At 45.5% G+C, this 288,358-nt stretch overlaps 1 protein-coding gene and 9 long non-coding RNA genes across 14 annotated transcripts; 7 read left to right on the top strand and 3 right to left on the bottom strand.

Annotated features, from left to right (window-relative positions):
• Positions 1-10,730: 10,730 nt before the first annotated feature.
• Positions 10,731-35,025, bottom strand: Serp2 (stress-associated endoplasmic reticulum protein family member 2). 5 transcript variants are annotated; one of them, XR_015638135.1, is made up of 6 exons: positions 34,875-35,025; positions 34,541-34,658; positions 28,042-28,114; positions 17,378-17,549; positions 11,084-11,165; positions 10,731-10,960 (listed from the first exon to the last, which is right to left on the bottom strand). XR_015638135.1 is itself a non-coding variant. In XM_087586418.1 (5 exons), exons 2-4 carry the CDS (start codon positions 34,622-34,624, stop codon positions 11,125-11,127), a joined length of 198 nt encoding a protein of 65 aa, XP_087442544.1. In that variant the 5' UTR covers positions 34,625-34,658; positions 34,875-35,025; the 3' UTR covers positions 10,731-10,960; positions 11,084-11,124. The 5 variants fall into 5 exon arrangements, 3 of the variants coding, with proteins under 3 accessions (XP_087442544.1, XP_087442543.1, NP_001381721.1); XR_015638134.1 differs by having other exon boundaries at positions 10,731-11,165; XM_087586418.1 differs by lacking the exon at positions 17,378-17,549.
• An 11,479-nt stretch (positions 35,026-46,504) lies between these two features.
• LOC148001057 (uncharacterized) lies at positions 46,505-51,522 on the top strand. Its single transcript, XR_015638356.1, has 3 exons — positions 46,505-47,137; positions 48,160-48,302; positions 50,105-51,522. It is a non-coding gene; the product is annotated as an uncharacterized LOC148001057 (long non-coding RNA).
• A 5,445-nt stretch (positions 51,523-56,967) lies between these two features.
• Positions 56,968-60,218, top strand: LOC102556319 (uncharacterized). Its single transcript, XR_015638357.1, has 2 exons — positions 56,968-57,129; positions 58,748-60,218. It is a non-coding gene; the product is annotated as an uncharacterized LOC102556319 (long non-coding RNA).
• A 5,453-nt stretch (positions 60,219-65,671) lies between these two features.
• On the top strand, positions 65,672-128,419 carry LOC148001058 (uncharacterized). The gene is made up of 4 exons (XR_015638975.1): positions 65,672-65,798; positions 107,026-107,136; positions 125,316-125,405; positions 126,837-128,419. It is a non-coding gene; the product is annotated as an uncharacterized LOC148001058 (long non-coding RNA).
• Positions 128,420-131,830: 3,411 nt separating this feature from the next.
• Positions 131,831-132,893, bottom strand: LOC148001059 (uncharacterized). The gene is made up of 2 exons (XR_015639136.1): positions 132,569-132,893; positions 131,831-132,096 (listed from the first exon to the last, which is right to left on the bottom strand). It is a non-coding gene; the product is annotated as an uncharacterized LOC148001059 (long non-coding RNA).
• Positions 132,894-159,990: 27,097 nt separating this feature from the next.
• LOC134482156 (uncharacterized) lies at positions 159,991-166,993 on the top strand. Its single transcript, XR_015638977.1, has 2 exons — positions 159,991-160,961; positions 166,665-166,993. It is a non-coding gene; the product is annotated as an uncharacterized LOC134482156 (long non-coding RNA).
• Positions 166,994-188,254: 21,261 nt separating this feature from the next.
• On the top strand, positions 188,255-189,644 carry LOC148001060 (uncharacterized). The gene is made up of 2 exons (XR_015638978.1): positions 188,255-188,673; positions 189,058-189,644. It is a non-coding gene; the product is annotated as an uncharacterized LOC148001060 (long non-coding RNA).
• Positions 189,645-216,645: 27,001 nt separating this feature from the next.
• On the top strand, positions 216,646-224,867 carry LOC134482157 (uncharacterized). Its single transcript, XR_015638983.1, has 3 exons — positions 216,646-217,105; positions 222,171-222,344; positions 223,602-224,867. It is a non-coding gene; the product is annotated as an uncharacterized LOC134482157 (long non-coding RNA).
• A 13,659-nt stretch (positions 224,868-238,526) lies between these two features.
• LOC108352946 (uncharacterized) lies at positions 238,527-243,930 on the bottom strand. Its single transcript, XR_015638980.1, has 2 exons — positions 242,902-243,930; positions 238,527-239,120 (listed from the first exon to the last, which is right to left on the bottom strand). It is a non-coding gene; the product is annotated as an uncharacterized LOC108352946 (long non-coding RNA).
• Positions 243,931-245,442: 1,512 nt separating this feature from the next.
• On the top strand, positions 245,443-246,317 carry LOC148001061 (uncharacterized). The gene is made up of 2 exons (XR_015638984.1): positions 245,443-245,583; positions 245,790-246,317. It is a non-coding gene; the product is annotated as an uncharacterized LOC148001061 (long non-coding RNA).
• Positions 246,318-288,358: the final 42,041 nt, after the last annotated feature.

Below are 288,358 nucleotides of genomic sequence, written 5' to 3' on the forward strand. Positions count from 1 at the left end.
GTATGGCTACCACCTGGCCCAAGGCTTTCATGATCTGATCTAAGCCCACCGTTATAGCCTGGCCTAGTGACCTTTGTCCTTTCACAAGGATCTTAGGCTGTAGGTGGGACACACACCCGCCAAGTCCTTTTCATCTCCATCTTACTGCACCCACACATCTTACTGCACCCACACTTTCCTCTCAGTGGGGAGCTAGGACAGAGACTCAGACTCACTCAGAGGGAGACCATATGAACCCATACACAGTAAATGCCAGCTATAGTTTCAACTCGGAGGCTTTGTCCCCAGGGTGAACTATTGGGAATTGGTGAAATCTTTTGGGGTCTACTGGGAGGTCCTTATGTTACTGAAGCTGTGTCCTTGAAGGAGATTGTAGGATCCTAGTCCTCTGGCCTCCTGACCATCAGGTGGACAGGTTAGCTCTGTTGCCCGCTCCAGTCACAATCCACCTTACTCCAGACACAAAGCACTAGTGCCAATCAATCATGCAACAGAAACTCCAAAACCATGAGCCCTAAGAGGCCTCTTCTCTCTTTGAGGTGGTTGTCTGGGTCTTGTAACAGAAAGGTAACACAAAACACAAAGTAGCCCATGTGTAAAGCGTCTCTATCCTGCCCTCAGTTTCCCTCAGGTGACCGTGCAGCGTGTTACTCCAGAGCCGGGAGACAGAAGACAGCAATCATAACTTTGCATTCTCTTAGGGTCCTGTATTGGGAGGACATTAGAAGAAGATTCCCAGAGAGGACTCTGGAAACTGTGAACAGGGAACAGGGCACCCTCACAGGGGCTCTCCACCCTGCAATGGAGAACTCTGAGATCCCACCAGGATAATGGAGAAAGGGAAGCAGGAATATAGCTCTCCAAAAGAGTAGATGCAGGTCTCCTCTAGGTTTCTCTGGTCTTGACGGTCCAGAAACAAACTTACTCCCTTCCTTCCTTCCTTCCTTCCTTCCTTCCTTCCTTCCTTCCTTCCTTCCTCCTTCCTCCCTTCTTTTCTTTCTCCAGGGCCTTCCAGGAATCTCTCTTCCGGTAGGAGTTGTATGCAGGTGGCTGTTTGGTTTTGTGCCTCCAGCTAATGCAAGTTTTGGGGGAGGCAGGGATTTTATAGGCAACAGAGTTCACTCTACCCTCTAGTCATCCCTGCTAGCCTGTGCCTACGCAGACTACATGACTGTGTCAATTTGCTTCCACTGGGCTCAGGCACCGTGGCTTATGAGCCGAGCTGAGGACGAAGAGATTTTTCTCTCTAGCCACTTTCTGGCAGGTTCCTGGCTGCTGGATGCCTGGTGGACCCACACAGGCTGGGTTCTGAATGTGGCTTCCTTTACTTGCCCTCTCCAATCTTTTCCTGTTATCACATTCTGGGGTGGGGTCGCACTGTGTGCTTTCCCACCCTCTCTTGCTCTCCTCATGTTAAACAGTCACAGTAAACCACCCGGCCTCTGCCAGCCTCCTTGCTGAACACTGGCTTGCATTCAGCTTTATCACCCCAGGACCTAGCTCCGTGCCTTCTACACCACAGGCATCCCGTCAATTAGGGAATTAAAGAATGATTAAGCATTGGCCGGATGCATAAGGAAACAGTACTATATGAAAAATGAACTAGAAACTTTCAAAAAATTCTAAGACTCAGTCAGACACATTATTCATACTGCAATGTGGCATGTATACCCAAACACACACACACACACACACACACACACACACACACACACACACACACACACACGTGGAGAAGCTTAGGAGAAAGGGCTTACCTTTACTATGTGAGACACAGTGTAATTTTTTTTTTTAACTTAGTTTTGCTCCGCTTCAGTTTTCAACTTTTCCTTACAGAATGTTAAATGATTTCACAGCTTACAACGCACCGGTGTGGAGTCCTTCGTTACTCCCTCCATCACGGAGAATGCACCACCCCAGAATCCTTAGTAGCATCTTAATGGTGATGCGTTTAATGAGACTTGGTGTCTTTGCCAAAAACAAAACAAAAAGCAATCACAGGTGCAATTGCTGTCCTAAGGATCTCATAGGTTTTATTCAGTGCTGGCCTTTTCTTTTTATAAAGGTTTAGCCTGATTGAAGAATGATCTACTTTTAGACCTTAGAAAGCAAGCTGCCCATGTGAGTTGTTTGTAGAACTCATGTTCATCAGGTTCAGTGGGCTCCAGAGCAAGCCTGAAGACGGCAGCTCATCTTGGAGGCTTGCCTGGGCCTTGCTCTCTGAGCCCCACTGTCACAAGTAGCTCCTCCTTGCCTGTGCCTGGTTTTGTTCCTTGCTTGACCAGCAGAGAACATGGGCCTGTCTCTTTGCATCGCCAGGGCCTTAAGTTAAGCTCCACTTACAACTCAAGGGTCCTTCAACACTTCTATCTCCATCCTGGTCTACAGGCCCGACTGACACAGAACTGTATGGTTCATGGCTGAGCTGTGTGTTCTGTAAAAAACTCTAATTTTCTCTTTACACTCCCTACCTGTCTGTCACTCTCTCGATATCTAAATTGCCAAGTAAAAGGGCAGGAAACAGCCACAGGTATATTTTCTTAGCTGCCATTTTGAATCAAATCTATAAACTCCGTGTTTAGTCAAATATTGCTTTTATACAAGGTTCTTGGGAGAGAAATGGAGAGAGTCCAGCTTAGGTGGATAGACCTTTGACCAGATGTGGATTTAGTCTTTGTCTCTAATGGAGCCCTGGCAAGCCATAGCAACCATTTATTTGCCAGTTTATCACCCACGATTAGTTCTCCTACCTACAATAAACCAGATACAAGTGCAGTACCGGACAGCGGGAAAACCAGACTTGGGTTCATGCTCTAGCAGGAGAAACAGAAAGGAATCAAATAAGCTAGGTACACATCAAAACAGAAGGTAGGCTAAGCATGTGAGTCCCCCAGGGTGTGTGTGTGTGTGTGTGTGTGTGTGCATTTAGTGGTGTGCCCACATGATGGGAGGGGGGCTACAGGAGGAGGTGGCAGTTTAGATGAAGGGGAATGAATCTGAAGACGGTGATATGTAGAAGCCCAGTGTGCTAGCTGTTTTTGTGTGTCAACTTGATCAAGCCAGTGGCATCAGAGAGGAAGGAGACTCAGTTGAGAAAATGCTTACATGAGACTCAGCTAGAAGGCATTTTCTCAATTTGTGATCAATGAAGGAGGTAGGGCTCAGCCCATGGTGGGTGGTGCCATCCATGGCTGGTAGTTCTGAATTCTATAAAAAGGCATCCTGAGCAAGTTGAGGGAAGCAAGCCAGTAAGCAACTCCCCACCATGGCCTCTGCATCAGCTCCTGCCTCCAGGTTCCTGCCCTGTGTGAGTTCCTGTCCTGACTCTGTCCAATGATCGAACTCTGATCTGGAAGTGTAAGCCAAGTAAATGCTTTCCCCTCCAACTTCATTTTTGGTCATGGTGTTTTATCGAAGCAGTAGAAACCCTAACTAAGACACCAAGATGATGAAGAGGTGACTTTCTCCCAGAGCTGGAGGCAAAGCTCAGTGACACAAGAGTGGACGTCTCAGCCCCTCGTCACCTCCCCTCAGCTCATGCCAAACAGTGAGCGATGTTCTTACACACAGACTCTGATTGTTTCATTAAATTTTTTTGAAAGATTTATTTTATGTTCACAAGTCTTTTGCCTGGGTGTGTATGTGTACCACATGTATGCCTGGTGCCCACGGAGGTCGGAAGAGGATGTTAGATCCCCTAGAACTTCAGGTAAGGACTATTGTGAGCCATCAAAAGGTAACTGGGATTGGAGTTACAAGTAGTTGTGGGTCATTATGTGGGTGCTGGGAATGAACTGAACCTGGGTCCTCTGCAAGAACAGTGAGTGATCTTAACCACTGAAGCATCTCTCCAGCCCTGACTTGATGATTTTCTTAATGATTAATTTGAGGGATGTGGCTCGGTAGTAAAGCGACTGCATAGCAATGCCAACCCTCGGTCCAATCCCTAACACCACCCTCCAAATTATTATCATCACTTCTCAGAGATGGGGATCGACTGAGGACCTCATATAGTTATCAATGAGTTACAGTCCAGCCTTTAAAGTTATTGTTTTTAATTGTGGTCAAAATACGCATGGCAAAATTTGTCATCTGAACCACACTGAAGTGGATAGATCTGTGACAGTGTCTTTACCACAGCCATGAAACTGTCATCACAGTCCATTTTCTGAATGGTTTCACCATCCCTGACTGAAACTTTATCAGTCAATTCCCAGCCCCTCTTTTGAGCCGGTCGCCACCACCCTCCCTTCTGTCTCCATGAGTTAGATTAGTTAGAGTAGCCTTACTTCACCTAGCACCACGTCTTCCAGGATCCTCCATGCTACAGCACGCTCCAGAACCTTCTGCCTGCTTTAGGCTGAATAATGAATGCTCGGCTTAAGAGTATGCTGACTTTGGTTGTCTGTTTACCTCGTGGCTGCTATTCCCCCTGGGAGCTCCCTCCTTGGCTGCTGTGGCTAATGCTGCTAGGAACTCAATTGTCCAAGAACCCATCTCTTCAGATCCCTCTTTTTGGTTCCTCAGGCGCCACACCCAGAAGCAGAACAATTTCAGGTCCCTGATCAGTGTCCACTTTGGTCATTGTTCCTATTCATCTTGTCTCCAATTTCTTGTGCTCTTTGCTGGTGGTCCCTCTTCCGTCTCTGCTGTGCTTCTTGGCCAGCAAGGGGCCTGCAACTGCATCTCCCACTTGGATGTTGTGTAAGGTGCAAGGTGGGGTCCACACGAGGCTCATCGGATGGGCAAACCTGGGCAGGGCTGGTGCAGAGGGCGAGGCGTGTGCAGGGAAGTGTGTGTTCCTCCCCTTCTGTTGTCGCACACTTCTATACAGTGTGTGCCTCTGATTTTGTTGGAAAGGACATTTCTGCTCCTAAAATAAAAATAGATGTAATCTATTTCCCCGTGGGAAAAACAGAAACCCACAGAGTAAACAGCCTGCCAGACATCCTGGGGTCAGAAGCGGCACAGCTAGGACAGAATCCAGGCTCCCTACTTAAGTGAGCACTGCTGTCACCAAGACAGCTGCCAGAGACGACAGCATCTTCCTCTGTTTCTCTGATCCCTTCTGCTTGTCTCCCTCCTGCTTAGAGCAGGAGAAAGAATGAACCCCTGCTGGAATACAGCGTCCGCCCAGGGGTGCCTGGTGAGACCCACAGCTGCAGCAGGGCCACCTTCTTTTCTGCAGATGTTTGGCAGCTCGGGGCTCAGGACTGAGGCCTCTCAGCTCTCCTGTTGGCTCCCCAGGTCCCCAGGTGCATTATGGAAGGAGTTCTGCATGCTCTGAGACAGCTTCTCCCCAGGAGGGGATCAGCTTACTGGTGTGGATAAGATCGTGTGTGTGTGTGTGTGTGTGTGTGTGTGTGTGTGTGTGTGTGTGTGTGTGTGTGTGAATGCTGCATGTGTGTGAGTGCACAGACAGAGGCAGTAAGGGACCCAGCTAAGGACCTCCTCCAGATTTTCAGGCTAAGTGATCTGATGTGCTGGTAACTATCTCTGGCACGCAGAGTAGTTATGTCAGTGGGTTTTATTACTGAGGTAGAGACGCACGCGCACACAGAGGGGAAAGAAGAGGGCCAGCGAGGGGTAGAGAGGAAGTCTGCTTTTGAAGCCCCCTCAAGTTTGAGTTTAAAGACTCTGCCTGGCAACAGGCACAGGGCAGTGAGACAGACATCAGGCTGAAGAGGTAGTGTGGTTCAGTCCCCCCTCCCCAGGTCCCTCAGCTTGGCTCTTTGCTGTCGCCATAAGCCATCTGGGCCTTGTCCTCATTGGGGGAGGCTTTGGGGGGGAGTAAGGGGATAGAAGCTTCTTTGCAGATATGTACAATTGAATAAAAGAGAAAGGCCCTTGACCCTCCAAGGCCTGCAATGATTCCTCACTCCTGAACCCACGTGACCTGACCTTGAAGTCACACCAGTCTGGGCTGGTTTGCGACATTTTAACATTACTGTTTCAAACTCCAATTTTCTGTCTATGTTTTAGATGGAGATGGACAAGAGTGAAGTCCGGGAGGGAGAGGCTTATTCCTGCTCAGGCTGGCTGCTGTGGTGGCAGGTCCCAGCACCCTGCTCCCCTCTGCACTGTCTCTGTCCTTTCTGTGCATGGGAGGGGTTCTACTTCTCCTGAACCTTTGTATGAACAATTGTGTGAACAAAGCCAGCTAACTGTCTGCTCTTTGCCCCAGCCCCTCCTCAGCGTGCTCTATTTCAATAGCAGAAACTAAAGGAAACCCATCTTCTGTGACCACTGAGTGCTGCCAATTTGCCTTTGGGAAGGAGGCTCTAGTAAGCTTGGGGGTGGGGGTGTCTTGGGCTGCCAGATCTAAGAATAAAGAAGCTTGAGAAGACACTGGTGTTAAAGGCCACAGCCTAGGCATAGCTTGCAACTGAAAGCCAAGAAAAGTATCCCTGTAAGATACAGAGTAGCAATGGGTGTGGGTGTGCAGCCAGGCATTAAGAGGCCCTCGGGCCATGCTGCCCGGGCTGCACCCGTGCTGTGGAGATACACAGACTATTTGCAGCTGCTTGGTTCTCAGATGCCTAGCTGCCATGGGAAGGCTGTGTACCTGCTTCCTCCTGTGCCCTTGTGCCGAAACTGGCAGCGAAATTGAAGCTGGGCTATTACCTCATCGACTTTCCCCTCTCTGTCCCTGGGGGAGAATCTAGTGTTGAAAGCAGCAGGAGTTTTTCCAACACAAATAAACCATCCTGCCGGGAGTGGCCCTGGTGCTAGAGACAAGGGTGCAGGCTTCACTGAGGATGCATGACTTCCCCAGGGTCAGGCCCTAGCCCCGCATCAGGGATGCAGGCCAATCTGGGGGCCTGAAAGATGGAGAGACATGCTCTGAAAATCAGGTTTGGGGACTCTGTCCACATAATGGCTCCGATTCACAGAGGCAACGCTGTTCTTTGCTGACCCTTGCATGTTTGTGACAGTTGCTGGGAAAGATAAGTCCCCAGACTGGAGCTCAGGCTGAGAGGAAGCAGACACGGTGGGTGAGTGATCCTCTCCAAGATGCCTTGGTATTCTTGAGACTAGATTCAGTTTGGGGACTTGCCTAAACTCCACATTCATATATCACTACAAAGAACAACAATTCATGGAAACGTGGGACTGGCAGCAATGTGTGTGTAGGAACGCTTTCTGCATTCGTGGGGCCAGTGAGTCAAACCATTCACTCCCTCCATCCTGGGCATCCACGCTACTAGGAGTCCTAAGATTAGGCAAGATGTTCAATGTGAAGCAAAATGTTCTCTGCACAGGTCCCCAGAGACTATCTTGACTAGCAATTATTATAAGATGATAATAAGATCATCAGCTGAGTACATGCAATTATAGGTAAATAACTATGGATATAATTCATGTATAGTGTTAACACTTCTTTTTTTTTTTTTTTGGTTCTTTTTTCGGAGCTGGGGACCGAACCCAGGGCCTTGCGCTTCCTAGGTAAGCGCTCTACCACTAAATCCCCAGCCCGTGTTAACACTTCTCTCTCTCTTTTTTTTTTTTTGGTTCTTTTTTTTCCGGAGCTGGGGACCGGAGCTGGGGACCGGAGCTGGGGACCGAACCCAGGGCCTTGCGCTTCCTAGGCAAGCGCTCTACCACTGAGCTAAATCCCCAACCCCAGTTTTAACACTTCTTAAAAAGCATTGTAACTCACCTTGTGCCATTTGCTTCCCACAACAGCCCTGGCAGTGTCACAGCATCTTTAAACACACTCAGGAGCACACTGATGTCCCGAAAGCAAAGTGATGGACCAGAACTGAGGACCAAAACTCGTCCTGGGCTAGTTCTATGATTCTATTCCGTCCTGTATGGCTTGAGCCTTGCTAAAGTCATGTACTCACCAAAGGGCAATTCAGTTGTTTCCCTTATGTGGTTTGTGGATATTTGCTAAACTTCAGGCACCAGTCTCTTTCTTGGGTGGAGCAGGGAGAAACACAAAAGAACCCCACTCTTTTGTCTCTGGATGGGGAAACCTGGCAGTTTGGGTTTGATAAATTTCTTACTTATTTCTACCTTGGCCATGTTTTCCAAACCTGTTTGAACCCACTGTCCTGAGGTGACGATTTGCATGCTTGCCGAAGCTAGGCTGACTGTCGGTACAGCCTGATGTGGCTGGAACAGCCTCAATTTACTCATTTTGGTGTCTCATTACAATTATTCATAATACGTGTGTGTGTGTGTGTGTGTGTGTGTGTGTGTGTGTGTGTGTGTGTACTGGCTTGGGTGATAAATCACATGATCACATGATCGCCTTCCATGGGGACACAGCAAGGCTATCATTCCCATCTGAGAGCTGTACACAAGAGAACAACTCCAGCAGCCAAGGGTGCACGGTGAGATTAAGTGCCCAAGGCAAGGTGCATCCAGAAAGCAGAGCTCAAGTGAAAGACTCCTGTGATTACACAGTGCGCAGAGAGCACCTCACATGAGTTTCCAGAAGCAGAGCCCGCCACATAATCATCTGTGCTTTAATGTTGCCAGAGTTCCTTGCAGATTGGGTCATGTGACTAGTTGGGCCTTTTGGTAGCTGATGTCAAGGTGCCACTTCGAGACCCAGGCAAGATCTGCTGCTGCCCTCTGCCTCCTGCATGTTGCTGAGGTGACTTTGGTTGCCAAGAAAGCAACCCCTGGATACGGAGCCACTCCTTGTGGGGAAAAGCCCTCCCCAGCCTGCATGTACCTTATGTGAGAGAGAAGTCAGCCTGGTGTGGGCTGCCCACCGGCTTTCCTTGCTGCTGTTGCAAGCTTGTTGTCTCAATATTGAAATGAGCACCGCCTCACTTGATCTGAAAATAAAAGGTCTGTGTGCTCTTTCTACTCATAAAAACACACCGGCTTCCTGTTCACTGTCCTCTGAGCAAGTTGTTTTACCTCGGTCTTCTTAAGTTGCTGTTGGATCCACAGGCTCACACGCCCCTAATTTCTTGGCACTACCTGATGTACTTTAAGCCCCACCACCACCACCAGAAGTTGCTAGGTTCCAGCAGTATGGACTTCAATGGAGACCTCACTTTAGACGCTCATCAGCCTGACAAGTAAAATTCCAATTTCCCTACCCATGGGGCTCAGTTTACCTGTGTCCATCGAGAGTTTTAGTTGCCCATGTGGTTCAAAGTTTCTAAGGATGTGGGCTAAGCCCATTTATGACCTATAAATTCAGTTGTAAAAGATGCAACTGGCGTTTACAAAGTTAAGCAGAGTAGAAGAAAGTCAGTGTCTGCGAGGCAAGTGGGGATAGTGATTGGCCTTCCTGGGTGTCCCGAGACTGCCTCCCCTGCTGCACAGTGTGGATCAGCAGTGGTCCTCAGGTGGCGGGACTTGTCTCTGCAGAGGACTGATGGAATCAGTCACACAGAGTGAGCATTACATACGAGCATTTCCAGGAGGCAACCTGGAAACTGAGGGAAACCAACTAAGAGTGGAGTTGACGGCTGGGGAAGAAGTCGGCCAGGGCAGTTTTCCCTGAGCAGAGACTGTCTGTCTCTGTCACCCAGAGTTAAGCTGGGCTCCCCTGGAGCTGACTTTTGCAGAACTCCCAGTTTTCCATTGAAATGAGGATAACCAGTCCCCTTTGCCTGGTAGGTGTCCTTATGGTAAAGTCTGCATTAAGGAGAGGGGACTTGAGTTCCTTCAAGACTGAGCCACAATGCCCCGGCCTAGGAACAGACTCCATGGTGTGTGGTGGGTGTGCTTTTAATCAAGGCAGTTGAGAGAAAGACAAACATACCACGGGAGTCAAAGGAGGTGATTGGGGTGGGCAGCCTGAGACATGAAGCCTCCTTCTAGCTCTTGGTGGGCAGCTGGGCTGCTGGCCCTAGCACAAGGTGTTGATTTGTGCATGGGGACGCTAACATGGGGACAATTGTGTTACCTTTTTGGTGGGGTAGGAAGGAGGCTGGAGGGGAGAGGGGACCGCTGGGAGGATGGACGGCGTTCAAGAGCATCACCAAAGATCCACGAGAGACTAGTGATCCAAACGCCCTGATTGGAAATGTGCCACTTAATGAAGTCTTACTAACCACGCCCAATACTTCCCTCCTTAACGTTCTCATAATGTTAGAAAAAATGAAAACTAGGATGGCAATACAAAGATGGGATTAAGTAACGACAGCGTGCTCAATGTTAGCTGCATGCTGCTGTCCTTAACCCTGCCTGAGATCTTGAGGCCTGTTGCTTCTTTCTGTGACACTGAGTTTTATGAGGCTCTGAGAAGGCTAGGAGGGAGAGGAGGGCCTGCTGCTCACCCAGAGTGCTGAAGAGACCTGTGCTCTTCTGTGGTCTTCGGGGCTCTGTAGTCAGCCACTGGGCTCTGGGGCCGGGTGGTTTTCACCAAGAGGCGTGAGACATCTGGGTCTGTGCTGCCTTTAGGCGGACTACAGAGATAACAGCTAATCAGACCGCACCACACATTATAGGCACCTTTTTTGGACTGAAGAAAGGAACAACAAAACCCAAACAAGAGATAAATACATAACCAAATTCATACATACACAAGTATATATGAACACACCTTTTAAAGAAAATGAGTCAAGTGTGTAACAAAAGTGAGGCCATCAGAGCTGCCTGTAACTGCATTCAGGCAATGATGTGGAGTCAGGGTGGGGACCCAGTAAACCCAGGTCTGGTTTCCCCATTGCCTAACCCACATTTCACCAGCCGGCCCCATCCAGTCCCTCTTCGGCCCCTCTGGTGTTTGTGTTTCGCTCTGTAACTCGAACGTGGTATTAAGGTTGAATGAAGACATTTATTTGTAAAACCAATTCCTGACACAGAAGAGATCGATTGGCAGGATGTAAAGGGGTGGTCGTCGCTCAGAGGGCCACATGCACACCACAGTGAAACCGGGGGAACCAGACAGACAGCGCCACTGCCAGGACCCCCCCACGTGACTTCTGATCAGTCAACAGAAGAGCAGAGTCCTTTCCGCTGGAGGACACAGATGCGCGGAGATGTCCTGTGAGAAGGCAATTTGGTCTGACCTCCACCACAGAGTGGGAGGGAACGGGGGACCGCCTTTCTATCACCCATGGCTTGTTCGCTTCCTATAGACCCGCTGAAGGCCTCAGTGGTTCTTTACCTGCCAGCAGGAGGGCAGCAGCATACAACATCCTGGCCCTCTCACATGCCCATCCTTATGCTCTGTATAATCTGGAAGATTGCTGGAAGAGGAAAGAAAACAGACAGCTCAGAAACCAGACAGCCAATGTTGGATACCCGATCCTCCCAGCAGCCTGCTTCTGCTGACCCTGCCCCTCGCTGGCTGGCTCAGAGCTGATTAGATACTTCCTAGATACGTTAACAAGGGGTCAGTGAATTTCTTTCAGAAAGACAGTCTGGCTCTGGCTGTTGATGGATGCCTCTCGGATTAATAGATAACTTCTGCTAATTCCACCAGGAGCTGCAGCCAGAAATCCCTGAGGCATGGGAGATATCCCTGGCCTCCTTCCCCATCTATGTTCTGGGGCTGCTGGGGAGAGAGATGTGGGCTTTCGTGCAGAATAAGCAGTTCAGTGAGTCTGCCTTTTCAAAATGGCTATGACCTGTAAAACAGCCAGTTCTGAGGGAGGGCAGGCCAGGTGTTCCGAGCACACACAAGGCTGGTCTCTGCTGCCCATGACCCTGAGCAGCGTCCTTGTGACTCTGCAGGCCACCGTCTCTCAGTGTGGGCAAAACTGACGAATAGAAAGTCCCCTCTTTAATTAGCTGAACTGTAGGTATGTGGAGCAGGGTGGGAGCCCCAAGCTCGAAGAGAACTTCTGGACATCTGGTGTATTTGGGGAAAACTGTAACACCTAGCCTGGTTTTGGCTATTGGCCTTTGGGAAAAGGTGTGTGTGTGTGTGTGTGTGTTTCTGTTCTGCTCTTGTTGCTTTTTAAAAACACCTTCCCCGGTGATCAGTGGCTCTTAGAAACAACAGGTACTTGAATATGATTTTTATTTTTTAGAGGGAGGCTGGGCATCATCTCATTTAATCACCATATAAAAGCAGAACATGGAACTGTCAAGACTCTTATTTCCTATTTGCAGAACAACATCCCAGAAAATACCCAGGAAGCTCCACTTCCTAAGGGACTACCAGACAAGGGGCTCTGAGGAACCCCTAGACAAGGAGTCATCTGCGATGCTGATGCTAACGCCTCAGGGCACTAGGCGCTTGGCGGCTCAATAGCTCTTATCCTCTTATCCGGATGCTTGAGACCAAAATGTTGAAGATTTCAAGATTTTTTTTTTTTTATATTTGCATGGCCCGTGAGGTTTTTTAGGAATGGGTTCCAGGCCTCAACATGAAATTCATGTATGTCTCATGTACACCGTAGAGCCTGCAACATTTTTACCAGTTGTGTGCATGAAGCAAAGCTTCATGACCGAGAATTAATGTTCCACGTTTGCCATCATTACAGCATCAAGAAGCTGAGCCTTCGGCTTGGGGATTTAGCTCAGTGGTAGAGCGCTTGCCTAGCAAGCGCAAGGCCCTGGGTTCAGTCCCCACTCCGAAAAAAAAGAAAAAAAAAGAAAAAAAAGAAAAAAAAAAAGAAGCTGAGCCTTCAGAGAATTTCAGATCTCAGGATTTGGCAGTAGAGGAATTCACAAGAAGAAATGCCAAAGTAGGGCCTGGGAAATCTCCCTTGGGCGGCTGTGTGTGTGAGTGTGTGTGTGTGAGTGTGTGAGTGTGTGTGTGTGTGTGTGTGTGTGTATGTGTGTGTGTGCACGCGCTGGAGGTAAAGTGTTTCTCTAGCAACACTGAATGGGAAAAGCTGGTCATGACATGAACAGTATCTCATCATGGATACCCAGTGAGCATACACACACGTCACAATGAGAAACAGGTAACAATCCTTTGCTGTGGTCATTGTGAGGGACACAGTGTTGCCCACCTGCTCACTTCCTTCCAGTCTCTTTTCATTTTGTCTCCTGATTGTTGCCATTGGTCACATCCCTGGCATTACGCCTTGTGTGCGGTAACTTTGCTGCTGTGGACTAACCTTAAATGGACTTAGGATTGTATATATACTTAGGACTGTAAAGATAACAACATACACTATTTAATTCTGGCTTTGCTCACAGGTTTTCTTGGCTAATTTTGGGACCTTGGCTGGCTCTGGGTGGGAAAGTTTCTCACCAGAACTTAAACACTTAAAAATAAAAAACAAAAACCAAAAACCCCTGCTGTTTCTGTCTTCCCTAGCAAGCCTGACAAGAGTAGAGATAAAGCAGACAGTGGTCTGACTCAGTAGGAATGGCACGAGAGAGCCAGATACATTAGGAAAAAACCCACATGCGTGTCACGTTCTGGGATGAGAGTCATTGTAATCTTGTCAAGCAAGGCGATTTTACAAAGACCAGAAGGTTATGTTACGATGGAACTGGGTTGAACCTCAGCCTCTGTGAGTGGACAAATAAACTAGGTTATTCCCTCTCCTCAGAAGCAAGCCCCATGCTGTCAAGGGATTAAGCCATACGACATACTAAGGCACCTCACACACCGAAAACACGATGCATGTAGTCATACCTGCCGCTTACCGGAACAGCCTGGGACCAGACATATTTCAGACTCTTTAATTTTAGATTTGAGGTTCATGCATAGGCAAGGAGCTACTACAGGAATGAGAGACGACTGTAGACATGGAATTTATGTACGTTTCCTTCATACCTAGCATACACTTACCGTGACGATTTCTTTGAAAGAAAACTCTGTGTGTGTGTGTGTGTGTGTGTGTGTGTGTATGTGTGTGTATGTGTGTGTGCGTGCGCACGCGTGCGTGCGCCTGCTCATCAGTGTGTGCATCATGTGTGTACTGGTGCCCTTAGAGGCTAGAAAAGGCCATCAGAACCTCGGAACTGGAGCTTCAGGTGGTTGGACCTGATGTGGGTGCTCCATCCCCTGAAGATCATTTTATATAATACTTTTAGTGTGCCCGAATTTTGCCCGTGGCCCATTCATGACATGAGGTCAAATGTAGAACCTCCCACCTGTGGGGGGTCATGTCAGCACTCAGAACCTCTTAGATTTGGGGACGTTTTAGGTTTCTAACTTTCAGATTAGACCCTGAGCCTGTTTTACTATTGCAGCACAGACCACTGCTTGCCCTTGACGCCCATGAAAGCAGCACCCACAGGCTCTGCATCCTGGAAGGGCTCTGGGGAATTGCAGTTCTGAGTTCTACTTTCTCTGTTGGGAAACCACGGATTCCCAGGAACATATATGGTGACCTATGGAAAAGTCTACCTGCCCATAGTTAACACTAAACACGTTACCTCTTCCTTAATTTCACCTGAGGACCCGTAGGCCATAGATCACTGAAGAGGAAATGGGTTATGTCTTAGTCGATCACACCTCATATTAAGCTAATTTGTGACTTTAGAAGTTCTAGGTCAGGATCAGACTATTCAGTTCGTTGTTTTGAGAACTATTAGGCGAAACTGGTAAGCCTCAGAGGAGCCAAGACATATATTAAAACAATTTGTCTATTTGAACATTCTTTGATACTCATATCTGATCCTAACTGAAGCCTTGAGATAGCATGCCAAATATTTATAACTTTTAATTTGTCTACAGAACAGCTCCCTCTTGGAGAAATGACTGAAGTCTATTTTAAGTTCACATCTGAGACGGTGGTGAGATGTTTATTATTCCTCTTGCAGTTGTACTGATGTCTTCAATGAGTTTTCTACATTTTATACCAATTATTTTGCTTGAAATCCCATGTGCTTGCCAACACTGCCCTGCAGAGTGACCCTCACTCTGAATGCTGACTTCCCATGCTGCAAACAGGAAGGGAGCCAGCAGTGAGATCAAAGAGGAGGGGAAGCAGAGAGTCTAGACCCTGACAAGTTAATAACTTAACAGTGGGCGAACAAAGCTGAGAAAACAGCCGGACGGGCTGCAGGAGTGGGGCCGAGTGCAGGCTAGACAGGAGGGAAGAGAGAAGCCAAGAAAGGGTAGTGAGGCGGGCATTCCAGGACAGCCACCAGGTCCTGGGCAGGATACAAGTGGGCTCAGGAAAGTCTCTGCAGGAGCAGGGACTGTCAGCACAAATAGACTCTGCACCTCCTCTTCTGTGTTTGGGATCCTGACCTTCAGAGATCAGAGATCAGTGGTTCTCAACCTTCCTAACGTTGCAACCCTTTAGTACAGTTCCTCATGTTGTAGTGGCCCTCAACCATAAAATTATTTTTTTGTTGCTACTTCATAACTGTAATTTTGCTATGGTTATAAGTAGTAATGTAAACTCGTTTTCCAATGGTCTTAGTCGATCACTGTGAAAGTCGCTGGATTCCCAAAAGGAGTCATGATCCACAAGTTAAGAACCATTGCTTTAGATGCTCACCACTCAAAGTTCTTCCCCTCCCCTCTTTCAACTCAAACTTCAGTGTGTCAGATGTTCTATCTCCCTGCGTGGCTAGTCCTCGCCTCTAGGCAGCTGCTCAAAACCATCTTCTTCAAGCCCTTCCCTTCTATTTCCACCCCACCCCTCACTCTGCCCTCTGCTCCCTCCGTTCTGTATCACTGAGTGTGAAGATCCTCCACCTCCTCTTGACTCACTCCCCTCCTCCCTACCACTGGGTGCTCCCTCCCGAAATGCCTCTCTTTTGTCCTTTGGGATGTCCTGGCCTCTTAGTTTCTTCTTTGTGGCTCTTTCTTCACTTGGAGACTTACAGGGTTGTCTCCCTCCACACACCAAGCTAGCACACTGGAATTCCTTCACGACCTGTGTGATTTGCCTCTCCTTGTTATATTCCTTCTCCTGAGGTGACCCATCCTGGCCCAGAGTTAAGGGCCACTCAGCCGGTGATCACTCACAATGGCATTCTCCGTCCCTAAGCAGCGGATCTCTACTGTCTAGGATCTAGCTTCTGTCGGGCTTTCTCACTTTGTCTTCATGCTGATTAATTAGTGACATCATCTTACATCTTGTATGTAAACCGGGAGCTCTAGTGTTATCTATGACCTTCTGACTGACGATGACCTGTGGACTCTATGTGAGGATCCTGGGATAAATATTCTCTCTACTGCCCCAGACAACCTTCTAGTTCCTGTTGCCACCATCTTTCCTGAGCTCTGCAATGACTTCCAACTGCTCTACTCTGGCCCTTCTTCGATCCCTTTTCTGCGAGGTACTCAGATTTAGCCTTTAAATAGAAGCAGATTGTATGAGGTTACCCCCTATGTAAAGCAAACCAGAAAGGACTTCTTGCTAACTTCTCAATAGGACGTCCACGGCCTGCAGACTCTGGCTCCTACCTGCCTGTCCTGTACAAGATTCCCTTGTACAGGAGCTCTCTTGTGATTTCCCAAACTCCCTGGCTCAGCCACAGGCTTTATCCCAGGTTATTCTGTCTGAAATCTGTGCTTTCTCCTGCCACATGATGACTTAATTGTAAACTCAAAAGATAATTCCTCTGGATAGAATGCCTTTGACACCTTGGAGCAGACAATCTTAAACATGGGCGTCTGACATAATCTCCTAAGAACGTGTTGTAAAGTTCTTTCATGGATGTTAGAAAAATCAAATACCAAAACAAACAATCCTCAAATGGAAAAAAAAAATCCCACCCCGCCCCAGCTAGATCAGCGGATGAACCGAAGAGACAGTTGTTAAGCCTTTCAAAAAGTCATCAACATCGTTGGCCATTAAAGCAGTGCAAACCAAAACTGCTTTGAGAGTCTCTCCCATGCCAGTCAGAATGGCTTTCCTCAAGGAAAAAAAATAAAAACAAAATAAAACAAAACACCACTGACATCAAACGCTGCAAATGCTGGTGAGGATGTGGGGAAGGAAAGAAAGAAAATCTATTCCCTGCTGATGGAAATATAAATTGGTTGAGGGCACATGGAAGCCAACACACTCCCGAGATGCCAACATGTCAACAGTTTCATTATTCATGACAGCTAAGAAATGCCATGAAAGTGCATGAACCCCTGGGGCGTGTTTCGTTGGAAAGAGACAGAAACTGGGTCTCTGCTCCAATAGGAGGCTCAAGGCCTCTTCTACTGTAGAGAAATACTTAATGATAAGAGAGATCGGAGAGTTGCCAGGAAGAGAGCAAAGCCAGTTCAATATCCTTTAGGCAGGTAAGGTAACTATAGAAATCAAACTTCATTTTTTTTATTAAGAAAAAGACGAAGAAAAGATAGTTAAAGAAAGCAAGGGTCCCCTGGCCAACAAGCGTGTCAGGAGACAAGGCAGAGCAAAGCTGACCCAGTACGCTCTTGGAGAGGGAAACACAAAGATATAAGCAAGGTGCCATTTTCCACGGGCTGTTCCAGAGAAGAAAGACTAATGCCAGAGATAGGTTAGGGAAGAAAGATGTCATCAACATAGATGGGGATGCCTACTCAGGGGCACAGGGAAAGAGTGCCACAGGTCACCTTTTGAGAGTCGATGGCTGCTGAGATGTCTCTTCCAGACTGTCCGTCTTGATCCTCTGGGGCTGTCCGGTTCTCATTGCACCTCATGATGGTCTCTGGGGTGACTTTCTCTGGAGCAGTTTCCAGAATGTTCTGGCAGTCTCCAGGAACAGCCAGTATTTATGTGGCCAACCTGCAAACATTGGGGATTTAAGTCTATCCTGGAGCAAGTTTCCAGGAAATAAGGAGGGGAATAGGAACATTGGGGAACCAATGAAAGAGCAACCTGTGGCTGGGGAACCAATGAAAGAGCAGCCTGTGGTTGGGGAACCAATGAAAGAGCAGCCTTGTGACTTGGGAACCAATGAAAGAGCAGCCTTGTGACTTGGGAACCAATGAAAGAGCAGCCTTGTGACTTGGGAACCAATGAAAGAGCAGCCTTGTGACTTGGGAACCAATGAAAGAGCAGCCTTGTGACTTGGGAACCAATGAAAGAGCAGCCTGTGGTTGGGTGCTATCTCTGCTTTTTGAAGCAGATGGTTAGACATCTGGGATATTTAGAAAACAATTCTCTGGCAACAGAATCCAGAGGATGTCCTAACAGGCACTCTATTCAATGTAGTCATATGCAAGGTCTAAAGTTAGCAAACTTTTGCTCCACAGTACTTTTAGGAAAATATTTGAGAGGGAATGTGGGACAACAGAAAGCAGATGGGGTTAAGTCATGAGTCTAGAACACTAACCTTTAGACCATGGAACCAGCTAGGTTTGGGAACTAGCTATCTCAAATTTTTTTTTTAAATCTTTTTATTGAATGTATATGAGTGCAGTCACTGTCTTCAGACACACCAGAAGAGGGCATCAGATCTCATTACAGATGGTTTTGAGCCACCATGTGATTGCTGGGATTTGAACTCAGGACCTCTGTAAGAGCAGTCGGTGCTCTTAACCGCTGAGCCATCTCTCCAGCCCCTCAATTTTTTGATATGAAATTCTGGCTGTTTTTTTTTTCTTCTATGTGTGGCAGTTTTATGGTCTGGGAAGAGGGCTTAGTAGCCTCCTTGTTAGGGGCTGTGTGGTTACGAGAGACAAATGCCCAGAGTCCTCAGGAAGCGGTAAGTGAAACAGTAGGGTGAACAAACCTTGCTCACACGCTGTGGCCTAGATTATAATGAGTTCCTTTTAAAGCAGAGAATAGGTTCCCTCTCTCCCCACATCTCCCTGTTAGAGCAGCTGGTCAAGATGGGGCAGGCAGTTTGGTAGCTCAGAGCTTCCCTACTGCACCATGTATGACAGTACCAGAATGAAGCGGGGTTACTAAACATGTAATTAAGCATTTACAATCTTGGTCGGAGCCTAACTGGAGAGCTGGCAGGCGGGAGGGAGGCCATATGGAGAAGAGCCAGAGGTAGCATTACAGTAAGAAGAAAAATAAAGCCATCACATGCTGTCGCTGAGCTTTTTATCCGGTAAGTGCCAATCCTCAGAAGGGAGGGCTGGGAGTTCAGAACCACTCCACCCTCTTTAACAATTTGAGACGTGAGGTGTAGAGTGAGCGTCAGTAACTTGGACAAGGACACACAGCTGGGAAGTAGGTGGCCCGACCAGGTTTCAACAGAGGCTGGGTTTGGTGTTAGAACTCTTAGTAACTGAGTTTAACTCTGTCCACACAGTGGCTTGTAGCCGACACACTCCAAAAGCAGCCGCAGCAGCCGCAGCAGCAGCAGCCACAGCAGCAGCAGCAGCAGCAGCAGCAGCAGCAGCAGCCACAGCAGCAGCAGCAGCAGCAGCAGCCTTTCACAAAAGAGTTTCTTAGCTGTTGCAAAAGGTCTTACTTTGGTGTCTGAGCCTTGGGCTCAAAGACATGTCACCACACTGCTGGTGACCCATGAGCATCACACAGGGAGCACAGGGCAGAAGATGCTAAGGGGAGTTCTTTGTTCTTTCACGTGTTTCTGCCACGTGCATGACTGTCTTTTCCCTCCCCCATATCATCCTGAACATAAAAGGCCAGGGTGTGGCCTCACTGAAAATGCCTATCAGGGCATCCGCTCAAGGTCGGAGGTGGACTATCTGACACTTGAGGCAGGGCACTGGGGAAGGGTTCAGGTCCTGCCGAGAACATGACAGAGAATCACTTCACATCAATTCTAAACGAGCTGTCCCGAAAAAGGACCTGCCTGTGATATGAGATCTCTGTCCCCACCTCTACCTCCTGCAGGCAGAGTCCCTGGAGAGTCCAGGAGAAAAGTGCAGGCAGTCAGTGACAAACAAATGCACTGTCCCTACCCAGAAAAAGGGGAGCTGGCTGTACAGTGACAGATAAACAGAGCAGACTCTGTGCTCAAAGGCTTTACCTCTGTAGTGAAAAGCCAGATCCAATTTACTGTTTGGTGAGGAAAGATGGTTGCCACTTTGTACAGATAGGGAAATCAGATATCTAACAACACAGGGCAACAGCTCCCCCACCATACACACACAGATAAATACATAGACACACACACACACACACACACACACACAAATATACATAGACCACAGAGATACTTATAAACACATACATATAAAGATACATAGACACAGATATACATGCATACGTACAGATAACATGCAGGCACACACACAGGCACATACACATATGGACGCAAGGACACAGTGGTACACATAATATTCACACACATACACGTGTGCACGCGTATACACAACACGTAGAGACACATATGCAGTCATCTTCCTCAACACACATCCTATCCCTTCCACATACACAGAAACACATCTTACACACATGCACACAGACATAGACACAGGCATACAACACACATGACTATACATTGATTCACAAACACATAGAAACCTAAACATATACATATGCATATATATATATATATATATATATATATATATATATATATATATATAAGACCACATAGCAACATACACATGGACACACAAACACATGTCTGACACAAACCCATGGAAACATAGAAATCCACAAATAGACATAGACCTAAATCTACAATTCAATAATCACATACACATGTAAACACATGGACATAGAAACACATGTATATATAAATATACACATATATAAATCTACATATCTATACATGAACACACAGGCATACAAATACACAAACACACAAACACAGAGTCTATGTGTATTAACACAGGTAGAAACCTACACATTGCCTAACATACACAAACACAGCAACCACACCACCACTTCATTTAACAGTTGCTCTTTAATTTACCAAGCTTTTAGCAGAAGTCCCCAGCCTTCCGTGGAAAAAGGGCTAAAGAACGTGCATCCAGGGTTCTGTTCTCAGAAGTCGTGATTATAAAACACACACTCACTGGAAAGTTATCTACACAGAAGATGGAGGGAATGACAGTCACTAGCTAATCCTATCCCAGCACATTCCCCTTAACGCAGAAGCTCAAGAACGCCCAGCCTTTGGAGACCCTTAAAACTCTCAATGTCTAATCAGGGAGTGAATATTCAGCTCAGACAGAGAGAAGAAATAACATTGAAGTTAGGGATACATAAGGGAGGAATAGCCTGGGAAGGAACGGCGGTGTTGACTGCCATTTAAGAGGTTCTGGCAGAGAAGCAAAGGATGCTGGGGGTTAAATGGCTCCACTGACCCCCGATGCAGTTGGAACAGGATCGATCCAGCTGAGGATGGAACAGGTTACATCTTTGCCACAAAGAGAACACCTCAGTTGCTGCTCTTCGCTACTGTACAGGATCATAGCCGGGGCTCAGGAGAGATAAAGGGCACTGTAAGACCACCGAAGTACGCACATGCTAAGTGTAAATTTAAGTCACTGCCCAGAGAGCTTATTAAGAGAAGAGCAAAAGAAAGCATTTGGATGAGGAGGAAAGTGGCAAACACTGAACAGAGCTGTTCTCTGAATACCATGAGGACTTCAGTCTAGGGATGACAAGAGGTTTTTGGCTCTGGTGATCATAACCACGTACATGGCAGACATCACCAATCGATTGCTACCTACTGTCTAAGGATTTGGGGAGGCGGGGCTAGAAGTATAGCCTAATGTCTGTGTTTTCTCTAAGCATGTGAAGAGGCCCTGGTTCAGTCCACACCATTACAAGGTAAAAACACTAGCCGAAGAGGAAGAGGATGAAGGGAAGGAGGAGGGACCTAGGAATTATAGTCTGGTGCACACATAGTCAGGAGGGAATCTATCAGTGGTCTGGGGAATAGCATCAGGTCTGCAAGTCTTCAAGTCTGCAAAAGGAGCGAGGAGATAGCAGCTGGGATATTTTTGTGACAGTGTCTCTGCAGGGAACAGTCACAGAGTGACATTCTGGAAGATGCTTGTCTCTGAGTCTTGAGATAAAAACAAGCAGTCCTCCAACACTACAAACCATCCTGCAGAGAGGGATGGCTTGGAAACTCAAGATTGACTGTTCCAGGAGATGGCTATCAGTAAAGAGGCCCCATTGACTGAGGGAGGAGAAGATGAGAAGAGGGACAGGGGGACAAAGGGAGGGTACACAACCTCCACAGGACACTTGAATTCCATAGGCTTCAATATGGGTCTGTATCTGAAGAGATTAAGCAGAGAGAAACAAATCCAGCCAGTTCAGCAGGCTCAAGGACTTCCAAACCCCAGCCTAAGAGCAGGTATTTGATAGAGAAATAAGTTTTCCATTTCAGATATAATCTATATAGTATTAATAAAAATAAAGCCAGTTACTAGATTAAACAAAACGTAACAAAGCAAGAAATGGTCCAGAGATGTCCCGGTTGGGCAGCAGCAGTCTCAAAAGAACACACAGGTTCACTGTTTTGAGCCTCATATGGAAAACTACACACAGTGGGAGTGCATGAGCCTTGCTTTAAGGAAAGGAAACACCGTGTGTTTTATGCTCGGCCAGTGTAAAGCCACCATTCTCTGAGGTTGGCCTGCATGGCGATGCTTCCTTTCTCTTACTGGGACCCAGTGTTAGCCCTGAGAACCGCGCTCACACATCCTCGGAAGCAAGAGGCAGGCAGGCATGCTGGCTGATGGTTTTCTGATAGACCAAGAATGGAAAGTTGAGGCTGGGTCTACCAGTTAGACACACAGCATGGGAGAAGGAGAAATGAAGCAAGCCCTCCAGAGCCGGGCTGACATTTTCCATGAGATGCTGGTATTTGGAATGAGTGAGGACAGGTTTGGGCTTGAAATGGGCGAGATTCCTCAGAACCATTCAACATCTGTGGTAGACTGCCCCTCTCCCCTTGAGTCAGAGTCTTACTGGAGACTAGCCTCAAGCTCATGATCTTCCTGCCTCAGCCTCTTGAGTAAGTGCGGAATTACGGGAAAGTACCACCACGCCCAGCCTTTACCTCTATTTTCTCGGGAAGAAAGGCAACGTTGAGAGTACTAACTTGCGCCTTGTCATTCATTCATCTAACTACCTGAGGATGCTCATGGCTGGCTGATTCGTTTCTCTCCTTCTCTCCGAGGGCTCTTACTGGAGTAGAGTAGTCCCTTGCTCGAGGCAGCATTCGCAGTGGAGAAGTTCTGGTTCCGCAGATGCAGCCTCAGCACCTGCGCTCCTCTGGGTAATTCATTATCGGAGGTTCGAGGCAGCTGCCTCGGCCGTTGGTGACTTCAGGCAGCCCCGGGAGGGTCTTCTGCTTCATCTGACTTCTCAGTGTGTCAATAGCATTTCCTTGATGTGGACTGAAGACTCCAGGTGCAGATTCCAGAAAGGGTAAATGCCCCAAGAGAGGACAGCCACAGGAAGGGCCGCCAAAAAGCCATACCAGACTCTCATAGGTTTGTGAACCAGCTTCTCCACATAATGGAGCAAGGGTGATCAGTGAATGACATAGGTTTAAATGCTAGCTCCCTGACACCCCTAATTCTCTCGGAGACCACAGTGAGAAAAAAAAATAGTAAATGTGTTTCTTACTACTAGCCTGACCTGAATATTTATTTACCACCGGTACTGTGACACTATTTCTAAAAAGGGCACTTCACTCAATCAATCATCACCTAGGAAAGTAGGTTAATAAAATAAGGGAATGGAAGCCGAGAGACGTTCAAAGAACAAGCACGGATGATCAATATCTTCCCTTGTGTGAGTCCTCACCATGTCCTCAGTGTCTCTGTGAAAATGCACAGATTAAGAGGCACTCACTGTAGGAGCTTGAAGACCACAACAAGCTGTCTCCGGAACTGAGTGGGACAAAACTTTTGCTACACCAGGGGTACATGATACTCAAAGAAGAGGCAGGAGATGGAGAAGGGCGGGACAGAGTGACTGCAGGTGTGAGACCCCTTCACCGAGCTCCAGTCCACCTTGCAGGAGCATGGTGGGTAAGAACAGGGTGGGGGCTTTCGCTTGTTCTGCAGTGAGACATGAGGAGAACATTTTCCCCTGCTGGATTTTAGAACTGGAACTTGAGGCCGACACTTCAGGGATGAGGGGGTACAGCATCCTAGTGTCTAGAGGAAGGCTCGTTACTAAAGCAGAGGAACAATACGGGGGCTAGAGTTGGCAAAAATCACATCCTTTCCAATGGAGAGAAGAGAGGGGAGGGGTTTATAGTCCGAGACCCATAAAGGACATAAGGGGGAGAAAGTCAGGAGCAGGAAAGGTTCTGTGAGATGAATGACTAATCCTGCAGCGCTGGCCTTGAGGACAGAGCTGTGTTTTTCATGACATGTTCTGTTTAGAAAGGGCCATGTACAAAGATGGCAAGGTAGTGCAGCAAGGACAAACTGGGAAGAGTGACAGGAGAGCAGTGGCCAGTGTGAGCTGAGGTGTATAAAAACAATGCTACTGCTGTTAAAAGGAGGCGTGTGTGTGTGTGTGAGTGTGTGTGAGTGTGTGTGAGTGTGTGTGTGAGTGTGTGTGAGTGTGTGTGTGAGTGTGTGAGTGTGTGTGTGCATGTGTGTGAGTGTGTGTGAGTGTGTGTGAGAGTGTGTGAGTGTGTGAGTGTGTGTGTTTGTGAGTGTATGTGTGTGAGTGTGCGTATGTGTGAGTGTGTGTGTGAGTGTGCATGTGTGTGAGTGTGTGTGAGAGTGTGTGTGAGTGTGTGTGAGTGTGTGAGTTTGTGAGTGTATGTGAGTGAGTGTGTGTGAGTGTGTGAGTGTGTGTGAGTGTGTGTGAGTATGTGTGTGTGAGTGTGTGAGAGTATGTGTGTGTGAGTGTGTGTGAGTGTGTGTGAGTGTGTGTGAGTGTGCAAGTGTGTGTGAGTGTGTGAGTGTATGTGAGTGTGTGTGAGTGTGTGTGAGTGTGTGTGTGAGTGTGCGTGTGTGTGTGAGTGTGAGAGCAGTGGCCAGTGTGAACTGAGGTGTATAAAACAATACTACTGCTGTTAAAAGGAGGCGTGTGTGTGTGTGTGTGTGTGTGAGTGTGTGAGTGTGTGTGTAAGATGTGTGTACCATTTTTAGTAGTAACTTGAAAAGAGACGAGGCCATTGCTCCGGGGGAAATGGCAGCACATTAAGAGGGGACAGACAAGGTATAGCATGTTGGATTTCATTGCTCACCATTAGGTGCCATACAAACAGTGGCAGGAGGGTTATGCAGCACAGTAGGAAAACATCTAACATGAAGGAGGCCTCGGGATATCTTCAATATCCCCCAAAAGTAGCAAAAAGGTGGGAGGAAATGGGTGGGTGTAGTATGTGGTCTGTTCTCTGAGTCATTATGGTCCATGGCTTTAGGGCCTTCCTCATAGGCCCAGATCCCAGGGACCTGACAAGCTGGGGGTCGGGGGTGGGGGGAAGGGGAGACAAAGCCTGCACAGGCCACAGTGCTGGTCCCTGAGAATGACCAGGCTCTAGGAGAGTCATAGACATGTGGCATTTATGCAAGGGACATAGATTTGGGAAAAAGAGGTCAGACCAGATTGCTCTACTGACTTGCGCCCAGGCAGACTACATTGAAAGGCCTCACTAGAAACTGTGATGCTTAAAGAGAAACATACATTAGCTATGAATCTACCTATCACCTGATCAGGGGTTATCATACGGGGCCTGTGACTGGGCTGGTGGGATGCATATGTGCCTATGGCCATCCCATTCCTCCTTGGGGGTTCACCTTCCTCACTCATTCTGTCTCAATACTTACTCAATTCAACTGCAGGAAGGTCCCTCTCCTCAGCCCTGTGTGCTGGGGAAGGCCTTCTCCACTACTGCTGAGCCACTGTGGTCAATCTGGGGTGCTATGTCCTGGGCTGCCCCAGGCTCCCCTCCTTGCCAACCCCTGCCAATGCCACAAACTCCTAAGGAGTTTGCATTCTAAAACCTGCCAGAGAGCCAGACTGCAAGCCTGCAAGGTGCAGACATTCAAAGTCAAGTCGAAGGAGGCTGGCTTACTGTGGCTTTCTCTGAGTCTCGACCTCTCATGGGTGACTTAAGGTATAACATACGCTCAGAGATCATAACGCTGGGAGAGGATAATTATATTTGAGGCTCAAAGTTCAAAGCCCATCTGTCTATGTACTGGCCATAAACCTTAAGAGCACAGATAACGTCTTAATGTAGGCTGGCATGCTTAAGGTGAAGGTGTATTTTGTTTCATTCTTAGGCAGAACATCAGAGGTGGTGAATTCCGGGTGAATACATCCACACGGGGGGAAGTGCTGTATTAATAGATCAATCTTGTAGAAAGAACATTTATTATATGGATGTATCACCTGTCAATCAAAAGTCCATGGCCTATGGCTTAGGCAGGAAATGGAAGGTGGGGCATCTGGGAGCTCGGGAAAGATGAGATGAGACAGACACGTGGTACTTGAGCACAGGTAACCGGTCACGTGGCAGGACAGAGGCTAGAATAGATGGGTTATTTTAGGTACGATCTAGTCAGAGTAGAGACAAGCTATGTGGCCAAGGTATCTGTAAATATGTTTTGAGTCTGGGTTTGGAGGAAGAACCAGGGCTTAACTACAACACAGTCTCCTGCATTCATGTACAGTGTTTCCACTGATACAGGTTGAGCACGTGTAACACTACTATGCTGAGTAACAAATCATGATGTCAACAACCCTCTTGTGTCCATTTGCAAGCTTGGCCACTGTGGAAAGACAACCAAGAATCATGCAGCTTTACACTGACTCTTGAAAAGTAAACCAGGTATCTGTCTGTAGTATGAGCAGTACCTGACCATCCACCCACACAGCCGCTAGCCACTGGCCCACCTCCACACTTGCTATGTGTCGAGTACTGTGCAGGATCTACAAACTCAGGGGAAAAGAAACACTGCATTCCTGTGGGAGGAGATAGACAGGAAGCCAGGAAATGACGTAGTCTCAAATGATGAGGATCAGAGCAAAGGAAAGGACATGCTGGAGTATGAGGTTCTTTGGGTACCCCCAAAGAGGTGCACGGATGCACTTTGACGCCAGCAGGGGTCTGATATGAAGAAAGACTGGAGGGGGTCTGATGGCTGATAGGACCCCCGCTCAAAAGCATGAGGAGTTAGACTGATAACCAGATCTCGGTGACAGAAGCAGGGTAGTACAATCAAGAGTGGTGGTAATCTGTCAATGCCCGCACTTCCTGTGTACCCCAAAGCTGTCCTCAAACTGATTATCTTCCTGCCTTAGCTACCCAAGTACTGGCATTACAGACGTGCACCATGGCAGCTGGCCAGGAATAGGGTTTTTGCTTCTTTGGGAAGTCAGCACCCCATTCCTTGAAACAGTCGTGGGTTGGATGAATGTATTCAAATCAGTTATGAGGTCACTCATACACCAGGTAACTTTCCCCAGAGAAATCTGACAAGGCTAAGAGTTTTTACTTCTCAAGCAGGTAATTTTCTCTTCTTGAAACATCAAGTTCTCTCTAAAATATTTCAAACACAAGCAATGATATCCCCAAGTGCTTCAGATCTTGTTCCCTCCCCCGCCCCAGAGCTTCTGTAACCTTGGGAAAGCAATCTCTTGAATGTCAAGGAGTCAGTGGTGATGGCCTTCTCTTGATAGTGGAGCAGAGGTGTGTCTTGGTGGACTGCCTGAGCATACACAGGAAGACACAGACTTCTTGCACTCCCTGTCCTCAGAAACACAGAGGTGACAGAGAAGGATGTGGACCCCTGAAGCTATGTCCTACATTTAGATAAAGTAATATCCACTTACCAGAACCGCATACACTTAGCACATGTAACTCAGGAACCCAGGCAAGGCTCCACCAATAGCATTCAACCAGAACTGTATGGTTTTTGTTTTGTTTTGTTTTTGCTCATGTCCCTTGTGCATACAGGTATATGTATTCGCAAGTCTTTTAAGCACAGCTCTCTGAACTTCCAAACCAAAGTATCAAGAGACCTGTATCTATGGCTTAGGTCAAAGGCTGTGTTCTGTTTGAGATTTCTATAGAATGCAGTAAGGCCTAAGGCCTCTCCCTGTCTTTGGAATGTGGACTTATCTTGAGCAGATAAGTATTCTACAAAAACAACTCAAATGACCTCCACAGCATACATAGCACATTTAATTTCCTGTAATCACTTTATGACTATGGTTTGATAGTGTATGAAATCTGTCTCGCCATACTTGGAATAGAAGATAAATCAAAACCCATTAAGATTAAAATTTAAGGCCGCAATGAACTTGAACCCCAAACAGATACTCCTTCGTGTATTTAGGTTGTGACAAAACATGGTTTTTTCTCAAGGACAGTGGAGAACACAGGCTAGAATTCAGTGAGATACCATACCTGAGCCACAGACAACAAAAACAAACAGGGCCAACAGCCATGGCCCAACGGGATATTTCTCTTCTTGTGGCCTCTGTAAGGGAATAGAAAAATTAAGGTTAGGTTCACTGACGCTGGAAATGTTTACAGGGCACTGACAGGTATCGCATGTGCTGAGGATCCTACTGTGTATGGATGGCAGGCCTGGTTGCAACTCTTAGTGGGTCTAGATGGCTGAGTAAAGCCAGTTCTAAAGGACTGGGCTAATAAAACAAGTCATTCATTACTTGATTACTATTAATGAACTGGTGGTCTGAAATGTCGTGGAGGTGGATGAGGTATGTAGTGATTCTAAGGTCTAGTGATGTTGACAAGGAATAACTGTGTCCGTCTGTTGAAAGCAGAGTCCATGCAGTCCATGTATGTTATCTCCAGACCCAGTGCCCAGTGCATGGATTAGTACGACGATGATGGTGATTCCCATTCTGCAGCTGATAACTGGAGGTTCAAAGTTTGCTACTGAGTGAGAGATGGGGTTCAATTCATTACTGAGCGTGGGTGTCTTTCATGACCAGATTCGTCTTTCATTCTTGTGTCCGTGCATTCCCAGAAGGACCAGACATTCCCCCCAAAATATCAGTACATTAAAAATAAAGAAAGTCCTTGTTGCCATGAAAGCATTCTGAGGAGTGGATGATAGAGGAGCAACATATTCTAAGCGAGCTCGGAAGCCTTAAAGATGTTTGCAACTCTGAGAAGTCTGCTCACTGGCAAGCAGGACGGCTGGGTCTGCAAAGCCTGGTATGCCTGATGCTCTTCTCAAAACAAGAGCTCTTGGGGATTGGTTCTAATGCTTTGAATTAACCCTGCCCCCCAAATCGGGAATCTACACACCCAAATGCTAAAGGTCCTTGTCCCCAATTGGTTTTTGACCAATCAATAAAGAGTCAATAGCCAATGGTCGGGCAGATAGACTGAGGCAGGACTTGGGGATTTGCAAGGGCTAGGAACTAGAGAGGAAAAGAGGGAACGCCATGTCTTGGGGGAAACGGATCAGATTTAGAGCTGCAGAAGAAAATACATCCAAAATGTAGGTGAAAAGGGAAAGCTATGGGAAGGGTGGTCCAGAAGGTAACAGGGCAACAAAGATAAAACATAGGTTTAGAAGGTGTTGAACCAGGAGTACTAGAGGGAAATGTATGCTAGCCACGGGGAGGCCCAGCCTTTGAGCTAGTCAAGGCATATTAAAAATTAACTGGCGAGTGAGTGCGTGCATAGGTGTGTCTGTCTTCCAGATTGGTGTGTCGCCAATACGGATAGCTCTTAGGCTGGTGTGAGCATGCAACTTGTCGGGAGCGCACAGCGGTTAGCTTAACTCATGGCTCCACAAGGGTGTAATACGAACATCCCTCTGCCGACACCCTTGGGCCTGCGTGCAGCTGCTCCTAAAGACCAAATAAATGAACGGAACAACCTAGGCTTAGGGAAGGCACCAGAAAAAAAAGCAGTGACTTATCAAACCCAAAGAATCAAGAAAGAACAGGGGCAGGGCACAAAACTGAGGGTGCTTCCTCAATAGCTCGAGCAAAAGATAGGCTGCGCTCAGTCTACCTAAAGAGCGTGCAGAGAGAAGCACACCGGGAGGAGAGACAGTCTGGAAACAATTTCCTAGCAAATCACAAACTCAAGCTGTGGGCTTCGGTGAAAGGCTGCGAACATTTGACTGTATACTCAACGTTATAAAGTGTGGGCTGAGAAACGTTCGTGCCTATGCAGATCTGGCAGCTACACAGTGTTACATTAGTGTTTCAAAAGAACATGATTGGTGCTGTTGCTGCGGAGGAAATACTTTTCTGACATGCTGTGTGGAGTTTTAGTCAAGTTTTGAACAAAACCGTGCAAAGTTTTCCTCGGTGTGCTTTCTGGAAAAGTTCATTGTATTACAACTACAAAAGCAGGCTGTATTTACTGATACCTGCCGTTCTATAGTTAATAATAGTCTTCATTTGCTGGTGGCACAGACTTAGAATCTCAGCAATTAGGTGGCTGAGGTAGTCTGATGGTGAGATTATATAGTAAATTCAAGGCCAGCCTGGGCCACATAGGACAACCCTATTTCATTACACAGCTCAGCGGTAATGCACTTGCCTCACATGCACAAGGCCCTGGTCTTAGTCCCCTGTACTGAAAAAAATAGGAGTTCCTCCTCCTCCTCCTCCCCCTCCTCCTCCTCCTCACCCTTCTCCTCTCCCTCCTCTTCCTCCCCCCTCCTCTCCCTCCTCCTCCTCTTCCTCCCCCTCCTCCTCTCCCTCCTCCTCCTCTTCCTCCTCTTCCTCTTCCCCCTCCTCCTCCCCCTCTTCCTCCTCCCCCTCTTCCTCCTCCCCTCTTCCTCCTCCCCCTCCTCCTCCTCCCCCTCCTCCCCCTCCAATAGATTAACCTACAATTTTTCAGGTCTCAAATCACCTATTACCATCCTAGTCTTTCGTCTCTACCTTACTCAGGCGTGTCATTTGTATGACCAAGCACATTTTCTTGACTTTTTTTATAGTTTAGAATTATTGACTCCCCAGAGAACACGTTTAATAGCCATCTCTCTACTGTACCGCAGGCCCCACAAGGATTGGCAATGAGTTTCTTTGAGGCGTCAATGTCAAGTGCAGTCTATCACAGACTTAGAGAAAGAAGACAATAAACATTCATTTAAGAATGAATGAGCATGCACGTTTCATTAGAAGTGATTTCGCAGGTCAGGTAAAATGTGAGTCTACAAAGGTTACTGCCTATTTATTTATTTAGACTTTCTTCTAGTCTAGGCTGTCCTTGAACTCGGTGTGTAGCCAAGGATGATCCGACCTTCCTCTTCTCCCCTTTCACCTCCCAAGTGTTGGAATGACTGGTATGCCACACCACTCCCAGCTTTATGTGGTGCTAGGGATCATACTAGGGGACGCCTGCATGCTGTGCAGCAAGTCTACCAACCGAGTGACGAGTGACGTGCTCAGCCGTCCTCATAGCAAGACTTTGTAATTGATGATAATGAGTGGAGCATCCTGGGATTTGACTAGCTAGATATCGAAGTAGAGAGCAATGTGTCAATAGCAGCTTGATTTTGACTGAAGCTTAAAGCCATTCGTTCTTTGGCCTTGACCAGCATGCATCCCAGGGAGTCACAATGTAATAGGTCGTTGCTTTGGACCGGAAAAGAACCAAGTAATTCTTTAAGAATTTCACAATAAGGGGTTGGGGATTTAGCTCAGTGGTAGGGCGCTTGCCTAAGAAGCTCAAGGCCCTGGGTTCAGTCCCCAGCTCCGAAAAAAAGAAAAAAAAAATTCACAATAAAAACTTTAGTGTGTCACCAAGATTGGGCTAACCTCATATCAAGTAAACAACAGATTTTAAAGTCACTTGAGCAGAGTGTGACATCTGCCCGTCCCGGCTCTCTTCTAGAACCTTACTGTCCTAGTTTCTCTCAGAAACCAATTGCGTTGCCACTGTTGTAACTCGTGACACAGTATGAAAACATTTGCCTCAGCTCGATTCCCAGCAAATCAAATAAGGGAACCCACGGGTCTCTATATGAATCACTTGGCTACTAAGGATGCCAAGTGGAGTCCTGTATTTTATACCTACAGCCCAAATTATCATCTCATAGCCCGGTGTACATAATACAAAACCCTTTTGGAAGACATTCCCCAGTGAATGGAAATCAGTTGTGGACTTTCAGAGCCCTGGAGCACACGACTGATCATAACGCCAGTACATCCCCTTTAGAGAGTCTTAATTTTTCCTGGAAAGTGCCAATGGGGTGCCAGTACAGCCCACCCGAGCACCATTGTACTGCTGCAAACGACAGAGGAAAAGGTGTCTCTACAGTGATTCACCTCAAACATGAGGGCCCAACATGTGAAGGGTTGTCTTTTTCTCTGATAAAATCCTTGCAGGGCAGCCCAGAATTCTGCAACCTAAATTCCCTTACATTGTGGAGGAATTCCTACTGTCCAACCCTCCCCCTCCCACAACAACCCTTCATTTTCTGTTTCTTACATCAATCTGGGAGGAAAACATTTGTTTACCCAAAAGCCATTAGCTAATCATGAAAGACAAGCATCCGCCACATACAGTGACAGAGGCTGACTTCTGAACAGTGAGCTTGAGTTTTTTCAACTGGAACTTGCAAATCTGTTCCCATTTACTTAAGTCTACACAGGATTAGTTACTAATGTTTGGCCTCAGATGCAGACAAGGGACTGAGGTGCACATTTTACATATCAAAGCACCTTGGCCTCCAGGTCCCGAGGCATCCCTCAGTCTCTTCCTGCCCCCAACCCTGCCAGGCCAGAGGCTGGGCCTGGCTGTCCTTCTCCCAGAGGCTCTTCCTTATATCCAGACATTTTGGTGTTCTCTCTCTCTCCCTCACTTCCTCCCCTTCCCTCTCCCTCTTCCTTATCCCCTCCCTCTCCCTCTCTCCTATTTTGGTCTCCTCTCGGTCTCCCTCTCGTTTTCTTCTCTTCTGCATGCCCCCTTTCTCTCCCCCACCACCCTATGGTGACTTCAGTAGTCTCCTTCCGTGGGGCCAGTGAATTTGACCAAGAGCCGCTTCCCAGTCAACCTGTCTTTAATCTAATCTGGCTTGAATTGGCTCACTTCACTGGCGGAGAAATAACCTAGAAACTTCTATCAAAGTACAACCACATTTGACTTGTAATTAAAACAAGAAGATTCAGGATTTACAGAGAAAAAATTTGTTTTCCTTTTGGATGCTGATCCACTTACAATGTGACTAACCAAACGCCCCCTCAAAACAACTGGAAGCAGTTTATGGGGGCTTGGTTTTGAAGCCTTCCATTACAAATTTAGTCTGGTCAGTTACAGGTCCTCGTAGGCGCCACAGCATTGTTGAGGAGGGCCATCCGTGGTACAGCAGAACCTTTTAAGTGCACTTATACCATACATTAAATGGGATTTAATGTAGCTGGGAAAGTTGTGTTGGATTGCAGATGGCTGGTTACATCCACTACAGAGCCTTTTCCTGTTTTATTTTCTTATTTTGAAGCCAACAATTTTTTTTCTTTGTTTTAGGCCCTCAACATTCTCTCAAGTCTATGGAGGCCAATGGGGAAAACAGCCTTGCAGATAACTCAGTGCTTGAGTCCTTGCCCTGGCCCCCACAGAAGCTGTCAGCTGAGATCATTTTACCTCTGAACTCGGTTTCCTTCACTCATTAGGAAGAACCACGTCTACTTATTTCCACTATGTCAGCAGATGGGTCTGCCACCTTGAGAAGGAAGAAATGAACTGCTAGGAGCATAAAATAATTGCCTTTAATGTCAACTTGGGCAGTGGCGCCCCACCCCCACCCAGTAAAACCTCATGGGGGAAACAGAACCCTGCGAAAAATGTGGTTCCCATTCTATGGTGCCTTGGCATTTTGTCTCCTCTAATCTCAGCTAAATGCTCTAGTTCCCCAAAGAAGGAATTTTAAGGGTTACTTAAGCCTGGAACTGTGTATAAAGCTCTGAGTGGAGTTTGACGTCATGGCTTCTCTGCCACAATTCTGCTTGGTTTAACAAGGATTCCGGTGTGATGACTACATATCCAGCTTTTCCCTCAGTTAATCAAACCAACATAATGTCTTTGCTAAAAGGCATTGCCTCATCAAGTCTGCGTTTCCAGACAAACCCCAAGCTTCGGCTGGACTTCCCCTTAATCTTAGGGGATAATAGATTCCAGGCGCCTTTGCAAACCAGTTCTTCGAATCCGATGCAACCCACTCAAGCCTTGGATGGTTCAAAGTCACAGGCCTGACGTTTTCTGTAACAGACAACCTGGTTTCCTTAAGGAAACCTCTGCACTTACGGTACATAGCTTACTTAAGATTCCAGGGGTAAAGCTTTAATACACAGTCTGGAAGCAAAGAACCCCGGGCAATAAGATGGTCTCTACAGTTACAGCATCATAATGAGCCAGAATCTATAGGGTGAACGATAGGCAGTAACGAAGAGAAAGAGGAGGGTGGAGCGAAATGTAGCTCGGAAACTCACGCCCTACTTTAAATCCTTTCAGTATGTACATACAGGGAGAAGAGACAAAAAAAGGTGGAAAGAAAACCTTAGCATGGGGGTAGGGAGGGTCCAGGGGCGGAGTCTAGAACTGGGGATAAGTGGCATTCTATCATTCGTTCGTTCCCTCATTCATTCATTCATTCATTCATTCATTCATTCATTCACCTACTAGGCTTTTAGCCCAGTTGGTTTCATTGGCCCCTTAAGATGCAGCTTTTAGCCTTTTTCAAGGACGATGGCTCATTCTCTTCTGGAGAGGCTCCACCAACCAGAGCCCTCTCCGCCCATGAGAAAGCAGAGCAGTCTGCGCCCCCAGAGCCCGGCTGGGTCCCCCAGCCTGCGGGACCCCGGAGGAGGGGCTGGGAGGCCTGGCTCGGAGCCCGTGGCCCGCCCGCTCCGCCCCGCTCCGCCCCGCGGGTCCTGCCAGCTCGGCCCGGCCGGCGCCGCCCCCGCCTTACCAAGGTTTTGGCTACGTTTCCCCTCTGGGTGATGTTTTTGCTGTGCTTCTCGTTAGCCATCCGGATCCGCTGTTTGGCCACCATGGCTTGGGCGCTTGGAGATGCTCTCGACTCCCACCTGCAAGGATGGCCGGGATGAGCCGTAGCCGCAAGGCCCCGCGGCTTGCCCGGGCGCTGCAGGTGGCAAGGCGCGGCCGAGCCCCGCACACCCCGCTCCCCGAGCCCCAGCCAGCCGGCTCCAGAGAGAGGCCAGCGCGCGGACGGAAGTAATCTCTCATCTCAGGAAACCCTCTCCGACTTCCTCGCCATCCTTCCGGTCCCCCCAGCTACCTACCCTACGCGGCCACCGAGGCAGGAGGCGGGAAGCGGGAGGCGGGCGCTGCTACAGCGCCGCGCGCCGAGCCAAGGGCACCGTGGCCCAGGGTGTCCGGGTCCTGAGATCGAACGCTGCGGGGCATAGGGTTCGGGCGACCGGGCGTTTGTGCGTGCGTGGGGGGTGGGGACGCAGCCGCACCCAGCCTGGTGACCTCTGACTGTTTCATGACCACCTCGGGCCAGGCAGGGATTGGGGCACTGGTGCTTCAAGCTGAAGGCTAGACCCTAGGTAGTGAGCGCTGAGCCTCAGAAAGCAAATTGAGCCTGACCAGGTTTGGGTAGTACTGTTGGGAAACACCCTGAAGGAACCTGCCCTTTAGGTGTCTGAGGAAACCCCACTTTGGCACTTTCTACAGGGTTGTGCGAAGAGACCCTTTGTGACATAGGAAGAGGAGCCGGAAAGCCTCAGGGTCGAGTTGGACCAGGCCTTCTCACCTTGGTAGTGGTGGGCATCACACTAGTAGATTGACCGCGAAACAACTGAGTGGACCATAAAGGGCGAAGAGATAGTAAGCCTACGGCACAGGAAGATTTTGATGGTCACTACCCATAGCCAAAGTGTTGACCAAGCTTGAACTCCCACCACCAGCACCACCACCACCACCACTGCCTTGGGGCATCTTGGACCTTCTCAGCTACTGTGTGTGGTCTCCCAGACAAGTACTGGGATTTGCTATTCAGTAAAAGGACAAAACCAATGTTTGAATCTCCAGATGCTGACACCAAGCTGTAGCTAGTAAAGGAGGAGCTTAACTGCTCATCTTTCCATAGCAAACAGGCTCCTTGGAGCCCAGGAGGAGGAAAATCTGGGGAAGCGGGAAGAGGTGATCCAGGGTTAGGGCAACACAAAATAACACTACAGAGCGAGGAACGAGAGCTGTGTAGACCAGATATGGCTGAGACATCTCTCATCCTATCTTCCAGCATCCTCCAAACATCTGGAGGCTGTTTCAATGGGCTCTGGTATGGGCAGAATTTATGTGGTAGGAAGCTAGGAAGAGCTCTTTTGATACCATTTGTCTTAGTTTGGGTTTCTGTTGTTGGGATGAAACTCAAACAGGGCAGGAACTTGGAGTCAGGAACCTGGGGGCAGGAACCTGGAGGCAGGAGCTGATGCAGAGGCCATGGAGGGTGCTGCTGACTGGTTACTTTTTCTGGCTTGCTCAGCCTGCTTTCTCATAGACTCTAGGACCACCAGCTCAGGGACGGCACCACCCACCATGGGCTGGGCCCTTCCCCTTCATTCCATACTTAAGGGAACGCCTTACAGTTGGATCTCATAGACATTTCTCAGCTGATGAACCTTCCACTCTGAAGACGCTAGCTTGGGTCAAGTCAGACAAAACCAGCCCATACACCCTTCTATCAACTGGTTAGAAATCTTTTCACTTGAATGACCAACTACTGGCTTCATAAACATTATGAACAGCCACCAACATCACAGGACCATTTGAGACTTCTCTGGTCCCTGTTTTTAAGGACCACTGACTTTTATGTAGGGGAAGTGTTTGGGCATCTCTACCTCCTGAGAAGGGCTATTATATAAGACCCATGGGTGCTTCTGTCTGTCCCTCAGTTACTTCAGTAACTAGGCAGAGTAAGGGCCAATTCTCACTGAAGCTGACGAGAGACCAGGCTCAGGGGGACATTCAGAGTAGTGAGGTTGAAAGGCTGTTTCTACTTTGAGACTTCAAGCAGTATTCCTAGCTCCACAGAGGCAACCTTATTGAGGGAAATTTATTATTTCTTGTTCTTTGTTTTGTTTGTTAGGGAACAATCTTATGCCTTTAATTTTTACTTTATGACATTTTAAATTAGTTTTAATTAAATAGAGGACCTGTTCACAGTGAAAAGTCCAGGGAAAAACCCTCTATTCCCGCATTTTCCAAGTTGCTTTCCTAGTATTCAATTAGTCATCTATCTAGCATCTATATCTATCTATCTATCTATCTATCTATCTATCTATCTATCTATCTATCTATCTATCTATGTACCTACCCACCTATCTGTCATCAGCCTGCCCATTTTTAGACTCCCTTCAAAAGTTCAAATAGAAGCAGAGTGTGGCAATGAAGATCTATTCCCACATTCCAGAGGCTGACACAGGGGAGTCTCTGTTTAAGGCCAGCCTAGGCTATATATGAAGACCCTACTTTACAAGGAAAACAAAACTACCAAGGCAAATGGAGTGATGCCTTTCTGTCACCTTGCTGTCTCCGTGCTTAATGTATCAAGAGCTCTGTTGTAACTCTATACAGTAACCCCTGTTTTACACTTGCCCCCACAATATGAATATATAGTGATATATCGGACAGTGCCATTGGTAGGTGGTTACCAACACCCTTTGTTGAACAATAATATCTTTATTGGTTGAACAACCCCCAGTAAAGCATCTCTGTGCATGTAATTTTATGCACCTTTGCAGGTATAACTATGTGATATTGGGGAGTATATCATTATTGTAACTGTACTTCCTTCCTGGCAAGCTTCTCCAACCTTGAAATCTCTATATTAACCTGAATGCCTTTTGTTTGCTAAACAGCACTCGGGTTGAAGGGGTCCTGAGTAGCTTATAGATGGAGAATGGTCACTAGAAAGACCAAAGCATGACTTGAGTTGGGACTTTTGTTCCTGTTCCAAACCCCCAGAGAAGGAAGAATGGCCACAAGTTGAGTTGATTACCAAACCAATGATGCAACCAACCACATCAGAGTAATAAAGATTTAATAGAATCCTTAAAATATTTCATTGAGCGAGTCCCTGGGTGGCCAAGCATGGTAGGCTCACAGATGGTGAAACCGGCCTGCTCCCTTACCCTGACCTTTGCTTCTCTTTCATCTGCTGCTTTGTAAACCTTTATAACATGCTCCGTGTTTTCCTGAGCTCTCTGAAATGTTCTAGGGAACTGCTTGTGTTAGTTACTCTTCTCATTGCTACAACCAAATAACCGACAGAAGCAAAGTCAGGAAGAAGGGTTTGTCTGGGCTCACAGTTAAAGAGTAAGTCATCATGGCCAGCTATCCTGGCATCAGGCGCTTGAGGAAGATGGTCACAGCATCTGGGAAGGAAGCAACAAGCTATGCTACTTCTGTGGAGTTTCTCCTCCTTCTGTGTCTGGAATCACAGCCAGTGGAACGGTGGTGCCCACAGTTAGGATGATGGATTTTACCACTTCAGTTAACCCAATCTAGAAAGTCTCTCAGTCTTCCAGAGGTTTGCCTTCTAGATAATCTAGACCATGTCAGGCTCATAATCCAAATGAACCATCACATTAGTCAGACTGCAGGGAACCGTGGGAGCCTCAGTCTTTACATCTACAGCCCTGTTGCTTAGATGTATGATGGACTGACTGGGACTGGCATCTGAAGCAGGGCAGGCTTGGGGACTGAGGCCTTAACCTGTGGGGTTGAAGGCTACCTCCAGGTTTATGGTGTCCATATGAGAGCCGAGTTGAATTAGGGGCCACTGGTTTGGTGTTCACTCCAGACTTGCTTTGCCAGTGTTGAAGTAGCCCCCTTTCTCACTTGTCAGAAAGTCCTGCTGACCATGAAAGAGCAGGGGAAGCACGTTGGGCTTTGCTCTATTACCATACTGTGGAATTAGGTTCTTGCTAGTGAAATTAATATAATTTCTGTCAGGGGAGTTCCTGGTCTTGGTTCTGGAATGAGAAAACGTCCTGTTGTGTGACCTTCCCGTCCCTTTTTACCCCTCCCCCACCCCTGCCTTTGGCCTGTTGAGTTAGTCCAGCACCGTAACTGATCTCATTTCTGCTTATTGCCCAAGGAGCCTCGTTATTGACCATGGAAAGTTGTTCCCTCTTTTCATGGGTGCTCTTCTTCCCCTACTCCGCCTCCAGCCTCTATTAAGCCAGAAGCTGGTGTAACCCAGGTGCTGTTAGGTCTGGGGCTGGATCCCAGCATCTCCATAGTAACAGCTATGCTCCGAAGCAGCCAAGTGTGGCGTTGTCCTGCACTCCAGGGGTGCGAGGAAGTTGATAAGACCTGAGTCCCCCGGATTCGTCTGTGCGGCCAGCAGGAATTTTGCTAAGTGTCAGTACCATGCTGTTCAACCACAACCTCTAAAACCTCATGGGTATTTAAATTTAAACTTTAGCTGGAAAAATCTCCAACCTTTACAGAGGAATTCCAATGCGAGTTAATCTGAAATCCGCCCCCACTGGATTTATGAGAGACTCGGTTTTACGCATTTTAAAAGGAAACGATGCTTCATCAAAAGACTCAGATGCTGTCCTGTTGAGCTGTGATATAGAGGATGCGTGACATTTCTGTGTGGCAGAGTATGTGCGAACTTCCCCTTCTATATGAATCTTGGGATGTTCCCTCCCACTGGGGAGCATAAGGGAATACATTTGGTCTCTCAATCCTGACAGATAGGGCCAGTTATTCAAATTCTCCCGTTTCAAACTTGAATTCTTGATCCAGTGATTAAAAAAGAAAAGGATGAAGACAGGGGCTTCCAGCAGCCATGGCGGTGAATCCAGCCATTATTCTGCTACCTGAACTCCATCAGTTCCTCATCGGCTTCCGTTGCCCAGGGTTTGTTGGGAAGCACACAAGGACTCTGATACACACGAAAACAAACAACCCCACATCTGGGAAGCCTGATTAGTGTAGCAGAAGCATCAGCTGTTGATAACAAATGCCCTCTTTTCAGCTTGTCCTTCAGAGGGGAGCTGAGGATAGAGGTCACGGAGATCAGGCTGTAAGTAGCCGGTCCCTCAGTATTGGGTGTGGTCCACAAGAAAAGGCTGCACAGCGTCCGTACTTCAGTCACCTGCAGCTTCTTCTTCACTCAAGAGGAAAATCAGGGAAGTCCCTAATCATCCCCTATCCTATTCTGTTTACACCCTGGGAAATGTTTGAGCTGAGGTGTCGGTGGTAGGTAGGCCTCAAGCTGACAGCTAATGCTACCCGGAGTCCATCCAGTTCTGTAGATGATGGTTCTGTGGAGACACACACCTCGCAACTGGAAAACTTGGACTGTCACTTACTCTTGTGTTTGCTAGACGCCATTTTAACCATGAAAACTCAAATACTCATAGAATTTTTGCATTAGGGGGCACCCAGTTGGCAGAAGGACAACCAAGTATGTCTTGTGAGACTGCTGTACTTTCACAGGCGGGCAGGAGCCTTGGGATTGCAGAGGAAGCTGTAGCAAAACTCAGAGCAGGGCTGGAGCCTCTTGACTGGTCTCTACTCTCAGCAAACAGAGCCATTACCAAGTGAACTAAACGAGCGAGAGGCAGGGTAGATTGACTTCTGAAGAGGCTGAACAACTTGCATATGCACAGGAGAATAAATCAATCTCTCTCTCTCTCTCTCTCTCTCTCTCTCACACACACACACACACACACACACACACACACACACACACACACACACACACAGCATAGCAAAGGTAAGTTCCACTGCAGAGGAATGTCAGTTATCAGATGGTGACAAGAGACAGAATTAAACTGCTGTGGCAGCTATGTGAAACCAGATCAGAGAGGTGATCTGATTAAGCCTCAAGATGGAGACTGTTTACCCAGCTCAAGTCTGTAATCGCCTGGCCTCGTCTACTGCTGATAAAGTAAAGTCATTGTATGCTGACGGAAAGGAAAACACAGGGAAACCCTTTCCCTGGTGACCCACTCCCGGAGCAGGACACTGGTGGCTGAAGACGAGATGTGAAGAGGTACCACTAGTTCTGCCTCAGGTGTGGCTAGGCCCCTGCTAACACTACTGCTTGTCTCACCTTGTTTCCACTCAGCCAGGCACATACCTGTCATTTATCTGGAAGGGTTTCCTAGAGAGAAAGAAAGGACACTGGTGATCACAGCTAAAGCATTTCCTAAACAGGACAAGCCTGTCATTTCATCTGTTCTTGCTTCTGTCGCAGCTCTATAAGCACATGGATCTGTAAACACCAATCCTGATTCCTCTGCTTGCTTTTGTAATGTAAGCCTCTTTCTTCATCTGTGAAATGGGTACAGTTGCAAAGATGCTCCTTAGTGTTCTTTGGAGACGGGATGGGATAATCCACTCCGAGAGTAGTAAGAGGCTAGACCCAGGACCATCACCTAATAAATGTCCACTATCACTGTGGCCAGCACTTCAACTTTACCACTGAAGAAACAACTGGATAAAAGTTAAAAGTCACTTCCCCGGGAACTTCAAAACAAATGAACCACTGGTGTGCCGGAGTGGGCTCATTAGCCACTCTAGCACTGGGAAGACAGAGGCGAGAAGGTTGCTTTGAGTTTCTCAAGGACTATCTAGTGAGTTCTCAAGACCAGCTGGGTTACATGATGAACCTTGTCTTCAAAAAACTAAACTGACCCATCCCAATCAAAATAAATACAGTAAGTGAGCTGTGGTCTCTGCACTCGCGTGGTAGGAAGCTCATTAGAGTCGTCAGACACACTGCCTAGTACCTGTTGGAAGTGCAAATAGTAAAAGGGAACCAGAGCAGTGGGAGACAGGTCATGGGGAACATCCTCCCAAGTTGTCATTTTTTCTTAATTAAAAAAATTTTATAAAGTTCAACTATCACCATAGCAAAAATGTATACAAAAGTCTAGTACCCTCCCTAAGTTCAACAGACAAATCAACCTCCATTTTCTTAACTTCTCAAGCATGCATGATATATTTATGCATGTTTTGCTTATTTATCTAGTATCAGAATAAATTTGTTATAAAATGTGTTTAGTCTCTACCAACTGAACTGTAGCTCAGCAAATGGGAGAATGAATAGTTTTAAAAAAAAATTGAAGCACAAATGACCAGTAAACGTATGAAACAGTGATCAGCCTCACTCATCATCAGAGTAATGTAAACGGAAGCTTCATTGAGATTCCATGTCACTCTAGTCAGAATGGCAATCATTAAGAAAACAAATAACAACAAATGCTGGAGAAGACACAGACAAAAGGGGACTCAATGTTGGCTGGACTGGCTTACAGTCCTGTATAAATAAATATGGTTTCTCAAAAAAGACTAAAAAGAGATCTGCCGTATGGTCTTCTAATATCACTCTGAATATTTACCCAAAGGACTCCAGATCAATTTATCATGGAGATACTTGTTCATCAATGTTTGTCACAGCATGATTCACACTTAATTTAGGTACAGAGGAATGGAGAAAAAGATGGGGTATATGTACACAGTAGAAATGGTTTTAGCTCTAAAGGAGGAGGAGTTATGCCATTTGAAGGAAATGGAAAGAATTGGAGATAATCACTGTGGTGGTTTGAATACACTTGGCCCAGGGAGTGGCACTAGTAAGAGGTAGGCCTTGTTGGAGTTGGTATGGCTTTGTTGGAGGAAGTGTGTCACTGGGGAAGGGGCCTTAGAGATCTTCCCCTGGCTGCCTGGAAGCCAGTCTTTCCTTGTTTGCCTTCAGATGAAGATGTGGAACTCAGCTCCTCCAGCACCATGCCTGCCTGCATGCTGCTGTGCTCCTGCCATGATGATAATGGACTGAACCTCTGAACCTGTAAGCCAGCCCCAATTAAATGTTGTCCTTATAAGAGTTGCCTTGGTTATGGTGTCTGTTCACAGCAGTAAAACCCTAGCTAAGACAGTCACATTAAGAGAAATCCATGTATACTTGTAGGGAAGTATCCATATTAACCCAGTGTCAAGCACAATGAGTATACATTAAGAGAATGTTCTTAGAAAATGGTTTTAAATAACAATGACAGCCATTGTGAGATTATTATAGAATCCATATGTTATTAGTATAAGTATTTGAATGCTTGAGAACAAAACTTCAAAACAAAGTCAACTGAAATCATCCTGAAATGTTCGAGTATGTTAAGAAAAGGCAAATATAGAAGTTTAGTATTTTCCTGAGAGACAGGTTTGAAATAAACCTGGAATTACTGCAGGGTTCTGTATCGATACTAGTCCTCCTCAGCACGTTGCATAGCACAAAAGAAGGTGGTTATTTTGATATTTAAGTAGAGGTATCTTCGAATACTTTTTTTCTATAACATGTACTATCCACTTTTAATTGAGCAGGTTGATTTTCCCTTCAGTTTTTATTGAGCTATAATTGATAAAAATTATACATTCACAAAGACCAAACACCATCATATTGCTTAATGTAATATGTATTCAATTTGTGTTTTGTTTTCATTTAATATCTAATATACATAATTTAATTTTTATCTGGATAACTTCATTCTTTAACAATGGCTGCATGGGGGACTGACAGAATTGCTCAATGGGTAAAAGAGCTTGCCACAAAGCCTGGTGGTGTGTTTGGTCCCTGGTACTCAGGTGATGGAAGAAAAGAATTGACTCCCACAAGTTGTCCTCTGACCTCTAGAGATATACCTTGGTGTATCTCCATACATACATTCAGAAAATAATTAATAAATATAATATATAAAAGCGGTCTCAAAGCATTGCTTCATATTCAGGCATCACATTGATGAAACTAATCCTCTACTAGTGACCATTGAGGTTGTTTCACTTCTCTTTCTACATAAACCAACAACCAATTGCCACGTTCCGTGTTTTGTAGATGTATGCCTTAGTTAAGGTTCTGTGTTTGTTTGTTTGTGTTTTTGCTGTGAAGAGACACCATGACCATGACAACTCTTCAGTGAGGCTGACTTATGGTTTCAGAGGTTCAGTCCACTATCATCATGGCAGAAAGCATGGCCGCATCCAGGCAGGCATGGCGCCAGCTGGAGGAGCTGAGAGCTCTACATCTTGTTCTGAAGGCAAACAGAAAACCAACCTCCAGGCAGCTAGGAGGAAGGCCTCTCAAAGCCGTCCCCCACAGTGACACAGTACCTCCAACAGGGCCATACCTCCTGATAGAGCCACTCCTTGGGCCAAGCATATTCAAACCACAACGTCCATGTGTATACCTATTGGAGAATTTTCTTTAATTCATGGGTTATAGTCATCAGCGTGTAAAGGGTATTGCCCATTGTCCAATTGTCTTTCTGAGGGGTGTCATTAATTTACAACCCAATATAACATGTATGAGTTGAGACTGCTTTTTCCACATTTAGATGGAATTGGATAAGCAGCCTTGGTTAAGTGTGATCATTTTTCCTCATTATAAAGTGTACCAGTTAGCTTGAGTGTGTATATATGAGACCAAGGTCACATTAGTTGACATACATACCCTAATGACAATTACCTTTGACATACACACCCTTAAGCAAAGGTCTGCCTTGCACAGTTTGTAAATCACATGAAGGCATAAGAGAAAGCAGATACACAAGCAACAGACTGCTAAGTACAGCCATAGCTGTTCATCGAGGTGCCTCAGAGACTAGTGTGGTGACACTATTTAAAAGATTTGGGTCATGAATTAATTACACGGACTGTTTATTCAGTGGCCTGTATGGTTTGTACTTCATTCATTCAGCGTTAACTTGTGCTAGAAACACAACACAGGTTCAGACATCAGGCATGGAGCTCAGATGTAGGCCGTTCTCGACTGGCTTGTGTATTTATTCTTCACAAAATGGGGAAAAATGCTATTTTAAAAACACATTAACATTCAGGCTTTATGGACCCAATTAACACATTCCTTACAGTTATTATTCTAATTTCTGTCAATCAAGTTTCAAGTTCCTTTCAACAACTTCATCACGAGTCGCTGATGAAGCTGCCAGGTCCTCAGGAATGTTGCTGCTTTCCAAATGCCTGGATGCTAAATCCCGGTCTAACAGTTACCTAAAGTCTATCGTAGCTAACATGCTTTCATAAGATTTTATGAAGACCACATCGGCAACAATAGAAGAGGTTTAGAACCTATCTGTACAAACCTCAGGTGAGCAGAGAAGTTTTTTTTCACTGAGATAAAGGTGGCTTCCAAACCATGTGACAGCTCTAGGCCACTGGCTTCTCCAGGTGGGTGCCTCTGAGGCAAGAGCGGCCTGACCGTTGCTAAATATTGCAAGGAAGCCTCAGGCAAGGACAGGAATTAGGTAGAGAGTAAAGAAAGGAAGCCTGAGAAGAAGCTCCAGTCCATTAATGGTAGAAAGAAGTATTAGGGCCTCCATGTTGTCAGCTCAGTGGCTCACCTGTGATCCCAGCACTCAGGAGGCAGAGGTAGGGGAATTGCACGATCAAGGTTAGCCTTGGCTACATAAGACCCAGTTTCTGAAAACCAAACCAAACCAAACAAAAAACAAACCCCAAAGTGAAAAATAAACTAGCTTAAGAGAGAGACAGAGAGACACAGAGACAGACAGACAGACAGACAGACAGACAGACAAACAGACAGACAGACAGAGACAGAGAGAGGGCACTGGTGGTTCTCCCTCAACAGATGTGAGTACTATACCATTTCATCATGGAGCAGAGGTCAGGAAAGAGCCAGTCTGTGGGGGAGAAGAGAAGCGATTCAAGCCAGTTGGCAATGCTCAGCAATAATGATTCCCAAGAATTCCTCTCAGCCTCATATTGGGCACGTGGCTTTAGCTGCCCTTTGACTCTGGAGTCCTTTGTCCAAGTGTGACAAAATACCAGCGGAGGGTGACCTGAGCTTCAGCCCGCACCTTGGGTCTGGCCTCTGGGAGCAGTGTGAATTCTGACGGCAGAGTGTCCGTCCTATTGTGCATTCTTCAAAGCATTATTGCAGGGATTACCATACCACCACTGGGAGATCAGCACACCGGCGGGCAGATGGTGATCTCTACAGTTTCTAGACGGGAGGACCTTAGGGACCAGGTCAGAAGTGGGGAGGGAAGGAAGGTGGCAGGAACATCTTGAAGCTGTAATTCCACAGTGGTTTTTGTTTAGTTTTGTTTTGAATAAAAAATGAAACTTCCAATAGGCTGTTTTCCCTCCATTCCTCACACCATCCATGTCCCTCAGTACCTGTGACATCACAGGGAAGGGGCGGCAGTTCACGTGCACCAGTGCCAGCATTGGGTAAGGGTTCAGTTCGCCTGGCCCCTTGCTCTTTGTCAGAATTCCCCATATATCTTATGATCCCATATCTCTCACAGAACTTAGGCTTGAAAAGGACCTTGGAGGGTGTCCAGTCCAACCCTCCCAATATTAGGAGGGTGCAAAAAAACCACCAGAAGGTAGAAAAACACATCATGGACGGTGCCTAAGGAAGAGGGACGGTTTTCAGATGTGAAAACCAGGCTCAATGAATTTGAGAGTGTGTGTTTGGAGAGGGGTGCTCATTTTCTGCTGAGCTCCTGTTTTGACAGTGTATAGGGCACATAGTTAAATTTCACGTACGTAGCACAGCTAATTATAATCTTGTAAAAGTCACAAAGAGAATTTGGCAGCTAAAGGAACAAAATATATAAGGAAGGAAATATGACAGATACTAGTAAGTTTTTTTTTATCCTTTGGAAAGAAAAATAAACTTTTCAAAGAAGTGTTATGGGCAGTGTCAGCAATGCTGGATTAACGTAACACAAGTTCACACATTCTATGTAAGCGTGGCTCTCCAGGAACCATTTCAACCCTGCTTTCCCCGGTTCTTCTGACCTCTGGGGCTCCCTTTGCATTTTATCTCTTTGCCACACTTGGGATCCTGTGTGAGGTGACGTATCAGTTGGTTGATGCTTTTATGATTTTTTTTTTCTCTTTCTCTGGTCATGGCTCCTGCAAGGCCCAGGATTCTGGACATTTCAAAGACTTTGGCGTTCAGGCACACAGTTGCCCCTTGTTAAGGGTGGAATTGTTTAAATCCATGGCCAATGACTTGGCTCCATGTTATGGGAGGAAGCTGGGCTTGTGCTGTAGCTCCCAAAAGGGAAGAGACAGCTTATAAGCAGTACATCTGCTCGCTCTGCAGCTGTTAACACGAATACAGAGACTTACTGGATTTCATCTATAGTCGGCCAAACCTGATAGTTTGTTTTTCTTTCCTTTTCCTTTTTTTTTTTTTTTTTTTTTTTTTCTTTTTGAAACAGGATTTCTCTGTGCATCCCCGGCTGTCCTGGAACTGGATGTGTGGACCAGGCTGGCCTTGAACTCACAGAGACCCACCCAGCTCTGCCTCCTAAGTACTGAGATTAAAGCCACCACAATTGGCTTCACACCTAATGTTTTGTAAGGTTTTGGACGCCCTGGTGCCCGAGCATCTAAGAAGAACTCCTACAAACCTATACACCAGCTAGGTCTGTCTTCTTCCAGTGATCGAGAGTGCAAGAGGCCAGTGTTTTTCTTTCAGTTTCTTCATCCCTCCTAGAACGCCATACCTGGGCAGCCCACCACCCACTCAGTAAGTGGCTGTGTGACATCTGTGATTGCTTAGTCCCAGCCTTTCTGCTCAGTTCCATGGGGATATCAGCGCTGGTACTAAAGTCACCCCTTTCTGCTCCCCTGCCTCGGCCTGGGTAATTCATTGCTTTCCCTGCCTCAAACCACAGTCTAATCAGCATCCGACAGAGCCTTCTCAGCGACAGCTCAATGCACAGGGCCCTTAACTCCCATCCTTGTTTTTCCATCCACTCCCCTAACTTCGGCTCCACCCCGAGTGAACTCCTTCTGATAACTGGTACCGTTTGCTTTCCCCATCCCTGGCCTGTTGAGATCTGGAAGCAATTGTCTTGTCTGACACTTCCTTCCACAGCTGAACTTGTCCAAATCAACCGTGGTCTCTTGTGCTTCCCTGGCCGTTTATTTTAATTCCGAAATGGGCCTTGACCTCCCCCTCCCCCTCCGTCCTGTGTGCTTTGTTTGTTTTACATGGGTGCGTGCCAATATAAAATAAGAAAATGTCAAGTTAGGGCTCTGAATAGTTGTGTGGGGGGAGAGGAGGGAGGCGGGGGGAGGGGAGCAAAGATCCAAGAGGGTAGACAAGAAGGATTGAGTTTCTTGGAAACTTCGGCCTAACAGAGCCGAAGACCCAGACCAGATGTCTGCAGAGCTAAATGGGCGGGCCTTGTCTCCATAGTAACCCGTTTTTATGAAAAATAACCCCTCCCCCAATGACCACAAGTTCTTTAGCAATCTTTTCCTTTAAGATTTTAAAAGAATCTTTATTTTGTTTTCGGATAAAATATAGTCTAATTATTTCCAAAGGTACAATTTGACATTAAGTACGTTCATACAAAAAAAAAGATACAGTTGTACGCTAAAACATACATTCATCATCATGTAACAATCAACGCTCTTTCTAGAATTTTCTTGTTCCAATGGAAACTCCGAACCTATTTAAACAAAACAAACAAACAAAAAACAAACTCCCACAAACTTCTTTTTTGCTCCCTGACAGCTTCTCTTTTATTTTTCTCTATGGAGTTGTGTGTTCTAGAGTCTGAAGCTCAATTCGGAAGCTTGGTTTCTCTAGCTGAACAGGACTGCACAGAAGCCTTATGTGCTACTCTGAGATTCTGATAACCCCATGGCGGGTAGGACGGATCCTTGAACAATCAGAAACAGTCGTGAGTCACCTGAGTTACTCATTCTGCTTCCAGCAAACAGCTTACGCCATCTCCATGCCCGGCCCTTTTTTCTTTCTGTCGTCATTTGTGATGTTTTCCAAAGTTTTCTAGAGACTGCTTGTCACTTAAGAACGTACCAGTTACCCTGCTTGTGACTCCCATTCCAGGTCATTTTGTTTTGTCCTTTTGAACATTTGAGGCAGGGTCTTCCTGTGTTGGCCAGGGTGCTCAGAACTTACCTCACCACCTCCTGAGTGCTGGGGTTGTATAGCTGTACACATCTGGATGGTTGGTTGTGGAGACAAATTCTCTTTACTCTTAATTCTAAAGATAAAATACACACAAAACATATCCAGTTTTAAAGATATAGTCTGGTGGCATTGGACACATTGTTGTGACATCACACCCCCCCCCCCCACACGCATCTCTAGTGGAACTCTGAACCAACTGAGTATAAACCCTGCTACCTGCCCGCCCCAACCCCACAGAAGAAATGGGATTGTGTACCCCAAGGGAGGAGATGTGTAAAACTTGTCATTTCAGACAACCATTTTGACATGGCTGGATCTGTACAGAGGTTTAAAGCCCAGAGAGCTCCTAGTTAAAGGCCCACCTTTTGTGAATTCTTTATAGTGGTTAAGGAAGCCACTTGGATAAAACGTATCAATACTGAGAGTTACTTCTCAAGAAGTTACATGGTTGCTACTTCCTAGAGTTCCAGACTGTGGATTCTGAAAGGCAATGAGTTCCCTGAGGGGAGGGGAGCGGCTGCCTGACTTCCGAGTGGGTTCCTCTGGGCTCTCTTCAAAGTTTTAGAAGGAGTCTTTTCCATAGCATCTCTCCATGTTGCAGTCAGGAAATCTGTTATTATCTTCGTTTTTTGCTTAGACAGAGGTAAGGAAAATAAATGGCTCTCCCATCTTGAGGTTGTTTGGTTTTGGTTTTTGTAGTTGTTGTTGCTGTAGTTGTGGGCTTTTTGTTGTTTTTGATTGTTTATTTTTGAAGTAGGGCTTCTCTGTGTAGCCTTGGCTGTCCTGGAACTAGCTCTGTAGACCAGGCTAGCCTTCATCTCACAGAGATCTGCCTGCCTGTGCCTCCCAAGTGCCGGGATTACAGACATGTGTCTCCATGGCCTGTTCTAATGAAATCATTTTAGACAACTCATTTTTTGTCTTCTCTGGAATTCTGCCACTCTTTTCTGAGTCAAGCATCCAACAGACACTGTACAATGCTCGGAAAATTCTTCTCTTGATAAGTCCTAACTTGTTCCCTAATGTGCTCCTTAGGGACAAGAACCTTTGATTTAGCATTTGCCTTATCCAACCCCAAACCTGGCAATCATAGCAGGCTATCAGCCATAATTCCAGGGGCTTCTAACCAGAAAGAATGTCTGGTTAAAGTCTTCCTGAGTCAGGAGGTCCTGTTCTAGAACCCCATGACTTTAGGAAGGCTTTGTGTTCTCGTCTATGGAGTATTAGCGATGCTTTCTCTGGAGGGTGGCTGTGAACAGTAGTGGTAGATGCTTGCTTGACCTACAATCCACAACTGTATATAGAAAGGGTTGAATTCTGTCTCAGCATTATTTTGTTGACCATGCATGCCTCTGGTGCACTGTAAGTATTGACAAGACTTACCTTATCGACTTATTCAACAGCTAATAAATGTGGGAACACAGAGGGCCACAATGAATCATAAATTGCTATTGTATCCAGATATACACATGAACATGACATACACATACATATACACATACACATATGGAGTGTTTCCACTTAGACATTTTAGCACCACTGTGTTTCTAGGTCTAAAATGGAAGGCGCTATTGGAATCCGAAGCTTCACAGCTCTTCATCTCTACTGCTACTTGTCAATGTCAGCTTTTCTGCTCAGATGAGAAGATGTCCTGGGACTCAGACACCCAGGAACCACACAGCTCTGAGGCGGGACAGTGTCCCAAGGAAAGGCATCCTGAAATATGGAGCCCAGGAACCACAGAGGTCTGAGAGGAAGCCTCCTCAGCAGAGGCACCGCAATCCCCAGGGGAGGGAATCCCCGGGGGGGGGGGGGGGAATCCCCAGCTGAGCTCAGGAGCTCAGGAGCCTCAGCCTCTCTTCCTCTTCCCTTCTTCTCTTCACTGCTTCTTGTCTTCTTCCACTGAGTCACAGAATATAGCAAATTTCATGAAAGTGATTTATTGGAGAGTCCAGGGAGAAGAGGGATGAATCCAAGGGTGGCTGCCTGTACTCCCTGGAGGGAGCACACAGTACAGTGCTTATATAGAGGTTCTTGTGGGGTGGACTTTCTAGGGTAGAGATTTTCAGGGTGAGGATTGGTGGGAGCTCAAGACCCCAGCTTCAGGAGCTCAGGGATTGGTGGAATTTCCTGTCCAGGGACTGGTGAGTTTTGTTCAGACTTTTCAGTTAAAATTAGCATAAATTGGGGAGGGTCCTGTTGAGGGGCTGGAGATGATCTTTGTGACAGTTATGGCAGTTAGGGAGGTCTCAGAGAGGGACCTAGGTGTAGGAGGGCCTCAAGTGGGGCTGGGGGTGGGAGTGGAGTTGGGGGGGTGCTGGCTACTTTGTTGCCAAGAGGGTATACAAAGTTTACAAAGTATACAAAGTTTACAGAGTGCTTCTGCTGCAGAGAAAGTCTTTCCTGCCACGTGAGTGGCATGAATATCTAACAAAATGACCCTGTCAGTTCTTACCCCTCGGGTTGATATTCTCTTCATCATTCTTGACACTATTTCTCCTGCTGTCTTCCCCATTCCTCAGCAGGATGTGCTCTTTAAAACATGCTTGGGTTCAGGCGGGAGACCAGTGCCTTTTGCTATGGGAGAATTACTATGAAGTCAAGTATGTAGGGAACATACTAGGTACAGTTTGAAGTCACTGACCACCAGACTCTGTTGGAGACCCTATAATTATTGTGCTGTTTTCCTCATGTGAGTCATCTGGGAAAGAGGGACCCTGAACTGATGGATTATCTCCATCCCTTTGACTTCTGAAAGTCTGTTGAAGGCATTTTCTTGATTAATGTGGGAGGGCCAAGCCCAGTGTGATACCCCTGGGCAAGTGGTCCTTGGTTGTATAAGAAAACAAGCTACGCAAACCAGTAGCAACCTCTTTTTCTACCTCTGTTCCTCTTGAGTTCTTGCCCAGGCTTCTTTCAACAACTGACTGTAAAGGGGATGTGTCCGACAAATAAATTCTTTCCTCAGCAAGTTGCTTTTTGTTGTGATGTTTATTATAGTATCAGGAAACAAACTAGTATATTAAAGTGTAAAGGCAGGTGTTCCATAGGCTGCGAATCTCATATTTTCTGCTATGACATTTTTGCCAGAACTCTCAGGACTTCTAAATGTATATCTGTCTTCGCATTCAATATAGTGGAGGATGCTAGAATCCGTTTCACTTTGCTTGTGTGACTGTTTAGGAAGTGTTGGTCTGAACTGTCCGTTCCATGGGAGTGGACACTGTATTTGCTGTCAGCTACCGGGCTATCCAGGGCTGAGGAGGATAAGGGAAGTTAGTATCAGTTTAATTCAACACAACAAAAGAATAGAATTATTCCAGGAGCCACTCGACACTCTGCATTTCACATTTCTAAATCTTTAACTCCATTATTGAAGATAAAAGGTTCAGGGCATATTAAACTCATACCTGAGTAGTCAAGGGCATAGATTTTTAGTTCAAATCCTGAATTTCTACTTACTGTGTGGTCTAATTATTAAGTTCTCCAGTGTAGTTCTAAGTTTCCTTGAGTAGTACATAAAACTCTTGGTACACAGTAGGAATTCAATGAAAACCAGTAATTATTATTAATCAAATGCTTGGGGTGAAGGCTTCACAGAGTGCAAATTAGTCTCCTATCATTCTCTCCATGTAAAAATAATGGATGTGTGACCCGGAAGACTCAGAAAAGGGAGCTGCTTAAATATCAAAACCACCCCCTTTAAATTCGGAGTTCTGGAAATCTCATTTTCTTGGTTTGGAGAGAAAAACACAAATCAATCTTTGGTGCTACATCTCCTAATTCTATCTGAACTGTATTTTCTAAAAGCTGTCACATGATACACTTGACACATGTTTACAACTACATATTCTAGAAGCAATTTCCATTTTGATGTGCTGTTTCACAGATCGTGTTACTGGTGAGTTGGGCAGAATGGAAAATAAGACATCGGGCTGACATCTTGGCTAGATGAAAATACAGATGAATGGGACACGGGAATTCACTCAGGGCTGTGAGGACAGATACTGTAAGTTGAATGGTAATTTCATCAGAATATGCCAGAAGACACAGGCAAATTGCCAGGCTGAGATCCAACGAATGCGAATACATTGGCTCTTGCTGTCACAACGGATTGTCAAATTTATTTTCCTGAACAAACAGTCTTATGGGCTCATAAACTGGATTGGAAGAGAAAGAAGAATTCAAGACTATTGGTTAGGAGTCAAGTTGGTCAGATGCCTAACAGCACATTTGGTGTGCAAATCCACAGACCTCAGAACAAAAGTGTGAGTGGGCTCATCTTGGTTACCTTTGGAGTAGATTGAAAAGGCACTTAAGATAGGGATTTAAACATCTACATTCTTCTGATTTTCACTTAGCTATCATCATCTTAATAAGTCACTTTTTATATTTCATTTGTTGGATGTGTAAAATGAGATTTTTTTATCTTGATTCACAAAGCTAATTGAATAGAATAAATGGATCATCTCTGGAAAATATAAAGCATGTGTGTTCTTATTGTATATGTCTCCTGTGACTTACTCCTTCCTCCCTTCCTCCTTCTGTGCCTTCTCCCTCTCTCTTCTTCCTCCTTCTCTCCCTCCTCCACTTGTGTATGTGTGCATGTCCCTATGAATGTATGTTCCAGGGATCAAACTCAGATCATCAGACTTAGCACCACACCGGTCCCCCTTCTTCCCCTAGAGCACCAGAGTTCTTAACTTGTGAGTCACCACCCCTTTGGTGACACCCCAAAGTGGGGGAGGAGGAGTCAAACAGCTCTTTCACAGGGATTATACATCAGATATCCTGCATATCAGATATTTATATTACAATTCATAACAGTAGCAAAGTTACGGTTATAAAGTAGTGATGAAACTAATTTTATGGATGGGATCACCACAAGATGAAACACTGAATTAAAGGGGCCATGGCATTAGGAAGGTTGAGAATCACTGACATGGAGAGACTGGAATAAACTGTAAGAAAGAAGTTAATCTCATGAGCATGTTTCTTGGGCTGGCGATATAAATTAGGGTATTAATAACATTGCTGATTTATCTGCTTTATGCATAACTATTATTTGAAACAGGAAGGTCAAATTCCATCAACTATTAAGACAAGGGCTTGTGTTGTTCACTATAGGAAATATGGAAAGACCCACCAATTAGAATTTTACGATAAATCGATGTGAGTTGGCCCTGATCTAAAATAGTTTGAATATAGGATGTTTATCAGTGTTTCTTGTTCCTGCCGAATAAAAAAGGACCCAGTCCATTCGCTTAGTCTCTAGGGCAGGCTCTTTTCGGTAGCTAATGGATAAGAGTGTGAGATACAAATAATCAAATGATTCAAAAATATTTTTAAAGGCTCTAGAATTGAAGTCCAGATTAGTCTGAATCCAAAGATTACTATGCCACATTGTATTTTATTTTATATTGGCCTGTGAAGAAGTTTAAATCTTCCTTTTACTAGTGGAAAGTTAAACTTTGGGGTTGACAAGTTCTACATCCTGATAGACGGACTTCCTTCCATTTTCAGTCATGAGTTACCCTTGACTTCTACAGTATAACTGGCCCCATAATTGCACTAGACCAGTTTGCTCAGGCAGAGCCCTGCCAAGACCACTCAACAAAAGTGGGCGTAGGGGTAGACAACTGTTGGGAATGGTGTTTGTTGTTTTAATTCGCTGTTGATGGTTTATTGCCAGTGTATGCTAGCCTCATCAGGATGTAGGCTATGCCTGCAGCCCTACAAACCTAAGTCTTGTGCCAGTCAGAGCTGGCACCCGCCCTCCATCCTCACCTCAGTGTTCCAGGCAGACAGTGGTGGTGGGCCGGCCAGGGTGTGGCCCCCAGTGCATGTGGGAGGTGTGTCATACTCTGGTGATTGCCTCTGTGCCCACATCCTGTTAGTCTGCAGGACTGTATGAGCATCACAAATATTGACCCCAATTTTCCTAAGTGTAGGCTTCTCTCTGTTTATTGGCTGAGCAGCTTGGAAGCCACACATGTGGGTGAGCTTGCTCAGCCCAAAGTGCCTTCAGCTAAAGGTGGTCAGTGGAAAGTGCTCTGCTTCAGACAGAAGTAATATTTTATGCCTAGAAACCCATGCCCAGGACCCATGTTGATCAAAACTCTCGAATGAAGGCTTTGGTTTCTTGTTTCTTAAAAGAACTTAGGTATTAGTAACTTAAACATTAGGGTCGGCTGTCTGTGTGTTGGTAATACTCTCCGAGGCCCTTCTTCATGAAGCATACTCTCTTGGCTCATAGATCTTCATATATACATTACATTCTCTGAGCCAAGTGGGCATGCCTATAGTTCCAGCCCTTGGGAAGTGAAGGCAAGAGGGCCAGGAGTTCAAGGTCATCTTCAGCTATATAGAAAACTCAAAGTCAGCTTAAATTTCCATGACTCCGTTCCTCCCTGAGCTGCTCTCCTTTGTCTTCCCCAGCTATGTGTTGCCTGGTATGGAGGGACCTGGGTCTGGACAACAGATAGTTGATGTCATTGCTACCTGTTAACAAAGGGATGATCTTGGGACGGTGCTCTCACCTGTGTGATAGCAATCATAATAACACCCGTGCTGCAGGCTCCCGGGGATTCGTGAAGTAATGCAGCCACTCTGCGAGAGCTCCTCAAATGCGTGCTGTCTGTGGTCATCGCTCTCTGGCTTGTGTGGGCTTGCCGAGCATGGGAGACGACACAGGGGTCATGGGATTTGCATTCGTTTTCAAGTCCAGTGCCACATGTGTGGCCCTCTTTGAAGTTTTCCCTTGCCTGGAGATTGCAAAGTGAAGTATGCTTTCTTGAAACTGCATTTATTTACTTAAATGCTCACTGCACGTGCTCGTTGCCCAGCACATGACAAAGCACACACGCAGGGGGACGACTTGTGGTGTAGGTTCTCTTCTTCAACCAAATGGGTCGAGGAATCAAAGCCACAACACCAGACTTGGTGGTGAGTGCCCTTGTCCACCGAGCCATCTTCTAAGCTTGATAACGTGGCCTTTTGACTTGTAAAATGTGTTTTGAATTTTAGCTTAACTGGAAGCTTTCAAATGAATGTCTCGATTTTCTGTATTTTAACAAACAACAAACAAACACAAACACCTTAGGATTTAGTAACATTAAGCCAGGTACTCATGTACTGACTCTAATCCACAGAGGTGCATCTCAGTGACATGTTCTTTCATTTCATAACCCTGGTACATATTCACTGAGCATGTCCAATAATACTGTTTGAGACAGTGGGCACAGCTCTAAGTGTAGCACTTGGGAAGTGAGACCTGAGAATCTGGAGTTCAAGGTCAGTCTTTGCTACATAGTATATTCAGTGCCAGCTGAAGCTACATAAAATCCTTTAAAAAACACACTGACACATTGAAAATAAAAATAAATATATTTTTATCTTAGACCTTGCAGGCATCCGGATTTGTAGGTGACCCCTTCTGATGGTTGAGCTGGGTGGATTTGTACAGTCTATTTCTGGAGCAGCTGCTCTTGGCTTTCTTAACGCTCACGTGACCCTCACGTTATGGTGATCCCAAACCATAAAAATGTTTTTGTTGTTACTTCATAACTGTAATTTTGCTACTGTTATGAATAGTAATGCAAATATTTTTGGAGGTAGAGGTTTGCCAAAAGGATCACAACCTACAGGTTGAGAACCAGTAATCTAAAGTATTCTGGGACAGAGGAAGGGACTAGGGAGGAAAGCTTGTATTTGGTTTTGTACCAGACAGCTGTGCTCTGTTGTAACAGACCCACAACATTGTTATCCTCTCCTTACAAACACAGGCTTGTTGAGTAACTTGCTCAAGGTCAAGTAACTTGCTACAAAGAGGCAGAGCAGGTCCTTAAAAACAGCCACTTAGGACACCAAGCGTATTTTCTGCTCATTACACTGTGAAAATTAGCTTATCAAGAGATTTTGATGGCGTAAGTGGTCTGCTGTTTGTTATTGGTGTGACATTCTCCTGGAGAGAGGAGGGTGTGGAAAGGAGGGTGTACAGGTGTGAGCCTCAGGGCACAGGTTGGAATACCAAGGTTGGGGCCACCTCCTTTCGTGGTGACTAGGATCTGGCTCACCCTAGTGTTTATTTTCTGAATGATCAGCCATCATCCCCCAAGTGAGGTAGTATGCCCCAAGAAAGATTTGAGCCTCCAGTTTACCGGTCGCCCTAGACTACTTAGCCAGCTCTGGAAAGCCAAGGGGCAAGTCAGAGAGTTTGAGCAAGTGGAAACAGGATGTGCTCCATCCTGAAGGTAATTAGATACCCAGTGTAGTAAACGGTAATGAGGCGGGTGAAGTCTCACCACAGAAGGGCTTCTGATTGGCTGACTAATGCTTTTCTTACCTGGGTAAATATTTTGCAACAGTTACCTGGGTGAAAACCAGCTTCCTGTAAAAGGGTTGATTTAAAAATCAAAACAAAGCCCAGACTCTTGTGGGTTGAGTGCTCCGTACTGTGTAATTATTTCCCAACTAATGATACTGACTCAACTTTATGCAAAGGGAAGATTCAGGAACAGTTCTTAATGGCTGAGGCATACCCTAAAGTGCACGCCTATTGCCTAAGAGCTTCAAAGGTGAGGACAATTTTAATTACTTAAGCAGAATTCATAGCTGGTGAAACCATTTTTTTAAAAAAAAAAGCCGTTTAATTTAATGTTTATAATATAGTAGTATTTTGTGTGGTCTTAGGAGCCAGAATAGCCTGGGCCTAGAAACTTCTTTTTGAGACTTTGTTTTCAGTTACGTAAGTAATGTGATGTTGATTTTTGATTGGTGTTGGAAAAAAAATCAAATGAGATTATGTCCAATTCAGACAAGACACATTTTTGAGTGACAAGCCTGAGCTAGGCACAATGACAGATACTAGGGACAAAAATGAAATAGTCTGTGAATCCCAAAGTGGTACTGTGGCGAATTTTTCTTTATCTTTTTTTATCCTTCTCCTCTTCCTTCTCATTTTCATCATCATCATCTTCTTCATCCTCACATCATTGAAAGTGTGTTACCTTTTAAGTCTAGCTTATTTTTCTTAGCGTGATGACTTCTAGCCCCACCTATATTTTTTCTGTTAACACTTTCATTCTCTGAGTGGATCTAAATACAAAACAAAATTGCGTTCCACTTTACGATCAAATAAAACTCCATTTGCATAGAGTTACCACATTCTCTTTATCCCTTCATCGACTGGCTAGATTCGTATCTTGGCTGTTGTGATTCATGCCGCAGAAAACGCAAATGCGCAATTTTCTCTGTATTATGTTGACTTAGATTCCTCCAGGTGTATGCGTAGGATTGGGATAGCTAGATCACACAGCTTACTTTTAGCTTTCTGAGGAAACTCCATACTGACTTTCGTAGTCCGCGGTCTATAAGGGGGCCTCTTTTCCTGCATCCTTCCGGGCACTTTGTGTCCATTGCTTTTTGCTTTCTTGATGATCTATGTTGGGTCTTGAAGGCTTGCATTGTTCCATCAGAAGCAGGAAGGGAATGGGAGGGGTGCAGGCAGAAGGATTAATGTGTATAGGAGCCCAGCTAGCCCTTTGCCTGTAACGGAAGTGTTAGACGGACTGTGAGCACGGGTAGGGCTCTGCTGAGGAAGCTGGGAAGGTTGGAATGCAGGACAGAGCAGGGCAGGGCTAGGAGAACCGTGGCTGCAGGGTGAGGCACCTAGCTTGCTATAGATTAGAGGCAAAGACACCCCGAAGGAAGGGATATTGCCAAATACCCCAGCGGGAGCAGACAACTGATGGTCCCTTGCTGGATTTGCTATCGTCTGGCAATGCACAGTCGGGCTACGGCTAGTCAGTTCTGGAAAGCAAACCTTTGGCCTTTAGCACTCCAGAATCTGCTCTTCTAAGCAGTGCTGTGCCTCTAGCTTTAGTGATTTTCCAGTGTAGGTTCAATCTCCTTCTCTGGCCAGCCCGAGGCTAACTCTCAGCCACCAGTCACGTGTGTGGGACCTCACGACTCTCATTTGCAGTATAACCTGCCCCCGTCTCCCCCCTAATGCTATTCCCTGGGAAGATCACAGACCAAGGAAAGCCTTCTTTGCTGTGCACCTGAGGACTTGGCTGGCTCTGTTCCCTCTCACACCGCCTGTAACTCCAGTTCCAGGGCATCTGACTCCCTCTGTGGCACCTGCACACAGTGGTACCGGCTTCACTCACTGCCTCACTGTTGCTCCTTCCGCAGGGCCCCGAGAGCCAAATTTCCTTGAATCCAGGACAGACACCTACTGACAACTCTTACCTTCTCCCTCCATTCATGGATCTAGAGCACTGTGGCTGCTCTTAACTTACCTGGGTTATTCTGACCGCTCAAGAAGAGTGTGTGTGATGCTCAATCCAGATCAGTGGAGAAACACAGCACGCAAGCGTAACCACTGGAAGTTCAGCAAAGGAGGGAAGAGCTGGCAACGAAAATGTGCCCCTCAGGAAGAACAAGTGGGAAAATGTATAAGGAACGGTTTTCTCTGAGCTGATGGTAAAATAGCATACTTGACTGAATTTATTACTGTCTACCACTATGTGATTTCTTATGTACTGGAAATGTTTAGACCAATAATAGAGACCCAAATAATGATTGAATATTGTGTGCTTCATACGTATCTATTTGTCTTGCCTTGTTTCAGCTCAATCAATAATCATGTTATTGTAGGTAAGATTTTATGCTATATTTTATATAATATATAATTAATAATAGTAAAAAAGACTGAAAATACATTGCCAAACTATTGATTCCTACATCTATTATTTGTTTTACTTATGTTTAAAATATGCAGGGTTCTCTAAAACAAACAAATAAAATATAATACGGGCAGTTAAATTTTAATTATTGACATTTAGTATAACTATATTCTATGTGATATTCAGTGTAATATTTTAATATAAGTATGTCCCATTTATTGTACTAAAAATTGTTCTTTTTTTACCCAAAATTCAAATTAAGTGAGCACTCAGCATTTTTGTTAGATACTGATTTCTTTATCAGAAGATTAATTTGGAAGGGTATTAAATAGAATCCAAGAAAAAGAAAAGCTGATCCCTGAACTCCAGAGTTTTTGGCAGGACTCTTGGGAGTGGGACGCTGAACATCCCTTCCATCCTGTGTGACCCGTCAGCTGAATCTAGCGTTGTGGCTTTCTTACCACAAACGCCTTTGCTCTCACACAGCCTTAGAGTATCATCAGTTCATTCTCTGATTTAGTTTGAATAATTACCAACTCTTCCTTGTATTTAGTTATTCATTCATAAATTGCTAGGACAACCCCCTTAGTGTCCCTGGCACATCACATTTGATAGTTCCAACATCGTCGTAGAGTGGATGCCACCTTTACAGGACAGAAGGGAAGCTCATGGAGGTTAGTAATCGACCTGAGACCACATGCTTGGTTAGTGATAGGTGCAGGATTCGCATCTCTGATGTTCTGAAGTCTAAGCTCTGGTGGAAATGCAGGCTGTGGTGTGGGGGGAAGGGGAGCACCCCCCTTTAGAGCCTAAGGTATTCTAAGGCCAATTTTACATACTTGAGACCGTTGAAGACCCTTTTTGTTCAAACTGACTCTCAGAATTTAAAAAATAATGACATTGTTTCCCTGAGATAAAAGCTGTGTAACAGTTTCAAAGCTTTATAACAATCAAATACATGTGGTTTTGGCAAACGAGCTTGTGTGTAAATCAATGGCAAAGACCAGCACCTAGAATAGCTGCTACATTTGTGGTCAATTAAGTCTGAGATGGGTACAAAGGAGGAAAATATTCCGGAAAAAATTGGGTATCTACTTTTATAATAATAACAAGAATGACATATTTGGTGTTAGGTCTCAAACTCAGGACAAGGGCTGAGGTGCCTGATTAACATATCAAGGCAGACCTGCCCTCCAGGTTCTCCCAGCATTCCTCAGTCCCTACCTGTTACTGGATATGGCGGACATACCCACCACCTACCCTAAACTTCTCCAGTCCAGGGACTGGCTACTTGCTCCTCTCCCGCTGCCCTTCTCTATATAATCCAACCATTTTGGTTACCTGGCACTCTTTACTCTCCTGGTCTCCTGGCTGTCCCCTCTCCCCTCCCTCCTCTCCTCATCTGGCCCTGTCCAGGGTCATGTTCACTCTGGACTCTCCCAGATGTCACTGCTTCTGGCTGTGCTCTCTCATATCCACAATAAACCTTCTCCTTCACCATACCTGGGAGCAGTCATGGTTTTCCTTTTATATTTCTTTTCATTCACTTAGGTTTATCATGTGTATTATCCACACAAATGAACCTCCAATATATCACAGATCTGTACGTGAGATCAAGTCATAAGGCTACTATGCCATGTAGTCATTTTGACACAAACTAGACACACCTGGGAAGAAAGAGCCTCATTTGAGGAGTTGTCTCCTTCAGATTAGTGTGGGCAGGTCTGTGGAGATCTTCTTGACTGCTGACTGACGGAGGAGGACCCAGCCTCCTGTGGGTGGTGTAACTCCTGCACAGGTCATCTGGGGTTATATAACAAATGTTGCTGGAGGCAAGCTGGTAAAATCACTCCTCCATGGCCTCTGCTTCAGATCCTGCCTTCTGGTTTCTGCCTTGAGTTCCTGACTTGACTCCCTTGATGATGGACTGTAATTCGGAAGCAAAATAAACTACTCCCTCCTAAACTTTCTTTCGATCACAGTATTTTATCAGAACAATGGAAAGCAACTTGGTCAGGGGCTTCTGGGGAAACTTCTTAGGAGGAAAATCTTCGTGAGCTTGAGATAGGCAATAATTTCTCAAATATGACTTTAAACGCCTGAGTATATTGAAGTAGATACATCAGCAGAAGAAAAGCAAATTGAAAGCAAAACTTGGGAGAAGATTCATTAATCAGGGAAACACACATAAAACCATAGTGAGATAATAGAAGGAAGAAGAAGAAACCGAAAGACGCCAAGTGTTGGAGAGAATATGACTTAAGAGCCCCCATAAATAGCTGGAATGTATTTAAACAAGATTTAAACAAGGTTCAATCTCTTTGAAAAGCTATTAACAATTTAAAACTGGGCAACGAAGTACATATCCTTCGTCCCAGTATTTGGGAGACAGAGGAAGAAACAGGCTGATCTCTATGAATTTGGGGCCAGCCTGGTCTATATATAGTAAGTTCTAGACCACCAAAGGTTACATAGCAAGACAGTATTCCAAAAATAAAAATTAGGTATACATTTACTGTAGAGTCCAATAATTCTCCTTTTATATATAAAGTCAAGAGAAATTAAAATGGACAAAGACTTGTGTCTGAATGCATTGAGTATGAATTGTGTATGAGTAGCGAATGACAATGCTCCACCTGTCAATCAACGAATGAGTGGGCGGAGAAAGTGATACAGTCATGCTTCGTCATGGTACTCAGCTGTAACAAGGATGAGTTATAAAAACACACCAGCATGAATGACATCCCACGCACTGTACAAAATGACGAAAGCCCAACAAAAGGCCACATAGTGTAGGGGTCAGTCTACATGAGTGTCCTGAAAAGGCAAAATGGAAGCTTGAGACCGAGTGGGAGCTTGAGAACCAGCAGATGTTAGGATACTGGCTAAATTGGGACTCTGAGTTTACTGGGACCCATCTAATCATACGCAAGATGGGTACATGTTATGGTTTCCAATTATACCTCCCTAAAGTCTTTCTAAAATGTGTGTTCATATCGTCAGTTTCTTGTTCTATCTGGTACCCCACCCCACCCCTACACATGCCCAGTCCCTAATATGTCAGGGTCTTCTAAAGTTTGGCAATTCCCAGTAGAAACCTATCTGCAAAGCCCATTGGTCTGCTTGTTTGTGTCTTCCGGCCGTTGACCTTAGGACTGTTCTACTGCTGAAAGAAAGTGTCGTACAGAGCTGTTCCAGAGCTCCAGAGAAAAGATGGTTTCTTCATCATCTGCCCTTGGATAAGTGGAGAGAATTCACTGAAGAAAGGCAGTAAACTCATATATACATAATGTTCATATACCGTGTTCATATATACATAATGGGAAAGGGTGCCATTAGGCACACATTTCAGAGACAGATGGTTTTTGTTGGTTTATATGTTCATTTGAGACAGTCTCACTAAGCAGCCCTGGCTGGCCTAGAACTTCTTAGATCAGGTTGGTTTTGAACTCATAAAGACTCTTCCACCTGCCTCAGGGATTAAAGATGTGTGCCACCATACACAGCTTGTCTAGGATTTTTTTTTCTTCCTTTGTATTCATAGAATTGATTGACACAAGAAGGCTGCTCTCTGTTTCAATGATTCAGGGCAAATGCTACAGAAACAGCTCATCTCACAGGAAGGCAGAGACTCGGTGCTCCAGGGAGATTATAACATGTGAGTTCTTGAACAACAACAATCCACAATAACAAACCAGCAAGAGTCTTGGAGACAGAAATGGTATCTTCACCAGGGTGCCTGCTCCATCCTTCCATGAAGTAGTTTGCTGTGAGGGCCTTCCTTAGCCACTTTCTTCTGTGGGAAAATATTATTATTATTATTATTATTATTATTATTATTATTATTATTGTTGTTGTTGTTGTTGTTGTTGTTGTTATTTTTCTGACTTTCAGATGATTCATATGCATATTAAACTGTAGGAAGCTGTTCTGAACTTTTCACATTTTCCTGTAACTATGCTGTAAATATTTTTAAAAAAAATAATTGAAGGACAATCAGTACTCTAAGTGGAAAAGCACTTTCTACACATGAAAGTATTCTCTACAAAATTAAATATAATAAAATTAACAGTTTTTCCAGAACAAATTATGAAAGATATTGAAATAGAAAAAAGAAGACTTTGTTTCTTGTCTATTGAAATTTTCTGGGTCATATGTGTCTTTCCTTGTCTTTGAGCTATTTCCCACCCCCTCTCCCAAATAGGGTTTCTCTGTATATAACAGCCCTGGCTGTCCAGGAACTTGCTTTGTAGGCTAGGATGGCCTTGAACTCACAGAGATCTACCTACCTGTCTCTTCTTCATTATTTTTAATACAACAAGGATAAGAGAAGTTACAAATTAAAAACATAGACCATGTAAATAGTTCATGTAGTCAGATGATAGAATTGAGTTGATTCTCTCTCTGTTGACTGCGGCCAAGTTTTGCTTCTACTTTAAATCCATCTCTGCATAGCCTGTCTGCCTCTTTATTTTCATGCTCTCTGAGCTTGCCTTTGCGCTCTCTGTAGACTCTTAACTAGTTCACTGCATCAGTCAGCTTTCTGTGGCTGTAATGATGTCTGAGGTGAACCAGCTCACAAAGAGGGAGGTTTATTTTGATCTGCACTGTTGGTGGTTTCAGCTCACGGTTGGTTGTTTCTGTTGCTTTGGAGCCTATGGTGAGAGACGCATGACTGGAGTAAGGACAGCAGGGTTCATCTTGTGGTGACCAGAGAGCAGGGATGAAGAGGAGGAGACAGATGGCCCAAATCACATTCAAGAACACATTTTCAGTGACCTAACTTCCTCCCATGTAGGAACCACTTCTTAATTCGAAGTTTCACAACCCCTTGAAAGTGCTACAGGCTAGTACACTATGGTGAAAACACATTGCACAGGAGTGGTCCAGGTAGGTAATAAACAGGTAATAATAGTTAGTCAGATGTTTGTGGGGAAATGCCTGTTTGCACTACCCTGCAACCAGATATGTGTCCTGAGCTAATTCTGGTTTCCCTCGCTTGTATACAGGGTGGATGCGTCCCCACCGTGGCATGAGTACACCGCCACTCTCACTCTCCGAGCTTCAGAGTAAGGCTCTGCGGAGTGGTCCTCACTGGCGGCATGGCTTTGTCTTCCCTGCTCCTGCTCAGTCGGTTGAGAAGTAAGAGCAATCAGTGTGGTTAAGAAGTAAACTGGGCTGGAGAGATGGCTCAGTGGTTAAGAGCACTGACTGCTCTGCTTAGAGGCCCTGAGTTCAAATCCCAGCAACCACATGGTGGCTCACAACCATCTGTAATGAGATGTGATGCCCTCTCTGGTGTGTCTGAAGACAGCCACAGTGTACTCATATATAATGAATAAAATAGATCTTTAAAAAAAAAAAAAAAGAAGTAAACCCACAGAAGGCTGGATGAAGGGCCAGTTTGTGGATTGTGTTATCATCCTGCTCAACAGGGTGATGCACTCCTCTGGGCAGGACCTGCCTTGGTGCCTAGGCATCTATTGGTTTTCAGAGAAGCAGGAGGCTGGGAAGAGATGATCCCAGACCAGTCGGGTAGCAGTGATCCTAAGAAATTGCCGAGCGTTCAGCAACAAACCCAGTCCCAGCTCAATGAGCTTAAATAGGAACACAGACACAAAGATCTTAGACAAAGGAGAATTTAAATTAGATAATGTGTTAGCTGGTTATAGGTGCTACTTAAAGCAATAAGTCAGAGGGGAGGGAGGTAGTGACTTTGTATAGCTGGTGTTGGGGAAAGCATCCCTGCAAAGGTGGCATATGAATGAGACCTGACGGAAGGAGTGCCACTCAGGTACCCACTCTGGAGCATTCTGGATAGGGAGAATGGCAAGCACAAGGTCCTGGACTTGGAGTGCCAGGTTCAAAGAGAAGCAAGGAGGGACATGAACTTGTAGCACAGTGTGTTAGGGAGGAGGACAAAGCTAGAAGGCAGTCTGTCTCAGGGCCACAGGGGTCACTGAAAGCAGCTCGATTTACTATCCCAAGTGAGATGAGGAACATGTGTTAGTCACAGTTAACCAGTGGAGCAGAGCTAACAGGATGGACAGATGATGGACAGATGATGGACAGATGACGGACAGATGATACTGTGTGGAGTGGAGGAAGCCCCCATTGGAGGAAATCCTGATTAAATGCATGCTGTTGACTTGGGCACAACCATATCGAGGACTCCATAGCCTCAGGATCAGAGGATCAGAAGGACCCCCTTCTTTGGGGGTCCAAGTGTGTCCAGAAAATGCCCATTATTGCTCCCCCCTCATCACCCCCAGATGTTTACATCCTGAAAACTGTTCTCCCACAGAGCCTGCTCCTAGTGAGATTAGCTAAATGGGTTCCCTTGATCCAGCGGCATACATTAACCCTGCCTCTCCGCTCAGCTGTATACCATAAACCCCGCCTCATCGCTCTGCTGTGTGCAATAAACCGCCTCTCCTAGAACTGCAGGATGAGGCACGATGCGCTGGAATACAATGGGTACATTTGTTATAGAAATTGGCTTTCATAGTTTTGGAAGTCAAGAAGTCCCAGGGTCTGCCTGCTAGCTACAGAATGAGGTAAGCCAGAGGGATAAATCAATCTGAGCCAGGAGGTCTGTGAACCAGCAGAGTAGCCGGTGTGAACCTCCGGCTAGGGGAAAGCAGAGAGCCGGCGTGCAGAAGGGCTGCTAGTGCGAGCTCTGGCAGCCTAAGACCTGAGGGCCAGCGCTGCCATTATTCAAACCCAGAAGAATAAACAGAACAACAGCGGATTGAATACACACCATACGTCTCTGTCCATTTTTTCCTGCTATAATAAAACACCCAGACTGGATACATGTAAACAGTAGAAGTTTAGTCGGTTTGTGGTTCTGTAGGCTAGGGAGTCCAAGAGCATTTGTCTGGTGAGGAGGACTTTCCTGCTGAGTTATAGCAGGGCAGCGAATCAATGAGTGTGAGACCCAGAGATGGTTTGGCTGAACTATTTCCTTTTGTAAATAACTTATTTCTGTGATAATGGCCTTAATCTATCATAAGGGTGTTGTCTTTATGATCTAATAATTTCTTTTCTTTTTATTTCTGCAATGCTGGAAATTGAATCCTGGACCTCATGCGGGCTAGGCTAGCACTCCACTGCTGAGCTGCACCCCTAACCCTCTAAGCACCCCTTAAAGAGCCAGCTCTCCTAATGCTGCTCCAAGGACATGAAATGCTAACCAGAGTTTTAGAGTGGACATCCAAACCATAGCACCACAGACAGCACAGAGAGGGGGCTCAGGGAAGCAGTATGTGCTTTTATTTTGACTTTTAAACCTTATTTCTTCGGAAAAGCAGCCAGAATACTGAAGTTTCTAGTTGTGCGAGGATGGCCAGCTGCATCTCTCAAAGCTTGGCCGAGTGAAATCATTAGGGATGTTTCTCTGACTTGGCTGGGTCAAATCATGGGGTTTATGATTAATACATACACCACATATATGTGTATATGAGAATATATGTGTATGTGTGTGTGCATGTGGGAATAGTACAGAAGAGTACTGGTCCCTCAGTGCCTTAAGGCCTCTTTCTAACAGTATAAGTTTTGCTCACTCTCTGGGGACGTAGTGGAGTTATAGGCATTACCTAATGCAGTCTGGGCTAGGAGAAGAGATGGGAGGGGCAATACCAGCCATTGTATAGGATGAAAACCAAGACTGGATTGGAGGTTTGCACAAGCACATCCAGGGCAGAATCAGCCTCAATTCCTGGCCCTTGGTTCACATCTCTCTGTCTCTCTCTCTGTCTCTCTGTCTCTCTGTCTCTCTCTCTCTCTCTCTCTGTCTCTCTGTGTCTCTGTCTCTGTCTCTCTCTCTGCTTTTAGCTAGTGTTTCAAACAAACACAATTATGACAGTGAACATTTTATTTGTTTTCTTCTTAGGTTAGTACTCTACCTTCTAACAACTTTTTTTTTTAACAACTTTTTTTTTTTTGGTTCTTTTTTTCGGAGTTGGGGACCGAACCCAGGGCCTTGCACTTCCTAGGCAAGCGCTCTAACCACTGAGCTAAATCCCCAACCAGTACTCTACCTTCTAATACCCCTTTAATGTTGTCAAGAGTTTGGGGCCAGCTGAATTACTACAGTGGGAAATTTAGTAACCCAAGAGAACAATTCTGTTTAGGAACCAAAGTTTGTCCTGCGGTTGGGTGTGGAAGCTCAGAGAAGGAAAGCACATGACTCCCAAATCACATGACCCTGTCCTCAGGTTTCACGATTGAGTAATTGCTAAGGGACTAACCACGTGCCCTGTCTACTTCAGCGATCGCAAGGTGTTTCCCTAGTGAAATACCTTGGGAGAGTCAGCAGGCTGTCTTATTTTCTCTTCCTTGGGTGGGTGGGGTCTGGAGGAAATGAAAATGAAATGCCACACGACATTGTGTGTTGCTGACTTCTCAGATGCCCATTCCCTTTAAACTATTTTCTGGTTCATGCATACACTGCTTTCTTCATCCGGTCTTCAATCATTGAGTAGGATGTAAGGAAGCGCCATGGTCACTGCCCTCCTGAGATCGTACTATCCTATAGGTCTGGAAGTAAATACATTTTTTTTTTTTTGAGCTGGTGAAGGAAACATGTATACGGAATAGTTAAGAGCCCTGAAGAACGTACCTTACACAGCCTTAGGGTGGTCAGGGTGGAGGTCAAGGGTGGCTTCCTGTAGGAGGTGCTATCTCAGAGGTTCAGAGCTCAGGTAGGAAGAGAGGGGAAGAGTTAGGCCCTGGCAGCACCCGGGATGCTCTTGGACTAGTCCTTATTTTAAATGGAGCCAGATGAGTCTGACAGAGAAATGTCCTTGTGAGAGTGGGAGTGATGACTTTCCCCAGGGCTTGGTTTTCTTCTCCACGTGAGTATTCTGTAAAGAAAGAAGGAGAGAGCTGAGTGAGGGACAGGCTAGGTAGAGGTGATTACACAGGAAGGTGTGGACTGATGGTGGGGAACCTGGCTGGGCTAGTGAGTGACTAGGGTTGTGTGTACAAGGGAGCACTACTTAAGGAGTGTACAGGAAAATCATGCCCTTAGGAGGTAGCAAAGCAGACTTAGGGTAAGAAGCTGACAAGGCTTGGAAGAGACCGGATTTAGGCGGCTTCAATGTTAGATCATGAGGCCAGGGGGAGGTTTGCTATAAGGAGAGATAGAATGCGGGAGAGAGGTATCAGCAGAGCTAACGAGTGTGTTATCACTCAAGGCCTCCTGTGACTCAATCGCTCTCAGAGTTTTCACCAAGCCAATGTCATTCCCCTCGTGTTTTCTTTACCAGAGATATCATTTAATGTTTCCTTGTATAAACCAACATACAGTTAGACAATTGTGTGGTTTGTCCATGCCGGATTATCGATTCTAGGGCAGGGGCCATAGAGATAAGACAGTAATGCCAAGGACAGTCTGGGAACATGTAGTTCTGGTGCTCAACAAATTGAATCAGCTCCCCAGGCACTTGTTTTGAGGAGAGACTATGTAGGAAATGACCCCAGCCTCTATGCCTCCATTTTCTCTCTTGTAATTACCAACTTGAGAGTTTTGTCTAAATTGTAGAGTAGCCTTACTTGCTTACAGACTCCAGGGGCTCCCTTAGTGAGCGTTTTCTTCTGTCAACTTGCTGGACTTAATGTCCTAGTGATCTGAGGAGAGAGATGCCAAGCTACCCTCATCAAATTCATGTTACAGATGAGGAGGTGGAAGGTTCGCACAGGTAAAAGAGCCATCCCTGCAACTTTACAAGGCTGGAAGACAGTGGGATCAGGTCTGAAACCAGAGCTCAGTTCTTCCATAGCTGAAGTGGACTTCCGTTGGCTAGCCATCCTTTCTCTTCTACTGTGAAAGAGCAAATAGCACACCAATCCGAGTGTTGCTAGCATGGGTTGATCACTTGCATGCAGCCCTTGCGGTAAAGATCTACTCTTGTGTAAAATTAAAGTTTCATCGTCCAGGGCCTTGCTACTTCTTCAATATGGGTTACCGGCCAAAGGACTGGTGAATGAGCGCAGTGAAGTCTGCAGCAGTGTTTTCTAGACAGACTCAAAAGGAACTCTGGGGCATTTTTCTCATCGACGGTGAAGAACTGACTCCTGTGACGTGTGAAAGTGTCACTGGGGCTGAGAGATGCTTCTGCCCCACACAGCAGTTTTGTGGCAAGGTTCACAGACTTTTCCAAAGGAAAGAAGGACAAGTTTGACCAAGTGCTTTATTTAAAACCATAAGTATATGTTTTCTTTAGGAAGCAAGACAAAAAAAAGTTGTTTTGTATGTGCTGTGTGTGAGTGGGACTGCGGAGGGCAGGGATCAACTGCAGTGTTGTTCTTCAATGGCTGTCTACCTTGTTTTTTGAGGCAGAGACTCCTTGGGACCCCAGGATTGCCTATTAGGGTAGGGTTTCTACCACTGAGCCTCACAAATCTGTTTTTCTCTGCCTCCCCGGTGCTAGGGATTACATGTGTATGCTAGCACACCCAACTGATTACACGGGTCTGGGTTATTGAACTCAGGTGTTCATGCTTTCAAAGAAAGCGCTTTCTGGCTTAGCGCTCTCTTCAGCCCCTTCAGCGTGTTTTTGTTGTTGTTGTTTTGTTTTGTTTTTATACTGGAGGTTGGGGAGGTTAATTTAGGCACAGACATCCCACCAAGAGTCCTATTGCCTTTCTTCACATTTTTGATTTTAGTCCACGCCTAGAAAGGTTGCATTCTGATTAAGTCCTATCTGACCTGCAGTTTTAGAACTGGGGAATGTTCTGAACCATTCCAAGAAAAAGTCTAGTTTACTTTGGTGGTCATAAAACTTCAAGCTACATGTATTCAGTCAGAGCTGTTCTTTACTTCGGAGACAGGATTCCACGAACCGCCAAACTTTCCAGAGAAGGAAATGTCACAATGGCTTTTAAAAAACAGTTTCAGCATCTCATGGCCGCACAGTTGGCTTGTTAGTTTTGTGGGGTCTTCTGAAGTCACCAGCCTCATAGAGGTGGGACTGAAGAGCTTGCCTTGCCTCTTGCATGGTTTGTGTTACTCTTCACCGTTCGTCTTCACGTGGAGTCTGTTTCCTGGGAGCAACAGCCCAAAGCCCATCTGTGTGAATGAACTAACCTAGGCCGTGCAGGATCTTGTTTGACACTGGGTCTGTGGTTGTGATCGAGTATTAGGAAAACCTCCCTGGCTCTGTTTGTTAGAGGCCAGGCATTGATCAGCCTAGAAGGGCTCTGTTTATCCTGAGGCATGTGGTTATGGGGATCTCTAACATGGACGTGTTAGGAGAAATACAGCCCTCCCAACTGTTTTAATGGGAGAGCGTCTGGGCTTTCACAGCCTTAGAAAGTTCTGAGGCATTGCAAGGTTTCTCCTAAATCCAAGACAAATTATGCGTCTTTTAATCTAGTTGGCTTCTCAGCAGCTGCTGTACTAGCAGATGAAAGCATATGTATCCTGGATGACCTTTTATGAAATGATTTCATAGAGCATTGGAGGGGAAGGACTAACAGGTGCTCCAAGTCCTGTTTTTCTTACAAGGCAGTGAGACTTCGACTCGGGACACTGATAAGGAGTTTAGTTAGCAACTTCAAGGTGACAAGGATAATAACAAACAGAAAGAGTTTGGGCAGCCACTTAAGGAAGAACTGTTAGTCATTCTGTGTCCTTCTCTTGTTACTTCTCCAGGCAAACAAGCCCCAAGACAGTGTCTTAAATGGCTACAACTCCAAATTGTACTTCAAATGGAAGTTAGTTTATTCTGAAGTTGAAAACAGAAGAGGGAAGTTTAACATTCTCTAGTGGGCAACTGCATGAACTAATTTCACCTGTGTGTGCAATGTTACTACTATACGTCAGCTCAGCTCCCAAAGACAGGAGTGTTATCGCTCATCAAATTGTCACCGAATCCTGAATAGTACAGAAGAGGGCCATCTTTAGGTAGACACCTGCAAATCTTTCCAGTTCTCTTCCAGCTGTGGGACCTGAGGGGCTGTCCATCCATCCTGCTGGGATTTGAACCTCTGAACCCTGGTTTTGCAGAGCCAGGAAAGGTCTGCACATTGTTACTTGGTCATATCCACCCTTACTCCCTCTTATTCCCATGCCAGGGCACAGCAGGATACTTGTGGGAATTTTTTTTTTTTTAATTAAAGCCAAGTGGAAAAGTAACACTAAATGTTCCAAGATGTTTCTAGAGGCCCAAGTAACTACTGGCATTCTCATAAATGGACTATGTTTTTAAGGAAGTCATGGGCTTGGAGTGTTTGCAAAGAAAGCGGCATCCTCACAGTTAAGCGGGTAATATCTACCCCAGAGCCTCGCAAAGGGCGCTCTGTGAGTCTGTACAAGGCTGCTTTACAAGGCCGCCGACTAAAACGGGGACTGTTTTCCAAACACAGCTGGCATATTGTAAATGCAAAGCTATAACCAGGGCAAATATTTGCTCGTGGGGCGACTCTGCACAGCATTTGAAGCCAAGGTTGTTGTGAAGAGCTGCACAGGTCTAAATGTTTTTGCTAGCTTCAGTGTGGCGGTTCAACCGCCATGTTTTCAGCGGTGTGGCAAATACTGGGGACAGCACTTCACAGCTTGACCTGCAAATATGCTCTACCTCGCCCGGCTTTGAGGTGTTGTTGGGTGGGGCTGTGTTTAGACTTGAATTCAGGGAGTTTGACCAGGACCCCACCCCCACCCTGTCCCCGCCCCCGGCCTCTCTTCCCTGCCCTCCATGCCCCCTCCTTCTTTTCTTCTCCTTTTTTCTTGGACTAGAAAAATCTCTAACTTGTTTGCCCTTCTTCGCTGTTTTTGTCTTCCCAAGCGCGGTTCAGGAAGCAGAGGAGGTGGCTACATTATTGCAAAGTAGCCTTCAGTTCTAAAGCACCGCTCTGCCCCTGCGAGGGCACAGACACGCGATGCTCATGCTGTAAGGCACGCCAGCTCCTTTTTGTGCCACCATGGTAGCATTTTTGAGTCCTGGATTTTAGAAGATGACATCCTGATGAAAAGAAAGGGCTCCTCCAGGTCTTTCCAGTCGGGCTGCTCCACTCATAACCCACGGTTTCCACCCATGTCAAAGAGCCTGTTATTCTTCCTTACTCAGATCCTTCACTTTGAATGGCAGGTGTCTGTTTCTTCCCTTGCTTGAAATTGTTCTGCTGAAGCGGCGTGCATTCTTCTGCTTTTCCTACTGCTGGGGACAGCAGTTCCAATGAGTGTCCTCCATGACTCCCTGCTTAGCAACGGGATCAAGTCACTTCAAATCTTCCAGGATGTCCCTTCCTAGACCCAACTGTCTTCTAAAATAAAAAAAATTAAAAAATCCTCATTTCTTGAGCTCTGGGGCGTTGCAGAGGGGCCAGGGTGATGCACTGCTCCTGCGTGTTTTCTGTGTCTCCTGCTCTGTTGGCGATGTTCCCTCATCCCCTGTCTGAGGGGTGAGCACCCTGCCTCTGTGTCAGTGCCTGCTCTACCAGCACCCCTTCCAGAAGACATGTCTGGCCACCCTCCAGCTCACCCTTCCCCCACCTCTGCTCAGGATTAATATTCAGAATATACAAAGAACTTTAAAAAAAAACCAAGGAAACAAATAACTCAAGCAAATATATAATAAGGAACTAAAAAGAGAATATTCAAAAGAAGAAATACAAATGGCCAATAATATATTGAAAAAAAGCATTCAACATCCTTAGCCATAAGGGAAATGAAAATTAAACCTGCTTCTCATCCTAATTAGAATGGCTATCAAGAAAACAAATGACAAGCAGTGCTGGCAAGGATATGGAGAAAGAGGAGCCCTTGCTGCTGTTGGTAGGAGTGTAGCTGGTACAGCCACAATGACCATCAATGTTGAGCTGTAGTAAGAAACTAACAATAGAACTGTCACATGACCCAGCTATACCACTCCCAGGTGAAGACCAAGCAACTCACATCCTACCTCAGAAACACTTTGAAACTGGTGTTTATTGCTGCTTTGCTCCTAACAGCAAGGAAATGGAATTGGTCGGGAAGCCCATTAACATGGACGAGGGTCTGAGGGACACAGGTAGATAAGGGAGTGAAAGCAGGCTCTCTGATAAGGCAGCTTCTTGTTTTTGGCAGATGTTACAAGGAAGCCATTACTAGAAAGGCAGGGGGTGGGAGTAAGGCAGGGGGTGGGAGTGGGCTTATCTGTGTATACACACACACACACACACACACACACACACACACACACACACATACACACACACATGTGAGCATGGTGGGGGTCTCCTATTCAGCTTCTATTTCCACTGGGAATAAAGAGGGTAGTGGATCCTGCTCCTCCTGGGTGGGGGAGGAATACTTTCATCTCTGGAAGACTGGATATAGGTTTCTCCTTAGGGAACCAGGGCAGACAGAGGTTTACACCACCTCTTTAAGCCAAGAGACTCTACAAATCAGACCCCCTGGAACCACTTAACTCTCCTGGAAGGAAAGAAGGAAGGAGGGAGGGAAGAGGGGAGGGGGCTCCCCAGTCTGCAGACTGGGAAAGGTCCTATGGAAGCTCACTCCTCTGTTCTTGGCCACTTGAGCTGGGAGTAGCTAACGGGCAGGCATCGGGCAGGGGACTGCTGGGGAAGGGGATCTTGCTCTCCTTTTTCCTAAGCTATTCTACTACAGAGGCAAAAATCAGAAGGAGTCCTGATGTTTTCCAGAGAAAACTGATACTTAAGTTTCCTGCGTTCACGGTGGGGAGGGGAGGGCCTAAGATGCAAATGAGGGAGGCTCGGATTGAGCTGGTTTTCTCTGTCTCTCAATCAGGGCATCCTCAGAGGTTTTAGCTGTTTGTCCCAACCCCACATGGCTTCTGTGGCGGTGGCAGCACAGTAATCCCTCCACGTATACACCCAGGTATACACCCAGTTCCTCCCCTGTGTCCTATGTGCAAAGCTCTCTGCTGGTCTCGAAAAAGCCTCTGGACTCTGAGAGTCCCTAAACTGATGGAGTGGGGGAAGAAACTGGCTGGGAGGCTCTGAAGTAGGAAACTCGCTTTAAACCCAAGGCCCTGGGTTCCACCACCAGCACTACAATAGCCAATACGTAGAGAAAATGGAGAGGACCTTCAGCCGATGCATCATAGATTTATATATTTACTGATTTTTTGAATGAGACTTTTAGAGTTTTCCCGCCTGATCTGGGACGTGGGAGTTTGTAGAGGCCCAGGGCCAGGGGCCACATAAGCAGCTGCCAGTTCAGCTAGAGGCAAAGGAGGGGTCGTTTGCTTAGGGTTGGAGGCTGGAGATGAGGGCTCTGCTGGGTCTTAGTGCCTGCTCATTCTGCATCTCTAAGTTTGCTTTCCCTGTGCTCTCCTCACTGTCTTTCAGGGAACACTTGGAAGGAACTGGTGGACATGACCTCTCCATATGGTTAAGACTTTTATTGTAGATTTCAGAGGGAAGAGGCTAGAATAGAGAGAGAAAGAAGTAGACTGAACATGGCCAGGTCAAGGGAAGCAGGAGAGTGGGAGGGAAGAGTAGAGATAGCAAGATAACAGAGCATAGTGAGAGAGAGGGAGGGAGAGGGAGAGAGAGAGGGAGAGGGAGAGGGGGAGGGAGAGAGAGAGGGGGAGAGAGAATAGTAAAAATATTAAGAGCAGAGGTAGAAGAGCTGGGCTGTAAAGGGATGAGTGGGAGAGGGAAGATCACGAGCTGGGGGAGTTCAGGATAGAGGAGGAGGTGAGGAGGGATGCTAGTGGGAACTTTGAAATGTACTTTATACAGAGGCAGCCTGGGACCAGCATGGACTTTGATATGCTGATAGGTGCCACAGGTAACCTTATGTGCCCAGTGGGAAGGGAAAGGATTCCTTTTGGTAGATGGGAACCCAATTCACAGTCCCTGAGCAACACTGGTTCTTACTGAACCACCCGAAACCCTACAACCCAGCTTTAGCTCATTTCTGGTTATGTGGACTGCCTTTCAGAGCTTGGTGTGCACTGCCTTTCAGAGCTTGGTGTGCACTGCCTTTCAGAGCTTGGTGTGCACTCCTTTCGGAGCTTGGGGAACTGGAGTCTCCTTTGCATCTGACACTCGTGGTTTGCTTTTGTTTCTGTCCCGTCATGCCTGGGACACTATTTTTGTTTCCTTTCTAGTTGGCACGGTTTCCTCTAGTTGAGGGGGGAAAAAGCATTCTATATTCTCTAGATCACCGAGATCTCATCACATTTGCTCACAGGTTATAAAACTGAGGGAAAAGAGAGCGTGTACTACAGAAGTTCTTCGAATGGTGGACTGTCCCTTCTCACTGGTCAGTTATGAAAGAGAGGATACAAGTATCTACTCCCATGTCTGTAAAAATATCCAGAGGACTCTGGCAGTGGTGGAGGTGGGGAGGATCTGGAAGGTTCCGATGTAACTTTTGTCTCTGTGACTTGTCATCAACAAAGGCTGTCTGCACAGGTGCAGGGTCTAAACATAAACTGGAGGATAAAAAGTAGCCTGCAGTAGGAATATCAATCAGAAAATGTACTAAGTCAACAGGGGAGAAAGTCTCCACAGCTGTGAGCAGATCCTGGCTGAGTGTTGAGAGCTCTGCGGAATTTCCTGCTTAGGCAAAGCATAAGGGAGAGGCTATTGTGGGTCTCTGTGTTTCTAAGCAGGCATAATGTTATTGTGCATTGTGTAAATATTTTCCTTGTTTTATTCAAATGTTGATTTCTATGCCCTATTTATCCAGTTGCAATCCTTATTCTAAGAAACTCCTGTCTCAAGGTTGTGAGTTGCTCCCCGATTATTCCCTGATTGGTCAACAAAGCTAGCTGATCAGCCAATGACTGATCAGGGAAGAGAATAGAGCTGGACTTCCCACCAGTGAGGGGAGGGGAGTGGAGAGAGAGGAAGTGGGATTCAGGCACAGGAAGAGAGTCCAGGAGAGACCCTGAGAAAACAGCACGATCAAAAAAAGCTATAAAATGCAAGTATCTTAGGGATTTTGGCTGGGAGGTAGCCAGATTAGCATAGAGGATTAAAATAGAGTGATACTGCTCAGTTATTGTGCCATTAAAACTTGATAAATGAATATAGTCCAGCCTCAATTATTTGGGAGCTAGCTGGGTTAAGAGAAAAACACACTTATTAAAAATCCATTAATACCTCACTATTTCTTCTAAGGGTTGTTAATAAAGAAGGTACTTTCAGAGTAGCCCCTCATAGCAGTGGGTGCTATGAGGAAACCATTCACTCCTTCAAGGACAGGAGAACAAGAAAGGGTTAAGTGCTGGGGCTCTGAAGTCAGAGCACAGTGTTCTGAGCACCCATGGTGATTCTCCTTCTAAGTCCTCATTTCTCATGCTTGAGAGCGTCTGGAGCTTTTAGTTTCATTGCTGTCCTGTTCCTGAAGCTTTTCTGCCTCAGATACCTTGGCCTGACCCCCTCTGACCAGGGCATCTCTGAGGGCAGAGGGTGTTGTTATCCTAGCGGCCAAGAGTATCCCCAAGGATGTTCTGTATGTCTTCTCTTCTATTCTGATGATCCATGAGACTAGACCACTTTTCCTCCTAATTGGGTACCACCTGCTCCACTGGGATGGTTTTAGGCGTCTCCCGGTTGAGGAGTCACCATCTTGCTGGCTGAGTCTGAAAGGACTGGTGAGCTGCATGCAACCTGTTTCAACTGGGTGACATCAGACTGGAGGCCAAGTCACAGAAGTGAGGCTTACATAACCAGGAGCCATCTCCCCAAAAGGCCTCCAGTGTGCTCATCTGGAGACCAGATAGAAATATGACGGGTACTAGAGGAAAACCTGTGAGAGCCAATACTGCTGGTTAGCTGTGACCAACCCTGGACCAGTAATTCTAATTGTTTCTCTGGGAGTTCTGCCAAGGATACTTTGAGAATTTCTGGAGTAGTAGCCATATGGGTTCCCTAATGAGACAAGCCTGAATTCTGGACTTCTTAGAGAGAAGCCACTTATAGTGCTCCTTTCTGGTGATGCTCCTTAGCTCTCCCTGGTAGGCCCTGGGCCATTCGTACAATGGGATAACAGTCTAGAGCCTTCTTGTCTCTTGCATAAGCTCTGGCTTCAGCTCTGTAAACTCGACTGAGTTGCAGACCACTGCAAATGTCTTAACCTTGGAGTTAACCTTGGGGCATCTGGAGCCTCTCAGTGTTCCTGTGGTTCAGATATCACATGGAGGCACAGAAAGTGATTCTATGACGAGACAAGCATTCTGAGGAGGGATAGCATCAAATGGTTTAGATACAAATACAACTATATGTGACCTAAGCCCAAGTCCCTGTGGGGAAGGACAAGGTGACCCTAAGAAAGACTAAAGGAACAAACTATGAGATGGCAGGAGGCTAAGCCACTGGCAGATGTGGGAACTTCACTCCTTAGTCTGGCCTCTCCCTGGGACAGACTAGACAGCACTTGCTGATTCCTGTCGTGAGGCTGGAGAATGCCTGGCAGACTCGAGAGTGTGGCTGAAACGAGCAACACCAATTCAACCTTTCTGATCCCACAGTTCCTCCACAGTTGCCTTCCAGCTCCTCAAAGCACAGTAAGTTTTTCTGGTTGTCAGGCACACACACAGGCTGATTGTGAATACAGGCTGTCCAGGCGTTGGTCACTACAAGTCTAGCGTAGGGTCTTAGGTTAGATATTGGTAGGTAGATAACTCCTGTTGTCTTTATCCTGCTTGATCGTGGGTTCTCACTTGCCTGTGTGCCTTAAAAAGCTTCAAGAGTCTAAAAGGAAACAATATTTTGTGTTTCTGGTCAATCACTGCTCCCAATGTACAACCCAGTCAATGATAAAACAAACTCATCTGGGCAAATCTATGCTGGTCGTTAGAAGGATAGCTGCTTCAGGTCCAGCCAGTTGTCACTGGATCCAACCCTGTCTCCCAACTAGTGTAAGCCACTAGACCCAGCTTTATAGAACAGAAGCCAGTGTGTAAATGTTCCTGTGATGTTGAACTCATTGGGAAGCTGGCTCTGGAGATCAGACTTGGCCCAAACTTTAGACCCAAACATGTTTGCCTCAATGTCCCTCAAAGGCCCCTTTCCTGAGTCAGGCTGGGCCCCTGACTCTGTGATAACGAGAAAGAACAACAAAACAGCCAAAGAGTAAAGTCATTGTGACTCATTTCTCATGATATAAAACCTGCTGCTTACATTCATTTAAAACCAAAGCAAAAATATGGTAGATCATTCTGTATACCATGTAAAGAACATCTTGTGCTTTCTTAAGGTTTACTTGGGAACTTGCCAAATCTTGTGGTTTGAGAGTGTGTACAAAGGTCCTATTATATATGTGTAGTTCTTGAGGAGAGGGGCTGCATATAGACTGAAGGAGAGGTAGAGGGGCATAGGAGATAAGGAAAGCAAGACTGGGCTCTCTGAGGTGGTAGCTTCTGTTCCCAGAAGACATTGTGAAAAAGACATGGTCTGAAAGCATGGGAGTGGATATCTAGACAGGACTAAGAGGAAGAGGTGAAGGACCCAGCAGTCATATAAAATACCCAAGCCACAGTCCACTCCAGCCTTACCACCCCTCCCAGGCTGGAGGTACATAGCTCGGTCTTCTGTCTTTATGTTTACCGTGTTGTACGACCCAGCAAACAAGACTAGGTGGTACCCCAGATGACCACCACCAACATGGCAATTGCAAACTGACGAATAGATAGTGAAAACAGGCACAAATACCAATGGAATTTCATCCATCTCTAAAGGAAAATGAGGTGACAAAATTTGCAGGAAAACGATGAAACTGGGAAATATTGCCATAATTCGTTTAGGAAAACATCTAGAGGGCAGCCTCTTTTATAGACGTACACAGTGTGCGCAGAGCATAGCCCAGGAAACTAGAAAAGGGCCCATGGAGGGAGGAAGGAAGGTCTTTAAAGCATGTGCATGTGACTCTGTGTGTGTGTGTGTGTGTGTGTGTGTGTGTGTGTGGAGAGAGAGAAAGAGAGAGCGCGAGTGTGTATGTGTACATGAATGCACATGCGTGTGCTCTCACTCTCTGTGTGTGCATGTGTGTAGTAAAGTGTGTGTGATACAAAAGTGGAAGTGGAAAATATTCAAGCAGGGCTGGGCTCAGGGAGCTGAGGGAGAGGAGGGTGCGTGGGGAGAAGGAACTAAAGGCATTCGTGGGAAAGCCACAGGAAATCTGATACTTGATAATCTAGTAAAAAAAATAATTTACAAGGGTTCGAAGGGAGGCACCCTCTGTGGGTGCATAAAGCTGATCCCCAAAGCTCTGAAGATCGTTAGATGAAAATCCCTGCTCTAGAGTGGTTTGCTTCTGAGTCGTTGGTCCTGGAAGTTGCTGAGGCCCCCAGTACCCTAAAGGCCACCTACCGGGTTGGGCTCTACTGCTTAAAGGTTCACACTTCCCAACAGTGTCCTGCTGGGGCATAACAGCCCCGTAGCATGGGTTTGGAGGATATCCATCTAAACTGCAGGACTCTGCAGAGGTTGAGTACTTTCGTACTCGTGTACTGTAACTTTGTCTTCCCTGAGTACTGAACACAGTGCTTAATGGACAGCAGTGAACATAGTTCTCTTGTTTGGTGGCTACACACACTTTTACAGATTTAAAAGGGAGAGACCTTCAAACGTGTGAAAGAGAAAGACAGACAGACAGACAGACACCATACAGCAGTCAGGCAGCAGCCAATCAGTGTTATCGCAGCATGTGCTGTGGACTCGGTTGAGCCTTTAGCTCCTGACTCAGCACTTCAGCTCACCTCACAGGGTGCCATTTTGACGCAGCCTCACACAGTGCTTGGCTTCACCCTCTTTTGCTTTGAGAACTTTTATCTTTTTAAAGTCTCCTGCCTCTTCAATCCTGTTTTAATGATGACCATATCACTCCCTTTGCAAGCCAGAAAAACACTTTGCAGCCCCTCATACCTCCCCTTTGGAAACATGGTAGAGAGGGTCTTCTGCAATGCTATGTAAACACCTATGCAGAGTAAAGGACTAGGTACTCAGCCCCAGATGCATTCAGTTACAGAGTGATTTCAGTGACTCTTTAATGCATTATCCCACACGGGATGGATTGTTAAGAAAGAAACTCCTCCAACCTTGTTGACAGGGGTCACTTGGTGCAGGGTCACAGTTGGCAGAGGCTAGCATTTGCAACTTCTGCTTGTGCTCCTGGCCATCGCTTCAGAGGCAAGGAACGTACGTGGAGGTTAGAAGACAGTTGCCTTCTAGGCTGTGTTGAGCAAGATGAATGGAGGAGTAGTAATTATAAAAACTGGTTTTGCTCAGTGACCTTGAGAAAGCACTGAGTACCGTAGATCAGTGGTAACTCTGTCAAGGTACCGATTAAAATCTTATCTCAGGGTGAAATTCAAAGATTCTTGGAGGCCACAAGAGCTCATTATCAGCGAAGAGAATGTCACTGTCATGGAAATCATGCTACTAGACTTCAGGACCCAGGCATCCTCTGGACACCCTTGAGATGTACCGAGTCTCAAAGCTACTGCTTAGAGAACAAAATTTAAATCCTGCAACTGCTAGGCCGTGGCTATCCAAGCTTTATATTGGTGGTTGGGGTGCCTGCTCTTGCTTTAACACACTCCTAGCCCTAAGTATCAACAAGGCAACATTACATAGGAATCCCACTCTACGTCAGGGCTACCCATGCTTAGAGGAAACTTCCCTTGAGGGTCCTTCCACAGGCAGCCTCCACTCCTGGCCTCAGATTGAATTGCACTGTTTTATGACGCGCTTACGCCATTTGGGCCCTTTGACGTTAAACACTACGCTGTAGAAAAGCTCGCCCACCTGCCTTCCTCAAAGTTTTTCAGCCTGTGCTTCAGGACACATTCTGTCATCAGCTGCTAGCTCCACACGTTAGCAGCTGCGTTTGCCCCGGGTTTTGTTTCAAATAGTGGAGAGAAGGCCCAAGTAGATCTGCGTCCCTGTGTTCACTCGGGCAGGCGGGTCACATTCTGGTGCACGTACAGGAGTCCCCAAGGAGCACAGAGAGGCTGTGAGTCAGAGCTCCTTACCTGTAAATACAGTTTTGCCAAGAGCAGTGTCTTGGCCGGGAGGCAGATGCTGGGCAGATGTTTTGTTTTTAACTTGCGTGTGTTTTATGATAAATACTGTTTTCCCTCCTTGATTTTATGTAACACTTTTATGTTTTCCAGACCTCTTTCAACTGTTACCTCATTTCATCTTCTAAATAGCTCCGCAGAATAAATAGTTATCTCCATCTGATATGTGGAAAAATAAACTTGGAGTTCATTTACTATGATGCTTGGCAAACGTTAGTAATGAATACCTCTGAACAATTCTGACAGAGCCCATGTCTGGCCTTTAAATTATTTTTATTATAGTGCTATATACAAGTGTACCAATAGGGACGAGAGCCATGTGTCCCACACACTCACACCCATTATGCCACCGGGAAAATATTTTTTTACCAGCTAAATGCAAACAAGAAAACATTGAACCTGACAGCATCCATTTCACGTGTGTGATGTTTCCTGGAAACTAAACTGCTTGTATGGGGCTTAATTGTAGAGGGCAGCATCTACTTTTTGTGTCACTTGGAGCCGCTGGGTCCATTGAAGCCACTCTGCTTGTCACAGTCATTATTCTCTTTCAACGTAACCTGCTTTTAAACCACAGAAGGACCAACCAAACAAAATGTATAAATCAAATGCCACATTGAGAGTCAGAAAAAAAGGATCAAATGATAAGCTCTTTTTTGTATAGTTGCCAGAATGGTTTGTGTGACGAATCGTTGGAGATTGGGACAGAATAAAATAGGATCCAGTCCGTGCATCCCGCCCATGAGGTTCCATTGCTCTGAACTATGGCTCTGGCTTGATGCTTCTGAGCTCTTCATGGGATGGTTCATTTTATCGTCAGTCTGGCTGGGGCAGAGAATATCCATAGAGTCATTAAAATACTGAGATTATTTGGATGTGTCCTTGATGGTAGAGGAGATTACCATTTGAATCAGGGGAGAGAACGGAGTAGACAGTAGTCAGGCGGTGGGCATCCTCTAGGTTGTTTCAGCCCTGAAAAGAACAAAATGGCAGCAGAAGAAGCAGTTCTCTCTCTCTCTGCTTGAGCTAAGACATCTATTCTTGAGCCCATGCACAGGAGGGACTTACACCTTCCTCCTGCTTTCCACCTCCTCTCACTTCTTTGACCTTCCTCAGCTTCCAACAGCAGATCTAGGGACTTTCTCAGCCTCTAGAAGTCAGTCAGGGGGTTGCTATGATAAATCGCTCATATTAATGCTTTTCCATCTCTCCGTCCATCCACCCGCCGACCCACCTACCTCTCTTCTCAGTTGGCTTGACCCACATAACTACCATATTTCTCCATTTGAATTAATTTTGTTAGCAAGCACTTATACCCTACTCTCCATGTTTATGGGAACCCGTTCATCCCTTCAGATTCAAAGGCTTCCCTTTGGGTCTGAGTGGTCCCTTCCCTTCCTCCCTCATCCATAGCTTATTCTTCTGTTTCACTTTGTCCGGGATGGTAATCATTTAGCAGATGCATGTCTGTTTTCCACACTGGATGAACAGGAAACAGCACTGTGGCTAAGATGGATGAAACATCTTGGTCCTGGACGAATTCAAAGTGAGGGAGCTCCATAGAATGTGTATCCGGAACTGGCCAGAGATGAGTCTCCCTGTTAAAGTCCTTGCTCTCTGACATGCTGGAAGGCTTTCAGCACAGATTGACACACTTTTTTTTTTAAGTGTTCAAAGCTTCCAAAGCTTTAGAACTTCCCTGATTCAATTCATCTAATGCAAATCTCTTAACTTTGTGGTAAAGGAAATTGAATCTTAGAGAAATTAAACAACTTGGCCAAACAAAGTTGGCAGCATCAGTAATGGGTCCCAGGCCCAGAAGGCCCTGTGTTAATCAGATGATGCCTCATCTTCACTTCTCTGTGACGCCTGGAAAAGCTAACGAGTCTGCCCGCATCTTGATTGTTCTTCAAAGGTCTGCAAAATTGATTCGTATTGCTTGCTGTGGTTATTTATTTTCTAACAAACTTGTCTTTGTCTTACCAAAAAAAAATGTAGTCTTGGGTCATAATTAACAGATACACAGTGGCTTCAGGACCAAAGCCATCTTACATGTCTGACTGAACTCAAAATCAAGTGTTTGAAAGAAATCCTATCCCCGCCCACACACACACACTCACCCCGCCCCATAAACCTGTAGCAGCAAGACAGACAGTGACGAAGTGAACCAAAGACAGATCTCAGGTGGACAGAACAAACTGACAGGAAAAGTAGCTCTTCTTACAGCTTTCCACTCCAGGCAAGGCCTGGTGAAATACGTGGTTTGGGAGCCACATATGATGTCCGTTGCCAATAAAACATATCTATAATCTACAATTGTTTTGTTAACTTGCTGTCTGTGGTTGCTTTCATGCTGATAGAGCGACTCCACTGGGGTTAAGACTCCATCGTCCTCAAGGTCTGACACATTTACTATCTGGACTTTCACTTAAAACATTTCCAGGGCCTTAAACTTGATGTGTTTCTTTTTTTTTTTTTTTTGGTTCTTTTTTTCGGAGCTGGGGACCGAACCCAGGGCCTTGCGCTTCCTAGGCAAGCGCTCTACCACTGAGCTAAATCCCCAACCCCACTTGATGTGTTTCTTATTCTGGGGTGTATAGCGATCTCTAGACAGACTCAACATTCCATTGGGATGTTTCTCTGTGTTGTAAATTTATATCTGTAATAACCAGGATTTTAAAATGAGCATAAGTGTGCTCTACCCTTCTTGAATAGCCACCTAGCATTGTGTACAGTGCCTTGTGTTATACCGTTTCTACCTTGGTCTGGGTATGGTTGTGTTATGACCATGAGATAGAAAAAGATAAAGACCTCGAGAGAAGTTAAGCCAAGAATGCTAGCAGCTAACCATTGAACTGAGAATGAGGTCCCCATTGGAGGAATTAGAGAAAGGATTGAAAGAGCTGAAGGGGCTTACAATCCCATAAGAACAACAATGCCAACCAACCAGAGCTCCCAGAGACTAAATCACTACCCAAAGACTATACATGGACAGACCCATGACTCCAGCTGCCATGTAACAGAGGATGGCCTTGTTGGGCACCAATGGGAGGAGAAGCCCTTGGTCCTGCCAAGGCTGGACCCCCCAGTGTAGGGGAATATCAGGCCAGGGAGGTGGGAAGGGGTGGGTGGTTGGGGATGGGGAACACCCTCATAGAAGGGGGGAAATGGGGGATAGCATAGGATAGGGGGTTTAGGGACCAGAAACTGGGAAAGGGATACCATTCGAAATGTAAATAAAAATACCCCTTCCCCCAAAAAAGAAGCTAAGGTAAGTCCCTTTAAGAGCATCCAAGGGAGTGTTTACAGCCTTCCTCATGACTTGGAGGCATATACCCTTGATTCATTATGCTTAGCACTGGGAAAAAATGTAGGGGCTTTCTCTACTCCCAAGGAAGTCTTTGTGGCAAGGCTAAACCCACTTTCCCTACCCTAAGGGAAGAAGGGAATACTTAGCTGGATGGGAGACTGATGCAGGCTGTGAAACTTTCAGTCAGGTAGGGTTTCCTTCCTTCTTTCCCAGCTAGCGCCCAAGTTTTCCATGAAGCGGTCAGTGGTCCATCTGGATACGGGATTTCTCTGCTTCACTCCCGAACAGCGCTGTGCCTCTCAAAGAGAGTCTGAAGCTCGTCTTCACCGTCCATTTAAGACAGAATCCTTGAGCTATCTACTCTTGGTGGGGGGTCCGTAGAGATCCAATCTGGTTCAAGAAGAAAGATGGAGGAGAGAAAACCAGACAGGCATATAAACATCTGAGGCCCGTGAAGAGTGAAAGTGGCTGACATGAAAGGGGGGCTTTTGAGGGGAGAAAGAAGAACTTAATAATACTTGAAACCCAGGGCAAGGCAATCGGAACACTGATTTCTCTAAAGTACAAAAGGTCACGTGATAGTCCAAACCAAGTACCTATTTGGAAAAACTGACATTTAGCCTTGTGCCACCGAGATACCTTCTCTGGTTACAAACTGGAGTGCTCCTTTTGGGAAGAATTACTTAGCAGGAGACAAAAAGTGATTCATATCCTCACACCCAGTAATTGCGCGTCAAGGAATATTTTTTTCTCATGGAAACAGTGTGTGATGGTTTACGCCATTAATCCTATTGCTCGACGCAAGAGGCAGAGGCAGAGGGATTGGCCCCCTGTGCTTTTTTAGGATAGCCTGGTCTACATAGATGCTATTTTTTCTTTAATTGTAGGACAATGGTTAGTAAATTACACAATTCTAGTCTTATAAAGCTGTTAAAACAAATAATTATAAAGAACATATATATATAAATATTAGGGAATGTGCTGTAATTTAAGATAAGCAAAAAATCATGTTTGCTCAGATATTGCGTACTAGGGGTGGCATGGAGGGAGTATGACTGTGTTAGCCGGCTTTCTGCCACTTACAAATACCTGAGGAAAATCGTCTAGAGGGGAGGAATAAGGTTTGTTGGAGCTCTAGTTTCGATTCATAGTCACCTGGCTTGGCTGCTTTGGTCTCTGGTAGCATAGCTATCGAGGGAGGGATCATGGTAGAGGAGGCTGCTGGCCTCATGGTGGCTGTGGGAGGAGAGATCTAATAATAGTTCCAGAAGTCTCCCTTTTTTCCACCATGCCTCATCCCCTAAAGGTTCCGTCACTTCCCAATAGCCTCACAGTTTGTAACCAAGCCTTTAACGGATGTACCTTTGGGAAACACTGCTAAACATAGCTGGGACACCATGAGCAATACTTGAAAGCTTCCTCTAATGTTTTCTTTGAAATGGATGAGGACAGCTAATTAAAAATGCTGATCTGGAGGAGAGAGGGGGGTGGAGGGAGAGGGAGAGAGATTGCCTAGCATGCGGTTCTAATACTGCCAAACCAAAACAACCAAATAAATAAGACACAAAAGAGACAAAAGTTCAGACAGGAGCAAAAAGTCAAGAAAACAAACAACAAATAAATAAAATGCTTCGTAGGCCCCTTTGTGAACCCAGAGCCACCAATAGTCTTCTACTGCACAGAAGTATCTTGTCTTAAAAGCCCTTTGTGGCAGATCCTATTATCGGCCCCATTTTTCAGATGAGGCCTAAAGAGAAGGAGCTTGCCCATGCTCACATAGCTAATTAACTGGAGGGTAGTGGGGAGAACTGGGGATGAGCCCAAAGCTGTGACTGAGGGCCACTGAGGCTGTTCCTTGGCAACCAGGCAGAACAGTCAACCCCTTAGAGACACCCCTCCCATAAGAGGCCTCTGGGGACGCGCAGGTGTTGGTAATTACATGGACTTGAGTTTGGATTCTGCCTTTTCGGTGTCTAACCCATGCTTTGGATGAAGGGAAACTAGAAACTGACTCGTGGCCTTAGGAGATTTGCTACCTTACAAATGTGTCGCATCCCACAAAGTCCAGAAGTTGGGCTGGCAGTGGGTTGGCGGCACAGACCCTGGGCGATGTCTTTTAACCATGACAACCATGTGTCTTCTCTTTATCCCTTCCTTTAGCTATCCTTCTCGAGGGCTCTCTCTGTCTCTCTGTCTCTGTCTCTGTCTCTGTCTCTCTATCTCTCTGTCTCTGCACGTGTGCATGCATGCATGTATATATGTGGCTATGTACACATGTGTGCAGGAGTCTGCATGTATGTGGAGCTGGAGGTTAACACTGAACACCTTCCCTACCACTCTCCACATTCTCTGTCACTGAACCTGGAACACGTGTTTAGCTAGGCGGGCTAGCCAAGGAGCAACCTAGATCCACGCCGGTCTCTACTCACTGGCACTGCCATGCCTGCGTTTTGCATTGGAATTGCAAGCTCCAGTTTTGCAAGGTCCAGTCCTTATCTTTATGCAACAGGTCCTTTACTGACTGAGCCATGTACCTCAGTTCTCGGTACTGTCATGGAGGGAACAGGATGCAGCATGCAGGTGTTAGAGAATGGGGAAGGCTCTCTTTCTCTGTCTTAGATGCTTCCAGAAGAGGGAAACTAAGACCTTTCTAGAACAAACGTGTCTCAGTGGCATTGCTGAGCGTGATTTTCTTGGCACCACAGTAGTCTGATGTTTCCCATAAGCACCAGTGACACCGTGCCTGACCAAAAGTGACAGCACAGGCTTTGTTCTCAGAGATGGCAACCACAGTCTGCTTAGTTCCCCCTCCCTCCTGTCCTTTCCTGCAGTGACAGGGACCACAGGGTAATGAACAAGGTGCTGATATGCCACAGATGTCAAGTGTTCTATCTCTGAACCTCTAGTCTTATCTCGAATCTTCCTCCTATTTCCCCATTGAATACATTTCCTGTTAATACAGCTGTTAATAAATAAATAAAAACCCAGAGAGTTAGAGTCTCAGGAAGGCCAATTACTAAAAAGGAAAAAAATGACTTTCATTGGAAATAGATGATTTCATCCAGATGTAAAGTGAATAGTGTAATTTCTGCTGTCCTTGCTCTGTCGGACTTTGTTACCGATTATCTTTTAGGCAGTTTCACCTCTTTACCTTCTCTGCACCATTATTAAGCTTTATCTATGCCAAGCGAAAAGACAATGGGGGCTTTTAAATAATTTTTTATTCTTTTAGAGTTCCATATGTCCCATAGGCAGTGAATGTTCATCCACTCGCCACTACCGCCTTCCAATCCCTTCTACTTCCCCAACTCCATCTCCCTTCCAGCTTCAAATCTTCTACTCATCCTCATTTTTTTTTTTGTTATTAGTAACCTCTTAAGCTTACATACCATTGCTTACCTGTGTGTGAGTGGGCAGCCATCCACTGGGGCAAGAGCCACATACCAAAGGAGCCTCTGCTTCAGCCGCCAGCACCTGCCCACAGCTCCTCTCATAGGAGCAGTGAGGCTTAGGAACATTGCAAATGCGTGCACCTAAACAAGTGTGGCTCTACTCCCGCCAAGGCAGAAAGCACACGTATCAGGGACTGTGCGTTTATGCCCTGACCCACATGTTCTTGCCCGACCCCTTCATTCCACTGTGGCTGTATTTGTGCATGGAGCCTCTTTAGGAAGTAATTAAGGTTAACTGAATCTAGCCCTATGGGGTTTGTGTCCCTTTATGAGGCGACACCAAAAAGGTTTTCCCCTCTATCATGTGAGAATACAGGGAGAAGGTGACCATGAGCTTATGGTAGCCAGAGAGTAGGATGTGATGGTTTGAATAAACGCTGCCCTCTCTAGTCTCCTGTGTCTGAGCCCTTGGCCTCCTGTATTAGCAGTGCTGTTTGGGGAGGACATAGAACCTTTAGGAGACACAGTCTTAGTGGGGGAAACACGTCATGGGGTGGGGAAAGGCTTTAAGATTTATGGCTTTTTCCTACTTCCAGTTTGTTCTCTCTGCTTGCTGTGTGTGATTGAATATGTGATGTCTTAGCCTCCTGCTCTGGCCATGTCTCCCCTGGGTGTGTGGTCTCTCCCTCTGGAACAGTAACCCAAAATAGTCATTTTTCCATAAGTTGTTTTTGGTCACGACACTGTTGCAATCTCCCGAATTGGCTGATACAGTAGTTTCCTAGGCTCCTTCCCTACAGCTAGTCCCCAGGAGGGATTTCTGCCATGATCTGTGCTAAGAGCAGACAGCGCTCTCCCCTCATGTCTGCCACACATCCATGTGACAAAGGGATGGAAGGTATCTCTAGGAGCTGTGAAAACGGAGAAGCAAACTGGTTCCCAGAGCTGGTTTTCGTGTCTACAAGACAACATCCTCCGGCTTCCCCTCAGCTCTCAGCATCATGTTGATCTGATGCCACTGCTATGACTAGTTCTAAGTTATCAAGGGAACTATGGATGCATTTCTTTAGTTGAGTGGATGAGTACCAACCCTACTTGGCAGTCTGAACCCTGATATGGTATCGTGTGTGTGTGTGTGTGTGTGTAAGAGAGAGACAGAGACAGAGGCAGAGACAGAGAGACAGACAGTGAGTAACGTGACATGACGTGGTTCCTTGGAACCTTTGGTCAAATGCTGGAGCAGTGTTCTCTCTTAGTTTTCGATCTATTTCCTGCTTACTTCTCCCCTCCAGCTCTTACCTATTTATTGCAGCCGGAAATCATTGAAAAGGTAATAAAAACTATTTCATGTTGAGTCAAATGAGTCCATGTAGCAGTGGAATAATAAATCACTTGTGGAATGTTGCTTGTTGAGAAGCAAAAATATAACGCTTGCAACGCTTTGAAAGGAAAATGTTGCTAAAAACTTTCACCCAAATAGAATTGTCCTCATTTCTTGTTTTTTTTTAAAAGCAACTTCTATGCTTTCAAGTCATTGTAACCATAACACACACACACACACACACACACACACGCTTGTGAGTGGTAACAGGCTATGTACACTCTTGAATTTAATAATCTCTATTTCAGTTGTTCACTTTAAGTTTCCAAAATGATAGTGTATTTTTTGTTTGTTTTTTTTTGTTGTTGTTTAATTAAAATTTTAGGGGTTTTATTTTGACATCCCCAGATTTCAAAACTAGTCTGCCAAAGAAGAGACTCATACAGGCCACACACAATCTAAGTCACCATTGCTGGGGCCAGCCCAGCTTTGGGCTTTCCAACAGGACTCCAGGGAAGGGAAAGGATGATACCAGCTTTTCATATTTAGGTAACCTTAGGCCCATGCCCTACTGATGTGATGAAATCTAGACTCTATTGGCAGGATTTAGTTGCATTGATTAATAAGCAAGTCCCAAGTTCATAGAGTCACTCAGAGTCTTGCAGCGTAAGCTTAACCCTTCCAGTCACTGCGTGGTAAGAGGGAAGACTGCACGCCACAGGGAGGACGTTTCTACAAAGTTGAGATCTGCAGGATTGTCAGGCTGCGTTGCTCACGAAGGCCAAGGATGCCTTACCTTCTGTTTCTTCTTCAGTTTACTTCTTAGGCATGCCTTACCTAGTGTCGTACAATCCTTACAGAGCCCACATTAAAGGACTTCATAAATTTCCATTGACTTACCATAAAACAACTACCAAGCCATTGCCCCAGCACGTGACATTTAGGCTGCTTTCTGTTTCGGTAAAAGGACATGGTTGCTTTTAGGATTCCCGATCTACAGCATTATACTCTTTGCACAGGCAGACAGGCAGATTTGCAACAATCCTCAGCCTGTGCATTTCTGTGGAGCCGTGGGAGGCGAACGCTGTGCAGGATAACAGATGTTTCTGTCACTGACCGGCTTATCATTATTGGCAGTGCTTGGACTGCGCCTTTGCTGAATGCTCTACATTAACTTAGACTTCAAAACTGCCCTTCAAGGGGTGTTAATCTGCTCGTTTCTTCTGCTGGAATTCTTTGAGGAGGCAACCCTAAGCTTAGGAGTCGGCAGTCTGCATCCCAACTGTATCCCTCACTACTGTGTGACCTTGCACAGGTCTCTAAGCCTCCCTGGTCTCAGTTTCTGTTTTGTGAAGTAAGGAGCAGCAGAACGTTACTCTGAAGTGCCGAGCTCGAACAACAGAACCATCCCGTTAGCTTTAAACCTCATCCCATGGCCCTGGCTTTTGTTTGTTTGTTTGTTTGTTTGTTTTACCACAGCCTTATCCTTTCTCCAATGAATAACCACTGTTCTCATGCCCTTGGGCTGCACCCTGACCCCTCTTGTCTCTGTTATTCTACCAGCTCTCGCTTTATACAGATGAGTCCCACAACCTCAAAATTCTGTGTATGTCTTAGGAGTTCATACCCTCAACTCCTAACAAGTTTCATTCAGTAAACGCCTCTTCTTCCAAACAGAGCTCCTAAGGGTTTCTTTGCCCTTCAGGTATCCTTTCCTCTGGTAACTCTGGGTGTGTCTGTGTGGTGACATCCATCGCACTATCGTTTATTGTCTATTTGCTGATAATTTGCCTCTAATAGAACCTGGGCCCTGTGTGGATAAAAATCTGTTTGGTTTGGTCTTATAGCTTCGCTTGCAGTGTGTTGTCGGGTATGCGGAAAGTTCTCTGATAAATATTTGGTAACTGGATGGATCAATATCTGTGTTACTCATCAGGCAAAGATCCAAATGGCCTGAAAAGACACTGTACATAGCAAATATTTGCCACCACCGGGCTAGGTTAGGTTTCGAGCAGCCTTGTGGGAGGAGGAGCTCACGTAGCCAGGGACAACTCTGGAGGTGGACACTGTGGAATTCCCAAATACTCAGGTGTAGTCACCTGTCATGGTTCTGAGTGACTCCCTAACCTCAAAGGACAGGGTTGCTAGAGGCTACTATGCTCAGCTGCACATGGGAAGCACACTGTGGACAAAGCCCCAAAGAGGAATCCCTAAATTACATGGGTGGTGGCTGCACCGGAGGAAGTGATTAATCTCCCACAAGGAGAGTTTTGAAAGTGATTGCCTTGATTCTGATGATTAAACTGTGATGTAATTGTCTGAAAAAAAATGAAAAATAGATACATGTTTTAGCACATCACTAGGTACTAAAATTACACTGGTCAGGGATATGGGGTGTGCCTAAAAGGGGTGGGACTTGGGATAGCTAACACTATGATTCCATGGTAGACAAGAGTCAGCGTGAGAGACCGAAGGGGCCAGAGACTTATTGCTACAGGTCTCCTCCTTGCCAATCTACTAGGGTTTGACTTCCTAAAGATGTTTCCAGAACCTATCCAAAATACCAGCATCTGGAGATGAAGACCCTGACCCACGAGCCTGGGAAGGACATTTCATAGTCAAACCATAGCCGCATCTACGTGAGGTACTGCGGACAGCAGAAGAAAACTTCCAGAGACAAATAACAGCTGTGAGCCCCTCAAATCTCAGCATCCAGGAAAGGGGGTGCCATGTAGTGACACCTCTGGCAGAACACCTCTGCACATGCATGGTGCCAGTGTTCGCTCTTTGTGCCTACGCTTGCCTGGCTCCTTGGTCCTTGAGAAGACATGGTTCCCTCCAGTTGAGCTGTCTTTAGCCTCCCCAGTATGGGGGGAGCCCTCTCCTCAAATACTGCAGGTACTTTATCCTCCGATGGGAGCCAGGTTTCATTTACCTCTTGTTTCCTGTTGGCACCAAGTGTGGTGGCTGGTACCTAGGTCTCCATAGCCAGTGTACACCGAATGTCCAAAGATGCTTCAGCTGCAAATCCATGTGTTCTGTGCGTTGTCTGCCAAGCACTCTTGGGTTATCAGACCCTAGCTCTGCGGTGTCCTTTGTGATCGTTTTTTTCCTCCGAGAATGAAGATAACCTTTTCTGTGTCCCTTTGTGTGCGTCTAGCACAGGTTCCCACAGTAAAACAGTTGTAGCAATTCCATCTAGGAGGCACCGGGCTGCCTGTGTCTAGCTTCCCAGATCAATGCCAGGCCTGTGAATTTAGGCCTGGAGTGCTGTATTTGACGTGCTTATGAACGCATGCATCTGCTGAGCTGTGGCCTGTGGCCAGGCTGCAATTCTGAGCCTGCCTTCTGGACTGTGTTTTTGAGAAGCCCAGCGGAGGAAACCTTGCCAATCGTTCCCGGAGAGCAAGACACCACGGAACTTGCTTTGTGGAACCTTCTTTTGTCCTTAAAGGCGCCCAGAGATTGTCTCTACTAGCACGCTGAACAGGGACACACGCTCGGCTCTAAAGGGCTTGAAAAGGAAGCATTGCACCGTGGCCCGTGACTTGCAAGCCTTAGCTTGTGGGTGTTTGGGTGAAGAATGGTGGGTTCAGAAAGGAGTTTGTCTTCTGGCCAAGGACAGCATTTTTTCTGTTCTTTTGAAAGAATTACCCAGGACAGCATGTGCTGTATCATGCTCGGCCACCTGATACATCGTAGGCAGCTTGGATTCATGCCTGACCCTGTCCAAGCCTGATTCCCTTGGACCGGTTACCGGTGCGTGGATCTCAGAAGCCTCTGTTGTTGATGTGACAACCCAGGGCTTTTATGCTCATCCTTAGAGATGGGCTGAGGATCCTGCCATGCAACTTAATGGAATGAGTCAAGTTTTAAAACAATAGTTAATTCTGATGTTTTCTCCATGTGAGGGTCTGCATGCGGTCTGGCATTTTCTTTGAGCTAAGCTAATTTGCTGGCCAGAGACAACCAGGTATTAAGCATAGGCAGCCTGGGTGCCCATTTGAGACCAGTGCTATCGGTGATGCTGGAAGTAAGTCTGGACATGCAGACTTGCTTAAGTTAAGCAAGGGTCATGGTTAAGTCCCTTTGTGAATAGCTGGTGCCAGACTCTTCCCTGGCTCTTCATTCCGGTTCATACTGGATGCAATCAGCCAGCAGCCAGAGTCAGCCTACAGTACCTGACTTGTTTTTCCTTTGCCCTTTGCCCTTTGCTTCTTGTTCTCCACAGGGCTCACCAAGCCTCTGGCTGTCTACCTCTAAGTAAACCAAGGCACTGGTTAAGATGACTTCATTTTCTGAAAATTCCCGTTTTGGCTCGGCCTGCGTTTCTTGATTTATACTCGTTAATTTCCTCTGACTTGGCTAGCTCGTATTCCCTTGGACATATGATCTTTATGAATAAAACATCCAAGGGCCAAATGTTTTCCTGTGACGACTCCACGTGACACTCCTGAGAGCTGACCTAAAGCACAGAGCAGGGTGGGTGATTCTCAAGCTGGGGACCTGGAAACAGCTGTGGCGTCCTGGGGAAAGCCTCGAGTCCAGACTTCCTTCAGCGTGTCTCCCCCTTTAGCTAAATCTTCAACCAAGCACACAGCTCTCCTGCTTTTTTTTAAACATGACATACTGTGTGCTGCTTGTATTCCTAGTCTTGGTGTCTCTGTCTGTTAGAGGATTGTACAGCACTGTCCCATGCTGCCAGGCACGGTCGTGTGAGTTTTGGCATCCCTCACTCTGGTGGAAAGATTGTATTCCTGCTCTATTAACGTCAGCCTTGGCTATGAGATTTGCTGGGGCTGGCAGAAATGAGTACAGGGAACTGTGCCACCATTGTCAAGGCGCTTTCAAAGTCATAACACGGCCCCCTGTCTCTCTTTCTCTTTCCTGTTGGGTCTTAGAATGAAGGAGGGTTTTTAGAAAAGCTGTAGCTTAGCCATTGGTTTCATAAGATGTCAACCTTGGTTGAGGTAAACGCTGAAAGGTTCAGGTTGTCTGTTATTGCAACGCCATCTGAACAGTACAGTTGGCAACGGTGCAGTCCGCCTGATGGGCCTTTCCGTGAGAGGTATTTGAGAGGAGAACTTAAAAATATATCTATCTATATCTACAACATACCAGATACTGTGTCCTGTACGGGCCATACATATACTTGTATATGTCACAGGCCTTGTCCTCTAAAGAGCCCATGTAGAAGAGACAGAAATTTCTATTAAAAATGATGTCAGGGGGTTGGGGATTTAGCTCAGCGGTAGAGCGCTTGCCTAGCGAGCGCAAAGCGCTGGGTTCGATCCCCAGCTCCGAAAAAAAAGAAAAGAGAAAAAAAAAAAAGAAAAAAGAAAAAAAATGATGTCAGTAAGATTTGATCTCTTCCAGAAAACTCTGAAAAAACAATTAAAAGAGCAAACCTGGGCAGCGGTGTTGGTGCTGAGCAGCTGGGTGACCCATCACTGTCGGAGTGGCTCCTTTTTACGCAGCTAAGCCTTACAGATAGAAACGGCCTATGCAGAGCTGGGGATGGCTCAGTTGGCACAGGGCTTGCCTGCTATGGGTAGAGCCCTGTGCTTGATCCCATATGAGCTGGGAGTGGTGGTGCTCACCTGGGAGTGGAGGTGCTCACCTGGGAGTGGTGGTGCTCACCTGGGAGTGGTGGTGCTCACCTGGGAGGAGTGGCGGTGCTCACCTGGGAGTGGTGGTGCTCACCTGGGAGGAGTGGTGGTACTCACCTGGGAGTGGTGGTGCTCACCTGGGAGGAGTGGTGGTGCTCACCTGGGAGGAGTGGTGGTGCTCACCTGGGAGTGGTGGTGCTCACCTGGGAGGAGTGGTGGTGCTCACCTGGGAGTGGTGGTGCTCACCTGGGAGGAGTGGTGGTGCTCACCTGGGAGTGGTGGTGCTCACCTGGGAGGAGTGGTGGTGCTCACCTGGGAGGAGTGGTGGTGCTCACCTGGGAGTGGTGGTGCTCACCTGGGAGGAGTGGAGGTGCTCACCTGAGAGTGGTGGTGCTCATCTGGGGGTGGCGGTGCTCACCTGGGAGTGGTGGTGCTCACCTGGGAGGAGCGGTGGTTCTCACCTGGGAGTGGTGGTGCTCACCTGGGAGTGGCGGTGCTCACCTGGGAGTGGTGGTGCTCCCCTGGGAGTGGAGGTGCTCACCTATCATCCCAGTACCCCAGAGGCAGCGGCAAGAGGATCAGAAGAGTTTGAAGCCAGCCTGGTAGACCTAAGACCCCGTCTCAAAGCAAACCCCAAACCATTTTCAGGCCCCAGTACTCACACTTGATTTCAGTCGTTCTGGTTGTTTGTAAGTGTACAAGTAGTCAAAGCCGTAACAGCAAGTTTCCTAGGAACAAGATTCCATGTTGTGTAGCATGATAGCCCCTGACAGTCAGTATGGTTTGTCCTGGGAAATGCAGCTGCTTCTAAACTTCTAGAATGGGGTTACCCGATAATTCGTGGAGATTCATGATGCCCCTGCTCTAATCCAGGATAGCTGGGTTAGAAAGAATCCCACTCATAGGACTTCATTGGGGACAGCAACGGGAGGATGCAAGGTATCCTGGGGACCTGGAAAGGCTCCAAGACAGTATTGCTCCACCCCTCCTCTCTGTCACTCACGGAGCATAGTCCAGGCTTTACTCTTGAAGTTGCCTTTGGTGACGGCCTCTGGAACTTTCTCCTTCAGTCTCCTCTGATTCTGGCTGGTCCCCGTGCTGACTGGGCCCTTCTCTACGTGACCGTTACGGTTCATTTTATGTGTCAACTGCCCAAACTGGTAAACAGACACTGTTCCAGGTTTCTGCAGAGTGTTTTGTATCAGTGCTACAGTTTAGGATGGGAGTGTCTCCTGAGGGATAATGTGTTAAAGGTTTGGTCTCCAGCCACTTGGAGGTAGAGTTGAACTCTTAAGAGGTAAGGCATTGCCAGAGGAAGTTAAGTCATTGGCCGAATGCCCTTGGAAGGGGATATGAGGACTCGGGTTCTTCTAGTCCCTTACTTTGCTTTTCAGCTGCTATGGGTCTAACAGGCTTCCTTCGCCACGTGCTTCTGCCATGACGTACCCTGCCACCACAGGCCCCTCCAGCAGGGCTAATCGACTATTGACTACAAAGCCATGACACAGAATAGACCTTCTTTTAAGTTAATTTTCACAGGCGCTTGTCTTAGCAATGGAAAGCCAACATACTGAGTAAAGCAGTAACGTGTGTGTGTGCATGTGCGTGCGTGTGTGTGTATGTGTGTGTGCGTGCGTGTGTGTGTACACACCTGATAAACACCGTTTTGGGTGTTTATTATCCCTGCTGGTATATTATCCCAATCAATCGAAACCCTGAGTACAACAACAAGGCTGCTCCTCCTCCTTGTAGAGCCTGACAACCCTTTAAATTACAGACACTACTGTATCATCAGTTCTCCAGGGCTCCCAGTATCCTGCCTGTGACTCTTAGGACTTGAGGTCTCTATAATTGCACGAGCAAGTTCCTTGTAACCCTGCCCTCCCTGTCGACAGACATACACGCTCTGTTTCCTCTGTTCCTTGGGAAGGAACCATTACAGATGCAGAAGTTGTATGGCTTGTGGTATTTTCAGGGTTTCAACACCTGACCTGTGGAATAGCAGCTCTGGTTTGCTCCACAGAGTGACCCTAGGTGAATCAGTGTTGGGTTGGAGATGCTCTGGGCCATAGCATGGGACCCCCACTCAAGCAGGTTGGAGTTGGATGCTGAGGAGCGTAAGAGCAGTGTTCCATTCTCTCTCGTGTCTTGGTTAAGGTTTCTGTGGCTGCATGGCCAAAAGTCAAGTCCTTGAGGAAACTGTTCATCACTGAAGGAAGTCAGAGCAGGAACTCAATCCAGTTAGGAACCTGGAGGCAGGAGCTGACTTAGCTTGTTCTTCAATGCCTTGCTCGGCCTGCTTTCTCACAGAACCCAGGACCACCAGCCCAGGGATGGCACCACCCACAATGGGCTGGGCCCTCCCCCATCAATCCCTAATTTAGAAAATGCCCTACGAGGCTTGCCTGCAGGCTGATCTTGTGGAGGCATTTTTCTTAATCGAGGCCCCTTCCTCTCAGATGACCCTAACTTGTGTCAAGTTGGATGAAGCTAGCCAGCATTCTCCTAGCTACTGTAACTCACCGTCCTCTGCTCACTTAGGACAAGGGTTTGGGGCTGGAAAGGCTGCTGTGACGTTTGCACTTCCTGTGCTGTTTACCCACACACCCACGACCTGAACTGGGTCCCCTCCTACCTCCGCGTCCTTTGATTTTAAAAGGTCAGAGATGGGACCATGGCGAGCTTATTCTTGCAAATGTTTGAAAGTGCATTTATAAAAGACATGTACTACATCACTGTCGCCCTCTCTGGAGCCAGGAGTGAGTAAAATGAAGGTTCAGTGTGTGACTCCGGGCTAGCTCTTTCCCCTTTACCGTGCCTCCATTTTTCTCTTCTGTAAAATGGGTCTATATTCCAATGTGTCCTATGGGCTAGAGGTGCAGGGAGGTGGTGTGGAAAAGCCCAAGACCATTTAGGTGGATGTAAATGTTCACACATCCCAGGATGATATGACACCTACTCCAACCCAACCCCTCCATTGTAAAGATAAGAGAGCAGAGACTCAGCTATGTTATTATCGCTGTGTGCATAAATAATGATTCTCACAGCCTCGCTGTTTGCTCTCGGCTGACCTTCTATCCTCCACAAGGCGGTTTGTTTTTTTAGCTGGGAAGGTCAGGCTCCTCAGGCTGCCTCTCCTCCTCCTCCTCCTCCTTCTCCTCCTCCTTATAAGGCGTTTCTTTGTTTCTTCTGGGGCCCCTTGCTGGACCCCCTGGCTGTCTTTCCTTATAAGGAAGCGGCTGGCCAAGCTGCTGCTCTTCTGGGGCCAGATTTGCCAAGGGCAAGCATTCAAGCCTCTAAGGCAAAGAGAGTTAAAAGTTACAGACCCGATGGAGAACTAAGCCCATCACAAGGGCATGCAGCCCCGTTGCCTGGCGGGTTTAGGGGGTGTGCAGTTGGACAGAGCCCAGCCTGGGGTGCCCGACAAACAGCTTTTGATCTAACGCCATACTGATTTCTGAACTGCAGTACCTTTAATGGCTGTTGGCTCTGATTTCCCAGGTTAATTTCCTGACATCTAAGGAGCTTTGTGTAGCGTGTGTTAACTTCCTGCCTTTTATGTCAGAGCCTGTGAACTGACAGAATCAGGGATCCAGCCAAGATAGCTGCGGGTGGGGCAAGCCTTGGAGACTCTGTCCTGCTGTGGTTTTTCCTTAGCTGTGCACTTAAGGCTCACTCTCCTTCTGATAAAAACACAATAGAAGGCTTCTTAAAGAAGACGTTGGGGTGCCGTGAAGGGATAGAGGGGCTGTCCAGTGTGTGGGTGAGAAAAATTCTCAGAGACATTTTCTGCTGGTTTTGTGAGTTTTGGAATAATGACCGAGGGGCAAAGACTCCCCCTACCCCATCCCAGCTCCTTCTGCTGTCTCCCAAGTACCTGTGGGCAACAGCAAAGGTCTCTACCACCCATCCCTTCCCCTCCCCCTTCTCTTCAGGCTTTCCTTTATATATCATTTCTTTGGCTGTCAGCTCTATTTTATCAGGGTTTGCTCAGCTGAGCTTCTGGATGGCTGGGCCCTACCTCTTTGTCTCAAGTAGCCAAAGCAGACAGGCACCTTAAACGAATGTTTTCTACCACAGCAGATATTGTAACACTCACACCTTTTTGCAGGGTGGCAGCTAGACTCTCTTAACACCCACATCACAAGCAAAGGAGGAAGGAGGCCAAGTGATCTTTTTTACTGAGCAAAGGCAGAATTCCCTAATTCTAGAGAGGTTAGGGAGGCCCCTTAGCAAGGGCCTTAGAATCCATCTTCTGTAAGCTCATGAGAGCCTGGGTCTCTTTCAACGATTTCGCTTTTGTTCTTTTCCAGGCACAAGATACCTGGTGCTCAGAGCCCAAGAGCAAGTGGTCAGACTGAATGGCTTCCAACGGTACTCTGACACCGTCTGTAACAATGGTGATGCAATAAAAAGAGAAAGCTTGTTTCTCCTTTCCCATTAGCCAATGGGATAATGCCTCCCACCTTCTCACATGTGTGTACTTTTGTGTGCATGGCATGGCTAGCGTGATCATACATGTGGAGGTCAGAGGACAACCTCAGGTGTTGGTCCTTGCTTTTTACCTTGCTCGTAATGGAGCCTCCTGGGCTGGAGAAATGGCTTAACGGTTAAGAGCATTGACTGCTCTTCCAGAGGTCCTGAGTTCAATACCCAGCAACTACATGGTGACTCACAACCATTTGTAATGAGATCTGATGCCCTCTTCTGGGATGCCTAAGACAGCTACAGTGTACTCACATACATAAAATAAATAAATACATCTTTAAAAAAAAAGGAAATGGAGTCTTTTGATGCAGACTAACTGACCTATGAACTTCCTGTCTTTTTCGCCCATCTTGCCATAGGAACACTGGAGTTACAAGCATGTGCTACTTCACGTATATTTTAAGATCTGAGTTCAGAGTCTCACATTTGCCAAGTGCTTTGAGCCATCTTCCCAGCCCTCGTCTCTCAGTTCCTCTCAACTGGTATATTTCTTTTGCATGTTCTGTGTAGACTACTATGGATTGCTTCAGTGGTTCCCAGAGTGTTTCTGTGGGCTCCTGATAGAAATTTTCCAGCCCAGGACTTCCCATCTCAATGAGAAACTCAGTCCAGGCAGCCTACAGGGATACCAGTTGCTATCTCTGGTGCTAAGGCAACTTTGCTGGGTTCTAAGGCCTCTCCCCAGCCCAGCATCCGCTAGTGGTTAGCAGAGACCAGTGTTCCTACTAGCAACGCTCTTGGCCATTTCACCCCTGTTTTCCCAGAGGTTGTTCCGAGCATGCGTACTGTACGACTCTGGTTTAGGTGGAACACAGGATTGCTCCTCAGAAAAATTTACTTGGAGAAAAAAGAAAAGCCAAAAGCAAAACAAAAACGAAAACCCCTATCTTCCCAGGAATTGAAAACAAACACATTTTTGAGATTCTTAGAAACAAACAACCCCAGACAAAACAAGGTCTTTGTTTAGGAACCCCCACTGTCTCTGCACAGTTCCCTTTCGCTTCCCTGCCTTTGTTTCTGTGTTTGCCCTTCCCAGGCTGTTTATCTGGCCTGGGAACACACACCCTCCTACAGGCTCTGTGACCTTGAACCTTGCTATCAGTGACCTTGTGCCTTGGGCTTGCAAGGCAGCACAGATGAGTCCTGGGAGAATGGAAAGGGACTAAGTATAAATTGACTAGTATTCCGATGGCCCTGGAAGGAAAGCCTTGGGAAGGGCGAGAGGCCACCTGGGACCTTGGTGGGACAATGCAGCCAGTGTAGAAGGAGCTGTCTCTAGTGAGGAGCCAAAATCTGCCAAAGACCCCCTAATCCAGGGGCCATCTCCAGTCCTGGCCCTGGCTCCCCAGGGAGACTTCTGAGACCTTGGACTCCTCAGACCTGTGCTAGGTTAGGGGTAAAAACAAGGGACATTCCTCCTCTGGGAATGAAGGAGGAAAGGTCACAGTGGGAGGTTTCCTTTGTGAAAAATGGGGGTTGTTAGCATTCTGTCTCAGCTCCGCCCCCACAGTTACCTGGCAACAGCCAGGTGTGCCTGACTCACTATAAAAGGGGCTGCTCGCCCCTCCTCATGCCTTTGCTCTCTTATTCTCTCTTGTTCTTGCCTTCCCTTCTCCCTTTCCATGTGCTCATGGCCGGCCTCTACTCTTTACTTCTCTCTCTCTCTCTCTCTCTCTCTCTCTCTCTCTCTCTCTCTCTCTCTCTCTCTCTCTCTCTCTCTCTCTCTCTCTCTCTCTCTCTCTCTCTGCCTCCCCCACCCCCACTACCCTCTTAACTCCCCTCCGCATGCCTTGAATAAACTCTATTCTATACTATACCGTCCTTGTCAGGTGGCTGGTCCCTCGGGGGAAGGGATGCCTCAGCTTGGGCACACAGAGCCTCCTTTCCATACCTCCCACACCTCTACAGAACATATCCCCACTCTCTTTATCTTTTTATAAACACATCAGGGGTGACAGAGACCAGTTCTAGAACCTTAAGACAGCTTCTAGTCCTAAAGCAGAGGTTTCCCAGAGTGGGAGGAAAAAGGTTTTTTCTTAATATCAGCAGGATATACCTACTGTTGTGATTTCTTACTTAGCACCCTTTTTAGTCTTTCCTGTTTCTCTGCCATTCTGCCACCTCCCCAGTGTGTTCCCATTCCTGTGATTGCCTTACAGGGAAAGTACTCTGTACGTAGAGCGATTTTATGTGTTCATATAAGCTCCATCTTCTCCGTCTTATTCTCAGAGCTAAATAAAACATTTATTCGAAATAGTAGCAATTTCAAAGGGCTGGAGCGGTATAAAAAGCCCCTGTTGGGGAAATGTTAGGCAGGCAAAGCTGTTCTTGCTTATCCTTGGCTCTCGGAGCCTCAGTTTCTGTCTTGGTCTTTTTGTTTCTGTCATTATGAGGTTCTACAAGCAACCTCACAAACCATTTTCTCTGTGCGGCCTGCAGCAGTACCAGTGCGGACAGGGGTGTGCCGGTGAATAATGAACAATGGCCTTTTTGGGGTAAGAGCCTGGGAGAAGCTCTGATCTGTAGCATAGGCTGGTCTTCATGAGCAAATATTCCTTACCGTGGCTAGTTGTGACATGATGGCAGAGTTTTGGAAAACTCTCAGTAGGTCCTCATTGGTCTGCCCACTGCTCAGTCAAGGCAGGTGTAACCAACTTGTGTCACCTAATTATACTATGACCGAAGAGTACAGTTCAGTAAGATAATTGGGAAGTGAGGCGTCCTGAGGTGGAGAGATGCTAAGTGTTTAGGAGCACAGAGTGCTCTCGCAGAGGACCCAAGCTCATTGTTCATTTCCTAGTGTCAAAGTTGGATGCACATAACCACCTGTGACTCCAGCTCCTGGGGACCCAGCATCTTTTTCCAGACTCTATGGGTACCAACACACACACACACACACACACACACACACACACACACACACACACACACACGCACGCACACGCACGCACGCGTAATTAAAATATATACCTGAAATGAATTCTGAGAATTTATTCTTGGAAATGTAATTTTGGTGATTGTGAGGGTTTACTATTAATAACGGCCAAGTTAGCAAGGGACTCACGAGTTTCTGTTTAGCTTTCCTAACTGACCTTCTAGGACAATGCTGTTGTTGGAGGTGCTAACCCTGGTATGGCCTTGGCTCTTCTGAAACTTCTGGCTCACTTTGTCAAGCACAGATGGGACATTTCGCTCTGAATGTCACATTGAGATGATAAAGTAAACAGCAGTGAAAATAACTTCCTCTTCTCCTGGCCAGCATCCCTTTCTGTCTTTAAGTTAGAAATATTGATGTTGCCTTTGCACTTCCTGATCTTGGGGGTTTCAGCTCTTCCCAGCAACTGTTGTCAGTCAAGTCAGAGGACAACTTTGGTGCCTCAGGCACCATCTATGCTTATGCTTTAGATAGAATCTCAAGCTATCCCAGAACTTTCCAGGCAGCCTAGATTGGCAGCCCAGCCATCCCCAGGGATTCTGCTTGTCTTTGCCTCCCAAGTGCTTGGCATGACAAGTGTGGGCAAGCACACTGATATTTTTGTAGTTTTAATGTGTATTCTAAGGATTGAACTTGGGTCTTCATGCTTGGAGAGCAAGTAAAATGCCAGCTGAGCTTTCCTTCCAGCCTTGGGTATCATGACTATCTATTGGGTATCCTGTCTGTCTGTCTGTCCATCCACCAACCATCTATCTTATCTATCTATCAACCATCTTATTTGTCTATCTATCTATCTATCTATCTATCTATCTATCTATCTATCTATCTATCTATCTATCTATCATCTATGTATCTATCACGTATCCATGCATCTATCCATCATCTAATCTCTCTGTCTCTGTCTCTGTCTCTGTCTCTGTCTCTGTCTGTCTCCCTCCCTCCCTCCCTCCCTTCTTCTCTCTCCCTTCTTCCTTCACTTCCTCCCTTTCTTCCTCCCTCCCTCCAGAGCCTCAGTGTGTACCTCTGGCTGGCCTGGCACTCGCTGTGTAGATGAGGCTGGCCTAGAGCTCTTGCTCTAGGAGCCCCTGCCTTCCAAGTCCTGGGATTAAAGGTGCTACCACATTTGGACCTGGGGCTCATGGCTTTTTAAAGCTCTGTAGAGGTATCTAATCTGCAGCCTGGGCTACTTATCTCATTAATCCTGTCCCCTAGTGCAGTAGAGTGAAAGATGGGCTTGAACCCATCAGGATGGTGTGTGAATCTTGGCCTTGCTGCACAGGCGCCTCCTTGGCTAACTACACAGTCAGAATAATAAGTTCTTTCATATGCAATTATATAAAAATGGCTTAGTCCTGCGCATGACTTAATAAAAGCCTTGGGTTCCCCACTCCATCTTTCAGTGGCCACCTCGTTGATCTTGTCTGTCATTCCTCCTGGACCTATACATAACCCAGTATTAGTCTTCAATGAATCTTTCTCCAGAGTCAAAGCTATGTTCAGATACCTTGGCTGGCTCCCCACTCGCTAAATGAAATCTCAGTCTGCTCTGCCTCTTTCATAGAGTCTCAAGGGTCTCACCTTCCGCCAGTGAGAGCGCTTCTGTCTGTCACCGGGCTGGAGCTTCCGGCCCAGCTGTCAGTCCATCTGAGGCTTTGGCTCCTCCGCTGTCTTCCTACTGTGACTCTGATATACTTTAAGGGTATGGGGGCTTATGTACAGGAAACCGGAAAGGGGAATAACATTTGAAATGTATATAAAGAAATATATCTAATAAAAAATTAAAAAAGAAAGAAAGAAAGAAAGAATGCTCTCCCTACTCCTCTCAGGCTGTGGTAACTGTGAGAAAGATGCTCATCCCCTCTCCCAACTCCCAGGAAGTCCTCCTTCTACCCCCACTCAGGGCCGTCTCCTTCGCTCAGTCGTCTGTCGCTTGATGCATTCGTGCCCCCTCCAGCATCTTTAGACATTTACATTTCAGATTTTCAGACTGAAGCCTTTTAGATGACAGACAGGGACTTCACTGTTCTCACAGCCAAGGCTGTCCCTGGGATGTGGCCAACGAGGGTGGCTGATTATACAAAGTGACAATCATCCCTACAGCTTGAAGCTGCTCAGATTGGAGGACAGGGAAGAGGCTAAAGAACTCCAAGCTTCCCTGAGCACAACGTTCAGGTGACACAAGGCTTTCTTAGAGCAGTTCGTCTTCACCTCTACTTCTTCAGTCTGTCAAAGTGACAGCCGCACTCAGTGTCACCTGAGCTACTCTGGGCATTTGAGAGGATCCTTGCCCATCTGGGCATTCAAAGGGGGTGGGGATCATTGGCCCTGAGCATTCATTGCAGCAGCTCCTTGCACAGCCTTGTCTGCCCCGTGAACTCAGGAGGTATGGAAAGCAATAGCAACCGATAAAAGGTCCCTAGTGGCCAGCCTGGGGTCTTTATTAGCACTGATCCCCAAGAACCAAACAGGACAGGGAAAACCCCTGAACACCAGCATTGACTTGGATTCTTAGAGAACAGTATCTAATACCAGCCACAGTAACAAAGGCATCTTAAGTATATAGCAATAGATTGAGAAATTGTGACTAAATGAAACCGTCTTTAGTACCCTACCACTGATTGAAAACATTTCAGATGTGCAAGGCTTGATGTCTTAGTCTCTGGCCTTTTGCCTATTTGGGTAATTTACCCCTAACTATCTTCATAACTATCATCACCACCACCACCACCACCACCACCACCACCACCACCACCACCACCACATCACCATCATCGTTGACTCAATTAGCCAAGTTAAAAATTGTCGGATCACTCTTGACTATCTACCGCATTCTTTAAATCTAATTAGCTACTAAGTGTTAATGCCACCATTTTCTAAATACTTCATGCTTGGTTCCCTGTTCGAGTTTGGCCCTAAATATCCTACAAGGCTTCCATGCTGGAGATCTGGTTCCCAGATGGCGTTGCTGTTGGGTGTAGTGGAGCATTGGGAGACGGGTCTTCTGGGAGAGAGTTAAGGACGCTACCCGTGGACAGCATCTGGGGACCCTGGTTCTTGCTTTACTCCTTTTGCTTCCTGGTTGCCATGAGGTGAGCAGCTTTGATTATAACATGTCCTCCACCATGATTTTTTTGGTCCTATTTCATTGGCTCAACCACAGGGAGCCAATGGTTACCGACTGAGAATTTTGAAACTGTAAGTCAAGATGTCGTCTCCTTCCTCTGTGAAGGTTAGCTTGGAATTTTGTCACAAAAATCATTTCAAGTTTTCTTTATCTTTTATTTGGCCCTTGATACCAACTTCTGACGTTCTGTTTACACGCCTCATTTTGCTGGTGGCCGGATTTGTCTCTCTAAAACTTAATAAATTATAGCCATGTTTGGTATACTCCATTGTTTTCCCGCTAACTAAAGGATTTATTCTAGATCCTCTGGTGTGTCTTCAGATCTGACCCTTCACCTAGAGTGCCAGACTCACATCTGCTCTGTCTTCCCACTTAATGTGTACCTCAGATGCCACAATCATCTCGGAGGGTCTCATGCCTCTGTGTCTTTGTACACATCTGTCGCCTTTCCTTTTCTCATTATGTGCTCACCTGGTAAGATGCAGTTCAGAGGTTATCCCCTACGCAACTTACCTTGACCCCCTCTGGCAAAACTCATTATCTCCTCTTTGCATTTCCCTCAGCCATCAGCACAAACCTGACTCAGCATTTGGCTGTGTTATTTTAATTATCTGTTTTCACATCTGCCCTATTCAACCATGCCTTAGTCATCTGGTATTCCCCAATTGCATCATCCAGAGAGCACAGCTCCGCCCTAGATGCTGGTGGAATGAACGGGTGCATTTCCTGTCGTGTGTTGCACATTCCTCTCCTGTTCTGTGTTTAAGAGTTCCTTCGAGAGACTAAATGGAGCAAGCCTAGATTAGACAATAACATCTATGAACCTCTTAAGAGCTCCATTGTATGTCCCACAAAACACACCTCTCAGATCCCGGAAGGTGGGGCATACTGAAGCAAGCCAGGGTGAGCGGGTGAGAGAAACAGTCTCTGAGAGAGACTTGTGTTTGGAAAACCCTGCTGATCTTAACTCGAATCTTAGTCACCCATAAAATGCTGCCAGGAATCTCTCGGGGGCTGGCTCGAGTCACTGAACATGTGCAGACTGTTTTCTAAGCTGTGCTTTGTTAAAATGGCAGTTCCCAGTTTGCCTCAGGTGCACAGCTCAGGTTCATGGTTCACTGGATATTTTTAGGAAAACTCCAGCAAACATTCCAAGCCCTTTCTCCCCACTCACAGTATGGGAGCCTGTTTGTGCGCATGGCTCAGACTCTGCAGAGGATGTATTGCTGGGAGGGGCCTTTCCATTGCTTGGCTCTCTCCCAAACGAACCTTTCTTTAAGCTCCCTGTGGGTCTGAGTGCCTGCAAAGCACCAGTCACCAGGGCAGGTAGGGCTTGGTGTCAAGAGTCTTGGAGTCTCTGATAGAGCTGTAGCCCTCGGCCCACTTAGGAGAGGAGACCAGCCTCTGCAATTTCCCAAGAGGCCATAGGTCTATCCAGATTGTAAGAAAAAAACAAGTAAACAGAGTGTTTTTCCTCACAACATTAAACACTTGACACTATTCTAGCTTCTCCTCAGCTTTCCCCAACCCTGCTGTAGGAGTTCCCCCATTTGTCCCTGAGGACTTGAAGGCTCCTCACTGTGGTCTGACTTTGCCAGGTAAACACCGAGGTGTTGAACAGTGACAACGAAGGCCAATGCCTGGATTAGGTGCTGGACACTTCTATGATGGCTGTGGCTACTGGATAAGAAAGTACTTTCAAAACAAAGGTAGGTGAAGGGCAGGGAATAATGTGGTGGGAAATGCCCTCCTTCCTTTCATTCCTCAAAGGGACATCTAGGCAAGTTGCCATTCTCTGCCCAGGGGACATGCAAGCAGGAGGTGGTGTTGACAAGGCTGACAGGGAACTGGAAAGACACACGTTGGTGAAGCGATGGGGTGCTGACAAGAGAGGAGATTTCTTCTGAGAGCTCTCACTAGGGTGAGAAGAGTGGTTCAGAACCATGAAAACCCTAGTCTCCAACTCTGTGTCATCAAAAAGGGACCTCAGGGAGTCTCTGTGAGGGCAGAGCTACTTTGAGTCTGGCCTGGGTATTTCCTTGTCAGAAGCTTCAGATATAAGAGCGAATTCTAAGGAAACAGGTGTGCTCGCTGATGAGAATGCAGTTGCGTTAAGCGATCCAGTTAATGACTGTTTTCTTTAAAGGCAAAATGTGCTGGAGGGGCAAAGAGTCAGTTACTGTGTGTGGAGTTCAGAGTACAGCAGCTGCTCCTAGGCAGCTGCTACCATTGTTTAGCACAGGTCTTACCAGGTCTGACCGCTCTTGATTGCCTCTTGTGCACATCATCTGGGAAGCTTGGCTTTTGGATTCCAGGGTAGGAACTGGCAAAGGATTGCTGGCTGCGGGTGGAGGCAGAGGTTCACAGAGGGCATAGGCTTGGCCTATGCAACCATATCATAGAGCCAAATCAAACGCTTGCAGATGCAACCATTTCATAGAGCCAGATCAAACGAGCAGATGCTCGTACGCCAGAACGAAGGGACTCACATGTCTTAGCTCATTGGTTCCTCACAGAATTCTTCTCAGATATCTCACTTGACCTTCGTGACACTCACTCACTCAGAGACGAAATGCCTACTAAGCAACCTTTACCAAGCCCTGCGATAGGAATCGAGAACAAAATTAGGCAGGCTATGGTCTGAAAGGGAATAGACCAAAATATTCACATGGATACCACAACATGAAAACACCTGAAGAGAGGTGTCTATAGGATGCTGTGACTACTAGGGTTGTGTTTTATCAAAAGGTAAGGAAGAAGGGGTGGAGGAGGTGTGGTAAGGTGTGGGGGAAGGGGGAAAAGGGTGCCTCTGTGGGCCCATGGTGAGGCACCCCCCCCATCTTTCTGGTCATCCCACATGATGGTATAGTATAGAATAGAGTTATTTATTCAGGGCATGGGGGTTTGGAGTTGAAGGAGGAGAGACAAAGAAAAGCAGAGAGAGAGAGAGAGAGAGAGAGAGAGAGAGAGAGAGAGAGAGAGAGAGGAAGAAGAAGAAGGAGGAGGAGGACGAGGAGGACGAGGAGGAGGACGAGGAGGAGGACGAGGACGAGGAGGAGAGTCCGGCCATAAGCCGGAGGGGAAAGGGGAGAGAGAAGGTAAGGATCAGGGGCAAGAGAAGAAGAGAAGGGATGAAGAGAGCAAGAGCAAGAGAGAGGAGAGGGCAAGCAGCCCCTTTTATATTGGGTCAGGCACATCTGGCTGTTGCCAGGTAACTGTGGGGCAGAACCTAGACGAAATGCTAGCAACTAGATTTGACTTGAAGGAAAGTCCAGGCAGGCTCCCAATTGGTATTGAAGAATAGATAGGAGAAAATCAAATTACAAGGAGGAACTGGTGGGGCTCAGATTCTGGGAAGTGAGACCAGTCCCTAAAACAACAACAACAACAACAACAACAACAACAGCAGCAGCAGCAGCAGCAGCAGCAGCAGCAGCAGCAGCAGCAGCAACAACAACAATAACAACAACACAAGCTGTAAGGGATACCAGTACAAATGTATCAGCATGGCTGAGATGGGACGGACTTGCTGTAGTAAGTGCTGGGAACTGTAGCAGACGGGCTCTCACATGCTGCTGGTGGGGGAGTTAAACATCACTCCTGTTTTGGAGACCAGCTCGGCTTGGATTTGAATCTACTTAGCCATGCAGTGAAGCAATCCTACTACTGAATTCAGTTGAACAGAACTGGATTTGAACAGAACACGGGAGCAGTGTCGAGGGTGACAGAATCCGTGTGTTCAATCCTCGTGACTTTCATTTCTGTTGTTGAGAACAGCCAATCATGTTGACATGTGATATGCAAGTCATTATTTCCCATGGTGGGGCTTGGTCCCATCAGGTGCTTTGTTAATGGATAGGATTCTGAGTAAATCTCACTCATCTCATGGTTTTGCTTCTGCCCCCTGAGCTCTGAGGAGCGGGATCGCTAAAGTTCTTGAGTGTGTGGGTGCTTGTCTGCCAAGTGTTGCCTGGTCTGGTTGCCACGTGAATTGTTTATCAACAGAATGAATAGTATTTATTAGTTGCTTTTTCTAGATCAGAGGAGGGAAAATGAGATTGGTGAACTAGCTGACTGGAAGGAGAGCCGGCGAGACTGGGGGCTATGGTCAGCACGCGTGGGCTCACTTGACCCTTCCCTAACCTAGCAGTTCCTGCTCCATTGCTTGTTCTGGTAATGTTTGCTTCTCATTCCGCCTAACTCGTCCTCACCTAGAATGTTATCTCGAGTCAGAGACACTGCTAGAGGCTAGATAGAGAATAAAGAAAGGCAAAGCTCCTCTTGACAAGGATGCTCTGGTAGAGACCACCGAGCTCTTCCTGTCTGTCTCATAGGTGGGGAGCAAATCTCAAGTGAAAAGTCTGAATCAAACTAGAAAAGGTCAAAGCTGTATCCTGGGCTAATATTTGAATAAGATTTGTGACTCAGCCTCCAGGACCTTGTGGAGAGGCAGGGAGGGAATGGTTCTCTATGTGGTGTGGTGTTTGGCTGAGTGGGGAGAGGCCTGGAGTTAAGTAACCAGCACAGTCTGGGAAGGAACGTAAGACCCAGTGCTTAGCAAGAATACAGAGGGATCTGCAGGGGAAATGGCAGGCTAGAACAATCGCTTTGAGGGTGAGTAGAGATATTTGGAAATGAGTCCGATTGGTTAGAAACAACTCCTACTTTTTGAGTTCTTTCTAGTCATTTGCCGTACTTTAAGGTGCTAGAAGAAAGCATACGAGGTAAAAACACTTGGGAAGATCAATCAACCAAACCAACAGACTGTCATTTTACCAGGTCAGGAGAGGCAGGCTCTGGCATTCCAAGGTATTCTAGCTTCTCTCAATGAAGAGTCGCTAGTCCAGTGGTTCTCAACCTTTGGGTCATGACCCCTTTGAGGGTTGACCCATCCTGATAGCAGCAAGAGTTGCATATCTGATATCCTACTGCCAGATATTTACATTTCTGTTCATAAAAGTATCAAATTACAGTTATGAAGTATCAGTGAAAACAATTTCACAGTTGAGGATCACCACAACATGAGGAACTGTATTCAAGGGTTGTAACCTTAAGAAGGTTGAGAAGCCCTGGCCTATGCTCACACCAATCTCCTTTGCCGTCTTCCCTAAGCTTCTGATACCTCACTTGCACTGTGGTGCCATTTCAGGGCCCTCCCAGAGGCACCTTGCTCAGGCCTCTGCCCATGGATGCCTGCAGATGCTGGCCAGGTTAGCTGACTGAGCAAAGACAGTTGCTGGGGCAACCAGGACCGTGGGTGGGGAACCATCTCAGCAGAGAGCTGTCAAGGGAGTTGAGGCAGATGATACCCCATGACATTGGACATTACAAAGTGGCTCCAGGAGAAGGACAGAAACAATTTTTATTAGACATTTCACTGAGGCTGGGGTAACTTAGCCAAGAAAGTGCTTTCCAAATAAACACTAGGACCCGAGTTCAAGTCTCAGAGCCTACATTAAAAATAAAAGTCAGGCTTCCTGGTTGCTGCCGCCGCAGAGAGCCCGTGGGCAGCACCCCGCCAGCAAACTTGAGCCTCGGGACCACAGGTAAGACCAACTTGTCTGCTGCAAGAGAGCTGCCTGGTGAGATCGGGACACACAGAGGCAGAGTTCATCTAGGACCGGGCACGTCCTGTGTTTGCCGGAGGTCCCACGCCTGCGGATCCCAGCCGGCAGCAGCTCTCTGCTCCCAGACCCCTTGGGAAAGAGGCCTCACCGCCTGATCAGGTGGGCACTCCTGAGGCTGCAGAGCGGAAGACACCACCAACACTGCCCACCCCTGCCCACATCCCTGGCCCAAGAGGAAACTGTATAAGGCCTCTGGGCTCCCGTGGGGGAGGGCCCAGGAGCGGCAGGACCCCTGCCTGAGACACCACCGGAACCTGAAGGAAACAGACCGGATAAACAGTTCTCTGCACCCAAATCCCGTGGGAGGGAGAGCTAAACCTTCAGAGAGGCAGACAAGCCTGGGAAACCAGAAGAGACTGCTCTCTGTGCACACATCTCGGACGCCAGAGGAAAAAGCCAAAGACCATCTGGAACCCTGGTGCACTGAAGCTCCCGGAAGGGGCGGCACAGGTCTTCCTGGTTGCTGCCGCCGCAGAGAGCCCGTGGGCAGCACCCCACGAGCGAACTTGAGCCTCGGGACCACAGGTAAGACCAACTTTTCTGCTGCAAGAAAGCTGCCTGGTGAACTCAAGACACAGGCCCACAGGAACAGCTGAAGACCTGTAGAGAGGAAAAACTACACGCCCGAAAGCAGAACACTCTGTCCCCATAACTGGCTGAAAGAGAGGAAAACAGGTCAACAGCACTCCTGACACACAGGCTTATAGGACAGTCTAGCCACTGTCAGAAATAGCAGAACAAAGTAACACTAGAGATAATCTGGTGGCGAGAGGCAAGCGCAGGAACCCAAGCAACAGAAACCAAGACTACATGGCACCATCGGAGCCCAATTCTCCCACCAAAGCAAACATGGAATATCCAAACACACCACAAAAGCAAGATCTAGTTTCAAAATCATATTTGATCATGATGCTGGAGGACTTCAAGAAAGACGTGAAGAACTCCCTTAGGGAAACACAGGAAAACATTAATAAACAAGTAGAAGCCTACAGAGAGGAATCACAAAAATCCCTGAAAGAATTCCAGGAAAACACAATCAAACAGTTGAAGGAATTAAAAATGGAAATAGAAGCAATCAAGAAAGAACACATGGAAACAACCCTGGATATAGAAAACCAAAAGAAGAGACAAGGAGCTGTAGATACAAGCTTCACCAACAGAATACAAGAGATGGAAGAGAGAATCTCAGGAGCAGAAGATTCCATAGAAATCATCGACACAACTGTCAAAGATAATGTAAAGCGGAAAAAGCTACTGGTCCAAAACATACAGGAAATCCAGGACTCAATGAGAAGATCAAACCTAAGGATAATAGGTACAGAAGAGAGTGAAGACTCCCAGCTCAAAGGACCAGTAAATATCTTCAACAAAATCATAGAAGAAAACTTCCCTAACCTAAAAAAAGAGATACCCATAGGCATACAAGACGCCTACAGAACTCCAAATAGATTGGACCAGAAAAGAAACACATCCCGTCACATAATAGTCAAAACACCAAACGCACAAAATAAAGAAAGAATATTAAAAGCAGTAAGGGAAAAAGGTCAAGTAACATATAAAGGGAGACCTATCAGAATCACACCAGACTTCTCGCCAGAAACTATGAAGGCCAGAAGATCCTGGACTGATGTCATACAGACCCTAAGAGAACACAAATGCCAGCCCAGGTTACTGTATCCTGCAAAACTCTCAATTAACATAGATGGAGAAACCAAGATATTCCATGACAAAACCAAATTTACACAATATCTTTCTACAAATCCAGCACTACAAAGGATAATAAATGGTAAAGCCCAACATAAGGAGGCAAGCTATACCCTAGAAGAAGCAAGAAACTAATCGTCTTGGCAACAAAACAAAGAGAATGAAAGCACACAAACATAACCTCACATCCAAATATGAATATAACGGGAAGCAATAATCACTATTCCTTAATATCTCTCAACATCAATGGCCTCAACTCCCCAATAAAAAGACATTGATTAACAAACTGGATACGCAATGAGGACCCTGCATTCTGCTGCCTATAGGAAACACACCTCAGAGACAAAGACAGATATTACCTCAGAGTGAAAGGCTGGAAAACAATTTTCCAAGCAAATGGTCGGAAGAAGCAAGCTGGAGTAGCCATTCTAATATCAAATAAAATCAATTTTCAACTAAAAGTCATCAAAAAAGATAAGGAAGGACACTTCATATTCATCAAAGGAAAAATCCATCAAGATGAACTCTCAATCCTAAATATCTATGCCCCAAATACAAGGGTACCTACATATGTAAAAGAAACCTTACTAAAGCTCAAAACACACATTGCACCTCACACAATAATAGTGGGAGATTTCAACACCCCACTCTCATCAATGGACAGATCATGGAAACAGAAATTAAACAGAGATGTAGACAGACTAAGAGAAGTCATGAGTCAAATGGACTTAACGGATATTTATAGAACTTTCTATCCTAAAGCAAAAGGATATACCTTCTTCTCAGCTCCTCATGGTACTTTCTCCAAAATTGACCATATAATTGGTCAAAAAACGGGCCTCAACAGGTACAGAAAGATAGAAATAATCCCATGCGTGCTATCGGACCACCACGGCCTAAAACTGGTCTTCAATAACAATCAAGGAAGAATGCCCACATATACTTGGAAATTGAACAATGCTCTACTCAATGATAACCTGGTCAAGGAAGAAATAAAGAAAGAAATTAAAAACTTTTTAGAATTTAATGAAAATAAAGGTACAACATACCCAAACTTATGGGACACAATGAGAGCTGTGCTAAGAGGAAAACTCATAGCGCTGAGTGCCTGCAGAAAGAAACAGGAAAGAGCATATGTCAGCAGCTTGACAGCACACCTAAAAGCTCTAGAACAAAAAGAAGCAAATACACCCAGGAGAAGTAGAAGGCAGGAAATAATCAAACTCAGAGCTGAAATCAACCAAGTAGAAACAAAAAGGACCATAGAAAGAATCAACAGAACCAAAAGTTGGTTCTTTGAGAAAATCAACAAGATAGATAAACCCTTAGCCAGACTAACGAGAGGACACAGAGAGTGCGTCCAAATTAACAAAATCAGAAATGAAAGGGGAGACATAACAACAGATTCAGAGGAAATTCAAAAAATCATCAGATCTTACTATAAAAACCTATATTCAACAAAACTTGAAAATCTTCAGGAAATGGACAATTTCCTAGACAGATACCAGGTACCGAAGTTAAATCAGGAACAGATAAACCAGTTAAACAACCCCATAACTCCTAAGGAAATAGAAGCAGTCATTAAAGGTCTCCCAACCAAAAAGAGCCCAGGTCCAGACGGGTTTAGTGCAGAATTCTATCAGACCTTCATAGAAGACCTCATACCAATATTATCCAAACTATTCCACAAAATTGAAACAGATGGATCACTACCGAATACCTTCTACGAAGCCACAATTGCTCTTATACCTAAACCACACAAAAACAGAACAAAGAAAGAGAACTTCAGACCAATTTCCCTTATGAATATCGACGCAAAAATACTCAACAAAATTCTGGCAAACCGAATCCAAGAGCACATCAAAACAATCATCCACCATGACCAAGTAGGCTTCATCCCAGGCATGCAGGGATGGTTTAATATACGGAAAACCATCAACGTGATCCATTATATAAACAAACTGAAAGAACAAAACCACATGATCATTTCATTAGACGCTGAGAAAGCATTTGACAAAATTCAACACCCCTTCATGATAAAAGTCCTGGGAAGAATAGGAATTCAAGGCCCATACCTGAACATAGTAAAAGCCATATACAGCAAACCAGTTGCTAACATTAAACTAAATGGAGAGAAACTTGAAGCAATCCCACTAAAATCAGGGACTAGACAAGGCTGCCCACTCTCTCCCTACTTATTCAATATAGTTCTTGAAGTTCTAGCCAGAGCAATCAGACAACAAAAGGAGGTCAAGGGGATACAGATCGGAAAAGAAGAAGTCAAAATATCACTATTTGCAGATGATATGATAGTATATTTAAGTGATCCCAAAAGTTCCACCAGAGAACTACTAAAGCTGATAGACAACTTCAGCAAAGTGGCTGGGTATAAAATTAACTCAAATAAATCAGTTGCCTTCCTCTATACAAAAGAGAAACAAGCCGAGAAAGAAATTAGGGAAACGACACCCTTCATAATAGATCCAAATAATATAAAGTACCTCGGTGTGACTTTAACAAAGCAAGTAAAAGATTTGTACAATAAGAACTTCAAGACACTGAAGAAGGAAATTGAAGAAGACCTCAGAAGATGGAAAGATCTCCCATGCTCATGGATTGGCAGGATTAATATAGTAAAAATGGCCATTTTACCAAAAGCAATCTACAGATTCAATGCAATCCCCATTAAAATACCAATCCAATTCTTCAAAGAGTTAGACAGAACAATTTGCAAATTCATCTGGAATAACAAAAAACCCAGGATAGCTAAAGCTATCCTCAACAATAAAAGGACTTCAGGGGGAATCACTATCCCTGAACTCAAGCAGTATTACAGAGCAATAGTGATAAAAACTGCATGGTATTGGTACAGAGACAGACAGATAGACCAATGGAATAGAATTGAAGACCCAGAAATGAACCCACACACCTATGGTCACTTGATTTTTGACAAAGGAGCCAAAACCATCAAATGGAAAAAAGATAGCATTTTCAGCAAATGGTGCTGGTTCAACTGGAGGTCAACATGTAGAAGAATGCAGATCGATCCATGCTTATCACCCTATACAAAGCTTAAGTCCAAGTGGATCAAGGACCTCCACATCAAACCAGACACACTCAAACTAATAGAAGAAAAACTAGGGAAGCGTTTGGAACACATGGGCACTGGAAAAAATTTCCGAAACAAAACACCAATGGCTTACGCTCTAAGATCAAGAATCGACAAATGGGATCTCATAAAACTGCAAAGCTTCTGTAAGGCAAAGGACACTGTGGTTAGGACAAAACGGCAACCAACAGATTGGGAAAAGATCTTTACCAATCCTACAACAGATAGAGGGCTTATATCCAAAATATACAAAGAACTCAAGAAGTTAGACCGCAGGGAAACAAATAACCCTATTAAAAATGGGGTTCAGAGCTAAACAAAGAATTCACAGCTGAGGAATGCCAAATGGCTGAGAAACACCTAAAGAAATGTTCAACATCTTTAGTCATAAGGGAAATGCAAATCAAAACAACCCTGAGATTTCACCTCACACCAGTGAGAATGGCTATGATCAAAAACTCAGGGGACAACAGATGCTGGCGAGGATGTGGAGAAAGAGGAACACTCCTCCATTGTTGGTGGGATTGCAAACTGGTACAACCATTCTGGAAATCAGTCTGGAGGATCCTCAGAAAATTGGACATTGAACTGCCTGAGGATCCAGCTATACCTCTCTTGGGCATATACCCAAAAGATGCCCCAACATATAAAAAAGACACGTGCTCCACTATGTTCATTGCAGCCTTATTTATAATAGCCAGAAGCTGGAAAGAACCCAGATGCCCTTCAACAGAGGAATGGATACAGAAAATGTGGTACATCTACACAATGGAATATTACTCAGCTATCAAAAACAATGAGTTTATGAAATTCGTAGGCAAATGGTTGGAACTGGAAAACATCATCCTGAGTGAGCTAACCCAATCACAGAAAGACATACATGGTATGCACTCATTGATAAGTGGCTATTAGCCCAAATGCTTGAATTACCCTAGATGCCTAGAACAAACGAAACTCAAGACGGATGATCAAAATGTGAATGCTTCACTCCTTCTTTAAAAGGGGAACAAGAATTCCCTTGGCAGGGAAGAGAGAGGCAAAGATTAAAACAGAGACTGAAGGAACACCCATTCAGAGCCTGCCCCACATGTGGCCCATACATATACAGCCACCCAATTAGACAAGATGGATGAAGCAAAGAAGTGCAGACCGACAGGAGCCGGATGTAGATCGCTCCTGAGAGACACAGCCAGAATACAGCAAATACAGAGGCGAATGCCAGCAGCAAACCACTGAACTGAGAATAGGACCCCCGTTGAAGGAATCAGAGAAAGAACTGGAAGATCTTGAAGGGGCTCGAGACCCCCATATGTACAACAATGCCAAGCAACCAGAGCTTCCAGGGACTAAGCCACTACCTAAAGACTATACATGGACTGACCCTGGACTCTGACCTCATAGGTAGCAATGAATATCCTAGTAAGAGCACCAGTGGAAGGAGAAGCCCTGGGTCCTGCTAAGACTGAACCCCCAGTGAACTATACTGGTTGGGGGAGGGCGGCAATGGGGGGAGGGTCGGGAGGGGAACACCCATAAGGAAGGGGAGGGGGGAGGGGGATGTTTGCCCGGATACCGGGAAAGGGAATAACACTCGAAATGTATATAAGAAATACTCAAGTTAATAAAAAAAAAAAAAGTCAGGTGATGTAGGTGGTGCGTGCTTACAAACCTAACAGGGGAGAGGTGGAGGCAGGCAGATCCCTAGAGCTCATGAGCCAACCTCTCCGATTCAACAGGTACAGGCCAATGAGAGGCCCTGTTTCAGACACACAAGGGGGATGACGTGAAGAACAGCCTTCACCCGTGAGCACACAGGTACACATGGACCCTCACATTTGTACCTGCATGTACATGAACACACACACACACACATACACACACACACACACACACACACACACACACACACACACACACACACACACACACACGAAATCTCACTGTATTTAAATACTTGAGAGCCAATGTATTGACCACATGAAATAAGGCTTAGGGCTGGATGTCCCCATGGGCCTGTCCTGTGAATTTCTTTCCTAAGCAATGCTATGTTCCTTCCTCTTTCTTTTCCAAGCCCATTTCTTATTCATTCTGGTTTCTTTGACCCAGGCTAACAGATGAAGTTACAGGTGAGATAATGGCTTAAAAGAGGCAAAATTACATTTTGTCTTCACAGCCTCTGGTACCTGGACACAGTATGGCTGATGGTGAAAATCAAGGTCTTGTAGGGGAACAGCTAACCATCAGACGGGCTGGGTACCAAACCGACATGAGGGCTTATTAAACTGTAAGGGCAGTCTATGGTCTCTGAGTGTATGTGGGCTCAGCTCCTGCTCCAGGGGACCCTGAAGTACTCAGGCATCCATCCATGGCCTCACATGGGTTTGGGGCTTGAGCTAGAAAAGGGTTGGCTCTGGAGAAACTTCTTATTGAAAAATAGAAGTGAGTGCCTGACTCATAAACACACCGAGGAGCTCAGTTTAACATTAAGGTCCCAGGCTGTCGTCAATGGCAGCCACTAGCCACAAGTGGGTAAAATTGGTTAAATGAAAGAAAATGAAACAGAAGCTCACTTGTACGAGGCACACTTCATGTGCTCAGACGTCACTCTGGGCTGGTAGCTGCACTATTAGACCGTGTAGATGTGGAATACCCAATCATTCCAGAATGTTCTGTTGGACAGTGCTAAGGGTCTACCAGTCTCTGGAGGAAGTCAGAGCACAGAGGTAGACCCCAGTCCAGATACATACAGCTCTGGGGCCTTGAGATTAATTTCTCTGCGTCTCGTTTATTCAGGAATAAAATGCAGGTGATAACATGTCACGTGATCCTTTTAAGAATTAAAAGAAGATAAAAATGTAGTCACCTCTTGGAGGGCATCCTTGAGGGTTTCATTCCAGGACCCCCTCCCCAGGATGCAGGATTTGCAGATGCTCAGGTCCCATAAAGAAAGTGGGGCAGTGTTTGTATATAACCAAAGCTATTCTCCCATGTATTTTAAATAATCTCTAAGTTTCTCTTAATGCCCACTATGATGAAAGCGTTCTGCAGCTAATTCGTTATTCTCTATTGTTTATGGGATAAAAGAGTTCTGTACATCTTCAGAACAGATGTTTTCCTCCATGAACGCTTTCAATGTGAGGTTGATGGAATGTCAATTGTGGACCACATGGACAAGGAGTGGCTGGATGTATATTGTTTCATTGTAATTACCAATATTAATAAGTCCTTCAGTTTTCTAAGCAAGTGTTCCTAAGCATGAAGAGCTGGACCTCACAGGCTGAAGGCCTGGCTTCCTCCCCTCGGTAAACAGTCTAGATTTTGTGTTTTGCTGATTTAACTCCGTTTTCTAGTGTGATGTGTAGAAAAATATCCCATGAAGGCTTGAGAGGAGAAGCATCAAGGAGGAGCTGTGATATGCACACCGCCCAGAGATTGCGGAGTGGCTATGCTACACAACTGTCTGAGGAGTCTAGGAGAGGCCCAGGCTTTTTCGATCGCAACCTGGAGAGCCCAAAGGTGACACAGATTCAATTAACAGTACATCCTGGTGATGCTGGGGAGCAGTGGGAGTTCATATCTAGCGTCTGGCATGTATAGTAGCATAAGAAATGCTCAGTAAGTGAACACATTAGTGAAGTGTATGGAGGATAATACCAATAAGCAGGTTGTATTTGGGGACCACATTGACCCCTGAACCTTGACCATGGTGGGCAGTGCTCCATCACTGAGCCTATGCCCCCACAACCTTTTTACTTTTTATTTTGAAATAGTTTCTGAAGAAGGGCTTGAACTTGTGATCTTCATGTCTCAGTCCCTTGAGAAGCCTGGATGAAAGGTGTGTACAATCAAGCCTCTGCCCCTAGTGGGTAGCTCCTGATGATCTAGTCTGCTGCTGTTGGCTAGTCTGCTCGCTTTTTCATTGGTGTAGGTTAATGAAAAAGGATGCTTAGCTGGAAAATGGGGCATATCCCAATGCATGGAGGTATCATAGCCTGTTATTCTCTGAGAATTTCATATCTGTATGTGGTATAATTTGAACAGATCCACTCCTCTGTGCTCACTCTGACTCCTCCCCAACCATGCAATCTCCCTTCCAAGTTCACACCTTCTTTCTTTAACCCAGAGTTTGATTGATGCTGCCTGTATGTACATGGATGTAGGGCCATCCACCAGAGTAACAGTCCGTTTTTAGCCATTTGCTACGCTAAAGTTACCATAGATCTATTTCATCTCATTACAGTTTCTGTGAAGGTGAGAGCCTCTATGCTTTCCACAGTGCGTCGCCCAAAGCCACACTACTCTGTGCAGCCATTAGTCATGTATCTCTGATTTAACCTTCAAGTCCATATCTTTCCTGTGATGCTAAACGTACTACCCTTTAAGCATGAAGATCGTCTGTGTAGGCTGACATTGCCCAGGCTTTAGAGTAGTGATGTGTTATCTCTAATCTTCACGAGGACTCTGAACTTGGCCACACGCCTCTGTGTTTAGCTTTATTGCTGACTTATCTGATTCTGCGAGGTACCATTTATACAAGGAGCCCACAGCAATCAGGTCCCACTCACGAATATTGGGAGACACACTCAATCGAGGCTGTACATATCATGGAATCATGTTATATACTTTTGGCTTTTCTGACATTAATGCTTGGAATAGCATCTTCCAGAAGGCAACCAAAGCATGCCAAGAGATGACAGGTCATCAGTGTGCATCCTGCCTTGATGTTAGTCTTATTTGAGATGAGGGTTTGGGTCACATCACATCTTACATATTGGCTTGCTCTGCAGGCCCTTGACTTGCAAGCATTTCTGAGTGGCTGAGGTTACATGCTAAAACAAGTATTATGAGACTGCAGGAAAACCACTCTGCCAAGGACCTGCGTACTCACATTATCATTTGATGTCTTCCATTTTGGACACAACCTCACCCTCTCATATCCCAGAAGGAGTTTAGCTACTTCAGAACAGGGTCTCTGAGGGATGGGTTGTCCAACTCCATTGGGAGGAAGCATGGAGCAAAGAGAATGGAAGGAAAAAGTGAGTCAATCACATGAATCCAGCCATAGTTCCAGTAATGCACTCTTCAGAACTCTTCAAAACGTGTTATGTTCCATAACATGCTGCTTCCCACAACATGTTGCTTCCCCAAGCTACTTCAGGAGAAATTCTAGCCCATGGGCTTGGGAAATACAGTGTGTGGCATTGCCTATGTTGAGTGTGCTGTTGTAGGTCAGTGTATGAAAGGTTCCAAGAAGTCTGACAAAAAAGAACCTCATCTCGTTTGATTCCAAATACTTTTCTAAGTTCACTCCAGTGTGAAACTACACCTTTTCACACCACTTGCATTTCTTAGTGTTCCTCATAAAGTCTTAGCCATGAGTGAAGATGAGGGGACAAAGGCCAAACCCATTGGCTGAGGAGAGTGACAACCTTCCTTCCATTATCTTTAAAAGATCATATTTATTAATTTTTTATGTGTGTTAGGGTGTGCACATGCTAATGTGCTTGTATGGCAATCAGAGTACAGGTTATATGAGTCTGTCCTCTCCTTTCACCGTGTGGCATGGGGATTGAACTCATGTCATCAAGCTTGGGGGTCAGCAACTTTACCTATCACTTGGGTGGGAAAATGCTGGCTGTTATACATAGAGGCTAATGGAAAGGAAGAGGCTATGCTGAAGGCCCTGACTGTTCACTGTGAGGCTCACTCATCCACAAGGAACTCCCAAGAGCCCTTGCTGATTCCTCCCTGAGTGACAGAGTTGGTTTCCTTTCTGTGGACCCTTTCTATTCTCATTTGGCATTCCCTGCTGTGGCTGTAGGCTTGTGGTTTCCACTGGACCAAAAGTAGGGAGAAAACAAGATGGCAGATAAACCTTCCATAAACAGCAGCATTAGTGACTTCTCACTGCGGTGGCAAAGTCTCTGACAAAATCAACTTAAGGAAGGGTTTATTTGGGTTCTCAGTTTGAGGGTGCCATCCATCACCACAGGGCATCAGGGAGGCAAGAGCAGAAGGCAGCTGGTCATATTGTGCCCCAGAGTCAGGAAGTAGAGACAGATGAATGCCAGTGTTAAGCTTTCTTTTTTCTTCAGTCCAGGGTGCTAACATATGAAATGGTACCTTCCACAGTTAGGGTCTCTCACACCTTAAGTAGCCTAATCTAAATTCTCCCTCACAGACTGCCCAGAGGCTTGTCCACATGATTCTAGATGTTTCAAGTTGGCATTAATCATTATAGTTATCAAATTGTGTGTTAAATTCATTGTAGATTATAATGGTGTTCATTAAAGCAAGCACTTCCTCACCACCTAGGCTAAATCTTCTGTTCACTAGAGTTACTGTGTCGAATTACTAGACACACAGTGGATTAAAACAAAAGACATGTATTTTCCTCACTCTCTAGAAGCTATAAAGGCATTAGGAAGGTTGGTTCCTTCTGGAAGCTCTGAGGAGAATCTGCCCCATGCCTGTCTCCTCTTCTTGTGGAGGTTCATAGCAATGCCTGCTGTTCCTTGATGTCTTAGTCAGAGTTTCTATTGCTGTGATGAAACACCATGACCAAATCCAACTTGGGGAGGAAAGGGTTTATTTGGCTTATATTTCCACATCACAGATCACCACTGAAAGAAGTCAGGACAGGAACACGAGCAGAGCAGGAAACTGGAGGTAGGAGCTGTTGCAGAGGCCAGGGAGGGGGTGTTGCTTATTGGCTTGTTCCCCATGGTTTGCTCAACCTGCTTTCTTATAGAACCTAGTATGATCAGCCCCAGGGTTTTCCCACCCATAATGGGCTGGGCCCTCCCCGTCAATCACGAATTAAGAAAATGCCCTATAGGTTTGTGTGAATACAGCCTGACCTTATAGGAGCATTTTAATTGATTGAGGTTTCCTCCTTTCAGGTGATTTTAGCTTGTCAAGTTGCCATAAAACCATTCAGGGCTTGGGGTTACATCATCCTGAACTCTTATCTTTACGTGGCCTCTTTCCCACGTGTCAGCTCAGAGAGGCCACCATACCTAACACACAAACGAAAGCTTCTCTTTCTGTGTCACCTGTCACGCTTTCACAAAAGTTATCCACTCACAGCTTACGCCTCTGAGCAGCATGAATTTTGTCAGCAGACATTAGTTGGACATCCTTCAAGAGTCGTGAGATTCCCTCAGCTGGAGTAGGCCAAGGAGCACTGAGGTAGTAAGAACAGAAGAAACAAAAGGGTTCGTTTGAAGAGCAGAGAAGATGAGATCCACACCCTCTGTTCTTCATCTGTCTTGTACAGACAAGTTCTGGAGTTCACAAACTACCCACTGGGTCGTGTTGTCCTTGGCTATGATGTAGCAAGTTGGCTTGACTGGATCTGTAGACCAGAACGTGACTGATGGATGACAGCAGTGGGCATCTTCCCATGGCCAAGGGTCTCTTGGGTGACTTATCTAAGGACTGTGAACCTTGCATAGCTGCTACTCCTGATGGCAGTGAGAGGAGGAATACAGACTTGATAAGCAGGAGTGCCGGTCTGGAAAGCGGAACTAGAAAAACACCCTGCTCTCCTTTCAACAAACTGGAGCGAAAGGCTTAGGTTGGCTTTGACTGGTATATCAGAATGTGGCCTGGAGCTGCAGCTTGCTGTTTTAGCATTTCTTCCCCCCACAAACCTCCCTCTCCTTTATGGTTCTCTCATATTCCTTCACCCTTCTATTCTAAACCCCAAAGGGGCTCTATACCAGGCAAATACCATGCACAGAGTAATTTCTCCTGGGTAATTTTCTTTCGGTTTCTAATAACTTGTAATGTGGCATTGAAGGCTTAATAACCTTTCCGTCAATATAGAAATGTCCAGACGGCATGTCTAAGACAATCCTTTCTGCCCTTTTCATCTGCTGCCTGAAAAAAAGAGAAGAAAAGACAAGAAAAGCACAGAGTGCGAGCGCACGCAGGGAAGAGGTGAAGTGCTGAGGTGCGACTTGACCCAGGCCCCATGTGTGCTCCATCAGTGCAGGAGGTGGCTCCTGGGACTTCTTGGGGAAAGGGGGGAGAACAATGCTGTCTTATCAATCGCTATGTCTGTGGAAGGCAGACAATATTTTCTGAGAACTGAAATTCAAACCTATATTGGTGATTTACTCATATACCCGACAGAAACAAAACTCTGGCTGGCTTTTAGGATTCTGCTTTCTAATATACATCTTTTCTTACAGGAACCAAAAGGTGAGACCATCAGAATTTACATCCAAAGGATTTGGCGCTAGGCAAGCTGAAAGCACTCACTAATAAATAATACCAAGGACGGTGGGTCTGACTGCCTACACGGAGAGACAGGCCCTTTGCATTTTCTGAGTTCAGGAGCGGGGGGCGGGGGGGGCCATCATGTCATGTGTTAAGAGCCTCTCAGCTCACATTTGTTTTGCAAAATATACACCGGATCTTTCTCTCTTAAATGCGGCTTGAGAAATCTCTTTGCAATTCACATAGGGAAGAAGAAATGTATATACATGGTTTGCAGATTTCTGAATTATGTTCTCATCCAGGTGAATTGCAAAATAGACCACTCCTCTTACCCAACTAGGAAGAGAAAGTGGGATTCGAATGTTCTCTTCTTCCAACTGGAATATAAAGTCTTTTTTAAAAAAGATTTATTTATTTATTATATATATAAGTACACTGTAGTTGCCTTCAGAAGAGGGCATCAGATCCCATTACAGATGGTTGTGAGCCACCATGTGGGTGTTAGGAATTGAACTCAGGACCTCTGGAAGAGCAGTCAGTGCTCTTAACTACTGAGCCATCTCTCCAGCCCAAGTAAAGTCTTAAGAATGAGGGTGGACTCTTGCCAGGAATGGAGGGTAGGGCAGGGAAGGGATTGGAGGCATTGGGAGTCTCCTTCCTGTAACTAAGGGAACGTCTCATCTGAAATCACACTTTTGGGATCAATGTACCCAGGAAATTCTGGGATGGCAGGATGCAAATGCTAATTAAATCCAAGACAAAGGAAGCAGTTAAGGCAGAACAGGGTGGGGGGGAGATTGTTTCCAGATAAATGAGGTAGGAGCTGATGAGGTGAAGCAGTGTGGGGTGGTCATTCCAGGTGACAGGAGCTGCCTTGGTGCATGCTTGCCTTTAGGGAGAGGACTAGAAAACTTAAAGATACAGAAACACCAACTAGGAAAATGTTGTCCTCCAGACATTGCTTTAGAAGCCCAAAATGCTCCACACAACGATAGAATTTCATTGTGAGCAAAGTTGCCAAGCAGGGCATTTAAAAGCCAGGAGACATTTTACATGGTCTGGTGGTGTGGTGCTGAATTATGGAACTCCAAAAGTAGTGATTCTAAAGTTCTGTCCCCTCTCAACCTGGAAAACCCACCTTGTTTGGGGAAACGACCACTGCAGATGTAGTTAAGGTAGGCCTCCCAAGGAACCACCCACATGTGCTCTAATTTGTCCTTAGACCTTCAGAGGAGATGGCCTGGCAGAGATAGACATGATGTATCCACATATCCAAGAGACACCGGGAGCTACCACAGCTACAATAGCAACGGTAAAAGTCCTTGGGATCCAGTGAACCTAGTCCCACAAAGACCATGCCATTTTTTCTTTTTAAATTTTTACTTTTAATTTATATGTATAACTGCTTGCCTACATGTATGTGTGTGGACCATGGGCATTCCCTGAAACTGGAGTTACGGATGGTTGTGAGCCATCATGTGGGTGTTGGGAACTGAACCCAGGTCTTCTGAGAGAGCAGCCAGTGCACTTAACTACTAGGCTATTCATCCAGCTCGCCATACATTTTTCTTATAAACTTCTGGTTGGTGGTGTTGTGTTAGAGCTGTGCTGGTAGACTCATATAGGAGGTGTTGAAGAGTCCTAGGATCTTAATATACAAATAGTCTCAGCCTTGAACCCTTGGCTTCTCCTCTTTCTAATGTTTTACAAGTTATCCTGCATCTTTGAACTCAGGCTTATGCATCTATACAATTGCTCAGAGCACATGAGGCAAGGAGTGCTGACCCGGGCAGGAAGTGGGATGTGGATGTTACATCTCAGGCACTCAGTAATGGCTGCTGAGGTTATTACCACAGCAATTCCCGCCCTTACCCCAGGCCACCTGCCTGGAACTTACACACTTCATTATTTTGGTTCAGAAGCTCTTCTCATTCAACTCTAAACCTACCCTTTTAGAGTCTGCCAACTGCTTGTTAGTTTGTCAACTAGGGGCCATTTGGGTGGCAAGGCAGAAGAACAGACTTACCTTTTGTGCTCCCTTGCTCTCCTGAGAGCACTATAAACTAGGCTGTTCATTTACCCTGGGAGCAGTATTGCTTCACTGGACCAGCAGTTGGCCAGGAAATGTCTGCCCTCTCCTCAGATTCTGAGTCCCAGATCAGAACTACCAAGCTTCTAGGCTCTAATGACCCGAGCCTGCTTCATGTGCCTGCCTAGCCTTGGAGTTGGTGGCAGCATCCTGTAGTTACCAGCTGTTGGTACTCAGTGTCATCTACAATCTCTCAGCAGCTCCAGTGTTTGTTTAACTACTTTCCCATGCTAAACTCTCTCTGTTAAATTTACCAGTGGGGTTTGTGCTTTCTGATTGTACCCTGGCATATATGATACCCTCGGTGGATTGCTTGGTTCCTGTGTGTGTATGCATGTGTGTGTGTGTGTGTGTGTGTGTGTGTGTGTGTGTGTATTATGTAATAGTTGGTACAGCTGAATGAGCCATTGAATTAAAAACATATGCATTTGTATTCTGGCTCCTTACTTTCTAGATGAGAAGTCTTGGCCAAAATACTTGGCTTCTTTGAGACTCCAATTTTCTTACTAGTGAAACGAGATTGTTAATGTTGATCTCGTAGTTGAATGAGGTAATGTCTAAAAACTGCCTGGCACTGAATGAGTTTTCGAGAGATATTGGTTTTTACGTTATGTGTGTTAGAAATATAACTTTGAATTTGTATTTCACCGACAGGGACTTACTGGCGTCTTGGAGCAGACCTGGTCTCTATTTCAGCTTCCTTGGTCCATTTAGGGTGTTTGCGTTAGCCAAGAGGACTACAGCTCTACAATCCCAACAGGCATGGGTTCAGATCGATTTAGGAATGAGGAAGGGAGAGCGAAGAATATAAAAGGAGTTGGTTTTGCACTGCACAATAAATCACAGTGCAAAGCAATGTCCTTGTTGTTCATTGGAGAATGCGACTGGGTCACCTGAGAGCATGTGCCCACCACTGGTCCCTTGGCGAGCTTCCTCATGGACATCCACATCTCATTCTTTCTGTAAGAGGCTGTGGCATCCATTGGGATTGAGGGATGCAAATTAAAGTTAAACAAACAAATTCTAACTGAGATGGTTTGTTTAAGACTTAATCAAAACTTACTTGAAGCCACTCCCACATTCAAACCCCCCTCAATATCAATGAATAAGATCTGTTCGTCAACAGACACATTCTCTAGGCATATGTTGTCTGAACATAAACATAATTCCTGTGAATGTGACCCTTTTACAGTTCTAGAGTTTTCTAGCTTCCAGATCCCTGAATGCACGGAGCCATATTGGATTTGGGCCTAGCCGCTTTTTGACTGCTGGTTCAAAGTGACTCTGGGCTGTTTGGCCACAGAGACTCACCCCGAAGATGACTGCCATAAATCTTAAGATTGTTGGATAAAGCCTCTCCCATGAATTTACGGCACAGGAGTATAACATTCAAGGGATGCCTCAGCTCCCTTCAGCAGATACCTTCCCTCAGCAGATACCAGTTATCTCCTCAGTCAACACCCAGTGTCTCCACCACCTGACCTCATCGCCTGACTTCTTTGCCTCCAGCTATCACTGCCTATACCCTCATCTCCCCCTCCTTCATATTTCACAAAGGTCACTCCCCCTACCTGAAAGCCTTAAAAGCTGCAATGTTCATCCCAATAAACGAGACCTTGACAACAGAACTTTTGCTTGGTCTCCTTCTTCTCTTCACCCCCACTTTGGCCCACAGGTAGAAAGCCTCTTCGGGACCCTGAATAACTGGGTCCCCGCTGGCGGGGACACCTGAACTGACTATGTACCATTGGAGAGTATAGTTTAGAGCCTAATACAAATGAGCTCCCCTGTTCTCTCTCCCCACTCAGTTCCCAACCCAGTGCCTGGATGCCGCTGTTGCTTGCAATGGGTTTGGTCCATTACTGCTAGGTTTTCATCTTGTTCACTACCCACGTGTCACCTCCATTCTCTCAGGACCCTTCACTCTCTACACCTCTATCTTTACCTGATATTGTCTGGGTGGAATATTATCAGCCTCAGGCTACCAAGCACAGGATTGACTATTGCCGATCTTGCCAAGGGATCAGGTGGCTATCTTTAAGGAGAAGTTTTGGGGTGCTCTAGGTTCTCCTTAGGGCTTCTTACCTTCAGGTCTGTACCGATATCCTTCCCCACCTTTTGTTAGCCAGTGAACATATGCTAAATATAGACTGTTTAATGAATGAAAAATATATAAAACAGTATGATATACTGTGCAATGTATATAAAACAATAAAAGAATTTTACTGTTTAACAAGTGATGTATGTAATGGGGTCTCAGTTGTGTGTGAACAGAAGCGGTGTTCAGTGTTTGCTGAGTAAACTGGCAACTGACTTGATGACCTTCACTCCCCCTCTACTTGAATATTTAAAATAGACTCTTGCATGAGTATTTTTCACTGCAGAGTGATTGTGGCAGAACAGAATTTAGAATTGCAACAAAGTCTATATTCCCAACTTTTCTCTTAAAATAGTTAATCATTAAAAATCGGAAGAAAGCAGTAATATACCTTCGACTTTGAATCACCAATCTTAATATCTTATAATACTTTTTTCTCCATGTACGTATACACATACACACATATACATGCGTGTCTATGTCCTGGCAAGTTTTTTTTTTTTTGTCAACTCAACACAAGATAGAGTCATTTGGGAAGAACAAACCTCGATTAAAAGTATGCTCTTACTATACTGGACTATGAGCAAGCCTGTGGAGCATTTTCTTGATTGATGATTAGTGTGGGATGGACCAGCTTATTGTGGTAGATACCACCCTGGGCTTATAGTCCTCAGGGATATAATGAGGCAGACCTAGCAAGCCATGAGGAGTAAGCTCGTAAGGAGAACTACTCCATAGTCTCCACTTCAGTTCATGTCTCCAGATCGCTATTTTGAGTTCCTGCCTGACTTCCCTCAGTGATGGAGTATGTCCTAGGAGTTGTAAATGGAAATAAATCCATTCCTTCCTAAGTTGCTTTTGGTCATGATGGTTTGTCACAGCAGTAGAAACCTGAGACTGTGCACACTGGTGTTTGAATTTGTCAAACTGCTTGAGAGTTGGTTGTAGGCTTTGCAATCTTTCATCTCCAAATACTTCAGATTCCAAGTTCTAGGAAATGGGGCAGTCGTCTATGGAGCAGCAGTATACCTTTACCACTAAAAGATTTCACAATTATACAAAACACTGTTTAATATGCAACTTGTGTTCAATTCTTTACCCCCATTACTATATTTTATGAACATTAAAAATATGGCAGGATCTAATGCAAGCCAGTCATTGTCATGTCTCTTTAGGCTCCTTTAGAGAATAGTTCTTCAGATGTTTTGTGGCCTTTCCATGACAGTGCGATATATATTTTTTTTTATATTTTGCAGTCTCACTGTTTAGCCCAGTCGACCCTTGGACTGTTGGCCTTCTTATCACCTTAGTTTAGTTTTGGGGTACAGCACCCGGCCAGTAAGTACAGCATCTGTGACAGTGATTTACCCCTAAGAGTCTCTTGTGGGAGTTCAGAGATGCTAGGTATTCCTGCTTCTTCTCCATCACTGTGATAAAACCCTGTCAACAGGAACAACTTAGAAAGGACTCTATTTGAGTTGATAAGGTTACAGTCCATTATTGAGGGAGTCAGGGCAAGAGCTCAAAAGGAACACAAAGCAGAAAAGGTGGGGATATACTGTTTTTAGTCTGTTCCCAGGCTTATCCTTCACTGGTTTTCTTATACAGCCCAGGATCACCTGCCAAGGGAATGATGCTGCCCTCAGTGGGCTGAGCACTACTGTATCAAAAAAAGCAAGCAAGACGACCCCCAATAGAAATACCCACAGGCCAGTTGATCTACAAAATGCTTCAATTGAGATTCTTCTCAGGTGACTCTAGACCCTGTCAAGTTGACAGTTAAAGCTGAACAGGGACTTGAGAAGAACTTTGTTAGATAGAAGTGGGAGGGTCTTATCAAGTCTCCCTTTAGATGCAGTGGAGCCAAATACCTTTACACATTTCTTCTTGCTGTTATCCTCCAAGGTAAAGGTTGTGATTTACTTCTTTTTTTCATGGTAAAAACTCTTTTGTGGGATAGAATCCCAACAGTTATGTGAATGTAGGCTTTACAGTCTTGTAAATGGATGAATAACTGAAAGAAAAACGATGTTACGATTTCACTTTCCCGATTGACGTGGGAAGCATTGGCAGGAGGATGGGGTTGGGGGCAGTGTTTAATTCTTCCAAGCTTAGAGGAAGAGATTAAGAAACGTAAGCTGAGAGATCTGAAGAAAACCTATTTTTAGCAGAATTTTATTACTGGGAGTTCATGATAGAACAGGAAAGGCAGGCACTTGAGTTTCCTCCTAAAGAGAGTTTCCTGCTGCTGACATTTCCATCCCTTATTTTGAGGAGTGTGTAGGCGGCCAGGACCCTCCCTTCTGTCCCCCCCCCCCCATTGCAGTGCAGGTCATGCTTGCCAGTGTCTCTGACTGCACTCAGGGAATGGATTGAAATGAAAATGGGGTTCACTTGGAAGCACTGAGTGGACACTTGCAGCTGCTCTGGAGAACTGGCTCTTCTCAGAGCAGGAGGTGAGGCAGATACAAGCCCGGCTTCAGGACTCCAGAGTCCTTTGATGGAGCAGCCTTCTGAGTCTGGACATGTCGCAGGCCAGCCAGAATGGAGCTAGTGGCTAGGTTTACCCGTCTGTTCCTAAGACTGAATCCTACCTGGCAGGTATAAGAGCTGTGAGCAATGTCTCAGAGGAGAAAGTTGTTTTTATTAGGCTGGGTTTCAAACAAGCAATGATGTTTGTCATTTGAAAAGCATTTTCATAAGCCAGGTTTACTCTTCCCATTGGCTGCACACATAGGTGAAGGAAGGAACCACTCACTGGGAATTCAGTCTGTCTGCCCTGAGCTGCTTCCTCTAGCCCTGGTTTCTTTGTCTAGGAAAAAGGGCACTCGCTGTGATCTTCGCCATCTTTAAAGAGCTGATGCTACCACCTCTCCCTTCCACTTTCCCATGAGCTCTTCAGCTGGTACCAGGACTGCACAGAGGGGACTACAGGGCTTGGAAAAGCCAGGCTCTCCCTGGGTATCCGAGGGAGATGGGATATGGTGCATGCACACGCATGTGTCCATGTATGTGCCTGTTTGGGTGTATGTCAGTTTGGGTAGCTGTTAGATGGTGGCATGTTCAGTCCTTCTCTGTAAGAGGTACAGTGCATTTCAACGTGTCACTCACAGGGAAGACTTCAAGTGAGCATGACAGGCTCTATCCACAATATCAGCTAACTTTGGGTGGCCCTTATCAGTCACAAGAACCACAGCTTAGCATTTGTAGAACAGATAAGGGGGGAGCTGGCATGGGAAGAAGCAGGGCCCACCAAAGGGCATGCTGGATGGTTCGACCCTGCCATAACAGACCTGCACCTTAAAGAAATGACCTTAAAGGCCTGTTCAGCTCTCCTCCACTGAAGCGAGTCAGTCAGGCACCCCATTAAAATCTCACCCTTGTGTAGCTTTGTGCCCATGCCTGGAACAGAAAGTATATGAAATTGTACAACAGAGGGGGGGAAAAGTGGCCATCAAATCCTAGAGGCAATTTTTCCCAGGCTTAAGCAGGGATTTAGCAAATCTACAAAACACAGAACCCAAACAATTCAGAAAGAATCCATTGACTATGCCCATGTTCATAGCATCTTTACTTATAATAACCCAAATATGGAAGGAACTACAGTATTTGGCAGAGAGCAAGGGTGGGAGAAGTGTGTGACGTATACAGTTAATGGAATAATCTTCAGCTTTCATAAGGCAGGCAATTCTGCCCCTTACAACATGGACGGACTGTGAGGACTTATACTTAGTGGGATGAGTCAAGTCACAGAAAAGTGATGACTGTATAGATCCTCTCATGTAGGGATAGGAGGGGCCCTTAGCACAGACGACTCTGAAACACAAAGCAGAAAGAAAAGCCTGAGGGAGGGGGCCACAGAGAGTCCGTCCGTCTGAAGGGAGCTCAGCATTCAGGCTCTGCCACAGTGGTTCTAACCTTCTTATCGCCACGACCCGATCCGTAAGTCCAGTTCCTCATGTTGCGATGACCCCCAACCATAGAATCATTTCGTTGCCTCTTCATAATGATCATTTTGCTACTATTTTGTGTCATAGTGTAAGTATCTGGTATGCAGAATATTTGAAATGCAAGCCCCCAAGGGGGTTTGCGACCCACAGGTTGAGAACTACTGCTCTACAAGATGACAAGCTCTAGAGAGCAGCTGTAGACCGGTGTGCATACACTTTGTGTTATTGCTCATGCAAAAGTGACTGAGACATATCTCTATATATGTACACATATGTAAATAAAATAACTCAAGACAGGCCAGTTCTAAAACGACTCACTAATGAATGGCTTTTCTTACTTAGTATCTCAAGGTTCCTGGGGACTGCCAAGTGTGGCCACCAGAGCAAGGCTTGGGGGAGGCTTGCTGGGAGCAGAGGTAGGTCATCTACTGACCCTGGGCTTCCTATGAATTCCTCCATCATGATGCATAGAGGGACGTTTACAATAACAGTGCCTTCTTCTATGTAGTTAATACTGGTGGTCTAGGAGCTGCATTTCTTCAAGGTTTCTGGCAGTGACTGGCTTGACCCTCCTTCAGAACAAACCATAAGAAGTTGGACAGATAGGAGGATGCCACCAGGGACCCATTAGCTCTCTGCAGAGTGTTGTAATGTTATAGTAGATCCTCCTTCACAATAGGAACAAAATCATAGGTTTTATTTAACAGAAGAAGCAGATGATCAACTTAGCAGTACTACAAGGCACAATCACAGCACCCACTCTTGTGATCGTATTCACACCGGGGAAGGGCTAATGACATCACGAAGCTTGGCACGCATGGAGGCGGTGCAGCAAATTAAATTGAGGAAAGTAGTGGGAGAATTGAGTCACTTCACGTACAGGGTAGCGTAGGCAAGACACTCAGAAAAGACAGTGTTGTACGCAACAGTATGGTCCGAGTCAGTTTCAGCAAGAAGACATACAGGGAGTTATTCACCACATGCAGCTTTATGAGCTTTGAACTATTTCCATAAACTCAATCTCTCTCTCTCTCTCTCTCTCTCTCTCTCTCTCTCTCTCTCTGTGTGTGTGTGTGTGTGTGTGTGTGTGTGTGATGTTCCGCAAGTTGGACCCGAGCCATCAGCATGGAGAGGACATACCTACATTTGTGCTGGTATGTTTGTTGAGTTTGTTAAAGATCTCCCTAGATGAGACCACCGTATGGTCTACCTGTGAGCAGACCTGGAGATCTTCAACTCCGACTACATGGGACAAGTATCAGGAATTATCAGCAATGACTAAACTTGCACTGAGGATTTTCCACCTTTGGCGTTCAACATATTCATAGAAATCTGTAAATGGGAAAAATAGTTTGTTGCTTATATTTATGGAATCTTTGTCAGGCCAGCTGCTGGTCCTCTTCTCCCACGTGTGTCCGACCCTCTCCTGTTCTGCACATCCCTCTTGTACCATGTAATCAGCTCTAGGTGTGGCCGTTTCTTTTGTTAAGGAGGCTTGCCTCAAGTATGGAGACTAATACATGTGATATCAGCAAATGCTTTATATTATCTTATACTGCTCAAGTAGCATCTCAGTCTGCTTTCTGTTAGTACGATAAAGTTTATGACCAAAAGCAAGTTGGGGAGGAGAATATTTATTTGGCTTACATGTACTGATCACAGTGCATTATTGAGGAAAGTCAGGGAAGGAACCTGTAGGCAGGCACCGAAGAAAAGACCATGTAGGGATACTGCTTACTGGCTTGCTCAGCCTGCTTTCTTGTCCACACCAGGACCATCTGCCCAGGGGTGGTGCTACCCACAGTGTGCTGGAGCCTCCCACATCAGTCATTAACAACAGCAGCAGCAGCAACAACAACAGCAGCAACAACAGCAACAGCAACATACCATAGACATGTCCACAGGTCAATCTGTGGAGGTAATTCCTCATTTGAGAGTCTTTCTTCCCCAGATATATTTAAGTGTGTGCTTATTGACACAAAGTAACCAGGACAAGCATGGTGACCTCAAGAATTCTTCAGTCAACTCCTGTTTTCTGTCTTTGGCTCCTAGACTTGCTTTGCATATCTGTCTGGGGTCACAGCCATCCTTTATCAGCCGTTGCAGTCCTTGCTGCACTTGTTGCCATGGAGATCTTGCCTGAGTCCAGGAGGGGGTTCTTTGGAGCTCTTTGAACAGGAACTCACTTGCTGAGGAGGAGGCATGTTGAAACCAATGACTACACAGGTCATAGACTCTTCGGGGAGAACCTCCCACTATTAATCTGCTAAATGGGTACATTATTAAACTGGCTTGTAATGACATATACATATATATATATATATATATATATATATATATATATATATATATATATATATATATTACTATACCTGTAGATTTTAGTTGCACTTCTCGGCCCTCATCAGAGAAACATTAACACAGAGTCAGCACTGAGTCGAGGTGCAGAGATTAATAGACGATGTAGTGTCTTTAAATCGCATATCACTCTCAATAATATAATAGATAATCTCCTGATCGTTATCGGCCCCTCCTGAAGCTCAGGGATCATTGTGGCAGAGGGGCAGAAACAATGTAAGAGCCAAAGGCAAGGAGTCAGGATTTTCCAGACACTGCAGGCAGTTGCGTCATCTCTCAGCAGTGATAAGATCGTGCACCTGATCTGTGTGAGCCTAAACCAGGTGGGAGGTGAGTGTGAAGGCTCGCCCCAAGTGGAGGAGCCATTGGCATAGGAGACTCAGTTTAAGGTGTGGTCTCTGGGAGGTTGATGATACTCTAGTGGATGGCCACACGTCCAAGAGTATGTAGCAGTGCTGATTGGACTTAGTGGGTTTTTGTTTGTTTGTTTCTTTAGAGATTGCAAGTTGCATGGGTAGGGAGGTAGGGTAGAACTTGGAAGACTTGGGGGAGAGGGTGAATACGATCAAAATAAATTGTATAAAATTCAAAATATTAATTTTTTTAAAACAGGAAAAGATTCCGACTTGGGAATCTTGGGAAGTCTGGGAGCCTGGACACTTCCTCAGGGAAAGCAATGGACCTTTTCAGGATATGGGAAGTGGGAACTATTTTCTGGCTGGCTCGCCATGACCTGCATCATGGAAGCAGGATGCTCTCCTGATATTTGCTCAGTTAGCAAATATCGACTTAATATTTCCAAGGGTATTAACTGCTCCAAGACAATGAAAAATATATCATTTGTCCTCCATGACCTTCTGGTATCATCAGGAAAGACTCATATATCCACCTAGACTGTCTCACATAGTGTAGTGGTGAAGTCTATGGAAAAGCTCTCTGTGGGTGAAGAGGAGGCACCCAAAGCTGTCGGAAGTGGGTCCAAATCAACTCAGTCTTCTATGACCTTAGCACATGGGAGGCTGAGGCAGAAGGGTTTCTGTGAACTTCAGGCTGCCCTAGGTTACTCATGACTTTCAGGCTAATCTGGACTACAGAACGAGACCCATTCTTAAAAAACAAACAAACAAACAAAAAAAAACCCAACAAAAAACAACAAAAAAAACCCCCAAAACCCTAGCTAACTAAAATCCTTAGTGCACTTCCCCACAGAACACCACCATCACCACCACCACTACCACCAAACCCAAACAAAAACAAACAAACCATTCTAGGGTAGGAGGTAGGGGATAGAGATACAGTTTAGTCAGCAGTAAAGTACTTGCTATGCAACCAGGGGACCATCCTCACAACCTTTGTTAAAGCTAGTTATCGTGTATTGTTGTAAGCTTACGGCCCTAGACACAGAAACAGGGGTCCTCAGAAGGTATTGGATTGCTGGCCAAGCTGAATCCATGAGGTCCAGGTTCAGTGAGACTCCTTAAAAAAGACAGAGGACAATTGAGGAAAAGATCCAGTGTCGGCCTTTGGCCTCCACATGTATCCACACACACACGTAGTACACACATGAATGTTTAAAACATTCATAACAGACACATGACTTAAAATATTTTCAGAGGGACTCCGTGGGAGGAAATATGTTTATGAGTGTTAACCCCAGGGACCCAACTACATTCTCAATGAATAGTGGGGGAAATTCTCTTCATGCTTCTTTCAGAAGGAAGAAAGAAACCACACTGAGAAAGCAAGTGCCCTCCGCTCCTCTGAGCTAGGTCTACCCTTAGGGGAAGCTGCTTTATTGAGTAGTATAAGCAGAGGAATGGGAATTCTATAAATGAGTAGAAAAAATGCTACAGATAAAGAACACCTGGGCAGAGATGAAGATTGTTTCTGACATGAAGATAAGACTGATTTGATGATTTTTTTTTTAACATGGACTGAATGTGATGCAGGAAAGAATTGTCAAGTGTGATGAAATTCCAAGAGAAGCCTCCAGAAACAAAGAGTAAAGACTAACAAACAAGCACCCCAAACAAATGGAGTATCCAATGGGACAAGTATAACAACACAGCATAGAGAGTGAATCATACAGTCTGTGACCATGGCTAGCTTTTTTTCACTTAGCTTGGTGTCATTTCAATAGCAAACACAGAACAGGCTGGATCCTGATGTCCCCTAGCTTCAAAAGGACAGTGGAGATGCAGGACAGAAAAAGAGAGGAAGTAAACTAGCAGAGTATTTTTTTTTGCAGGGGGAGGGGTCTTTGAAGAGTGAAACCCGAAAGATTAATTTTTCATTTGAAGACATGTTCTTTATGGGATCTCATTCAAAGGGCTTTCTTATGTTTTGATCAATGGACAGTCCATTGGGAATCTGATGGCTATTGTTCATGTGTTCTCTCACCATTTTCAGCCCCTGGGGTCAGTCCTGGGTGTTGCCTGTCTCTTTACGAGTCTTCTCTCTGAAGGAGTAGATATAACACTCTTCCCTCGCCCAGAAGAGTTAAAAGTAACAGAGCCATGTCTGGAACTGTATTCTCTAAGCACTGCTAAACTCACTCCTGCAGGTTCAACTACAAGGGAGCTCGTGTCCATTTTCCTGTCTTATTGGGCAGTTCCTGGGTTCTGGAATGGTCTGATCTCTTTTTCCATGTGTTTTGGTGGGAGGGGCCTCAGTGCCTGCATCAGCCAGTGTGAGCAGCCTGGGTCCTTGCCAGGCAATAGTCTCAGGGTTTCCTAGAGCTTGAGCCTGGATGTCATGAAGGCCAGTGGACATTTGGGGTGTGAGCTTGTAATTACCCCTCTTCTCCTGGGTGAAGATTTGATTTGAGATTAATTTCGGAATGGCGTGGTTAGTTTGCGTCACTTTAGGCTGCAATGCTAAAATAGAAACTGGATAGGCCACGGCTGACTCACTGTGATAAACTCCTTGTCACTTAATGCTACGTGACTTCGAGAATAAGATCAATCAATAATTTTGTAAGGTCCCAGTGACAGAGAGGTTTCTCCAGCCTGTTCTCTGTATTAATGTGTGTCACGATTACAGTTTGACAAGATAGGGTGTTTTAGGAGCCGGTGTGCTTGGATTGGCTTTCTTAGTCTCTCCCCCTCCTTCTCGTACTTATATTACCTAAATAACTGTAAATGGATTTAGGATGTAGCTTGGGGTTGTCCTTCAATGACATTATAATGTGCTGATGAGAAGAGGTGACCAGGGATATTTGTCTGAGATGGCAGGTGGATGTGAAACCTAGCTGCTCACAGACTCTAGCCCGGTGAACTCAAGCTTCTACTGAAAGTCCAACTTCTAATCCTAATGGCTGTGAGCCCGAGTCTGATCCAGGAGAACCTCTTCTTCTGAGAGCTTGAAATGATAAGGTTAGAACAGTGGCACTATGACACCAGAGACAGAGGCATACTGCTCACCGGGGGTTGAGGGGTACCAGTCATTGCCTATCTTTGGGTTGTGGAAAGAGGTATTACAGTCTAGGGACGCTGGTTGGAGTTTGGGGTTCAGCTACTTACTAGATGTAGGTTGCTGGGAAACTTTTCCATGTCTTGGATCCCGTGTGTGTGTGTGTGTGTGTGTGTGTGTGTGTGTGTGTGTGTGTGTGTGTGTGTGTGTGTGTGTAAGGGATATGGCGTTTGGGGAAATGTTTGGAAAGGTGCTTGCCTAGTATGCAGGAGTCCCTGGGTTCAACCGCTAGCACTGCAGAGACTGGGAGTGACAGTGCATGTCTGTAATCCCACTTGGGAGGTAGAGGCAGGAGAATTGGGAGTTCAAAGCCATCACTGGCTACACAGCAAGTTCATGGCTAGCCTGGTATACATAGACCCTGTCTCAAAAAGAAAGAGAAGAGAAAGCAAGGAAGTGTTGGAGGGAGGGAGGGAAAGAGAGGAAGACAGAGACAGAAACAGAAAGAGGAGAGAGATACAGAGAATAAACAAATATGACAGCATTTACACCATGGAGGTTATTGTGCAGATTAAATGTGCATAAAACATTCAGGCATGAGAGATGCAGACTGAAGGTTTGTCTCTGCCCTTTGAGAAGACTATGCGTGGTGTGACCTATTTGAGGAGGCCTGGCCAGCAGTTTACCTGCAAATCTTGCTTCTTCCTCTCTCTTCCTTCCTTCCTTTCTTCATTTCTTTCTTTCACCCCTTTGTTTATTTATGGAATGCTAACAAATGAGCATTTGTGTCACACCCGGCAGCCAGCAACACAGATTCTGTCCTCTTTTGCCACTCGGGTGCCTATGACAGATACAAATCACAGTTGCCATCTAGGGTGGGCAAGCATTGCCCTGCGAAGCACACAGTCCTCAGGGAGCATTTGGGATGGAGGAGAGAAGGAAGAGACAAGGCTGACAAAGAGGAGGCCTTGTAAGGATGAGGTGTTCAGTCACCGGTCTAAGAGGTGGAGGTGGGGGAAGCATCGCCTCTAGGCATTTTGGTTGGGTGAAGTGTTGAGTGAGGCGGGATAATTCTGACTTTGAGGTGTAAGATAATGATCTGCTTGTGCTGGGGGTTTTCTCTTGCCTCCCCAGCGGGATTCCAAGCCTCAGATGTTGATCCCATAGCCTCTTTCTTTACCAAAAATAGACTTCTGGGACATTCCTCACATTTAGAACTGGAGACTGTGATACCGCCATCCACAGAAACATGAATTGTAGCTCGGCGTAGTCAGAATAATGCCATACTATATATTTTATATAATATATATTATATATTATATAACTTCACTCTATTAAACATATCAAATGTAGAAAAGGGGAACCAGGCATTTCTCCAGACAATTCAGAGCATTGTATTTGCAGATCTAGCTATCCGACTCTGACCAGGGCTGTTCGCTGGCTCTGCGTGTGTTTAAATTTGAATTTGAGTGTTTTGCTGGGCTAGGCTGTCTACACTGTGTTTCCATGACACCATTGCTCCCTGCTGTTTAATATCTGGCTCCCATCCTGACACTGATGTTACCTACTTGGCCCAGGGAGTCACTGGACTTGGGCAGCTTTCTCTAGGCAGCAGAGGTTAGAGATGCAGTCGTTTCGAACTGATTCATCATCAGCCTGATGCTAATTCACACAGTCAGGCGTGGTAATTTGGAGGGGCCCCTCTCCATTCCCACTAGCCAAAGGCTTTTTAAGTTGTCTTTTCTTCAAACCCCCTTTCTTTTTATCCTGCCCTCTTAGCAGTTTACTTGGATGACACAATTAAATCAAATTCCATATATAAAAAGCATATGGGCTGCAGGAGCCCTAAAAGCACACAGCATAGTTAGCCGTGTAGAGCCAGTGTAGCTGAGGGAGATAGGAGGTGGATTCTGTTGGATGGGTTGGATGCCCCATGACAGTCTAAAGGAGAACCAGAGACGAGTACGTAGGCTGCGCCGGGGATCACGATGAGACCAGCAGGAATTAGACAAAGGCAGGTGCATTGTGGGTAGAGAAAAGGAAAGCAAAGGCTTAAGCGCTCGGCAGGATGCACATAGACTCGCACAGGCCTCACGACATAGCTGGAGTAAGCAGGAGAGGGGCTTGAGCTGTGGGAGCTGATGCCCAGGACGGACCTTCATGCTTTTCCCGCCCCTTCTGCTGGCATGCAGGGTGGTGCTTGAAATCTCCCGGCAACGTGCCAAGTTGAGTCAGGCACCAAGTACTGCTCTAGAGGAAGCCTGCATCTTTCAAAGTTTTTTTTTGTTTTGTTTTTTTTGTTTTTTTTTTTGTTTGTTTTTTTTTTTTTTTTAATGAGAAATGAGTCCCAGGAGAGGAGAAGGGCTGAGTCAGTCCTGGCAGGAAAGTGGAGTACACACAGAGACCAAGCCCAAAATAGCTCCTGGGGGCTGACCAGAAGGAAATTAGATAAATGATCTGGTCTGTGTGGGCGATGCTCTTGGGAGGCCAGTAAGATGGTGAGCACAGGGCAGTGGTCCCTTCTAGAGGTCAGGAACGAAGGCTAGAGGGGGGGATATCTCTGCGCACAGGATTTTAAAAACTCAGAATCCAAAGCATTCTCTAGTGGATGCTAACCCACAGGTGGATGCAAGCTCGGTGGCCTCGCCACCTGAAATGCTCTTCTCCATCTCTGGAGGTCACAGACTGGCGGCGGCTTTTGGGTAGGTCTTCCTGAGTGAGGAAAAATCCATTCAGTCTCCTTGTGTCACATCCCTTAGGCTGTGGTGTCCTGTTAAGAAAACACCTCAGAAGGGAGTTTTCTGTGGTTGTGGTCCCAGACCTTCTGTCTGTCTGGCTTGGGTCCTTATGTGACAGGCCACCTGTGTAAGAATTCCCAGGGCTGGAAACCATGTCGACGTGTACAGTTGCTCTCTTTCATCCCTGTGTTGTTTTCTTTGGGAGCCTGATTCAGGGAAATGATGATCCCAGCCATTTACATAACCCTGAGCGCTCAGTGTTTTCCAGGGCTGCCTAGTTGCAAGGTGGTCAGGTTTTGCTCCTTAAAGCCACAGGAACCAGCCTGTCCCCAGTGAGCATGCGCTGTAGCCTCTTGTAGGCCAAGGAGATTGCGGCCTTGAGTAAACAGGAGAGAGGTTTCCCGAGCTTCTCAGAAGCACCCAGACCTCAGGCTTGTCATCCGCTACTAAATTTGGCCTTTTCATCTTCCTTGCACAGGCTCTGTGGCAGCCGTGGCACAGATTCCGGGATAGCTTTGGATAAACAACTTGGTTGCTGAGGACTTTTACCTGTTACGGCTCCAAAAATCAAGGGTCGTAGAGCTGACTCATGAAATTCAATTAAGGTGTTAAGAACGGAGAAAATCGGTGTTGTGGCTGAGTGCTCTCATTTGATGCTGGTACATTTGTAATTTTCATTGTGCTGGAAAAGCCTCAGAGGGTGAGACTGTTTTGGTCCTCTGAGCTTTTGCCTGGTGCAGAAACTTACTTCCGTGTTCAGTTAACTCTGTGGATTGCTTCAGTATCCCTTATGGAAACCATACAGGATTCCCATCATCCCCTCCCAGACAGGTAGAATGAATCCTTCCAAACCCCTGCTACACTCCTGTATGCAGCAGGAGTCGCTTTCATCATGGCTTCGTTCATAAGCCCACTTCCCTCATTTGGGCCCCAGTAGAGACACATCTCACTCACTTTTGTGTTGGAAAAAAACTGTGCCCGTCACATAGCAGATATGTATTCAGTGCTAAGCAACCACTCTGCGGGGTGATGTTTGGGACAGGTAAATGACAACAGGAGATAGTATAACCCTCATAGAAAGAGACAGCAAGCTGAGGCAGGAACCCATCACCTGTTTAAGAATCCCCAGGGGGTTATGTCACTTTGGGCAAAGCATTAATTTGACCTTTTGTTCCACTAATGTGATATCACCCCTTTCCTTCTCGGTTTGGGGAGGAGTCAAGGAATACATTAGTTATAAAAGTGATTTTTCCCGTTAGGATGTTTTCTGCTCAGAGGCACCAGTACTGTAAAGGAGCCACTGTATCCAGGAGCTGGGCCGGCTACTTCCTGTGTGGGTTCTCACATTCTTTTGGGTTGACCTTGACCAAGGTGATCATTTAGCCTGTTGTGAACTCTCACCTCAAAGGAAACTGTCAGTCTGATTTCTTAGAGCCATTCTAAGGATCTAAGAGATAGCATACCTGGCTATGGTTTCAAGTCTATTCATGTCTGTGAACTGGTGCCCTGATTCCAGAAGACAAGGCGAGACTGGACCTATTTAGGTGCTTCCTTATGCCTGTGTTCTGTGTTGTTCCATTCCACGCATGGGCCACCAAATTCTGAGTACATGTACATACATGTTATATAGTGTAGGGTTGATGCTATAGTTGTGTCTCCTACCCTTGCTAAGCAGTAAGGGTGAAGAGTCCCTTTTGCTTATTAATAGGCAAAGGGCTTTTATTTTGATTATATGTATTTTTTGTAGAGATAGTCTCATCCACCCCAAGCAGGTCTCGAACTTACTATAAAGCTAAGGGTTGTCTTGACCTTTTCATCCTCCTGCCCCCACTCCCTAAGTGCTAGGATTACACCTGTTCATTACAGCTCCTGGTTTAAGGCTGTAACAGGGATGAACCCAGGGCATTCATTGCATAGGTTAGGCAAGCACTCTTACAACTGGGCTACGCTCTCAGCCCCATTTGTTTCTTATTTTTAAGGGTGAGTCTGCGCAAGTGCTAATGTGAAAGGGGATTTCTGGAAAATCCTTGGTTCATTTGAGCAACACCAAACAATTCTCTTCGCATATTTTGATTAACCTGAATTTTCTTTCAACAACAGACTTTTAGTAACATCAAATCCCTCCTGCACTACCCTGCAACTAAAGCAAATAATCTGGCCTGGTGAGGGTGGAGGGGCCTCATCTCTGGAAACAGAGCCATGGGTGTGGTGGGAATGGAAAGTCAATAACGCCCGCCCTCACTTTCCAACCGACCGAGCGCCTGGCAGGGCGGATGTGACTGAAGAGCTGGCCTCACCTGGTTTGCTCCATTTAAATGAAATTTGACTAGGGATTTGGAAAACATTATAAGACTGTCAGGCAATTCCTGTGTGGAGTTTAGACAGAGCTTAGTGTTTGTTTATAGGTAAATGCCTCACAAAGACCGCCCCAGGTGAGGGTTTAGCCGATGCAACCTAATGGCATTAGAATATACACGTACAGGCATACACACTTGGGTTTTAGTCCACATATTGGGGTTTTCTGGAACGTTGCTTTGGGCTTGAGGATCACATTTCTCGTGTGTTCTCAATGTAGATAGCAGACGGTTGGTTCAGATACACTGTTGCTTTCTGAGTTTTAATTTGATACCCAAATGAATGAGTAGACAGATGGGTGGATGGAAGGACAGAAGGATGGAAGGAGTGACTGATGGCTGAGGGGACAGAAGTCCTGAGACTAGCCCATTTTTTCCCAAGGGACCTGCGGCTGGACTGTTTGCTTCGACCAGAATAGCTGTCTTCAGCAAGCAGATTGCTACATCAAATCATCAGGTTGTCCTCTGACCACCCTTAGTGTGTCAACATCACATTATATATTTTTTAAAGATTTATTTATTTTATGTATATGAGTACGCTGTAGCTGTCTTCAGACACACCAGAAGAGGGCATCGGATCTCAGTACAGATGGTTGTGAGCCACCATGTGGTTGCTGGGAATTGAACTCAGGACCTCTGGAAGAGCAGTGAGTGCTCTTAACCACTGAGCCATCTCTCCAGCCCCACACTGTATTTCTAATCAGCATTTCTCTTTAGATCTGGGGCTCCGACCAACCCTTCTGTCTTAGGGTTTCCATTGCTCTGAATAGACACCATGCCCATGGCATCTCTTATAAAAGAAAACATTTGATTCGGGCTAGCTTACAGTTCAGAGGTACAGTCCATTATTGCCTGGCGTGAAGCATTACAGCACACAGGCAGACATAGCGCTGGAGGAGTTGAGAGTCCTACACCTAAACTGGCAGGCAGCAGGATATCCACTTGACTTGAGCTTCTGAGACCTGAAAACCCATCCAATAGACACGAATCTCCTCCAACAAAGCCACACCTATTCCAAGGCCACACCCCCTTATAGTGTGTCACTCCCTATGGGCCCATGGGGACCATTTTCTCTTAAATCACCCCTTCCTTCTTTCCTTCCTTCCTCCCATCTGTCCGTCCTTCCTTCCTTCCATCCATCTACCTTGTCACCTACTCATTCATTTGGGTACCCATCCATTCATATATTATCACTTCCCTATATTCCCTGTGACAGGGTCCCCAGGGACCTGATTTTCCCACTCTTATTTTCCTTAGGGGCTGGGGACTCTCAGTGGCTCCTCCTTGAAACCTTGAGGGTCTATTCTTACATGGGCCCCTCTTCACTGACCTTGACCTGAATGGTACTCTGTTTTGTAGGACACAGAATAGCTACCCTCCCTTTTTTAAGTTCTGGGTTATATGACAACTTTGAAGATCAAAATCTGAATGGGAGTTTTTGTGTTAGAAATCCTTGCCCATGACCCCAAACCTGCTCACTTGGGAGGGCCAAGCTGGCCTTAAGAGCCACACCCTATTTTCTCTGGCCCACTGCTCCTGGGCAATTTGGTCTCATGCCTAGAGCCAGCAGACCCAGTGTGTCACTGGGTCAGGCCTCCAAGTCATGGAAGTTTTCCATCAGGGCCATTCCAATTGCTCTGGCAGGATTGCAACAGGCAAATTCAGGCACCTTCTCCAGACAGAAACACCTCATGTCTTTTTCCAGGGCCTGTGCAGCAAATCTATTTCAAGAACAATTTAGCTTTTGTCCGTCCTTGGTTTATAGCTGTGACATGTTTCTCCTGCGTTCCTTCGTGGCATCCTTCCCAGCTGTCGTAATGGAAGGCGGCTCACCACATCCTATAAGCGGTGCTTCCTGTTTCACCATGGTTCAAGGAGTCCAATACCCCAAGCTCTATCTTATTTTATCATTATAGAATCATGTTCATCCTCTGTTCTCTCCATGGTCTGCAGTCCACCTCACTTCTGCTCACTGAGAACTCGGCATTTGTGCTATCCCCAGTTATCCAGATCCTGACAGAGTTCCTGGGCAGCTCCCCACTTCTTGACTTTCATAATACCTGGTGGGATAAGAAGGCCTTCTACCCTTCTGCATGTGACAGGCGCTTAATAAAATGCACTAAGTGGACAAATGCCAAGTCTTTTAATCACACCTTGGTCAAGGATTGGCCAAGAAAAGGCTACTGGGACCGGGTAAACAATTAGAATAGTTTAGTGTGGATTTGATTGTAACTTGATTTGGAGGGTCATGCTGAGCAGAGAGAGAAACTAAAAGAATTTTTTAATCATGTAGAAAATGCTCTTTTAAATGGTTAAAAATTCAAAAGCAAGACGAAGAAAAAAACAAACCGACCAAAGTGTTGTTCTCAGAGAACCATGCCGTTCATCTTGTCTCCTTGGCAACAGAGTCAATACTCAGGCAGAACGAGAGAAATGGAAACAGTTTTATAGAGTGGCTCTTGTATTCCAACTAGTCACTTAGCACATAAAACAAACGAGGCTTTCCTAAATAGTCAAAGGAAATAAAGTCAGTTATCAGGGCTTAGTCCCTCATGGCGGAGGCTGAGAAGGGGACTGTGAAATGTTGAGAATTTCTGTGAGCGTTCAGCCCTGTTGACACTCACAGGAGACTTATGCAGTCAGAACAGAATGCAAGAACCACCTCCCACAGTTGACTGTGAAAGTCAGCCCCACATGGTGTGTAAAGGAATACACAGGGCTGTCTCTGTGAGGGGCAGGTTCACCTCCTGTCCTCGTTCTCTGCTTGCACTTCCTTTCTATCAGAAGCAGATTTCAGGTCTGCTTCTTAGCATGCTTGTTTAGAGTTTTATTTCTGGCATTCCACATACTGGTTCATTGACATGGGGAACCATCATCCCAGCAATTCATCCGAATGGCCTTGGGTAGAACAGAACGCAAGGAAGTATCCACTTGAGTCCGTGACAGCTTCTGAAGTGGAATGCTGAGTGACTGCTTGAGCAATAGCCAGAGCTGGTGGTCACATGCCTCCAAGCCTGGCCTTTTTCATTCATCTCTTTACTTTCCAAAATCTCTCCAAAAGTTGTTTGGTCATTGCTTCATGTACACTCGTGACACATGGTGGCAGCAGTACCCCCGATACCCTAGGCTCTCAGGGTCCTCTTGTAGAGTCTGGATTCCTCATCTTTGTCAGGATACCCTGCACACCAACAGACCACAGCAGTTGCCTGTGTTGCCAAAGTTCCTTGTTTAGGATGAGGGAGACCTGAGCGTCTTAATCATGCCGCTGACATTGCTTGTGAGAGCTTCAGCTCACATACCCCTCAGCGGCTCTGTCTGCATAGCATCCACAGCGATCAAGCCTAGCAGTTGGAAACCAGCACCCTGTGGCATGTGGGGTGGTGGAGAGGTACAACCCTAGAGTAAGGAAGCATGTGGGCACTAACAGGGGTCAGAGCTCTCACCGTAGGACCCACATGTGTCAGCACCACAGAGCCATTCTCAGGAGAGAACGTGAATGCTAGCAAGAAACAGAAGATTGGATTTGGAGGCAAGCGATGGTGTTCACCATAAGAGCAGCACCCAGGAGGCAGTGGTTTGGGTCTTAGAACCCCCAAATGATGTCGTGAGGCCAAGGGCATTTCATCTGACAGTGCCACTGAAGCCTTGCTCTGTGACACTGAGTGCAGATGCTGGTTTTCAGAATGACTCCAATTATGTCACTAAAGAAAACTAAAAATATAGATGCTTGTTGAACTTCTTAAGAGGTATGTCTCTATACACTGTAAAACGGAAGGTATCCCAGTCTAAATGCATGAGTAGAGGACAATATGCTGTTGTGTACCTGCAACCCAGCCCAGGGAAGGTCGAGACACGGGGATCTGGAACTCAAGACCAACCGGGCTACGTAATAAAACCCCATCTCAATGTAAAAAAATATTAAAAGGCAAGTATATTAATATACTTAACCTACTCAGAGTGCTGGCTTAAGAGCACAGTTCACTATAAAGTTAGTTTTTTTGCCTTCATGATCATATGGCTGACTGGGAGCTGTGAAGTGCTGTCGTAAATTGTTGCCATAAGAAGGTATGGCACTGCCCATGGCAAACTTGGGAAAAGATCAAGTGAAAAATTTGCCATACACACACACACACACACACACACACACACACACACACACACACACACACGCACGCACGCACACACACACACGCACACATTATGTGTGTTTGCTTTTTTTGGATAGAGACTTAATTTATTTTTCTGCTTTCAACTCTGTTATAATTTTCTCTCTCCTTTTAGATTAGTCCATAAGAATATAATTGGTAGTGAAAGTGTAAACCTTAAGAGAAACTCCATGATAGCTTTTCTAACTGTAAAGAAGTTCAGTGAAATAGAAAAATACCGAGTTTGCACTAATTAATAGTTTGAGTGTCTGGCCATCTTACTCTAGCTCTGTGATATTTGTATGTGAGTTAATTACAATAAGGGCCCCAGAGAGAGCAAGTCACACACACACACACACACACACACACACACACACACACACACGCACGCACGCACACACACGCACAAACACACACACTGTTTGTGTTTGTGTCTGACTATGTAGGCCAGTATGGCCTTGAATTCCCATCCATTTGCTTAGATCTTCTAGTTCTATGAGGACAGGCATGTCCCACTATGCTCAGCTTGGGGTGACTTTTAAGTAAATATTGGTCTTAGAACTCATTCTGCAATGGCATCTTCTAAGAGCCCTGCTCGTATGTGAAACACCCCCCACATGTGAAAGAAGCTATGAAAAACTTTGATTTCATATTTGGGCACTATATTAGTCCGATTGGACTTACATAATAGAATACCACACTCAAGATGGATTGAACTGTGGACATTTACTTTGTATAGCTTGGTAGGCTGGCAGTCCAAAGTAATGCTCTAACTGGCGGTTCCTGGGGAAGGTCCACATCCCAGCTTGCACATGGGCACTTCTTTATGTTATTACATACTGGGCAGGGGAGCGCTCAGTCGGCTGTCTGGTACTTCTTCCTATAAGGGCATTTATCCCATTGTGAGTGTCCCACCCTAATGACCTTACCTAGCCAAACTTCCAAAGGCTTCATACTCAGATACTATCCCATGGAGGGTTACAGCATCAGTGTGCGGATTTGTGAGTAGTGGGGTATAATTCCATTCAAATTCTGATCCAACGTTCCATGCTTTCTACAACCGCAACCTCTTAGAGAGACACTGGAGTCTCCTCTTGGTCTTTTCCTTCTTTGCAGAGCTGAGTGAGCTCTGGGGGTTATAAAGGAGGTTGCCTTTCCCCAGGTTTACAAAGAGCAACATTAGTGATTATACTGGAATAGGTATTACTTATGAGCCTCAACTTAAGTCCACCCTATTCTAAGAATTTATATTCTCATACTTATTCTGACAATACCCCTAGAGAACGCTCGTCCTTCCTTCATCTCAGATGTAGTGCACAGACATCGTGCGAGAAATGACACAGTTCAGGGTCAGACAGGGGTATCTGGCTTCAGAGACTGTGGCCTTGGTCACCATAATCTTTAATGGTGTGGTGAACAGTACATAAACAGGAGATAGATGGAGGATGGACAGGATGTGAGGAATATACTTTTCATCCCAGGTCAAAACAGGGGCCAGTGCATGAAGCTGTTTTGCATAAAGCTGTAAGTGCAATAGAAACATGGGTGTTTGCCAAACTAAAACAGGTATAGACTTGAAGCTTCCACTTCTCCCAGTGTTAACTAGTGAAGTAAACAGCCCTGTCCTTGGCCTAACCCCAGTTTCCTGCTTTTTAGTTGGATAAAGATCAAGGTTCTCTTGATTTAGGATTACAGGATCAAGGGGCAAGACAGGGCTTGTTCAGTGACACTCTGCAGGACCACCTGGGGAAGGAAGCCAAGTCAGTATCCACAGTTCTAGATGATTCTGGGGAGTGATGAGCGCCTCTCAGTAAACCCCTGCTCAGCGGTCAGCAGGTAAGACCGGAATGCTTTGCATCCTGCAGTCTAACATTCTGTCTTGTGCTGGTGGCATTTCTGTCTGACATTGACACCAGCTATTGCTACAGTGCTCATCAATACCTGTTGGGTGGCCGGAAGGAAGAAGGCGATACAGTCTAGGGACATGTGACTACCATCTGCGAACAGAACGGAGACTGAGTGTTTTGCTGAGTTGTTCAGTCTTAGCCACCCTTCCAAGCCCCAGCTTCCTCTCTTAGAGAGCATAATGAGTATGTAACCGCCTTGGGGTCACTGGCTGGTGCCCATCACGTAACAGGGCATTAAGGATGTTAGCTATTTTCCTCAGGTGCTGGGGGCTATGTTCTCTTCCTTAAAACATGCTTCTGCTAGAGCTGACTGAAGCCATCTTTCTTACTTCTGACCACAGACCTTTCCAATGCCAAGATGCTTTCGTGCTTCTGGTAAAGGGCCAATGTGTCAGGCCAAGGAAAATGCCTAACTGGAGTTTCAGAATACCGGTGGTACAGCAAGTAGTAGAGATTTGCAGAAATGGACTAGAATGACTTAAAAGAGTGATTCTCAGCCTGTGAGTTGTGACCCCTTTGGGGTGTGTGTGTGTGTGTGTGTGTGTGTGTGTGTGTGTGATATCAGATACCCTGCATATCAGATATTTGCATTATGATTCATAACAGTAGCAAAATTACAGTTATGAAGTAGCAACAGAATAATCTTATAGTTGGGGGGTCACTACAACATGAAGCCCACCCTTAGGAAGGGTGAGAACCACTAACTTAAAAGGGCAAAAGTATAAAAGAAAATCCTGAAGAAAAGGATACTCGACATTTTCAGCTCATTGGGGGACTTTCCAAGTTATCTTCTATGTCACAGTTCAAAAGCACCAACTCAACTGAATCGTCTTCTCTTATGAAAAGAAGGTAAAAATGTGGACTACATGATCAGGCAGTAGAAATAGTGACCACTAGTGGACTAATAGAAGTGGGGGGTGGGCAGACAAAGGGAGACAGAGACCGAGAAAAGAAGGTAATGGACTCATAATCATATCTCAGAACGTGGTTTGCTGCAGTCAATACTCTTTTAACAGACATGCTCAGGTGACGGGCAGCGATCAGCAGCCCAAGAGCTAACTGTTCCTCTCTTCTCCACAGATCTCAGGCTTGAGCGTTGGTTTTTGGGTTACTCTACTGTGACAGAGAAGGTGATATGTGTGTGTGCTGTTCTTCACGTGGGGTGCATAGCTCCGGTATCGGAAAAACAGGTTAAAAACAACCCTTAGACAGAAGAGACCGTCTGAGCAGAACTGATGAGGGGAAGAGATTTCAGCTGGCTGAGGAGGAAGGTCAGGAGGTGGCTGTGGAGATAAGACCATGGATTTAATTTCCTATCGATTTCAACTTCAGGAGGAAGAGGTTGCCTTCGCAGCAGGATGTGCCGTCCTGCAGAAGTCTGCGTTTTTGTTTTCACAGGGACTCCCCTCCCCTCCCTCCTGCAGCCTGTCTTTTTGCATGGATGCTCTGTTGGGGGAACTTGAAGGGTCTCATTGATTGCCAAGGCTATGGATGGAGCACAGACTGCATGTGGTGAAAAGCCCCGTTGTGTGGTGACCAGAAAACCCCTTGCAGGAGCAGAGGAGGCTTCCCTCAGTCACAGGATTGTCTTTCTAGCATCCTAGGTTAGTAAATGCTGACCTCAGCATAGCACTGTCCTCCCCAACCCCCTTTCTTTTCTCAGATAGGATCTATCTATGTAGCCCTAGCTGGCCCTGAACTCGTGATTCTGCAACAGTCCCCTAAGACTTGGGATGTCAAGTGTGTACCACAATATCCCCAAATTTATTTGTTTGCTTATTTGTTTACTGAAGTACCAGGAATTGAAGCCCAGACCTTGTATGTGGCAGCAAGCCCTTCCCATTCCACAACACCCTCAGCCCAGATGATCTTTACTAACAAATAAGAAATCTGGGTTTGCCTCCTGAATGAGAAATGTAAAAATAACCAGTTAAATTGAAAGTAAGTAGGGTCAACTCTTCAATGGTACTGTTTCTGGTGTATTCAGGCGTCACTTATGGTTGGTACTGCCTCCCATGGCATCTTCCTGACTTCTTTGCCTGACTACCCCAAACCAGTGTGACTGACATGTAAATTGTGCCAGGCAAGGGATAGGTGTGTGAGCTGAGTTGGGAGCCATAGCTGCCCTCCAGTGACAGAATAGGAAAGCTCGAGAAAAAAACACCGTAGGCTTTAACTGGTTACAAGTCAGGAGAAGCAGCTTTTGTAAAAGCTGATTATGGCAGGGTGATTGTCTTACTAGAAAAGTCAGTCTCACAGAGGTCGAGCCTAGAACTGCCGCTGTTGCTGTCTCCCCTGCCTCTCCTTCATCTCCTTCCTTGGGCCTCAGTTTTCTTCTCAGTGCTTCGACACTGGTTGCACCTTTCCCACTTTCTTCTGGTGTGTTTATATCTTGAGTGGTGAACAGTAAGTACCCTTGGCTTGCTGGTTCTTGTTTTAAGTCAATAAATGTGTGGCTGTGTGTGTGTGTGTGTGTGTGTGTGTGTGTGTGTGTGTGTGTGTGACTATGTCTGTGTATGTGTGTGTTTGTGTGTGTGTCTCTCTGTGTGTGTCTGTGTGTGTATGTGGCTCAGTGTATGTGTGTGTGTGTGTGTGTGTGTGTGTACATGTGTGTGCAAAGTGGTGAGTTTTGTCTAGTCTATAGTAGGCATGACAACTCAGGATAGAAGTCGTCCAAGGAGTCATTATTAACAGGCAGGGTGGGGAGAGTAGGGCATATAAAAATGATTCAGGCTACTTGGTGCTTTTAAATAGTTTACCATTAGTGGAGTGATCATGGTCAGGAGGTTCTAAAAAGGGGAAGAAGAACTTTGTGTAACCAGCAAACCTGAGAGTGGAGCGCTGGCTGTGCTATGAGACCGAGGATGGAGGAACTTTTATTTTGATGAGAAGGTTTGGCTAGCTCAGCTTTTATTTTCCCCTTCAAGAATGCATTCTGTTTCAAGCAGGAATAGGATGGTTAGTTAACCAGGCACAGAGAGCCAGAGTGGAGTGTAATGGTTGCTGAAGAAGACGCTTGGGAGGACGGGCTCCAGCGTTTGCAGGACGACTTGGTGTTCACTGCTTTTTCTGTCCTTCATTGTCATCCCAGAATTGCTGTCCTCATGGTCTACAGTATCTGTTGTACCACTCCTCACATGAGCACTCTGAACTTCCAGAGGCAAAGACAAAAAGCCCTCTCTTCATCTAAAATATTAGATTTTTGTTTTTAAGAAACAAAATTCTTTCCTGAAGTACCCTAAATTAGTCAGGTTTCCCTAGAGTCACAGAACTTTTGGAATGAATAAATCTTTCTCTCTCTCCATACACACACACACACACACACACACACACACACACACACACACACACACAATTTATCTATCAGAATCTAGTCATTGCTCAGTCCCACAAGGCTGGGTCTCAGTTGGTCTTCAGTATACACTGGAATCCTGAATCCTCTAAGCAATGAAGCAATGTCTTACTAGCAAGGCATGGACGAACAGACAGAAGAAAAGCTTCCTTCTTATATGTCCTTATATAGACTTCCAGAAGGAGGTATGACCCATATCAAAGGTGTGTCTCCTCCACCGCTCCCCCACTCCCCCCAACATTTGGATTAAGGAAGGGCGTGTATCTTCACACTTCAAGATCCAAATTAAAGGCCTACGTCTTCCAGCCTTAATATCCGGATCAAAGGCTTATGTATTCCTGCCTCAAGATCTGGATCAAAGGCAAATGTCTCCCTACCTCAAACATCCGGAGTAGCAGTGGATTCACCCACTTCAAACCAAGCAGAAAATCTCCCACAGGTGTGCCCTCCATTTCTGGATGGTAGTTGATTCCAGATATAGTCAAGTTGACAATTAAGAATAGCCATCGCCCACACCCTCCCCTGGCTTTTCCTAACAGCTTTGCTTTTGTCCATCAGGCAGCCGTGACAAGATTCCCGTGACTGGGTAATTGATAAGCAAGAGGAACTTACTGCTTGGAAGGAGGCTTCAAAGTAAAGGTATTAGCAGGCAGTGTCTGACAAGGCCCCTTTCTTGGCTCACAGGTTGCCTGGTTGCTTTGCCCTCACATCATGGAAAGGAGAAAGCGTGTTTCCTCCACTCCATGGGTCTCTTTTAAAAAGGCATTAATCACCTCCCAGGGACCTAGCTCCAAACATCCTGGTGGGTAGCTTGCAACATGAATTTGGGGTGACAAAAATATCAGTGCAGTAAGCAAGAGGAATGTCTCCCTGTTCATCGCAGGTGCATTATTACCAATTACAAGGGAGATTCTTTGGGAATGGGGAAGGGACTTGGGGTAGCAGTTGGATTGACAATCCAATGGTATCAATGACACTCTCATACCACTTTCTAGAAAGGATATTTGTCTCATTTTAGTGATTGCGCTTCATCCTCCCTCCATCAAAGATCTTCCCACTGGTGACTCTGGCTTCCATTGGCCTTACGTGAGTTCCCTGCCAGAATTTTTTCTTTGAGTTTGGTTTTCTTGCCTCTACCCTGTGCGCTCCATACAGGCCTTCACATAAGACTTCAGATCAGACAGACCTGGGTTCAAATCCCACCTCGGATATGTCTCTCGATAGCTTTGTGGCTTTGGCCAAGTTGTTTAATGTTCTTGCTGTCTGAGCCTGAATGTCTGGCTCTGAAAAGTAGTAGGAAAGTTCTTTTTCCTCATTGGTATTTGTGAGGAGCCTTTATATGGCAGACATATAATAAGGAAATTATTCATAGGTTCCTACAAAACTAACAACTCTGTGACACCCACATTAGCACTGGCTCCTTAACAGCTCACGAAGTGAAAGAGAAAAAAAATTACATATCTGAAATGCCAGAGATAGAGTGAGAGGCAAAATTGGGACCGAATCCAGGCTACTCAAAGCCTGGCCATGTAACCACTGTGCCAGTCTCCCTCCCCATGTTGTTTCTTACAGTTGACTTTATCCAGTGATGACAAACGTTCCCAACAGACAGCAGGCCTCAGAGTGCAGCTGAGCTAAAAGCAAGTTAAATGGTGTTGGATGGCAATGAGTTGGAAGGAGTAATGGCCAAGTCTTGCCTAAGATGGTGGGAGAGGTCTCAGGACGGAGTGGAGGCGTCTTGTTCCCAGTACTTTATGCAGGCTGAGATGGTCTCTTCCCAGCCACTGTGATCCCAGCATCTCAGACTTGCCTGGCTGCCCCCCCACCTGAAGCTAAGGGAAGAAACCAGGCCCAAGAATCAGAAGTTCCATGCTTCTAAGATGTCCTCGAGTAGCAGGTTATGTTCTGGGTAAGGAAAGACCAGTGTTTGAACCTACAAGTGTGAACCAGATGGAAAAGTTCTAAGTGGAGGACATGGCCAGCACCTTTGGTTTGGAGAAGCCTGTGCAGGTTGTAGCACATGACTCCATCTGATGAACGGGAGGAAGTGTCAAAAGTTCGGGGGACCCACTAGAGCCTTCAGGCCCCCAAAATCAAGGAGAAGCAACTAAATAAATAAATGAATAGAGAGGGAAATAGGGCAGGACAAAGTGAGTTATATAATTAAAAGTAGATATTAAAGAGAAAAAAAGAAAAGAAAAGAAAAGAAAACCAGCTCCCTGCTTTGCTGGCTACCCCACCTTTATGTGACTTCTCTTGATGTTTGGATGGTAACACTTCATCTGAGGTCACAGATCCAAATACCAGTGCCAGTAATAACACTCCATGAGAAGAAGCAGATGATTTACAGACCATTCTAGAAAGGTCTTTGGAGGACATATTTCTGATTTTAGTATCTTATTTTTTATTGAATTATGCAAGAGCTGTTAGGGTAGGGTGTAGGGTGGTCAGTCTGGGGCATGTAGGGGTTTCCATTGCTGTCTCTGAACTGCTCAGTGCTTCCAAACTTCTCCTTGCCCTTTGTTTTTTCCTGTTGTTGTTGCCTTTGGGTTTTGCAAATAGCATAAAGTCGGATGTTGTAAACAAGACGTTCTCCATACCAAGTTAAGTTTGAGCACCCACAAAAATGGGTCAGAGAGTGTAGTTTGATAACCGAGTATCACAGACCTACCTTCTATGAAGTCTTCTCACTGTGTACACTGAGTGGCTTGTGAGTGTCTCACAGGCCAAGATTACAGTTGGTTGCCCTCTTAGACTCCACTGAGCATTGCTAGAGCCTGGATAATGAATGGTGAGCCTGCCATTTTAAAAGAACATTTGTTTATATGATTTCACTGGGACATTGGATGGAAGAAAGATGAAGAGGTTTTTGTTTGTTTGTTTGTTTGCTTATTGTTAATTCAGATGTACAGATGTGGGCCCAAGCTTCTAAATGGCTTGTGGGGGAAGGTTTATGATGCCTTTCTTTGGAATCCAAATTGTGGCACTCTAGGACCTGTGCACTGTATTCTGGAGCTTTCATTATGTCTTGAGAAGATAAAGGGACTCTTGGGTTCATGGTGTGTCAGGAGAGTGCTATACAGCAGGTGGGAGGATGGTGACAGGAATTGTTTGGGTCACTAGATGGCTGCTTCCACAGGGTCTGGGTCTGTTAGATGCAGCATCGTTTTGGACGTATCTTGGCTTAGCAAGCAGTTACAGAATGTTCACATTCTAGATTCCTAAGTATAGAACTGGAACCCTGGAGGCTACTTCAGAGCATTTACCCAAGTTGTGATCACAAATGAGGAGACTCAGTGGGATTGACGAGCTGAGGCCAGGCTGAGCCTGCAAGAGCAGCAGAGCCCAGCACTCTAGTCTCTCTTACATACTGCCTCACATTTCTTTCTGTTGGTTGTTGTCTGTGTGGAAAGTTAGCCTTAGGAGCAGGGACTACGAAGTCAGTGAGCCCAAGTCTCATTTCACCTTTGGAAAAGAGTTGTGCACCCAGGGCACAGACAAGACAGAAACTGAGGGTAGAAACAGAAGTGGTATGGCAGCTAAGATCATCTTGTTCCCTCAAGAAAGGAGAATTGTTCTAACGCTGCCTCTGAGAGACTTCTCATCCCATCTTGTGGCCAGAATGGGGTCAAGCTGTCATCACTCAGCCTCAAGAGAGGAACCATTAAGCTGTAACCTCTGTAGTTGGAGGTAGGAGTGAGAAGGGGGTGGGACCTGGCTCTCTGGGTCAATTAATAGAGTCTGTTTTGGATGGATTCTGAATCCTAGGGAGCTGTAGAAGTGGTGCAGGCCAAGGCTAGCCTCATGCTTTGGGTCACACTATCCAGACAAATCAAGTGGCAGTAGTGGAGATGGCCTGTCTTCTTAGCCTGGTAGGACTTTCTCTGCCATCTCCCCAGACCCACCACTGGGGAGCACATGGGTGGAACTTTGGGGAGAGGGAAATGAATGAGGTCATACTATTGCAATCACTTGGAAAAAAATACAAAAACTTTCTAAAATGCAAGATGCTTTCTACTGTCACCAGACATTCTTTGGAGGTTTTCCTCCAGGTACGGCTGCCGAATGTGGAAGACCTGTAATCACACTTCTTGGGAGGCTGGGCAGGAGGAAGACAAGTTCAAGGCCTGCCTGGGCTATAGCATAAGTTTAGGGCCAGCCTGGGCAATTTAGTGAGACAATCTCTCAAAATAAAAAGTAAAAAAGAGAGCTGGGATATGATAGCTTTAGTGACCGAGTTTTGTGGCACGCAGGAGGCTCTCGATTCAACATGCAGTACTGCAAAGCAAAGAGCCAGGTAAAATTCCCCGAGTCTCCATGTCTTAGTCCTGCCTGGGCTGTCTCCAGGGTGCTGTCACAGAAGGGTTTGTGTTCACAGTGTCACGGCATGGAACACAGCTGTGCAGGGACAGCTGTCCCTCCCTGACTCGACATCTCAGGGACATGCCTTCTCTTTCCACCAACCTCTCAAAGATTCAGATATATGTGTTTTACTGAGCATGGAGCCCAGGGCAGAGGCACTGACACCAGACCCAGGAGAATCCAAGGAGAAAGAACAGGGATGCTCCACTGTCCCTGCACCCCCAGCATTGTGCCTTTCAATTGGCTTTTTCCCTTCTGGGAAGGCTGGGTTCGTGTTACAAAGACTCTGCCTGGCCCATTGTTTGTGTAGGGCCGCTTTCCCAGAGCAGGGTGGGCGTTTGATGGATTTGTTCAATAAGAGCAAGGAAGGACAAACTGGAACCAGGAAGCCACCACTCAACTATTTGTGGACTTTGGAGAAGGTCTGAAGAATTCACAACTGAACAGTTTGGCGAAGCGAGCTTTACAAAGGCATTTGAATCTTTCACTTTCCCGTGTGAAAATTTCTGTACGTCATCTTGTCGGAGAGTGTAGACTTCAGTGTCGAAGTCTGGTGGTTGCCAGCTATGCCCAGAGGGGTTTCACTGACTAAATATAATGTTCACTTTAATATTCTTCCTAGACCTCTGCTGTGTTCTAAGATCCTGCCCACCCACATGGGTTCTTTGAGAACTGGATGTGTCGTATTCTTGAAGTCATTAGGGAACCTCCAGAACACTAGAGGAATAAATAAGGTGGCTAATTTTTCTGTCTTTTCCTCTGAGGAGCTTCTTGTGGTCTGACAGAGCATATCGGATTTCTTACATAAAATGTAGAGTTGTCAACATTCAGATGCTTCAATGGCCAAGACTGTGGTATTCAGTTTCTATCAGCATGTACAGGATATCCTGCCTGGTTTTGACCTCAGGGTAAGTCAGCTGTAATTTTGGAAGAAGGTACTGTCACATAGAGCACTGAGACAGTGCCATTGGTGGTACAGAAGAAGCCACTTGTCCAGGACATTTCTCCGTTGTTGAGTCAAATTATGCAATAGTTCTATCCACTCTTCACCCCAATCCCTGATAGATTTTAGTGTTTTTTGTTTGTTTGTTTGTTTTCTCACAGAGAAGAATGACGGAGAATGCCTAGGGGGAACTTGTGAACTTTACCTGTCAGATCTTTCCTCCTGGTGTGATGTGACGTGCTCTCTCTCACCTCTCAGGAAGCAACGGTGAGATTTCATAGCTCACTGTCTTCTGGTTGGAGCAAAGGGGTGGCAAACAGAGGTCAAGTTTGGGTCATGGGGAAACTGGGAAAATCCATTCAAAATGCTCCTTGCCATGTGTGAGGAGTACAGTGGCTCCCAAAAACAGTCGCTTGCTGTGTCTTCTTCTAGGATGCGTTAACAGCCCTTGTTGGAAGGACATTTTTAGACGATCTACATGACAGGATGACATACACTGATGTTGGGGTGTTTAAAAAGAACAGAGTTTCACTGTGTAGATGTGTGGATGAAGAAATTGAACTTCGAGGAGACATTTGCTTCCAATGAAAACCAAGAGTGGAGAGAACCATTAAAATCACTTATGGACTCCACTCTTGTCTCATTGCTGTCCTCCAGCATCCCCACCCCACTCCCCAATGGCTGCGTTTGAGGGGAACATTGGAGGTGGTGACCTAAGTTAACGGATTATCTTGAAAATTGGAGTTGCCAGAGGCCTAAGCCATCCTACTGCAGCTCAGAGTGGCTGTGTCTGTTGTCAGGTCTTTCCATCCACACCAGAGCACCCCTCATTCTCTAGAGCTGGCTTCTCCCTTGCTGTGTTTGTGTGTGTGCATACCCGTCCCATCTGGACTTTGCTCCCGGCGTCCTCCTCCGGATGTTCCTGCTTATTCATCCCTCGTCAGTGATCCCCTTTACTGTGTTTCTATGACAATCCCTCCCAGTTTATATCTGACCACAACATCTAACCAGTGTCTCCCAGTTCACCGCAAGGACAGGAAGTTGGGACTTTCCCATCCCATAGATTTGTGTTTCAACAATGCTTCATGTTGAAGACATGTAGGTCAAATTGATTATTCAGTCCACGGGTCATACCATTCTCAAAGTTGAGAATATACCAGAGGTGCAACACCTCCCACAGAAACCTGCCCTTCCACTAAGCCTCTTGTGGGACCTGTAGGGTGTCCCCTGAAACAAACCCAGAGTTACGGAGAACGGAATCTGCCAGAATTTATATTTGGACTTTCCATGCTGACCTCCAGCATGGACCAGGCCTTTCCTAACCACGACCTCTGTCTACCTCTATGCCAGCTCTAGGTGTCAAATTGTTGCTCTACATTAGAGGAGTTGAGGTAAAGGGAGATTACAGACTAGGAAACTAGATTATAGACTAGATCCTGAAAGGGAGATTCAGGATCCCAGAACACCATACAATGGCCATTTTGGATCTTGGTCAGTTGAAGGCGATGGTGATATCATTGACTGCAGAGTCATACAGTCTTTGAATACCTTTGCCACAGTTTGTATTTAAATGCAAAATGATGGCAGGCAGATGAGAGGGCTGGAGAGGAGTTCAGCTGGGATAGAAATGGTTTTCTTACATCTAGACTTAGAGAAGTGTTATGTTAATAAAAGGATAAAGAGAGGGGGGATTATGTTCTATGGAGGTCTGGGGAAAGGGGGTGCCTCAGCGGGCCCATGCCGAGACATCCCTTCCCCTTGAGGGACCAGCCACAGGACAGTATAGTATAGAATAGAGTTTATTCAGGGCACGGGGAGGGGAGTTAAGAGGGCAGTAGGGCAGAGAGAGAGAGAGAGAGAGAGAGAGAGAGAGAGAGAGAGAGAGAGAGAGAGAGAGAGAGAGAGGAGGAGGAGGAGGAGAGGGGAGGGGAGGGGAGAAGGAGGGGAGGGGAGAAGGAGGGGAGGAGGAGAGGTCGGCCATGAGCATGTAGAAAGAAGAGGGGAGGGGAATGGGGAGAGAAGGACAAAGTGGGAAGGGGAAGAGAGCAAGAGAGTAAGAGCAAGAGGAGAGGAGAGAGAGGAGGGGGCAAATAGCCCCTTTTATAGTGTCAGGCATACCTGGCTGTTGCCAGGTAACTGTGGGGGTGGAGCATAGCTGGCTGTTGCCAGGTAACTGTGGGGGTGGAGCTTAGGCAGAATGCTAACAAGAAATGCAACTGAAAAATTTCTAAAGAAACATAGTGTCTCTCAATCTCTCAGACTACTAAAAAACCATGGGCCCCAAATAAACGAGAATTTCCCCAGGAACCTCATACTGGAAGGAAAAGTTCAGCTGTGAAAAAAAGAGATTTCATACAATTTTAACAACTGGTCAGATCACCTCACAGGATGAAGTGGAGGCTTAGACAAGGGTGGGTCAGTGGTGATAGGACCACACCTTGACCTGACTGCTTAGGTGAGAATATCCCTAACTCTCTGTTTAAACTTTAATCGTCGCCCTCTGGAGGAAGTCCCCCTGTTGAGTCTTAATTATTAATTCAGTTCTTTCAGTCGGTTTATTCAGGGTGGGTGACTGAACCTGACTTGGGGAACAGGTTGTAACTTAAGTTCAATCCCAGTCGGACCCTTAACTGGGATCAGAACTGCAGGCTCCGACTGGTGCGGCATGCTCAGGGGATGCGTCTAGAAAGAGGTCCCTGGGCCTCCTGGAAGTTGGGATACGCAGCGTCATTACTGAAAAGGCAGATATGATGGCCCAACCTACGGTCCTCTGACATCTGGTTGGAGATTAGGAGAATAGAGAGGCAAATGTTGAGTAAAATGGGAGTTAGGATCCGGAAGATAGAGCGAAGTGATGGTTAAACTGCCCCAGTAAAGCTAGCTCCTGGGGCCGGAGGCTCAGTTCCTGCCTCAAGTCTGTCTAGAGATCTGGGCATAAGCTCGGGTTAGGAGAACAGCTTCCAGCTGTTTTCTGTCAGCCCAAGGCAGTGGTCAAAGCCTGAGATCTGTCTGGACTTTGCAATCCTGGAAGGCTTTACTGCAGACCAAAGAGCTGCCAGGAGGCCCCAGAAATGCCTGAGAACAAAGAGGCTGTAAACACACGCTGAAACCTTTTACCAACTGGCTGTGGCCCAAACCAAAATGAGAAATGAATTGCTGAGGTAAGCAAGTCTCTTCTCTCTCTCTCTCTCTCTCTCTCTCTCTCTCTCTCTCTCTCTCTCTCTCTCTCTCTCTCTCTCCTCTCTCTCTCTCTCCTCTCTCTCTCTCTCTGTGTATGTGTGTGCGCGCATGCGTGGTGTGTGTGTCCTATCAGTGTCCCAAGTTGTTGGGAAAGAAAACCCTGCATTAAATAGGAATGTTTAGTTTGGACCATTGAAAGCTGTGGGACAAATGAATACAGCAAATTTGTTTTATACACATTTTTTTCTCTACTGAAAAATTGTTCAGACGAGACTGAGAAATATTGGCAGCTCATCTCTTATACATACTAACACTGGGAGAGGAAGCCAAGTGTTTGCTCAAGTCAAGGGTGTGTCTTCAGAAGAGCAAAGGTCACAGTTGCAGTTAGAGGAACGCTTCTTCCTGTTGCTGTCCGCTTTATCGAGCTTTATGGATGAAACAGGCAGGCCCCTGGGAGCTGGCAGGGACTCCCTGTAACTTTTAAAAGCACTATTTTCTTTGCCCCTATTGGACAGAGAAAGAAGCTGATGTTCAGGTTACATAGGTAATTTATTCAAAGTCATGCTGTCAGAATCTGAACTCGGGCCTCTCAGAGGAGATCTGATCTTCCTGATAACCCAGGCTGCATTGGCTGCTATTTCTCCGTAAAACACAAATGAAACATCCTTGGTCAGTTGAGTGTTCATCAAGAGGATATGCGAAAATGTATTCTCAATTATTCTCCTTCATCAACATTAAACCTCGAACTTAGGGCTTTGTGCAAGCTAGACAAACACTTTACTAATAAGCTATATTTTCAACCTATTTATCTTAATTTCATCTAATATTATTTCTTCTTTCACAGGTTTATATAATGTCCAATGCACCTCCCCACCCCCATCTCTCTTATCCCATCCCCATCATGATGAGTCACTCCTTCACAGCAAGTCTTCCTCCTCCTTTTGTCTTTGGTATGCACACATGTATTTGCATGAACGTGCATGAGGGGTTATTTACTTTAGGAAGGGCAGCTTACCAGGGCGACATCACTGATGAGTGTGATTCCTCCTCCTTCCGCAACCATCAATGGCTCAAAGGTCCTCAGCGGGCACCCAGGAGTTCCACCAAGCCATGTGCTGATGGATCTAGTCTGGCACAACACTCAGGTCGTGTCCAAAAGTCAGTGTTTCATAATGTTCCTTCCCATCCTTGGCCTTTGACATTCAGTCTGTTTTGTGTTCTTCTGTGTTCCCCAAGATGGGATCTGATGTCCCATTTAGGGCTAAACTCTTGGGAGCCACTTAACCTCAGCCCTTGAGTCTGCGTCAGTAGTTACCTGTTACTCACTGCAATAGAACCATTTCTGATCAAAACTGAGGGCATCCCTAATTTATGGGCACAAGCATAAGCATTTGACTGTATGTACACTTAACAAAACAACAGTAGTAGGTGTCCCCTCCCTCAAGGTCTATGACCTCCCCAGTCATGGACTTTAACTAGGTTAACAGTACCAAGCATGAATCCCCATACCCCTTTGTAGAGTAGGCCTCGAATCCTTAGTCAGAAGGCAGTTACTTCCTTAACAGGCATGCCACTTTTGCACTAGTAGGAACATTTTGCTTGCCCTCTCTTTATTTTTAATCTTGAGACAAGATCTCACTTATTTTGCACAGACTAGCCTTCAACTCACCTGGTAGCCTAGGCAGGCCTTGAACAAACAGTATTTCTGTCTCTGTGGTGGTTTGAATATGCTTGGTCCAGGGAGTGGCACTATGAGGAAGTGTGGCCTTGTTGGAATTGGCATGACCTTGTTGGAGGAAGTGTGTCACTGTGGGGGTGGGCTTTGAAACCCTTCGACTAGCCACGTAGGAGCCAGTCTTCTCCTGTTTGACTTCAGAACAAGCTGTAGAACTCTCAGCTCCTCTAGCACCTTCATTGCCTGGATGCTGCCATGTTCCTGCCTTGATGATAATGGACTGAACCTCTGAACCTGTAAGCCAGCCCCAAGTAAATGTTGTCCTTTATAAGAGATGTCATGGTGTCTGCTCACAGCAATGGAAACCCTAATGAAGACATTCCCCAAAGCTTGGTTTACAGGTCCACACCAGCTAATATAGATAATGTCTTGGTTTAATCAGATTTCGGCTATGTGTGGTACTCAAGAAGACCCAGGTGGCAAGAGCTGGATCCTGTTTCTAGATCTTTAGTGCTTTTACTTTTTTTGGAAAGATAAATATGCCATAGCTCTGGATCCCTTACGTCTTAAGACTCAGTAAATTCATGTATATACTTAGACATAAGCTCTTCACCTATGTTGCTACATGTGGTTTTTCTGATTTTTGGATTGAAGTCAGGCCAGGCATCTGTGGTTTTTAATTGGGCTGGTGTTTTGGGAGGGGCCTTAGCCAGAGGCCTTTACTCTGATGCATTGTGAGCTTTAGGGATAGTATAAATCACAGTTTAACATCTGGGAAGATCTTTGGCCTTTTTCCATGAAGGGCTTGCTGCTAGAGATTCAGTGAGATCTTATGAGGTTGTGATGCCTGTTTGTGGGAAAGGGCTCAACCAGCAAAAGGGTCCGGTAGAACACGCTGTTTTGGTATCACATCTGAGTCTGAACACCACAGTCAACTTCATATAAAACAACATGAGTAAAATAAAACCATCTTACACAATTGTTCCACTCATCCATCCATCCATCCACCCACCCATCCATCCATCCATCCATCCACCCATCCATCCATCCATCCATCCACCCATCCATCCATCCATCCATCCACCCATCCATCCATCCATCCACACATCCATCCATCCATCCATCCATCCATCCATCCATCCATCCATCCATCCATCCATCTACCTATCCATCCATCCATCCATCCATCCATCCATCCATCCATCCATCCATCCATTTATTCTGTCTTTCTGTCTTTCTGTCTTTCTGTCTTTCTGTCTTTCTTTCTTTCTTTCTTTCTTTCTTTCTTTCTTTCTTTCTTTCTTTCTTTCTTTCTTTCTTTCTAGAAAAGGTTTTTCTGTGTAGCCCTGGCTGTCCTGGAACTTGCTATGTAGATGAGGCTTACCTCAAACACACAGAGGTCCACTTGTCTTTGCCACCCCTGTCCCCCACCCGAGTACTGCAATTAAAGGTGTTTGCCACCACCACCCAGCTGCTGGCTGCTCTTTTCTCTCTTAAAAAATTATTTTATTTTAAGTCATGTATAAATTATTTTAAGTCATGTATATGTATGTATATGTCTGTCTTCTGTCCCTGTGTGGGGTATGCATAAGTGTATGGGTGCCAGAGAAGTCATATACTCTAGGAGCTGGAGTTGAGCCACCATGTTGGTGCTGGGAACAGAACCCAGGTCTTCTGGAAGATTAGACAGTGCTCTCTGAGCCATCTCTGTGGCATAACTGATATTAAGAAAATGATTCGAGTGAAGAGCAGATAATACCTTACATCTTTCTATGCTTTTTCTCATATGGTCACTTAAGGCATGTCTGTTAAGTGTTAAGACATCTGCTAGTCTGTCAGGAGAACATACAAAAAAGCAAGATAGTTGTGCAACTCAGGATATCTAATACTCACCAGAACATTTTTTTTCTTTTTGAATTATTTACTTATTATATGAATACACTGTAGCTGTCTTCAGACACACACACCAGAAGAGGGCATCAGGTCTTATTACAGATGGTTGTGAGCCACCATGTGGTTGCTGGGGTTTGAACTCAGCACCTCTGGAAGAACTGTCAGTGCTCTTAACCACTGAGCCATCTCTCCAGCCCAGCACAGTTTCTTAAGTGAGATCAAAACAACAATCTCCGAATTCTAAACACTTTTTAAGATGGGGAAAGTTGGTACAGACAAGAAAAATTATTGGCTTCAACTTACACACTGAATTGTTCTCAAAGCTATGTAGTGGCTTGGGTGTTGTTCTATACTTGGGTGTAGCAAGAGCAAAGCTATGTCCATGGAGCTGACATGAGGGGTGACTGCTTAAGCTACAAATGCTGTGCTGAGCTTCTGAACCTCTGGGCTCAAAAAGCCACAAGTCAGTGTGAACCAAGGCTGGGCTTGTTTTAGCAAGTTAGCTGTAGGGAACCCCATGAGTTCCATAGAGATGCGTGCCCAAGTAGATCTCTCTTGCCCCACCCCTTTTGCATCTATGTAAGAGTGTGTCTGAGAACCATGAGCTCCTTTTGAAGACGAGGAATCTATCTCTTTTTTTGTTAGTAAGTTCTAATGCCCCTGAAGCAAAAACCGTGCCTGCTATAGAGGGGAACAAGCTGTCAGGGAACATGGCCTGCTTCAGTGCTGTGTACACTGCAGGTGGGCTGTCCCGTCTCCTCAGATTCACGCAGTATAGTTTGAGCTATATCCAGTGGAGGACAGGAAGTGTGCAGAGGCTCTCCAAGTAAAGATTTCCCTTTGATGTTCCCTGTGGGCACTGCTTAAAATCAAACACCATGCAAAGCCGTCTTTCTTTGTTCTTGTCTCCTCAAAGAACTGGCTGATTTAAATGCCTCCAAACATGGATGAGGGAAAAGATCACAAGGCCAGGACTTATGAAAACTAGTTTCTGATCTTGAGTCTATGTACGGGATAAGCAGCTGGGGTCTTGATCAAGTGCTCAGTCTCTAGACCTCTCTATCCCTGCCTTTAAAGTATGAAGATAAACTTCTAGTCCCCCACCCCCATGAGCACCCCCAAAATGCAGATTGCCACAGAATTCACTGTGACAGCAGATATTGATGTTGTAACCTGCATTATAATTCTGCCTGGTTAGCGAACTCTATGGAGAGCCCCAAGTGGCGTCAATTTCAACTTTCTGTGGAGGCTTAGGTACCGAATAGAAGAGGAGACTTTTATTGTTTTTGTTGCAATGTTATCAATCGATCACCAAGCTCGTGGAGCAGCCAGAGTCTGCTAAAGTGCTTTGCTGTGTTACGCCTCCTGCCCTTGAGCAACACAGTCGTTTAGTCCTTTCTGTTCCACCACTTTATAAATGATAAGTCCATGCTTTCAGAAGGCTAATTAGCCCAGCTCATGGCTAACAGGTGACAGATCAGGATCAAAACTGGGTCTGTGTAGTTCCAAAACTCTGTGTTTTGAATCTGTAGCTTTTAGTGTCAAAGGGGCACATGGTGTGTGTGTGTGTGTGTGTGTGTGTGTGTGTGTGTGTGTGTGTGTACAGATATGCAGGTGTTGCTGTTTTGAGGTAAGAGTGTTTCATATGTTCTGGTCTTCTTCTTTATTTCTGCAGTGTGAAGGCCTGTCCATTTTCTGGGGGATACTAGAGTCTGGCAAGAATCCAGAGCTCAAAGCTCCTGTCGTAATCCTAGCCCAGAACAGTGCAAGGGTAACTAGACACTTTTCAGGAAGGCAGGGAAACATGCAGGCCAGGTCAGAATTGCAGCTGACTTTGCCTGTACTAAGAGCATCCAATAATTGGGCCCTGGTGACCTGTGTGTAAGAACCAAAGGAGATCTCCAGAGGGAAACAGACAGGTGCAACTTCTAAAACTTTTGTGACCCTTAATTTCAGTGGCCAGATGTCTCTCAATGAATTAAAAAAAGAAAGGCAATTTCATTCAATTTTCAATCCAAGGTTGCAAGCGCTTTCGACTCTGGTGAGGGGGAGCACTCAGTGAGACCCAGGAGACCTTGATTTCAAATGGATTGGCTTTGCTTTCTGTTCACATTAGCAAAGGTGCCACTGATGAGCCCTGAGGACATTAAAACCCAGAACACATAAACCAGGATGAGAAATTAATCAGAAGATGAAAGATGGCGGCTTCAGGGACACTGGCTGAGCCTTCTGCATGCTCCTGGGACCTCATTTCAGACCAGCAGCACCATCCCGTGCTGTGATGATGACTTATATGTAGACATCACCTCTGCTGGTGGACAGCCTTCTGATCTGCTGAGTCCCTTCACAGCAAATCAAAGAAAACATGACAAAACGTCATAAACCCATGCCTTCCCCTGTGTGTCACAGCCTGGTGGCTGGAACAGTTTGTTCAAAAAGATCAAAGAGGACTGGAGTGCTGTTGTGTCTGTGTTCTGCGAAGGCCCCGGGCCACACACTTCCCACTCAGTGTCCTCACTGGTGTCATGAGAACGAGTTTCTGCAGACCTGCTTCCTAATTGAAAGACCACATTCCTTTTCCTGGGTGTATGGCTGCTGCTGTTTCCTCTCATGGCTGGGTAGGCTAAACAACTGTAGAGCCCTTGGGTTCCCCATACTGTTCCTCCATTGTTATGGCTTATGTCTCAGGTGGCCCCAGCAAACCCCTTTGAATCTCACAGTCTGTACTGAGGGGCAACTGGGCTGATTGGTATACATACACATGCATATACACACATACATACACACATACATATGCACACACTATATACACACATGTACATGAACACACATCATATACACACATGTATACACATATATACACACACATACATATACACACATACATATGCACACATACTATATATACATATGCACATGCATATACACATACATATACACACATACATATACACATACATATGCACACACTATATACACACATACATATACATACATATATACACATATACATATGAACATGCATATACACATATACACACATATACGTATGCACATACACATACATATACACATGTACATATGCACATGCACATACATATATTGTTTCACAGAGACCTGGAAGCCCTGAGCACCTGGCTGAGGTCCCAAGAACCTATGCTAAAACCCAGCTACCATGACCTTTATATTGGCCCTTTTGGTCACTGAAAAGTATCAAAGCGGGCACATTATTTGAGAAATGTTTGGATGACAAGACAAAGGGACCCTGACTTGAGGAGTGTGGTCTCTACTGTCATCTGGGTAAGAAGCACTGAGGACTGCCCTCAAAGTGGCAGTGTAGGAGCAGCTCTGGGTGCTTTGAAAGGGCTTCCCCTCTCCTTCCCGTCTCCCCGTGAATACAGCTTAAACCCAAAAGACACAAGTCTGGGATTCACTAATTAAAACCACCCGAAAGCAAGGTTAAAAGGACTGAGGCTGGGAGAACCAAGACAAGTGCCTTGGAATGTCTTCTGGTGAGCAATGGCAAGACTCAGGGAAGGCTTTGGTCCCCTGCAACAGGGTGGCTCTGGATGAATCACACACAGCAGAACAACGGGGCTATTTCTCTGGAGTCATTTGTCAAGTTGACATCCCTGCCCAGGGTTATTTAGGGTTTTCCAAAGACTCGTCTCCCTCCCCATGGCAGGAAGCACCTGGGTAGCTGTGGAGCTGTGGTTTTGCTCAATAGCACTTTGATATCCCTTAAGGCATCAATTACCTTTCTGTCCCTGCTGGCAAGGACTTCGGGGGAGGCAAAGCAAGGGACACTGAAAGAGGAGGAAGAGGGTGGGCAGTACCCTTGAGATCTAAGGCTGGACACTGTTGGGGGCTGGGGGAGGCTTCCCATTGATTTCTGTGAGATTCTTCCAGGAAAGTGCTGTCTGCATTTTTGGCTACCTGGACCTGGAGAACAACTGGAATGGCGAGGTGATAGGGGAAGAGGTCCCCTTCCTGAGCAGAGCTGTGTTCCTTGTGGAGCCTCTAGTTCAGTGCTTTTTAACTTTCCTGAGGCTGATACCTTTCAATAGAGTTCTGCACGCATGCGGTGGTGACTCACCAACCATAAAATTATTTTCATTGCTATTTTATAACTATAATTTTGCTACTGTTATGAATCCTGATGTAAATATCTATGTTCTGGATGATCTTAGGTGACCCCTGTGAAAGGGCCAATTGGTCCTCACAGGGGTCATGGCCCACAGATTGAGAACCATTGCTTTAGATGCAAAGCGAGCCTGTCAGATGTGTATGTGTGACTGGAGCAAACCTGGTCTTATGATTCAGGTGACTTGAGAGAGAAGGACATCGGGGAGGACTCAGAAGAAAAAGCATAGAAATAATTAGATGTGGAGAGTGAGCCTCTGAAAGCAGGAGTCAGGATGTGGAGTCTAAGGAAGGCAAGGCATGAACCAATTACCCGTTGTAATTATGGGGAGAATAATCACACGGCTCTGTGTTACTGGTCATTTCCACTGGCGATGTGGGGGTAGAGATGCTTTGATGGTGCCTGAGGGCTCTCGCTCTTCATGTGCTAACTTATCGAGCTGTTTTTATTCATGGGCAGTTGCTTTATCTACTAGAGATTTGTCTGAGGGAAAGTGACTTGCTCTGGGCTGCAATGTACCTGTGTCTCTCCTCAGTTTCCATCACCACACATCCCAGCTTCGTCTTAGGATCTGAAACTTCTATCTGGACATTTTCTTTCCTGGGCCTCTTTGGCTCCACTCTGTATACTGAGGTCTACATAGCTCCCTTAAATTCATGCTTCCTTGTGACTGTGTCCTAGTCAGAAAACAGTGACATGTGTATTAGTTAGCTTTTATTTGCTATAGTAAACAACAGAAATTTCTAGGGACAAATGATCTAAGGACCTTCTCCTAGGTCCCACCTCTTAACCATTCCTCTTCTTCCCAACAGCACCACAGTGAGACAAAGCCTTCAACACACAGGCCTTTTGGGGATCCCAGGAGCCAAACTGTAGCAATACCTATTCTAGCCACAAATTCTAGCACCAGGTGCATGGAGTGCCTGTGATATCCCATTCTACTGAGCCTGGGGAAAACAATGGAGTGCCTGTGATATCCCACTCCACTGACTCTAGGGAAAACAATATGGCACAAAATACAGGAGAGCCTCCAGAAACTCATTCAATCTTTGTCTCTTTGTGTTGGAATCTTTTAAAGACCCCATTATGTGGTTTCTTTATGTCCTTAGGATCTCAGGACATACAAAACCTTCTTTCCCATCAGCCTGTTGCGTTGACTATGCCCATGGCTCTCCTGGCTTTTCTTCTCTCTGAGAGTTCCTCAGAGCTCACGCAGAGCTTCTTTCTCCTCTGAGGCCAACACTAGTCCCACCCACCACTTCAGGATAATTCTGGTGGTTGCTTGGGGTTTATAATTCCCTAGGTTCTTGGATCCCCAGTGTTCTTTATGTAGCACTAGAAGGTTTCCGAGAAGAGAGAGCACCTAGGAGTTCCTGAGTCTGCTCCCAGCTCCTGTTCCCATGTTCTTAGTGGACAGGCTCTGAGGCATCTGTCCAGTGGACCATCCCTTCCTAGCTAGGGTTCTGTTCTGAGTGGTGAGCCAGGGTCAGCCAGGTGTGCCAGAACATTTGGTATTAGTAAGAAAAGAGAAAGGTCATTGCATGTCAGAAGTCAAGGGAAAAAGGCTTTGGGGATCTTTTTATAAGAGGGTCTTATTTTGCAGGTATGAAAACTGAGCAGTGACAGATGCCTTGTTCTCTTCGCACTGTTGGTTCTCCACAGCCCAGTCATTGGACGCATTAAGAACGTAACATTCCATTGGCACACGCGGAAGAAAGTGTATTTGGTTCCTATTGTGACTGTAACAATAACCCCTGTCCCCAACAATCACATGTTTATTGGCTTAGCCAATGTAAATTTGTCATCTAACAGTCTGTAGTTACCACTGATGCCAGACAAGGCCATCCTCTGCTACATATACAGCTGGAGCCATGGGTCCCACCATGTGTACTCTTTAGTTGGTGGTTTAGTCCCTGGGAGCTCTGGGGGGGGGGGTCTGGTTGGTTGATATTGTTGTTCTTCCTATGGGGTTGCAAACCTCTTCAGCGAGCTGAGAACTTTTTAGGGTGGTAGTGGGCATTATTCTTCCTACTACTGGGATGGAGAAAGACAATAAACAAAACTCTTTTTTTCTCTCCCTTTCTCTCTTTCTCTCTGTGTATCTCTATGTGTGTCTTCCTCTCTTTAGTTCTCTGTGACCTGAAACATTGCTCTAAAGATTAGCTAGATGATTACACTTAACCCCATGCTTCTTTTATCAACAATAAGTTCGTGAATCCAATGGAGACACAGGAAAGGAATGGTCATGTTGACACATGCAGGGGAGACTCACATATGTTGACACATGAGATGAGAACCAAGGGCAGACTCCTAGTTCTAAGCACTGAGACTTCCTAACTCCTGATAGGTATGTGTTCAATTTGTACAGGGTCACTGGTGTGAAACACCTCAGTGGAACCCTGGACTTGAAGGTCTGCTGGCCACTAAGCCAGCTAATAGGAATGAAGGGACGGTCAATGTTCTACAGGATTGAAGGAGAGAGGTGACCTCAGGCTGGCATGACTGCAGAGTCGCCATCTCACAAAACCTAGGACAGTGGTTCTGACCTTTTTGGGAGTCAAAAGACTCTTTCACAGGGGATGCCCAAGACCATTAGAAAACACAGATATTTTTATTATGTTTCATAACAGTAGCAAAATTATAGTTATGAAGTAGCAATGAAAATAATTTTATGGTTGGCGGCTCACCACAACATAACTGTATTAAAGGGTCACAGCATTAGGAAGGTTGAGAACCACAGTCCTAGAGAATTTTAGGTGCTTTCTTGTTCTTTGCTACCCAAAGAATGACCCTGTAAGACCTTTGAACACCTAACAATTCCCCTTTTTGTTCAACTCTGCTTAGAAGTAGGAAATTATCTAGATTTCCCTATCTTTCTAATTCCCCAAGTCTACAGTTTTCTGCAAACCCCAAATATTACCTGTAGTTATAAGTGGTAAGAAAATGGGACAAACTCTCGTGTTTGGTCTTCTCCAGGACGGTGGGACAGTGATTGTCACTGTATCTTTGTGGAGAAACGTGAGACCCAGATCACATATATCTTGTGGCCCTGCTTATGCGACAGAGGACTGGGCAGAAGACCCAAGGCTGGTGTCATCTGCCTCTTGTGGCCTGATGGCGTTTGCAGGTCTCCTTCTCTTAGATGTCATAATGGTTGCTGTTTGATTCAATTTAAATGGCCTCCTGCCCTTGTCACAGAGGGGTCTATGATGCAGGAGTCTCAGCTGTGGCACTCACATACTCACCACAGTGGGCCAGTCAGCACCGTTCCTTGGGGAACCTTCCACGGGATTAGCTGGGGTGGGAGTAGAGGTGGGGGTGAGTAGAAGCACATTTCTGCTTAAGTCACAGGCTACCGGAGATAAACTTCGCTGGCAACCACATCCTCACCTCCTGGAATGACGAGGTCTGGGAAAACAGCAGGAGGCGGGCGCTAACAGAGGAGTGTGGGAACACTCTTGTGGGGGGCATTTTAGCATCTCTCTGTCTGCTGTCCTTTGGCCACACAAACAAATATGTTTCCATTTGTGGTTTTCATTGACTCAAGATGTGCTTTTTCCATTTGCAACCCCTGAGTCCTGAGTGACTTTTGTTCTCGGGTTTTCCTACCTTTTTCAAGAGTCTGAAAGGCAAACTAAAGATGATATAAATGAGAGTGCACCCTGTCCATGGTGGTTCTGAAGGGCAGCAGGCAGAAAGAGGATGAGAAGTAATCCAGGTGAGACGTTCTGGAGTTATCAGCACAGGGTGTCCTGGAGTCCTGCCTGCTTCCTGTCTCACCCTTTGGACTCCATCTTTGTTGAAATGAGTCAGGGCCCCTACCCACAGACTCAGGCTATCCTTGAAAACCCCAGGGGCTGTGCTCATGTTCCGCATATATACCAAGCATAAGTTAGACATTCAGAGTCTTTAATAGAGGAAGTGGATGCTTTTCTTTAAAGCTTTTTTACGTATTTATTCACTGTGTGTGGGGAGGTGAGGTGTGCGAGCCATGAAAAGTTTGTGGGAGCCAGAGGATTATTTGCTGAAGTTGTTTACCACTCTCCTTCCACAATGTGAATTCCCAAGGAGTGAATGTAGATCTTCAGGCTTGGATACAAGTACCTTTACCCACTGAACCATCTCTCCAACCGGAGCTTAGTGTTTTTGGCAAAAGAGGAGATGAACGAAAGGACTAGAGGAGAAGAAAGGAGAGAGTCAGGGAAGGTAAACACAGAGCACAGGGCAGACACAATTCCATCAGTACGACGCTGGATAAAAATGACTTATGTGTAAGGCTATACTAGTTTCAACTTGTCATCCGGAAGTGACAAGAAGAAACGTTACTGTGACTACATATGCTAAGAGTTAGGTGTGTCTGGCTCTAGACAAAAAGGCACACCTAGGTAAGATGTGCAAGCAGAAAGGTCGGTGGACAATTAGTCATAAGGGCTGTTGAGGGAGGAACAAGAAAGGTTGGGTCCACGTTTTAACCAGAAGTTAAATAAAAACATGTGGAAAGTGTTTTTCAGATTCCCGTGTAAAGCTGGGAACAGCATAGACAAGAGAGGCTGCAGTGTCTCCCTCAGAGGGAGGCTGTGAAGAGCAGCTAAGCTGGCTGTGTCGCCAAGCTTGTTTGTCTGCCTCTACTTCGCTGTAGTCACATCTGCTTTCCACTAACATGTGGGGGAAGCCAGTCGTCCCCTTGGACCGCTAACATAATCTGTCTGTGGGGTTTACATTTTTTTTTCTGGCGGAGTTAACTTTTGTGTGTTTGTTTTTATGAAGAAAGGATTTTGTGTATTTATTTCTGCAAAAAACCAATTGAACAAAACCTACGTGGTTACTCTCAAACTTTTAAACCATCCGGGATTTGGATACAGTGATTTGGATACAGTGTTTATTTGTGCTGCTGCCCATGAGTCAGAGTTGGATCTGAAAGGCCAGAAGACACCTGAACTTTTGACTCTACTCTTAGGCTCACACACAGCCGAGTGTGCATTGTTCTATCTTAAAACTGGAAAACAAGAAACTATTCATATCTTGTTCTCAGAGCCTTTCCCCCTCTTGGAGACTGCACCACCCCCAAATGCTTCCAAACACCCCAGGAAACCACAGCATCATTGTGAAGAGACTAATCACCACACACCACTTGATTTTCCTTCCTGGACGTCATGGGCCAGGACCCTGTGGTTCCCACGTTGTTTCTGTCAGCATCCCACAGGAGTTTAGCTCTTATCCTGAGCCTGGGTGGGACAGCCTGTCTCAACTCCAGCCCTTATGTAAGTGGCTGTGGGGAGAGCTGGCAATAAACAACCCTTTTTCCTAGTCTCTGTTTTCTCTGTAGCCTTGAAAACTATTTCTCAGGTTCCTGCAACAGGACGGTTAACACCCCTTCTTAGAAACAAGACTTAAGCGAGCTGAGCTGATCAAAGACACCAAGTTGTAGAGAGGTGGAATACGTAGGTGACTTCTTGGACCAGACAGCATCTCAGAAGGCTGGCCCACATAAGGATACTATGGGTAACCAAAGAAAAATTACATGGCTATTCTAGGATTATGGATGAAAGATCATCAGACCATAGGAAGGACAGGGACTAACCTTGGAATGGAGAAGTGATGTCAAGGTTCCCAGCCCCAAAGTCAGATTCAACATATGAACAAAGTACATTGATATGTATGAGTGACACGTGGCCATATACTTGGTAGAATCTGTGTTTCTTTGGGCCGATCCATCTTGGAAACTCAAAAGAAAGAATGATTTATGAAATCTGACTCAAACCATTCTGCCTTTAACTCCCATGAAAGGATTTAGTCGAGAACTAGATACAGCTCCTCCTATCTGAGCAGGCATCCTGTGCATGTCTCACAGGGAGTCTTGGATGGATGGATGGACAGATGGATGGATGGATGGATGGAGAGTTTCCTGCTTCAGCAGCAGGTGGGGGAACTCCTGGAACTATAGTTGTTGCTCCCTAGTGGTCACCCGAGAATGCTGCCCACTCCTTCCTTTTAACTCTGGCAATGGAGTCTACCATGAGCGAGCGGAAGGCTCTTCTATCCTCAGGTCCTTTGCAACAGTTGCAGGTACAGACTAACTCCCTGCCCAGAAGGAAGGCCAGGCTGGCTACAAGTCATCTCAGGAGGAATTACACTGTGAGCTCATTATTCAGGAGGTGGGAGTGAAGATAGAGATGGGAAGTACTGTTTAATCCTGGTACTGGGAGGCAGAGGTGGGCGGGTCTTTTGAGCTTGAGGACAGCTTGATCTTTGTGGTGAATTCCTGGGCAGCTGAGGCTGTATAGAGAGAAGCCCTATGTCATATGGAAGAGAGAGCTACATGAAAGGAACAATACTTGGGTCTCTTGTGGGTAGGATAGCTTTGTAGGTTGTAGCCATGGTTAATCATATAACAAAATGCCCCAGGCAGTCAGCTTGGAAGGAAGAAGAAAGGTTTATTTTTGCACATCGTTTAAAAAAAAGGAAGGGCAGAGTCAGGTATGGGGGAGATGGGGGAGGTGTATAGAGGGCCAGGAAATTGAACAGAGCTGTGTAGCCATGGGGGGTGGGGAACTGCGGTAGCAACCAGAAAGTCCCAGATGCCAGGAAAGCAAGAGCCTCCCAGGACCCCATGGGGATGACATTAGCTGAAATACCCCACCAAGGAGAGATAGAACCTGTTGAGACCATAACCAGAGGTTAGGCCTGGCCTCTCAGTTGAGGGATGGGGCCACCCACCCATCTCCAAAATTTTAACCCAGAATTGCTCCTGTCTAAAGGAAATACAGGGACAAAGAGTGGAGCAGAGACTGAAGGAAAGGCCATCCAGAGCCTGCCCCACCTAGGGATCTATCCCACATGCAGACACCAAACCCAGGCACTATTGCTGATGCCAAGTGCTTGCTGACAGGATCCTGATACAGCTGTCTCCTAAGAGGCTCTGCCAGATCCTGACCAATACAGATGCAGATGCTTGAAACCAACCATCGGACTGATCACAGGGACCCCAATGGAGGAGTTGGGGAAGGACTGAAGGAGCTGAAGGGGTCTTATCTGGTATCAGTGGGACGGGAGGCCCTTGGTCCTGTGAATGCTTGATGCCTCAGTGTAGAGAAATGCTAGGGCGGTGAGGTGGGAGTGGGTGGGTGAGTGGGGGAGCATCCTCATAGAAGCAGGGTAAGGGGGGATGGGATAGGGGTGTGCAGAGGGGAAACTGGGAAAGGGGATTAAAAAAAGTTTTCAGTTCATGACCAGTTGGAAGTTTGTTGTAAGGCATCATGTTTGCCAGGGCCAGGGCTGGGAGGAGTGCAGGGGGGATGACTCTCTGTGGAATAAGAGAAAGGAAACCAGCAGACTCCTGCAGACCCCTGGAATATACACTCCCTACTGCCTAAGACTTCTCATCATGCCTCACTTCCTAAAGATCCTAGTAGATCATGATTGTGCTCCCGTCAGGGGACAAGTTTTTCACACAAAGGTCATTAGATGGGCACTTATCCAAGTCATACTAGGGCTGAGTACAAAATAAAAACAAGGGACTTGTTGAAAAAGTAATTTCAAGGGGGGCAACAATGGAGTCATAAAGACCCACATAACCTGCATAAGCACAGGAGTCCTTTGCTCATAAGGCCACTCAGACTATAGCTTTCATATGAAGTCGTCTTCAGAGTTGGGTGTCCAGAAGGAACTACACCGAAGGCTGTGCAATAAAGTTAAGGAAAGAGAGGGTCACTGGCCGCTGCTGGCAGGGCAGGCCATTCCATGTAAGTAACCAATACCTAGTGGGTCGTTCTGTTAACGAGCACTTTCTATAGGTTGAATCATTTCATGCACATGCAGGTCCATAAACACCATTAATCTTCACAACAGTCGTACAAAGGCAGGTACTCATTCCCACAGCGTCTTAAGCGTGGAAACCAAGGGATGGTGGGGGTTGGAGGAAATAGTGATTTAGAGTCTGGCTCCCAGCTTTCTGATAAAAGAACCTCTATTTTCCCCGTCCTGCTAGACTGTGAGGGACTGAGTTATTCTATGCTTACAGAGAGCTGAGGTATCTGCTATAAACCAGATCCATTCCTCACAATGCTAGGCTCTACCGAGCATTCTGGTAACTAAGCGACTTATTTCCAGTAATCCAGGGCACCTCTTCTGGGTATTCAGATACCTGCAGTGACGGAATAAGAACCAGAAGGCTGCTCTCAGGGCATGGAATCAAAACAAAGCTAATTGTAAAATCTCAGGGGAAATGTCGGCTAGACGGAGGCATTATCTGGGAAATCATCCTGTTGGTAGGGTGTGTGGTTTGGCTGCTGAAAACAGGGCCTCCTTGCACACAAGGGAGTTTCTTCTTTGTTGTTGGTGTTTTCTCCTCAACACGCTGCAGGTACACAATCACCAAATAGCCCCCTCTGATACATGTTAAACACACATGCACACTAACACACTTGTGCTTTCATGTGGATATGCACATGTGTATGTGTGTATGTGAATGTGTGTGAATGTGTATATGAGTGTGTGTGCATGTGTGCACAAGTGAATGTGTGTATGAGTGTGTGTGTATGAGTGTGTGTGTATGAGTGTGTGTGTATGAGTGTGTGTATGAGTGTGTGTATGAGTGTGTGTATGAGTGTGTGTGAGTGTGTGTGTATGAGTGTGTGTATGAGTGTGTGTATGAGTGTGTGTGTATGAGTGTGTGTGTGTGCATGTGCGTATGCATGATTACACCACAGTGCACATGTGGAGTCTAAGGACAATTTTCAAGAGTGAGTTCTCTCCTTCCACCATGTGGATTCTGAGGATGGGACTAAGCCATTAGGTTTGGTGGCAAGCTCCCTTAAGACCTGCTGAGACATCTTTCCAGCCCTTTTCTTTATATGGCTGCACTTTTGTGCGGGTTACAACCCCCAGCATTGTGATCCTAGCTGCATCTTGTTTACAAACCAACTCTGAGGATGCTCCCACACACAGAAGGCTTCCTGATCTCTATCCCAGAAACCAAGCTGGATCTGGGTCATGCCTACCCTTTAAACTCAGCATCTGAGCAGTTCTGAAGGGAGTAGAAAGTTATGAATACATTAAAGGGAGGGCATGTTCCATGACAGATTTAGGATAAAGGAGTCAAACTGGTCCATGGGAGGTAAATGAACTCTCTAGAATTAAGTGGCACTAAGCAATTAGAAACCGTTCTTCGGTTGGCTTCCAGGGGGACCCAGGAAGTAAGCATAAAACAAATAGCTCGCATCATCAGGGAACTAATTGGTCTGCATCTGAAACCCTCCCTAAAAGTTGCCTTCTTTCTGAATCAATTTAGGACGATTCATCAAAACACCTTCTACAGGTACAAAGGGAAACCACCAGAGGTGATTTTGAATCTTTGGGAACACTTTTCAGAGCAGCACGGCAGTTCTGGATGTCAGCTAAAACTGCCCCCCATCCCCCGTGTGTGTCCTAGTATGGATTTTGCTTTTCCCTCCTAATGTCCCCCTTCACTATCAACCACAATTTTTAGCATCTCTCTATCACTGTGAGAGGCAGGAATGAGCTGTCCCACCTCCTCTCCTCTTCCCCCCCCTCCCTACACACACACACACACACACACACACACACACACACACACTCAGTATCTCTTCTTGTGAGGTTTAACTGTCTATTTGGGTCACCTCTTAGCTACACTGCCTGCCTTAGTGTTTTGTCTTCCCTACTTATGTGTGGTATTAGAGAAAAGCCGACTATGGTTTGTGATTTTTTTTTTTACCATCCTATGGATACTCTGTATGTTCAAATAAGCCCCCTGAAGACAGTCAAGGTTCAATAACGGTAATGAAAATAATTGTTTGGAGTTAGAGTAGGCTTCTGTTACGTGTCTTCAACGTGTAGGATTCTTTCATAAGGAGGTTTCGACAACTCATCTCTTCATTGAGCAAAAGATGAAGTGTGTGAGGGAAAGGTACTAGGATTTCAGGTTTGCTGTGTTCTGATATTTGAATTTCTCAAAATGAATTTTAGTAAGGTCCAATCTATATATAATCTGGTTCTTACACTGTCCCATTTTAAAGCCTGTAATGACAGTAATCGAAAAGAAGTAGTGACTTCAGACCTCACCAGGATTCCCAAGGCCTCACTGACTGTACACTTGGTCCCCCTCTCCTTATTCCTCCTTCACTTTCTCCCCGATACCATGAACTCTTCCCATTCAGGGCCCCATGCTAATTGCTTCCTGTATTAACACTGCCCTCCTCCTGCTCAATAAGGGTGGAGCCTACATCTCTTGGGAACTCCTGTGTTTCTGCATTCTGAGAAGGTGGAAGCTGTGTGCCTCCTCATGCCAGCAAGAGGCACAGAGTTCAATCAAGGGGAGAATTTGGCTCCCAGTGTCTAAATATGCCAAGTCAAGCCTTCTGCATGACTGTGCTTGCAAACCAAAGCTTTCACTGCATATTTTAGACTACCCTGTTTTACTCCCTTCTCTCCTGTTGGCCCATTCAAGAGAAAGTCTGAATTAAGCATCTCCACGAATGTGATCATCTTTAAGTCCCTGGTTTCTCACAGGAAGCTGGGGGGTAAGAAGGAGTGTGAGTGGGGGTTCTCAAGGCAGTGGTCAGAAGACAAAGAAATGTTGGCAGAGCCATGTACTGCTGAAAATGGAGGGGTCCAAATGAAATCAACATTGGGAAAAGGAGGGCAGCTCACCTCACCGGGACGTTAGTATCCTAGGGTGGCACACTCACCCAAGTTCAGAGAGGAGATAAACAACATTTCAAGGGTTCCAGTAAGAAAATGATGACAGCCTTGGAGCACAGCTGCAGTTACTTTCTGGGATTAGGTGGTGTCCGCCTTTGGCCTTGGCTTCCTCCCATCCACTGTGTTATTTGATCTCTGTAGCCTTTCCTCTGCTGGGTTCAAGTACAAGTTTGTCGGCTTCTCATTGCCCAGCAAGTAAACAAACCCCCATCGACAAAGAAAACCCTGGCTGGGTGCAGGGTTTCAAGGCAGGCCTGAGGTGGGGATTTCCCTGTTTGTTATGACAGGAGCCCGATCTCCCGGTGGAGAGGAACAGGGATGAGGTTGAAAAGCATTGAGTCAGGCCCAGAGAATTTCAATTTCAACATCGCCTCAGCCAGCAGGTGCTTAATCATACTAGTTACCTCCAATGCAAAGGTCACAGCTGAGGTAAATGATTATCTGCTGGCTGCTTCGCTTAGCATATACATCTTTGCTTGGCATGTGAAGAAGGGCCTCACTGCACTGGGCTTTGTTTTCACCGCCTGGGAACCACAGTCAGGGGTAGGTCAGAAGCTGCACTTGATGGCCTGCGAGAACAGCCCAGTCCTGCGGGGGATGGAAGGGTGGGTACAGGCGGCGCAGGGTAACTTGCTGTTCAAGTGTAAGTTGGTGTAACGTGGTGTGATCTTGCCTAAGTCCAAGGCTCCCTGGGTTCTTACTGTACTCAAGGGGAAGGAAGAAAGGGAGGGAGGGAGAGAAGGAGGGAGGACACAGGACAACTAGAAAGACCTTTTTACACCATGCTGATTGCATCGAGGGTCTTCCGGGTACAACTTGCTGTTTCACCCCTCAGAATGACTGACCTAGGAATAACGTGTGCACCCCCCCCCCCCAAGATGTCAGCTTGCTCCCTATAGCTTGGTCAAGAGTCACCCTGAAGAGGAGGCCTTGTAGCCTGTTATCTAAGCTACACAGAAGGCTGAAAGATTACAAATTCAAGAATTTCTTAAAGTTTGATGCTAAACTAGGAAACTTTGTGAAGCCTTGCCTCAAAAAGAAAAAAAAAAAGAATCTCAGTGGTTGATTGATTGCCTGTTATATACACGGTCCAAGGCTTAATCTATATAGTACGGCATAAACAGAACAAGCAGTAACAATAAAACACTGGAAGCTTCCCTCCTTAGTGACAGGGGAAGGAGAATATCAAAGATTACCAACTCTGATCTATAATGAATTCCGTAATTTAATTCCTTTTTTTTCAACATGAATAAGTGTTGGGGACTATTTTTAAGGCAGATGAGACATCTCAAATGCAGTCTAATGGTTTCTTTCCTTCTTTATATTTTCTGTGTGAGACTCATCTGTTATATACATATGCTGTCTATATATACTATCTAATATATAAATATATATGTTATCTATACATACATATTCTACTCATGTGTACTCATGACTACACATCATGCTATTCTTCTCAGTAACCCAAACCACATGTTGTGTTAGTCATCTTCCTATCGCCATAATTTTTTGAAATTATTAGTAAACCACCATTTTGGATGTTTCACTCCAGAACCAATTCATCCAGTTGCCTTAGTGCTGTGGTGGGGCAGTATATCATGGTGGGAGCATGCCTCTGAACAAAACAACCGCAAAGAAATGAATGTGGGGGAGGGTCCCCGGAGTCTCCTAAGGACTGCCCCCACCACTGACCTAAATACCTCTTAGCTTCCACCTCCTAAGGGTTCTAGCACGTCCTAATAACACAGCCCTGTCATCAAGCTTCTGCCTCATCTAGAGATCAAGTTTACCACATGGGCCTTTGGGGTCACTTAAGACAAAATTCAGAGAAAAGCCCCTCTAGTTAACTGTTCATTATACATTATAATATTTTCCATAGACTATGTTGAATATTTACTCTTTGCTGGTCTCTTTCAAGCATCTCGATTTTAAAGAGAAGAATAATAGAAAGGTGATGTAGTCTTTCATCAGTACATCATAACTTCTTTCTAGGTGTAATAGTTGACATCCACAAGCCTGAGCCTCACAGCAGGACATGTATGCTGTTTAGAAAACTCCTCTAGGTTTATAGTCCAGAGTCAAAATTCTGTAATGGTCACTATGGTGGTTTGTGACCACTGTGGTGGTCACAGGGTCACGGGAAGTGGTGTTACTGGGAGGTGTGGTTTTGTTGAAAGAAGTGGGGTGGGCTTTGAAGTTTGGGTGCCCCAAGGCAGTCCCAGTGTCATTCTGTCTTCCTGTTGCCTGCAGACTGTACGTAGAACTCTCAGCTTCCTCCCCAGCCCTGTGTGCCGCTGTGCTCCCCATCATGATGACAATGGACCAAACCTCTAAACTCTAAAGCCAGTCCCAATTAAATGCTTTTCTTTATGAGAGTTGCTATGACCGTGGTATCTCTCCATAGCGATAGAAACCCTAACTAACACAGTGAGAAGGATGGAGATTCTGGCTTACATTTTTGCATGATCGGTAGGGGAGGAGTCCCACAGACCACTTCCCACTGTGGTAACCTCAAACGTAGGTGATCTTTCATTTCCCATATATTCCCAGGGCCAAGTCCTCTATTGCACACATGTCACGGTAGACTGTGTGCCTTGGTCTCACAATGCTGCATGAGTTGGCCCTTAAATTACAGGGTATTTCTAGAAGCAATTCCTATGAATAGCAGTAACTTATCTATGCTCGGAGGTGACGAAAAGCCAACTAAATATATCTCCTTAAACCCAAGCTAAATATGCCAACTCAACTTCACCTCAGCCGTGTTCCAAAAATACTGCAGAAAGTCTGCATAGGGTGCTCGAAAGCGTGGGAAGCAGGAGGGGGTGGGGTGGGAATGGAAAAGAATCTTATCACCATTACAATCAGAGAGTATCCTGTTTTTGCAGTTTTCAAAGCTTATATGACTATGGGCTCTACAGCTCACACTTTATTGAGAGATACATTCTTGGACATTTTGTGGATACCAAAACGCACGACGCTCAAGTCTCTTCTTAGATGAAGCAGCACAGCCTCCGTATATAACCTATACAACCCTCGCCCGTACCTTAAAGCATCTCTTGCTTGCTTATCGTTCATGACCCAGTGTTCCTACATCACTTCCTTAAGTTGTGTTTGTCACAGTACCTGGCATACAGCAAATTCAGGTGTCCCTCTTTGATTCGGCTCAACTTTCAGAATCTGGTTTCTTAATGTGTGGTTGTTAGACAACGGTTACTGTGCCCATGTAAAGACTGAGCACGGTGCTTGTCTGCCGATAGTGGGAAGGGACAGAAAGTTAATCTATAAAAGATAATGAAGACAGATGAGTGATCAAAGTGAAATCCTGCCATCAGTCCTGCTCGTGTCAAGGGCATCTCTCTGCCCAAGACCAGGTCTCAGGAAGCAGCCAGGCAGGTGACCCAAGACTAGGAAGACTAGTTTAGATTTTGTGTTTGTGGGTTTTTAAAAGCAAGTGAAGGAAGTGAAGACGAGAAGTCAGAGCAGTCATGACAGAGGAGGAGGAGGAGAGGGAAGAGCAGCACCAACACAAAGGGAACTTCTCCATCAGGCCTCTGGGCTTGTCCTTTGCATTGTCCATTCTGCGTGTGGCTCCTTAACATCCCGGGCTGGGACAAGGCTTCCCACTCTTCATTCCTTCATCCCCTGGGGCTTTGTCGTTCTGTCCCTGCGTTGATTCAGTGACTGTGTGGTTCCGATAGCTGCTGTGCGCCACATTGCCATAGAGCAGGGGACACATCTTCTCTCCTCGCAGAACTTTCATGTTGTTTGATGAGACGAGAGGTGAGAGGAGAAAGAATAATGCACACTGGCCAGAGTGGGACTCATGCTGCAGAGGCCGTGAAACCAGCGAAGGCTGGGGGCTTGGAAGGGGTAGCAATTTCAAGAATGATTTCCCTTGGGAAGAGGACCCTGGGCCTGCAAAGGAGAGGAAGATAAAACTGTCTGGCATCTGGGTCAGTGTAGAGTCCCAGACACCAAGAGAAACTGGCATCTGTAGTGAAATTCGAGAAGTGCAAAGAGGCAAGAGAAACAATCTCATGGACCCTGGCGAGGATGATTACTCGGAGCTGACTCTCACTCCCAAGTTAGTTATTTTCATAGTAACCATAGTATTGGCAGGATAGAGAGAAGGGGACCATGCTGAAACCAAACCAAAACACTGGTATCAATTCCAGGAATTTATGGGAGTGAGGGAAGGCAGCTCAGGCCTTGAGGAGCAAAGAGGTAAGTGGGTTTCCTTTTTTTACATTCCAGTAAAAAAAAGTGTACTTGGCTCACCCTGGGGTAGTAGACTGGGTGTGGTAATCAAGGAGGCAAAGAGGCCATGGAGGGGGTCATTGCAGTATCAGGCCACAGATGCTAATGCATGGCCACGCCTGCAGGGAACTGTCTCAGAGGCAGGGCTGGGGAGATTGGCTGAGCAGGTAATGGTGGCTCAGCACAGTGAGGGAGGAAGTGGCATCATCAGTTGCAGAGACAGGAATGATAGAGGGAAACAGCCTTTTCCTCGAAAGAGCAACATCTCTGCTCGACTGTAGTGTTTGCAGTGCCAAATGCTACGTTGAGTCATAGGGAGACACTTGACAGAGGAACCGAAACTCGAAGGCCGACGTCGGGCCGTGCTTGTGTAGCACTAACATTCCTGCTCAATTGATGTTTCCACAATGTCATGAGCCACCAGGCAGATGTTCTTTTCAAATCACCGTGCGAAGATGGACGGTTGTGTACCAAAAGGTCTTGCTTGTTCATCCCCAAATGGATACTGGCATCAACAACCCACCAGGACTCAGTGCTTGGCCTCCTGCACTCAGGTGCTTGGATCTTGCAGCTCTCTGTTCAGATGCTTAGATGTAGATGACGAATGCCTTGGGCAGTGCTTCTGGATATTGGGGTTACTGGGCAGAGAAATCTTTAACGTGGGAGTCTGTAGTGCATGATACTTACCATTAGCCTTGCCTCAGCCTTCCAGATGCCAAGAGTGGGAAATCAGCTCCAGACAATACCCAATGGCCCCCGGGGTACCACAGCATCCCCAGTTCAGAGCCACCACACCAGGATGGTGAGACCACACTTAGATCCCTGAATCACTGCAAGGTGGGACAACCACCACTTCCTACCAAGAAAACATGTATTGTACTCTCAAGTGACTAGAGATGAGTAAATGTTCCCTGTGTTAAGTGCTGACATCAAGGGGCTTCACCGTCTGTTACTCTAATCCACAGTTTCTCGTGGATGCTTGCATACCTGAGGGTCGGGTAGCAGAATAATTTGATACAGTAAAAGGTTCCAAATAACCAAAAACCAAAGAAACTAAATGCATCCTAACGACTCCCAAAAGATCCTGACAGCATTCACCTGGGCTGTGTCCTGTGGCTGTACTGCAGCCTTCGTTCTGTATTCAGGACATGCACACTGTTGTCACACAAGGCAACAGCCACTTCCTCAATCACCCTGGTGGAGAGCGGACACTACTGTGTGTTAGTTTTGGTGTTTTAGCTCTTATTTCAAAGTTTTCTGGTCTTACCGAAATATCATGGTTTACTTACGACAGTGAACTCTTTATTATTTTTACCCTTCTACTCCAGCCTGTAAGTTTCAGATTGGTGTATTTTAGGATTCCACTGTGCTAAATCGTTCACTTTTAAAAGCTATTTGAGCTGCTAGGGTTTCATAAAAAACACTAGATGAGTTCCGGTTTGGAATCAGGACAGAGCGTGTCAGTGTCTGAAATGGCCCTAATCACATCTCTACCATTTTATTCTATGTATTTACACGAAGCAGCATTCTCAGTTGTGATGCTTAGAAAATCAAAATACTGATCAGCTGTGAAAAGTTTCGAAGATCCTCGGTGTCCTGAACTGTCGAGTATCCACTCAAGAGTTAGTTTTCCCCGTGAAAAGGTAACCAGCCGATTGTCATTTGTAAGCATTTGCTTTCATTCACATGGCTTACACGTGTGCACACATGCACATATACACACGTCTTGAGTGAATGTTTGCATGCCCATGCATGCAGTTATAGAGTCATTACTAAGAATTAAACAATCATCTATTTGTCTACATAGCATCACTACACATCTTCATGGTTCTGCAGAGATCTGCTCAAAAGAGTGAGCTAATACCGAATGATTGCTATATGTATTTTTAATAATAACAGGAAAGGCATATTAATAGCAGTCTTTCCTAAAATAAAATCTTCTCAGCCTTGCCTAGAGAAGCAAATCCACCAATAACTTAGACAGTGAGTGGTCTCACCATTTAAGAAAGATTACCTGCTAGTTTTTAGCTTCTCCTTGATGGCTCCTGACAACTATTAAAGTTTCTAAGAATTTTTGTTTCCCTGATATTTTTCATTTGTTTCCCTTATGAATGTGTTTTCTAAGTTTGTGAGTTTATTTTTTAACTCACCTCCCCGACTTTTTCAATGAGGTGACTTGTACAATATGAGACTTCTTTTATTGATATTTAATGATATTTATGGGAAAAGGGATGAGTAATCTTCTGACCATTTATTTCCTTAGAACTAATTTCCTCCAGGTATTTATCAACTTCTGATGTGTGATGGGTGTTTAGAGATTTCCTTGCGACTGTATTTTCTAGGCTTTGTTAAGGCTTCAGAGTCAGGTTGTCACCTGTGTGTACTTTTCTGAGCTGCTGTTGGTGTAGATACAAAGTCTTCTGAATTTCACCGTGTATGCAGATTTTACGCCACCACTTTACTTTCTATTTCACATTCATTTCTTTGCCACGTAAGTGCTATGTAGGCTTGGGAAGAACTTTTTGTTGTTGCAGATTAGATGAGATAGTAAGAAATACTTGGTTCTCTATCTGTGTACTGATAAGAATAAATTTGACAATATGTTCAGAAGCTCAGTTTAATAAAGGGAATATTTCATGCCAGCACACCTGGCAGGTTTCCTTGGTTGTTTTATATTCCCCTGAAATGCTCTAAGTTTTCCACATTAAGGAACAATGACTATAGCATTATTCAGTGTGTGAGGACTGGGGAAAAGAAAATAAACTCATATGGGAAAATTTAGTGAATCATTCTGTGTTCTCCATGTTATACCCAGTGTATGGGATATTGATATTCAATGGAAAGAAATCAGGTTCCTTCTAAATTACCATGTGTTAGGAGTGATATGATCTCTGTCTTCTACCATTGTTTTATGCTACTTACCAACCTTGTATCTAGTTGCCATAGATCAATATTAAATAGCGCTAAAAGTTTTTTTTTTTTAAAAGAACTCTCAGCTCCCCCTGCACCATGCCTGCCTGGATGCTGCCATGATCCCACCTTGATGATAATGGACTGAACCTCTGAACCTGTAAGCCAGCCCTAGTTAAGTGTTGTCCTTAGAAGAATTGCCTTGGTCGTGGTATCTCCTCACAGCAGTAAAAATCTAATTAAGACATTATACATACACACACACACACACACACACACACACACACACACGCACGCACGCATACACACACACATACATATATGACAAAATTGTTTCAAATATCATTCTTATGATTTGTTAGCAGTTAATGTTTGATTTATATATCTGTTTTATCTATAGACCCAGGTAATGTAAAAATCTTTTGGGTAGATAGGAGCAGCAGGTAGGAACCGTGTAAGAGGCCCTCTACTGTGAGGTCACTGTAGTAAGTAACCCTGGAGACCACAGCCTTCATGTCCTTGCGGGGCCACTAATCAGCTGCAGAGCCCTGATTAGGCCACTCCACACCCCTGAGCCTCAGTGTTTTCCTCCTGTGATGATAAGACCATATTGGACTAGATGAAGGCTTGCAGCTGTTTAGGGCTGGAACATACAGGGACAAGTGTACTGGGATCAAGGACATGTGTGAGCTTTGGAGGACAATGGCTGGTGTCATTGTGAGCATGTTATTCTGCTGTCCACAGGATATGTAGTACCACTACAGTTATACAGTTAGGGTAGAAAAAATGGAAAAAATAAGACCAGCACTTGGGAGGCTAAGGCAGGACAATTTAGAGTTCAAGATCAGTCTAGAATCTATATATAGTTGTTCACACACGCACATGCACACACACACATGCACAAACTCAAACTCTCTCTCTCTCTCTCTCAACACACACACACACACACACACATGCACAAACTCAAACAAACTCTCTCTCTCTCAACACACACACACACACACACACACACACACACACACACACACACATATGCATGTATGTACCAAACACCAGAAAACGATGACAGTATGGGAAGAAAGTGGATAAATTATCTTCTTATGCTAAAAGTTTACAGAGCATGGTGTACGATGATTATAATCTCAACACTCAAGAAACCGAGGCAGTAAGTTCAAGGCCAGCCGGGTTTACATAGCAAGACTCTTTCTTGAAAACAAAAACAAAAACAAAATAAAAACAAAAAATCCAAAACAATAACAACAAAAAACCCATAAAAAAGGTAAAAATATATAAGAAAGAAAGAGAAAAATCAGAAAATCTTAGCTGAATTCCTTCTCGTGGCGATTACCCTGGACAGTATGAATAACCACTCATTTCATCTTACAAATGTTTTCCTATTAGAAAGGAAACCCACGACTGCATTTTTTATTCAAAGCAAAGGCAGGCTCTGGACTCCACAGGCTTCTGAATGCTGTGCAACCTTAAAAGCTGAGAGAGGAGGACCTGCTGCTTTCCCAGGGAGCTCTGGAGGGAGAGAGTCTGTCATTATTTCCAGCACTTTCCAAGGGCCGGTTCTATGTAAACACAAGGTAGTAGTCCACTTGCTGCCCATAATTAGAAAGAAAACATATTATGAAACCTTAAAATAATAGGACTCTGAATCCTGGGTAATCAGTGCCACAGACATTCGCCAGAGTGCAGGGGACGTGTGTGAATAGCCACCTGCTTCCCTTTTCCTTGACAAAAAGCCTAAATTGTAAATCTATACACGGGTTGGTCCCTGGCAGTGGAGTAGCAGTGGGGACACCATTCTCCGTTAGAACACCCCGTTTCTAAAACCCTCCATGGAAAGTTTCACTGAATGCAAGATCTAACAAAGGAAACGCGGTGGAGTAGAGTCTCAGAAGACTTGGATTTTCTCCATGGGTCTTCCTGGAAGCTTTACTTGTCAAGCCATCTGGTGGAGCTGCATATCACCTTGTTTGCGGGTCCTGGGGTTGGTGAGCTTTTTTCCATAGCTCTCTGAGGACTACAGATGGCTTCAGAGACTTCAGTTGTGTGGCACTCAATTACCTGCGAGAGCTCTTTTGCCCAGGTAAGCAAGTGTCAAGGAAACATTATCTTGCTTTTATTTTACATAAACATTTCCTGCCTCCATGGATGCGAAGGAGAATTATGGGAGGTGGGGGAAAGAACAGAAGCAGTGTGCTGGAGAGAGAAGACCCACATAGCAGGATGCTTTTTGGTCCCCAAAGATGATAGAATGGAGCCACACCATCTTCACCACCCTTCCTGGAAATTTCCAGCCTGGAACTTAGTGGGCACACTGGTTAATAACTGTGATCACACCAGTGATAATAACACGCACACTGAAGATGAAATGACCTTCAAGCGTTTAACACCAGCAAGCATTCTAAGCACTCTGCTTCATTTAATCCACATGATAACTTAAGAGAAAAATTATATTTATTATTTCCAGGTTGTAAATATGAAGACTTAGGCTTAAAGTTCAAATACAAAGGATGTAGCCCTTGGCGAGATGTTCGTGTTCCTGTAAATAACCCCTCACCTACCCTCTTTTAAGCAACTCAGTGAAACTCCTTGGGTTACACATGGATACACGGAAGACATGGAAGTTTAATGACTGCTTGGTAAGGAGGAGGGACGAGTGGAAGTAAGAGAGGCACGAGAAAGCATAAGAGATGGGTTAAATATAATCAATATATACATGGACAATCTCATAGTGGATTCTGTTATTTATAATTAATAAATACTGTGCTGGATTGAATATGTTTGGTCCAGGGAATGGCACTAGGAGGTGTGGCCTTATTAGAGTAGGTGTGGTCTTGTTGGAGGAAGTGTGTCTCTGTGGGGATGGGCCATGAGACCTCCTCCTAACCAAGTGGGAGCCAGTTCTTCTAGCAGCCTTCAGATGAAGATGTAGAACCCTCAGCTCCTCCAGCACCATGCCTGCCTGGATGCCGCCATGCTCCCACCTCGATGATGATGGACTGAACCTCTAAGCCTACTGTAAACCAGACTCCAATTAAATGTTGTCCTTTATAAGGGTTGCCTTGGTCACATGTCTGTTCACAGAAGTGAAATTCTAAAGCAAATGCAAACAAATATTTTAAGATGACCAAACATCACATTTACCACATGGCACTGCTAGGATTTGAACTTGAGTCGGTTAGAATGGAGTTCAAGCTTTTAGTCACTACCCTGTGCTACCTTGATGATCCCCTCGAGGTGACTTTGAAAGATGATTTCTTCTATTGTTGGTGCCTTTGGTTTGAAGAAAGAACTCTCTCTGTACGATCTAGGGTGCTGGTTCTGAAATACCACGAACGCCTCCCTTTTGTCAGTTTATAGTGCCCCCTCACTGGCCACCTCCAACCCCCCCTTCTTCTGGAAATAAATTCTCTTTGCCTAGCAACATGATGTAACCAAGGTCCAGGTGCCGTGGTTGGCTCAGACGTCAGCAAGTGATTCAACTGAGCCAATCACAGCTCTCCAGCTTTGCAGCTGAAGGTGGCAGGGAAGACTACATGAGCAATACATCACTTTTTAAATGTGATTTATATATTTTATTTATTTTTTTCAATTTTTAGGTGCATGCATTGGCTTCAGTTATTTCAGGCTGGGTTTCAAGAAGAATCCGGGCTGATGCAAATGCATCTCTCAATTCTCTGTTTCTGTCCCATTGTAGTCCCCAGTGATGAGCTAGGGGGGGGCACTTGATTGTCTACCTATGAAGACCGGGAAGGTCATTTCAGAGCAAATGAAAGAGTGAGATGGAGGTGGGAAGGGTGCCCACAAGGCAACACCCTCATTCAATGTTTGGGAGCGGTTGAGAAAAGCTATAGTCTTCTTACTCCAAATATTTGTTTAAATATGGTAAGAGATTTTCCCAGGCAGGAAGACACTGCCCTGCCCAAATGGAGGAAAGGCCAGAGGATTAAGGAGTCTTACTTTAGACTTTACAAAATGTTATCCACATGGGTATTTCTGTCTGCATATATTTTCCATATTGGTATGCATATTTTTTGAGAGAAAGCTTTTTTTGTTGTTGTTGTTGTGAACACCCCACCACTACCCTAGGGACCTATAATAAAAACATCAGCTTGTTTTTCTAAGTGGGGGCTTGTGTTCAACACAAAAATTGAGCTACAAGTAAAGTGTGCTCTGATCTTGAAGGATAAAATAAACATCGAGCAAATGCAAAGCTATGTTTCGTCGGAGCCAAATAGAACATGATGTTCAGAAGTTTCCAATGCGTTCCAAAATTAGGAAAAATCTTAGCCAAATGCATACTCCAGTCTCATTAGGAGTCTTATCGTTTGAACTCCCTTCTGTCTATTTCCCTGCCTTAACTGGTTCCAGTAGCTCCCAGGAGGCCACAGGGCCTTTCTCCATGTGCTTTGGAGCTGCCCCAGGACCAATTAGTTTTCTTCTGCTATTGGCAAACTGTGTCCTAGTTAGGATGGAAATAGAGCATCAAGAGCTCAGTCTGTGATCTCAGACTTGAAGGCCCACTTCCAGCCACATTTCTTCTAGGAAGCCCAGCTGTTGCCACTGCGTTTGTGCCGCAGGAAGTCGGCACAGCCCGGCTTCACGGTTACCCTCCAGAAGCATTTGGATAGGTAGGTACCAGATCCAGTGCATTTTGGTTAATCTTCGAAGGTGGCAGGAAAGGCTCTCTGGATTCAGCCTTCCATAAAATGCTGTTTCTGATTTAGAAGCCGTCTTTGACAGGTACTTTGGTTCAAGTTTGCATACGGGCTTCTACCAGGAAGCTGTTAAAGGCACCGCATAGATGGTGGTCAGCCATTCAGTGTCGAGCAAGGATAGGCGGGTACTTGCTGAGTTACCTTGTCTGTCAAGGGTACCAAGCTCAAAATAATGTGGATTCGAATTTCCTTCCCTCCATTCCTCCTCCCTCATTCCCCCCTCCTTCCCTAGTTCCTCCCTCTTCCCTTCTTCTTCCCTCCCTCCTTCCCTCTTTCCTTTGACCTTTCCTCCACTCCTCCCTTTTAGTTTCCCTTTCTTTTCTCTGTGCCTCTCTCAGCATAAGCCTATCTGTCTCTACTCCTAAATGAGAATGTAGACGCTAAAGCTAGCCAGTGCCATCTTTAAGGACTGCACATATTCTGACTTCGCCATTTATCTCAATCCAGGTCTTCCCTTTGGCATGCTTCCCCACTCTCCAAATGCAGTTCATTCCATTTCTCAAGCCCACCTCAAATCTCGGGCCCTCTGTGAAGCATCGCCCAGCGTCGCCCTGTCAAGGATTTCTGCCCACTTTGGCTGCTCGTCTCTCTAATCTTGAACTCTGCCATCCCAGAGTGAATGCTACATGAATATTAATTCTTTCACTCCTTTCATCTATAATCCATGATCCCACCAAAGCATCTTGCAGCCAGGAAACATACTTAGATTCTTTCTCTTATTTCTCTCTCTCCTGGGATCTGAGTGACAGATACTTGACATTGACTCAACGTTTACTATAATTTAATAAACGATGTACAAAATTTATATACTAATAATTAGAGAATCTTATTGAGGTAACTTGAATAAGACTGGAATAGATCCTAAGTATTCTTATCGCCCATAAAAAGTAACAATGGATATGTTAATTAGCTTGACTACAGCAGTGGTTTCAACCGTGTGTATGCATCAAAACATCTCATTGCACCACCTGAGTATATATTGCTTATTTCTTTTTCTTTGTTTTGTGTGTGTGTGTATGTGTGTGTGTGTGTGTGTGTGTGTGTATGTGTGTGTGTGTGTGTATGTGTGTGTGTATGTGTGTGTGTGTGTGTGTGTGTGTGTGTGTGTGTATGTGTGTTTATAGACACTTATGCCTGTGGAGACCAAATGTGAAGGTCATTGAGTGTCTTCCTCTATGTTCCTTACAAACTTGGTCTCTTATTGAACCTGGCACTCACCGATTGGCTAGACTGTCTGCCAGTGATCCTGCCATGTCCACCTCCCAGTGCTTGGATGAGAGCCACATGTTGCCACTCCTGGCTTTTTATAAGGGTGCTCAAGGTTCAAACTTAGGTTCTTATGCTTACACAGCACTATTTACTCACCAAGCCATCTCTTCAGCTGCTAATGTATACAATTTTTGTTTGTTGTTTATAACTCAGTATATCTGGAAGAAAGACCTGAGTAGATGAAAGGGGAGCTCAGGCTCACAGATTTGACAACCATGTATTAGGATAGCAAAGTGGGAAAGATTTCATAAGCACATGTAATTACTGAACACTATTGTAGCCAATATCTAATGTCAATTCAACTAGACTGAGATGTGTCCAGGAAATTTGTGAAGGGCGCTCCTGGATGTGTCTGGGAGAGGCATTCTAGAGAAGGCGAACCAAGGGGTCAGCACCTGTCTTGAATGTGGTGGCGCCATGCTGTGAGCGCATCAGAAGTAGTAGTAGTAGGATGTCTGTCAGAGCAGGCATCCCCCTGTCTTGCCCTTCCACAGTTTGGATCTGCCTCACCACAGGCCTAACAACATCCAGCCAACCAGGAATTGGAAACCAAAAAGAAAACCTTTTTGCCTTGAGTTGATTATCTCAAACTAACACAAACATAAACATGAAAAGTTAGGCCATTAAAAAGGAAAATCACAGGGCTGGAAAAATGGCTCAGTAGTGAGGGTCACCAACTATTCTTCCTAGAGGATCCGGGTTCAAATCCTGCCACCAACATGGCAGCTTACAACTGTCTACGACACTCTCACACAGTCATATGTGCAGGCAAAACATCTGAGACACATAAGATAAAAATATTGTTTTAATAAGAATCCCTATCAAAAGGAAACATCAAAGTTTGAAGAAGTAGAGTTGTGGATTATGCAAAGTCGTTGAAAATCATACATCACTAAAAGGGTGTGCAGCAATTTTACAAAGATGTCCTAGAAACTAATAAGAAAAAGATCATGCATGAGAAGAAAATGTGAAAGGACTTGTAGAGGTAGTTTCCAAAGAACTCTGGCTGTCCAGTAAACACAGGAAATGTTGCCCTTGCCTTTTTCCTCATCGGGAAAATGCAAATTCCCTTGAGTGTATAACATCCAGCAAACAGAGCGCCTAAGAGGCAAACCACAGTCAGGACCAAGTGGGCACTGCAGAAGACAGAGCATGTGGAGGTCTTGGGTGTTAGAGGTGCAGTGGTGTTCTTGCACTTGAGCAGTGCAGCATATAACAGGCTGTGTGAACTAGTATCTGGTGCTGGGTTTATGCAAATGTGGATGTTTACCCAAAGGCGCAGAGGAGAAGCATCCATACAAAACTATACCCAGTCACTGTGAAGTGAAAATGATCTGGATGCCCAGCCATGATCCGTTCACTGCAACTAAGTGAGCAAAATGTTTCATGCAACAGCCTGGAGAAATGGTAAAGATTTATCAAGTGAAGGAAGCTGGACCCACAGGCTGTGTATTCGTGGGTTCTTTAAAAATCAAACAAAAGCAAAATGAATCTGTGGTAGCCTGTGAGAACCATGGAGGCTAGAGGGTCACCAGGGGAGGGGTTCAGAGATGCGGAAACTGTCCTTAACCTGCGTGGCAGTCACAGAAGTTTGCTGTTTTTGTGACAGCGCATTGAATTTTACACAGCATAGTCAATACGGCTTTTAGGTAAATCTAAAGCTTTGTGCTTAAGAAATGGAGGTGCCATCCCAGGGAGATGAAAGAGTCTCTGGTGATCATTAGCTCAGGAGTCTGATTGAAACTAGGGAAGTCTGGTGAGCATGCGACTCATAAATTAGATTCGAAACCTCATCTTGACCTTGGGAACATAAAGCCCTGGTATTGCCTTTTCAGCAAACTGACTCAGAAAACCGCTTTGTAGAGGCCACTTCGCTTCGAACAAAGAGCCCATCTTTGTCAGCAACGTTCTCTTTGCTATCTCCAAACCGTAGCTCATCTCCCGCCTTAGGTACTTCTGGTCGGAAGTGTCTGGGTGATGGTCTTACCAGAACTTGCATTTTAATCATGTTCTCGGTCTATTCCACAGTTACCACCTTCTAATTACCACATGGCAAAGCAGCCTGGGATGCTAATTGAGTACACAAGAGGGGCTTGAAGCTAATTAATTAATTAATTAATTAATCATATTGGATTAATTACAAGACTCAGGAAAATACGAGTAGCTGGATAGGTCTTTGATTATCCCTTCTGTGAGTGGAGAAGACCACCCTATTAACCCAAACCCATCATAATGCCACAGTTTCCACAAATGTGTCTTAATGCCCCCATTCCCATCAAAATCAAAACCCTAATACCACCATTCCCACGAGATCCAGGTGCTGCTGAGGCAGCCTTTCTTTGGCCTGTGAGATCCCTGGCTTTGACTTGCCTGGGATTTGATTTGTTCTTAGATAATCAAATTGGCTTAGGACAGTCCAGCAAGAACATCCTAGAACACTAAATATGAGCCGGAAAGCATACCCTCTTGTTTTTGTGTAAATTCTTCCTAAGAAGGTGAGGCAGTACGGAACTTGGAATCTGAGGGTCTGAAATAGAGTGTTTAAGAGCTAATTATTCCTGGGGCTTGGATGGTATTGGAGGCAGGCGGGCATTCCACACCTGCCTGCTTATCCCAGAATTATTAAGAAGATTCATTCATGCCTGTGTTCATCCAGCTTTCAGCATGAAAATGTCTCTAGAAAGTACTTTAGGCATGGGTCGCTCTATTGACTCGGGATGAACAAAAGCCTCACAGTCGGTTGTGAGGAAGATGCTCACGTGTCTGCTGTATTCTTCAGTCTTTTTCTCACTAGACTTCCATGGAGCCTTTTCGGACAATTTTCTTTATTTAGGTGCTTGTTCGTTTTTGAGACAGGACCGTAATCTAGGCTGGCCTCAAATTCACCGAGTGCCCAAGGCTGACCTTGAAGTTGGAACTCTTCCTACCTCTACCTCTGGAATGCTGGCATTCCAGGCATGAATTATGATACCTGGTTTATCCAGTGCGGGGAATCAAATCCAGGGCTTCGTGCATGGTAGGCAAGCATTTTTACTGAGTTACATGTGCAGTCACTGGACATTTCTCATCATCTCCTTCTCCAGATCATGTACATTTTAAAAGGGTTTCATTTTAAATTATGTGTATGTGCCTGTCTGTGCCATGGGTGTGCTCATGTGAATGTGTGGAGGCTGGAAACTATGGTCCCCTTGGAGCTGGAGTTACAGGCGATCATGAGCTACCCCAGTGTGTGTGGTGGGAACTAGGCTCTGGTCATTGGAAGGAAAGAGCTGCAAGTGGTCTTGACTGTTGACCCTTCTCCCCTGCCTGTCATTCATGAAATTTTAATAATACAGATATGCTTTGTTTATATACCGATTGCACATCTGTATTTTGTAATAAAAAGAACAGAACCCCTGTTTGCCAAGAACCATTTTTGGCTCACTTGGGGGAGCGAGCTATCCTCCACTGAGAATGAACACACGTCAAGACAGAAAACAGCACTGAGGACCGGAGAGAAAGAGTTTCAGAGGGGCCAGGTTGTCTCACTGTGGGCCCAGGAAAGCTTGTGTGAGAGGGAAGGGAAGGAAGGACTCAGGAGAAAAGCTGTGGTCACTCAGGGCGAATCAGAGCTGTGAGAGCCACAGAAAGAAGCACAGAGACGCAAGCCTGCACTGGGGGAGGGAGGTGCACAAGGAGGGGCAACCGGGGACGCTCATCCAGGGCTCTGGGTGCTAAGCCCAAGAGAATAGATTTAACCTTAAAGACACGGAGGAAACCTCAAAGTCTGAAGGAGGCTGACTCACTCACATGATAAATCTTTGAGTTCCTGCGAACCATCTGAGCTCCAGAGGTCATGACTGGACTGAGCATGAGAGAAGATGAGTTTGGAAAAGGACTGGGGAAATGGTGCCAGTGCTAGCCCCTGGCATGCTGGAGGTAATTGATCATGGAGTTTCTCACTGAGGTTTGGGCAGTGGTAACATTTAGCGACTTGCCAGTGCAGAACCTTCCCAGAGGACCCAGAACCCAATCTGCTTAAGGGTCTCAGAAGCCTGAGTTTTGCTACTTTTAAGTCCATGTTTTTCTTTGAGGTTAAACTGAATGGATCAGGGGTGATCAGCGAGCTGCAAGGACTGAGCTGTGCCCTCACTCTAAGTGGACCGACTACAAATGATGGGGAAAAATAGCACACATATTCTCAGTCCAAGCTTCAAACACTTTTGCCTCAGGTCCAGCAAAATGGGAACGTGCAGATATCCAGGACCGTGCTTGTTTCTTTTACCCAGCCCTTCCCCCTCCAGGAAGTGCCCTTTTTGTCACCAAGACCCTCCCTGGAAGACCACATTCCCCTCTTTCACTTCATCCCTTAATGATGAGCTGGCACCAAGAATTCATTGCTTGATGGTGGCCTTAGACATACGAGACATACGAAAGCCGCAGCATACGTTACAGGGATAAAAGTAGACACGTGAATGGTTTTTCTAGGTCATGCCTGGTGGGGTCAGTGGTCTTTTTGCAATGGGAGAGGCTGCCTGCCTGTCCTGAATGGAAGAAGGATTCAGGAAATAGAGCTCACAGGGTGACTGTTGCTGGTGATTTCTCTTCTCCATGCTGGGGCTGGCAGTGGCTACTCAAAGGCATCTGTCCCCTGCTTGGGCCTCTGTGACATATGCCAACACCTTCCGTTTGCTTAGGTAAGAGCACACTCGCTGTCTTTGATGTAAAGGTGAAAGCTTTTGTTTTTCTTGCCCAATTTGAACTGAATCCTTCCGCAGGAGCTCCCTACCCCAGCGCCCATTACAGTATTTCCCTTTCAAAGCATCTAGGGCCTCTCAGCAGCAGCCTCATTGGCAGCAGGCAACAAGAACCAAGGAGACTCAACTCTAACATAGTCTTTGAACTCCCTTCTCCATGGATGCCCTAGCTTCAGCCAGCTTACCCAGCTGTTTGCTTTGCCTAACCCAAGTTGGAGTGCCACCAGTTGGGTCCCAGACTGTTGACCTTGGCTCTGATATGGGATTTTAAAACACAGCTCTTTTGAAATTTCCTTTCATGGATTTGCAGTGATACCCGGTCACAGAATTCTGGCTCAGTGCCTGCCTCGGGTGTGGGAGTTGGATTCAGACAGGGCCATGGAACCTTCCACATCTCTCTTATCTGTTAGGAGAAGGTGGGAGTAACTGAGCTGAAAATGGAAGATCATTAACAAGCTTGCAAAGGCACCGCCAGACATTCCCATGAAGCCCCAGCTTCTGACCTGGCTCTAATGCCACACTATGCAGGGGTTACTTAACTACTAAAAGGTTAAAGGTGCTGACTCATGAATTCAGTGTTTGGCAGGAGACCTCCAGTGCTGCACCACAGCTCCGACTGATGTGGTGTCTAAAAATTAACTGAAGGAAGAGCTTGGGGGTTGTTCCAGAAGAACACCAAAGAATGTAAACCTGGTGGTAGAGACCAGTCCTCTCGGCACTCAGGGCTTAAGAGCACAAACAGTGTGCACTGTGTAGCTTTCAGAGAAGTGTGAACCCGCTAGTGAAGTGTGAACCTGCTAGTGAAGTGTGAGGGATTTGTTGGTGGTGGTTTTTTCTTTTGTTTCCGTTTTGTTTTTGTCTACTTGGGTAAGGTAAGAAAGAGTTGCTGCAGTGTGCCTTCATGACCTGGAGGGGTTTCCCACACTTCAGGTGACGGTGAGATGAAGTTCATGAGCACAAGATCCAGCACCACACCTTTGCACACACATCCCAGTCCTAAGATTTGCACACCCACATCAGTCCTAACATCTCCTGATTAGAGTTATTAGTCTTTCAGGATTTTATATTGTATGGTCACGACCTGGCCAACTCTTTAATGTTTGGTATATGATCAGTTGGCCATTCATTCTCTCACTGAATATTTTCTGATCATATTGGAAGTGCCATACACCATGGCATGAGGCATAGCAGTAACAACACCAACGCTCTTCGCCCAGTCAGAGCCATGCTGTCCAGAGCTCTGGTACATACCATTCCGAAGGATAATATTCAGAAGCTTAGTGAAAGTATAGGGTTTTAGAAAACAGAGTAGAGTGACCAGGCCTGGTTGCGGGAGAAATGTTCCTTGAGACAGTGACTTTGGCATTCATGAAAGAATATTTGGCTGTGCTCTTAGGTAGGGTAACTACCCACTCACGTCAGCTGTGATCCAGCCACTTGCAAGCAGCCTCCAAATTTGGAGGTGCCCATCACGCCAGGGTTCCCGTTAGGGCAGAACTGGATTTAATGAGCTGGGGAAGACACACAGGAGGGGAAGGAGACATTGTGAGCAAAATCAAAACCTCTCTAAATTGAGCAATCTTTGATTTGGTTTTGATTTTGCTCACAATGTCTCCTATGACTTCTGTGAGTTTCTAGAATCCACACCTTTAACTCTGTACTGAGAATGTTACATACACTATTTTCAGAAACATTTCTCTTCTGCCACCCTCTTTGCTTTGCCTAGTTTAAATATCTTATCTAAGAAGACTTCCCTCAATCCCTCAGTGTAGGCCAGCTTAGTTTTCCCTGCCATTAGTGAGTATCTAAGTGGGTGTCTTAGGATTTTACTGTTGTGAACAGACACCGTGACCAAGACAGTTTTTATGAGGACAACATTTAATTGGGGGTGGGTTATAGGTTCAGAGGTTTAGTCGATTATCAAGGCAAGAGTATGGCAGCCTCCAGGCAGGCATGGTGTAGGAGGAGCTAAGAGTTTTACATCTTGCTCCCAAGGTAAACAGGAGAAGACTGGCTCCCACCAGGCTAGGAGGGGAGTCTCAATGTTCACCCCCACTGTGACACACTTACTCCAACAAGGCTACACCTACTCTAACAAGACCACACCTCCTAATAGTGCCACTCCCTGAGTTAGGCATATTCAAACCACCACATTCCACTCCCTGGCCCCCATAGGCTTGTTCAAACACATGAGTCTATGGGAGCCATACCTAGCCATAGCAAAATAACAATTTATAAATAACATTTAATCCAACTTCAAAAATCCCATAGTCTATAACAGCCTCGACAATGTTAAAAATCAAAGTTCAAAGTCTCTTCTGAGATTCATGCAGTCTCTTAACTATAATCCTATATAAAGTTAAAAATACTGGACCAAAGTGAACCAGCTGGACAAACTCCAAACTCCTTGTCTCCATGTCTGATGTCAAAGCACTCTTCACATCTCCAACTCCTTTCACCCTTGTTGACTGCTGTTGGCACTCAGCAGCACTAAACTTCATTCTTTTGGGCTGTTTCCACTCCGTTAGCAGCTTTCATTGGCAAGGTGTTCCATGGCTCTGACGTCTCTAACATCTTGAGGTATCTAGAGCAACTTTACCTTCACAGCTTTTTGTTCCAATGTCTGGGATCCACACACAATCTTCTGGGCTCCTCCAAAGGACATGGGTCCCATCTTCAGCTCTGCCCTCTGTAGTACTCTAGGCTCTGGTTGAATTCACTCCACTGCTGCTGCTGCTGTTCTTGGTGGTCATCCCATGGTACTCACATCTCCAATACCCTGGGGTCTTCTGCTGCGACTGGGCTTCACCAATAGCCTCTCACAGGCTCCTTTCATGGTGCCAAGTCTCAGCTTCTTTGTATGATCCCTTAAGTCCTGGGCTATCAACTGCAGCTGAGGGTGCACCTTCACCAGTTGCATTTCTTGCCCTCTCACAGTGCCAAAGCCTCAGCTGCTCTCCATGACCTCTTAATGTGACTTCTACATTACCAAGTCTGGCTGCAGCATGAGGTACAACCTTGGCTATCTCTGGAACACAGCTTCTTTGTGCTCTCAGAAAACACTTTCCAGGAGATTTCATTTCAGTGATGCTGGTCTTTTCTTAATCACCGCTAATTTCTTAGCTCCAGTTAACCAGCATCAATTGTCCCAGTAGTCCCTTCTTGCTTTGACTCTAAAGCCAGAGCCACATGGCTGAAGCTGCCGAGTACTGCTGCTTGCTGGAACTGGAGCATGACCCCTTTGCTCTATTATATTATCACCAGCTTTCTGTTTTCCAACTCCTTTAGTGCCTAAACTTGACTGTCCTGAACCTTGCTCTGTAGATTAACTTTGAACTAACCACCATGCCTGGACCTACACTTAGCTGGGTGAGATCTTGCCCCAAGGTCACCACCCCTTTGTAAGCTTGCTATGCTTGTTCAAAAATGCTCTTCATGAGACTTAACCAGAGAACTAAGTCTATACTGGATTTTCTGAGACTTCCTTCTCTTCACCTTAGCCTCAGGCAGATTCTTCAGACAAGGGCAAAAAGTAGCCACGCTCTTCACAAAAATATCACAAGATCTCTAGGCCACATACTAACATTCTTCTCCTTTGAAACCCCTCAGGCCAGGTCTGCATAGTTCAAATCACTCTCAGCAACAAACTTTCCCATAGTCCTACTAGGATAACTCATTAAGCCCCACTTAAAGGATTCCACTGCTTTCAAAATCCAAAGCCCCCAAATCTACATTCTTTCAAACAAAAGCATGGTTAGGCCTATCACAGAAATACCCCAGTCTCTGGTACCAGCTTCTGTCTTAGGGTTTTACTGCTGTGAAGAGACACCATGACCAAGGCAGTTCTTATAAGGACAACATTTAATTGGGGCTGGCTTGTAGGTCCAGAGGTTCAGTTCATTATCACCTAGGCAGGAGCATGGCAGTGCCCAGGCAGGCATGGTGCAGGGGGAGCGGAGAGTTCTACATCCTCATCTGAAGGCATTTAGAATAATATTGGCTTCCAGGCAGCTAAGATGAGGGTCTCAAATACCACACCCGCAGTGACACATCTACTCAAACCAGTTCATACCTCCTAGTAGTGCTACTCTCTGGGGCAAGCATGTATTAAACCATCACAGGAGATAAAGACGAAGACGGTAGAACTACCATGACCACCAGAAGTCAGCAGAGCAAGCATAGCTCCTTCCCAAAAGCCAGAAGGAGTGTGGTCCTGTTAAAATCATGGTTTTGGAATTCTGTTCCTCAAAATTGTTAGAGGACAAATTTCTGCTCTTATCTGTCACCATGCTTTTGGTAATCTGTCATACTTAGTACTCTTCTTTAAACTCTATGACACCTCTCTCATAGCCTCTTTAAGGTCCTCGTGATTGCACTATGAACTTCAGCAAGTACCAGAAGTTGGAGGTATACATGCTTCTTACAGTTTTGTCCCTACACTGGCTCCATGTCCAGTGTACCATGTACACTGGTACAGACTAAACAATAGTTACTTGGTGATAGAATGAAGTACTTTTGCTGAAATGGGGTTGGGGGCAACTTTCGTGGAAGAGCTGGACTTGAGCAGGCCTGATAAAGTAGGCAGGGTTGGCTAACATTAAGGGGAAGTAACTGTTCCCAGCTGCAGGAGAACACCCAGTGAAGACTGCTAATGAAAATAGGGATGATCTGTGAGGTCAGCATGACTTCAGAAGGCTCTAGAATAGAGCTGTGGTGTAGGCTTGTCGTGTTATCTCCAGCAGGCCAGATCTCCCCACTTGGCTGCACTCAGCAACTGTGGGCTCTGCTTCCTCATGAATCCACTTCCTGAGCATGGATGGCCTCTGGAGAAGCCACTAGAGAACGTAAACAAAATCCTGCTGACGTTAGGAGCTATTAAAACTTCTTGAATTAGAACATGAGTAAGATCCATTACATATTTCCCAGCCCCGATGAAAAAGAAAAAACAGGTTCTTGCTTCAAAAATAATTAGAGATTTTAAAGATGCAGTATAAGAGCACTGACCCAAATGAGGGAACCTTTGAAGCAGGGGTCCTGTGTAACTACATGGATCTCACACTGGAAGCTGCCATTGACCATGGAGAAAGGTTTAGTGAGAATGACTATGAAGTTGTGTAAAAAGTGTTGGGCAGTCGTGGACACATTAGAGAGACAAGGTGGGAGCTAACCTCAATCATCCTTGGGGGCAGAGCTGAGGTAAAATGGAGAGTGGGGGACAGTCATGGGAACATAGCATAAGATAGAGCAAGCCTAACAGATAACAGTCTCAGATTCAGGGATGTTTCTGGGGCTTTCCAGAGTTCCCAGCACAGGGGAAGCATCAGAGCCCTGGAGGAATCCCACAGAGTTGGTCTGGTCTGTCATTAATTGCTCCTGAGAGTTGCTGCAGGCAGAAATGTGTAGAATTCAAGAGATGGAGTGGTAAACAAGAGATTTTGCTCAACACAGGGAGCATATCTGGATATCAGGTCATTGCCCAACAATCGCATAACCTCAGTGAGGGAGATGGATGGGAAGACAATGGGAGACAACGTCCCAGGCCTGTGGCTCCCCATGGAGACAAGAGTGACTAGGAGGATTGACAGGGACCACCTCAAACTCCAGTCTGTCCAAAGGTGTCAGCCATGGCTAGCTGCAGTCATCATGGCCATGTGAGGACACAGAGGTACCCAGAATATCAGATTTGTACATATAAACCAAAAGTTCAGCATTGTGAAATCTCTCAATTTCAAAACGATGAGCACTAGGTAGAAAGGTTTAAGAATTCTACTCACTTCAAACTTCCATCTAACACACAGAGGGCAACACAGAAGCCAGATTCAAAGCCTGTCCCTGCTTCTAGTAGCTGTTGTCCTCAGGTTGAACCATATAAGGCTCAGACTTCCAATACTGGTGTGGATGTAGCAGACTCAGTAATGTTATTTAGATAACAAACTGTGGCCACTGCCTGCCATAGAGAAGCTAAATACTACTGGTTATTTCTATCCTAAGAGATCCAACAGCAGCCGGGCTCTTTGTGTATTTCTCTTTTGTTTGTACTCACAATCATTTTGGGAAGTAGGCACTTACCAAGCCATTTCCCAAAGGTTGGGTGGATAGGAGGGTTCAGCCTTGTAGAGCCACTTGCTTCAAATGAGTCTCCAAGAACGTGCAGCAATTCAAAATCTCAGTTCTGCCTTTCAAGGTGTTGCTTTTTATATAATTTCTGTTCTCTGTTATGGGCTTGAGTGTTTTCTTTTGGCGGTTTCTAGACAGATGTTCTAGCAAAAGATGTTTTTCAGAGAAAAATAACAATGAAACAAATTTCAAAAAGGAAAAAAAAAAGATTCCTCTAATGTCATCAAGCTCGCATGCACAGGTCACATGTATGTGTATGTGCACATCTACGTCTGCTCAAGACAAATGGAGAAAAGGTACCAGCACCTTCTCTGCATCCTGTGGACTGTTAAAGAATGCTGTTTACCCATGTTCCTCTGTTTCTGTCAATTTCACATGACAGTTATCACATTCCTACTCTGCATCCAAGTGGAGAAGTAAAAACATCACAGTAAGGCACACAGGCACAGGCCCTAAGGCAAGGGATTGATAGGAAAGACCCAACACATTCCCTGAGTAGACCGCCTCGCCTGGGTCCATGCAACAATGGTGACAGGTGTCAGAGCCAAGCATGGGGCTCCAGGGCCTCTGGGCCCCGAGAAGCAAGTAGAGGCTTGCTCAGTGGCTGAGTTTCATGAATCCATCTTCTTTGTTCTTCCAAACCGACCATTCCTCTCTTCTGCTTGAGGGTGTCAGACAAGGCTGTTTGCTTAAGCTCTTCCAACAATCAGACTTTTCTTTGAGAAAAACAGTGACAAGGAAGGCTGGAGAGATGGCTTAGTGGGCAATGTACTTGACATGCAAACGTGAGGACTTGAGTTCACGTGCATTCTCCATGAACTCAACTAGCAGCCTGGAGTAGTAGCATATGTATAATTCTAGCATTCCTAATAGAGAGATGGGAGGCAGAAACAGGAGAATCCACAAAGTTAGCTAGTCTAGAATGGGACAACCTGTCTCAGACGATGTGAGGACGGATACCAAGGTTTTCTGTGATCTTCATATTCTCACCATGACACACACACACACACACACACACACACACACACACACACACACACACACAGAGAGAGAGAGAGAGAGAGAGAGAGAGAGAGAGAGAGAGAGAGAGAGAGAGAGATTTAATAAAAAGGAAATGTAAACACTTGAATCACAGTTTGTCCTGGAACAAATTCTGCAGCACTCCAATAGTGAGTGGAACTGGGGGCGAGGAGGATGTGAGGGACCCAGCTGGGCAGGCCAGAAGGATGGGATTCATGGTCGGCAGCTCTGTTAGACTCTTTTGACACTGGCCAAGCCAGTGAGGCTGAGCGCGCGATGTTCTCAGGCCCAGCCTTGACAATGGTGTGCTTTATTTCTCTTCCAAAGCTGGAAATGGCTTCTCAGTTGTGAACCTGAGAGATGGGAGGGCGATCTCGTCCCCCAGTGTTCAGCAGAACAGACTCAAACGGAAATGGCACCTGGCAAGGACATTCGCCTAAACAATCCACATTCTATTTGAGAGGAGTGCTTGTCTCTCCAGGAGTACGCCTTCAGGCTCAGATGTCCCTCCTTCCCAATCACCATAATGAAACCGAAGCGATCCTCTATCCAAGAGCCATAGGACCAGAGGAATTTCTCGGAAACTAAAGCTCCACCCAAGCCAGCTGATATTTTTAGGCCCTGGGCTCTTCCTTATGATTTTCTGGATCCTCTCAGCTCGGTAGCTGTAATGATTGCAAGTGACTGCAAAACTCCCTTGCACAAAAATAAATGATTCAGACAACCAGGGTTCCCTGGGTCAGCTTCCGGGAGTGGCAAGAAGCTTTAGCAAGCTCAGCTCAAGTGCTACAGGAAACGGGAGTCAACAAAAGGAGAGACGCCTGCCACGGTCAACGTGGGGTCTCGAGCAAGACACAGGGGCACAGAGCCAGACTCATGAGCTTAAAGATAGGCACAGCCTCCAAGGTGTGAATCATGCAAGTCCATTCCCAAGCCAATGGGTTGAACTCAAATTACATCTGCCAATATAAATTGTACTACAAGGCTGAGCAGGTTTCTCAACTGGCAAAAACATCACTCTTTTGCCTCTCAGAAAGTGAGGGATTTATTTATCTTATAGTATATCATGTTGTTTCTACAGACAAATGTGTCGATCCCCGTGGTTGTCAGCAAGTCCAAGCGGCTCCCTGGCACCATTCTGCTGGAGAGACTGGCCTCACCTCTCTCTTTTATTATGATCCACTTTCTTAAGAGTTCCTGTGGAGATGAGAAGATGACCATGGGTGGGAGGAGAGACAGGAAGTAGTCTTTGATGAAGATGGTGCAAGGCAGGGGGCCCTCCAAGGCATTCTGGGAATGGTTCATGTTTAGGAAGGAACTTCTTAATTGTCATTAGTTACAGGGTCTTGGCGATTGTCTTTGGTGAGTTTCTTAGTCAGTGGGGAGTTCTTGAAGTTTAGTTTCTTCGTCTGGGACGTTGGTATTTTACAACAATAGTAAATGACACCCCCCAGAGGATTGCTGTTACAGATACGGACTTAGGACACAGGGTTCTCAGTCAAGTTGCAGGCACTTAGTAAATTGGAATCTGGATCAGTTGGAGACAGCGGCATGTACAAGAGCATTGGAGGCAAACTGTGTATATGTAAAGAGGATTGTAGAGTTGGTTGCAGTTGGTTGTACATGGGGAAATTTGGGGGCTACACATATGGCAATCCAGGTCAGCTCTGGGAAATTTCCTTGTGGATGAAACATCTTCTCAGGGGATGCCCTTGGCACAGCTGGGTTCCGCGGGGCTTCCTGATGGGTTGATTTGCGTCAGGGATTCCTTGCAGGGCCCATGGTTCTGCTTCTGTTCCTGTTGGTAAGCGTGTGCTCAGTTCCACTTGTCTAGGAGTCCAAGATGTAGCAAGGACAGATACAGGATGCTCAGTTACCTTCCCCGTCTCAAATGAGCAATGAATCACTTGGTTGTGTGTATCAACCCGCTGGTATATGAAATTACGTTTAAATTGGTGCCCTGAATTGTATGTCACAAGCCTCCTCCTGCCCTGCCAGTGTCTATGAGGATTAAAGGGAGAACTCAGCAGGATGATTCCCACTGCCATCTTGGGAAAGAGGAGTTAGCTATTGTTATGGTTTGTATGTGCTTGGCCCAGGGAGGGGCACTACTAGAAGGTGTGGCCTTGTTGGAGTAGGTGTGTCACTGTGGGTGTGGGCTATAAAACCCTCATCCTAGCTGCCTGGAAGTCAATATTCTGCTAGCAGCCTTCAGATGAAGATGTAGAGCTCTCAGCTCTGCCTGTACCATGCCTTTCTTGATGCTGCCATGTTCCCACTTTGATGATTATGGACTGAACTTCTGAACCTGTAAGCCAGTCCCAATTAAATGTTGTCCTTGTAAGAGTTGTCTTGGTCATGGTGTCTGTTCACAGCAGTAAAATAAGACAGCTAAAACACTAAAATAAGACAGCTGTGTTCTGCACAGCTGGATCAACTCAGACAAACCAGCGAAAACCACACAAGGATCCCATTTACTTTCAGGTCTACTCCTTAATCGCCTCTTGGTATCAAGGACATCAGGATTGTTACCCTGGACTGAGCCTCAAGGGAAGGAAAAGAGAAACCTGAAGATGTAAAAATAACGGTGACACTGCGACAGTTTGGGTGGAGATGACACTGGAAAAAACTTAAGTAACTTATTTCTTAATCATATGTAGTAGAAAAAAAATCAGTACTGGCTAAAATAATGGAAACCAACCTAAATATACAAGTTGGCATTAGGCACAGAGCCAATAAAAATACCTTAAAAAGAATTAGTTTCTAAACTTAAGAAATGGCTGGTAGTATAAGAAAGTGTAAGGGATATGGGTTATTCTTTACCCCTTAGAATAGGAAGGAAAGAAAATAGGGCTGGCAAGATGGCTCAGAGGGCGAAGGAGCTTGTTGCCAAGCCTGACAAATTGAGTTGGATCCTGGAACACAAACATATGCTAAGAAAATAAACACTTTAAAAGATGGATACTTTATGGATGCTTAGAAAAATGAATGCTTACAAACCAAACAAAACTTATAAAGATATATAATATATCAATTATGTGTTTTTTGATAGGTTATTTTGATAACCAAGGCTAGAAGCTATTAAAGTAATATATATTATATCTGACATCAGTGGCTGTGTTAGTCAACATCCAGGCCGGCTTCTCTGACCTTTAGCTTTTGGCATTTGAATGCTGTGCTGTCCCCTCCCATCTGATGTCAGAGCTTGTCTGAATGGCCATTGTAGTCTTACAGTAATGAAATATGTCACTTCTGAGTTTTAGGTCATAAATGACACTGTGGTGGTTGGAGGGATGCTTCACAGTAACAAGTGCTTACTGTTCTCCCAGAGGACCCAGCTTTGGTTCCTAGCCTCCATGTTAGGTGTCTTACAGCTTCCTGTAACTCCAGCTTTAGAGATCCAGTGCTCTCTCTTGTCTCTGTGGGCACTGCAGTTACACACATAGACTCACAAAACACACACACACACACACACACACACACACACACACACACACACACACACACACACAGAGTTTTAAGATAAATTAAAAAGAAGATACCACAGCTTCTATTTTGGGCCCATGGTGTCTCTGTCTCTGTTTACAAAACACACGTCTGAAAAATGATTGATATCTGAAGTCTCAAAACTGAACTGTATAGAACTCAAATGTTGTGTCAAAAAACAGGAGGACATTGTCCCCAGAAAACACACAAAGAACAGCAAACACATATGAAGGTGTCCGCATTAGCAGCCACTGGAGAAATGAAATTCAGAGCCACGCTGAGACATCATCACACACCTCTCCATGTAGCAAAATAAACAAAGTCTCATGGCAATATCCACGGGTGAATATCCACGGGCAAACAAAACTACACCTGGGACACAGAACTGTGTTCAGTAATAAGCAGATGAAGCCAAAGATTCAGGAGGCAACCTGCATCTGTCGCCAGGACTACACAGAGTAGGGGGGAAAATCAGAGCGAAATGAAACATCAAACCCCAAATTACATACCCCACAATTTCATTTCTACAACATTGTTTTGAAATGACAAATGTACGGGAATTGAGGCTGGATTAGTGGTTTCCATGGTCACGGATTTTGAGGAGAGACATAATAAGAGAGTGTAGCCATGGATGAAGAGCAACACCAGGAATCGCATCAGTAGCTTGGCTGTGACGTGCTGTGACACAGTTTCAAAGGACGCAGTCATCAGAGGAAACTGAGTAAAGGGTCTGTATTATTTCTTACAACTGCATGTAAATACAACAATGGCTCCTTAAAGTTTAATCAAGGTAGCCTAAATACAGCTTTAAAATGGGTCATTATAATTTTTACATTTACTTGTATGTTTTCTGTGGGGATGGACTGTGCTGGGAAGGGTGGAGGTGTGCTCCCGTGCTACTGTGTACTTGTGGCTATTGGAGGACAACTTGCAGGAGTTGTTTCTGCCCTTCCACAATGGTGATCCTGGGGATGGAAATCAGAGCAGATCTTCACACTTGGTGGCCAATGTCTTTACCTATTTGGTCCATCTAAATTAAAAGGTGGACCTGATAGCATATATGTGCAATCTTGGCACTTGGGTGGTTGAAGGCAGGAGGATTGCTAGTTCTAGATTAGCCTGGGCTACATGCATAATAAACCCCTAACCTTGGGAAAAATCTATTTAATATATATTACAAAGGATAAGCTATGGTATAATCATGGAGAAAAGAACAGACAACTCAGTTGACAAATGAATAAAAACTACTTATAAGTCAGACTTATAAGAAATGCAAATATCAATGTAGTAATGCAAATAGGAGTATGACTGACTCAGTTTTACCCTTGGTTTATCATCTTACAAACTACAGACATTCAAAACATGTCTGCTCATCAGCTGGATAAATCTATCTTTCTCAAGGCGTCTTTTATGAGAAGTGGTTGAGTTGGAGGGGCAATGAAGAAAACTCACGTTTATTAGGCACCTTCCATATACCAGACATGAACTACATACTTTACATGACAGTAAATAAACAAATGGAAGGCTCCTCCCATGCCTCTTTCTTCCCCTTCCTTTTTTACATTCCCCAGGAATTGAACCTTACACAAGTAAGGGTTCCACCAATGGCAGATCCTCAGGCTTCATTTTGACTTTCTGAGACAGGGTCTTACTGGCCATTCAGAACAGGTTGGAACTCATGCTGAAGCCAGGGCAGGTCTCCAGCTTGTGGTTGTCCCTGCTTCTACCTCTAAAGAAGCTGGGATTTACACGTTTGCCCCAATAGGGTTGGCTCACAGTGTTTCTTACATTATGGGTTATTTTATTTCTTAAGAGCAAAGTAACAATCATAGGCAAAGCACACTAGGCTGAAGTAACTTAACAGGGCTGACCTGGAACACAAAAGTTGTTCTATGAAATCATCCAGAATCCTGTAAACGAAGAGACAGCATCTTAGAGTGGATCACCAGCACAGAAAGTTCTCAGTTGTGCAACCTCTGCAGAGGGGTGTCTAGCATTATTGTCTTATCCATGAGATCATTTTTCTTCTTTTAAAAGATGAAGTATGGAGAATGCAGGAGGGCTAGGAATAGACTCTGAGTGTGATATCTTCCCCAGCTCAAGTCTTTGATATACGAGCTGCTCTAGAGCCAGACCACCTGGGCCAAGGTGTGTCCACCCTGAAGTGTGGGTCAAATTCAATGCCTGTTTTCAGTGCTTCTGTGCTAATACATGTCTATATATATGATGGTCAGTTTAATTTTTTTTTAAGTACAGGGGAAGGGGTTACTAATTCCTCATTTGACTCCATTCTCACCAGAAGAACCTGATAGTCTGATATTTTCTGGATGCCCTTATGTGGTTAAGATACAGTGCTTTCTTTTTCCCTCAGACTAGAATCATCTTCAGAGAATTTTTTGTCCTTTTTGGCCTCTGTCAGTTGCTTAGTACAGCACTGGTACACAAGTAAATAGAGGAAACACACGTGGAGTAACTCCATACAGATAAAAGTAGTGATGTTTAAGTCTTGGCTCTTGCATTCCTGGGAGACCAGAGAAACTATACTTCATATTTTCCCTCTGCAAAATGGGAATAGAAACAACGCCTCCCACTGCATGGGGCTCTGGTGCAGAGGAAGTTGGTAGGCGAGGTGAGCTGAGGCCAGGCAGTATTTGACTTGTCTCATTTACTCCCCGTGACTTGGCTTCCTGGTGAAGGGTTAGTGTGACCTCACCTCTCCATCAACACCATTTAGGAGACTGATAAAAAGAAAATTGCTAGGAAGGTTTCTGGAAAGTTCTATTTATAGAGACATACCTAAATGGACAAAGACAGTAACTATGAATAGCATCTTTTGCATGAGAAGGTGAAACCTGTGCTGGTGCCACTGTGGCCTTTACCCCTCTGGAGGGACTTCATACTCCTGTTTGTTCTGTAACAATGCAAGTCATGCCCCATGTGAAGTATTTGATACAAACTGAATCTGAGAGCTTCCTGCTCAGCTGGGCCATGAATCTACTGTTGTCTCCCATCACTGGGTGTTAGTTACTCCAGTTGAGTAGGCATAAAATACATGCTATGTAAATTAATAGCAGTAGGTACAACAGTCTGGGAGTTGCACAAGACCTCAGTTTGGGAGAGCTAATATTGTGCAATCATTTCCCATAAATCTTTCTCTCTCACTCCAAGTTTACGTCTGTCAATGAATCAGCATGCTCTCCATGCTAAGCCAGGTCTGGCAGGGCAGAGGCAGCCACATGGCTAGTCTCTGTCTCTGAATTTGGCACCATGACACCATCTGGCTGGATCCTGAATCCTATGAGGAGGCTGCCTGAGATGCATCTCCAGTCATTCCTTATGGCCCTGCTTTCTTCCCACTTTCTTGCCACCAGGAGAGTTTTGGTGATTGGTAGGCGTTCTTCTTTGTTCCATTATGCCTCTTCCTCACTGCCTCAACCCCCTCGATTTTATAAGCTCTGCTCAGTGAGTTCCAAGGGCTAAAGCTGGCAAGAAAACAGCCTACATCTCAACTCATGGAAAATAGCAGCCTTTCCTTCCAGACCCGTGTTTGGCAGTTGTTCTGTGGTTAGGCTAACATGTAATACTTCTGTGGTTTGCTATACTACATGGGTTTCTACACACATGACAGAGGTCCTAGCATTCGCAGCCAGATCCTTATGGGTGTGGTACACTCATCATTCACATGTATCTTCTATGTCCCAGAGTTTCCAAACATCCTAGAAAGACCCAGCTCAGGGAGGTGGCAGGAGGTGGCCCACTTTGTTCTCCCATATTTGCTTCTCACTTGTTTTGAAGAATTGGGGTTCTTACACTGGTATTTTCTCCATGCCCCAATTGGGCTCCTGTCCTCCTGCCCCTAAGAAGGCTCTTCCAAGAAGATATAGGTTGAGTGTGGGCGTGTGTATCCACTGTGATGACTCCCTTGCTCAAAAAGCAGTCTTAGGGGCCACACTGGGAGTCTACTCAGTCAGCCTTGGAAGACAAAGATGATGAAAGTCATAGACAAAGAACATTCTAGACTGAGCTCTGAGAGCTTGTCATGTTCTCTTGATTGGATTCCTTCATTTGCTGCTTCTCTCTAGAGACATTACCTCTCAGACTCTTAAGTGTTAGAGACCGAGCTTCCAGTTATTTTTGACAAGTTCCGATAATCAAGTGGCTCCCTGGACATGATTTGCATCAAACACTTTGTGCCTGGCATGGCCTGTATTGTCACGGAACAAGCAGGAATGCAAAGTCCCTTGGGGGATGGTGGGAGAGGGCTGCAGTGGTGACTACGAAGGTCTTGCCTGCATATGCAGAAGAGGCAACTTATAATTACTGTGTTTGCCCATTTAAATGTGTCATCATAAATAGAGCTTTCCAGAAAAACCTTGCAAAAAATATATTTTTTAATCAGTCTCCTAAAAGGCATTGACTGACAGAAAGTTGAGTTTGTATTAACCTTTTACCAGAAGTCAAGGCAATGGCTGACAGATCAGACAAGTGAGGTGTTAATGAGGTTGGGAGACAGAGATAAATGCTATTATGTGGACTCTTTCACCAAACACCTGTCTCCTCCCCCACTCACAGTGAGCGGCTTTGGCAAAGAGACTGGATAATTCAGGTAAGACGTGTTTGTATTCTGGTTGCTAAGGAGATGGTGAACCTGTTTGCTTAGCTCAAAGCATAGGCGTGTTAGGTAAGCGCACTGTCCTTTAGATCTGGGACCATTACCGAATCTCTGCATTCCTGTTCTAAAGGCACGCTGAGTCTATTTGTGGCATGTTCCATTCTCTCAGATTTCCCTCATCTCTGTCGGTTTTTACACCTGCAAAAAATGCTGGCACAAAAAAACTGAAATCCAAGGGAGACTTTCCTGTGTTCGCTAGTCACAGAATATCAGACAGCGCCAAGCAAGGAGAGAATTCACAGCTCACTCTGCTCCTAGTACTGAACTGTGAGATGGGCAGAGACTTCCTCATCCAGGGGATCAGCTGGTCCAAAGGACAAGTGACCAAAGCAGAGGAAAGCGGCTGCAGAAGGGTTAAGTGAAAGGAGATTGGGAGCCCAGGAAGAATGTGCTTGCCCTGACAGTAAAGAAAACCCTTAGCATAGATGTTGGTTTCCTAAGAGGCCCGTTGGATGGTGGCTACTTATGTCCAAGAGTAACAAATACAAGAGCTGGGCCTGGGGGGGGGAGAGTAAGCAAGAAGTGATTAAAAACACATCACTAAGGTTTTATTTAAAACCACTCGCTGGACAGAAGATGCATCTGGCAGGATGGAAGGAAGCTGTGGGACTCTCTGCTCTGTTTTTCCTGGGAGTATTCTTTATGTAGCCTGTTTGCTCCTGTCAACTAATAAGTCATTATAGAGTCACAACTACGTGACTGGGGGTCCAAACTCCAGTCCTGATATCTGCATGGCAAGCCCTTTACCAATTCTACGTGAACGTTCTCTTCAGCTTTAGACACAAGTGAGGCAGACAGCGCAGGACCAGGTTCTGTTTCCTCAGCTTTGTCCCTTACCCATGGGGCTTCAGTCCTCTTCCAATCATCTGGGCCACACTCCTGTATTTGAAAATTCCTAGGCTACATTCCCCTCAAGTTCTGTGGCCAGTTCGATTGTTCAGCTGTGGGACACAGTACCGATGTCAGCCCTCTGTTCTCTTAGGGGCTCACAGAGGTGGTTAGATGAGGAGACGTTAGTAAATCAGGTTGTAAGCAACACAGAACAGTTTCTCTTTAGATTACAAATCAACCCCCAAAATGAATAGGGAGGAGTCCACAAAAACCACACCAGGATCTGTTGTCATATTGTCCTTGGTTTTAGACTACCATCTCCTGGAGAAGACTCACTATCTTATTGTGTGCACACGTGTGTGTGTGTGTGTGTGTGTGTGTGTGTGTGTGTGTTCCTCTGACTGTGTGCATGTATGTATGCATCCAGCGGTCAATGCTGTTTTCCTAATGTTATTTTCACCTCATGAGTTGAGACAGGATCTCTCACTGAACTTTAAGCTCACTGAGTGTCTAGAGTGACTGGCCAGTAAACTCCAGGTCTCTTCCTGTCTCCATTCTCCAGGACTGGGAATGCAAGCATGTGCCATCACACCCAATGACTTACATGGGTGCTGTGGGTCCAAGCTCAGGTCCTCACATTTACCTGGCAAACATTTCCTCAATGGAACCACCTCCCTCGCCTCTTTGTCCGCCATCTTTAATCCTGTTGCCCCTTATGCTTCAGCAGGTGAGGAGAAAATGCTCAAGGAAATGATATTTGGCAGATGAATGGACAAGAAGGAGAGATAGATGTAGAACATTCTGATTGCATAAATCGGGAGGTGCTGCCTACAAATGCAGTTGAAGGGGCAGGCATGTCAGTTCTCCTGAGAGAGATAAATTAGGCTAGAAAAGGAGAAAGCCCAGGGGTGAGGCTATCAAAAATTTAGATAGCCCTAGGTGTATCTCAAGGGGGTACTACACACACACATCAGTGGTCCCCATCCCTGATTCCAGCTCTGTCTTCTGTAGATCACATGTAGCCTGAACCAGAAAATGAAAGCATATTTCAAAAAAAAAAAAAACATAAGGGGAAGAGAAATCGGGGTTCCTGAGGACCTGATGTTTCAGACATGGGTGATGAGTAAAGGAAGAGAGCAGAGCAAATGCCTACCAGAGGCCTGGGAGGGTCACATGGGGTGAGAGGGGCAGAGACAAGAGGGTTCCTGTCACATACACCGAGGAAGGAAAGACTCAAGAATGAGTTTGGTCAGTTCAATCAAATATAACAAAAGCCTCCCACCATAATGGGAGAAGAGTGACAACTATGCATCCTCCTCAGAGGTGCCCAAGGTGACAGTGGTGGCTGCTGGGCAAGGCCTGGAAACCTCATGTCTGCCAAAGTTCAGACCATGTATTTTCTTCTCATTGCCTCTCCATGTGCCACCTGGAAGTTAGCACATCCATGAGATAGCAGATCCTAGAGAGTGGGAGGGCACAAACGCTTCCAAGCTCAAACCACCATATATTCTAATCCGAACACTTTGTGCTCCATCTGGTGGGTCCCAGATTCACTCAGGAGAACCCCACTGTTGCAAGGTTGTCCACCTCAGAATCAGCCTCAGGGAGAAACTTGGCAAAGCATAAAGAAGGCAAAAACCGTCTCTTCAAAGATGACCTTAAATGATTCTGGGTTCAAATACTTACAGTATTTGGATATCTACTGGATATTGTTGTATTATATCCAGGCAAATAGGCTTGGATTTTAGGGTAAAAACCTGTGAGACCAGGCCATTTACAAAAGCACAGGTATGTATCAGGAACACATGAAAGCCCTACATAATTCATCTATTCCATTGCCTGAAATGTTACAGCATACAGTCTTAGACATGCCGAGTGCTAGACTAGCCTTTGATTTCTTCCACTGCTCACACCTTTGTATACAGGCACTCTCTCTCTATGCTTTGTAACCAAGCCATGAAGAGAGATGTTCCACTTGAAAGATCAACGGTCTGGAGGAGGAGACAGACACAGAAGGCATTTCTTGTTCTCTTTTTGTGCCTCTTATGTACTTCCTAACTTGCAAATTTTCCAAAATCAAAAATTGAAATGATGACTGGAACCTGAAGAACTACCCCAGCCAACAATGTAATCTGGCACACTAACATCCTTGCACCCTTTGAGTGGATCAGCAGACACTGTGGGGCTTTGCACAAAATGTACTTACACATGCAAGATGGTCGCAATATAATTTTGGTGGGAGCAGTAGAAGCAAAAGCCAGTGCTTGGAGGAGGAGGAAGAGGAGGAGGAGGAAGAAGAGGAGGAGGAGGAAGAAGAGGAGGAGGAGGAGGGAGAGGAGGAGAAGGAGGAAGAGGAGGAGGAGGAGGAAGAGGAGGAAGAGGAAGAGGGAGATGAGAAAGGCAGGTTGAAAGAAAAGACAAATTGCAGCTAACACAGCGCAGAGTCAGGAAGAGCTTCAGTTTATGCGTTGATGAGAGAATTGCTTGTCTTTGTTTGTCCGCTTGTTTTAATCAGGACCTGGGCCGGATTCTTCATCTCTTGCTATATAAAACCTTCTGGTTGACCATCACATGCCAGTTTGGCACCAGCTAACCGCAGAGCAGAACATTTCACCTATTACACTTAAACAACAAAATCCTACTGTAAAATCCCCTTCATGGTCACCATCTTCAGATACTCTTTTTGGACTCGCAAGTTAAGGGAAGCTATCATCCTGGGCTTAAACGGCATCTCATGTGTCCCTTTCTCCATACACACCACGTTCTGTTTGTTGGGTAAATATGTCAACCTCCGTCCCCAACCCCCATTTTCCCCTGTCCCCTGCTCCAAGAGAGCGGTGGCTATTGGTGAGTTCATTCCCTGCACCCAGAGCATGTCAAACAATTTCATCCCTGTCTCAGAGAGTAGTAGGTCTTTAGTACACAGCAAGTAAAGGAATGCAGGCATGAGTCAAGGAACAGATGATAAAAAACAAAAAACAAAACAAAGCAAACAACAACAACAACAAAAATCCCAAATTCTTCCTATCCACTGAGGTTATGGGATAATCACAGAACAGCAAATACCACTTCACGCCGCACTCTTCCCTCGCCCTTCCTTTTTGCTTCTTTTCTGGCCACATGCGTCTCTACTCATTCCTCCTCCCTCTCCCTTGGGTATTACGCTAACATCATCAACAGCAGCCTCACACACACTGTATGTCCTCACAGCACAGGCAGCGGTCTCTGTGGGCTGCACTGCAACAGCCCATGCTCCCTGCAGCATGTCGATTGGCAGGGTCTCAACTTGGAAAGCAAAGCCCTGCCTTGTTGTGTCTTCAAATTCAGACCAATTTTTCATCTGCATTGAAGATAACAAGACCTATAAGTGAAGCCAGTCAAAGGGAGCCGGAATGCTTCAGGCCGGCTCCACCAGAGGCTGTTTAGGAAAGAGCCTCTGTAATTGCTCTACTGGAGAGCCACATTTGCACAACCCAATTGTGTGGTGTCCGACTGAGCAAGTTAGCAAAATAAAGACAGATGGCAGATTAACTCCAATCCGCCCACCAGATGACAGCAGCCAATATGGAGGACTCAGGAAAAGTTTCCTGCAGTGTCTTTGCTAGACGCCACCTAGTGACTGTCCCAAGCACTGCATTCTGCTTGCAGCATCCACTCAGGACCCGGGTAAGGAGACTATCAAGGATCGCCTGTTCTTGTTTGGAGAGAGAGAGAGAGAGAGAGAGAGAGAGGGGGGGGGGAGGGGAGGGGGAGAGAGGGGGAGGGGGAGGGGGAGGGGGAGGGGGAGGGAGGGAGAGGGGGAGGGAGGAGAGGGAGAGGGAGGAGAGGGAGAGGGAGGAGAGAGGGAGGGAGGAGAGAGGGAGGGAGGAGAGAAGAGAGGGAGGGAGAGAGGGAGAGAGAAGAGAAGAGAGACAGAGAGAGAGACAGACAGAGAGAGAGACAGACAGAGAGAGAGAAAGAGAGAGAGAGAGAGAGACAGAGACACAGAGACAGACAGAGAGAGACCAGGTTGGAGAAGTGGAAATTTACTTAGAAATGAGAATTAAACCCTGTCTCTGTGTTGTAGACTTAGAAGAAAAGGATTGTGGTGTGTGTGTGTGTGTGTGTGTGTGTGTGTGTGTGTGTGTGTGTGTGTGTGTGTGTAATGCTAGAATTTAATCTAGGCCCTTACACATTTTAAAAGTAAGGGAGTATGGAAGAAAGAAAGTTAATCTTAAGAGACACCTTTCTCTTGGGAATACATGACTGAGACGACTTCAGACAGCTTACACAACCTAACCCTAGGACGGCAAATATTGTCCTCTCAAAGTCACCTCTGAAAGACTGTCAGAGAGTCTCTGCACAGTGAGGGATTGTGAAATAGGCTCCAAGACTCAGAACTGGGTCCTGTGGTCACTGAAAGTCGATGGCTATTGTGTCAGAAGGAGAGAGAGGTGGTGTTTGGGTTGTTATTGAACATCATACATTAGGTTGTGAAATCTGTTAATTCTAAGTTTAATATCAAATATGTAGTGAAAGGGGTTTCTGTACCCCTAACAGATCTAAGCTGAAATGTATATAAAATATATAGAAGAAATGGTGTTTTTCTACCCAAAGGAGAGGGTCAGAGTTAACTGTTGGTTTGCTGTGATCTGCTGAGCTATGGCGTCCTTGTGTTTGTATTCCCGTGGGAGACACTGTATGACTGGACATTCACAATGCTGTCATAGTCATTCAGGGGTTGGAATTCTGGAATATGTTGGAAGAACTTGGTGATAAGCCCATGACTATCCCTAACTACAGAATGGTTAAAGTATTGTTATTTTCCTTTTCCTCATTTGGAAATAGTATTTTGAGTTCTCTATAATATGTCAGAAGCTAATCCTGTTCACTGAATGAGACAGAGCTCCGATCTCCCTGGGCTCATAGTCTCCTGGGGGGGACGACACATGGTGCTAAACAATACACAGAGAATCACATGCATCGGGCAAGAAGGGCCATTAGAAGACATTGGCAAAGGAAGGGTAGGGGAAGAAGGACCTGGCACAGTGGAGCTCGGAGCTGTGTGGGACTGGAGAGAGCTTTACAGAGACAGGTGCCACATGGTGGCTCTGAGTAGGGAGCGGGCTTAACATGCTTGAGAATAAGCAGAAGCACGACTTGGAAGTTCATCCATCACTGTGTGTGCCCGACAGATTTAAGAAGCCTAGACAATCCTAAGGAAACTACAGTTGGTGATGTCTCCTGGAGGCCAGGCTCTGGCCTCGGATCAGTGGTTAGTGACAGCAGTTAGTGACTAATTTTGGTCACAAGCTGATTGGGTTTAGATGAACCTGGGATATTAGTCAAGTACACCTCTGAGTGTGTCTATGGGGTGTTTACAAGAAGGATTAAGTAAGGGGGAAGACCCTCCCTGAATAGTGACTGTATCCAGACCTGGGACCTTAAAGAACCAGTTGAGGGAGGGCATTCTCTTTCTGTGCTTCCTGACCATCATGCAGTGAACTATGCTGCCAGACCCAAGCTCTTTACCCAAGTAATGAACTGACACTTCTGAAACCATGAGCCCAGACCACTCTAGATTCTTGATATGTAGAAGATCTCCAGTTAGAACAGTGCTTCAGGCATTAAGAAACAGAAGGCTTGGGTCATTAACAAAAGAAGTCACTCAGAGCAGACTGAAGAGGATAGAATGGACCCTCTAATTGGTTCAGAGAGAGGGACTGGGGACTTGGGACTTGGGAATGTGCAGAGAGATGGAGCTGGCATTGGGATCTATGAACAGTCTGGGCTTAAATTCCCTCAGGTCTAAAGGACTGAGGTGTCAGGGTTAGGTCTTTGGCCCTAAGACAGCAGAGGTGAGCTGGGGAGGGAGGCAGGGTCAGGTGTGCAGAAGCTTTTTATCCCCTGGGGCCGCAGGTATACCAGTCTCTGGTCATCTCTTCCTTTCTGACGTAATAACCTGCACCACCCACTTCCTAACCAAGAAAACACCAAGCCTATGTCACAGACATGAAAGACAGGAACTCCATGGTTAGGGCAGAACCTGGATGGGAGCTTTGGACCCTCACAGCCACCTTGGCTCCACTGCCTGTGCCTTCATATTCAGTGCCTGGGTTAGAGGGCACTGAACACTATCCTTTGCACAATGGCTATTGAGGGGGATTCCTTCTCTTGGACACACTTCCTCTCACCAGGTTCTTGGTTTCTTCTGGAGTCTTCCCAATTGTCCCTACTGACCTTTTTGTACCATTTGTACCAACCATGGCTACCACCTTAAGCATCCTGGTGGTATTACAGCCAAAAGTGCCCCATCCTCTCTGCCTATTACTTGTTTTGGAAGTCTCCCATTGGACCGTAACTCATCTTTAAGCAGATCACACCTTCTTAGCTTCTGGAAAGTAGGGGAGTAGATATTACCTGACTTCCCTTAATGAAGGAGGCTGTACTCTTCAAAATCACCACCCTGCGTGTTATATAGTACCACCCTCCAAGCCAAACACCTCACACCTTGATAAGAACAGTTTGTGTCTGCTTGTAGAAGATCATCACAGTTAGTTTTATTGATTGTTGAGGATCCTGTTGTTGTAAAAATATAAAAAAATAAAAAAAAAGTACTGTTGTCTTTTATTCTGCTAGGTCTGGCACTGCAGTGCCCCAAGATATCTCCTAGATATCTTGGTGGAAACACATCCTAACTCTGGATGGCCCAGACCAGTCGCCCCACACTCCATTACACTTAAATCGACACATTGAAGAACACACAACACAATAACCTTAGATTCAATTAGTAAGATATAATTGCCCACCCAAACATACAAAGCCCAGTACCATCCATCCCTTAGGAACATTAATAACAACCTGTAAATACACAGAGCGGAATCTTAACATCAGCCTCCATTGTCCTGCCACGGCTTCTCCCTCTCCCTCTCCTGTCTCTTTCTCCTTTCCATTCCAGTCTTTCCCCCTCCTTCAAACTTCTCTCCCGCCCATCCTTCCTTCTCCTCCAATGACAGGCCCCCTTCTATCCTGTATTTTACAAATTCAATGGGGAGAAGGTTCTGGTGAAGTCATCTGAGTCCTGAGTAGCTGTCCTTGGGGCAGTGGAATTAGCATCAAAATACAAATAATTCCAGGGCAAACCACAACAGGATCCCTCATAGAAGGAGGGGTGTGGACCATCACCTGAGTATCCAGTTACTCCTCCCAATCAGTTATATATGTGACTCCCTAATTGTACTGTCCTAGGGAACTCTAGAGGGCCCACAGCAGTGGTTCTCAACCTGTGGGTCCTGACCCCATATGTGGGGTGTGTGGGGTGGAGGAGGGTGTTAAATGGCTCTTTCACAGGAGTCATATATCAGATATTCACAATACTATTCATAACTGCTTCAAAAAAAAACCAGTTATGAAGCAGTAACAAAATAATTTTATGTTAGGGTGAGGACTGTATTGAAGAGTCCCAGCATTAGAAAGGTTGATAGCCACTGGCATAGAGTCTATAGGCTGGGGGACTAGCGAAACTTTGGTGTAATTGGACTCCGGCTCGTCAGTGGTTCTTAGAGAGACAGGGCTTGACATTGCCTCGTCCTCCCCAAGGAGAACATTCTAGTGACATCCGTGAGCATCAGAAACTTGAGCATCAAGTCAATTACGTTCACCACGCAGTGGATTTCTGTTAGCAGGGTCTGCATGATAGATTATCTTGGAATTTTGTGAAGGCAATTAAGAATAAATAATGCGAAAGAACTGAGACCACACCCCAGACGTACACTGTGTATTTTCCTCAAAGTCTATTTTGCCTTCTCCCCATGGTGAATAACACCTGCTTATATCTACAGCATGGGACCGCTATGGTGAATCGTAGACAAGAGCAGGCTTGAATGTCAGGGAAGACTTCACTCCAGGAGTCTAACTCTGCCACTCAGAGCATCTCACAGGGCTTTATCATCCTTGTCCACAGGCCACAGATTGTCAGAGGCAAGTGGCAGCTGTTATAATATTGACCTGCGTCACGCACAGCATCTGGTGCAGGGCCCACAAGGAGAGACACTTGGTCCTAGTATCCAGCACTGTGACTGGCACTTGCCCTCTCTTTTGATATGTGGCGCCATAACCTGAAGTGTTCCCAATGTCCATCCCATCTAGTCACATTCATGTGTCACCATTCTGATTTTGTGACATTCACCAGCCCTTAACTGTGCCTCCCTAAGGGAGAAAAGGGCTTAGTGGTTTTACCCTTGCACGCAATCCTGACCTACCAGACAGGACGTGCTCACGGGTGGAAGAGTGACACAACTGTCATGGGTTAGCGAATAGTTTTCTGGTTGAATTGAGGCCTGCTGTACAGGAATGAATTTCTTGCTTGTTTGTCCTTCCCAGTCCCATGGCTGAGGAGGTCACAGGCCCCAGGGTAGAACTTGCTATTGTTATTTTGCTAAATGTTCATGCTGTCAAATCACCTTCTATATCTTTACGTTTTTAGCCATAAAAACTTATGCGTAAAACTTCTCGGTCAGAGAAGTTTGTTTTTGTAGTGGAGTAGGCAACAGACAGTCTCATGATAGGTCGGAGTGTTGAGAATCAGAGATTGAATGCTCAGCCATAAACATGTATATTAACCCTTTCTGCTGTTGCCAAGGCTCAGGAAACACCACAGAAGGGGAGGAGAGATGGTAAGAGCTGGAGGCTGGGGAGGAGTGCTTTGAAAATGCTGTCTTCCGGACGAGACATGCCTGTTGCTCTCTCATAGTCACCATAGCTGTGCTCACCAGCACAAGACCCACAGAAGTCAAGCCAGCACAGACCTGACCTCTGGCTGAGATGGACAGAAGACGTGTAGGACCTACCCCTTACTGAGGAGCAGTTGATACAGTTGTGGGAGGAGGAAGAATCACCCCTTTCTGAGGATGTAAGGGAGGCACAGGTAAGATTCCCACGCACCAGTGGGTGGCCCCCACTCCAAGCATGTATGAGCAGCACTGGTGAGAATTAGTAGGTTATTAAAGAAGAAAGAGAAGACAAAGCCAGTAGGGGGATGACCTGTGGAAGGGGGGATAGAGATGGTCATATTTTGCTGTAGACATGTATGGGATTCTCAAGAAAATTTAAAAGCAATGTCGAACCCTTAAGTGCAGGCTGCAAGCGCTTTTGTGAACACAGTCTGAGTTGCTTTAGCTTCCATTTACTGCTCTCTGAGACCTCATAAATATGGGGGGTGGGGGGAGAGGAAGAGGTGCTTGCAGTTCCCCCCCGGGGCTCACTGGGACTCCTGTGTCACAAAGCAGAGTCAGCTGATGTTCCTTCTCCCAACATTCGAGCCTCCCTGCCGGTCATCGGGAGACACATTTTCAGTGTGGAGATTGTCTGCTCACAGATAAACTGATGGAAGGCCCTGACTTAGCATTGGTTATTGATGCTAGCTGCAAATGCTGGGGTTAGACATGATCAGGATGCCCTGCTTCACGTCTGCTACTCAACCATTCCTTTCCCATTTATAGCCATGGCGGTGGTGAATACAGGACTGTGTGCGATGGGCAGTACTTCCATTTCTGTGAACATACGTCGTATGTTCACTGAAATGTTCAAAGATGCTTTTCGTAACCTTTCAAGGCGAGGATCTGTAAGACTGTACTAATCAGGCTGGAAGATGGAGTAGTTAGTAAAATATTTGCTTTGCAAGCATGAGAAACGGAGTTCTGACCCTCAGTGTCCATGTAAGAAGCCAGGCATGGCTATATGTGCCTTAGAATGCAGGCACTGGAAGGCAGGATCCTTTGGTGGGGCCCTCACTGCCCAGTCACGGGGTCCTATTTGTAAGCTCTAAATTTGGTGAGAGACCCTGCCTCAAAAAATAAGATAGAGACCTACAGTAACCCAATGTTAACCTCTGTCCTCTACACCTATACAGGTACACATGCATGCACACACACATGCACACACACAGATATAGAGACACATGCGCACACGCACACACATACATGCACATACACACACAAACACACACACACATACACACCAGCACACGAGATATACCACAAATAAAAACAAAATAGAGAAAGATGTGTCTTAACCCAAAGAAACAAAGGAAACCACCAAACAACATGCTTTCTACTGTTCCTAAGCACAATAATGTTACAGCCTTAGGGTCTCTTAGCATGTTGATTTCCTTCTTCTTACATAGGCGCAGTCAAGAAGGTTACCGAGATGATGCAGAGGTAACCATGGTGAAGAAGACACAGAAACACCCGTCATGGTAGAGGCAGTTTTCTTGGTGGGTGACTGCAATAGGAAAGGGCCTGTGTGGAGAAGGGGGGTGGGGGAGGTGTGCTTATGGTATCTGGATTGTGCCCCTCTTTCCTATTTTGAATCCTAACCCAAAATATCTCAGAATGTGATCGCATTTGGTGACAAAGCTTTACAGGGGTAACTGGGCTAAAAGTAAGGTGGTTTCTAATCTAGGAAGACTGGCGTCCTTACAGGATTCCATTAGGGTGCAGACCCACAGCAGGAAGGCAGGCAGGAGTCAGGGAGAAGGGAGGTCTGTGAAAGACAACAGGCTTTCTTCTAGCTATTCTTGGTTGCAGATGTCAGTCTCCAGTACAGTGGGAGAGCGTGAGGTTCACAGCCACCCTCCTTGTGCTTTGCTACTGAAGCACACGCCTATCGGTAGAGAGTCGTGAGCGAGCATTTCAGGAACAAAATCTCTACATCGCAGAGAAAATTGTTACCTATCTCCAAGACATTGTGTACATTTACGTCGGCACTTTATATAATTGTTAAGCGCTCTATGGTGCCTGTGTCACTCAGAATCACACTTTGGAACCTTTCTCTCAGAAGGAAGAGGCATAATATGGGGGGAACTCAAGTTTGTCTTCCCAGGCATTCCTGACAGCAGGTAAACACAAAAACCAAAAACAAATCAGGAAGCCCCATGAATTTGCCTGGAGAGGGAGTCAGAAAAACCCGATTTTCCTTAAAACGTACGGAGACAGGATTATCTGAAGTGAAATTCATGCTTTTTGCTTGCACAGTCGGTTGCATCTGTGCAAGTGTGCTCAGTCATGCAGACACCATGCAATCAGGGGACAGACATTCCTTACTTCCCACATTTCTTTGCAGTTAATTCCCCTCTTCCACCCAACCCTTGGCAAGCACCGATCCGGTGCTTAATCCCCACGGTCAGAACACAAATGGATTCAGACAACCTTTCATGTCTGGTGGCTTTCATGGTTTTGAGGTCTGTGTTTTGATTCTAAGGCCTCTGAATGTTTATATTCAGTGCTGACATATATGCTATACACACCGAATGCTGACCAGTATATCCACGCTTGCTTTATTACTAGGATATGCTTAAAGCTTATGTGTGAATTTATCCAGTTGAATTACTTGAACGTAACCTGATAATTGGATAAAATTAATAATAATAAAGATGGATTGTTTTTCCAAACTCAAATATGTTGCTACTTGTTACGAAGGTACTGGTTGGAAGACACATCAAAAAACAAAAAAAAGTTATTTGTAGGGTTGGGGACATGGCTCAGCTGTTAAAAGCTTAGGTGACTCCTGCAGAGGACCCTAGTCTGGTTCCTAGCATGCAAGTCATACCATCACAACTGCTGGTAATTGCATCTCCAGGAGCCTGGCGCTCACTTCTGGACTCTTTGGGTACCTGCATATATGTTGGCAGCCATGCCAAATAATTAAAAAAAAAGTCAAAAAGAGACATTTACTATTGTCTGAGTCAGGGTTTCTAGTGCTGTGAGGAAACACCATGACCACAGCAATTTTTTTTTAAGATTTTTATTTATTTTACGTATGTGAGTACACTGCAGAGTGAGTCCACTGTAGCTGTCTTCAGACACACCAGAAGAGGGCATCAGATCCCATTACAGATGGTTGTGAGCCAGCATGTGGTTGCTGGGAATTGAACTCAGGACCTCTGGAAGAGCAGTCAGAGCTCTTAACCACTGAGCCATCTCTCCAGCCCGACCACAGCAGTTCTTATAAAGGGAAACATTTAACTGGGGTCATCATGACAGGAAGCATGGTGGCACGCAGACAGACATGGTGCTGGAGAAGGAGCTGAGAGCTCTACGTCTTGATCCGAAGACTGGAGGAAAAGAACTGTGAGCTCCTGAGGCTGAGCTTGAGCATCTGAGACCTCAAAGCCCGCCTCCACAGTGACGCACTTCCTCCTGTGAAGCCACACCCACTCCAACCAGACCACGCCCCCTTGTGGCCTCCTTGTATGGGCCAAGCATTCAAACACATGTGTCTATGGGGGCTGTATCTATTCAAAACGCCACAACTGTGAAATATGGAACAGGAACCGATGAGTAGAAACTTTGTCACCCCAACAGAGATTGAGGATTGCTTTCTTGGCGACTAAGACATAGCAACATTACATGCAAAGTCAGTAGAAAACATTTGTTTGTGCGTGGGTGTGCATGCACAGGAGTGTGTGTGTGAGTGAAACCAGAGGATAGCCTTGGGTTTTGTTTCTCAGGATCTGTCTACCTTGTATTTTTAAGCAGGTCCCTCAACTGGTCTTGGGGCTTGCCAGTTAGGCTGGGCTGATGATCAGTGTGCCCTAGAGATCCACATTTCTCTGCCTCCCCAGTGTTGAGATTGCAGACATGAGCTGCTAAACTGATTGGGTTTGGTTTTTATTACACCGAGTACTGAGCTCAGGACCGCATGCTTGTGCTGAAAGAGCGTTACCAAGCTCTCACCCAAGCCCCCAGAAAGCATTTTTAATGACAAGTGTATCCAAATAGGTCCTGTGTTGTGCTCACTTGAGATGGATCATTGACATGTGCTGACCTCTAAGGTTTAGCACATTAAGGAGCAGAGCGCTGTGAGTAATGGATGCACTAGTGACTGGCCACCGACACCGGGCTCCTATCCCAACCAATCATTTTCAAGTGGAGTTATTTCTAGTTGGTCCTTTCCCTGGGCCGTGACTCATTTTAGAATAGGTTCTACATGGAATAGGTTTGCTGCTCTTCTGCTAACCAGAAAAAAAATGTTCTGCATTTTCCACTAAGGCCAGAGTATGAGGAGATGATTGGATGAGGAAGAGACCTCCCTGGCCCCTCCCTCCTTACTTCTGGGTCCTTTAATGTTTTGCTTAACTGTGACCTCTTCTGGGCTCCTATCCTGACGCATCCCTTATCACTTCGCCTGAGACTGATCCAGTCATTCCTGTCTTGGTCTTTGGCCCCTCCTCTAACATTGCTCATATAATTATCACTTTGTGACATTGTTTTTTTTTTTTAAATATGTATATGACCTTTGCTACATTTTCTTCTACATGAAGGTAAACATGTCTTATCTCTGTATCCCTACATCCTGGTATAAAGCAAACCATCAAGAAAGATGTAAATGTAGCTAAATGTAGTTGACTCCTGCAAGTTACAATGTGCCACATGTCACAGAGCTACCCAATCAGAAGAGCCAAGACCTGGCCTGTGCAGGCAAAGCTGGCCCGTTTTCACTGGTGTACCAGGCCTCATGTTCCTATCAGCCTGCCAAGCTTGCAACCCAGATTCCCTCTGAGCCTATTTGCTTGGCCTGACTGTAAACACCGCTCCCGCTCTGACCCAGATCCGCTGCCTCTTCTTGTTTCAGCTTTAGCAGGGTCTCCAGGTTGGCCTCATCTATGAAACATGATGTGTGCCCAAGGTAACCCTGGTGAAGAGCCAGGTGGGGCATGCCGGCACTGCCAAGTCCCAAGGTGACATCCAATTCTCGCTATTCTGCTGGGCTACTGGGAGGAACAAGAAGAACAGGCACTCAGATGAGTGCCGGGTTGAGTATCAAAAGCATGGCTCCCAGCAAGCCTTGCAAGGAAGCAGGTGCAGATGTGGTGCAGAAGGAAGCCCAGGAAGGAGCACATAGTCTAGTTATGATGGCTGGCTGCCCCTATAGCTGTGTCCACCCATTTTGGTGGCATGGACAAGACTGGAAGCTGTGTTCAAGGAAATGAAAAAATAGGAAAGGTACTGTCTTAGGTAGGGTCTTATTGCTGTGAACAGACACCATGACCAATGTAAGTTTTATAAAGGACAACATTTAATTGGGGCTGGCTTACAGGTTCAGAGGTTCAGTCCATTATCATCAAGGTGGGAACATGGCAGCATCCAGGCAGGCATGGTGCAGGAGGAGCTGAGTTCTACATCTTCATCCGAAGGAAGCCAGGAACAGACTGAGCATCCTCAGGCAGCTAGGAGGAGGGTCTCCAAGCCCACCCCATAGTGACACACTTCCTCCAACAAGGCCACACCTTCTAATGGTGCCACTCCCTGGACCAAGCATATGCAAACCATCACAGGTACATATAGGTAGGTTCTAAAAAGTTAAGAAGATTTTGTGTGTGTGTGTGTGTGTGTGTGTGTGTGTGTGTGTGTGTGTTGTGTCACCAATGAGGATCCTATTGCCTCCTGCGAATGGATTGAATAGTTGACCCCAAATGATCTGGCCATGCCTTAATCCCTGGCACCTGTGCGTGTAAACTTACTTGTAACCAGTGTCTTTGATGGAGTAATAAAATCAAAGACATCTAAAGTATCTAGAATTTGCAATGAATTTTAAACCCAGGGACAGGTGTTCTTGTAAGAAAAAGGCAAGAAGGGATTTTGGACAGCCATGCAGAGACAAGAGGCCATGGGAAGAGAACACTGGAGTGAGGTTGACACTGCCAAAAGTCACAGAGTGCCTGCGGCCACCATGTTTGTGGTACTTTGTCATGGTAATTCCAGAAAAGTAAAGTAACCACCCCACAATAAATTTTCAGAGAAGTGGGCATGTAATGGACTATTTGGGCTCCTACCAAAGGTCATCAGAACCTTAGGGAATGCCAGTAATGTTACCAGGGTTGGTAGAATCAGTAGAGCCCTGGAAACCCTAATAAGGAAGACTTGCTAATGCAAGAGACGGAAAATTGGAAAATCAGAGAAAGGGCATTTGATATTTGATATAGCCACATTAGAAAGTGAAATAAATAAATAAATAGGGCCAGTGACCTCAAGTCTATCCTCATGGTCTTCACACAGGTTCAGGCTTAAATGGAGGGCCAGAGGTATGCATAATCAAACAATCTTGGTCAAGGTGTAGTCCTGCACTGTCTTGGCTTTTGTCTCTCTTAAGAAGCGATCTGATATGTAGTCAGCACTGTGTAACAGTTTTCTGGGAGACAGTCCTCCCCTCCATCCCCGGACCTCACACACTCACACTGAGCCCAACCTATCGGGCTCTAGGGCCTTTGCATTTTCCAGCATGAGGCTCCAGGAAAATTTCAGTTCCTTAGGGTCCATTGTTGCAGTGTTCTGATAGCTGAAGTGGGGGTGGGCACAAGCGTCTCTCTTCAGATCTCTCCATTCTTGCCAGTGCCATTACAATGAAGATATAAGGGAAGAGCTCCAGCGTCATGTAGAAACAGCTCTTGTTCTTCCAAAATTGTCAACAGAAACAAGTATTTCAGAGGAAGATGTCTGTTATTCAAGTTACTTCACCCCAAGGACGTATCTTCCACTTCTGGAGAAGAAAGCATATGAAAAATGACAAGAATAGTCAAACTGACGGAGCATCTCGCGTGCAATGAAATGTGCACATGTGGACCTGTTTCTCCATAGGAGGCCCAGGGTGATTCAGGGAACCTACATGTAGTGCTTACTGTAGACCAGGCTCTGTTCATTAAACTTTGTAGCAGCCCAGGGATCATAGCACCGAGGCTGACTTAAAGTCACCTAGTCAGGAAAATATCCGCCTTCAACGTCGCCATGGTTTTAGACTAAAGAATGTGTGTTTGAGTGATGCTCAAATCCCACGCTCACTCCATAAGCTAGACTCAAACATCGGGCAGCATTGCATTATGAACAGCAGGGATCCTGTGACAACCGTAGCCAGTCCTAGCTCTTCTGTTTCTTGCTGCCATGATGCCCCACCAGCAGACTTGATTCCTCTACATTGGATGCCCCTTTGACAACAGTCAACAGTGAGGTTTAGCCTCTTCCTTACCAATCTCATGTCTGGATATTGCCAGGCAGCCCCGGCCACCCTCCCCCTCGCCCTCTTCCCCAGGGTGTCCCACCTGTGTTTGCTTGGTTATAGAACTGGTTTTATTATATCAATAAATATTTGCCAAGCACTTACAGTATGCTTTACAGTGTGCCGCGTCAGACCACACATGGTGTCTAGTTGAAAATGATAGGTGTACTTACGAAGTAATAGCATGATAATAGCCCTCTTTTTAAAGATTTTTTTTGGTGTGCTTTGTATATGGTATAGATTATGAAACGTCAAGTTAAAGATTGATTCCAAATGTAACAATGCTGAAAAGGTAATGGATTCTCAGAGAGGTAAGTTAGGTCTTGGGAACGTCGACCTCATAAATGGGTGAATGTCTGTTTTGAGGAGCTGTTTTGAAAGTAGATTAGGTTTCTCCAGAGTAGTTTCACAGGACTCGAGCAAGTTGGCATAAAGCAAGATAGCCTCTGGGTTTTCTACCTCTTGCGTGCGCTTGCTTCCCCTCTGCTGTGTCAGTGGCGCATGAGGTCCACAGCAGAAGCAGACATAGATGTTTGGCTCCTATATTTTATGGTCCAGAACTGTGATCCAATAGACACACTACTTGCCACTGGTGTTCTCTGGGTAGGGCTTTCTCAATAGTACAATGGCAAAATGCAGAGGCTTTGAAAACACGTAAAGTTTGGGTTTGAACATAGGTTGTATTGCTAAGAGCAACCTGTGGTCTTGAGATAGTTACTGAGCTTTCCTATGCCTCAGTTTGCCCACTTATAAGACAGACATGAAAACCTCTCTCCCGCATAGGATGTCACTGGAAATTAGAAAATGTGTGCAAAGAATTTGACACATGTAGTAAGAAGACGAGAGAAGATGCTGGGGAAGACATTGAACTCCCCTTTGGGTCTCAGACATTCATGTTCATGGTGTCAGAGAAGTTCATAATAAAGATGGCTTGCTAGGAAGAGGAACACAAAGTCTAAATGAGCTTAGACATTTGCTGCCACAACACGAGGCTCATCTTCCAAGAGACTGTTCTCTACAGTAACCGCCAATAAGCCCACGGTATGCACCTCTCAGCATGGCCACGACTCAAGCTGTAATGATCACAAGGAAGATGCTGGGTTATACCTCAGACCACCCCTGAGTGGACGTTGATAGGAATCTTCAACGAGCAACCATTAATTATGTCACATTATGTCACATTTACTGTTTGTTTTCAAATATGCTATTTCTCTATATTGGTGGCAGTTCTCTATGGTTCTTAGCAAGCCATAAGTCTGGGTCAAAAAGTGAATTGTTTTTAAATACCACAACTGCAAACTGAATGACTACTTTGTGAATTATAGAAACTATCATTAATGTTTTATCTCAAATTACAAATATATAAATATATCTCATCTATAATCATATCTATTATATAATTGTAGTTAGAATATAGGATTATTGAGTCAAATAAATATTCTGTCAAGTAGTTATAGAATTTCTATATATATTTTTATCATTTTTTAATGACTGAAATAAAAATCTGTTTAGCATTGAATGGACTTGGCATGTATCTTAATGATACAGCATTTTCTTAATATGAACAAATCCTTGGGCTCAGTCTGGCATTAACAAGAAGTCTGATGCACAAACATTTACTTTCATTTTTGGTAATTCCAAGACACTTGGCATTTAAGAAGTTCTCCATGCATTACAAATGTGCAGAAATGACAGTTACCAGAGAGTGACATATGAAGACGTTTTTAATCTGCATGTATCTGTGATTATATGGTATGATGAACGTGAATATATCCATATTTTCATTCATTAATCTTATTGAATATAAATGAGAGAACTGTTAGAAAATATCACTGAGTAGAGCTGCTCATGGGCATGTCATGGAACTCATTGATTAGATCTGGATCGGACAGTAAAATAATAAAATTCAGATAAAATTATATATATTAAGCAGAGATATGATGGATATTGAAAACGGCATCTACTCTGATGAATGAAATTATTAAACTGACTTATTATATTCATAGAGGGATGCATTTCTCAGCTCCCACCAGAGAAGGTTCTATGTACAGTAGATAGACGGTGATTAATACAGAGGACCACGACTAGCCAAGGTCCAGAGAATAAAAACCTATGGAATGGAACAACTACACTGCAGTTCCTCCTCTCAAGGCTCAGGGATCACTGTTACTGTGGAAGAGAGGTACAAAGACTCTAAGGACCAGAGGAGGCAGAGGGATACAAGGAAACAGCGTCTGGTGGACACTGCAAGACAGCTGCACATAGGAACGCACAGAGGTAATGACACCATGCACAAACGCCGTACAAGGTCAAGCCGGCCCAAATCTCAGCAAGGACAGACTATGGACATGGACATGAACTAGCCAAGGAGCTGTTGGTAGCTGGCAGCTGTTAGAAGAGGGAGGGAGAACTGATTTTCTTAATGAGTGTTGCCACTGGTAGGTGGACTGCTCCTGTGGATGGCCACCCACATCCACCAATATATGATGATCACAAATTGGACTGGATTGGGTGGGGGGGCACACAAAAACCAGTCACAGTGTTGAGTGATTAGGGAGAAGGTGGATCTGGGAGGAGTTTGGGGAGAGGGTAAATATGATCAAAATATAAAATACAAAATACAAAATACGATACAATAAAAAAGAAAGAAAACTGTATATTATTGTGTGGCTGACACATTGTTCATGGCACAGACCATTTACAAAGCAGAGATTATATGGGACAAGGTCTTTGTACAAATTTTGGCCTGTGGGAACTATGCTCGGCCCCTGAGCTCTAGGCTGCTGGGTCTTAGGGCAGTGGCACCCTCTCCTCATTCTTCCTTTCTTCTTCCCTGGCTTCTCATTGCTCCTTGCCTCGGCTGATCCCACTATACACGGCTTTCATCAGATTTCACTGCTTTTGATCTTGCTTGCTTCGAGGTGCTAGATATCCAAGTTAAGGCCTTGCACACGCCGGGCAAGTGCTCTACCACAGAGCTACCACAGAACGACAATGGCGCCATGGGATCTGGAAGGAGGAGATTTCTTGAGGAGTCTTCATCATTTCCTTCTCAGGAATCATTGTTGGCTTTCCAGTTTCAAGAAAGCCTTCCTTGGTGAACATACTTCTCTACTTCAGTGCTCAGACTTCTCTACTCTCACCAGAAACCCTCTAGAAACTTCTGCCCATCTGTCTCTCCATGTTTCCCTGGTCAAGAGCAGAGGGCAAGGCATGCACATTGCATTTATGGATGGAAATGTTGAAGCAACTCCAAGTAGGGGTTTCCTGGCCATCAACACAAAATTATATCTTTCCTTCTTTCCTTCTGCTGGAAGGAAGACTACAATGGACTGGGGGAGAGAGTTGTGTTCAATCATGCTACTGGTTTACTTGAACACTCATTTGCTTTTGGTGAGGTGGGTATTATTCCTGTAGCCCATCCAGGCTGGCCTTGAGCTTGAAATTCTCTTGTCTCAGCCTGTGAATGATGAAGATTTTGTTTCCTTGTGGTCTTAGAGACTCAACTCAGGACCTCACATGGTTAGCAAGCTCTCCACTGAGTTACATTTCCAGGCTGTGAGTTGTCATAGATTCTCTCTCTCTCTCTGTCTCTCTCTCTGTCTCTCTCTCTGCCTCTGTCTCTCTCTCTGTCTCTCTCTCTCTTTCTCTCTCTCTCTCTCTCTCTCTCTCTCTCTCTCTCTCTCTCTCTCTCTCTCTGTGTGTGTGTGTGTGTGTGTGTGTGTGTAAGCCACAGGGATAGAGCTGAACCATCTGTGTTGCCCTGTGTTGGCATTTTAACCTCTTTTTTTTCCAGTATAAAAAACGATGGTGATGCAGACTATAAAGAAGACATGGAATATTATTGAAAGTCTCCCTCCTCCCTCAAAAGTTGCTTTGTTGAAAACACCACTTTTATTTATTAGAGGAAATACGTAGTTTGAGATTTAGGAAATTACACCAAAGGGTTTTCCATCCTTTCATCAATGGGCGGCAGGGCTCAGTGTGTTAAATCTGGTGTAAGGGATTGTAGAGTTGACTTCATCCCTGCCCTGCCTCCCCAGACAAGCAGGAGACAAGGACCATTGGAAATGGCCTCGCTCTCCGGCTTTTCCCATTGGCTGGTTCATCGTTCACCTCATCTCCTTAGCAGAATGACTGTGCCGTGGGACCTGACAGTTGCAACATCTAATACGCCTCACAAGCTCTTTCTTCCTTCTGGGGAGTTCCACTCTTTCTTCCTTAGTTTGGTGTCCGATCTTACCACAACTTTAATTACTAGTCTTCTACGGTGAACCAGGGACATGGTTTCTCACTCCATGACTCCATCCATTCAGTGATGAATGAACAATCCGGCTCTTCAGAGCCAACTCCCCAAACAAGCATCAAACCTCAAAGCATGAGCAAAATGTGGCGTGTCTCCCCTGTTTTGCTCTACATGCAATATTGTTCCTTTACCTGAAGCCTGAGAAAACTCTCCGATGCCTTCTTCTGACTCACAAGGCATTTACTTACTCACCTACAGACAGATGATACTTGTGGAAGAGGCATCAATCAGGGTTGCTTGGCAACAAAATATGTTTTATTAGGAACAAGTTTGTGCGGGAATAGTACCCTTCTTTGTTCCCTTAAGGATCTGGGGCTTTGGGTTGATTGACTTACTAGCTTAGTTACAACACAAGATTTTCTTTTTATACTTGTTGGAAGATTGGGAGGGAAAGAGAAGGAATGGAAAGAAAGGGAAGGAACGGGAGAAGAGGGAAGAGAAGGACTCAAGACTTGTTGACAAGTATAGATAAGTCAGTTATATACATCCAGGGGATCCCATTTCTTCTGTCACAAATCCTCTAATTAGGAAACCCGAGGCTTAGCTTGGCCCTGCAAAAGTTTCATTATGCTCTCAATCAGGACATAGGAAATGCCCAGAGAGAGAGGAGAGGAGAAGGCCCAGTCATGTAAAGTGCTTGCTACATAAGCATGAGGAATGAGGTTCATTCCTAGTACCCACATAAAAAACTAGGCATAGCAGCACACACTTATAATTACAGCACTGGGGAGGCAGAGGCCGCTGGATCCTTGGGCCTATTGGTCAGCCAACTTCAGTGAACACCATCACTCAAACACTGAGATGGAAAAGCAACTTAGAAAGACACCTGATGTTGACCTCTGTTTTCTACATACAGCACATGAACTTCCACATGTGAACACATATACACACATAATAAAGGATGTAGACTTGATCTGTTAGCTAAGGACTTGGCATCTCACACAGGCTAAGCAACTCAGGAAGATGTGTATTTGAATTACTACCTCGTGACTAAAGGCATTAAAGATTCCACAGTCATTTAGTTAAAGCCTCTAGACTAGTATTTATGCTCATAAAATTATGAAGACCAATAGCAAAGCTACCTGTGTAAGGGGGAAAGAGATTTTGACATTTATTAAATGGTTGTTATGTGGTAGTCACCATTTCAAAGCATTTTGCACGCAAAAATAACTTTGATTGCTTTAACTATCCATAAAGATGAGAAGCCAAGACGGATTCAGAAATAATGCTATCTAAAAATAGCAGGGAGTGCATTTGAATCTTGGCATCTAACACACACAATCTGCTATACTATCTAGGTTCTCAGTCCCACATGACCATGACCATGACCATGACCATGAAGGAATGATGGCCCCCAAGAATACCCTTTTGCAAAGGGAGAAAGCTTAGCTAACATTTGTAATGAAACATTTCTGCGTTTTAAGTTAGTGCCCATAGACAAAGGGTTTTGTTGTTGTTGTTGCTATTATTGTTGTTGTTTAAAGAATTCAATAATTGCATGTGGGAAGAATGCAGTGGAGGATGGATTTCTTTTAAACCAAAGTGCTTAAGTCATTGTTTAACATGTGACTTGGTTCACAGGGGATAAACCTGCACATTGGAAGTGAAAATGTAAATAGGACATCAGTTCCGCTTTGGGAAATGCCACTTAAGGAAACTTTTTGATATTGCCTTCTAGACTTTACCGATTTTGTCAAAAGCCTAAGAATAATGTGTAATGGCGTCTAGACTGGCAAACTCAGGCCAGAGTACCACAATCCTAAAGATTCTCAGCCAGCTATGCTGTAGTACGTGGTCTCCTTGGAGCTGTGGTGTTCAACCTCTCAGTTCTTAGTGAACCAAGTAGTGTTTTGACCCAGAGAAGCATCTTCCTTTGGATAAACTCATGTGGTCTATTTTTATGAAATGTGGAACATTGTGATGTAATCTTTCTTCTTTTGCTTCAACAATAGTGGCTTTAACTACTTTTAGTGTGTGTGTGTGTGTGTGTGTGTGTATGTGTGTGTGTGTGTGTCTGTGTGTTCAAGAGCATGGTGTGATACAAATGTGGTAGTCTGAGCACAAGTTGTGGGAGTCAGTTTAGCCCCATTGGTTCTAGAGATCAAACGCAGGCCGTCTGGTTGGGTGGTATGTCTTTACATGCCTTTGATAGACAGGTTATTTTTCCTCATTGATCACCTGGTTTTGTCATGGATCTTTTTATTTAAGAGAATTGATTAATTTCATTCATCCATTCTAGTTATCTTCCCAATCTTATTGATTTGATGCTATTTTGGTTCCAATTCATGTGCTCTATGACTTGTTATTTGTCCTTAGGAAAGGGGCATGAACCCACCAGGGTGATCAACTTGCCTGCCTGCCTAGGAAATTTCTAGTTATGGCATCTACAGTCCTGTTTCCCTGTAATCCTGTAGGGCCTGGTTGAAGCAGGATGGTTGTCACAAAAGGTTTAGTATAGGCAGGATTAATCCTTATCACAAAATGAAAAACTCTTCCTCATATGAATAGGTTATATGGAGAATAATGGAATAGGAGAGACCTTTGGCTTCATATGGGTGGGTAGATATGAAGGCAAGGAAGGGGTGGGTTTCCACATAAAATGATTTGGATGTTTTTACTAAGTGAGAAAAATGTACTGAAAAGAGGCGAATGGCTGGGAGAAGACCTATCACTCCGAAAAAATAAAAATTCCCAGTTCCCCTTTGAGCATGTTCCTCTAACAAACAACAACAGCTTCTACTAGGTACATCTATACTTTGCATGACTGAAATCTGTCATTTTGGGGAAGAATAAAAATTAATACAGACAATACAAGGATAATTACATATTTGTTTCTTAAGACTTAAGAGAAAATTCCAAAATTATAATTCACTAAGTTGTGACACCATGATCACATGGGACTCTTTGTTCCTTATCTGCATTTCCTTAACAACCACACTTTCCTCTACTGTCTGCCATTATTCAGTTTTCCACAACCACATCCTGAATAGCGCACCTCGCTTAGATAACAGTGAGGGAATGTGGCTATAACTGAGGGGGGGTTTGTATTAGTCAGGATTCTCCTGACAAAGAGAACCCTATCTATCAGCTATATATCTATCATCAATCAATCTATCGATCTATCATCAATCTATCTATCAAGCAATCATCTATCTATCATCTATTTGTAATCCATCTCTCCAATTATTTGTCCATTTATCACTTCTCTGCCTGCCAATCAATTAGTTAATCAGCTGATTGGAATAGTTAAGGCATGGTGGGTGAAACTAAGCAGATGCCCTTGGACAAAGTACCTGGCCCTTCCTGCCATCCTCAAAGAGAATGGTTGAGACTACAGGACCCTGAAGGTTCCTCATGAATTCTAGAATTCCAGACCTTTCTAGGGTTTAGATAGGAAGAGAAATATTTACAGAAACCAGTGTTGGAAGTCTTTGGCAAACAAAGCTATAGAACTGGTCAGAGGTCACCACACAATTTAGGCTTATGATTCTGATGGACCAAACACTAAAGCACTGATAGTCAGAAACTATCCTCAAAGGTTTCATCAAAGAAGTCCCACTTCTCACACTAGAAGCTTTTATAATTACAAGACATAGTCATATAGAAAGAGTTCAGAGACGGGGAAGAGCATCTTAGTGTTAGTTGGATCCTCATACAGTACAGATGTGGAAGCATAGTTTTGAGAGTTCCTGTTTGAGAAGGTCAGTTCTGAGTTTGTAAGAAGGTAAGGTCACAGAGCTGAGTGTCTAGGGCTGACCAATAAGGGTTATATAATCTTTCAGGAGTCTATTAACTGGTGTAAGTTTGATGGGTTTTTTCCTTATTTTTTATTTATTTTTTATTTACTTTTTATTGGATATTTTATGTATTTACATTTCAGATGTTATCCCCTTTCCCCCCCTCCCATCCTCCCGCCCATCTCCCCCTGGTTCTATGAAGATGCTACCACTCCCACCCACCCATTCCCACCTCAACACCCTGGCATTCCCCTACACTGGCACACTGAGCCTTCACAGGACCAAGGTCCTCTCCTCCCATTGATGCCAGACAATGTCATTCTCTGCTACATATACAGATGGAGCCATGGGTCACTCCATGTGTACTCTTTGGTTGGTGATTTAGTCCCCAGGAATTCTGGTGGGTCCAGTTGGATGATGTTGTTGTTCTTCCTATGGGGTTGCAAACCCCTTCAGCTCCTTCAATCCTTTCTCTAACTCATCCATTGGGGTTCCTGAACTGCAAGCATCCTCATCTGTATCTGTAAGGCTCTGGCAGAGCCTCTCAGGAGACTTCCATATCAGGCTCCTGTCAGCATGCACTTCTTGGCATCCACAATAGTGTCTGGGTTTGGTGTCTGTATATGCGATGGATCCCCAGGTGGGGCAATCTCTGGATGGCCACACAACTTCTCAGTGGGGTCCTATTACAGAGCAGCCATGTCAGACATGGGTGGCCTGGGTTGGAAGGGCTAGCAACCCATCCTGGGCTCACCAGGTTGGAATGTAGCCTGCAGAGTTGCTGCTGTGGTTTGCCTGCTCTAGAGAGGCATCCCTTAGCACCATTAGGGAGCCATCACTATAGTCACTATAGATTAGGGGTAGCTGTTCAGTTCGTATGATAATTCTCCTAGGGCTGAATCCTAATCACATTTATCCCCCTAAGAATCCTAATGCCAAGCTTTGGTAGTCTGGGTGGCTGAGATGGGAATAGTCACAGAATCTATGAAAATTACCACACACTGTTAGATGGAGCTGGGTACTATTGTAGTATTTTTTATTGCTATTTAGTTTTTCTCACATGCATATTATTATTCCAAAAACAAACCTGTTAGATAATATATTCTTACATGTTTGGTTTTATCAAAAACTTTATTACAGACATGGATGTGATTTCATTATTTCTTGCTAAGCCAGGTTAGGAGAAGACCATCTTTTGAAGAGCAGTCTAGACCAATTTCCTTGATCTGTTTAGTTTTGTAATGGAGGCACCCAACTCTGAACTCATTTTAACATGCTACCTTGGGCATTCTCTGGTTACTAGGGAGTATATAGAATCTCCCAGTGCTTCTGGAAGTCAAAGTGAAGCCCCGTCATTCTGATCCTAGCAACTCAGAATGGATGGTCACTAGTCCTTGGATCATTCTCACTTGACATATCATTTCAAAACTTGAGATTGCTGATGCCAGGAACAAATCCTTCATACCACGCTGCCATATTCCTGATTTTCCTGCTGAATCTCCTGGGGGCTTTGTGGGCTCTACTTCTAAGTATCGGAGCAAGACAAAGATCAAAAGCACATCCATGATTTTCTCTTCAAGCCTTCAAGCAGAACTCATCACTGGAGGTGCTGTTGACATAAGACAGAGAGAAGGTTTGGGGATGATAAGTTATTACTGACAGTGTACCCCATGTACTCCTCCCTCCCGGCTGTGACAGAAACATCACCGGCACCTGGGTAGGAAGAACCAGCATCTAGTAATCTCTCGTAGGTGCTCCCTCTGTGGGATGGTGTGAAGATCTAGCACAGGGCATTGCCTCTTTAGTGGGGGGACTTCGCTCACTTTTGCCTCTGGTGTGTTAGCTGTTGCCAAGAGCCTGAAGGTGCTCAGGGGGCCTCATTATATTTGGGAGGCTCTGGATTCCCCCTGCCCTTGGAGCCTGCTCATAGATTGGCCCTGAATGAAGAGCAAGGGCCCTCCAAGGGTCATGTCAGCACCCACCAGATGACTACTACACATGGGAGGAGTCAGGGTGTGGGGTCCTGTTCTGACTCCGTCATCCTGGGCCCCAGCCCCAGCGGTTTCGTAACAGGAGAAAGCTAAGCTGTGAGCGCGTTGCTAGGCTGTGGATATTTATTTTTATAAATGAACCCAGGCTTAATTTAGAAAGCCGGTTTTGCTTTTGCTTTCTTCTTCCCAGCATTGGCTGGCCGTCTGGCACTGTCAAAGAATCTCATTTCTGACCCAACAAGTGCTCGTGGGTGGATGAGGACAGCAAAGAGGTTGGCAGAAGGCCGAGGCCAGCCAGGCTGCATCACAGGGAGACAGAGACACGTGGCCGTGCCACTAGTGTCCTATTCTCCTTCTGTGTGAGCTTCATTTGTGACACCTACGTAGCCCTTGCTTGGAATAGCAGGGTAAAAAGCAGCCCTGAAGCTCGCGTCTCCTTCGACGAGCTACACACCAGCACTCAGCAGAACAGAAGGCCTGGGAAAGAGGGTCCAGTCAGGCGCCAGAACAGGTGACACCAGCCACCTCCAGTCTTTGGAGGCAACCATTTTAACAGAGCTTATTGACAGTGGCTACTTAGATGTATTTAGATGCAAGTATTTTGATTTGGGCCAAACATTTAGCAGATAAATGTCTTTTTTTTTTTAAAAAAAGTAAATGAATAGAATGGACATTTTACACTCCATTTGTGACTCTTATGAAGCTTGATCTCCACTAGTTGTCAGCCCCTATGCTCAGGAGTCAAGGGTATATATAGTTCAGGGACAGGGGGGGAAATGAGCAGTAGAACCCCCAAATCAGAGAATATCAAGAACTGGTAATGGTTAAAACGATGTAAGCACAAGGGATAACGTGCCTGTCAGATCAGAGCGTGTCCGGCCCACAGGAAAGCAGGAGCCTATAAAGTAAAAGAAACAGAGCCAGTCAGGGGGAAGAGATGGGAAAAAAAATGGTGAGAAGTTGGTTACACCAGAGGCAGTGAGTATATGTTTTGTCTTCACCTGTTCTGAGTTTGCTGCATCAAAACACCTCGTCATAAACGCTTTATAAAGTTAACCAAGAAAGTAGACCATCCAGGAGTCAGAACTTGTTTCGGCTCTTCTAGTGTGTCTGACTCAGCCATGTCTACACACTTCACTTTAGGGCTTATTGGAGCCTCAGTTTCCCCACTTAAAAAACCAGCCTTCCTGTTTTTTAGCCTTTTGTTCTCCTTCCAAGTGACGTGACAGGGGATGAGCCATCGGCTTGTAAAGCGCCCCAGGCCTCCTGGAGAAAGACGCTTGCGTGAATGACGGACATTAGAGTAGATGAGTCCTCTGTGACTCAGGGATGGCAACTTTGAGGCAGCGTAGCCAAGCCTGTCTTGTGATTCATACAGTGTTACCGTTGGCTGGAGCGGTGGTAACTCTGACTTTGCTCTAACAACTGTGGAGCCTATATCTTTACGCAAGTTCTGTGGATCAAAGAGCTCGAGGGGATTAGGTTTGAAGAGCGGAGGAAACCTGGTGTTTCAAACTGATCTGGAGTTTTACCCTGCAAGGAACAGTGGTGGCCTGGTTGGGGACAAGTATTGATGTCCTTGGCCAGGAAAAAGACTCTAATTATTCTGCCGTTTGTCAAACTTGATGCCAGAGTACCCTGGAGGCAGGTGGAGTTAAGAGAATATTCTTTTTAGCCCATTTCTGGACGTCTACACTAGGCTGTTCAAAGGAAAAGCCCTTGCCTTGCAAAGTGAAGCCCCGCTGACCTGAGTGAATCCTTCAAGGTTCAAGCAAGGTGGCAGAAAGCTGGGGCCTCCAGAAGCCACTCTGGTTCCCACTGGGCGGGGACTATCTCCTCAGTCCTGGAATGCTGCCAAAGACCCAGCCCCACTTGGGACGTCGACTGGTCCCTATTTTTAAGAATGAAGGTTCCACATCCCCAGTACATTTAGTCTGTGTTCTTGGCCCTGTTCCCTTTCTTTGTTGTTACCATGTCTTCGCCTTTGAAGTTCTTCTGGATTCTTTCCTCGGGCATCCTGTTTGGATCCCCCTCCCCCGTGTTGACTTGTAAGAGCCAAGAACAGCCTTGTTTCCGCAGGAGGCTAGCATTTGGCTCAGAGGAGAGAGAGTGAGTGAGCAGGAAGTGGCTTCTCTCCCTCTTTAGATTTTCGTGGGGATTTACTCTGAGAGCAGTTTGGCATCTCCCTCAAGCCCCTCCCCTACCAACAATGGTTTATGTCCACTTTGCCCTTATTTATCTAACTATGTGATGAGAAGGGATCTTCTTTCTGTTTTCTGTGCAGACAGCGCTCGGCATCCCCCAAGGGTCTCGCCTGGGCCTACAGAGCACACCACAATGGCTGTTGTTACCACTGTGATGAACTTGAGTATCATCTCCTGTGTCTGATTATTCTAGAAACCTCGAGTCCTCTCCAGATCAGGCAGTTTTCGAAGCCTTGGGCACTTTCTTCATCCTTCAGTCCTCCCTAGTCACAAGAGCGCACGCCTGGTTTAGCTGGAGAAGGATGGCTAACCTTGCTTGCATCTCTGAAGACACCAGTGACACACACTAACCACATGGCTGGTACCCTTCTCATTCCCCACTAATGTTTTAGGGAAGGTGTGTTGCTCTTGTCACTACTGTGTGTGGCAAGTCCAGAAACACTAGGAAGTGGGAAAGCCTGCTCTGTGAGCAAATGAAATTGTGTGTCCTTCAGAGTGATCTGGTCCCCCACACTCATTCTATTGTTAACAAAGGCCTAGTGTCCTTTAGAATAGAGGATGTTCGGAGGACAGAGTGATAGGGTAACCCAACTTCTTCCAAATATCAACAAGAGCCAGGGAGGGAGAGAAAGCAAAGCTTTGAAAAGTGACCAGAAAGATGACCCGTCTTAGGTCCTGAAGCTAATGCCTGAGACCATGGGAGAGCAGGACAAGGCTCTGTAAGGAACATCCCTTAGGGGTGCATGTGCTTCTGGGTATACAGTCTTGGAGAGAAAGTAAATTTCTGGAAGGTTTGTTAACTTTCTTAGTGTCATCTAAGCAAACTGCTTCAACTTGACACCAGAGACTTCTGAATTCCTGAATTCTGCGGTTAGGTACCCTGAGGCTCTTTCTACTTGTTCCTGTGGCAAAGCAAAGTTGCCTTGCCCAGTCTGGCTAAAATCACCTGCGGACTCAAGGTTTAAGGCTGTAGTTGGGGAGTACAAATGAGAGAAGTGTCTGGATTGTGCACCTGTGCCAGTGTTCTCTCTCTCTCTCTCTCTCTCTCTCTCTCTCTCTCTCTCTCTCTCTCTCTCTCTCTCACACACACACACACACACACACACACACACACACACACACACAGGAGTGAGGAGAAGCTGTCACAGCCATGATGGCTGGGACAGATGGATCGTCGGAGCAGACCCCTCTGTACCTCATGAGCAGCTTCATGGGCACTTCTGCATCCAGTCAGGCAGCGTTCTGGCCTGTACAGGTGTTTGCCGAGCCCCTTTAAGGCAGGACGCACCCGGGTTAATGATGTGCCACTGAGGGATAGCACAGGTGAAATGTATTCCTCCTTCCTGGTGATTAATCCTTAAAGATGTGTTTGATGGGATCTTCTCGGGGTTTCTTGTGGGAGTGAGCTGCAGTTGCTTTCACTGACAAACGGTTTCTTAGCTTTGCTGTCTTCTGTCTTGCTTTCTTTCCTCTTCCCTTGCCATGCTTCTTGAGATCATTCCCTAACCAACACCCCCCTCCCCCCCCCCACACACACACATCCAGTCACATTTTAGAATCGAAACTAAGAGAATGGCCTGGTTCCTGCTCTCCCGAGCACTTCACAGTGCCATGTAGCCCTTTAGCCAGATCCTTGAGCTCTCGCTTGGCACTGGGTGTGTCCGATGTTCTAACTGGCTTCTTGAGGCAGCAGCGGGAGATTCCTCCGGAGCCCGGGAAGGTGGAGGCAGAGCTCCGTGGGGTGGGACCAGGCTCCCGTGTTCCCTAGCTCCCAGCAGCCTGCCGATTGGACTTGTAACAGGCACACACGAGAATGCGAACTTGTGTTTCTAGCATTTTGAAACCTGCCTCCCACAAACCAAAAGGCACCCTCCCCCTCCCCTTTCCTCCGTGTCTTGCTCTTGACATTTTAAACACAGCGAGTATTCAGCTGATTTCGCACTTCCGACACCCCCCTCTTGTGCTGGCTCCCTGTCCCTCTAGATCTGAGAATCCCAGTCATCTGTTCCACTCCAAGACCACTGGAACTTCCTTTCTGACCAGGCCGCACTTGCTGCCCTGACTTGGAGCACTTCTGCCTTTTTTTCCCCATGCTGAGGTCCTCAGCAGCCACCACTGCTGGGCAGGGCTCGGGGTGGGGAGCTGGGCTGGGGTTTTTCCCTAGGCAAACAAAACAAACCCCTCAAAACAGTGCTGTCTTTTTTTTTCCATTCCGCTCTGAGATAGTGCGCAAGAAGCCCGGTCACCATTCTCAGTCCTGTGGGATCTGGCCAAAGCTGAATGTCTTGTTCGCTTTTCTGCTTAAAGTATAAAAAGCAACAATAATCTCTCTCTGCTGGTCCTGTCTTGATTATGGCCCACAACTGAAGTGCTGGTGCGGCTCCTTGACTTCAGAGAGTCTGTGTGGAAGGCAGCAGTCCACACTCAGAGAAACACAGAGGATGAGCCAGTCTGCCCACACCGGAGGCTGAGTTCCAGCCAGCCAGGGAGCAGAGGGGAAGCAAAGCTTTCTAGAGCCAGAGTGGCAGATGCTAAGCGGTGCCTGGAACTGTTTGCAGGGAGAGAAAAAGTCAACAGGAGGGAGAGGAAGGGAGGAAGAAACAAAGAGGGGTGGGGGATGGAGTGGGAGAGAAGAAAAAGACGTGCATAGAGGGTAATTACACAGAGGAGTGGCCATTGCCACCTATAAATCTTTGAGAGACACCCAAGGCACTTGTCACTCAATCCAGTTTGAATTGGAGGCAGCTTTAGTGGACGGATTTGCTGGCTGAAACCCTACGTGCAAACTGGGGAATGTGTGGGTGATGCCTCCACTCCTTAAGGCTCCTGACTAAGGGAGAGGGAAGTGATCTTTTATCTTCGAAGCACTTGCCTGGTTTCTAGTCTTTGTTCTCTGCTGTGTGCTAGCTTGAGGCAAAACCTTCTGTTTCTTTGAGCAGAGCCAGTACAAGAGAATGTTGCAGGATGCACGGGTACAGGGATGGTCAAAGTCCTACTGGAAGCCCTTAAGCCTCACGGTTCTTGCCTAAGGAGTGGGGGGTTCGCTTTTATGATGCATTTAAATTGTTTATGTCACTTTTAAGTAATACACTGGAGAGAGCCTGGGGTGGGGGTGAGGGTGGGAGATAAACAGAATGTAAACAATCGAGGTTAGAACTCTGTAAGAATTTAGGGAGAATGCCAACCAGAGCTGTATGGGGAGATCAGACACCCTAGACCCAGGCCAGCATTTGCCTCGTGATGCAGCAGGCCAGAAGGGGTTCAGGTCCTCTTTTTAGTATGAACCATTCCACAGTGAGATGCTCTCACGGTCAAGGAGTTTGGAAAAGTTTGAACCAGAGGAGATAAAAGATAACCCGGTCCCTGGATCCTGTAGTTCCCAGAGGATGTGCTTGTGGCGTCTGTATGTTTCCCTCACAAAAGTCTGAACACAGAAAACAGTCACTTGGCATCTAATAAATTATCAGCTCGACCACCCATCCTTTCATAAGGGACTCCAGCCTGCGGAGGTGGGAACAGACCTGCTTTGGGTCCGGAAAGGCTGGTGAGATTTAGGAAGTTCGCTGTGTGTATTTCAGGCTTGAGGTAGGAAGGACACATGTAAAAAGGTTCTATCTGACTAAAAAACACACAGAGGGTAATGAGGGAAGGGCTGTGACTAGAGAAAGGCAGGACTGTGACTAGGGAGAGGCAGGTCTGTGACTAAAGAGGGGCGGGGCTAGTACTGTGAGGTTCTGAGTATCCTTTAAAACACTTAGAATTTTATATCAAAGGGCTTGGGTGAAGAGAAGTGAAGAGTGGCCAGGGGATCTTCTGTGAGACTGGAGAAGATTCCAGAGGGTTTTGTTTGTTTAAGTTCTTGACTTCTCTCTCATTGGTGAGTTTCAGGTTCTACTAAGAAATTTACTTCTTTGACCTTCTTATTCTAAGCCTCCTTGTCTGGTCACATAGCCTCTGTGTCATTAAATGGGTTGAGGGTCAACTGGTTAAATCCAGTTGGAAGTTTTGCATTACAGGCTGGAGACAACCTGAAACTTCCTTTTTTGTGCTCTTAACATCCCCGCTATGTTTTCCATTTTTGAGTTGCTAGATTCTCATGTGAAGCTGGAGTGGTTTGACGGAGGACCGGAACCACCTCCTTGTTTCTCCATCAAAGGTGTTAAAGCCCCAGGGACTGAGGATTGGCCTACTCATGAACTCATCTGCTAGATTCCTACTGTTTTCCAAGTCTCATAACAGTTACAACTTGTGCTCAAGAAAGTCTAGACTCTGAGAGTCAGCAAACATCCTACTCTTAGCAATTGCTTGGGGAGCAGCCTGCCTACATGTTACAGTAAGAATGAATCTCTCTCCAGCCACCTGCAAGGCCTGGTGCACATCAGTCATCTGCACTCCCAGCAACCTACAGAGGGACAAACAAGAAAAGGACTTGTCTCTGGAATGCTTTCCAGCTAAGAAATCTCTAGCCACCCTGAGGAAGCAGCCTGTCCCTTGGAGGTGGTAAATGCATTTGCTAAAATCAAGCAAGCCTGCATTTCTCTAAGAACGTTTCTCATTTCTCCAAGATGACATATTCTAGATTTAAAAAAAAATATAGAAAGATCAATTGTGCACCATCAGCAGATGAGCTCATTTGAGTGCCAAACTGTGTAGCCTACTGTGTCCTTGGGTGGGAACATGAGGCAGCAGTCCTCACACTGACTACTAGAGAGTCCTGGGGACCAAGACATGGCCTTTATGCTGCTTAGTTTTCTTCAACCTGACATAATGTAACTAGAGTCATCTGGTGAGAGGGAATCTCAACTGAGGAGTTATCTCCATCAGATTGGCCTGTGGACATGTCTGTGGCTGGTGTTCTCTCCCTCTCCCCCTCCCCTCCCTCTCCCCTGCCCCTCCCCCTCCATCCCTCCCTTCCTTCCTTCCTTCCTTCCTTCCTAATCGAGAGTCTCCCTATGTAATCCTCACTGGTCTCGAACTCACTTTATAAAATAGGCTGGCCTTGAACTCACAGAGATAGGCCTGTTTCTGTCTCTCTCCTGGGTGCTGGGATTAAAAGTTTGCACCACCATGTCCGGCTTATTTTCTTAGCTGCTAATTCATGTAGAAGGGTCCAGCCTACTTTGGGTGGTGTCATCTCTAGGCACATGGATCCAGGATGCATACAAAGAGCAGCTGAGCAGCCAAGCCAGTAAAGATTGTCCATCATGGCCTCTGCTTTAGTTCCCACGCCCAGGTTCCTGCCTTGCGTCCCTGCCCTGATCTCCCTGGATGATGGACTACGGAGAATAAGCCCTTTCCTCTTCATGTTCTTAGTTATGCTGTTTTATCACAACAGCAGGGAAAGTAGGACAACCTCTGACTTAAAGTGACCTTGTACATTCTGCAGCAGGTTGATGAAAGCCAGATTAGTTCCCATAGAAACTAGAATTTGGGATTAGAGTCCTTCAGGCCCACACACAGATTAAAAAAAATCCAAACAAACAAACAAACAAACAAAAAACAAAGCACTTTAAATGAATATATATTTCCTGATTGCAAACTTCTGGATGCATTTGTTGAGGAGATGAACTTTTGTTTTAGTTGGTGCTGTAAGTACCAGCTTCATCTACCTGCTTGCATTCTAGATAGGTCTAAGAACACTGAGGACAATGCACGAAGAAAATTTCACAGTGGGTCCCTTTCTCTCAGGGTCTCCCAGATACACAGAACTAAGAAGTGACAGACATAGCTATGGCTCTGTCTATATATATATGTATATACATATATATATATATACATTATATATATGTATGTATATATGTGTGTGTAAATGTATATATAGATATTTATACATATAAATATATATATGAACCAAGAGATAGACATGTCTATCTATTCTATATATTGATATCTTTACATATGTGTGCATATCTATATCTATTTATCTATCTTAAGAAAGAAGGGAGGTTTATTTCGAGAACTAGCTTGACTGACTGTGGGGGTGGCTAGCAAGTCTGAAATGAGGCAGGCGGGCTGTAAAGTCTGGAGCTGGAGCCACATGATGGGGTGGATGCTTTGCTTCCCCGTGGGAACGTCAGTGCTGCTCCTAAAGCTTTGTTTCTCTGATTGAGTGAGGTCCACCCGGGTAATGGAGGATAATCTCACCTCAAGTGATAAAAGGTGTCTCCAAGGTGAAACCTGGATGGCTGGCAGAAGCAGCAGCCACAATAGCTTATCTGGGCTGACACCCAAAGCTGATAGCCATAGTTCTGACAGGGTCTGTCCATGAGCCCTGTGGGGGCACAGTCTGGGCTGGGAATCCTAAGATGCGAGCTTGACAGGGACTTTAGCTGAGTCCATCTTTCCCCAGCAAAGAGGGGCCTGAGGGCTGGGTCTGTGGCCTCAGCTCTGCGGCATATTCTGTATGTGATTGATAGGGATAGAGAGTCTAGATTCTTTATTGATCAGGGACTAATGATCAGACTGTACCCTTGTCATGGCATAGATGCTCAAAAACACCAGGAGACTTCATTGAACAAATGCATGGGACTCTGGCCAAATATATAGTGTCCTGATTGTGTCTTAGGACTGTAGCTATAGAAACAAGATGTCCTCGGTACAAAATATTGTGATCTATGAGTTCTTTTTCACCATCCAAAGGAAGAAGGAAGCAATAACATATCACCTCTCTCTCAGAGTGTCCTAAGGAGTCGATGAACAAATGCACTTGCGCAGACAACATTGAGCAGAGAACTTGGCATAGGTTGTGCATTTAATAGCTAGAAATTGTTCTAATAAACATTCCGCACTCTCGAACTCAGGATATGCTGTAGTTGCCATGCCCAAGAAACTTATTTTGCACTTCATTTAGTATATGTATGTATGTGTGCATGTGTGTGTGCACTCGTGCCGAGTGCAGACTTCTTGCTCCCCAACTTTCACAGAGATTCTCCACCACTCGGAAGGTACGGTTTTTGCCTCAGGAGATAGCTCATAGCTACAAACCCCCCCACACGGGGAGACAAAGGACCAGCTTCCCTCCCTTAATTTGAAATACTAATACAGTTCATGGTGGTGGTCTGCAGCTGTCTCCAACTGGGCTCCCTTCTGGCCTCTACACTGACTGCTCTTTTTCCTGGGAGCGATCATCCTCCATAATCATTTGAGAGAGAGTCTTTATCTCAGTTAGACACCATTGCTTGGAGAGAGCTCTTCTTCCTTGCCTGAGGAATAACGAGTCCTTTTGTTCAGTGTGTTTCTGCTGCTCTGTCACTGAGCATATCTGCCACATGCCATCTCTGGCTCCAGCGAGAAAATAGCTTCAGATCTGTAGCTGTTACTGTACACCTGGTTCATCCAAAACAAACCTCTTCCATCTTGTCTAACCCCTCCCGTCTCTGTCCATTCAGCCTGGCTGGCCTATTCTTTAAACTAAATAACCATACTTTTAACAACCAAGGCTTGAATTGCAGGGACGCATTCTCTCACTCATTCATCCCGCAGTTAGAGATCTCGGAACCTCTAGCCTCTGCTGGATCCACAGGATATGGTTACGCACAGACAAGGTGCAGCACCTACTCTCCAGAAACAGTCTAGGGGGCCAAAGGAGCAAGAAAATGGGTGATTGAAGTGGGATTTGTGTTCTGCGCTGCAATATGATGCTATGGGAACATGGAAGAGAAGCCCTCGAATCATAATAGAGGTCAAAATGACTTGTTCTTCATTGTGACTGACCTAAAGCAGGAATATACAGAATAGACATCCCCCTCAGCACACTATCAAATAGAGCTGTTGATTCAAGTAACCAAGGGTTACAATGCACAAAGATGTGTAGACTTGAGCACAAAGAATGGTTGCTTAGTGATGGGCAAAAGAGAGAGAGAGGGAGGCAAAGGACGATGCTGGGCTGTAGCTTTTCTCCCACTCGTGTGCTCGCTTCCTGGGGCCTAAAGAAGAAACAGCTGAATTCAGTGGTGTTTGGCTTGAGACTAGCCAGCTCAGCGGTGATCAAAACTGAGTTCTCCCCCTAGCTGCCTCACACAAATGCATGGCTCAAAAACATGACCAGGATGGATTGGGCTCCCCGCATAGTTGTTGCTTATTCCTGTGGGGCCGTGCATCCATCTACTCCTGCAAGACATGCAGAGGTTATATCGAAGCGTGAGTTTAGGGATGCTAATTGTCCTCTGATGCTATTAGTGTAGTTCGTGCTAATGGGAAAGTAATTACCACCCTGTGCCTCTCTGAGCATGTTCATTGCCCTCTTGTGGTTATGGAGCTACTTGGCTATGGATCATAATGACTTAAGATAGGAGGGCTGTTATTACTCTGGCTACGCAATGGGGGAGGGGGTCAGAAAGGAGAAGGTGTTTGAGGGAGGATAGGGACTGAGGAGCACTTGATTTATTTTTCTGTGGTAGAGGTAGCTTCTCAGGTATCAGACTGGGACATCCTAAAGCATTAGTGGCTTGGTGACTCAAGGTGGCTCTTAGGTATCGGTGCGTTCTGTTGGCGATTGTGCAGTGCGTACTGAGCACTAAAGACAGGTGTATGTTCTGTGACACCACCCCCTTCCTTGAATTTGAATCCCTGGGGTCAGTCCAGATTTCTCCATCCCATATATTCTCCAGGGCTCTGCCTCCATCGCTCTCAAAGCCCAGCAACCGCATCTCCAGGCGTCTCTCTTGTGTTGCCTCCTCTCTGGCACTGACCGTGTTCTGTGCATGCATCTCGTCTCTCACTATGGACTACTGATCTGAATCACAACTTGGCTAGCTTCCACTACCCTATTCTCGGAGCATTCTGAGCCACTGATCGTGAGGGTTCCCGGGACAAACTTCTTCACGCAGGTATCACTGGACAAATATATAAAGTTCCTAAGACACACTCAGCCACACAGTTAGAAAGGCTCCAGCCATACATCTCTCTACTTTGTTCTCCTTGCTGTCTTCCGTGTGTATTGGCTGAAGAACCACGAAGCATTGCATGGTCTCTGACTTTGAGACCCTCAGAAACCTTTGACCGATGGCTTTTGTCAAAGCTTTCTGCAGCCTTAACACACATACAATCGCACTAAAACACCTTGACTTGTTAGGTCACCTCTTTCTAATTCTGTCTGGCTTTTCTTCCTGCAGTCACCCACCCTTTGGTAAATTGTTATTTGTCTTTCCAACATCAAACCTTTCACCAACTAAGACTGTATGTGTCCTTTGTCATCCTCCCAACAGCCCTCTCTGTGCCTTCTCTGTGCCTCTGTACCGTCCTCCTAAGGCCCTTCCCATAGCCGCCCGCAGCACCATCTTTTTCAGTCTTACCCTGTGATGTAGAGAGGCATGGTTTCTTCCAGTCTCTACCTCTAGCCCAGTTGAGGACATGTGAGAGATGGTTTTTTATTCAGTGGCTTCCTGCTGTTTCTGTCTCAGCATGCTCTTTCATGCAATAAATGGTTCCTACAGGCCGGCTGCAGATATCTCTCTGTACCGGAACCTGTCTTTCCTCTGGGCACTCATCCTAGCTGTTGACTGAGCACTTGGGTCTGTCCTCCAGTTCCAGTCTCGTTTGGCTAAGGTTTGTCTTTGCTGCCTACCAGCTCCAGGGGCACAGAAAGATGTAGTGGGTTCTAAGGAGGGGAGTAAGGGATGAGATCCCAGGACTGCTCACACAGACCTGCTTTTACTGCCATTTAAACACCGTGATTAGTCAACTCAGCCCCCACTCAGCTCCCTGTGCACGTTCCATAGTTCTCAAGGCTACATGGAAAGGCAGGAAAAAAGTAGAAGGCAGAGGGAGAGATGGGGAACTATCTTTCCCCCCTCAGGCCACTGTGAGAACTCGTTATTACACATAGAAGTTATGTATCAGGGCCACTAGGGATATCGAGGCATGCTACCTTACGTGGCACCCAGGGAGAGTCCCTTACAGCTCCCCCCAGTATCTATTATCCCTCTCCTCCTTTGTGGGAAAGAAACCCCTGACCTTTAAGCTTCAGTTAAATCCCTGGTCTCTTCCAGTAAATCAGCAGCCTCCTCTCCCTTCCTCTTGTTTTGTGACACCTGTTGACTGAGGGACACAAGGTCGGCATTCCCGCACCCTTGTGGTTGTGAGGTAATTGGATATTATCACTTTCTCAGAATGTCTTTACAGTCATGAGGAGCTGAGCCACGCTGCCTCCTGGGAGCTGACTGTGTGGTGAGATAAGATGACCACCACATTCCGTTCCAGGCCCATCATCCAATCACTCTTCCAAAGAGGACAGCTTTGTGGAGTCTCTGAAGGGAGTAACAGTCTAAAGCACTCAGCTCAAACAGAATTCCATGCATAACACCCATAACCCGTGCTTCCAATAATCTGTCTGGGTATGTGGTGTGTCAACAATTTCGGGTCTCACTTCCTGCTTCTGTTTTCATCACCAGCCTCCTTTGGAACTTAAAAAAAGGCATAGGCATCTTGTAGGTGACGGTACAAACCCCATTACCAAAGATCTTTCTCGCACACTGTTTGCTATGTAGAAAGCATATATTGACGTGTGCCTCTCTGTATTAGTAAGGTTGCCTGGTGTGACAACTCCTCTCACACATTTTTATCTGTTTAAATCTTAGGTAGATTACTCAACTTTTCTGTGCCTGAGAAACGGGGGTAACATGCTGGGATGTGCCACACAGGTTTTGTGAAGATTGAATGACTCATTTAGAATAATTTCTATCAAATTATTAACACTATTGTTTATAGGTCACCGTAGAGGGGTATTTTTGCCTTTCTTTATTTTTGCCGTTGCTATGGACTCCATGATCTTTCTTCTATGTAAGAACTCACAGAACCCTTGAATATGTCCTTTGACTCCCTTAAGTATCTATAACTCTGAGAATCTCTAGTTTTGCAGAGTTCCACACCAGAAGACGAAAGACTCTGGGGAATCTGCAGTTGTGGATAGACTCCCCTGAGAGAGGGGTAATGACTGAGTGGGGCCGATGGTCCAATAGCTAGGGTGGGCAGTTCCTGAAGAAGCTCGCGGTTGGTGGGGATTGGTGGGGTAGTGCGGTAGTTGGCTGAGTGGCAGACACATTAGCCAACAGGCAGTGGGGCAGACTGTGATAAAGATACCAGGCCCTGAGCTAGGGAAGGAGAGGAAAGGTTTGCCTGCATTGAACAGGCACAGACAAGTTTCCCGGGAGAAATCAGAAGGTGGGGGACTCGGAAGAATGACCGCGATTTTCAGGGCCAATGAGAATTCTGGCACCTTGTTTTCCCTGGTCGTTGTTGTTGTTTTTTGAGACTTTATTCCTGAGCTGCTCTGAGCCCAGTCTGGGGGATTGCTGCAAAGGCTTATCACCACATTCTTCTTAAAGCACTTGGAGAATTTCCTACCACCACGGGACAATGACCACATTAAACTTGACCTTCAAGACACAGCGGATAGGGGACTCTGGCCTTTCTGATCGCTGGTTCAGCGCTATCTCTGGCCACTGCCACCTTCTAAAATCTTCAGTTAGTGTGGTTAACATTAATATGTGAACTGGATGAGGGCGAATTATTTCTAGAATTATCAGCAATATTCTAGACTATAAGAAGCCCTTCCTATCTAAAGGGCAATTAAAAACAACCCTTTTCTTCCTCGATTAGTAATCTACCTCGGATGGAAAAAGCTAGTGTGAGCACCCTGGAGTCCGAGATACCTTTGAACTACCATATACTGCCTCTGGTCCTTTCATTTATGGAACAGCTCCTGTTGTCTCACATCTTTACCTTTTCCAGGTACTTCTAAGAAACATCCAACATTACATGGCAAAACATTTACAAATCAAAAACATTATCAACATTCCTATGCCGATGTGCCCACGGTGAATTAACTGTAAAATAATATCCCGGGCCATGTAGAACCTCTATTTTATATGCAGTGAGTAACATCTGAGGTTAATCTTATCAGGCATGGTTTTAAAGTACTTCATATGCGCGTGTGATTGTGCGTGTGTGTGTGCTGTGTATGTATGTGTCTCTGTTTATGTGTGTGTATATGTGTGTGGTGTGCTGTGTGCATATGAATGTTTGTGTCTGTGTGTGCTGTATACGTGTGTGTGTATGTATTGTGTGTCTGTGTGTCTGTATGTTTCTCTATATGTGTCTGTGTTATATGCAATGAGTAATATCTGAGGTTAACCTTATCAGGCATGTTTTTTTTGTGTCAGTATGTGTATATATTTGTGCATATCTCTTTCTGTGCATCTGTGTATTGTGTCTCTGATTTTATATTTGTATGTGTACACTTTTTGCAGCTAACTTTAGATGAAACAATGTTCATTAATGAGTGAATTGTGGATTTACAGATGGCCACCAAGGATATGAAACTAGAACAGAGCAAAATATGCAAGTTGTCAAATCAGTAGGGCAACAAAGAACCTCCCCAATCCACAAATGTCAAGAGCAAGGCTCAGAAAGCTAAGCTATTTGAGTTGAAGACATTGTTACAGAGTGGCAGAAGCAGCTTTTAGTGTTAAGGGTGTTTCTCCTAATAACATAATTCTTGAAGCAAGAAGATTTAATTACCGTGCTTTCGACCGAGAACAAGCCTAGAGAGAAAAGAACTCTTGCACTCGCTCTCCTTCGCCTCCTCCTCCCCCAGGCAGTGATCTCTGAGGCAGGCTGTTCGTATGCACAGGCTAATTTTACCAACAGCTCTGGAAAGCTGCACTTGTTAGGAACATAGTCAGAAAGCAGTTGACGTTGTGAGACTTGAGTTCATGTTTGCAGGCATCTAATGGAACAGTGAACTCAGCGCCCGGCTTAGGGAAGCAATCTGTCTCCATGGCAGGGGAGACACTGGGGAAAGACATCCTAGACCATGCCTCTGTAGAGCCAATTCTCCAGTCGCACTAGTCAGTTCAAAGGTGATCAGCATTCAGCTGTGGATGAGCTCTGGGGGCCAGGATACCCGAGAAAGGTGCACAGGCAAACACCCTTACATTCCGGAGCCTGACCCCGCTCCCGTCTTCTGACTTGCATCTCTCTGTGTAAGCAGTGAAGCTAGACTTCCCAGGTTCCTTCTTCTGGGATCTGCAACTTGTTGTGTAATGGTCTTTAGTCTGTGTGTCTAACCCCATTTCACTAACTGGGGATAACACCTGACACAACCCTTGTAGGATGATGTAAAAATGAAATGAACTCCTTTAGGTGAATACCCTTGGGCCGGCGTTCTGACGTGTTATATGTCCTCTTGTTACTATTATTGTTACCTATTGTTTCTTGGTCATAGAAGGAGGGTGTATATTTTAATTTTTTCAATTGTGTTCTTATAGGAGAGGGAAGAATATCCAAATTATCTGAGGTACTCAATAAAATATGATTTCCTCTCCATCTTCTGTCACCAGCTTTCTGGAAATCAAGGTACTATAGGTCCAGGGTGATATACATACATACACACATACACACATACATACATACATATATACATACACACATACACATCATACATACATACACACATACACATATACATACATGTGTGCACACATACACATCATACATGCATACACACACACACACACACACACACACACACACACATTTTTATCCTGACTCTTGACCTTACTGTTCATAGGAACCCTAACTTTTAGAGATTTTTCTGCAGTCTAAAGGGTATTTTTGTGCTGGGAAGATTACCAGGGTAGTGGATGGTTGGGTTGGGCAGAGCACATGTTTATTTTACTTTTTTATTGCTGTGATAAGATACTATGACCAAAGCAGCTTCTAAAAGGAAGAGTTTGTTTTGGACTTACAGTTTCAGAGGTTGAGAGACCACGAGGGTGCAGAGGAGGCAGTGGGCAGCAAGAAGCTTGAACAGTGTCAGAGAGCTTATGGAGAGCTATGTCTCAAACCAGGCAGAGAGGGTTAACTAGAAATGGGCAGGTCTTTTGGAACCTCAGAGTCCCTCCAGTCCCCCCTTGTAGTGGCACACTTTATCCATCAGGGTCATCCCTCTTAGCCCTCCCCAAACCCAAACAGCAACCAACTGGACACTATGTATTCAATTCCTGAGCCTATGGGGAACATCTCATTCAAGCAACCACAATATGATGTAAACTTCATCTCCTGTCGAGAGAGAGAGAGAGAGAGAGAAAGAGAGAGAGAGAGAGAGAAAGAGAGAGAGAGAGAGAGAGAGAGAGAGAGAGAGAGATTGAAACCAACCCAGTGTACAGTCCCGACATCCTTCCACTTTATACTCTAGATCTGCAGATGAGCCCCTTAAAGCCACCGATGATATTATAAAGACTGTATGTATTTGGGGCCACTAAGACCTTGCAACTTCAATTTTAATTGCACAGTGTTGCATGTATTTATGGGCAGCTGCCTTTCAATAATAATCTGTGAGGCTGTGTTTCCAGGTCGGTGCACAGAAGTGCAACTCATTTTTATAGCTGTGTTCTTAAAAAACACTTTTTGTTACTGGGTATGCAAATGTCTTCCTGAGAGCTTTTGTTAATTCTGAGGCACTGTATAACAATGGAGACCTTTTACACAGGTCACTTAGCCTGGTTTTCTTAGGATACAGTCCTCCTAGTATAATGGTTTGGTTGTAAGCTGGACTTCTTGGTAATTTCAAGGTGCATTTCTGAAGCCCTTGAAAGAGTTCATCACTGCCTGTTCCCCAATTTCCCCCGGCATAACATGTGTACTCTTAGAAGGAGGAAAGCTGACCTAGACCATCTTTCCAAGTGAATGCAACTCTGAGCACAAGATGATAATTTGTGGTTGGTGAAGTAGTTTCGATTTTACAAGTGAACTGAACCTTCCTTGTTAGACAATGTGTGACCGCCTCTTTCCTGACACCACTGTGCTCTTAATGTTGAATTAAGTACTCAACACTGGACATCATCAGCATCGACCCACCTTCTACACCTGCTTCTTCTCAATGATCCCTGCTCTAGGATTGTAAAGAAGTCCTTGGACCTGCAAGGGTGGGTCAAGGTAAGTGTGGATGTGGGGACTCATGAAATCAGAAGAAAAGTCCACAAGAGAGAGGTCGGTCGGTCAGGGAGCAGGACAGAGCCTCTTCCCACATTTCTCTGCTCTTTGCTCACAGTCATTAGCAGCATAATGTAACAGCCTACTCCCCCTCCCACCCTCCTATAATCTCCTGCAATTCCATCTATGCCTGTGTTTTCATACTGTGTTGTCTCACTTCATTGGCTGTGTTATAACTCCCAATAAGTGGCACACAATGGATGTCCCATCCCCCAAAAGCTGGCCCCAAGTAAATGGCTTTAGGGGGCTTAACAACAAATCTGAGGCATTCCAAATGGATTCTGCAAGGATTCTAAATTCCCAGAACCCAGCGTGACTGTTCATCGCTAGATCTATCTCTTGGATGCAGGAGGCAGATATCCAGCGATGTGATGATGCAGACCATTGGCTTTTGTGACCTAATGGTTCCCATGAAGAGAGGAATGCATGTCTTTAGAACAGGAGGTGCAGACCAACCAGCAGCAGTGGAATTATAGGCTTCGTCTTCTGCAGGCATCACTTACCAGTTTATTACCATGGAGACAAAACCCTGTCTGTCCTCTGCATTTTCAAGTGGTTTATTAACCTTTGACTGTGCACATCTTCTCCACAACTAAAAGCCACTTAAAGGAAGAAAGCAAGAAAGCAAGCAAGCAAGCCATCAGGCTTTTCTTACTGATTGAGACCAAGATTATTTACAGCAGGAAGTGGTAAAATATGGTTTCTTGTGGTAAAATATGGTCTGAGGGGTGTTTCCCAACAAGTGATTTCACTGCTTTGTGCCTCAGTTTCATCTTCTGTGAAATGAGTTGTTTGTACAGCATTTTTAAAAATAGCTCAAAAAAAAAAAAAAAAAAACCCCAAGAGATAACCAAATGGGAGAGGCTGTTATGGGCAGAAAGGGAAAGCTGAATAAATACAGCTGGTCTTAACAATAATTAAGAACTGTTTGATAACATTAATCTAAATGGAGAGAAGCTCAAAGCATTTCCACTAAAACCAAGAACAAGACAAGGTCGCCTACTGTCTCCACACATATAGTACTAGAAGTCTTAGAACAATAAGACAATTGAAGGTCAAAGGGATGCAGAGAGGAAGGGACCAAATTCTCTTTATCTGAAGAATATATAACAGCGTATATAAGTAAATCTAAAAATTCCACCAGGAAACTCCTACAGCTGATAAACACTTTCATCAAAGTAGCAGTATACAAAACGAATACAGAAAATCAGTAGCTTTCCATATACAAATAGCAGACTGAGAAAGAAATCAGGGCAACAATACCTTTTACAGTTGCCTCAAAAAATAATTTAGGAGAACTAACCAATCATAGGGAAAACATGTATGATAAATGTTTTAAGACACAAAAGAAAGAAATTGAATAAGATGGAGAAATCTTCCATGCTCATGGATTGATAGTATTAATATAGCAAGAATGACCATCCTACCAAAAGCAATCTACAGATTCAATGCAACCACTATCAAAATTTCCACACAATTATTCACAGAATTTGAAAGATGATTTTCACTTTCATATGGAAACACAAAACACAAAAAAATAGTGAAAACAATCCCGAATGATTAAAAAAAATTTGCTAGGAGCATCACCAGCCCCAATCACAACTTGTCCTGCAATATTTTCAAAAATGAAGTCATGAAATTTGCAGGTAAATGGATGGAAAATATCATCCTGAGGTAACCCAGACCCAGGATGACAAATGTGCTTACGTGTGATATCAGGTGTTAAGTCTTTAATAAGTAAGCTGTAAGCTATATAACAACCAAAGTTAGCTATAGAGTAAGGGACTTGGAGGAAAGGTAGAGCTCTCTAGCAAGGAGAAACTGAATAGCTGTGGCTGGATGAAGGAGGGGATTATATCAAATAGCTAGGAGAAGAAGGGGGGGGGGAAGGAGCCACTTCAGGGACATCTAAAATTAAGGGACATTTGAGGGGCTGTATGGAAATCTAATACAGTATATACTTCCTATGACATATACATATATGAACGTGATCTAAATGAAACTACCTAATATCAGGGTGGCAGAGCCTCAACTGATTTTCTGTTGTCACCAAATGGAGCTTCCATTGCCAGGATTGGGACACATCTAGTTGACATGTTGGCCGGAGGGGCCCTATGAGAACTCTCAAACAACCCAGGCTATTGGCTGTTCTCTACAAACTGATGGTAAGGTCCCATTGCTGAAGACGACACTTACACGACTCATTGAGAATGGAGGAGTTAAGTTGTTGGTGTCTGCCCAGAGCTGTCACAGTACTGGAAGGCACTCTGTATGCTACTAAAGGAGAAAGGCAAACATCAACCCAGGTACCCGCCTACAAGACGCCCAGGTGCAATCGGGGCAGAAAATTTGTGGTAGTAACCAAGCAGCATCAGTTTGGATTTAAGGCTCACTCCCAGACATTGACTGGAGGGCCAAGAACCTGAGACTATACACACTAGGGACCTCAGTGAAAACCAAATACTAGTGTTCGGCTAAAGGAAGACAGGCATATAATGACTCTTAATGACATTCTGATATACTCATAGATCATTGCCTTGCCCAGACATCATCAGAACAGCAGATGGGACAAAAACAGAGACTCATGCCTAGACAATGTACTGTGAGAGACCTGGGGACATTCAGTTCTAAATGGGATGACTCCATCTAATTCCCCCACCCTCCCCCCAATCTTGCCTCCAGCCAAGCCCTACCCAACTCCCACCCAGGGCTCTCAGGACTCTGTGGCAGAAAAGATTGTAAAAGCCAGAAGGGATGGAGGAGACCAGGGAAACACAGCAGCACCGATGCACATATGAACTCACAGAGACTGCAGCACATAGAGGGCCTGTGTGGGTCTGCATCAGATGCGGTCCCAGCTCTGAGAGAAGAGGACATGTCACCATCCATAAGCTGGATACTATCTCCAGTTGATCGCCACTCACAAACAAAAAATTAGTTCTCTCCAATGGAGTTTCACTGGGAAGACAGTATTCTTTAGCCTGGGCCCATCCTCAGCAGTAGATGGCCAACACGAAACAAACTTTACACATCCATGGAAGTCCTTTGTCTCATAAGATTTTGTCTCTGTTCATTTTGGTCTATTCTGACTTATCATTTCTGTTTATTTTTATTTCGTTCTTTGGGTGCCTGCTTTCTGTGGGGAGACAGGAGGAGTGTGGATTAGATGGGAGGAGATGTTGGTAGGATCTAGATGGGATTGGGGAAGGGGAAACCTTAATCAGAATATATCGGATGAAAAAAATAGATTTTTCAGTAAAAGAAAAATAGAAGAAAAACCTGTTGTGTGGTGAAACATAGGTACTGAAACCTTCCTCCTGTGGTTCAGGGATCCTTGAGGAAGAAGGGACAGGAGGAGTTTCAGAGCCAGAGGTGGTGAATGACTCCAAGGAAACACTGTCTTCTGGACATAGCAGGGCAGCTGAGCCTATGCACTCACAGTGGTTGAGACAATGTGCATAAGGCCTCTACAAGCCAAAGCAGAATCAAATCCCAGCATGGGGAGAGATGGGCCACACCATCCCACTGCTAGCAGAGGAGAGGTAGCTTCGGGAGAAGGAAAGTTGGTTTTCTATAAGGCTATGTAGCCAGCCCCTAGTAAGTTGACCACACTTCAGGCCACGCATCCAAGAATACTTGGGCACTACAAATTGGCCTGAATTCAGTGGTGTGAGAGATTGGCCTTTGATCCAAGCAAGTGCTATCTTGAGGAGTTCCCTTGGATCATCCCATCTGGGCTGGTTGAAGGTTTAAACCTGCACAGTGGGGTGGAGTAGGTCATGAGATTTTTAACCTGAGGGGAGGAGATAGAGTACACGGAGGCTAGAGAGCACTAGAGAAGGGCCTTCATCTATGTGTCTAAAGGGAAGCCCTCAGACCTGATGCTAAGGCTTTCCAGGAGCAGTCAGTTGAGGGAGGAGGACCCACAGCCTTGCAAGCCCTCACTAATGCTCTGTAAGGAGGCCCAGTTAGCTCCTTGGTTCCGCAGAGGAAGCTCTGGTGGAATCGTGCGTCAGTTTTGTTTAGGACTTTAGGAGAAGGGATAGATGCTGTTATGTTTCCTCCTGAGAAGAGATTTTTAGCAACATGGGGTATAAGATGGTGAATATGATCAAACCATACATAAAATTCTCCAAGAACTACTACAAATATTTAAAATGAACTGCTGGGTTGGCTGTCATTTTAGGTTAACATATCTTGATATAAAACAGTACTGTGAGTACCATGTGATATTTCTTTTGCTGGCTATGGGGTTAGACAGATCTGAGATTACGTGCTTTCCCCACCTACTAGGCCACCCTGTGTATTCCTGGTACATTGCAATGGTACAATACACGAAAGCTAGCAGTACTTATTCTAGACCTAAACTATGGGCTTCTCAGCATTAACCAGTGGATTTGTCCTTAACAAACTGCCACAACCTTGACACCTGAGAACAACAGAAATGTCCCACATTTCCAGAGACCAAATTCCTTACAAATGTCACGCATTTCCGGAGACCACACTCCCTACAGAGGCTGGGGAAGAATCATCTCCCACCTAGCTTCTGGAATCTTCTGGAAGCTGCCAGGATTCCTTGGTGATTTTTGTCTTGTGTCTGCAGTCCTTCCACGGTCTGCCTCTGCCCTCACAGTGATGTCTTCTCTGGGGGGGTGTCATGTTCTTGCACCATTCTTTCAAGGTGTTTAGAGCCCACCCAGGTAACTCCAAACTCCATTTATCTCAAGATCCTTAATGTAGCCAAATCCTCAGACATTATTCTACTGTATAAACCAACAGTCATGGGTTCTAGAGCTTTTCAACGGATTTCTTCGAGGGCAATTCAGTCTAGCATGACCTCTTAAGAGGTGACAGACTATCCTGGCTTTTCAGGAATATTTCTTTCTTTCCTAGTTAGAAAAGAGAAAGCAAAGGCAAATTACTATGGTTTTATTTACTAGAATGTCAAGAGCCATGTTGATGAGGACACTTATGGATTGAGATTGTCTACATAATTACATACCAAAAAAACCTCATATGAATCCAACTGTGAAGGGTGAAATGAATACAATATAAGGGGCTTCTTGGTAAGAGGAACATAAAATAACCGGTTCAAATCATGTAGTGTGTTAGTCTTTTTTATTGCAGTACCAAAATACCTGATGCCGGGTCATTTGTAAAGAAGAAGGGTTTATTTGGCTCACGGTTTTGGAGCTTGGCAGCAGCCTCTGCTTGACTATGGTGAGGTGCCCATGGGAAATGGCATCCTGAAGGTGGGAACACATGGCAACTAGGGGACAGACAGCAGGGAGGGGCTGGCCCAACTTTTATAACAACTGCTCTCTCCAGAACTAACTGGAGTCTCAGGAGGAATTAATCCCTTTTGGTGACAATGTTCCTAGGAATCTAATCTCCACCCTTATGATTCACCTCTTAAAGGTTCCATTGTTCTCCAATATCACCACCCTGAGGCCCAGGCTCCCAGTATATGAGCTGACAAGGGACAAGGGACAAGCTGTATCCAATAATAGCAGATAGGAAAGTGAAGATCTCCTTAGAAAAGACAACACAGTAAGTCATCTGTCCAAGATGGCCATAAACAGTAATGCAGATGAAAATCCCACGGAGCCCCCTGTCCACGGACTAAGTAGTTAGGAACAGCAACGCCTCAAGTGCTTTTAACAGGATGGACCGTGCTATCCTGGATCAGGGTCAGTCAAGTTACCCTCTAACTAATAAAGATTTAGTCCATGTTAACCAACACAACATAATTTATTTCTCTTTTGAAAAAGATGTCATATAGAAGCACACCCACGTATCTGAGTCTCCATTCTAATTCAGGATCAAGAAAATAAAGTCCTGTGTTACCTTTGAAGTTCTCAGCCTTCAACTTGAGACAGGTTTTTCCTCAGATCCTAGGTCCTGCCCAGACAGAGAAGGCAGTGTGACTAAGAGCCTGGTGACATCTGGCTGAGACGCAGCATATCCCTTGTCTGTGACCTAATTCTCTTGCATCTCTCGTGTACTCTTGTGTGGCTAGTGAGAAAGTGTGTTTACGGACTGAATAGTGGAGTTGGAAGGATGGCGTAGTAGTCAAGAGAACTTCCCGTTCTTGTAGGGGGCCAGGGTTCAGTTCCCAGCACCCACATCTGGTGGCTCACAAGTCCCCGTAACTCTAGTTCCAGGGGATCTGAGAGCTTCCTGTTGCCTCCTCTCACACCTGCACTGTAGGCACATAGACATACACAAAAATCAAACTCTGGGAGTCCAATCCCTGCGTTCCCAATGCTGCCTGAGTAGTTTGGAAGGACTAAAGGGATTCGTTCTAGAAAGTGCTATTCTGAATGAGAAAGTATAAAACCTGTCTGTATTCTCTACCGTTTTCCTGTGTCTCTGCCCTCCTCACCTACAGCTGCTCTCATCTCGGAAGCTTATAGAGATAACGAACTAAAAGTTAATCATTAACTGAGATTCACGAAAGACTCAGTATGAATAACCAAATATGGAAGAATCTTGGGTGCTGTGACAGGAAACAGGAAGCTCAGTGCGGGGGCTGCGGGGTCCGTCCTTAAGCTCCGAGGCGCTTGCCCAGTGACTCAGAGACCACACCTGCCCACTCCACCTACTCACACGGCCACCACTGGGTGTGCTGCCCGGCTCTGCCAGACCCATGCCGGCCTGCATATACTTTCCCTTAGCTGGAAGCTACAGGCCAAAGAGGACATCTCAGAACCGATGTTTCCTGTCTTAATGGCTAGGAGGTGCAGACAGGGAGGGACAAACCCATCCAGCTTGGGGGCTGGAGAGATGGCTCAGCGCTTCAGAGCATTTCTTACTGTGGCAGAGGACCTGGGTTCAGTTGCCAGCACCTATTCCAGCTCCAGGCATCACTTTCTTCTGGACTCTGAGTATGTACGTGTTCATATGTGTGCACTCACATATACAGAATAAGAAGTAAAAGTAATGTCTTAAATGACCCGGCATCAGCTAACTAACTCTGCTGATTCAGACTCCGTCCTGTCTCCTGTAAGTGAAGAATCCCTTTATTAAAAAATGAGTTAGTGGGGACAAGGTGGCTCTGCAGGAAAAGGAGCTTGACACCACGCCTGACAACGTGAGTTCAATCCCTGGGGCTCACATGGTAAAAACAGACTCCTTTTGTCTGGCCTCCACATGTGGCTATGGCGCGCACGTGCACACACACACACACACACACACACACACACACACACAAACACACACCACACACACACACCACCACACGCACACGTGCGCACACAGAGGAGACTACATACACAGGATACTACACACACTCATACACAACACTACACACAGATTCATGTACACACACAACATGCACACACACAACACACACAACACACACACACAACACACACACACACACACACACCACACATACCACACGCACACACATACAAATAGAGGAGACTACATACATAGGACACTACACACACTCATACACAACAATACACACAGATTCATATACACACACAATAAAGTATAAAGTGTAGAAACAATTCAAGTATAATTAAAATAAAAAAATTTTATTGCATGTCCTTTACTTTATACAAAAATACCAAGAAAAAGATGACAGGCATAATTCTAATAACATGTCAAAAATAACCGCAGTGTAAGGTGATCATGCTGCAATGGAAGATAGGAAGACAAAACGCTAGGTTCTCGGAATGACGGCGTGCTTGCCCATAGCTAGTCTAGGAGCCATGTTTGAGGCATCCAAAAGGAAAGAGCATTCTGGGGTCCTCTGAGTTGAGATGGGGGAAGGGTGGCGTATATACGCTTTTACTAACTTTCAGTAGAAAATTTCAAGTTTTCCACTACGGATATATATTCCCAGTAGACCACAGAAGTATTAACAGTGTCCTTGACTGCCACCAGCAGAAAGAAGAATATGCAAACACTGTATTCTTGCAGGATTAAGCACACATGCTCCTACCATAACGTGAATCTGTGTAGTGCTCTCAGTCTTTGTGTTAAACCTATGTGTTTTATCTGGCACATTTGAACACAATATTCTGAGAAGGAATCCACAGGGTTCAGCAGACAGCTCAGAAGGCTAAGGGCTCCTAGAGTGGAAGCAGCCTGTCTTTGGTGATACCCAGAAAGCCTTATTGCTGAGCCGGTATGTGACATTTAGAGGCAAAAACATGCTCTCTGATTAACTCAACAGTTTCTTGAACATAACAACCACAGATGAGCCCACTGGATGGAGCCCCGGAAACTGAACATGAAGGCCCCATCGTCTCCAAAGTGACTTTTCTCTGCATGCCAGCATGAGTCAGAGAGGATGCTTAAAGTACTCCAGAGACAGGGGACTGGAAGCACAGAAGGTATTAATAGAATCCCTCCCACCCCAGGGCTCCAGTTCCTCCCACAGCCTTCCTGGTCACATGCTGGGCATCCCAAGAGGCTGAACCTGACTGTGAGGAAGGCTATTGGAGACACTCAGCTGAGTCAGGGGCCCCACATGTTCTGTAGCCGTGACAGGGTCACAGTCCTGAATCCGGCATGAGGGAGTGGAAGGGATCTGACTGAATTATTTCTGGAAAAAAAGAGAGCTCTGCTACTTGCCACCTGTCCCACAGTTTGAAGTCCCCACCCCAGCAGAGTTTACGCTAATCCCAGGAGTATTGTCTTTTTGTTTCACAAGAAAACTTAGCAAGCTTTGCAAATGGCACAGGGACAAATCAACCGGCTGTTTTAGGAGTCACATGGACCCGTATTCTTCTCTCACACCCCATTTCTCACTGACGAGTGAGTTACTTTCAGTCACAGACTGCACGTAGTTTCCTGCAGCGGTATGTCACCAGATTACATGGCGTCTTCACATTCTCCGAGCAGGAGAAAGAATGTCAGTTTTGCTTCTCACGGGCCATGAAAATTTATTAGCCCTTGAATTCCACATTCATATTTGGTATGACTTGTGGTAAGAGTATGTTAAGAACGATCAAGCAACTCGACAGCTATTCACGTAACCCAAATGGAAATGACCCAAATGTCTACCAACAGAAGACAGAATAGGGTGATTTGTAGTTCTACATTCTACAAGGGTCTCCTGAACAGAAATGAGTCTGAACTATTGCTACCTGCAAGAACTCGGACCAATCTCACGAGTAGAAGACTGATAAGAACCAGAGAGGAGAGAGTATCCACTCAAAGGTTCCATTTATGCAAAGTTCAGCCGAAGGCAAAGCAGGCCTCACAATTAGAAGGCAGAACTGGGACTACTTGGGAACAGTGGCTGGAACAAGACAGGAGGAAATTTGGAGTCCAAACAATAATTCTAGTTCTTGACTTGGTTAGATATGTGTGTGTGTGTGTGTGTGTGTGTGTGTGTGTGTGTGTGTGTGTGTGTCTGCATGTGTGTGTGTCTGCTATATTTCAAACAAAAGTCGATGATTAAACCTTAGGCTGTGGACATGGTAGGTAGTTCAGTCAGCCACCTGCTTACTTTTGAAGCAAGGGGACCTGAGTTTGACTCCCAGAGCAGACATTTTATAAAAAGTTGAGTGCAATGATTTGCATTTGCAATGCCTGCATTGGGGTGGGGATGGGGGTGGCAGTTGGGTTACAGAGCAAGGAGGAACCCCTCAGGTTCTCCGGCCAGCAAGCCCAGCTGAGGTGCGTGACAGGCCAGTGAGAGACCCTGTGTCAAAAGATGAAAGAAAAGGAAAAAGGAAAGGAAATGGATGATGTCTGAGGAATTAAATGCAAGGTTGTCAGCTGACCCAGACAAACAGATGGACAGATGGACGGACAGACGCATGCACACATGCACACACGCACAAACACCATGAGCACAAGACAGAAATGCATGTGGCCTTTGTGTTTGGTTTTTAATACAGCCTTCTCCAGAGTGCACGTGTTCCTTGGAGACTGGTAATATCTGAACTTGTGTCATGACATCAGAAGTTCTTAATTGGGATTTTTCCCCTAATAAGGGTCACCAGGAAATAACCTGTCCTGTCTTCTTTCTGTGACTGGATTATAGCGCTGCTTGACTGACGTTTTTTGTTCATTTAAATGACAGCTATCCTCAAACCAACTAGAACCCGTTCTAATGAGTTGATTAAATGGCCTTAACCAGAGAGCTATGCTGAGGCCTGCCCTACAGAGAGCTTCTCCCCAGCATGCAGGCTGACCAAGGTGGCTCTGCTTTGACAAGGGCACCAGCTAATCCTGTACCACAGCGCTAAACTTGTTCCCCCCATTGGTCTGCAATGTGTGCTTAGCATGAGGTCAAGTCAGTGGACCCTCCTTTTAATTGGTCAGACCCTAGAGAACCCTCTCCCCCTAACTGGTAGCTCCAAGTGGGAGCCATTTTCTAAGCAGGGCTAAGCCAAGCTGTGCAGTCACTTCCAGGGCCCTCCTTCTGTTCCTGGAATCCTCTGCTGGGTCTGTTAAAGGGCTTGCTGTCCTCCGCCTTCTCTCTCCCCATCTTTGCATAGGAAGCTTCTGGGATCATTTTTGCTCGTGCTTCTGCCTCCCTGCCCACCCACTGTACTGCACAGCACTGCAGATAGCTCTTTGTTGGTGGTGTAAAAGGCAGGAAGCTTGTTAAAGAGTCTCTGAAGCTCAGCTCCTATTGCAAGGCCCCGTGTCCAGAAGAACAATAAAGGGACCTCCCATTTTCCAAAGCTCGCTTGGTCTTTCCCGTTTTTGGCTCTCTCTGGTGTAGGGTCCTCATTCTACTTATTCGAGTGGAACACTAGAGAAACAGCAGGTGCTGGGTTTAGATAGAGCCTATGCCTGAATCTGGCAGGCTGCCTTCTAAGCCCTTTTGGCAAGTTATTTCCCTCTGGTTTCAGCAAACTCTTAACCGTAAAATGGGACCGATACCATCTTCCTTGCAAGGGACAAGGGAGGGTTATATAAACAGAACGTATGTTGCTCGGAGAACAGTGTTTGTAGATGGTACTTCAAGTGCATTTACTCATTCAGTAAATACCCCATTAGCTTGGAATAGATACCAGGAACCAGGATGGCTGCAGTGACGCACAAAAGGAGTCCTGTTGTTAGTGCAGACTCCTGTGGGAGAGGCTCTCATGACCACTAAGTGCAAAAATGCTGTGATTGTTATTTAAAGAGAAAAACGTGCAGGATTCTGCACACTCCCACCATCCGCCTATTTCGGCAACCATTTCCCTCTATATGTGTGTGTAAGTCTTACCAGCATCTATACATACCAACCACAGTGCGTTGCTGTTCAACTTTATGCTCTTATAATTCCCTATGCGAAGAGAAGTCTTATATAAAATTATAACTGTATCTGAGCACGGAGACAGTTTCTTCTGAAACACAGGGTTTGAGATGGCCCTTCTAACTTTCTGCTCTGCAGTTGTCTGCGGTGTTTGGGGTCTCTAGCGCTCGGGATCATGTAAGGTGCACTAACGCAGTCAGACTTTGTGAACTCACAACTGCGGAGGTGCAGACAAAATGCCAAAATGGAGGATGCCAGGGTTGGCATGAGAGGTAGAGAGACTGCAAAGTGCAGTGAATCTTCAAGTGGTTAAAACCTAACGATCCTCCCCTCCCACTTGCAAAGTCAGTACAGGCCCAAGTGGGTTTAGGGGTGAGGGCTTGGAACTCTAGAGGAAGAACAGATTCCTGGCTGTGCTCTAAGTTATCCCAAGAAGATGAAGGGGAAAAGCTGCCATGCCCGTTTTACAGTGTCGCTACAATCAGAAGCCCTCAGTGTTGAAAGGGAACGAAAAGTCTAAGCAACTTCCCCCTACTCAATGTGGAAAAGGCTTTTAAAGAATTAGCTAATTAAATCTAACCCTCTAATGACTGAGTCATCATTAGAGGTTCTGCCAACACAATTGGGAGCATTAGTAAGTTAACTTTTTAAACGCATGTTAATTTCAATTAACGTAGAAAAGGGTTTTGATGTATTCTTTGCTTATTTGTGACTTTATAAAAAATAAAGAAAGCAAACTGAGCAGTGAGTTCAAAGCATTGGTTCCCTAATCTCCTTCAATGGAAGGCGTTCTTTTCCATTTCCCCCTGCAAACATCCTTGGTGCAGAAACCTGGAGTGCATTCTTAAGATGGAGAACAAGCAGGGATTCTCACCTCCATGCGCCGCTGACAATCACAAGCTCTGAAGTGTCAGGTGCACAGAGAAGGAGCTAAGGTGCTCAGCTGTCAGCTTTGGTCCACGTATGGCCAAGGACCCAGAGTAAACAGTTAATGAACACACGTAAGAGGACTCTGAACATCAAATAGCTGGAAAGCATACAAAAACAAGATACTGCCCTTGATGGCAAGGTCAGGTTAAAATGTCTGGCATTTAACTCGGACAAGAGCACAGAGAAGCTGGGTACACCTGTAATCTTAGCACTCCAGTGACAGAGGCAGGAGGCTCTGGAATGGAAGAACAGTTAGGCTGTGATAGCCAAACACTGTCCAAACACAAACCCACATGGTCATTCATTTAAAATGGGGATCTCTAGTTTCATTCATTATTTCTTTTTAAAGCTAAAGTAATGATTTGGGGGCTGGGCTATGGCTCAGTGGGAAAAACCTGCCTGTCTGCTAGCCTGAGTCTGACCCCAGGAACCCTCAGGAAGGAGGAAACTGACTGTTTTTGTCCTCCTGACTACATGCATGTGGTGTGGTGTGTACCCACCCTAATAAACATCTCTCTCTCTCTCTCTCTCTCTCTCTCTCTCACACACACACACACACACATGGACACATACATGCACTTGTGCACACACATGCACATACATACAGAGAGAAACAACAAAAAATAAAGTGAATTTTAAGTGAAATGACTCGGTTCCACTGCTTTTACTGCTCATCCCAACTTTTAAGCTACAGTTAGAATCCCAGGGAGTCAATAACCCTTGGTTTTCCAGGTAACTTGGTGTTGCCAACCTGGGGGGGGGGGCTGCTTTTAAAGCAAGATGAGTAATACAGAAGGCCAGCATTTAAAGACTGAAAAGTCATACGTGTTGATGCGGGAAATTTGCTGAATTTACATGTCATTTCTGCTATATTAGCATGCACTAAATGCAGTGTACTCTGGGGCAGAATGGGACTAGTAATAATTACCTCTCAGAAATGTTATTGACCTTAAATAAAAGCTAACAGTTAAGGGCGAGACACAGGAGACATGTGTCATACAGGACAAAGTGCCAGGTCTCTATGAGTTCAGCCAGGCCCATCAATGGACCATCCCAGCTGAGATTGCAGACTGTTGACATACCCTTAAAGAAGAAGGTTGTGAGACCCTCACCTGAGTATCCAGCCATGCCTCCCACGCAGCTGTACACAACTCTGCCCTAATTACACGTGGTCTTGAGGGAGAGGCTGAGGTATGAATCTAGGCCGGAATGCCTACGGAGGAAGCCGCCATCTGTGCCGCCGTGGAGTGGTCCCCATCCATGCACAGACCCTACAACGCAGCTGCTCTAGGCCACCCTTTGCTCTTTAAATTAGCCCAGTAAACTCACTGGTCCCCCAGAGGGACTTCTGGTGAAATTTTACTTTGGTTTGTAGCCTGGCTCTCAGGAGGAAGGGTAGACTGTTTATAACTCCCCAAGGAAAGAATTTTAGCAGCACTTGGCCTAGCTGGCAGGATATGACAAGATTGAGGATGAGTTTGAGACAAACAGCTATGCTCCTAACGGCGGAACATTTTGACATGGCTTTCCATCCCCATGTGACGTGTTCTTGTTTATGCCTTCTGGCGACAGTGGCAGAGGTGTGGGTAGTGAGATGCATAACTAAGATGGGGCACAATCCCAGAACAGCATGGTGGTTTTCAGAGGCGAGGCGGATGAAATGGTGCACCTCCTTAATGACTCTGGTCCTCTCTGAATACAAAGCAGCCCCGAGAGCAGCTGAAGAGCTAAGGCAGATATTACAGTCTCTCAGACAAGAGTATTGATCGACAATCATCTGCAGAGGTTGCCTGGCCGTTGCTAGGGTAACAAGAAGTACTTCTGAGGCTGAAACGGCCTCGGAGAGTGAGATGGTGTGGAAGGATGGAATGGTAAAGGAAAATGATGCATGGCTCGCACCCTTCATGTTAGTCTGTGTTGGCGGGGAAAAATGAGTAAACGGGAGAACGAGGTGGGGACGTTGGCCTGCTGCTCCTCACAGTCTGCAGACTGAAGGATAACAACGCAAATTGGGTCTGTAATAACAAGCGTTGCGGGAACCCCATAGCCTGGAACTCACAGGAGGAGTTAAGGAGCAGAAACAGTAGAAATGATGTGACACAAGACACTCAGGTATGACCTCTGATAAGGGGGAAAAAATCCGTGCTCCACAACCAGACGGCGGATGCCCTGACGACGGTCTGGTGTAAGAGACTGTGGTGTCAGATCATATTCAGTACCAGAGTGCTGGAGCCGGGGAAAGGTTTCAGACAGGCGATGGAAGATCCTCTGATGGCTTCTGAGGCTGTGGGATGCAGGGCTGTGTGGGATCTGTCTGAGGGCTCCAGAAGCAGAGAAACCGAGCAGTATAACCACACGTCCATCCTTGAGACACAGACTCACAAACCGCGAGGTATCACAGGGAACTGGTTCCTGACAGACAGCTCATAGGAGCCGTTGGCGGTATTCGCCCTTTATCAGTGAAGGGTTGGTGGATATTAGGGGCCGGAGGACTACGGAGGAAGCACAGGCTTTACTGAGGAACTAGGATGGCAAAGGCCACATGTGATGCCCAGTTCACTGGGCTGGACATGACTGTGTTCACCAGAGACTTAATGAGAACTGGATACAGCAGGGATCTTGGGACTGGCACGGTGCTTTAATGGCTTTGCTGAACTCCTTGTTGGGGCAGGATCTTAACAAAGGTTAAAAGTCTTTGGAGGTGTATGTGACACAGACTAGCATGTAAAGTGTGTCCGTGGAATGGGAGAGCAGTCTAGAGGAGATGAGAGAAAGGTGAAGCAGCAGAGGTCTATCTCCAAAGCAAATTGACAAGATCTGCGTTGAACCCACATTTTAAAAAGATGACATAAAGGCAAATCCCCTGCTAAGGAGCGACTTGGGAGGCTTTAAAGCCAGAGTTTACAGAAGGCTCACACAATAAAACAGTAACAGCGCAGAAGACTGAGTCTGTACTGGAGGGTGAACAATTACCTCCTAAGCGAAGTCCTTTTCTCTCCTGAAAGAGGTTATGCTTGGGCGTGGAGTTGGTTTGCTAAGCCAGAGCCTGTCCAGAGACCAGCTGCCCCTGTAGCCAATGTGCTAACCTAGAGCCTCTCCAGCGCAGGGATAAGGCCCAAGCAGCAGGTGAGAGCAGAGCCTCAATCCTCCTTTGGCCTGAGCAGCAGGAGCCAGCCCCACCAAGCTCATCAGGGGCCGGGAATCACAGGGAGGATCCCTGGGAGAGCTGTAGGACCTGGAAGTGGAATAGCCCTGAGAAAATGACTGAGGTTTGTGGAGTGTCACTTTAAGGCAGTGCCTCCTGCTGTCCCCAACACTGATTAAACAGAGAGTAACAGATGAAGTCTTCCCATACTGCGTTAAACCTCGCTCACGTTGGACCCTGGTATTTTCTTAGCTGTAGCTGTCTGTAGGCCCGATACTTGGAGTGATGACAGTTGGCTGTCAGAGAGCCTGGCTGAGGTTATCGGGATGACCCTGCTGTTAGTGTATGGGAGGGTGGTTCAGGACTTTGTGCTATTGTTCTGCCCATTTGCAAACTTTCTTATCTAGGCAGCCTAATGCTAACCTTTGAGTGTTTTGTGGATTTGGAAGCACATAGGAGAGACACGTGAATGAGTCTGAAGAACAAGCCTGGGAAATTAGCTCACAGAGGGTCCAAAGGCCAAGTGTCAGGAGCTTTACGGGTTGGTTGGACAAGGCACAGTGATTTCCCAAGGTGACTGGGAAAATCTGCAACAGCCTGACCTGTAAGTGTACAAGAGTAGCCTCTTAGAGTGGAAATGGATTCCCAGAAGCCATAACATTAAGAAGCCCAACACTAGGGGTAGGGTACCGCCCTAGAAGTTGTTAGCCACAGGGGCCTTAGGGGTCCCTATTGTCACTGCATGCAACACATAACTAAATGGGAAGAGCTTACTGCTGAACACGATGCACGTTGGATACGATGAGTTCAAGACCAAGTCCCTCTGCACCACTCTCAGAGCAGATGGGTCTGTGAGAGAGACAATATGACATTTCCCCCCTCTCTGGGGTCGGTTGTTGGAAATAGGTTTCATAGGCGCATTCATTGGAGATTTGCTGATATCTGACAAGCTGTCTTTGCAAATGCTTCTCCTTTTTATTCCTTAGGAACATCTGGATGGGGCCCGAGAATACCCTTAAGCCAGGAGCCCACAGAACAGTTTTAGCTGCACCTGGAGGAGGACTGCTGGCTTCTGGCATCTTCCCTTTGGGGCTTGTAGTTACTTATCCTGAAGCAAAGCATGACCCTTTGAAGCATCCAGAAGGATGCAAACCACACCAGCCACCAGCATCGAGAGAGAGAGAGAGAGAGAGAGAGAGAGAGAGAGAGAGAGAATGAATTGGCTTTCCACTTGTCTCTGCTCACGTGCAACCCTGCCAGCCAGCAGCTACCTACCACACTTGTCTCTTTGAAATAAACTGAGAAAGAGATGGAGAGGGAAAAAAACCCACCAACAACATTTTATAAGGTAAGGCAACCATATAACAGGTAGGACAAGTATGAGGAATGCTTGAAACAAATATATATATATATATATATATATATATATATATATATATATATATGTGTGTGTGTGTGTGTGACAGTGTCACCTTCCTCTGACACAGCTAATGCCCTTGTGACAAAGGATGTCTACTTTGGGTGGGCAGGTAGTCACCTGTATTTTCCTGGGTCTACTGGAAGTCTACAGATCTCTTTTGAAGTCATTATTTAGGGAATACTTTTTTTTACAAGGTGCTCATTTTTCAATTTAGTCTCCCAGATTACCATTTTAAAAGTCTTTTATGTTATTAGATTTTTTTTTGTTTAGTAGGCAACAACTGTATGCAAAATGCTGTCTATGGAGAAGCCTGCTTTTTACACTGAGTTAGGAAATGGAAACTTTCATTGTGCCTTCAGTTTACTGGGGTTCACACTTAAAGAAATACCCGGGAGTTCAGGAACATGGTGCAGTGTTGACTCGGGCTGACACTAGGTGTTTCCTCACTCTCCTAGAGGATGACCCACATCCTCAAATTGTAAGGGGTGCAGAGGAAGCGAAGGTGGAGGGTGTGGCTGTACTTGGTCTCCTACGCTCGAGCACATGAACAGGGAATGGGAAAGTTTACCACTCGTAAAGAATCCTTCACCACTGAACTGTGTACCTTCTGGGCCCCCTACTCTGACACTTGGGGAATGTCTAGAGCAGCAGGGACCTCAGTTATGCCATGTACCTCTCTGTACTTCTCTGGTCAGAGGGGAAAGCACAGAGCTCCAGTGTGATTCTCTCCTGAAAGGGACCGAGTGTCTTCTGATAAACAACACTCAAGCATTTTTTTTTTAATGAAGGCATTAAACTGACCTTCTTTTGAAATGAGCTCTACAGGGTAAACAAGGAGAGATCTTGTTTTCTCTTCATCCTGGAAAAATAACTTTTTTCCCCCTTTTCCAGCTCAGTACAGTTGACTGAATTGGAAAGGAATCTTATTTTCTCTGGAAAGATTTATTTGCCTAACAGTTGTGTTTTTGTATGTGTGTGTGTGTTGGCAAGAGCCGATAGATTTTCCAGAACAAGGGTCGTCTTGTTCACAGTTTGGAGGTGTCTAAGAACTGACGAGGGGATTTAATGTTGGGCAAGCCTGTTGCAGACTTAACATTCTGTATGGATTCTGAAACATTTCGGTCCCTGGACTTAGGGACCGAAAGGTGTGTTTTCTGGGACCTTGGCTGTTCAGTGTGACCGGACACATCAGCAGGCAGCAGACAAACACGATTTCTTCATTCTGTCCTTGTGACCCTCATGACCTATTGTGAAGCATCTGTATTTCTGTGCCCTAACATAGAAATCCAACCTTTTTCAAAGCTAAGTGTAGGCTTTTCCTCTTGGCCTACTCTGGGGTCATGGGTTCCAGGATTTAGAGAGCAATGTGTTAAATCCTTTCTGGCTGAGCTAGAAAAAAACCCCATAAAGGAATCACTATATTTCCCAATCTCCTGCCTCTTTCTCTATTCATTGAGCTTCTCAATGGATTTGAGAGAGTTTGAATAAATATTTCCCCCTTTGACATAAAATAGTTTTTATGAGTTCCCATTCCCCACCACCCTGTGTTCCAGACATTCTTGTAATAAAAACTATAAAACCCTATGCTCTGGGATATTTTCACAAACATTTCTTTGAACATGAGGAACCTGTGTCTTGTCCATCCAACCTCTCTATTTTAACACAAGGAACCAAACACATCTCTGAGCAGAGATTCTCTTCCTTCATTCTCCAGCTTCCAAGCCATTGCCTGCTAGGCCAACCCAAGGACATCTGGGCTGGCTTGTGTACAAGTGACTTGTCACTCAGCTGGCCCTGGCTCTGCCAGGTGTGTCTAGCCAACGTAAAGAGAAGGTGTTTTTCCTTTTAGCTCTGCTGTTGAAATGTTCACCACATTTCCCCCCTGCCTATTGTCTGTTTTTAAGGAAGTACAGACCAACAGAAAACAGAGGAGTCTGGGAATTCTCCTTTGTACATATTGGCTGCCAGCCTCTTTGTGTATTTAATTTAGTTTCAAAAAACCCCTACATAATTAAAGGAGGGGAAATATAATTTTTCTTTGGCAGCCTGGTTTCTGCAAGGGAAACTGGCCGATAGCGTCTCCTCTAAACTGGTGCTGGGAGACTTGACAGGCCCCCATGTGTGCACCCTCTGGCCTGGCAGCACTGAGGCGCTAACCAACTGCACTGGGACAACTTCCTAGTTTGTGTGTTTTTTCCTAAGGCATGCTGAGCTTTTCCAAATCCATTCCTAGTGCACACCAAAGCAAGCCTGTGTAGTTCTTGGAATTGCAAACCACACTGATTTCTTTTGTGTTATGCATTCCGAGAGCTGAATTTGAGCTAAATGGATTCACACTTCCTTTAAATTTAGCAAGCACAGGCAGGTTCAGGAGAATCCAGGAATCTCCGTGAAAGAACCCCAGTACAGAGTTTGGGCTTTTCTTGTGTGTGTGTGTGTGTGTGTGTGTGTGTGTGTGTGTGTGTGTATGTTCCTATGTGTGTGTATGTGTGAGTATGTGAGTATATATGTGTGTGAGTATATGTGTGTATATGAGCAAATGTGTGTTACCCAGGGACCTCATACCTACTGAACACATAATCCTGAATTTCTTTCCCAGTACTTTCTCCCTAAATTCTTCAAACACCTCTGCCATCTTCATTGTTGGACAGTTGGTAATTGGGAATGGTGATCACAAACAAAAGGGAGAAAAGAGAAACAAAGTGGTGCTTGCACACCAGCAAAGACAACAGATAAGCAAAGAACAGCAAAGAACAACACAAGCAGAGTTGCTAGACCTAGACTTGGGCCCAGTTCTCAATGTTCATCACGTCTATGTTACCCCTGATGGGCTCCCAGCCCACTTGAGCTTCACCTTTTTCCTGGTCCTGATGTCTTCCGGGTGGTGCTAGTTATTCTGTGTCCTTTCTGTCCTCCACCAGCATCCTTTCCTACCTCACCCATCTCCAAGGTGCCAAGGTCACCGCTTCTACACGGTTCCTGTGTCTTCACCTCTCGCCAATGGCCCTAAAAGTTGGTGGAAATTTAAAAAGCAGATTGTTTCCTGAGAAGCAAGCAAGCAAGCTCTGGAATGGAGTGTCGGCGAAGGATTAATGAATGCTGTCTTCTGGGTTTCTGAATGAAAGACCAGATGTTAAGAGGAAAAATTAATATGAAGAGAACTTCTTACCAAATTGTCGAGGCTGGTTACTCTTGGAGAGTTGGTGCTCACTCTGTTTCTGAATAATGTTAATGTAACACAATGGTTTAGAGATGGACCATAGAAGCAGCTAGCCTCATAGAGTATCAGAGAAGGCAGATACAACTTCTCTAGCCTGACATGAGCAGAGCAGGAAGGCCCCTGGGAAATGAAGGAAAGAAAACAAGGGCAGGCCTGAAGTGTTGTTCTTCACCAGAAAATCAGTGTTCTCTTTTGGATTGAGGATCTAAGTGGCTGGGCACCGAAGTGTTAATTAAACTCTGTGGCATAAAACCCAATCGAGGGTGAACATAATTGTATGACATCACCTTAATTTGTTGATGTTGGTGTGATAAGTCTCCAGTAAAAGGCACAAAATGCACATAAGATAAAACACATCACACAGGAGACTATGTGTGTCTGCAAATTAAGAGTAGATTTTTTTCTTTTATTTCTTTTTTTATTGGATATTTTCTTTCTCTACATTTCAAATGTTGTCCCCCTTCCTGGTTTCCTGTCTGGAAACCTCCTATCCCATCCCCTCTCTGCCTCCATGAGGGTGCTCCCCCACCAACCCACCCACTCCTTCCCACCTCCCCTCTCTGGCATTCTCCTACACTGGGGCATCCAGTCTTTACAGGACCTAGGGTCTTTCTTTCCACTGATACATGACAAGGCCATCCTCTACCACATACGTGGCAGAAGCCATGGGTCATTCCATGTGTACTATTTGTTGGTGGTTTAGTCCCTGGGAGCTTTGCAATGTCTGGTTGGTTAATATTGTTGTTCTTCCTATGGGGTTGCAAACCCCTTTAGCTCCTTCAGTCCTTCCCTAACTCCTCCATTGGGGACATCATGCTCAGTCCAGTGGTTGGCTGCAAGCATCTGCCTCTGTATTTGTCAGGCTCTGACACAGCCTCTCAGGAGACAGCTCTATCAGGCTCCTGTCAGCCTGTACCTCTTGGCATCTCCAAAAATGACTGGTTTGGTGACTGCACATGGGATGGATCCCCATGTATAGCAGTCTCTGGATGGCCTTTCCTTCAGTCTCTGCTCCACACTTTGTCTCTGTATTTCCTCCTATTAGTATTTTGCTCCCCCCTTCTAAGAAGTACTGAAGCATCCACACTTTGGTCTTCCTTCTTGAGCTTCATGTGGTCTGTAATTGTATCTTGGGTATTCGAAACTTTTTGGCTAATATCCACTTATCAGTGAGTGCATATCATGTGTGTTCCTTTGTGTTTGAGTTACCAAGTCCAAGTGGATCAAGGGCCTCCACATAAAACCAGATACACTGAAACTAATAGAGGATAAAGTGGGGAAGAACCGTGAACACATGGGCCCTGGGGAAAATTTCCTGATAAGAACACCAATGGCTTATGTTCCAAGATCAACAATAGACAAATGGGACCTCATAAAATTGCAAAGCTTGTGTAAGACAAAGGATACTGTCAATAGGACAAAATGGCAACCAACAGATTGGGAAAAGATCTTTACCAATCCTACAACCGATAGGGGGCTAATATTCAATATATACAAAGAACTCAGGAAGTTAGACTCCAGAGAACCAAATAATCTTATTTAATAATGGAGTACAGAGTTAAACAAAAAATTCTCAACTGAGGAATCTGGAATGGCCAAGAAGCACCTAAAGAAATGTTCAACATCCTTAGTCATCAGGCAAATGCAAATCAAAAGGCCCTCACACCAGGCAGAATGGTTAAGATCAAAAACTCAGGTGACAGCAGATACTGGCGAGGATGTGGAAAAATAGGAACACTCCTCCATTGTTGGTGGGATTGCCAGTTGGTACAACCATTCTGGAAATCAGTCTGGTGGCTCCTCAGAAAATTGGACATTGAACTGCCTGAGGACTCAGCTATACCACTCCTGGGCATACACCCAAAAGATGCTCCAACATATAACAAAGACACATGTTCCACTATGTTCATAGCAGCCTTATATATAATAGCCAGAAGATAGAAAGAGCCCAAATGTCCTTCAACAGAGGAATGGGTACAGAAAATGTGGTACTTTTACACAATGGAGTACTACTTAGCTATTAAAACCAATGTCTTTGTGAAATTCTTAGGCAAATGGATGGAAATAGAGGAGAAGGTTTTCAGAGTTCACGTGCACATTATAAGAAGTCTACACTAAACCATGGAGCATGACCCAACATTCCATTTTTTTATATTATTTTAACCATTATTTTAGTAGAAAGAAGTAGAGCATAGAAAATAGTTCAGAAGGCGTAACTGCCTTCTCCACGAGGAGTCCATGAGGCAAAGGGAGCCTGGGCACATTCACGAGTACAGCGCAATTCATTTTAGACTCAAGCGTTTTGTAATTCTCTGATAACCTTGGCTAAGAAAATTAGCAAGAGGATACTTGGAAATCCTTTTACCTGATTTGCTTTAAACTCGTGTTATTGGCCGAGTAAAGAGATCAAAGCTAAAAATGCTGGAGATGTCTGTCCTACGCTCTGACTGCATGGAGAGTCTTCCTACACAAAAGTCTGTGTGTCATAGATATGCAGAATCAACCACTTCATATACTTGAACATTATTTACATGGGAGCGGTATTTCACAAAGCCTTACTTCTTTCTGCCTCAGTTTCCCCTTGTGTAAAATGTAGGTCCTGGAGGAGATGGGTTTGGCATGCAGAAAGCACTAAGTGTGGTGAGTTAGAGTCTGACCGGTTAATACGCTACTTCAGTACAGGACATGGAGGAGAGTACTCTATGCTAATGAATCTGTACAACACCATCCTATAATTCACTTTTTTTTCTTTTCTTTTTTTTTTTTTTTTTTGGAGCTGGGGACCGAACCCAGGGCCTTGCGCTTGCTAGGCAAGCGCTCTACCACTGAGCTAAATCCCCAACCCCCCTATAATTCACTTTAATTGGTTAGTTTACTTATCTTGTCAACAATTAGTTTTCATAATATTGGAAACATTATTAAATCTACTTTCTCAACTGATGACCAAGGAAAACCATTGATCTGCACAACTGACCGGAAGCCAACGCCTTTGAGGGTTGCTGCCCTAGTAAGTTTGTGTAACTACCTTGTCAGGACTGGTGAGAGTGCTCACAGGAAGTAGTAAAATATCTTAGGCCACATTCACATTCAAACAGGAATGGAAAACCAAACCAGAAGCCCTCCTGTAAAGTGCATTAGCTCACAGTCCCACACCCCATTTTAAACAGGAAAGTGCGACAAGAAGCGAAGTGGCTGCAGTTAGTCTCTGAGCAGAAAATCCCTGGGGTGAGTGAGGGCCTCAGCCAGCATGTCAGCAGAAGTCAGCACTTTGCAATTTCTGTGCTGTTTCTGTCAGAGTTTTTCTACGACAATTCCAGAAACTATTTAGCCAACATATCAAGTATTAAATATATCACATTTACTTAAGTGAGAAGTGATTTTCTCCTTAAAGCTGTTTCCAAAGCCAGTGTTCCTCCTCTACCCCCTCCCCTCATGTGAGGCAGTTTGGCAAGCCTAGCCTGCTGGAACTTGGCTTCTCCATCTCGTTATTGATCACAGTTCTCGGGGTGGGCTGGGAGGTGGAGGTAATTCCTGTGTTGAATGCCTCCACTCTAGAAGCTTGGCCTTCAAACCACATTATTATTATTATTATTATTATTATTATTATTATTATTGTTATTGTTATTAATTTTTTTTGAAATGAGGAAAGAGGGTTTCAGACAGGTCAGTAAATGTACGTACGTTTTCTCCAGTCTGCTCACTGGGACACCAACCTTCAAACCTAGGACTGTTTGACTCCAAAGTCTGTTTGTCCCTGAGCTGATTGAAGACAGACCAGATTAAATCAGATTCAAGGCCGGGGTAATTTGCTACAAGACTCCAATTATTCATTTACACTTGTGTCAAAACGGGGTTGAAGTACAGGCCCATCCGAACAATGGTCAGACAGATGAATTAAAACAGAAGCAAGGCACAGGGCAGAGGAGACCCTGTAAGATTGGCCATTTCTCACGGATTCACTAAATGCTTTCATGCGATCCAAAGACATTTGCAGCCCTTAATCTTTTAAAGCACTGACCCTCCTGATGTTCACGTACGCAATAAAGAGCTTGCTTTGTTCTCACATATGATAGCCTCCCCTGGGTGTGCTCTGGGCTGTGCCAAGTCGGCACATCTGTAATCTCTTACGATGTCCTGCCAGGGCGCACGTAGACCGTGGGAGGTCACTGGAGCCGTAACCTCAAGTCCTCCTCACCCATTTGTATGAAACAGTCCACTATTTGTTGCTGTCACCATTACCTACAGTCTGGTACTGTCCACCAACATCTACACAAAGCCATCTGTATGACACCAGGAGGAGAGTTGAAAATCCAGACAAAACAAGCAGAGGGGGCAGATTCCCATGCACAACAACAAAACAATCGTATGTTTGCTTTGCTATGCTGTCCTGCATTCTGTGATGCTCCTTTCTGAACCCCACGTTGCTCAGTAGAGCAGGCTCACCTTGCGCTATCCACACCGCACCTCCTCCTCTGCCCCCTACTGTTTCGTTTGCTCACCTTGCTCTGTCCTTAGTCATGGCTGTCTTTCCAGAGAATTACCTGTTCATAGGTCTCCCTGACTCTATCCTCTTTATAATCTTTACATTTGCTTCCTACTGGTTGCCTCTCCCCCAGATATAGTTTATGGCAACACAATCTTAGCCGGCTACTCAGACCCAGTGCAAGCTCCTTATCCACACCTTTAGTAGACTTTGCCACCTGATCCTGGAGTGTTCCATCACTTTTCTCTGTTTTATGCTCCAGACAAGATATAATGACAGGTACTCGCAACATCCTCTGCATACCCACTCTCATCCTTTGAAAATACATTTCATTCTTTCATAATTTTTTACATTCATACAATGTATTTTGATCATAATTATCCACCACACCTCTGGGGTTCTGCCCCCCCCCAACCCAGCTCAACTTTGTCCCCTCCCATAGTCCGTTGATTATGGTTCATGCTGTCTACACTCATGGGTAGTGGAACCATCCACTGAAACATGGTTGCCCTAACAGGGGTCACAGCCTGACAGGAAACAGTCTCCCTCACCATGAAGCTATCAACCGTCAGTAGTTCTTCAGTTAGTGGTAAGGTTTTTCCAAACCCTTCACCCTCCAGGCTGGAATATTGACTGGCTTGATTTCATGCAGATCTAGTTTAAGTAGCCATAGACACTATATATTTATGAGTGCAGTGGTCTTTTCCTAATCAAAAGTGACTGGTTTGGGCCAATCTTCTCCAACCTCTGGCTCTTATAATCCTACTTCTGTGTGGATCCCTGAGCTTTAGGTTGTGTGTAATACAGATGTCCCACCATGGTTACAAACACCACAGGCACTTAATTCTATGTGCTTTGACCACTGGTAAGTTTCTGCATTAGCCATTGTTCACTCCACAAAGAAATGTCTCTGATAGGTCTGAGAGGTCTTCTAATCTATAATACAGAGACACCAATTTAAAGGATAGCTTGATACTGTGTCCATTTAACAAAGTAATAGTAGCTTAACCATCGAGACTTATGAGTTCCCCAACTGTGGGTTCTAAGCTATATTTATGGTACCAGACATGCATTTCTTCTTGGGGAGCAGGCCTCAAATCCATCCCGAAAATGGTTGGTTATCGCCATACCATCTGTGCCGTTATTGCACCCATGGGTACATCTTGCTATATGAGTCCTGATTGTAGCTCAGAGCATTCGCAGCTGGATAGACTATTGATGACTTCTCCCTCAGCACTCAACATAGCACCTCTGGTTCTATGAAAACTACCAGCAGGGAGGAAGATTCCTGGTCCATAGCATCATATCACAGAGTTTCCCACTTTCACGTTCCTAGGCATCTTTCTACAAAGATGCCTCTTGATTCTTTCATCTGGAGCTTTCATTGTGCTTGGTTGCTTTTGTTTTTATTTTTACTGTAGTTTCTTTTATTCTTGTTTCCTGGTTTCTCACTACATCCCCCCCTCTCCTCTTCATATAAATCTTTTCAAGAACGGTTCCCGTTGAATGTATGCTCCTTCCAGGCCATTGTGAAGTCAGAAAATCTTAAGTGAAAACATTGTAAGCTGAAAGCTATCATTTCCTTGGCAACTGGAATTATGAAACATCTGTAATGATTGCTATTATAGACTGATCATCTTGATTGTGATGCTATTGATGATGATGATGTGATGATGGTGGCAGTGGTGGAGGAGGAGGAAAGGGGGTAGAAAAGATAACTTGAAATATTTTTTTAGTTTTCCTCATCATTATAGTTAGACAGCACTTACTATTATACAAATTTCCTTTGTATTCATCTGAAACATGATCTCTTGCAACTCAGCTCCATAAGCAACTATTAAATGACTGTTATCATAAATTATATGACAAGACACAGATTATATTGGCTGATCCGGGTATGGCTCATGTGCTTCCCTACTGTATCCCCAGGAGTCATCTTTGTCTTACATTCTCATGGCATAAAGGCTTCCCTGAGTCCATTCACCCTTAGCCGCTTTTCTGGGTTTCTTCCAGTTCATGTTGAGCATCCCTACTTGGGTTAATTCCTGAAGAACATCTTCCCCTGGACTAAGTTCATCCCTGGGCTCTAACACATGTGCAGGTAGGGTGCATGGGGGCAGTGCAAGAGTCACTGGATTCATGATGACTATGTAGCAGCCCTCTTGGGAGGTAGAGGCTGAAAAGCTTGTTCTTCCATCCACTCAAGGAATTGTAATTGAGCCTTGGGATTAAATCTGCGAATATTTGACTACCCGATCTCCCATTAATCTTCTCTGGAAAGATTTAGGTGCTTTGGAAACACTTTGGTAAGGGGACTGGTAGAGAATCTTGGTTAAAATACAAGACATAGGCTTCAAAGGACATGCTTAGAGGGTTTGCTTATTTCTTTAAGATTGGGTGGATAATATGACAGCTCATTAATAGAGAGGTGGAGGGAGAAGTTGTAATTGGCGCACCATCTGAAATACATCAGTAATTTAGAATACTTCTATATACTGGTAGAGACATTATTCTATGCTCGGCATCATAAGCTAGTTGTGTGAATAAGACATAGTCATGAGCAGTTATAGTGTTCTAGATTCATTACCGTCTTTGCACATGGAACACCCAAATCCACCCATATCTTTCCCCCTAGTCTTTCTTCCCAACTCTCTTTTTTTTTCTCTCTCCTGGACCTTGCAATAGCCTCTTCATTGATTTTATTGACTCTTGTTGCTCCATTACCCCAAATCAAAGCACATGGTACAGTGAGGGGGCATTTACAAAAAAACAGCTCTGATCATGTTTTGGGCCCCAAAGTTTTATTTCCTTAGAGCTTCAGCCCTCCCCTTCTCCTTGAACCCTCTGAGCCTCCAAAGAGTTGATCACACATGCTCACGTTTTACCTATTTCTAATACATCTCTGTAGTGACACTTGGGACACTTTAAACCCCACTCCTCACCCCGCTGCAATCTTAAACTGCATTGTTCTCGGTGGTGAGTGTGCTTTTCAGCCCCTGGCATCAGTCTAAAGTCTTGTTTTAGGAAGGAGTATTGAATAGAGTCCAGTTTCCATGACACAGGAATCTTGAAGGTTTCTGTAGTCTAGGCTGCTCTGGGTCTCCAACTTGCCTTGCCTATTTTGACAAGATTGTCTGGAATAGGCAGACCTATTCTTTCTTTGGTAAACCTTAGGTTTTCCCACCTCAATGGTGGGGGCCCCCCTGCGTAGCACATCCTTTTTCCTGATTTGATGAATTCTACTTACTGTTTAGGGAAAGACAAATGTCCTCTCTCCATGGACTCTGCCCACACTTTGACTATAGCTGTTTGATTTTTTTCTCTCTGACAATATTAAATACATATTTTATTCCATTTGATATCCATGACAGCCTTTTGGGACAGGGACTTGGCTAAAGACATGCTAAGATACTTTTGTACAGTGGAGACAATCTTATTATCACAACAGTCTTGTTGAAAACACAATCTCATTCAAGGTACAAAAGCCTTGATCACAGAGAACAGATAGATATCTCTGCGGTTGAGAGCAGTTGCTGCTCTTGCAGAGGGTGGGTTCTTAGCATCTATACGGTAGCTCATAATCATCTGCAGCCCAGTTCTGAGGGATCCAACACCCTCTTCAGGCACCAGGCATACACATGGCACACACATGTACAGGCAACACACACACACACACACACACAGACACACACACACACACACAGAGAGAGAGAGAGAGAGAGAGAGAGAGAGAGAGAGAGAGAGAATAAGGAAATAAGGATAAATCAATCTTAGATCTGGATCCCAAGCAGTGTTAGAAAGTAAAAGAAAGACAAGAGTTTTGTTAGAAGGTCATCAGACCCAAGTCTTTCCTTCTTACCTTCCTCTGAAGAAGAATAAAGCCTTGAGGGTTTTAGCCCAGGATCCCCACAAGGATTTTTTACAAATATAAAAAGTTTCCCCTCACCCCTCAAAAGGGCTAGACCAATCATGGAGCTACCCAAGTCTCAGAGACTAGTTGGTCTCCGGCTATTATCCATGTGTACCCTCCGGATGCTTTACGTGGGTCCAGTTTATGGAAACCTCGAGGGGCAATGAGCTTAGCAGAGCCAATGCAGATGTGCACAAGCAAGGTGTGCACGGCCACAGACAGGAAATGGCTCCGTTTAGAATTAACAGACATCTGAGGAAACAGTAAGAAAAGCAGGAACTGCAGAATTACTGCCAGACCATCTCCAACATCTGTGCGCTGATGAGCAGAGTCACTCGAACTTTCTGGGTCTATTTCTATGAGTTATCAAGGCTTTTTTTAAAAGTTGGGTTCATTTGGTGGCAGGCAAAAGCAACCTCCCCTGTGCAAGGAGTGGGGAAGTGGGTGAGCGGGGAGGGGAGGGGATGAAGGTGGGGCTAGGAGTAGGGGTGGGAGTGGGGGTGGGGCTAGGAGTTGGGGTGGGGATGAGAGTGGGATAGAAGTGGGATGCTTAGCAATTGAGGTGGAGGTGGGGATAGGAGGAATGGCTGGAGCTCCTGGGAGAGGATTCTGTCACTGTCAAGTGTCTGGAGAATGTCTGAAGCCACTGGACTACATGACTTCCACACTCTGTTTCAGAGCTCATGCACTTCCAATGTAGGACAAGCTGTTTCTCATCACTTTCTGAAAAGCAAGAAAATTAGTACATTGGAAGCTGTTCCTATTTTTAAAATAGACCGTCCCCCCCCTCCCCCGGCATGGTAACTTGATCATTTGGTTTTCTGAGGAAGTGTAGAGGTCTGGGAGGGATGGGCGAGTAAAAGCTTGATGTGGGAGCAAGATTTATGCGGTCAAAAGTGAATGCCACAGAGCCAAAGGACACGACGGAACTTGACGGTCTTTGAGGAAAATTCAGTACTTAGATTTCTTTTGAAAATTTATTTTACTTCCCAGCTAATATGACTGCAGGCTATTCCTAGAAAAATACAATTATTCTTAGAAAAATACAGCAAATAATTGCTTGTGGTACCCGTGATACAACTGTCTAGGCTAGACTTAATTTTTTTATGAATGAAATAATTCCTACTAGTTGTATAGTATTGGTTTTTTTTGTTTTGTTTTGTTTTTGTTGTTTTGTTTTGTTTTTGTTTTTGTTTTTTTTGTTTTTTTGTTTTTTTGTTTTTTTGTTTTTTTTTTTTTTTTTGAGACAGGCTATCACTGTGTAGCCCAGGCTGGCCTGCAACTCACTGTTAGCCTTAAACTGAGAATCCTTCTGCCTCCGTCTCCAGGGTGCTGACTCTACTTTCAACTCTGCCTTTCTCTCTGCGTCGCAACACCGTTTCCCACCAACACCTTGCTCCTCAGATTGTTCCAAACAGACGACTGTGTCAAAACGCCTCCTGAAGTCTGTTTTGAAGAAACCTGATCATCAATGGAAGGTTTATAGGAGAGAGAGAGAGAGAGAGAGAGAGAGAGAGAGAGAGAGAGAGAGAGAGAGAGAGAGAGAGAGAGAACTGCAGGCTTCAGACTCAGTTCTGCAGCACAGCTCAGATTCTAACCTGGAGGTTAAGTTTAGAACGCTCTGAATTCATGTTTTCTTTCCCTGATTTTTGTGGAACTGTTTTCCAGTAGTTTGGTGTGCTATGTGAGATCTTTTTCATTAGCCTGGACCACCGCCCTCACTGCTGTGCAAGTCAGAGGCCGATCCTCGAGACAAAACCGTCCCTGATGAATGAAGAAACCTTGTGTGCCCAGCCCCACTCTTTCGTCATTTGCACATGTGATTTATTTATTCAGCTGCATGCACACATGGCTTTCTGCTTCGGTCCATGGGGTTGGAAAGAGGGCCTTGTTATGTAAGGTGGCTATAAAAGGAGTCTGTCTCTACACGGTCTCCTCCTGGGCCACAGGAAGAAGTCCAGGGTGTGCTCTGGAGCACACACACACTTTCATTAATACCTGGTAAACCGTCTCCCTTTATAGCTCTGCATTCCCTTTCCTCACTCTGATCAAGTAACACTTCCTCCTTCACAGAAAGCCCTGGGCTTCTAGAGTCTTCTATTAGTCTCCAGCTGGGGCATGATAAGATACGTTTAACTGCGACCTTTTTCAAAGCCTTCGTGCACCTCTGACCCATCTAACAGTGCACTCTGCTTCCTTTTCGCACCGATGGGAGTCTTCTCTTATGTTTTACTTTGTAATACAGTGATGTGCAGAGAGGAGTTAGTGCTGCTATTGGAAGTGGAACATCCCTAAGACGAACAGAACAAAAAAAAAAAAGCAGGAGACCTCCTGAAACTTGAAGTGTTTTAAAATCTGATAGGAAAAAGAAAAAGTGGGAAGGAATTGACCATAAGCTTCAGGGTCTGCACGAGTCTCAGAAGCAACACCTGTAGACTCTTGTTCTTTTCCCTGAGGACTGGGATTGCCTCATGTGTTTCTCTCTGCTGATGCACAGGAACAAACCTTTTCTTCTGTGTATTGGGAAGTTTCATGGTTTTGTCTTGTGCACAGACTCATTTGGGAACTTGTATAAAATTGACTTTAAGCTGTGTGACTTAAAGTCACTGTATTATAAATCAATTTATAATTGTTTAGACTTGGACCCTATCCCTGCATAATTTCACTGTGTATAGGCAAATAGTTCAATCCAGAAAGATTCAGTTCTAAGCACTCAACGGGAATTACTATATATTCTCAAAGGACAATGGTCATAACCTTACATAAACAGAGAACAGTTTTTGGGCATCAGCAGAGAGAGGACATCCAGAGTGACTTCCAGTCCTCGGGGAGAAAGAACAGGATTCTATTCTCATGCAGACCCTAAAGGTTACCCTCAATTCCTCTCATTGTGCCTTGATATTTATTTCCAGAACACAAGAATGACTGTCCATAGAATCTTCTTATAAAATACTCTCTGGAGAACTGAGCCTAGAGTAGCAAAAATATTCCTTTGCCTTGGTAGAGAACCCATGAAAATACTGTTTTTGATTCAGTTACAGGAATTCTATTCAGCAACAATACTGTGTCAGTGTTTTCTCTGCCTTTTGTCCACATAATAGTCACTGTCCTGGGGGACCAGATTTTATTCCATTATCATTACTATGGCTTTATGCTTCTGTCCTGTCAGCAGATTGTTGGGAGCCTTGCTCCTCGTTCCTTTTGATTTTTAATAGATTTATCTTTGAAAATTTAGTTAAATTAACATCAGCATCTAACTCAGTTACCGCAGGTATCCAGCTTCTACACAAAAGACGATGAATTGTAGCGACTGCTGCCTCCTCGTGCGTCTC

The sequence above is a fragment of the Rattus norvegicus genome, chromosome 15 (assembly GCF_021556685.1).
Source record: "Rattus norvegicus strain SHRSP/BbbUtx chromosome 15, alternate assembly SHRSP_T2T, whole genome shotgun sequence".
Classification (NCBI taxonomy): domain Eukaryota; kingdom Metazoa; phylum Chordata; class Mammalia; order Rodentia; family Muridae; genus Rattus; species Rattus norvegicus.

What these genes read in the sequence shown, in the direction of transcription:
- Serp2 (XM_087586418.1), bottom strand. Translation starts at nt 34,624, where the DNA reads ATGGTGGCCAAACAGCGGATCCGGATGGCTAACGAGAAGCACAGCAAA. An exon ending in GAAACGTAGCCAAAACCTTG is followed by an intron (nt 28,115 to 34,540) that starts GTAAGGCGGGGG and finishes ATTCCCTTACAG; the next exon opens with AGGCCACAAGAAGAGAAATA. An exon ending in TTTTGTTGTCTGTGGCTCAG is followed by an intron (nt 11,166 to 28,041) that starts GTATGGTATCTC and finishes TTCCTCTTCCAG; the next exon opens with CAATCTTCCAGATTATACAG.